The sequence below is a fragment of the Lactuca saligna genome, chromosome 9 (genome assembly GCF_052625555.1).
Source record: "Lactuca saligna cultivar CGN05327 chromosome 9, ASM5262555v1, whole genome shotgun sequence".
NCBI classification, from domain to species: domain Eukaryota; kingdom Viridiplantae; phylum Streptophyta; class Magnoliopsida; order Asterales; family Asteraceae; genus Lactuca; species Lactuca saligna.
In genome coordinates this window covers 83,255,144-83,543,501 of record NC_136425.1, presented here as the reverse complement: position 1 = coordinate 83,543,501, position 288,358 = coordinate 83,255,144, and positions in this window count along the sequence as shown.

Genomic DNA, 288,358 nt, shown 5'->3' with positions numbered 1-288,358 from the left:
GCTAATTAGTTATACATATGTTCATTATATGATAACTAGGCTCGTGCGTGTGTACAAGTCTCCGTTTGCCACCTAGCACGGTATCTGATACTTCAATCCAATCCAATCACCGCAAGTGAGTTCATACCCCTTTAATTAAGCTTTGAAATACTTTTCAATATTTTAAATACATTTATGGGGGGGGGGGAATACAAGTTAAATACTTATAGTTATTACATCAATCACATGTGATTAATAACTATAGAACCAATGATTTTATCACTGTTCAAACTGTTTATCAAACTGCTTTACTTCAAAATGTTTTATAAACTCTTTTCTTACCAAATACTTTTATTTAAACTTTGTTATACTTCTTATAAATTACATGTGCATATATGTATAGATATATAAGAAATGTTTAAAGGGCTTAGGAAGGCCATCCACCCTATTTCCTTTTCGCGCTTGAGATGTGGTCTGGTGGGATTTCGGGTAGTCGTCCGAAATTCGTTTCAATATTAATTATATATCAATTGTACATATATAGACATAAAAAGTACTTCCATATTCATGCGTATTAGTTACATCATTAGTAAGTTAACATCGGGGTGACATAGGATCATACTACTAAAATTTTTGGATCAATGAGACAGTTCAATTATGAGTCAATACTTATTACTATGAGAACATATACAATACATTACTATGAGTACATATACAACTATACTATAAAGAGAACATATACAACTATACTAGAAACAGAACATATACAACTATACTAGAGAAGAACATATACAACTATACTAGAGAAGAACATATACAACGATACTAGAACAAGTAACATTACATTACATATACATGAATACGTTAACAATTGTGATCCACTGTATCGGAGCATGCCTTAAATGTCATGGCCCGAGTTGTAGCCAGAATTCTCTTGGAGGGAGAGCGTGAGTTTGCGTATAGATCTATACTCGATTGACTATCCTACACCTTGTTGCTAGCTACAGCCGGACCTGCAGGTCTGCGGGTGCCAAACGTCATATCATTTTACGACCTACATTTGTCGTTGTTTATCCAGTCGATAGTATGGTACAATTAATCACATGATGCCTTAATATAAATCCGGTTTAAGGTAGTTAATACAGCAGTAGTTCCTATAATACAACACTACAGTACTACATTAATTTACTCTTTACAAAATTAGTGATCTTTTCACTTAAACATTTATGTACAAACTATATTTTGAGAATGATAGTTACACCTCTGTAAATTACACACTTTTACAGTAAACGAATATACAAAACAGTCAAGCGTTGGTAGAAGGCTACTTTAATAGAGAGATTCAAACTTTTACAAACACTTACAAACATTTACATACATTATACAAACTTACACTTGAGACATGTTCAAATGTTTTGATAACAAACACCGACACTAAAATACTTATGAACTCACCAGCTTTATGCTGATAAACTCTTTCAAAATAACTTGTATTCTCAGGTCATCAGTAGACAGGTACCGAGACCAGCTTTTGGGAAGAAGGAGCGCATCCAAGACTCCTCTTATTATTTTGATTTACATTATTTTTGGTGTCTATAACTGTAAAGAACACACTTGTATTAAAATTATATATTTAATGCAATGGATGATGTTGTTTGCTTATTTACTGTTATACTGTGTTGTGATACTTTACATGACGTCCTCCACCCCAGAACATTTCCGCTATTCATGGATTTGGGGTGTGACATGGTTTTTCCACATCTTAACAGTTAAAAGCATAACATTTGAACTTTGAACATGAAACTTAGTATATTGTTTTGTCCTCGATAACACTCCACAGAGATACGCGAGTGGAGGATCGTCATTTGATCTTTCTGTATTATTACTAGTAATTTTATTATTCCTATAAATTGGAGACACGTCCTCGGAGAACACTCCACAGAGATACCCGAGTGGAGGACCGCTGCTATAACCAGAATCTCTTAGATAGGGAGCGTGACTTGAGTGTATAGATCTATACGCGGCTGACTACCCCACACCTGGCTGCTAGCTACAGCCGAACCGAAAGGTTCAAGGGTGACGAAAGTCATAAAGTTATATGGACTACTTGTTGCCATATTTAGTCTATCGTATGGTTATGGAACTCGAAATTTGGATAACAGAGATTTACTTTTTAGTAATAATGGATTTTAGTAACTAGTTTACTTTGTAGTTATTAGTTTTATACACGTGTTAAAATTAATACATTTTCAGTGTACATCTTTTACATTACACCTCGGGTTGATAAACTAACATACATTTCACAAGGATAACCAGGTTTTTAGTATACATCTTTCACATTACATTTCAGATCGGTAGTCAGCATTTATGAAAATATGGGATTTTCCTGAATAACAATTGAACATAACCAGAACTTTGTAACATAACAGATAACTAAACTTTACATAAAAGAAAATATGGGATTTTCTTGGGTCGTAACTTTTTCAAAAACCGAAAGGAAACTCGTACATTTTCAGAAAACAAAACCACTTATGAACTCACCAGCTTTATGTTGATTTTTAAAATGCTTGTATTCTCAAGTCCGCATTAGACAGGTACCCGATGATCCTTTTGTCGAAGACGGAGTGCATCGAAGACACGTCTTGCTTTTGTTCATATATATACATATGTATCACACTTGTACAACTTTACTTTTCAACAAATGTAAATTTTCATATGTAATGTAATACTTGTTTACTTTGCTTACTATGTGCATTGGATTTGATACTCAACGTGGAGTCCACCCCGGAAATGTTTCCGCCTTGGTTTTTGGGGTGTGACAATTTCTTCGGTTCATCTTTGCCTATTCAAGTCCATTAATTTCTTCGTGCCTATAATCCCATCGATACCCGAGCCTAGACAAATCAACTTTGGTACCTTACACAAATCCAGATTACCTGTTATCACCTATTGATATCACTTCCTAAAAAATACCTACTAACGAAAAACTATAAGAAAGTTAAAAATTGTCTTTCAAATGAATCAGTGTAAGATAAACTCAGGAGTATAGAGAAGAAAACTCAAATCGTAAGTCACCGATTGAATTTGCATCCAGAAGGTCTGAGAACAGTATGCACAATTTCATAATAGATTCGAAAATTCTTCACTTCGTTAAGCAGAAACCCCAATGTGTGATCCCTTCCTTTCTTCCTTTCCCGCAAAGTACATATACTCTCGAACAAAGTTTTGAGTGTTGCACAGTTAAGAGATGTCCCCTATCATGTGCCTGGAACAACCACTATCAACAAATTAAAATCTGATGATATGCCTCCATAGCTACTCCGACACAGAGCGAGATCAATTGGTCTTTGGAACCCAGTTAAACCTGGGCAGTTATGTAGTCGTGTCTAGGATCAATATAGCCTGGCCAACTATATTCCTTCGAGACACGACCAACATGTGCTTGGGAGTGACTGTGGTGTTCAACATGCCTAAAGCTTACCCTAATACCCCAAACATCGAACCATGGTCGTAGAGAATCATGAAATACTATGGGAGTATTTCTCAAGCCAATCCTTTGTAGAGATCCTCATTCAAGCATTGTTCCCCGATCATTGCTTTACTGATAATTTATCTGTTTTGATAACTCTTTCCTGCTTTATCGCTTAGTTGGAATATATAACTGTCATATCTCTTGATTCAATTCGAAGGACTTATCAACCTCTCTTTCCTGATCTTATTGGATCAAGATGCCTCCAAGAAAGAGAGCCAGCTCAAAGACCAACAACCCTCTGCCACCACCTTCTCCTTAAATTGATCTTGTAACGCTACAGACAGCTATTACTGTCGCAGTGACAACCGCCATGTCACAAACGAACCGCGGTAGTTCAGGAGGTGGTCCCCAACCCCAAAACCCAGAAGATAGCCAGGGACAATGAAAAGAGGGTTCCTACAAAGATTTCATGAAAGTGAAACCCACGTCCTTTGATGACACTGGAGGTGTCATTTCCCTCACCCGATGGCTCAAGAAAATCAAATCCATTTTTGAAATCTATGCCTATTCGGAATCTGACAAAGTGAAGTTCGCAGCCTGTACCTTTATCGATAAAGCGCTGACTTGGTGGAATGGCCGAGTCAAATCCCTAACTCTACCTGTAGCCAATGCTATGGGTTGGGAAGCCATGAAAGAACTTCTTCTAGCTGAGTACTGTTGGATAAGGTGTCTAAGTCCATAACTATTTCTGGTATGTACTTGACCCGACCCGGCATGGTCCATTTGGGTTGCATGGCACCATGCAATTGGATAGACTAAATGAGAGAAATAACACTTGGAGATTATTAATATATTATAAGTTCTAATATATTAATAATATTATTTGATTAGTTTGATCAAGAATTAATTTAGAATTAATTAAGTGATCAAAAGATAACTAATTAAATATATGGGTTGATTATGTAAATCATCCATATCTTGTATAGTAGGCTAAAAGGCTCCATGGACTATCAAGTTGGGTTCCACCCATAGGATGCTCCATGGGAGTTACAAACCCATGGGTCATGGAAATGAAGAGTCATGACACATTAGGGTTTAACCCTAGATGTGTCAACACTATATAAGTAACATGTTCTCCACCCAAAATTGGCTACACTAAGAAACAAGAGGGCTTGGCCGATTTTGAGAAGTGTGTATACTCTCATAAGTTCTTCCAAGAGCATTTGGTGTTGTGTGAAGCATTTGAGGCATCACACTTAGGGTGCTAGGCTCACAAGGTTTCAAGGAACACAAACAACAACAAGGTAAGTTATTCTATCTATACTTTATGTTAAAATTGTTCCCCATGTATGCTAGATAGGAATATAACCTTGGAATTCAACTTTGCATGATAATTAGACAAACATAGATCCAAGGTTATTAGGGTTGCATGTACACTTAGGAAGTGTTAGAATGCTCAAAACCCATCAGTGGTATCAGAGCCTAAGCTTGTTTGCTCTTATTTGTGCTTAAAAGTTGAAAACAGAATCGGAAATCTTGCTGTCTGCGAATGGACTCGTCGAGTCTATAGAGGGGACTCGTCGAGTTCATGAGTATCTTCAACCAACTCGGAGAGTGAGTTCATGCACTCGGCGAGTAGGGTCGACTGAGTGCAGAATTTCGATTCAGTTGCTGGAAATGAATTAGAAACATTACCCTAAACTGTTTTGGTAATTGAAAACTTGTTTTTGGTGGTGTAATGTCTTTGCTAATTCATTTACAAACAACTAGTTATCAAAATTACAAAGTTTTAAATGTAATTTTTGATTGTGTTCATATTCATGTACTTGTTCTTATGATGTTTTAGATGATCATAGGAATTATTTGTAACCTATGTGGTAGATTAATTCTTGATCATAATGTGTTTTAATGGAGTCCATAACTTATCCTTAAGTTATGGAAAACCAAGAGTCACACTTGAGTTAAAACCATTAAAACAAATACAAGAGTTAGAAAAATGAAGAGTCTTCATTTTATTACTCTATTAAACTCATAAGTTACAAGAAATGAAAAGTTTTGAAAGTTACAAAACTTGCCCTCAAGTTTTGGAACAAGTAAAGTTAAGTTAAAACTTTAAGTTCCAACCCCTAGAATTTTAAAAGTTAAAATTCAACCCTTATACTTATATTATGATGATTATATATATATATATATATATATATATATATATATATATATATATATATATATATGTATAAGAATAAAGTCGTCTTACCGCTAGTACGCCTCATTCACGAAGTCGGTCTATAAGGTGGGTATAAGGTTGTTGCCTATAAAATGGTGACTTAATGGGTGTATATTCTCACCCACCGCTTGCTTGACTGGTGGAGGGTCGTTAGCCGAACGGGTAAGACAAGGACTTATAAATTCTCATTCAAAGTATGATGAATATAATAAAGTAACTAAATGTTTTATTAAATTCCCAATCTTAGTTACTTTAGGAAAATGTGAATAAGGTGCTAATCCATGAAATTACACTTTACACTTTGTCTAAGTCGTTGGTGGAACGTGTGTGGTTAACCGGCACACTAACTTGGACTTAACAAGGTAGGTAAAGGGTGACTTAAGGTTTATTATAGTATCGGTGGAGCGTGTGTGGTTTACCGGCACATCGATTGAGTGATAAACTTTAAGGGTACCAAGTGATTTGCATGGTTACTTCACACCTCATTTTGTGATCCTCGGCATCCCAGTCACAAAACTTGGAGGGCACTCTCGAGATTGAAACATGCCTTTGAAAAGTTCATTGGATCTCAAAGAATCTAGGAATTTCTAAAACCGATAAAAACTAAATATCTAATATTTCGGTTTTCGTGGTGGAAATTGGTGAATCGTCATTCACCTACCTTTCAAATATGGTATAGCTTAGATTACGGCATACCTCTTCTAAGTTATATTATATTGTGATTGGATCCTAGCCTTAATATTACATTTGGGTGTTTTATTAAGGACTCTCTTAAATCTAAACTAAACTTGTTCTTATCTTTCAGATGTCTTCAAATAATGCTTCTGGCTCGAATCCTAATGGCTCCTTTACTCTTATGAGTTTGTGTGGGAAAGTCACCTTTGATGGATCCAACTTCAATAAATGGATCATAAACATCAGGATGATTACCCGCTACGAGGACAAAGAATATGTCCTTGACAAGGAGCTTAAGGAAATTGATGAGTCCACTGCAACTCCACAGGAGATCGCTGACTTTCATACTCATGAAAGAGATGCAACCAAGGTGGCTTGCATCATGTTGGCCACAATGACAGCTGAACTCCAAAAGTCTTATGAAGATTTCTACCCTTATGAAATGCACCAAGATTTGATGGAAAGATACCATCAAAGTGCACGACAAGAGAGGTACGAAGTCATCTGCTCCATGATAACAACCATGATGAAGGACGGAGAGTCCGTCACGAGCCACATGCAGAAAATGCAAAGGTATGTGGATCGTTTGCTGAAGCTCAATGTGAACTTCCCTGAGGAGCTTGCAATAGATATCATTTTGCACTCCTTACCATCGTGCTATGATCAATTCCGCATGACATATCACATGAACAAGGAAGAGGTCACCCTCAGCAAACTTCAGGGACTTCTCAAGACCGCAGAAATAGGTCTTAAGGGGAAGTCGGTTGCTATCACTCCTACTCCAGACTCAACTCCGGTCTTGGCAATCGGGCAAAGTCGAGGGAGGAAGAGAAAGAGATCTTTGAAGGGTACCAAGGCTCGGACCCTTGATGGCTCTTCTTCAAGTGGAACCAAGAAAGGTTTCATTACTCCTTCTTCTGACCCAAAAGAGGCTGAATGCTTCTATTTCCATGAAAAAGCTCATTGGAAGCGGAACTACCCAAAGTACCAACAGGATGTGAAGGATGGGAAAGTCAAACCCAACCATGCAGGTATTTACACTATCATTTCTAATAACTCACCCCATTAGAAATCTTGGGTCCTTGATACCGGTTGCGGTATTCATATTTGTTGTGACTTGCAGGGACTAGGAAGAAGTGAGAATGTGGAGCAAGGAAGAATAAACTTAATCATGGGGAATAGGAAAGTTACACCTGTCACCAAGATTGGAGTTTATACTTTATCGCTAAGTAGTGGGTTAAATTTAGATTTGAATAAATGTTGTTATTCGCCAGAAATGGCAAGAAATATTATTTCCTTTCATGCATTGTACAAACAAGGTTTCACCTTTTCATTTGATAATGAAGTTGGTTCGATTAATGCTTTCTTTAATAATGTTCTTTATTTTAAAGCATTACCTTGTGATGGTGTGTATGAAGTTGTATCTGTTGTAGATAACTTAGGAAATAATGTTTTGTGTATTGATTCTACTAATAATAATAACTTGGATAAAGCATCATTATGGCATTGTCGTCTTGGACATATAAGCAAGAAACGCATAGGCCAACTCCAAAAGGATGGAGTCTTGGAGTCGTTTGACCTAAAGTCAAATGATAGTTGCGAATCATGCTTACTTGGAAAAATGACAAAGTCACCCTTCACAGGCTCGTGTGAAAGGGGTGAAGGTTTGTTGGACCTTATACACACGGATGTGTGTGGGCCATTCAAACATGCCACAAGGGATGCTAATCGTTATTATTTGACTTTTACTGATGATTACAGTAGATATGGATATGTCTACTTAATCAAGCATAAGTCAGAGACTTTCGAGAAGTTTAAGGAATTTAAATAGGAAGTCGAGAATCAATTGGGCAGGAACATTAAGATGCTTCGATCCGATCGGGGTGGTGAGTATCTTAGTTCAGAGTTCCTCGACTATCTAAGAGAATGTGGGATTGTCTCACAATTGACACCTCCCAGGACACCGCAGTTGAATGGTGTGGCTGAGAGGCGTAATCGAACCTTGTTGGACATGGTTCGTTCCATGATGAGTCGAGCTTCGCTACCAATCTCATTCTGGGGGTATGCCTTAGAGTCTGCCGCCCATATCCTTAATCTAGTCCCTACAAAGAAAGTTGCCAAAACTCCTCACGAGATGTGGACTGGTAAAGTACCTAAACTAGACCACATCAAGATTTGGGGTTGCGAGGCTTTCGTGAGACGCGAGACTCATGATAAGCTCGAACCCCGAAGTGAGAGGTGTATTTTCATCGGCTACCCACAGCAATCCTTTGGTTACCTCTTCTACAGACCTAGTGACAATGTGGTCTTTGTAGCAAGAAGAGGAGTCTTTCGAGAAAGAGAGTTTATAAGCCAAGGAGACAGTGGGAGGCAAGTTGATCTTGAAGAAATTCAAGAGTCAAGTGGTGAAGGAACTTCAAACTCTAGCCCTCAACTTGAGGAGAAAACTCCTGTTGAGCCAATTGACGAATCTGTACCTCTGAGGCGTTCCACGAGAGTTAGGAGTGCACCTGAGCATTACTATGGATTCCATATTACTGTAGAAGGTGAGAAACTTATTAGTGATGAGACACTAGTAAGTCAAGATGACCCTAACAGCTACGAGGAAGCCATGGCAGGCCCCGAGTCTGCTAAATGGAAAGAGGCTATGGATAGCGAGATACAATCCATGTATGACAATCAAGTTTGGAACTTGGTTGAGAATGTACCAGGTCGAAAGACTGTAGGGTGCAAATGGGTCTTCAAGAAGAAGACCGACATGGATGGTAAAGTACACACTTATAAGGCTAGACTGGTTGCAAAGGGCTTCTCTCAAATTCCTGGAGTAGATTATGATGAGACCTTTTCTCCGGTAGCCAAGATTAAGTCTATTCGGGTTCTGTTAGCCATAGCCGCATTTCATGACTATGAAATTTGGCAAATGGATGTCAAAACCGCTTTCCTTAATGGGAAGTTGGCTGAAGATGTTTACATGAGTCAGCCAGAGGGTTTTGTCAGCAACGAGTACCCTAATAGAGTGTGTAAGCTTGAGAAATCCATTTATGGATTAAAGCAAGCACCTCGCAGATGGAATCTTTGCTTTGATGAAAAGGTCAAGGAATTTGGCTTTTCTAGGAGTGAAGATGAATCTTGTGTATATGTCAAGGCTAGTGGGAGTTTTTGGTATTGTATGTGGATGACATACTACTCATAGGAAACGACATTCCAACCCTGCAGGAAGTAAAGTCCTGGCTTGGAAAGTGTTTCGCTATGAAGGACCTTGGTGAAGCTGCCTATATTTTGGGGATAAGGATCTTGAGAGATCGGAGTAAAAGACTAATTGGACTTAGTCAAAGTACCTACTTGGAGAAGGTTCTGAAGAGGTTCAGAATGCAAGACTCCAAGAAAGGAGAGTTGCCCATCCAGAGTAACGCCAAACTGAGTAAGACACAAAGCCCTAGCACTGAGGCTGAGATAGCACAAATGAGTCGAGTACCTTATGCTTCGTCTGTAGGATCGATCATGTATGCTATGACGTGTACTCGACCTGATGTAGCTTTTTCCCTGAGCATGGTTAGCAGGTTTCAGGGGAACCCTGGCAAGGCACACTAGACTGGGTAAAGAATATTCTCAAGTACCTACGAAGGACTAAGGACTGGGTCCTTACCCTCGGTGGGAGTGATGACTTGAGAGTTGTAGGGTATAGTGATGCTAGCTTCCAGACTGATAGGGATAACTTCCGTTCTCAGTCGGGCTGGGTCTTTACCCTAAATGGAGGAGCAATTTGTGAATCAGAGTATATTGCAGCTAGCAAGGCGGCAAAAGAGGCATTATGGCTGAGGAACTTCATTGGAGACCTTGGAGTTGTACCAGCTATTAAAGAGCCAATGGAAATTTTCTGTGATAGTGAAAGTGCTGTTGCCTTAGCCAAGGAACCAAGGGATCACGGGAGATCCAGACACATCGACAGAAAATACCATTTCATCAGACATCGGATCGAAGAAGGACTCCTCGTGGCAAAGAGGGTATCATCAGATGAGAATCCGGCAGATCCCCTCACGAAGGGACTAACTCGGGTTAAGCATCTCCAGCATGCTCAGAGCATAGGGCTGAAGGATGATATTAGATTTAGTAGTTAGATAACCTCGAAATTTGTAAAGTGTAATTGACATTTGATGATGAATAAAAGTGTTTTATTTATGAGTAAAGTGTTACTATCTCTTGTCGATCGTTTACTATGTTTCTTTTGCATGTTTTGACTTCCAGAATAATTTTGTTTGGTATAACATATTATTCAAACCTCCACAGTCGGTCATATGTCGGAAGTAGGTATGAATCAAGACTATCATGTTTGGTTGTAGAGGTCTTGGACAAGGCTACAACAATCATGAGTGCTTATAAGTTCTGAGCATTGGACTCAACCCACGCTCACTGGAATCACTTCATGGAATTCTATCTTGAGTGATCGTGAGACGGTAATATCATATAAGTCTTTAAACCTAGAGATATGATTTGTTAGTTACAAGTTGGTTATGCATTGATTGTACGAAAAACGCATTGGTAACTCGATGTTATAAATCGCGCTCTTGTGTGTAATTCAATGAGTAGTAGAACAAACATATGAGTCGAAGTTTATCTGTTCCTTCTTGGATTAGAAGCTGATATCTGGGCCCCTCGATGATTTTGTTTTGACCTATGTACCGGGCCCGGTCAGAACTAAAATTGATGTGTTCAATGAAGTTCTTTGTCAAACAAATCGGAAATCGGGAAACAAATTGTTGGACAATAAGTAAGACATTGTTCCATGTATTTGTCCGACTAATATCTAGAACAGAGGATTATATGATCACTTATCTTAAATGGCGTACTATCATCTTCTCAGTTTCGAGAAATCTTGTAAAGAGCTACGATTGCCGATCGGTTCCTGAAGTCATACTTGCAGTAATAATTATTAGACTTATCCAAGTGGGAGACTGTTGGATAAGGTGTCTAAGTCCATAACTATTTCTGGTATGTACTTGACCCGACCCGGCATGGTCCATTTGGGTTGCATGGCACCATGCAATTGGATAGACTAAATGAGAGAAATAACACTTGGAGATTATTAATATATTATAAGTTCTAATATATTAATAATATTATTTGATTAGTTTGATCAAGAATTAATTTAGAATTAATTAAGTGATCAAAAGATAACTAATTAAATATATGGGTTGATTATGTAAATCATCCATATCTTGTATAGTGGGCTAAAAGGCTCCATGGACTATCAAGTTGGGTTCCACCCATAGGATGCTCCATGGATGCTCCATGGGAGTTACAAACCCATGGGTCATGGAAATGAAGAGTCATGACACATTAGGGTTTAACCCTAGATGTGTCAACACTATATAAGTAACATGTTCTCCACCCAAAATCGGCTACACTAAGAAACAAGAGGGCTTGGCCGATTTTCAGAAGTGTGTATACTCTCATAAGTTCTTCCAAGAGCATTTGGTGTTTTGTGAAGCATTTGAGGCATCACACTTGGGGTGCTAGGCTCACAAGGTTTCAAGGAACACAAACAACAACAAGGTAAGTTATTCTATCTATACTTTATGTTAAAATTGTTCCCCATGTATGCTAGATAGGAATATAACCTTGGAATTCAACTTTGCATGATAATTAGACAAACATAAATCCAAGGTTATTAGGGTTGCATGTACACTTAGGAAGTGTTAGAATGCTCAAAACCCATCAAGTACTGCCCTCGGGGCGCAATACAGATGTTAAAGCATGAGCTCTGGAACCTGAAGATGAAGGGTTCTGATATTGCTGCATACACCTCAAGGTTTGACGACCTGGAACTACTCTGTCCGGGAATGGTTACCCTGGAGAGTAAGAAGATAGAGAGATTTATTTGGGGGCTGACCCAACCGACCAAAGGAAATGTCTTATATGCGAGGCCGGATACTTATGACAGTGCCAAAAGCTTGGCCCAGACCCTGATTCACCACATTAATGAGGTTGAGGAAACAACCACCACTCCTGAAACGACCAAGAAGAGTGGTGAGAAAAGAAATTTCTGGAAGAAGAAGAAAGGTCAACCTTCTCAAGGATCTTCAAAGAAATAGCAGACTGTAGTAGTCCATGCTGCTACTACCCCTATTGTTGTTGCTTCTGTTGTGGGATCTACAGCTCAAACCCCTACTAGTAGGTATGCTGGTAACCTTCCTCTGTGTGAAAAGTGCAAATACCACCATACCCTTGGCCCCTGTCGTGACCTAACATACATCAATTGTGGTAAAAGGGGCACACGACTCGATTCTGCAAGGCACCAGCCCAATCTGCAAATCAGTCTTCTGGAGCAGGTGTTGGTCAAGCCTGCTATAATTGTGGAGAATTTGGGCATTACAAAAGAAACTGCCCCAAGAAGGCGACAGCTGATAATACCGGGAGAGTCCTAGCTATGGGACGGGAGTATGCAGTCGCCGATCCCACTGTTGTTTCGGGTACGTTCCTTCTCGACAACTCTTATGCTAGTATTCTTTTCGATTCGGGTGCTGAAAGAAGCTTTGTTAGTCATTCATTCAAACATAATCTAAAACCTAATCCCCAACCATTAAATAAACGTTTACCGTCGAGATGGCTAACGGTGAGAAAGAAAGCGCTCGCGATGTATTCATAGGTTGTACCCTTACCGTTAACGATCATTCTTTTCCCATTGATCTTATGCCAGTCTCCATAAAGAGCTTTGATGTTATCATTGTCATGTATTGGTTGAGTCCCAATCATGCTGATATACTTTGCTACGAAAAAGCCATCTGTCTCAATCTACCTGCGGGTCAAACTCTCATGATCTATGGCGATAAACTTAGTTCCAATCTTCGCATCATTTCCTGCATCAAAGCTCAGAAACTCTTGCGATAGGAATGCCAAGCATTCCTAGCCCATGTCATTAACGAGAAACATGAAGTTAAAGACCTCGTGAGCATCCCCAAATTCTGCAACTTTCCTGATGTCTTTCCGGAAGAGCTTCCAGGAATTCCTCCTGAACGTCAGGTTGAATTTCGCATGTACCTAATTCCTGGAGCCACCCCCATAGCCAAGTCTCCATATCGCTTAGCTCCAGCAGAAATGCAGGAGTTTTCCAGCCAATTCAACGAGTTACTCAGCAAAGGGTTCATCCGACCGAGTTCCTCACCCTGGGGAGCTCCAGTTTTATTTGTAAAGAAGAAAGATGGATCCTTGCACATGTGTATCGACTACCGCAAGCTGAAGAAGTTGACCGTCAAGAACCGATATCCTCTTTCGCGAATAGATGACCTCTTTGATCAACTTCAGGGAGCCAGCTACTTCTCAAATATAGACCTTCGGTCAGGGTACCATCAGCTACGGGTTCATGAGAGCGATGTTTCCAAAACAGCTTTCAGGACTCGGTATGGACACTACGAGTTCGTAGTGATGCCCTTCGGTCTAACCAATGCACCGGCTGTGTTCATGGACCTGATGAACCGGGTGTGTCATCACTTCTTAGATAAATTCATAATCATGTTCATTGATGACATCCTTGACTACTCCAAAGGCGAAGAAGATCACAAACAACACTTGAGATTAGTGTTGGAAACCTTTAGATCCGAGAAGTTATACGCAAAATTATCCAAGTGTGAATTCTGGATTTAGAAGGTGAGTTTCCTTGGTCACGTGGTAAGCGAGGAGGGTATTCAGGTAGATCCTTCCAAGATTAATGCGAGAGAGAATTGGTTGGCACCGAAAACATCCACATAAATTCGTCAATTCTTGGGTCTCACCGGCTATTATCGAAGATTCATCCATAACTTTTCCAAAATCGCCAAACCCCTAACCACTCTAACGCAGAAAGGCGTACCCTTTTGTTGGTGTGAAAATTAAGAAACAACGTTCCAGACATTAAAGCAAGCCTTGTGTAGCACGCCAGTTCTGTCCCTATCCGAAGGGACAGAAGACTTCGTTGTCTATTGTGATGCGTCTAATCAGGGCTTAGGCTGTGTGCTTATGCAAAGAGGAAAAGTGATTGGTTATGCCTCAAGACAGCTAAAAGCACACGAGGTCAACTATACCACGCACAACTTAGAGTTAGGAGCCGTAGTCTTTGCACTGAAGATTTGGAGACACTATCTCTACGGAACCAAGTGTACGATCTTCACTGACCATAAGAGCCTGCAACACATCCTTGATCAGAAAGACTTAAACATGAGACAACGGTGATGGGTAGAGCTGCTCAACGATTATGAGTGCGAGATTCGCTACCATCGCGGTAAGGCCAATGTGGTAGCAGATGCCCTTAGTCGAAAAGAAAAGTTCAAGCCGTAAAGTAAGGACACTGACGATGACTATCCATTCCTATTTATCCATGAAAATCCAAGATACCCAATTAGAAGCCCTTAAACCCGAGAACAAATCAAGCGAAGCCTTGAGGGGAATGGATAAGAAACTTGAGATCAGAGGTGATGGAGTCTATTGTTTCATGGACCGAATCTGGATTCCAAAGTTCGGAGGATTCGGGGAGATTGTCATGGAGGAAGCACACAAGACCAGATACTCTATTCATTCAAGTTCGGACAAGATGTACCAAGATCTCAAGAAACAATACTGGTGGCCAAACATGAAATCCGAGATCGCTACATTTGTGGGCAAGTGTCTGACTTGCGCCAAGGTGAAAGTTGAGTACCAGAAACCCTCGGGTCTGCTCCAGCAGCCCGAGATACCCGAGTGGAAATGGGAGATGATTACCATGGATTTCATCACCAAGTTACCTAAGTGTCCAAGTGGGTACAATACCATTTGGGTAATTGTTGATCGTTTGACAAAGACCGCTCACTTCATCCCGATTAATGAATCATTCAAAATGGAAAGACTTGCACGGATCTACATCTAGGAGATAGTTCGACTGCACGGTGTACCTACGTCCATTATCTCTTATCAAGATAGCACGTTTACCTCCAGATTTTGGCAGTCTCTTCAGAAGGCTCTTGGAACTAAACTAGACATGAGCACGGCTTAACACCCTCAGACCGACGGACAGAGTGAGAGAACTATCCAAACCATGGAAGATATGCTTAGAGCATGTGTCATCGATTTCGGAAAGTCGTGGGACACAGATTTGCCTTTGATCGAGTTCTCATACAACAAAAGTTACCACACCAGTATCAAGGTTGCCCCGTTCGAAGCACTCTACGGTAGTAAGTGCAGATCCCTCTGTGCTGGGCCGAGGTGGGGGACAAGCAGCTAGCCAAGAGTCGATTTCCCGATAATGCTGTCACTGGTCCTGAAATTATCCACGAAACCACTAAAAAGATCATCCAAATCAGGGAACGATTGAAAGCTTCATGTGATCGCCAAAAGAGTTATGCTGATAACCGATGGAAACCTCTGGAGTTCCAGGTTGGAGACCGTGTCCTGTTGAAGGTCTCGCCCTGGAAAGGCATGGTACGCTTTGGAAAGCATGGGAAACTTAACTCGAGGTACATTGGACTCTTCGGGATCCTCGCTAGGATCGGTCCGGTAGCCTATAATCTTCGATTACCTCACGAGCTTAGCAACATCCACCCCGTCTTTCACGTCTCGAACCTTAAAAAGTGTTTATCCAATGAAACCCTCGTGATTCCCCTAGACGAGATTGAGATCAACGAAAACTTGAACTTTGTGGAGGAACTGATCGAAATCATCGATCGGGAGATCAAATGCACGAAACAAAGTCGCATCCCGATAGTGAAAGTTCGCTGGAATGCCAGGCGGGGACCGAAATCTACTTGGGAGCGTGAAGACTCGATTAAACAGAAGTATCCACATCTCTTCCCAGATCCATGATTTGTGTCTTAATTCTGAATTTCAGGACGAAATTCCCTCTAACGGGGGGATAATGTGACAACCCGAAGTTCGTTCCATCATTTGTAACCCTTTCGTTAATATATTCGACGTTTTCAATTTCGTTTCCGTTACATCATTAAATTAAGTCATAAATGTGGGATTTCTATTATGACTTAATAGGTTTTGCAAACGTGTTTTGAACTCATATTAACACTCCATGTTAGTAATCAGAAACATTTTAGAATCGACCATATCGGGGTACAGCAACTTAATCGGGTGTGACCAAAAGCATTGTATAACGTCGGTATCAGGTAGAATTTCACCGTGTCCTGAACTTGGAACATATTTAATGTGTTTTAAGCTTCCATTTGAAGCTTTTCCTCTCTCTCACTACTCTCTCTCTAACCTCTCTCCTCCAATCCAAGTTTCAAGTCCAAAATCAACAAATTTAAGCTCCATTTCATCAAGGTAACCTCCAAATTTGTTGTACAACCTTTCTAGCTTCCAAATCCAAGTTCAAACTATAATTTAGGACCATTTTCATGTGTTTACGGCCCTGGAACATGCTTGGGTCGTAAACACACATATAATGGGTTTTTGAGCCTTTAAACCCTTCCAATCCATTTTGGAGCTTAGATATGGCTAAATGGCTTAATGAACTGGACTTAGAACACCTTAAACTTAAATTTTGGAGAGTAAACATGATTTTACTGCCCAAGAACATGCTTGGGTCGTAAACTCATTACCATGGAGAGTAAACTCAAATTCAAGTGTTTAAATGCCACTTAAACACACCAATAGCCTTGGATTAAATTTTAGAATCAACCACAATCGATTTAGGGGCCTTAAACTTGATGAAAACCAACCCTTTGAGAGTTGATGGTTGTAAACCCCCTAGAATGGGTTCCTGGGCCATAAACTCACTTACACAAGTCAAATGATGCCCTAAATTCATTCTAAGGCTTGTAAAATTGGTTTAAATCACATAGGATTAATCTAGGGCCACCAAATCATGAAAGGAATTGGTATATAGGCGCTTACGGCCACAAACTCCTAGTTTAGGGATGTAAAATCCCTGTGATGGTCCCTTTGGTGGTTTAACTCATTCCTATGCCTTGGATTAAATCATAGCAACCCTTCCCAAGTGTTATTTGACCATTTGACACCATAATACCCCATATTCATGAGTTCACGGCCGTGAACTCATGTGGTCATAGTATTAGGGCCGTAAACTCCCTAAGGAGTTTACTCTTGAAGAGAAAACTCATTTTCCAAAGCCCTATACGTCCGTAGATGTCACCCGGATCACTCCAAACACTTGATTGAAGTGTTTTCTCCTCTTGGAGTGTATAATCATATCTAATTAGTGATTTAAAGTGTAATTAGATACATTTGTATATCATTTCACATTACATAGGAACCTCGTGCGTTATCAAGCCTCGAACCGATACATAGCATCCAAACCGACACGTTTTCTCGTCTGGTGAGTTCATACTCCTACTCTTTTCAATGTTTTTCACTGTTTTCAGGGGGGATACAAGCAAAGTACAAGGAATACTTGTACTCAAAACTTGTTTTATATGTGTAGTGTTCATATTAGATATGCTTTTAACACTGATAGTCGTAACAAACAACCGTTTGAACTTGCAGAACACATTATCATATTATTTGTGAAAAACATTATAAATTGTTGTATTTTATATTTTCAAAAATGGTTTTTCCACATCTTAACAGTTAAAAGCATAACATTTGAACTTTGAACATGAAACTTAGTATATTGTTTTGTCCTCGGTAACACTCCACAGAGATACGTGGGTGGAGGATTGTCATTTGATCTTTCTGTATTATTACTAGTAAATTTGTTATTCCTATAAATTGGAGATACATCCTCGGAGAACACTCCACGGAGATACGCGAGTGGAGGACCGCTGCTATAACCAGAATCGCTTAGATAGGGAGCATGACTTGAGTGTATAGATCTATACGCGGTTGACTACCCCACACTTGGCTGCTAACTACAGCCGAACCGAAAGGTTCAAGGGTGACGAAAGTCATAAAGTGAGATGGACTACTTGTTGCCATATTTAGTCTATCGTATGGTTATGGAACTCGCAATTTGGATAACAAAGACTTACTTTTTAGTAATAATGGATTTCAGTAACTAGTTTACTTTGTAGTTATTAGTTTTATATACGTGTTAAAACTAATACATTTTCAGTGTACATCTTTTACATTACACCTCGGGTTGATAAACTAACGTACATTTCACAAGGATAACCAGGTTTTCAGTATACATCTTTCATATTACATTTCAGATCGGTAGTCAACATTTAGGAAAATATGGGATTTTCCTGAATAATAATTGAACATAACCAGAACCGTGTAACATAACAAATAACTAAACTTTACATAAAAGAGAATATGGGATTTTGTTGGGTCGTAACTTGTTCAGAAACCGAAAGGAAACTTGTACATTTTCAGAAAACAAAACCACTTATGAACTCACCAGCTTTATGCTGATTTTTAAAATGCTTGTATTCTCAAGTCCGCATTAGACAGGTACCCGATGATCCTTTTGTCGAAGACGGAGTGCATCGAAGACACGTCTTGCTTTTGTTCATATATATACATATGTATCACACTTGTACAACTTTACTTTTCAACAAATGTAAATTTTCATATGTAATGTAATACTTGTTTACTTTGCTTACTATGTGCATTGGATTTGATACTCAACGTGGAGTCCACCCCGGAAATGTTTCCGCCTTGGTTTTTGGGGTGTGACAATTTCTTCGGTTCATCTTTGCCTATTCAAGTCCATTAATTTCTTCGTTCCTATAATCCCATCGATACCAGAGCCTAGACAAATCTGTTGGATTAGTGTCTAAGTCCATAACTATTTTGGTATGTACTTGACCCGATGGTGCATGGTCCTTTTGGGTTGCCTTCACCAAAGCAACTTGATTGGAGAAATGAATAAAGAGAGAGAGGATAATATGATTTATTAATATGTTATAAGAATAATATATTAAAGGAGAAATCATATTTGTTTAATTAATATTGGTCAATAATTAATTAAGAATTAGTTTTGTGATCAAGTGTAATTAATTAAACTAGAGGGGCTGATTTGTAATTATGTGATAGTTACAAAATAAGGTAAGGATTATCTTATATATATGGTGAACGAATTTGAGGTGTAAATCCCTTAGAATTCGAGTATGATAAGGATTCAAGGATTATCTTATTGGTTGCTTAATGGATAATCAACTAGATAAGGATAATGACTGAAACCCTATCTCTACACCTATATAAACACCCCTAGGGCCATGAATTCGTGTATCCCTTCCCAAGAGGTACTAGATACGAATTCTAAACTCTCACCTCTCTCCCTATACCTTCTCCACTTGCTTATGGTGTTTGTGAGCCATTAGAGGAGTGACACTTGTGACTCTAAGCCTTCCAAAGTCAATACAAGGAGATTTGGAATTGTTATTGCTACATAACAATCAAGGTAACACTATAAACTTATTCTCATGTTAATATGATTATATGTATGCTAGAATTAGGATTTATAGTCTTGGATTCAAAGCATGTACAATAGAGAAACCTAGATCCAAGCATTAGGGTTTGTATGAGCACATAGGATGTCTTATGACCAAAAAACTCATCAGTGGTATCAGAGCCTTGATTGGTTTCAATTGTATTGATGCATATTTGATCGAAATAAGCACTGAAAATCGATTTTTGAGTTTCTGAATGTTTGACTCGCCGAGTCACTTGGTGAACTCGCCGAGTCAGCTGTACTCGACGAGTCCAGGTCCAGACTCGACGAGTCAAAGGGTCTGACAGCTCAGATTCGCGATTTTCTTCCTGTTTTGGTTTTGGATAATTACCATAAACTTGCTTTTGTGATAAAATCCGAATTTTTTCATTATTATGTGATTATCCTTACCAAAATAGAAGATAATTGTCAAAATTTAGATAATCACTTGTTTTATTAGATAAAGTTTGATTATTTGTAATTTAGATTTGAATTATCTTGTGAAATAGTTTCAATTTATCCCTTTAGGTTTTATAGTTTAAATTTGAACCCCAAAAGTTTTGTTGTTTTGAAATTTAAATAGTTAAAACCCTAATGTTTTGAAATGTTTCAAAACTTGCCCTCAAGTTTTGGAATTTAAAGGTTGATTAAAAGGTTAATTAGAAATGTTAAATTCTAAAACTCTAGTAATGTTTTGAAAAGTTCAAATCACCCCTTTATGGTTTTATTAATTAATTAAGGAGTATAATTAAAAGAGGTTTAATAAATCCATAAAAGTTTAGGTTAACAATTTAATTGAATTAAAAGTGTAATTATTAAAGTTAACCACATAGTATTTTAAAAGTATAAAATACACCCTATACTATATATAAGATTAAAAGTCTAACATTATATATATGTATGAGTAAAAGTCAGTCTTACCGTTAGTAGGCCTCATTCACGAAGCTGGTCTATAAGGGGTGTTTAAGGAAATTGCCTATAAAATGGCGAATGAATGGGTATCCACTCTTACCCACCGCACTCTTGACTAGTGGAGGGTCGTTAGCCGAACGGGTAGGATAGGACGAAACCTTCCATTATAAGTATAATGAAATACAGACTAACTAAATGTTTCGCAAATTCCCAATCTTAGTTACTTAGGCAAAAGTGAATTGATGCAATTCCATGAAATTACACTTTGTGCCCTTGCGAAGACGTTAGTGGAGCGTGTGTGGTTTACCGGCACACTAAATGGTTCTAAGAAAAGGTAGCAAAGGGTGACTCAATGTTTGTCATAGTTCGGTGGAGCGTGTGTGGTTTACCGGCACATCGAATAGGTGATTGTAACATGTGAGGGCACCATGTAGTTTGCATGGTTATTCACACCCGCTTTGTGATCCTCGGCATCCCAGTCACAAACAAGAGGGGCATATCGAGATTTAAACATGCCATTGAAATGTTCAATGAATCTCAAAGGATCTAGGAGTTTTCATAGATTTAAAACTTAAATTTCTTTTTCGGTTCTCATGGTGAAAACTAGTGAATCGTCATTCACTTACCTTCAAATGTTCTGCGATTTGGGTTACGGCATCCCTCTCCCGAGTTGTAGGATATTGTGTTGGGTCCTAGCCTTGGAATTTCATTTGGGTGATTTACCAAGGACTCAATCAATCAACTAACTTGAATTCGTTTTTCTCCCGATGTCAAAGTTCGACAACTATGGTCTTCGCAAATTCCATGGAACAAGCATTTCCACATGAAGATGATATTCCACGATTCGATCAAGGAACAAGAAATCATGCTTCACTTACTCCTCCTCCTCCAATTATTCTCCCTAACCCACAAGATTGTAAAATTGAAAAGTTCAATATCACTCAAGCCCTTTTGGCAAGTAAACATAAAGAAGGAAAGTCGGTGTGTGCACACGTCCTAGGGATGAAGTCGCACATTGATAGACTAAGAATGATAGGATCCATTGTCGGTGAAGAGATGGCTGTTGATTGGGTTCTTCAATCACTTCCTAACTCATATAGTGAGTTCGTAAGAGAGTACTATATGATGAACCGCGACGTGACCCTTATAGATCTCACCTATATGCTTATTGCTGCTGAATCAGCAATGGTTTGGCGCAATAGAAAAGCAAAGTTGATTGGTGAATCTGCCTTCGAGACCTCTGTGGATATAAACAATGGCAATGAAAGACATGCAATGATCGAAAAGTTTGATCATAAGAGAAAGGCGATGTCTGAAATAGTTTCATGTATTGTTCCAAAAAGAGTCAATTTGCTTTTATTGCCAAGAGAAGGGGCATTGGAGACGAAGCTGCCCTATTTACCTAAGAGATCTAAGAGATGGGAGAGTCGAAACGTATGGCTCTAATTTAGGTAAAATCCATTAACTAACTCTTTTAAGCTTCATTCTAGGTTCTGAATACATAATGTGATAAGATTACAATTGATGTTTAGAAGGATCAAAGAAAAGAAAAGAAGCTTAAGGGAAGAAGTGAGCAGAATCTAACCATGAAGGAATGGATTTCGATTGCGTTTCTCAAAGATTAGATTCTTGAGCTACTACTTAGAGTTAGAATTAGATTGCTAAGAAAGATGTATTCGCATAAGTTTTTCAATGAGTTGCATTGTGAAGGACAAATTTTTCCGCAATAAAATAAATTTTTGATTTTAAATCCTTACAATGGCATGTATGAAAAATTGATGTTAAAATTATTAGCAATAATGGATTTGTTTCTTATTGTGTTATGGAAAGTCAAGAATTTACCAAATAGGGAGAGTTTCTCATCGCCCAAGTTTCAATTGGACAGAAACTTGGAATCATGCAACTTGGTTGCATGATGAATGAGAAATTTCATATTTGATAATTAGACTAATTCGTTGACAAAGTGTCAAGTGAAGGACTAGGAGATCGAGTACACAAAGTTGTGTGTTGATCAAGTTCACCATAAGAGTAACAAAGATATTCGTCATCATTTACTAAAGGTTTAGTAAATATGATTATACTTACAAGATTAAGTGTAATTTTGAATTGATTAAAGGGTTTAGATCAATAGCAAAACGAATAAGAAGAATCAAATAGGCAGAAAGATAAGAGTTTCTCCATTCTAAGAAGAAGGGAGAGTGGCTTTTATGCTTTATGATAGGTCTTAATGATTAAGAACCATATCTCAATTGATCCTCTAAGTGAGTCTTGGTACAATTGTATGTCCAAGAAGAGGAATCAAAGATTGATGAAATGGTCAAATCAAGAAGACAATCATACTTTGTTCCAATAACAAGTCTTAAAGTTAAGATTGTGACAATGAGTAAAATGTATTAAAGGTTTATAACATTCATCAAATGTGGAAAGTTGTGATGTCTTGGATAAGACAAAGACCAACTATGACCAATTTATGAAGTGTTTTGATACAAGCTACACTAACTCTTGAAAATTTGTTTGTCAAGAAATGTTTATTGACAAAAGAATCTGATATGTCAAGGAGTCAGTGGGAGTCTTAATGGTCTCGAAAAGTTTCAAGAACAAATCAAATAAACCTTATCGATCATCACTAGCACACGAGTTGAGGTTTACAACCTATCGTAAAGACATTATTTTGTTTCTGTGCCAATCCAATCGAGTTAATTATGCATGTGAGTCCTATGAGTTCTCATTTGAATGCGTAAAAGGCAAGGATCTTGATCAATGAAAGGTACATTGATAGGAAAAAGGTAAGATGCTTAACTACTTGGAAGACGTGGTGGGCAGCTGTGCTACCATAAGGCAAGAAATCAAGATTAAGAAAGTTTGATCCATATGAGTTTGAATTTGTCGTAAACTTTGGTTTTAACAAATTCGCATGGATAGGAACACATACACCGTTTAAATCTAAGTGTCATAAGATTTCCTCCTTCATGAAAATGATTGTGAGAAAATGCTTTCACTAAGAAAGATTTTAAAAGATAGTGATTGTAAAATTGCATTCTCAAATTCGATCATGGTTACGGCATCCCTTTCCATAATTTGAATTGTGAGGTTTGGCAATTAGTCTTAATTGTTAAGACACACATATGAACTATCTAAGGCAAAAGTGTATAAGTTCAAGAAGCCTTGATAAAAGATTATCAAAGCACTAAGTATTAGAAACATGAACTTAAGAAATTCAATAAGTATTGTTTTTCTGAAAGTTAAGATGTTTATGAATACATGTCGAAGCTAGTGGGAGCATAAGTGTCATGTTTTATAATAATCATCATGATAGTGGGAGCATAAATGTTATGATTGTATGATTATTAAGGCACGTATTGCATAGTTGGCAATATTAATTATAGAAAACAAGAGTCATACTTTGCAAAGTTGTAAGAGTTGAAAGGTTGTTTTGCTATAATTAAGGGAGAGAATATTATACTTCATTTCAAATCTAAAGGATTAGGTTGCGAAATGTTGATAAATTTAGTCAAAGGTACATAGTGTGTTCTTAAAATTTCGATTGTGATTACGGCATTCCTCTTCGCAATTCGAATTTTGAGAACATAGCAAATAAAACATTGTGCATCATGTCCCATACGCTTCGGGTATAGGATCGATTGCTAATGCTTTAATGTTTGACCATTCTAAAATTTTCCAAATGTATAGTGCATTTAGAGGGAAAAGGGACTAGAATTGGTTTTGACTAAAATAATTAAACAACTATCAAAGGACAATCCAAAGTTCAACGAGGATTGGTCGCTTGCGAGTAGTTGGAAGTATAGTATTGGAAATTATGGAAGTGTTTCCATATTGGATGGACGATATCGACATCATTACGAATAGATGAGATTCTATTAAGAATGAGTTGTCATATAGAAAATATGGAAGTGTGTCCATGTTGGGAAGTAAAATCTATGTCTAGATTAGAAACTTTATGCGAAAGGATGTTCAAAGGAATGTACTTTGAGAGAGAGACATCATATCTAAGGAATTGTCTTGTAACAATCTCCGATAGAGGACTTTGTAATATCATTGGCAATAGTCTTTGTGACTTTGGTGCAGTGACATTACGAAAGGATCGTTGCATAAAGTGTTAGAATCTAATATATTCTATAAGTAACAAGAATTTGATATTCTTACACTTAAGAAAATGGATTTGGAATTGTAAAATGAGAATGATTGGAAATGTGTTCAATTTGTCTATTTCACAAAAGTAAGAACCATAGGTAAACATTGTGTGCACGCTAGGAGCATGGGATAAGTGTTGGAATTAAAATGCGAAGTTGATTACCCGAAACGACAAATAATGAGTAATCGATATGGTGATAAATAAAACGTGTTTTGTTTATACTCAAAGGTTTGAGGCCAAATGTGATTAGTATTATTCTTGTGTTTCACTTTGCATGTTTTGACTTCCAGAATAATTGAGTTTATTAAGAATAATCGAATTATTCAAACGGGCCACAGTCGTTCATATGTTGGAAGTAAATATGAATGAAGACTGTCGTGAATTGGTGTGTGGATTGTCTAGAAGAGTATTAGACATAAGCAAATGTTTGCTGCAACGTTCATGAGTGCTTACGAATATGATTTGAGCATTGGATTAAACCCACACTCACTTGGATCACTCCATGAATTGTATTACGAGTGATTGGTGAGACGATAACATCTTATATTCTTGAAACCGAGATGTGTGAGTTGTATCTTGCGAATCGGTTGCACATTGATAATGTGTAAACGCACCAGTAACTTGGTGTTATAAAACATATTGTTGTGTGTGATTTGGTTAGTGAGTGCATGCGAGCATTGTATCAAAGTTTATCCGTTCCTTTTATCCAAAGTAGGATAAAAGCGATATCTTTGGGCCCCTCGATGGTTTAGTGATGACATACGTAAATGTTCGGCCGGGCTAGGGCTAGTTTGATTTGTTCAATTAGTCTGTCGTCATAAATCGAAAATCGAGATGTAGTACAAAGAGAATGATTAGAAATCATATCTCATATGATATCTAGAATGGAGGAATATATGATCCCTTATCTAAGGACACGCGTATCTGATATGATCAGAGTTGACAGCGGCTTTGGAAAGCTACGATTGCAGATCAGGATCTGAAGTCATACGCAGAATAGTTCTTAGACTTATCCAAGTGGGAGACTGTTGGATTAGTGTCTAAGTCCATAACTATTTTGGTATGTACTTGACCCGATGGTGCATGGTCCTTTTGGGTTGCCTTCACCAAAGCAACTTGATTGGAGAAATGAATAAAGAGAGAGAGGATAATATGATTTATTAATATTTTATAAGAATAATATATTAAAGGAGAAATCATATTTGTTTAATTAATATTGGTCAATAATTAATTAAGAATTAGTTTTGTGATCAAGTGTGATTAATTAAACTAGAGGGGCTGATTTGTAATTATGTGATAGTTACAAAATAAGGTAAGGATTATCTTATATATATGGTGAACGAATTTGAGGTGTAAATCCCTTAGAATTCGAGTATGATAAGGATTCAAGGATTATCTTATTGGTTGCTTAATGGATAATCAACTAGATAAGGATAATGACTGAAACCCTATCTCTACACCTATATAAACACCCCTAGGGCCTTGAATTCGTGTATCCCTTCCCAAGAGGTACTAGATACGAATTCTAACCTCTCACCTCTCTCCCTATGCCTTCTCCACTTGCTTATGGTGCTTGTGAGCCATTAGAGGAGTGACACTTGTGACTCTAAGCCTTCCAAAGTCAATACAAGGAGATTTGGAATTGTTATTGCTACATAACAATCAAGGTAACACTATAAACTTATTCTCATGTTAATATGATTATATGTATGCTAGAATTAGGATTTATAGTCTTGGATTCAAAGCATGTACAATAGAGAAACCTAGATCCAAGCATTAGGGTTTGTATGAGCACATAGGATGTCTTATGACCAAAAAACCCATCAAAATCAACTTTGGTACCTTACACAAATCCAGATTACCTGTTATCACCTATTGATATCACTTCCTAAAAAATACCTACTAACAAAAAACTATAAGAAAGTTAAAAATTGTCTTTCAAATGAATCAGTGTAAGATAAACTCAGGAGTATAGAGAAGAAAACTCAAATCGTAAGTCACCGATTGAGTTTGCATCCAGAAGGTCTGAGAACAGCATGCACAATCTCAGAACAGATTCAAAATTTCTTCACTTCGTTAAGCAGAAACCCTAATGTGTGATCCCTTCCTTTCTTCCTTTCCCGCAAAGGACATATACTCTCGAACAAAGTTTTGAGTGTTTCACAATTGAGAGATGTCCCCTATCATGTTCCTAGAACAGCCACTATCAACAAATTGAAATCTGATGATATCCCTCCATAGCTGCTCCGACACAGAGTGAGATCAATTGGTCTTTGGAACCCAGTCCATTTTGAAATTGTGTTGACCTTTGTCATCTTTGCACGATACTCTCTCCCATGGCATGTCCTGCTTATCACCAATAGAAGATGTAGAAATATTAGAATCGTTAGTAGATTTGCGAGAGTGAGCCTTTGGAACCCATTTGTATTTGGGTTTAACCCATTTCTTTTTCGTTCTGATGGGTGGCTCAGTACCTGCATTTGATCTTGATGTCGACCGTTGAGATGACTTTGATTTTGGCTTCACGGGAGTATCTCTTGGATTTTGCTTCTTGGCTGGCATTCCCTTCATGCCATTGGGATTTGATTTCTTGGCCTTCATGGCATTCCAGTCGCTATTGTCTGAATGTGTCCTTGAAGGGTTTCTTTTCGGGTATCTCCCTCTTTGGAGTTTTCTACCAGCCATGTGCGTAGTATGGAACGTATGCGCGATTAGGTCAATTTCTCGCAATGTGTCCAGGTGTTCCACATTGAAAACATGTCTTTTTCTTCACTGTGAAGTTGTTTCTTCCTGCCCCTAGTGGCGTATCCTTGCCTTGTTTCTGGTTGTTCTTACAAGCACAATTGCAACAGGCTGTCGACTTCGCTTGTTTTGGAGGCCTGTATTTCGCAACAGCAGGTTGATCAGAAGCAACTGAGTTCGAAGCAATAGATTCAAAGTTCAAGGAGTCATTGGTTTGTTTAATAGTTTTCTCCTTGTTCTCATCCTCTACTACTTTACCTGCACAAGAAGTAGAATGTTTAGTATCGTTCAGCTCAACACCCTCAGTTGGCCCTGATTGTTCAGTCTTAGCTGAATCTGGAGCAGGGGTTTAGCCGTACTGAGCAGGCATTTCTTCCTCATTGGTCTCAAGTGGTGGGTTATAGTTGTGATTAAAAGGAGGTGGCACATTGTGATACCCTAAACCCTTGGTTTGATTATCTTTAAAACTCAATTGTTTTTCTACTAAGGACTCAACCGTCATACTTGATGCAATATAATTTTTGAAACTAACATTTGTTTTTCCACACTTAATTTTCAAAGCGTCAAGTTCTTCAGTTACAGCAACAAGTGTTTTTCTTAATGTGATCGTAATTTTCACACTTGTTGCTGTAATCTTCTTGTAATTTCCTAAAGTCCTTAGTCTTGGCCTCTAATTGTGCTTTTAAAGGTTTCTGACCTTTCCTAAGCGTATAGCCTTTGTATTTGAGGTCCTCATTTTCTCTTTTTAATAAATCGATTTGATCTCAGAGAAATTTAATAGTAGTTTCACAAGATGGAGTACATGAAACTTTATTTACCGGAATTAATGTGGAACTCATTTTCTTTTTTTATTATTATTTTTTAAATTTTTTTTAATATGAATCTAATGATGTATTAATGAAATTGGGTGATGCTCCATATACAATAGATTCTCTCTCACACACACTTCTTTTCTCTAACTTTCTCTCTCTTCTCTAGCCATACACTCCTCTACCCATTGCATTTATTTATATGGACCTCCAGCCATACACATGTGTACAGCCGCACACCCTGTGTATGGCCATACACACAAACCGCAAACACATACAACATTACATAAAAATATATTTTCCTAGAAAAGAAAAGTATAAACCATATTTTTTACCCAACATAATCAAAGAGCAAGGTTTGCTACAAAGTATATTCCAACTGAATACGAGAAAATTCAGTTATTCATGGAGGGACTACGACACGAAATCCATGGTTTTGTTGCCAATCGAGAAGTTATGTCATTCGATAAATCCGTTGAATATGCTCGAAGATGTGAGCATGAATTAAAATACGTGGTGCCACTTTTACTGCTCCGAAGCATCCACGTACTGAAAGAACTGTTCCTATTCCTTCTCTTCTACCAACTCAATCCGTTCGGACTGAACCTGGTAATCAAGTTCAAACTCAAAATGCCTCTCGTGGTCGCGCTAGACCACAATCTTTTTCTATTCAATCGCCTTCATCTCGTATTTGTGGAAGGAATCATCCACTATCTATTATGAATGTGGAGAAAAGGGTCATAAAAAGCCAACTTGCTCAAGAAAGCATGTTACTTGCTATGCATGTGGTATTAGTAGCCACAAGAAGCGTTTTTTCCTAACTCTTACTAGTCAGATGATGGGAAGTCAAGCTTCTGTTCAACAACCGGCAAGAAGTCAAGTCCCTGCTCAACAATCAAAGGGTACTCCAACTAAAAAGGAGGAGGTGTCGAAAGCTAAGGTTCGTGCATTCCAGATTACCTCATAGGAGGCACGCAAGGACCCGAATGTTGTGACGGGTACATTTCTTGTCAACTCCAGACCTGCTCACATCTTATTTGATTCTGGTGCCTCAAATTCTTTTGTGTCTTATGAATTTATGTATTCTTTTCAAATTGCTTGCTTTGTACTCGCACAACCATTTCACATAGATACTGCGGGAAGTATATCATTACTTGCTGATAAAGTCTATAGGGATTGTGTTATAGAAATTGAAGGCAATACTTTTCTTGCTAACCTGATCCCTATCTCCTTGCCCAACTTTGATATTATTCTCGGTATGGATTGGTTATCAAAGAACTATCCATAACTATTGTGCTATGAAAAGATAGTACGCATTCCTATTGAAGGGGAGAATCCTATCTATGTCTACGGTGAACAAAGACTCTTAAAAATAATCTCTTTCCTTAAAGCTCGTAAATTCATATCGAACGGGTGTTCTATCTATCTGGCCTACACGGTTGATGTCTCAAAAGAGGAGAAGAAAATTGTTAATGATGTTCTCGTTCTTAACGAATATCCTGATGTTTTCCCCGATGACTTGCCTGGCTTTCCTCCGGATAGGCAAGTAGAATTCTGAATTGACCTTGTGCCTGGTGCTGCTCCGATTGCAAAGACTCCTTATCATCTTGCACCAGCTGAGATGAAAGAAATGATGATCCAACTACAGGAACTACTTGACAAGGGTTTCATTCGACCGAGTACCTCTCCCTGGGGTGCTCTAGTACTGTTTTTCAAGAAGAAAGATGGATCGATGCGAATGTGCATTGATTATCGTAAGCTGAATAGGGTGACTATCAAGAACAAGTACCCACTACCTCGCATCGACGATTTGTTCGATCAACTTCAGGGTGTTAACCATTTCTCAAAGATTGATCTAAGATCTGGCTATCATCAGTTGAAAGTTCACGAGCAAGATGTACCGAAGACTACTTTTCGTACTCGATATGGGCATTATGAATTCCTTGTTATGTCGTTTGGTTTAACAAATGCTCCTGCTATATTCATGGATATGATGAATCGGGTATGCCGCCCAATGCTCGATAAATTAGTCATCATATTCATTGATGATATTCTAATCAATTGCAGGTCTGAAGCTGATCATGTCATTCATCTTCATACGGTATTAGAACTTCTTCGAAAGGAGAAACTATATGCTAAATTCTCGAAATGTCAATATTGGCTTCGCCAAGTTCAATTTCTCAGCCATGTTATTTCTAGTGATGGTGTATCCGTAGATCCTATCAAAATCGAAGCCATTCAAAATTGGGAAGGGCCCCGTAATGCTTCCGAAATTTGCAGTTTCTTGGGTCTTGCGGGATATTACCGGAGATTCATTAAAGAATTTTCTCGTATAGTCGTACCTCTCACGAGTCTTACATGGAAGGAAGTGAAGTTCGAATGGGCTAAAGCCCAAGAAAAAGCTTTCTCAACTCTAAAAGACCTTTTGACTCATGCTCCAGTCTTATCACTCCCAGAAGGTGATGATGATTTCTCCGTATATAGCGATGCTTCATGATTGGGACTCGGTTGTGTGTTGATGCAACGTGGCAAAGTGATGGACTATGCCTCAAGACAACTGAAAGATTATGAAAAGAATTATCCCACTCATGATCTTGAACTCACTGTAGTGGTATTTGCCCTAAAACTTTGGAGGCATTATCTTTTTGGTACAAAATGCCAATTATTTACTGACCACAAAAGTCTCAAGTACATATTCAGTCAGCAAACTTTGAATATGAAACAACAATGAGCCATGGAGGTAATCAAAGATTATGATTGTGAAACCCTATATCATCCTGGAAAAGCCAACGTAGTTGCCGATGCACATAGCAGAAAGTTTTATCGCAATAGTATGTATTATGCTATTACTCATACTACAATAAAATTCACTATTTTAGATGAATTAGAGAAATGGAAAGAAGAGGCCCTAAAGCCAGAAAATGTGAAAAAAGAAGGGATGATACAGTATAATGATGCTTTACTTGATGATCCGTGAGGATTAAAAGTATTCAAGATTCGTCTGTGGATTCCAAAGATTGGTGGATTGAGACAGAAGATTTTAGATGAAGCCCATAAATCTAAACTGTCAATCCATCCTGGTACAAGTAAAATGTACTATGATGTAAGAGCTGATTATTGGTGGCTTGGATTAAAGAGAGACATTGGAAGATATGTACAGGAATGTTTAGTATGCTTACAAGTCAAAGCAGATAATAATATGATATATTATTTGTAACATACACGTTTTGAAATCGTGTTTTAAGTAAATATTAATATGATATATTATGTGAATTTGAATGTTGAGTTCTAACGGATAGTTTTTACTAGAATTAAAGTAAAACTACACATAGAATCATTCAGAAAGTATTGGAAGTCTTATGAGATTCCAATTAAATGTCAAATAGTGAAATATAGCGAAAATATAAAATTTGAAATAAGTAAAATTTTATTATTGAAAGCTATAGATAATCTCGTTAGAAACATGAAGGCGAAAACCTCATCGAAATCCGAGTTATAACGAAGTAGTTATGACCAATCGAAGATCCGCGACAAAACCGGCATGACGTTGAATGACGTAAAAAGAGAGTTTTTGATAAAATACTTTTTAGCCTTAGTAATCTAAATGAAAGTAGTAGTATTCGTTAAACCTAGAAGTTCGATAAAAAGAACACCAAAATCTGACTTCGTGTGAGGAAGTTATGATTTTTCGAAGTTTCAGCTTAATAGTAGACAGCTAAAAACTCGAATTTTAGATCCAGTGATTTTTAGCCGACACAACCTAAACGAGAATTGAAGGTCTCGTCGTTAGTAATATAATGGTAAAAAGTCTGATGAAAACGGATGTCAGATGAAGAAGTTATGAATTTTTAACAGATTTTCCTGTCCCAGTGTGTTAAAAATAATAATATTAAAATTAAATGCAAATTAGATGATGAAGTCTAAACGAAAGCTGTAGAGCATAATTTTACTACGCATGCATATAAAGAACGTTAAAAACGAAGCTCGTATACGAATGTTATGGACTTTAGAAGTTTTTCCACAAAAATCGAGAAATTTCGCATAGGTGGCTTCGGCCACGCCACCTTCACTGCGTATGTGCCACGTGTCCAAAAATCTGCTTAGTCATCCGAGATGTGTCGCATGAACAGTAGCCGCGTGTCGCTTCAGGATTCGACCGAAGTCTCGGCCCTCGCACATCCGACATGTGTACACCCCTATGTCTGAGCCGATGACGTGCCTAAAGCCGATGACTCCTCGCATCTAAGCCTCACCGAAGCTGCCATCTGGTCCGAACCTCGCAGCCACCTGCCCTCTACCCCTCGCTTCGAATCTGAGGCTCGCACCTACATAAGGGGTGCGAGATCTCCCGGGTAAATGTTAGAAATTTGCCACGTTTTACCCCTAAACTTATATTTCTTCTACTTCCACTTCCCCCGAAGCCCCAGTACTGATTCCAAAGCCTGAAACACGCCCCGAGACTCCTGAGAAGCCCGAAAATTTTATCTTTTTGGTTTTGAAGCTCTACCTTCGCAGAGCCCGGTTATCAAGAAAACTCCCGGTTTTCAACGAAGAAAGTGATATTTAGAGCCGAAGTGCTGCGCAAATTAATAGTTTAGCCCCCGGTTATTTCACGGTGAATTTAATGTATAGGAGCAATTGTATGTTATGTGTTATATGTGCTATGTGTTTTTCAATGTTATTATTCCGGGTTATTTTTATTCGCTATTTTTAAGAGCAAAGAAATACCTTTGACCATGTGATCGGTGAAAGGAATTAGATTCACGTTGGTCTGGTATGTAGCCTCTGGCCATGTAGAACATGTCTCCGTAAGAGAATGATTTCTATTCTATGGTATTGGAAGAAGGTTAGTCAAGGCTATAAACCAGAAATCTACGAAAATGTTAATCCGAAGTTGTAAGTCTTCTGTGCCGTTTGGGCCAAAGCTTTATTGATGTATATCAAGCATGGAAATTGTGATGTCTCATTGATTGTATATCTTTAAATCAAATCAATGATTGATGTGGAATGTTTGTCACATGATTCGCATATGACCTTGTTGTTCCTTGTTCCTCTTTGCTTCTACCATATTGAAATATATATATTGCATAACGTTATATTTTATCTATTATTGAACTCACTAAGCATCATCGCTTACCCTCTCAATGTTTAACAAATTGCAGGAGATAAACATCCAGTGTAGTTATATACTGGTAGAAGATTTTTGAATAGTTTGAAACTATTGTATCGATAGAAACTTATGAATAGTTTGAAACTATTTTATTTTGCACTCGCATATGTATAAAACTATAGAATCCTGGGAAGTTATGTAATATATAATACTTTAAAATAGTCGTTTTGTATCCAGTAGTTTGTAAACTCTTTATCAATATAAAATATTGTTTTTATGAATATGCAAGTAGCATGTTTTGGAGTAACTATATTGTCAAGTATGAAAGTTTGGGTCTTTCATAAATACGAATGTTAGGGTCTTTCAACATAAAATAGTATTGTATGTCATAAACTACATCTATCATCGTTTATATGTTTGTGAATGTGTAAACTCTGGAATTGATAAAACTGTGTGTTGAATCCCAAACTATAACTATTATAGTCTGCGTGTACGTTTGTGAATGTGTAAACTTCCCTTATGCTCAACATGTTACAAAAGAGATAAAATATCTAAATATTTTATAAATTATAATAATCTATTTGTTGTATCAATTGCATAAGTTTTTATTTTTTTGAAATCCTTTCTATAAGAACACAAAAATTCTTGGTATTTGGCTTGTATTACCCCAGAAAATGTTAACAAATAGTAAAAGCGTAGGGGTATGAACTCATAGTTGATTATGTGCACGTGCTCAACAAAAAAACTGGAGAAATGACCCTTGAGTTGGAGTACGCGGAATTAACAATATCCTTATGATAATTAAACACATAATTGTATTTTAATTAGCGAAACCATTAATTAATGTGTTAGAAAACAGTTGTTCTTGGGTTAGGAATGTTACCGAGACTTGTTTGAAGTGGAAAAAAGAGGGTTTTCAGCCAAAATTCTCGTCTCAAGGCTGCTGTGAACAGGGTTTGCGGCGGTGAACTGGTTTGCGGATGTGAACTAGGTTTGCACTTATGAACTGGTTTGCGGCTGTGAACTAGGTTTGCAGCCATGAACTGGGTTTGTAGCCCTTGAAGATATGAAGGTTGTTCTTTGTGTTCTTGGTGTTCTTGAGGAAAAACTTGAAGATTTAAAGGTTTGTTCTTGAAGATATGAATGTTCTTGGGAGGTTTTTAGGAGCAACTTGAGAGAGTTTTTGGGTGAAAAAGGTGAAAAATGAAAATCTCTTCGGGAAAAACCTTTATATCGGTTTGGTTTGCGGCCGGAAGTGGGTTCTCGGCAGTAAACGGGTTTACGGCCCAGGGGTTTATGGCCCAAGGGGGTTTACAACCGTAAACGTGTAGCTGGACGAGTTTGCTGATTTTTCGAGGGAAATATTGATTTTTTAAGTGTTTTTGGTTCTAAAAGCATACATAACTTCAAATTATATATTTTAGATTATTTCCTTACCCACAAGAACTAAATGGAAAAAATAAAATTTGAAATTTTATTTAACGGAAATTGACTTTTGTTGACTAGAAAGTATCGGGTTGTCACACTGTGTTTATGATCCCACTTCATGAAATCCTGAAGAAGGTGAAACCTATCTTTTCAAAATAATTAAGGAACTGATGGGGAAAATTTGTTCCAGAATGTAACGAACATTTGTTTCTTTACCTTCGATTTCCAAAATAATATTCTTTCATTTTGCGTGGTCATGCTAACATGTTCGACACCCACGACATTTTTACCTAACAAGATCCAGAAATCATTTTTTGTGGAATTTGGTTTCTGTCTAGATATCAATTATAACTCTTTGTTACTTGTTAAAATCACCACAACTTACTTGTCACTGACTACACTGGTCAAACACATAATTTTGTTTACAAATTTTCACACTTATGTTAAGTTGTGAAATGTAACAAAATATCAACCTACCCACGAAGCTTTAAAAAAGAAACCCATCGATACTCCTCAATGAGTATATGAATGTAATTCATAGGAAACCACACAAGCTGTTCGACATATCTCTTGATGAAGAATGAAGCGATCTTTGCCTGGGATGTTACTATTTTATGTTGATTTTTATCGACGTCATATATCTAGTTTTTTTTTTATAATTGCTTCTTGTCTTATTCTTTGGAACACATTGCACTTACGAAATCCTTAAGGTCCTGAGTAAAACCAACTCAGGATGATGATGACGAAAAGTCTTGTGTATGACTTCTCTTATTAACCGAAAAGTGAAAGAGCCCAACCTCCATGCCGAAGGTTCTGACGGTTCTTATCCCATTGGTACACTCGAACATACTGATGGATGTGAAGTTGTAGCTCCTAAGCGGTTTTTAAGGAAAAGTATTCACCACCTTTTCAAATATGGCTAACTTTACGGCTACAGGTCTGATTTTCATGATGACACATGGCTTAGCATTTAATGTTCCAAACCGCTTAAAATTGAAAATCGGGTTTAAGTATAAAAAGGGTTTGGGACATCAATTCCAATTTTACACGATTCAAAGATTCCCAAATAAGATTGCCCATGAAACCTTTGTGTTCTTCACAATCTCTCAAATCCTAATAATGGCGGCCAAGAACACCAATGTTCATGCCTCTCAGATGATTGATGACATTATCTCGCAACCTCTCATGAAGATCCAAATCACCAATTCCCATGTCAATCCTGAATTAGATCAATATCCAAAAGAGTTACAAATGCTTATTGTAGCTTTGAAAAGTTCTATTTTATCTACTCAATGTTTTTTTTCCTTCTCTGTACCTATGTCGTGGTTATCTCTTGCCGGTTCAACGATGGTTTATAGAAGAGCGGTTAACATTGTTACTTTTCAAATGATGTATGATAAGAAGTTCAAAATCACCTACAAGCTCTTTGCACAAATATTAAACATCCCAACTGCCGAAACTTTCTATGAAGTTTCGCCTAAACAAGTTATTCACATGTTCATTGAGATGAGTTATCAGCCAATTTTTACCAAGATCAATGATTTCAAGAAGTCCATTTTACCGTGTATCTGGAATTATTTGTTTGATATTTACCTTCGATGCTTAACTGGTCGAAATGTTGGCTTAGACAAGGAAAAAATGGAGATTTACGCCTTGGTTGCAGGTATCTATTATGATTTACCTATAGATTACACTACTCAGTTATGGGATGAATTTGTAATGGGCATTGGGAATACAAATGTGGTTCATGGGATTTCATGTGCTCGATACTGGAGCTTGATTCTTTATTTCACCTATGAAAAGGAAGGTATTTTGGTTCCTAAAGGTGAACCCACATCTGAATTTTCATGATATCATTTTCCCAAGATAGTTGAAGATGATGGGATTCTTCTAAAGGTTGATCCCATGCATCATGTTTTGATAGCGTATATCCAAACTATCAATCCCTCGATTGTTACCAGTGTTCTACTTCCAAAGAGTATTGATGCAACATCGAAAAAAATGAAAGGAGTCAAAGAAACATGCAAAGGGGTGTCCTTCAAAACCTGAGAATGTTGAGAAGGTTGTTAAAACTACTCCAAAGAAAGTGGTTAAGTCTGAATCACCAACGAAGAAGACTCAAAAGTCAGTTGTTGAAGAATCTTTTTCTCCTGCGTAGGAAGTTATGCCTTCAAAATCTGGAATTTTAAAAAGATTAAAGAAAATGGATCGCAGGCCTAGTCCTTCACCAGAAGGTGTTTCGCAGGTTATTCACAAACCACAAATCAATCAAAATGGCTTAGTCATCCATGAAATTCTCACACCTATGTCACCAGGTTCCAAAAAGCGAATGGCTGAAGACCTGGCTAGTAAGATTAAAAGAAGAAAAGGTGAGTGGTGATTGAAGATGACAATGAATTTGTACATGAATCTCCAGTTCTAGATATTGATCCAATAGTTTCCTCACCAAAGAAGGCTACACCAATTCCATCGCATGTTAAGGCGATTGGAGATGCTGATCATTTAAAAGTCTCTACTCCGGTGAAGGTTGATGTTATACAACCCAAAGTCTCGAATACCGAATCAGTTACTGAGGAGGTTCAAACTTTAGGCATCCTTAAAAACATATCTAATATGGATGCAAATGTTAACATGGGTGAAGTAGTGCAACATAACGAATCTTAAGGTAATCCATCGATTATTCATTCTTCTACTTTCGACACATCTACTATTTCACCCACCACTTATTTACCATGATTTCAAACCAATCCTTCTACTACTTTACCTCAATCAACCAGTTCCCCAACTTTTGAAAACATAACCATTCAACCTATCACTTTTCTATTTTCATCTCAATCCACTGATAACAACATTGTTCAAAGGATAACACAGCTGAAGATGGAGAGTTTACGGGTACATTTGTCGATCTTGAGTTTGATGCAGAAGAGGAAAAAATTATGGATCATATGTTGATGTGTGTGAAGAAGTTTAAGATACTCAAAGGGAAACTCAAATCATGGATACAAATTCAAGCTGATACAAGGGGTCAAAACTATGTATATGGTATTAAAGTTGATGTAATGTTAAAGTCTCAAGAGCTTCATTTAAGGCATGAATTGGAGCAGCTAGATCGAAACAATGAGAATAGTATCAAGTCTCAATCATCCACAATTAATGATGCACTCAAAGATTTGAAAGCAGTTGCACGCGAAAGGCATTGTCTGTTTATGAAGGATGTTAAGACAGTTCGTGAAAATGTGAATTTGAAGATTATAGGGTTACATGAGGATATAATGAAGGAGATTGCAGCCTTGGAGTTTATTTGAGTCCAATATTCAAAAGGAGTTGTCTCAACTCTCAAAATTTGCCAATCTTATGACATCGGATGCCCCACGTGTTCACACAGGGTGCAAGGGGTAGAAGGAATTGGTGTTGGCATTAGGGGTAGTTTGAAGGTTAGTCTGGGTGGTAGTGGATCTTCGAAAGAAGATAAAGATGCAAATGTTGTTAGGAAGGTGATTACTACTCAAATTCCAACAGCGTTACCAAAATCAACCACGATAACAACATTATCAACAACAACCACAAAACCAATAACCAAGGTCATTATGATTGGATCAGCTGGTGGAGGTTCAAGCTCATCTTCGAATCCTCATCCACCAAAAACATTAGAAGCTGATAAAGTCAAGGGAAAAGGCATAAGCATTGAGCTTACACAGGAAGAGAAAAAAGTAGCAATCGAAGAAGAGATAGAGAAGCAACGAAAAAATTTAGAGCATTCTTCGTCAAAGAGAAAACGATCCTCTACATATGGAAATGAAGATCCTATAAAAGATTACTGCTACAAGTATATCGAGGCAATAGTTGTGAGTGAAGAAATGAAAAAGTACCAAAGAAAAGTTTTTCCACTGAGAACACTGATTTTAATCAAGTTGGATTTAATGATTAACAAGATGATGTTCTTATCTTTCCAATATCAAATTGCTGACAAGTTTGATAAAGAAGAATTTAAAAGAATGAAGTTTCGATTTCATGTTGTGTTTGGGAAGTAAGAAGAAGACATATAATCATTGGTCAAAATCGTTCAAATTCTCAATATCTCCAACGATACGTTTTAGGAAGGAATATTGCATAATTATCGATTTCATGCATTCAGGGCAAATAATGTGGCATTCGATTTCTCAGTTGCCGACTTTCCTTTGATGAACCTTCATGACTTGATCTGTGTTGCTAGAATCTTGAAGGGTACTAATTTTTTGATGCTTTAGATAACAAGAAAATAAGATTTCTTGATTGGATTTGCTCACATCAATTTATTCATAGATAACTACTATGCAAATCTTGTGTTGACTGATGTTGAGTTAGCTTTAGCAATTGGGAAGGAAATTATAGTACCTCAATATTTGTTAAAGATAAAAGCAGCTTTTAAGTTGTATGTTGATGGTGAAATTTTGTTGAAGCCTTTGGGAATAGTTTTTGTTGGGAAGAACAAGAAAGGAAACAACATGAAGTTTTGTTTCAACCATGTGATGTAGAAAGATATACAACTGCTCATTATATGAATTTAATTGTTTGTATAAATAGTTTTAACAAGAACAACGAAGGTGACAAGGCTGAGATCAAGAAGATTATGAACTCGTATTCTGAGGTCAAAAGATTGATTCATCAAGCAGGATAGATGCTATTGACTTAGATTCGACATTTCTCACAAAAGGGGAGAATGTTGGGGTGAATGTTTTTAGGAGATATCGAATATGTCTAGGTCTTTCCAAGTGTCGAATGTATGTTTGTAAAATTTATTATAAGGGCTTTTTTATGTTTCGAAATTGTAATTTCGAATCCCTTATATTTATTTTATTTGCTTACTTTGGCCCTATAAATATGGGATGGATACAGGTTTAGATGGTAGTGTGAATACTTGTATTGTACAATCATATTCTCTTGTATTCTCTGAAAGCAATATATTGAGCCAACCAAATTATATTTAGATTATGTGTTCTAAATCTTTTTTTAACTTTGGTTTTATATTCAAACTCGATTCAATCATCACTACAGATGTAAACAACTTGTTTGTTTAAATACCTTTACCATATTAACTTTGTTAAGGTTTGGTTTTGAATCAAACATCATTGAGATGCATGTATATATGAATCCTCCTAATATGATTTTTAAAACTTCATATAGTGACCATAAGTTTAAGTTCAATCTAATATTTCATAGGCAAGCGAGCATTGGTATGATATTTTCTTTACTATGTTGATAGTTGGTAATAATGGAATATGAATCTCATTTGTTCGTTACCTAAAGCCTAATGAAGTGGTTGAGCCTGTACTAATAATTGTGGGCATAAAAGCTCTATATTTAAGGGAAAGGTTCAATTAAATTATTGAAAAAAATACAAGTGACTTCATGACTCCAACCATTGTGAGAAGGAGATCGTGGTGTTGGATCATTCATAAGAGAAGAAATCAAAAAGAAAGAAAGTAACATATGGATACACATATGTTATTTGTTAAACTTTGTGTATTTGTTTTTAACTTTATGTATTTGTTAAACTTTATGTTTTCAGATTTTATATATAAATTTGAAAACTTGTATATCACATTACGTGTAGAAAGATAGCACAAACAATATATCTTTTGAGTTATGAGCATGCTTTGTTATAAAATAAAATGTTGTTTGAAAAGTAATAAACATGGTAAAAAAAACTTGCTTCCAGTTCATTGTTTAATACAACTAAACAAGAGAAATTATTATTATTAGAAACTTTTCTTAGGTGCATTCTTTGTTGGTTTTGGTAACACAATGTCATTCCTTAACAATATTCGTAACAAAACATCAATGATTAATTTACTCCAAACCAAAGCGGCTATAAAATTGATTTTGTTAGCAGATTTCAGTAGCAACATTACTATGAATTATAATTACCTAGCAAAAATGCTACTGAATTTAATTTCGTAAAAAAACTAATTACAATATTGCAATGAGCATTTACTCTATAGAAAATCATCTACGAAACTGATTTTTGTAGCTAATATCCATTCCTGAATAGCTACAAAATTTTAACTCCTAACAAAATTATTAACAAAAGTTGCAACAAATATTGGCTCCATAGTCAAAATTTCACGAGTTATATTGGCTACATGTGATATAAATAGACTGAGTAGGTCAGGTTGGGAACCTGGTAAGCACATAAGATTTTAAACCCGCAATAATATGATTATTATGTTTAATTATCAAACAATCAACCCAATTACCCATCCCTATTATCTTCTTTATTCTTAAGTATCTATCCTAAGAATCATCTATCCATCATTTATTCCCTCTTAACGATCTTACTAAGGAGTAGCCACAAAGTACATCGCTGTCAGGGTTTATCTAACAGACACTAAGTCCATAGTTGCCGATGTTATCTATTAGGCACAACTTCTAGAACTACCCTTTAGGTATTAAGTCCATAGCTACCAATGTTATCTATTAGGCATAGCTGCCAGAATATTTAGAGTACATCTGGTGAGCACATCGTTCACAACACCTATAGGTTGTGAGCCTACTAGTGTTCCACTAGACTATCTAGAATAGTCTATGGTCATCATCTATACTCTGCTAGATGACTCGATCAACTTAAACCTCAAGGTCTCTCATCATTTTATCACCATTAACTATTTCATCTACCCATTTGTTACCCAACATTTTCGTAGATATAAAATACATATACAGTTTAAATCATTTAAAACATGTATAATCGTTCATCCAGAATAGATATCAAGAACAAAAATAATATGCTCACATAGCATGTAATTTATACTAGATACTTCATATCTATGTGTAAGATGAAAATAACTATGTACTCACCTTAGTAGCGTGAGTTGATAGAAGATAATGAGAAACCGTCAGCGGTTTATGATCGTCGGGCTCGGGACGCGGAATGCCTTCAACAAACGAGAGAGAAAGAAGGTTTAGGTGTAAGAATGGTTAGGTTTGAGCTTGTTATTTATAGGCTGTCCAAAACATGTCCACATCGTGGACATGACATGTTCACGTCGTAGGCTTCCCATCTACATTTTAGCTTCGAAAGGTGTCAGACTGACATTTCCACGTCGTGAAATACCTATGTTCACGTCGTGTACTTCCATAAGTCATCCTATAGCCTTACCACATGTTTTATAGCCTCGATTAGTGTCCTTGACTAATTTCACATTGTGGACTTAATAATCAATTCGTGGGCTTAAGGCGGCTAGGGTTTCTGCCACGTATCATGCCCTTAGATAGCTACATCTTTGGAATATCATAACTTTTGCATATGAGCCCTGTTTTTGACGTCCTTTATATCCACGTGTAGGTAGAGACATAGTCTAAAACTTTCGTCTAGATCACTATGTCTAAAAATTAACTTATCGTTAACTCACTTTTTATGATTCTTGGTGTCGTGCCGGTTTTGTCGCGAAATTTTGACATGTCATAACTTCTTCGTTATAACTTGGATTTTGGCGTTCTTTATATGTATGAAATCCTTAAGACATATACTATAACTTGGTTAAGATTATTTATTATAAATAATCTTCCATTAAAAAGTTATTTTTGACACATATTGTCTTTAAATATAGTAGCCCAAATATGTGGGCGTTACAAGTTACAAACGATTGAAGTTAAGAAGGAGGAGTTATTTCAATAAGAATAAATCATCTTGGTTTGCATTATGTTTAATTCCTCATTTCTTTTTTGATATTTATTTTTGAATATGGGCTAATTTCTTATTCTTTTAATTAGATGTAGCTGATATATGATTATGGTTTAATTTATTATGTTAACAAAGATCCATGCGTATTGAAATTGATTTTGTTATGTTTATTTAACTAAGTGCATGAGTTATGATTAGGTTCAGATTGCATATCTTGAATCACATTGTTTATTAATTTGTCCAAGCTCAAAAATTGAGTCAATAGCGTTTTTAAGGGTGAATAATGGAAGGTTATGATGTGTATTTTTAATGCACTAGATTTTTATTTTGAGTTTTTGGTCTATCACATCTAAATCACACCTTACAGACAGTGGACCTGATCAAGTATAGTATACTTTTGATTAGAAAGAGTATCGAACTCAGGGGGAATGATAGTGAATTCATATTAGAATTTTTAATTATAGGTTACACTAAATAAATAAAAGTAATAAAAAAAAGGGGGTTTTGATTAAAAAATCTCTAATAAATCAACAACTAAGTTACTAGATAAAGTGACTGGAAACAAATCACTTCAGGTATTTTAGTTCAGATTGGATTACATCTCATAATCATGGTTAAATTCGTTAACAGTTGAATGGATTTATTAATTGATTACCAAATTCTAATGTGACAAGTTATCGTAATTGTATCTCCTAGTACTGATAATTAATTAACAACTAACACAATGATCATATAATGAGTAAACACATATTTAATTTAATATATATTTGGAATATGAATGATATGATCTAATGATTTCTCATCAACAGTCATGAAAATCAATCGAAGAATAGCATAGATATCTAAACTATAGGATTTGTTAATTAGTAGTCCTAACAGTCTATAATCACAAAACAGTTAAGATTCAAGTTAATGTAATCAGATTGGTCTTCTAAACTACACAAAACTCAACAATAAGTAACAAAGTCATAACTTTAACATGATATGTAATGATCAATCAAACATAATTAATAAACAAACTAATAAAATCCAAAATCATAGACATCAACACACAAAATCGATTTTCATCTAATCCAAGCCGAAGCAACATGTTTTAACACCTGAATTAGAAAGTAAAAGCACAAAGACAGACAATTAGAATTCTAACAGGGTCATAACAACAAACCAAATGATTCCAATCATGAATCATCTCTTGAATCCTTTAGACTCTAAAAATCGAACCTTGGAGTTTATTTTCGTAGAAACCAAATTAGGTTTGAAGGTACGTCATTATGGTTAATTTTCAACTTAATTTAAAATTTCTAGCGTCGCCATGACGTCGAAAAAGACTTTCCACGTCGTGGAAACTAAAACCCTTAAAGCACTCAACCTCGTAAACTAACTCGAGCCTTTTTTTCTATTTTTTGATCCACCACATCGTGGAAATGGCTTTTTCTACAGCGTGACGATTGGAATCAAAATTTGGCGCAAACACAAAAGTCGTCCAATTTTTTTTTTAATTTTCATAACATCTTGAATCTCTTCAATCGGATTCACGAGTCATTAAATATTGCTAAAATACCAGAGAGATGTCAATCTATCGAACAACATCATTTTTGCATCCTTTTCAGCTCCTTTTGCATCTCAGCACCCAATTTAACTATAATTTAATTTTGTAAAACATATAAATTATCATATATCTTAATGTATAACAGTTTTACTCAAATACATATTGATAATGACCAAAAATATATACTTAAATATGGTCATATCAAAATACCCCACACTATTGTTTTGCTTATCCCCAAACAAAACTAGATTCGTTATGATTTCAATTGAATACCACCACATGATAACCATGTTCACCGACATCACATTGAAAAACCTAATTTGAATTTACCAATTATGTTTCACCACAATGCATATATTTATGTATAAAAGATCATCAATACTTCCCAAGTACTAAAAAGTCACAATCCACATAAATGTTCATCACTCAATTTGAACAACATTTATTTCTACATTCCTCCAACCTATGCCTTTTATTACCCATTTTGGTTTCAAATTGTATTGTCAAATTCCAAGTGACACGGCCTTAAAAAGAAAATGCCATATGTAATAGTTTTCCTAAAATAATAACTAAATTTATTGCAACACACTATTATTTTTGTGGAACTTTTTCTCTTTTTCACTTTTTTTTTTTCATTTTTTAAAGCTTATTCTTTATCGAAAAAAAAATCTAAAAATATCTAAATTCATATATTAACATTGTGAATGTGAAAAAAAAAATTGGATTCACCTTGTAAATCTTGATGTTCTTAGCATTACCAACATCTTGATGTTTTCTGCTACAACGTTTCCATTTAACAATTCAAGATTACGAAGTTACACCTTTTTATATTTCCATATGAGTAATTAGATTATTTGATTATTACCTATTTCACATTTTTTTAGTAATATAATTTAATACATATCAATAGAAGGCAAACGGGCAACAAGTTGCGCCGTTAGCTCTTTCTGGATGGCAAAACTAATTCTTTTGAAAACAACATCTGTGGATATAGGAGATCTGGCATTAGAATGCATGACCCGTTGGATTCTATTGAGGAACTCCACCACCTCTGCTGCGAGAAAACAAAATGTATCAAATGGAAAAGGTACAAACACATGTTGATTTTCTATACATGCAATCTCGTGCTTTACCACTTTGCTCGCAGCGGCTTTCAAAGCGGCATGCCCTACTGTGAAACCTCCGCTCCTGAAATCGATGAGATGATAGACCTCAGTAAGATCCACACACGCGTTCTTCCTCATATCCATCCAAATACTAAATGTCAGGCGGTCTAAGTGTGGATCTTCCATCCTGCGGGTTCGTTAAAATGTTCACAGGCGCTTCTTTCTTCACAGAAATACCAGCACGCCGACAAGCATCAAAGAGAATATCTCTAACCACATCATGTGTATACTTGAAACCAAGAAGCTCTCTACAATAAACCACATTTTCCACAAAGGTATCCAAATATGGCTTACGGCAAACTGGGCATATCTCGTCAATTGGGAATAGAGGAATCATGAGGCGGTAACGAATGATAGTTCGATACACCACAGGAGATGTATGTTGGCCAATGCAATAAATAATGATAGTTAGTAGAAAATCCTGAGCATGAGGTGCCTGAAGACACTCAAAAACTTCTTTCCGTCTAACAGTGATGTCGATGTCGACTTCCATATCTTTGTCAATTATGCTAAAAAGGGCACATGCCAATGCTTTTTGGGAGTTAGGTTTGGGGGCGGTGGCGGTGTACATACTAGTGAAACCGCTAGAGTCAAATCCCGAAATTGTATCTTGAAGACGAGTCATAGCACATAGGTAATCATAGTCCATACCACATATGCAACTATCACGTACGGATGTCTTGTAATGCCCAAGATTGGGCCCTCGAGGCTACAAATATGTAGGAGGAAACCTCGTATGCCGAGTTAGAACCCAAACCACTAAAACGAATAGCTAAGGAAGCCAGACTCCATTGAATGTCTCGAAAGAAAGGGCCTCCATATACCACCATATCCTCGATAGACTTGCACAATCCTTTGTAAAAGAACAAAGTTGCCTCTTCTATGTGCACCGGTTGGCATGTTCTTAAATTAACAACTTGACCACTCTCTTCATGGCCAGCCCGCTAATAAACCCTGTATCTCGGCTAACATTCCCCCCCCCCCCCCCCAAGGAGCTTCACCCCCAAAGAAGGTCTCCATATATCCTTTGGGAATAAATCAGCATGAACCTTCTTACCATCATAGGAGGGCCAAAAAATCTATGTTTTCTTGATGTTCAACTAAAGAGCCAAGTCCGGACCATTGAACCAAATAATGTTGAACATTCTAGCCACCTCCTTTGAATCCCCAATGACAGTCCCATCATCTAGATACCAAACATGGAGAATGAGCTTACAGTTGTCTCTAATCTTGTACACAAGCGGGTGCAAAACAAGGGCAAAAAGAAGAGGGCCCAATGGATCGCCTTGCAGCACCCCAGTGGCAGACCATATATGCTGGTCTCCGATATAAAGTCTCGTTGCTTTCCCGTACAATAAATGCACCTACAAAGAAATAGAAGGGAACATTCTGTTAACCTCGTGGAAGAATGCTGATCTATCCAATAGGTTAAAGGCATTCAAGAAATTCATTGTCAGCATTACAAGAGACCGATCAGCATAGTGTTCACACAACACCCTATTGACAATGTGTAACACAGCCTCAGCACCCCCGAACACACCAACCCCGAACTGAAAATCATTAAGGTACTTTGTCATTTCTTTATCTACAACTTTCATGGCAACCTTGAAAACCAGACGTCTCAATATAGTGCCTACTGCAATTGGATAGATCCTGTTATCAGGTTTAAGTAAAGGCATGAGATGAGCCGATGCAACAAACTCTACCAAAATAATTGGACATCCTCCCGCTAACCATAAGTTAACCACTGAAGTGATAGCACGTATTAGATCTGTGGCTATAGCAGACCCTTCTCCACAAAGGTCATCCAATAAGTGTTGAGCCATCAAGCCATCACTCCCGCAAGAAGTTCCTTTAGGGAAAGATTTGATGCAACAAAATACATATTCAAAGTCTGCTACAAGGGGAAGTTCAGAAATAATGGGGCTAGGCATGGATGGGGGCGGCCTGAAAGGGTGTTTATCCTCTAAAGCTTTAATAGTATTACCATTATATGGCGCAACACTCGATGATCATAACACTTTCACAGTTGCTATAAAAGGCCATCTGCAACCATACGAAATTAGAAACAATCGATAATGACACAAAAATATAAGATACCTTCTATCTCTTTAGGTTCAACGAGATGATGAAAACAATAAACACATGCTAAACTCTTTTTAGGTGTACTATGGGGATTTAGTTTTGCAATTACAACATCAATATATAATTTTTGTTTACTATATTATGTAATTGAACCTAATCGTACTTAAATTATGTTTTAGTTTTTATAAATATAAAAATAATAACGCCGGGTATACTGATGATTAAATTAAAATTTTCAATATAATTTTGGGAATAAATGATTTACTTATTTCTTTTGTATGTTGCACACAAATAAACTTTTGTTTATGTAAGATACTTAGATCCACGTGACTTTGATTTTTGATTATCTTTTAAGGAAGATTCAATCTTACTCCCTTCGCTTTAAAATAATGAATCACCAATCCCTAAGCTATATCACGTGACAGTGTCCAGACAATCTATGATGTGTTCTTTGCAGTTGCCAGCTGGCAATTCGTAGTTCTTTTCTCCCACCACTCAGTGGTTCCCACCCGTTGTTCAAAAAGTCCCTGTCTGATGATTGCCACGTCATTAGAACATGCTGAGCGCAAAACAGTGGGTTTTTCCTACCGACGCCAGAACGGGTTACATGTGGTGGACCCCATGGCGCCCTGAAGCGCGTACGTGACTGCACGTTAATCTTGCCGGACATCATATTGTTAATCCCTCTAAATTTCATTTTTACCTTTTATATATATATATATATATATATATTTGGGTTCAATGGAGAAAAAATAAAAAAGGTTGAGAATGGAGGATTCATTCTCAGCCACTCATTTAATCTAAGCATAAAAAGTCACGGTGGTAACTTGTAAATATGTTAATAACCTTAATCTCAAATACGTAACTGTATAGAAAATTCGATCGTTCATTATCCAAATTTCTCCTCCAATCTTCAACAATAATCCAGATTTCTTTAGTTAAACCATCATCAACATCATTCGGTGTTAATCAATCATCGATCTTCGTCAATAACATGTTTATCAACACGATTCAACAGTTAACAACAAAAATTTGTTTTTGGTTCTTTTAATCCAACCTTCAATTGTGCTTAAATATGATCAGATCTTCAACATCTACGATTAATTATATACTCCTAGCGTTATTAGATCAACATCATCGATAATCAACAAAAAATCCACTTCATATCATTCATTCAACATCGATTCTCAAATAAAACTTCAAAATCGAGGTTAGAAAAAGATCAAATCGTTTTTTTTTTTTTTTTTTTTTTTTTAAATTTCATATAATTCTCTATCTATCTACTATTTTATAAGATTTAAATAGTCAAAGTATCATGTTTTTAACATTTTAAAAAAAGTTAAATTGTATGCACTCCAACTGTATGATGAAATGCATAAACTAAATTACCATGTTATATTCATATATGAATATGTTTTCTCACCTGAATCAATATATGATTATTAAAACAAAAAAACGAATATGCAAGTCTATATGTTATTCATATGTGAATAACATATAAAAATTATATATATTTGTGAAAACACATTGTAGTATTCATATGTGAATATACTGTGTAATATTTGTAAGCAAATATATCATCTAATATTCACAAGTGAATATACTATGTAATATTTACATATGATATACCATGTAATACTATTTAATATTCAGATATTAAAATATTATCTAATATTTATAAGTGAATATACCATCTAATATTCTCAAGTGAATATACTATGTAATATTCACAAGTGAACGAATCGTCTAATATTTAAATATGAATATACTATATTTAGTATATGCTATATTCATATATGAATGATACTTAAATTGTAAAAAAAAAAAAAAACATTAATCATAAATTTTATTCATAAGTGAATAAGGAATGTACTATAGTAAAAATCTGATTCATTTTTATTCACTTATGAATAACGATAGCTGAAAATGTAAACAAAATATTTGTTTTATTTTATCTTAAAACTATATCAATATGGATGTCTATTTTTAGAGACTAATAAATCATGAATTTTGGTATATTTAAAATTACTTTTAGACAAAAATAGCTTCTTAAAAATTAAAAAAAAAAAAAACGAAAAAACTATGTTTTTGTATATATTAAGGTAATGCTTAGCATAACTTAAGGAAATATGTTTTGTTAGAAAACACATATCTATTCCTTTTCCATTTCCGCTGGTACGAGGGAGGCTTTTACAATAAAAATAAATGAGTGGTTGAGAATGATTATCTCATTATCAACATTTTCTTTATCAATTGAACCCTCATATATATATATATATATATATATATATATATATATATATATATATATATATATATATATATATATATATATATATATATATATATATATATTGTTTAGGTTTACCCTTCTAACTTATAAATTATCTTTTCATGATTGTGCCAAAGGGTATTGTAACACTCCACCATCCGTATTGTCATGTGGACTTTTTATGTAATAATAGTACACTAAAATTTTAGTTCGGTTTAACTGTATTTTTTATGGTATCATAGAATACTATATTTTTTTTTTAATTTTTCATGTATATAATCATTATGATTTATTTTTTTTTTTTTTTATGTTTTTTTATTTTTATTTATTTTTATTTTTTTTTGTATTGATATTCCTGTTAGAACAAACATTGTATGTAAAGAATCTTTATCATCTTGTATGTAGAAGTTCTTATCATTGATGTCTATTAGATGAATCTATTAAATTGAAATAATTTTAGATAGATTATTTCTGGCATTTTATGAATCTTGCTTAAGCACGATTTGTGAAATTTTACATAATGATAATTTATGAAATATTATGATGTTAGTCACTCACTTTTTTCTTTTTATATTTTCGATCTAGTTGTTTTTTTTTTTTTTTTTTTTTTTTTTTAATAATATAAATTTCTTTAAAGTTTTCACAACTTTGGTATTATATCTTTTTTAAAAGTTAGGGTTTTAGAAATTAGATTTTTACAACATTGTTTTAAATTAAATATTTTTAGGAAATATATTTATTTTTAGGAAATGTATTTATTTTTCATGAAATGTAATATTTATATAAACGTAAAATTAAAACTTATAAATTTTAATCATCATGCAATTATATTTTATTTAATATATAAATATATTTTTTTATCGTCTAGAGTTTATCTAAAATATTCAAACTACAATACATAATTAAATATTTTTGTTTTTTATTTTCTATCCAACAAAATTAATTCTTTATTTTATTACTTTTAAATTTTTACATGATATGTTTTTTTAAGATTTATCCTCAATTAACTTATATAAATATATTTAATTTTATGAAAATCTGATGCGTTAATTGTAAAAACATATGTTAGTATACAAATAATAATATGTCGATATTTTATTTTAAAAATATCAGTATAAAATTTTGAGTTAAAGATAAAAATATGTTTCAGTTTGATTCATAATATAATTACGATAAATTTTATATTGGTTTGATATAAAATTTTGATATTTAATTTTTAAAATTATTTAGCTTTATAAAATTTTGAATATATTATTAAGACATAAACTTTTCAAAATATTTTATATATGCCATTATTTCCATTTAATTCATTTTATTTATGGTAAATAAACATAGTTTATATATTTTAATGACACGAATTAAAAGGAATTAATGTCACATTAAAAGAAAATAATATGATATTAATTTTGTTATTTTGTTCGATTAAATAAAATGAATTAACTGTTATTACTATCATATTAATCATATATTTTTATTTTTAAAATAAAATAGTAGCATGCTATTATTTCTATAATAACATATTTTTGAAAGTTAACACAAAAAAATATGATATGTTAAGATAACCGAAGATAATTTAAAAAATTAACATCATGTAAAAACTAAACAGCAATAAAATGATGTTTTTTACTTCAAAATTTTCTAGATAAAAATAACGAAAATATTTAGTTATGTATTGTAGTTTTAATATTTTAGTTAAACTCTAAATAACAAAAAAAAATATGTTAAATAAAATGTATTTGCATGATGATTAAAATTTATAATTTATAATGTTCTTACATAATTATTTCATTTCATGTAACATTAAATATATTTAATAAAATGATTGCATGAAAAATAATGTTGTAAAAAATAACTTCTAAAATGGTAACACTGTTAAAACATACAGTATTGTAACATCCCGAAAATTTCGACAAATTTAAACCATTTTAAAACAACATTTTATTAATAAAAGTGTTTACAAAACCATTGTTTCCAAAACATGAATTAAAATTAGAGTCTCCCAAGATCCAATCAATTGTAAAACCAAGGATGTGTACAGTCATACCTTCAAGTTGTTACGGTGCTCTAAAGCACCTGAAACAATAAACTGAAACTGTAAGCACGAAGCTTAGTGAGTTCCCTAAAGTATCAACACATAAACATATCACAAATACAAATAACAGCAAGTACTAGGTCCACAACTATAGAATGGATTACCCTTGAGCCCAAAGTACGAGTCTCGCTTGCCTAAAAGGCCCACAACTCATATTTGGCTTCCTCTTTAGGCCTCAGTTCAAGTCTGGCATACCAAACAGGTCCTCAGCTCGTGTCTGGAATGCTACTGAGCCCTCAGTATGAGTCTGACATGCCCTACCCATCCCTCAACTTATATTTGGATTGCTCTAATACTCTCAACCCCTTAGTACACGTCTAGCATACTAACTGGGTCTTCAACTCGTATCTGGAATGCTATTAAGCCCTTAGTATGAGTCTGACATGCCCTCCCCGACCCTCAGCTCATATCTGGCATGCTCGAGGATTTGTTGGCTACAACATGGAGCAGTACAACCTCAATACACCCCACACAATATGTCGACATATAATAGATAATATCATGTACAGATAAACAGACAGTATTACAGGTAGCCCTACAGGTCTACCAGAATAGAATATAAAACTAGCATGCATATCTATCCCATACTCAACATATCAACAAATACAAGGATATCAAACTAATAGGCCGACGTTGGTGCCTTCGACCCATAAGTATCGTGAGGAAAACTCACCTCACAAACTGAATAGAAGCTGATGAGGTCCCGACTCCGAATCCAGCACTAACTGACACCTATTCCTCCAAGTGACCAATCAAAATCAAAATCCTGAAATACCCAAAATACCCTCAAGGTCAAACTTGGTAAACCTTGGCAAAGTTAATTTGGTCAAACCAACTAGGTCAAATGAGTCAACCAAGCCGAGTCAACCCAACTGAGTCATCTCAGGGTGCGTACATGGGGCGTACTCTGAAGGTACGTGTGGCATACCCTAGTAAGTCCCAAACTTAATTAAAAGATTATTATACTAGGTTCTTACATCTAAAAATCATATCCATGCCCAGAAGGATGTTCTAAGTCATAAAGTTTCCAACTTTATGAGTTTACATGGTTATAAAGTGCTTAATATCCAAACCCTAAGTTCTTAAATGGTCCTAATAAACAAGATCTAGTCTTGAAGTCTCAAAGGGACCCAAAAGATCATCTTTTTCAACTTAATCCGTTAAGTACAAGTCTCCAAATTTTTTATCTGAACCAAAATGATGTTCATATTGATAAAGTTTCAAACTTTGTCCATAACAAGGTCAGAAACTTCCAAGAGTTAAACATTATGCACTAAAAGGACCAAGAACTCATAACATCCAAAACTAGTTATATCTAACAAATGCATCATAAAGATTTAAACTTTGTACATCTAGAGGATAGAACAAGGTGAATAAAGTCTAGATTTACAAGCTCCAATGCAACCAACACTTCTCCAAGAAGTTCCTTCTTCTCGAAGGTGCACCATGCATACTCCAAAGCACTCAAAAACACCTTCTTTTATCATACAAGGCTCAACTAGGGTTAGGGTATCATGGAAGGGGTGATAGAGGGGTGGAGGCTGAGAATGGAGTGGGTTTGGGGGAGTTAAGGAGCTTAAATAAGGCTCAAACCACAACAACAAGGTTTGGGAACTTATTGCATATGCCCTGCGTACTCCTTGTACGCCTAGCGTACACCTCCTTGTATGCCCATCGTACTCAACTTGGCCCAAAATCACCTAAACTTCAAACAGTCATAACTTCTTCGTTCTAACTCTGATTTTAATGGTCTTTATATCCACGGAAAGGTAACGAGAAGCTCTGCACTTCTATCGACTTATATATGCCTTAAAACATTCGGAACAAAAATCCAAAATTCATAAAATATGAAACTGAAACTTTATCAAAATACCCCTTGGCGCCAAAACAGAGACTGAACTCCCAGATTATTGAAACTACATTACCCACACCCAAATGGGTATAAATATATTTTCCTTAAAGGCCCTAAGCTTGACGATACCCAGCCTTCAGGTCATTCTACCTATGTAGGAAACGATTCGGAACAAGGCGTTACAACTATCCCCCACTTAAATAAGATTTCATCCTCGAAATCACTCCTTACCATCCCTAGCAATCCAGACAGCTTGAGGGGTACAACCACAACCTTGATCATAAAATTATATCCCCAAGGCAACTGGAACCAGTAGAATACTCCACTCGAAGAAGGTAATTTCAAAATCCTTTGAAGAAACTCAATCTACTTATCTAAAGCCTGAAGCTTCAAACTGGTCTGACTCCCTGATAGACCGCCCATACAGAACCCATACTAAGACCATAACACTTATCCATCAGGCTATTTACTCGACTACTATTGACCTGCGATCCCGACAAGGAAACAAAATCAAAAACCGAATGTTGTTACCGACAACCCTCCGCTTAACCAGAAGGGATTAGATATTGCCTTGTGAGAAGTTTCATCCTGAAGATAACAATTTCCATGAACATAATGGTTATGAAAAAATGATTTCCTTAACTGTAGAACCGACATGTTGCTGCTAAAAAAATACTGAAACCTCATCACTTGTCCGACCTTTACACAAGTAGAACCATCCTTGAGTACAGTCACATAAACTAAGTCCTAAACTTTCCAACTGATGCCTCTGAGCTACAGTTTTCACGACCCAAACCTTTCTGAGCACCAACATTGCATAGATACACTCATGATTCCCATGCGAGTTCCCACTAAAAGTCTACTCTAAAATGTCTACTCATGCTCTTCTTGAAGACCCATCCCTACAACTGAAGAGCATTCAATTATAAATGTACCCTGATTCCCTAACTGGAGGCACTAATAGAAATACACAGAAATGATCCTCAAAACATACCAGCCGCAAACATCTCCCCGAAGCCAAACCATATGATGCACCAAAACCTTAACAACTCTTGACTCTCTAATATGCCATTACCAACCACATATTCTCCGTGCAAAGATGATCAAACCAAGAATTTCCGAGCGACATCCAACCCCCTTGTAGACCAAAGTATATCCCCACCTGGATATCCAATCAGGTCAATCGTCAAGCATTTTATCACTTGCGACTTCCCAACCAATCCTAACTTGAAAACCAATAGCTTAGCAACAACTTGAGAACAACCGAAAATATAATGCATACATCTCTCAAGGACTTCTAATTCCTGACTGATACTCTCCACAACCCTTACTGCTTCCTTTATCCACACAACAAATTTGTGACTCGCTCGGCTACCATGAGTTCGTCGACATCAAAAAGTATTACAATCGGAAGAAATGGACAACCATGTCCACTAGTCCATCATACTATGAAAAGGAATAGCTCTACAAGGTCCTAAGTGATATGGGCAAACAACGTTATAAAATTCATGCACTATCTTAATACTTTATGTTGATTTTATCTCATTTAATGAACAAAAGATGCTTCATTAGTTTTAAAATTTTTTTTAGCAATAAATACATGCTCGAAAGGAAAAGGAAGCGAAATTTGCGATTGGAAGCTTGGGTCTTGGATTTTGTAGAAAGAAGGATGTTGGTGGATAGCTTGACCCCTTGTCAGTGTTTTGACCATATCTCATGAACCGTAACTCCGATTGACGAGATCCAATATGTTCTGAAAACTAGACACAATCTTGAATGAGTTTTGTGTTTGAGAAAGTTCAGATTCCAAACGGACTTGACTAGGTGGGCCTCAACTCGACGAGTTGATCAGAAAGTTCATGATTCTCGACGCTGACTTGTCATACACGGGATTTTAATGAACAACACGACGAGTTGGGTCACAAAATCATCGAGTTGGATCTGTTTTCAGAATTTATATACAGAAACGCTTCTCATTCGAACCCTAATTAATTAGGGAAGCTTTGGACGATTTTTAGATGCCAAAAGGGTTGTTAGAGATGTGGTTTTTGAGATTTCAACTTAAATATCAATTTAGACGAAGATCAAAGGCAATGACACATTACTTTTATCTTAATAATTTACATAAACCATGTTTCAATCATTAGATTTCATTCTTAGTTTGTTATTTGGTGTATATATGAGCTAAAAACTCATCACTTCTGTTTAGACTATATGACTTTTTGAATATGGTGTGATTTTATGGCTTGGATTAATTTGATTTGGTGAATTGTCTTGTTAAGCTTGTTAAGGATCCTCATGTGTTGACAATAACTATTTTCTGTTAATTAGTAGGTTTATTAAGTTGCATGAACATCTATTAATTGATTGTCTCATATAATTGATGTGAAAACAATATTATATGCCTAGGAATAGTGAACATGAAACTAGGGGTTAATTAGAAAATAGGTATGTCAATGAGTGAGGTTGTGTGACGAACAACCATACAAGAGGTTAATTGAATTAGTAATTTAATTAGCTAATATTACAAGTCTTACTTGATTCGAACTGAATACTAGGAAACTCGTTAGTTTAGTCAATTGGATACTGTTTGAATTAACCTATTTGCAAAGGATCAGTAATAGTGAACATGAGCCTAATCACATTAGAAATCAGCAGCTAATGATATATTAGTCCATTGCACTTTCCATGAAATCAAACATAGGAATAAGTGAGTCAAATCTGAATAGAACTCTCTTTATTATTGAATCTATTTATCTTCTATTATCCTTAGTTGTTAATCGCCTTCGTTTAAGTGTTATTTGATTGCATAAGTTTCTAGTCTTGCAAAACTAGAGAAAACCCCCTTTCTATTACTTGTTTTATTTAGGGAAAACCATAGAAAAGCCCTATTTATTTTACCCCCAATGCCTAAATAAACCCTTATATTTATTTTATGTACAATTTAACCATTATTAATATCTAAACCGTCTATCCTCTCTGATTTATCCGGTAAACCCTAAGACACATTATTATAACGGAATACCCTTCGTCATTTGTAAGTTGTCATCGAACATGCTGAAAAGAAGAAAACAACTAGGCACGAGCGAAAAAATTTGTGGATCAGGGGAAGCTACACGAAATAAAGTTAATTGCTAAATCTATTTTGTTTGGTATGTTCGTCGAACACATTAGTGTCTCCACGAGATGGAGAAGCTCCGCCAGCACCACCGCACCGAGAAGCAGCGCGCGTCGTTCCCCAATGGTTGTTTCTTCTCGTCGTGGTTATTTTTTGAAGCCATGCATGCCATAGAAAATGTACCCAGTTCCGAACCGGGTCACAATAATTCAAGCATTCTGGAAATCTACAACGCAACCCCTGTTTCGGATCATCAGAGAGCTTGAATCTGGGTCGAGGAATTCGATTTAAACCTTCTTCTGTTCAAAATCTGGTAAAGTTAGCAGCTAGTTCCACCAATCATACTCCTAATTTCGATTACAATTTTTCAAATCACGATTACTCATACATGAATAACTGGTCTAACCAAGAAGACGATAATGAGGATAGGTATCTTGATGATTCTACTTTCAACGAACCCCTGATTCATCCGGTGTACAAAAATCACAAGAGTTCTCCATTCACTGGTGGAGTTTGTATAAAACGCTGAAATCCTTCTCACCATGAACCCGCCCACCTCAGACCAACAAGAAAGTATAGCAAGATTGTTCATGAATATGAAGCCGATGAAGATGGCGAAGTGTGCGTTAAAGTGGCTAGAAACACAATTTTTTTTCAGGGGAACCATCAAAATGGCAAAAATTGGAATGATACGGAATAACGCTTCACTAGAAGAAAGAATTTTTTTAACAAAAATGAAATTGAAGATGTGCAGGTGTTGGTGGAAGACTGGATAAGAGATGCGACAACTTGAATGTCATCATACTCGCCATAACTTTGGGATTTTCTAGAGAGATTATTTGAGAGTGAGTGTGTGGAATTATAGATGAATTTGCTGTTGTTCACCCATAAACCATCATTTACGAGGTCCAAAAACCACTTGAACTCAAGAACTCGATGCTTGGATAAGGCAGGGGGGGGGGGGTTGGATTCTGGTGTTTGCACTTGGTTTCTTGATTTTGTTTTTGGTAAATGGTAGAAAGCACCCTATAGTTTTGGATTTCAGTACGCAATCTCAATTCAAGAATGCAGCTGTGTTTTTTACTGATTTCAGTACGCAATCTCGATTCACGAATGCACAAAAAAACTTAAATTTTTGTCATATTTTGGCTGTAACGTCTTTGTTTGATTCGATTATGTTTCGGTTATTTGGTTCAATTTATGTTTTTTTCTTTTTAGATGTGTTTGTTTTGGACAAAAACATTTAATTATTCAATTTATGGTGGTTGGTTGGTCTGCTAAAAACCCAAATCAACAGCAAGGGTAAAATCGACAACGCTATTTATTTTATTTATTATTATTTATTTGTTTTTTTTGCAGCATTGGGAAATGTTACCGGTTGCCAAAAGTGAAACCGGTTATAAAGCATTATATGGGATAAAAGGATATTAATAATGGTAAAATTGTACCTAACATAAATATCAAGGTCTATTTAGGCATTGGAGGAAAATAGATAGGGTTTTTCTATGGTTTTCCCTTTTATTTAGATGTTATTATCATTTATTTTAATTGTTTATCATTCTCTATGTTCGATACCCTACTTGCTTGAACTATATTAGTAATCGATAGGTATATTGCCTTTCGTATGTTTATTTTGTGTCTAAGTTAATAGGATTAAAACTATTGCATTTTACACACATCAAATTTTTGGTGTCGTTGCCGTGGAACGGTTCAAATAGTTAATTTTATTTACTAATTGTTATTGTTTTTAGTTTAGATTAGTTTAATTTTAATTTTAATTTTTAATTTACTATGTATTTTCCAAATCTCGATGCTCTTGATGTTTTTCTTGAGGAAGTAGTACATGAAATTGAGCAAGAAGACGATGAGTATGACTCAGATGATAATTTGAAGAAATTTGGAAGATGGTTAGATAACATCTTGCCTAATAAACAAGAGCAATCTGAGTTACAAGAGCTAAAGTTACAAGATGAAGAATTTAATCCATAAAGAGATTTGGAGGAGTTGGAAAGATTGCTCGCAGAGGGGTCAGACGAAGAACAAGAACAAACTGAGTTGCAGGAACCAAGTCATTGATTGACCATTACTATGACGTGGCCCCCCTGTATTTATGGTTTTTGTTTCGATGCATGAGGTGACGATTCCAAATTCGGAGAAAGTTCTAAAGCACGATCCATTTCTGATTACTACCCGACCGGTTCTAACCCTTGTTAAGATTCTTGGGTTACATGAATTAAAGTCGTTTAGCCATTGTTAGTGTTTTGACCATATCTCATGAACTGTAACTCCGATCGATGAGATTCAATATGTTCTGAAAAGTAGACACAATCTCAGATGAGTTTCGTGTTTTGAAATAATTCTAATTCCAAACGGACTCGACGAGTTGGGCCTCAACTCGACGAGTTGATCTGAAAGTTCATAATTCTCGATGCTGACTTGCTGTACACAGGATTTTAATGACCAACACGACGAGTTGGGTCACAAACTCGTTGAGTTGGCCCTGTTTTATGAATTTATATATAAAAACACTTCTCATTCGAACCCTAATGAATTAGGGAAGCTTTGGATGATTTTTGGATGCAAGAAGGGTTCTTAGAGCTGTAGTTTTTGAGATTTCAACTTAGATATCATTTTGGATGAAGATCAAAGGCAATAACACATTACTTTTATCTTAATATTTTGCTTAAACCATGTTTCAATCATTAGATTTCATTCTTACTTTGCTATTTGCTATATATATATATGTGTTGCACCTGATTCCTGGTATGACTATTATTCATGTATTTTGTGTTTTTCTCTGCGACTCGACAAGTTGGAGGCCCAACTCGTCGAGTAGAGTCGTGACCTACAGACAGTTTAAGTAACCTACTCGACGAGTCGGGGGACTGACTCAGTGAGTAGGTTCTGGTTGAGTGAAACCCTAAATCTGAGGGTTTGCACCCTATTTAAACGCCTTACCTCAGCCTCTAATGCCCTTATCTCTCCCAGAAAGGTGTGTATCTTAACCCTAGCTGTTTTTGAGTGTTCTAAGGCCATTTTAGTGCATATGGTGGTTTGGGAAGCTTGAAGAAGAAGAAAGAAGCTTGAGAGTTTGAGTTGGGGCTTAGAGATTCAAAGACCTGGTTCCATTTTCAGCACAATCAAGGTAAAAAGCCCTTGTTTTGGTCTTCTATGTGTTTATTCGTCTTTAGACTTTGGTTTTGGTCACATTTAGGGCTTTCCAAGCCATATTCGGATTAGTGGAGTGTTATTTAGGGTCTTGACTTCTGATATGAGTCATTGGAAGGGTCTCATGGCATAAAGGTGCTAACTTTATGGCCATGAGAGCCCCATGCATCTTGTAAAGCACCTTTGATGGATTTTTGAGCCAAAGCCCCCATGCATATGCACCAAGTTTGGAGCTTTACATGTGATATGCACATTAGGGGGCCATATATATGGTTTTGAGGTATTAAGGCTCATCTAAATCGACTGTATAGTGTTGGTCAAGGATGGAATCACTGATTTGTTCTTGGGAGTTGGAGAGTCATGGTGTAATGACCACCAAATCCTTTCTGTGGATGGACCAGTTGTTAGGGAGGAAAGCCCCATAGATGTTTAGACGCGAAAAAGGACCTAAGAATGATGGGACTCGACGAGTGTATGAACAGACTCGGTGAGTCTTGGGAAATCTCCCAATCTCTGAAGATGAACTTGACGAGTTGTTCATACAAATCGGCGAGTCATAAACTGGACACGTTCTTATGAGGGAGATGAACTTAGGCCTGAAAATCGTGTCGTGTTCGGGTTGGCATGTTATGGGTTGGCGGGTCAAAATATGTCAACCCAAACACGACCCATTTAAATATACAGGTCACGGGTTGGCGGGTTTGGAACATAAACCCATATATGGCCAACCAACCCATTTATTTATACGGGTTCACAAGTTGGCGGGTTCGTGGGTTAGATTTGGGTCCATGGGTCTAAATTTTAGATATTTAAGTCTTAAACATCCAAATGAAAATTAAAAACATTCATAGAAACATGTTACATACTTAGCCTTATAGGTTACCACTTATGACCTTAGACCATCCACCATGAGTAATAATGTCAAAACAATCAAATGGTCTATAAATAAATGGTATATATTATATAATACTTATTAAATATTAATACTTGATACCTAAATACATTTAAAAATATAATAATTTTTTTTAATTAAGAATATAAATGGGTTGGCGGGTCAACCCATTTATTTTTTGAGAAACCCATATATGACTCGTTTAATAAATGGGTTGACGGGTTAGCGGGTTGGCGGGTTGAAAAACTCAACCCAAACCCATTTATTTCGTTTCGTGTTGCGGGTCATGTTGCATGTCGTGTCGAGAATTGATAGGCCTAGATGAACTCGCCGAGTTCAAGGAAGAACTCGGTGAGTCGGATGAAGATGGTCCAAATGGTTTGAATGAAGGAGAACTCGACGAGTTCTTGCTAGACTCGACGAGTGGAGTCAGGGTTGGATCGGGTTAGTGGAGTATGTAATAGACGAGTTGGTAGACCAACTCGTGAGTCAGGTCAACTAGGTGTTGACTTTGACCAATGTTAACTTTTCCTTGTTTTGGTATTGACCCTGGTTAGGCTTGTATGTTCTTTTTGATGACTTGAGGGTTGTCGTGTAGGCATTAAGGAGTCGAGGGGAGTCGATCTTCATGCTGAGGACAGTTCAGACACTACACGACATCGAGGTGAGTTACCTTCCAGTAGGAGTGGGTCTAAGGCACCAAGGCTAGCTCACTAGTAATTGTTAGTTGGGATGGTTATCTTTTTTTATAACTCTCTGGTCTAATTGTTGGATATGTTAGTATGTTAGAATGCTAGATATGTGAGTATGCGAGTTTGCTAATTGCCATGTTATATAAGATAGTATCAGTAAAAGGGGACTAGTCCTCGATTCGGTCGTTAGGACCAATGGATAGGTCGGACACCGCAAGATATGTGTGATAGCATGATTATGATATGATGTTATGTGTTAGTAGTAGGGGTGAAATAGTCCCCGTGTTCGGTTGAGATAGACCGAAGGGTAGGTCAGCATCCCAGAATAGATCGACATGGGTAGCTCATCATCCCAGAATAGCTTGACATGGGTAGGTCAGTACCCTAGAATGGCTTGATATGGGTAGGTCAGCACCCCAGAATGGCTTGACATGGGTAGGATGGGTGCCCTAGAATTGCCCGGTAGTATGTATGCTATGTGATTGTATGATATGTGGTATGATGGGGGAACTCACTAAGCGTTGTGGTTACAGTTTTAGTTTTGGTTTCAGGTACCTCTTCGTTTAAGGGGAAGGAGCCGACGATGTAGCAGCACATCACACATGCACACTTATGATTTCCGCTTAGAGTTTTCTGGGATCGTACTCTGATATTTTGTTATTTCAGATGATTTGGTTTTGAAACATGATATTATGGTTTTATGTATTGACATGATTTTGGAAATGTTTTGATGAACCATTTTATAAATCACCTAATCAAAAGTTAAATTGATGGCCTAGAATATTGGGATGTTACAAGTTGGTATCAGAGCCCTGGTTTGACGGATTCAGACACACACTCGGGGTGTTTGGACTCAAACTGAGGGTCTAAAAGATTATTCAAGGAAAAAAATTTCTAAAATTTTAAGTTAAAGAAATTTGATAAAGGACAAGGTGTGTTATGCGTGTGACTGGCTGAGCTCAAGTAAGTTTTCCCCAAGATACCCTTACTTGTTATGTTATGTATATGTTTTATGATTATGAGAACTGCATGCTAGATTAGGGCTAAGGATCTTGGAGGATGCCTTGTATGCCTGATATATGATTCTAAGGACTGCATGCTAGAGTAGGGCTAAGGATCTTGGAGGATGCCTTGAATGCTTGTTGTATGAACTGTATGCTGGGCCGTTTAGCCAACGGTAGGATAGCCTGATTAGGTTATGCCTGATGTGGTTACTCAATGCACAAGTGCTGCTTGCTTTGTGCTTAAGGGGTCCTGGCTAACTTTAACTAACTAGTGAGCATATATGTAACAATATTTGCAAGCTAGTTAGGGAAGGGAAGTAGGGACTCCTAGTGCGGCTGATGGTGGAGAGTAGGTCGGAGGGTGCCCTAGGAAAGCCTAGGAAGAGATTAGTGGGAAAGGGTATTGGTAAAGGGACTTGGCGATGTTAAAAAAATCCTTGAGGAAAGTACAGATAGATGTGGAAGGTAGTATGGGGCCATACTACTGGAAGTAGAGGATCCGTACTCGAGTTAAAGAGGGCCTGGAACTAGGGAACTTGGAAAGTGTGTGAGACCTCTCAAGAGTAGGTATGATCCTGACATTTATGTGTTTATTTGCAGTATGGTGATCACACGACATGGAGCGGGAGGTTCAGGATTAGGATCAGGATCAGGCTCGGGTGCAGGATCCTAGCAGGTTGATGACGAGCTACGTGAGTTCATCGCGTCTGAGATCACGAGAGGTATCCTTGAGTTGACCCTGGTTATTTTTGGGTCGATCAAGGAAAGGATTGTTGAGTTGATGGAGGATCTCCTCCAAGCTTTCAGGAGTGACTTGGCGTCCAGCCAGTCGGGTACGTACACACTGTCCTTTAAGGACTTCAGAGGGAATGGTGTGCTGGATTTTCACAGAGTGAAGGACCCCATTGTTGCCATGGGATGGATCGAAAATATAGAATGTGTGCAGTTGACGAGCTTCTGCCCGGAAGGGTGGAAGGTCCGCTTTGCTGTGGGGTGTCTGAGGGATAGAGCTAGAGACTAGAGGGAGTCGGTTGGTGACTCATTGGGTGCCCCAGCCGTCGAGGCTATGACGTGGTCAAATTTTGTGACCAGATTCAGGGCTGATTTTGCACCGACTGTAGAGCTTCACCAGCTGGACATGAATTTTTGGATATGAGGCGGACGACTGAGACAGTGGCGGAGATCACCGCCATGTTCAGGGAGAGGGCCTTGTTGGTACCCTAGTATGTGGGAGATGAGGAGATGCAGAAGACTCGCTACAATTATATGTTGAGGGATGATATTCAGGAGCACGTCAGCTAATCAGCCTGCCCGGCCCTACAGTCCATGATTGCCAGGGAGAGGGAGAGAGAGCTCGATTTGGAGCATGTTAGGTGTAACATCTCGTTTATTGAAATAAATTAATAAATTTAAGTCCGGGATGATTTGTGAAGAATATTAGAAGTCGAGGGTTAAAAGTGTATGTTTGGGACTTAAATTGAAAAGATTGAAGGCTTAAGGGCTTATTAGTAATTTAGGGATCTATTATGAAGGATATTTTTGTAGAGTAGGGGTCCATTTGTAAATTTCATACTTTAATTGTAAAAAATTTCAGAAGATAGGGTTAAAAAGGTACGTATGTGTTTTATTTTGGAAAGGATATCATGGGGAGGGACTAGAATGGTTAAATGTGCAAAGTTGGAGCATGGACATGGGTCAAATGCCATCACCCTCCCTTACTCCATGTATATGTGCATCTTAAATCACTCAAAACCCTAACCCTACGGGATATGCCTCCAGCCGCCACCCCTCCTACTGTCTTATCTGCAGTCATATGAGGTCGCCGCCCCGCCATGGAACTGCCACCATCAAGATGAGCTGCCGGCAACAACGTGAGTCACCGAGAGTCCGTCGAAGACCAGGAAGAAACCGTCAGTCGCTGTTGTCGATGTTCTCGTGTCAGGGGAACGTCTCCATTGCGACGCTAGCTACCGGAGGTGCTGGCTGCCATTATTCCATCGATGTACAAGTAATGGGCTGCCAAGAAACCTTCAATCGATTCTTCTCTTTTTTCCCTCTCGTTCCTTTTGTTGGGTTGACGTTATGTATGGCGGCTGTGGTTACCGGTGGGTCGTGAACCAGTGTTTCAGATTTCTCCGGCGATAGCAGCCTCCTAGTCAGCTGTTTAGAGCTTGGTTCTTGGGACATTTCATGTGTATGATGCAACCACGACATGCCGCCGCCATCACTTCCTGATGACGTTGATGTTGCTGTTTCCGTCGAAGTTGGCTCGTTCCCGGACGTGGGACTGAATATTCTCGTGTGTGTAGTTGCTGCTTGACGAGGGAATGAGAGACTGAAGAGCTGTTGTCATTTTTGCTTCTATCGTCCCGACCACCGCCTTCCACCGCTGTGGGGTGGATGTTTATGTTTACTTCTTGCAGGTCTGTGTGTGTGTGTAATATGGTGTAGTTACGTGTGTGTAGTGGCATGATGTTGTAGAGACGATGCTAGACCGGAAAAGCCATGAAAAACCCCACCACCACCATGAGGTGGTGGCTGCCACCATGGGTGGGTGTAGTTTAGTGTGTGTGTGCAATTATTTTCTTAAGATATTCATTATAACTGTAACAAATTGGATTAATGAAAGAAAAACCAAAAACCACCACGTTAGGGTGGTGGCTGCCACCATTAGCCACCGTGTCGGGTGGCAGTGTGCCTTGTCTCGCTGTGTGATTCGTTTGGAGTGCTTGAAAACCTAATGGGCCCCAAAGAAGCCCCAATGGGCCTAATGAAGACTAACGAACTTAGTGAAAAACCTTAAAGGGCTTAATAATATTCTAGTAGACTTAATAGGCCCAATAAAACCGTAATTGATGCAAAGGTCCAACAAATTGATAAATGGGCTAGTACTTGGGTTGGGAAACCCTAATGCCAATAAAACGCCAATTTTGAGAATTAATCGGGGCGCACGTGGAAATTATTTAATAGTTTGAAGTATTAAATAATAATGAATTAAGTCCATAATGGGTTAAGTAAGAAACACTTAAACCTAGTTATCATTTTTTATGTGAAACCCTAATTTCACTTGGGCTTTGTGTTGGGCCATCCAAGAACAAGCAAATGTACTAGAATAATTTAATAGGCTTTAGGGTAAGGCCCATAGGAGGGTGTGGGCCCAATTTGGAAAATTGGGCCATAGATGGGCCATAGTTTGGGCCTAGATGGTTGTATGATATTGGGCCCCTAGAATGAGACATGTTGTACTAGACTAATCAATTGGGACTTAAGGGAAGTCCATGTAGAGGCTTGGGCCCAATTTGGAAAATTAGGCCATATGTTGGGCTTTAATCCCTAGTTGACTTTGTGCTTACGGATTGGGCATTGGGCTTGTTGTAATTACCCTAACTATGTATTTATAGTTATGTGTTAGAACACAATTATTAATTGCGTGTTATTTTGGTGTTGACAGTTCGGGAATCTGTCATCCAGCAGCTAAGGTTGAGTATGCGAGACTTTAGTAATGTTGGATTGTGTCTTTGGGACTTCAGCAGTGTGAGGTGAATTTCCTTCCAGTAGGAACGGGTCTATGGAAACAATGTCGGCCCGTTTAATTAGCAGTAGTTTCGGACTATAGTCCGATGCAGTAGTTCATTATGCTTGGTGTCTTTGTGATACAGATGAGTTATGTGTTCCGGACTATGGTCCGATGCAGTATGAAGTATACGTGTTTATATTATATGCAATGATTATGTTATGTTATGTTCAGTTAGTTCAGAACCTTGGTCCGATGCAGTAGTTAGAGTGCTTGATGTCTTTGTGATTCAAGAATGTTTTGTGTTATGTGTTCCAGACTCTGTTCCGATGCAATATGCAATATATGTATTCATGCTAGTAGATATGTTACGATATGCTATGTTCAGTTAGTTTTCGGACTTTGGTACGATGCAGGGGATGGGGTCCCAGTCAGTTCTGGACTTTGGTCAGATGCAGTCAGTTCCGGACCTCGGTCCGATGTAGGGGATGGGGTCCCAGTTAGTTCCGGAATTCGGTCCGATGCTGTTAGTTCCGGACTTCGGTCCGATGCAGTTAGTTCCAGACTTCGGTCCGATGCATTTTCCTGACTTCGGTCCGATGCACTGGGCAAGGCCCAATATGTGTTTATATGTTATTGTATGGTATGTGGTAGTTTGGGGGAGATCACTAAGCTTCGTGCTTACAGTTTCAACTTTGGTTTCAGGTACTCAGTTTTCAAAAGAGGAGTTCGAGAAGATTGCAGTGCACACACCATTTGTTCAGCTTGGGGTGTTTATACTCTGATATATTTGACAGTTGTTATGATATTTTGAGATACATAGTTTATGATTCTTATATGAAGTTTGATGAATATGGTTTTATTATCGATTTAAAATGAAATTTTCAGACTGTGTTTTTGGGATGTTACAAGTTGGTATCAGAGCCTTGGTTTGAGGGATTCGGGCGCACTCCCGAGTGTGTCTGAACTCAAACTAAGGAAGTGGTATAAAGTTTTGAAGAGAAAAACCATGGTTATAAAAGAATTTTGAGAAAAGAAAACAATTTTAAAAAGTATAAAGAAAAGAGTTTTAGAAAAAGCGAAAAGAGTTTTGAAAAGAGAAAAGGGTGTGGTGCATGGAATCAGCCGAGCTCAAGTAAGTACTCCCAAATTACCCATGCAAGTTTATGTTATGATTATCAGTTTCAGTTTCAGTAGAACAGCATGCTATAATAGGACTAAGGATCTAGGAGGATGCCTTATGTGCCTGCTATATGTGTTCCAGCTTTATGAGAATTACATGCTAGTATAGAGTAGACAGTAGTAGGATAACTTGTTTAGGTTATGCCTGATAGTATGAGTTTAACATTGTATGCTAGTACAATTTCTTGTTATGAGGATAGATTTTCCTGTGTAGTTTACTGTGTTTGAATGCTGCTTGCTTTGTGCTTGGTGGGACTCTGAGTGATGGGAGTTAGCCATTAGGTGAATACGTCACATCACATGTGATCAGGGTTGAATAATCTCGGAGTGCTGGATTTGGCCCTATTGCGCAGCTCTCATCTGATTCTAACCGTTGTAGGGACGAGTCTTTTACTCGAAGGATAATTTGAGCCTTGTCACATGTGATGGTATTCAGATGATGGCTAATTGGCATTACAAGGAGGCCTTCAGCAGCTGAGGATTAGTTTGGGTGGAGTCATAGATTTACCTAGGGCAAGCCTAGGATGAGATTAGCATGAGAAAAACAGTGGTAGTAGAAGGGACTTCGAGGAGTCAAGGCAGTTATTGAGGAAAGTACGGATAGATGTGGAAGGTAGTATGTGCACGTACTACTCAAAGCAGAGGATCCGTACTCGAATCAAGGAAGGCTGAGATGAAACTAGGGCACTTGTAGTGTGTGAGATCCCTCGAGTTTGGATGAGTATTGTGATGTTAGTGATGATATATTGCCAAGTATAGTGAAGCTATGTGGTAGACCATATGGTAGTTCTGGTGTCGACGAGGGATGAGGCTCGAACTCTGTAGCAGGGCAGCTCGATGATCAGATGAGGGAGTTCATTCCATATGAGGTTATGCGCAGTATCATTGACCAGACTCCTGTGATCCTCCGTATGATCAAGGAGGGCATTATAGAGATTTGTGATGAGAGGCCGAGCACTTTCTGTACTGAGGTTGCAGACATGATAGGGACATGTACGTTGATGTTTCGGGAATTCAGAGTTTGTGAAGCTTCAGATTGTCATGGGGGTTAGGGAACCCATTGTTAGCAGCAGATGAGTGGCATATGTCGCCAACATTTTTCATACCAGACGTCTCGAAAGGAGACAAGATCCGACTTGCTTCCTATATCTTGAGGGATAGAGCATGAGATTAATAGGAAAAGGTTGGTAGTGAGTTGAGTAATGATGTGGTTAATGCTATGTCATGGGATGACTTTTAGACTAGATTCTAGGCAGAGTGTGCCCAGACTTTTGAGGTGTAGAAGTTGGCACAAGAGTCGTTAGATCTCCACCAGACGAATGAGACTGTGGCAGAGATCACTGCCAATCTCGAGACAGAGATTATATGGTACCGCAGTATGCAGCATATGAGGAAATGAAGAAGTTAAGTTATCAGAACATACTGTAGAGTGATAACAGGGAGATCGTGAGTATCTCGGGGTGAAGACCCTGAATGATATGGCTTCTTGAGCCTGAGAACGAGATATAGAATTGGAGCGCATTAGGAAAAGGGAACCAGATCAGTTGTTTATATAGAAGGGTCTCGAGAGGAGACCCAAGATTTCAGATTAGGTTTTGAGAGACCAGCAGGACCAGATTCGGTGCAACACTTTTGGGAGTAGGAGAGTACAACATCATCTTGGTTTATTCCAAGATTGAGGAGTAGCACGAGAAGCACCTGAGGGAGGTGCTAGAGACTTTGAGGAGGGAGAGAACTTTCACAAGGTTCACTAATTATGAGTTCTGGTTGCGCGGGGTGCAATTTCTTAGGCACCTTGCAATCAGAAAAATATTCTAGTCGATCCGACCAAGATAGAGGCCGTGATACAGTGGGAGATTCTGAGGTCTCCAATTGAGATTCGGAGCTTCCTAGGTCTATTGGGTTCTTACCGGAGATTTATTCGGATTTTTAGAAGTTGTGTGATATTTTGGATTAGCTGGTGTTGAAACCCTAGCACAGATAAGTGTGAGTTCTAGCAGATTGGTCATGGGTGGTGAGAAGGATTGGGAATTCTTCTAGTCTGGTATGCTGTAAGGCATTAGCTGAGTCAAAGTGGGGGAGAATCGCCCAAGGATTCAGAAGCAGGAGCAGTTTTGAGACTAGAATAAGTTTTGCATCATTTTTAGGAAGGATGACAGCTTGAGCGGCTGTATGGTTTGATGTTAGTGTGAGATGGAAGTTCGGAAAACTTGCCAATAAGGAGATCGTGTTCTCGTAATGTTTGCTAGTAAGCCTTAGGGAATCAGGTCGGGGATTCTAGACATGACATGAGTTCAACTAAGTGCAGGTCATACGCGTGTTATATCCTACATAAATAGTGTTAGAGTGTTGTAAGTCTGCGGGTGTAGCCGTAGCGTTCACTAGCAGCCAGATAGTGATAGAGTGTTGTAAGTCTGCAGGTGTAGCCGTAGCATTCACTAGTATCTAGATAGTGCTAGAAGTATTGTGAAACTGCGGATGTAGCTGTAGTATTTACATGGTTTCTTGATGGCATGAGCGCGCTATTAGGTCGTGGAAGGATCAGTAGTACCCACCAGTTCGGGTGTAGCAGTGAGGATATGGAAATCCACGGTTTAGATTTCGGAATTACCAGGTCGGATTAAACTCAGTTAAGCCGATGATAAGATTGTGGAAGTGCCACTACAGAGATGAGAGCTAGGAAGCGGTGGACTGCTTAAGGTCATTGTGACATAAGGCTACCAAGGGTAGTATAGCAATCCCTCTTAGCTGGGATTGGTAATGTCAGGATGTGACATATGGATTTAATCAGTTAAATCAGAAGGCCACTAGAGCCACAGTGAGAAGATAGCTAGTAGTAGCCAGTTTGAGAAGAGGATTTCGTTCTGAAGTCGTGCGTGGCGACTAAGTAGGGAGTCCTTTGGCTCCATAGCCGGGGTGGAACTCGGTATTGCAGATAATAGGTAAACAAAGTGAGACCAGGGAGGTCTCGATGGGTATAGAGAAGCATCTATGTAGTAACATATTATTCCAAGCAGATAATATTTCAGGCAGTTTCGTGTTTTAGACAGTTCAGTAATTCAGGTTGTAAGTGTCTCAAGCAGTAATGGTATTTTTGTGATTTCATGTATGATTAGAGACACATATAGCTTGGGATATGCTAAGGCGATTACACCAGGATTATCTGAGTTTTGGTCACAGCTACCCTGAGAAGGCTAGAGTGTACCCAATATTATGGCCATGTTACTTGAGTAGTTAGCATGTAAGGAATGGTAAGGAAGGATTTCGAGGACGAAATCTAATTTAAGTGGGGGAGAGTTGTAACACCCCGTTTATTTAAATAAATTAATAAATGTAAGTCCTGGGATGACTTGTGAAGAATATTAGAAGTTGAGGGTTAAAAGTGTATGTTCAGGACTTAAATTGAAAAGATTGAAGGCTTAAGGGCTTATTCGTAATTTAGGGATCTATTATGAAAGAGATTTTTGTAGAGTAGGGGTTGATTGGTAAATTTCACACTTTAATTGTAAAGAATTTCAGAAGATAGGGTTAAAAAGGTAAGTATGTGTTTTATTTTGAAAAAGATATCATGGGGAGGGACTAGAATGGTTAAATGGGCAAAGTTGGAGCATGGACACGAGACAACTCCCGTCACCCTCCCTTAATCCATGTATATATGCATCTTAAATCACTCAAAACCCTAACCCTACGAGATATGCCTCCAGCTGCCATCCCTCCTACTCTCTTATCTCCAGTTATATGAGGTCGCTGCGCGCCTTGGAACTGCCACCATCAAGATGAGCTGCCGGCAACAACGTGAGTCACCGAGAGTCCATCGTAGACCGGGAAGAAACCATCAGTTGCTGTGGTCAATGTTGTCGTGTCAGGCGAACGTCGCCATTGCGACGCTGGTTGCCGTTATTCCATCGTTATGCAAGTAATGGGCTGCCGAGAAACCTTCAGTCAATTCTTCTCTCTTTTCCATCTCGATCCTTTTGTTGGGTTGATGCCATGTATGGCGGCTGTGGTCACCGGTGGGCCGTAAACCACCATTTCAGATTGCTCCAACGATAGCAGCCTCCTAGTCGGCTGTTTAGAGCTTGGTTCTTGGGTCATTTCATGTGTATGATGCAACCACGACCTGCTGCCGCCATCACCTCCTGATGACATTGATGTTGCTGTTTCTGTCGAAGTTCGCTCGTTCTCGGACATGGTTTTGAATGTTCACGTGTGTGTAGTTGCTGCTTGATGGGGGAACGAGAGACTGTAGAGCTGCTGCCATTTTCGCTTCTATCATCCCCGACCACCGCCTGCCACCGCCGTGGGGTGGCTGTTTATGTTTACTTCTTGAAGGTGTGTGTGTGTAATATGGTGTAATTACATGTGTGTAGTGACATGATGTTGTAGAGGCGATGCTAGACCGGAAAAGCCATGAAACACCCCACCACCACCATCAGGTGGTGACTGCCACCATGGGTGGGTGTAGTTTAGTGTGTGTGTGCAATTATTTTCTTGGGATGTTCATTGTAACTATAAAAAATTGGATTAATGAAAGAAAAACCGAAAACCACCACCTTAGGGTGGTGGTTGCCGCCACCGGCTGCCGTGCCGGGTGGCGGTGTGCCTTGTCTCACTGTGTGATTCGTTTGGAGTGCTTGAAAACCTAATGGGCCCAAAGAACCCCTAATGGGCCTAATGAAGACTAATGGACTTAGTGAAAAACCCTAAAGGGCTTAATAATATTCTAGTGGGCTTAATAGGCCTAATAAAACCCTAATTGATGCAAAGGTCCAACAAATTGATAAATGGGCTAGTAATTGGGTTGGGAAACCCTAATGGTAATAAAACCCTAATTTTGAGAATTAATCGGGGCGTACGCGGAAATTATTTGATAGTTTGAAGTATTAGATAATAATGAAATAATTTCTTAATGGGTTAAGTAAGAAACACTTAAACCTAGTAATCATTTTATGTGAAACGCTAATTTTAATTGGGCTTTGTGTTGGGCCATCCAAGAACAAGCAAATGGACTAGCATAATTTAATGAGCTTTAGGGTAAGGCCCATAGGAGGGTGTGGGCCCAATTTGGAAAATTGGGCCATAGATGGGCCACAGTTGGGGCCTAGATGGTTGTATGATTTGGGCCCCTAGAATGAGACATGTTGGACTGTACTGATCAATTGGGCTTTAAGGGAAGTTCATGTAGAGGCTTGGGCCAAATTTGGAAAATTAGGCCATATGGTAGGCTTTGATCCCTAGTTGACTTTGTGCCTATGGATTGGGCCTTAGGCTTCTAGTAATTACCCAAAGTATGTATTTATAGTTATGTGTTAGAACCCAAATTATTAATTAGGTGTTATTTTGGTGTTGACAGTTAGGGAATCTATCATCCAGCAGCTAAGGTTGAGTCTGCGGGACTTCAGCAATGTGGGATTGTGTCTACGAGACTTCAGTAGTGTGAGGTGAGTTTCCTTCCAGTAGGAACGGGTCTACGGCCATAATTCCAACCCATTTAGTTAGTAGTAGTTTCAGACTACTATCCGATGTAGTAGTTCATTATGCTTGGTGTCTTTGTTATACAAATGAGTTTTTTGTTCCACACTATGGTCCGATGCAGTATGCAGTATATGTGTTTATATTATATGCTATGATTATGTTATGCTATGTTCAGTTAGTTCTGAACCTTGGTCCGATGCAGTAGTTAGAGTGCTTGATGTCTTTGTGATTCAAGCATGTTTTGGGTTATGTGTTAAGGACTCTGTTCCGATGCAGTATGTAGTATATGTATTCATTCTAGTTGATATGTTACGATATCCTATGTTCAGTCAGTTTCCGGACTTCGGTCCGATGCAGGGGATGGGGTCCAAGTCAGTTCCAGACATCAGTCCGATACAGTCAGTTCCGGACTTCGGTCCGATGTAGTGAGTTCCAAACTTCCGTCCGGTGCAGTTTCCAGACTTCGGTCCGATGCAGTGGGCAAGGCCCAATATGTGTTTATATGTTATTGTATGGTATGTGGTAGTTTGGGGTACTCAGTTTTGGTTTTAGGTACTCAGTTTTCAAAAGAGGAGCTCGGGAAGATTGCAGTGAACACTCCATTTTTTTAGCCTGGGGTGTTTATACTCTGATATATTTGATAGTTGTTAGGATATTTTGAGATACATTGTTTATGATTCTTATATGACGTTGGATGAATATGGTTTTATTACCGATTTAAAATGAAATTTCCAGACTGTGTTTTTGGGATGTTACATTAGGAAGAGGAAAGCAGAGACTGAACAGGTGAAAGGTGTTTTGGGGAAGAAACCCAAGGGATCCAATGTCAGGTCGAAGGGCCAGCCGGGCCAGAGCCACTGCAGGAAATGCGGCAAGCCACATGAGGGACTTTGTAGAGTGGGATTGTTAGGCTGCTATAAGTGAGGCAAGACGGGGTAGCTTGGCAGGGATTGTACTGCCCCCACCCCCTTAGTGCAGATGTCAGACCTGATTTGCTTCCTTTGCAATCAGAGGGGCCAAAAGAAGGCCAACTGCCCTACATTGATAGCAACGATAGCAGCGGCATCGACGCCAGCATCAGCACGAGTTACAAATGGCCGGTAGGCCAAGGTAGAGGCTCCAGTAGTGCGGAGCCAAGCATTTTAGTTGACAGTCGAGGTGGCACGCGTTGTACCTGATGTGGTGACAGGTACGATTTCTTTCTTACGCTTTTATGATATGTCGCTGTGATTATGATATGTTATGTATGTGCGATGTTTAGGATCATTCCATGTGAACGGTATCCCCGTTCAGGTATTTTTTGATTCGGGTGCTACCCGATCGTTTGTCTCTCTTGCGCTTAGCAAGAAGTTTCCTAAGTCTTCGGGCATGTTGGATTTCCCTTTAGAGGTCGAGATTGTGGATAACCAGTCAGTGCAAGCATGAGAGGTTTACCAAGATTGTGTTTTTAGGCTGTTCGAGGAGCGTTACCTGGTAGATCTGTTTCCCATACCTTTGCGGGGTGGATTTGATTTGATTTGGGTCATCGTTGATGGAGTGACCAAGAGCACCCATTTTATTCTGATTCAGTAGAGTATTTTGGCCGCAAAGTTGGCCGATATTTGTCACACCCCAAAACAGAGAACGGCGAATGTCACACCCCAAAACCATGAACGGCAGAAACGTTCAGGGGTGGAGGACGTCATGTATAGTATCACAACAGTGTCATATAATAAACAAGCACAACATCTTCCATTGCATTATAAGTAAAGTTTTAGTACATGTGTGTTCTTCATTGTGATAAGACACCAAAAATATACAATAAAAATAAAAGACGAGACTTGTCTGCTCCGTCTTCTAAAAACCTGGCCTCCGTACCTGTCTACTGATGACCTGAGAATACAAGTTATTTTGAAAGAGAGTATCAGTTTTAAAGCTGGTGAATTCATAAGTATTTAAGTGTCATTGTCTTGCTTACTGAAAACTATTTTAAAGGTCATGCAAACCTTTAAATGTAAATGTTGATGTAAGTATGAAAAACCCTAGAAAATCCCTTATTTTCTATCAGTGTGAGATGTAGTCTTCTACCAAGACTCGAATGTTTTGAAAGTAAAATGATAGTTTCTCCTTTAATTGTTTAGTACTAAAGTACTTAGTCTAGCTCATCGTTTATGTGAAAGTATCACAAAATAAAGTAAACTGGAAAATGTACTACTGTAAGTGTTGTCACTGGGTACTACGACTAACACAACATCGCATTAAGCGAAATATGTAACCTAATGAACATCCGAAGATTGTCCAGAAAGGTATTAATGTAAGTGTCATCGCTGGGTACTAGGAGTAACACATCATCGCGATAAGCGAAAGGTATAACCATATGAACAATCGAAGATTGTCCACTTGTCCTCTGTAGCAGCAGCAGGTGGGTGGAGGGGTTAGCCCCGGTTATCGATCTTCCTAGTATAAGTAGTAACCTTAGACCTCCGTAGATGGTCGTCGACCACTGGTGCTAATCTGTGGGGTTCAGAATGGTACGTCCTGCCTAGATATCCCATTGAACTGGGATAAGAAAGATAATTTACACAGAAAGTACTAATAAATCATCCTCGTAGTTCTAAGTACAAGTATCCAGGTAAGTGAATACAGGATAATGCACCTATGTAACAGTGTTCCTGTATGATATTCATGTAAGTGTGTTCATGTAACAGGTTAGTATATGTATATGTACTCATGTATCAGGTAATGTACTAGTATAGACTCATGAATGAACTGACTATTGTGTGATTCCTTGTAATAGGAGTAATGTTTGATATCTTCAAATTATCCCTATGATAATTTACTGAACTATAATTGGTTGATCATGTAGGTTTATACACTCTTACTACTCAAGGGTGTGGGAAGAAATGAAAGATGTAAACTATAACATCTATACACATATAAGAATATAAGTGTATATGCATAGTTTAGTTCAAGAATGTAAAATGGTTTTGTAAGACATCTTATGGGTTTTGAACAATAATTAACAATGACTTGATGTCATTTTTAATATACATTTCAAAGGTAAAACATTTGAAAATAATGTGTTTTTAAGATTTAAAACCATTTCATGCATCACATTTTGTAGTATGTGAAATCTGTTAAATGACAAACACAGTTATAAAATACATAACAATGATTTAATAACATGTTTGTTTCTACTTGTATCCCCCCCCCCCCTTTAAAGCATTTAAAATCATTTAAAACATTGATTAGGGGTATGAACTCACCTGTAGCTGGGGATTGGGATGAACTGAACGGTATAGGATTGCTAGGTGTCAAGCGAGGACTTGTACACACACTACGATCCTAATGAACATATAATCACATATATATGCATTCAATTAGACTTAAATTACTAATTGATAATGTTAAGACATCCTAGACACAATTAAACACTTTATATAAGTGTTTTAGGCCCTAAGGATTGCATCTAAGCTAATGCGGGACAAGGCACTTGTGTTTTAGGGTTTCAAAAGAACCCATATATGAGTTTACTCCTCATATACTAACACACATGGAGTTTACGATTGTAAACTCTTGAATTTACGGCCGTAAACTCCCAACCAAGGGTGTATGGTGTGTTTTGAAGTCCCAAATGATTCCTAGAATTATTCCAACTTGGTGGTTAAGTCCTTGGAAGGGTTTAAGGTCTAGAAACACTCCATTTAGGAGTTTACGGCCCTAAGGCCATTCCCCTAAGAGTGTACGACTGTAAACTCTAAGTATGGGTGTTTTGGATGATTTCAAGTCCCATGCACAAGTGGTATAATTCCTAGGCATTTATTTAAAGCTAATGGGGACCCTAGTCACACTTTGGTGCCCTTGCTTGGTGTTTACGGCCTAGGAGCATTACCAAGGCCGTAAACTCACTTCAAGAGGTGATTTTGATGTGATTTTGTCCTTCAATTAAGTGGGAAACAATTCCATGTAAATGTCTAAAGCTTTAGGTGACTTAAAAGCACCATTTGGTCCATTTCAATGGAGTTTACGGCCTAAGATTACCCTTCGGCCGTGAACTCCCATGTGTTGGTGTTTCTTGATTGTTTTCTTGTCCTTAATACACATACAAATGAGTCTAAGGTATTAGCCTAACACAAGGGACAATCTAGGCTCGGTTTCGGGAGTTTATGCCCATGAACACCTTGGGGAGTAAACTCCTAAATCTAGTGATTTAGCCTTCTTAATCATGTTATGAACACATAAAAAGCTTTCTAACATTACTAGAAAGAGTTACTCACATTTTGGTATAAAAACCCGAAGATCCGTGAGAGAGAAAATGGCTTTTCTCTAGTCGGAAATGTGAATAATGAATGAATTTGGTTCAGAATTCTATTTATAGTCCTGAGATATTTTTGGCAGAAAATATTGTTATTCCAGAAATGATCTCTAATGTTATAGAGTGTTGGAATAACAGTGTTGCACAAAACCCTAGTGCACCCACTCTCCTGATATTTCCTGAAGTGTAAACCCTGAATTACTCAAACTTACGCGAAAAAGTCTGAAAATTAACTGTGACTGCTATAACTTCTACTAAAGTGATATAGTTTGTACAGAATGGAAATTTCGAGTTGTCACATCATCCCCCCGTTAGAAGGAATTTCATCCCGAAATTAGAATTTAAGCAAATAAGAAATTACAAATAACTAAGCGAAAAGGTGAGGGTATTTCAGTTTCATCTGATCCTCACGTTCCCAAGTGAATTCCGGTCCATGCTTTGCGTTCCAGCGCACCTTCACTATCGGGATATGACTCTGCTTTGTTTGCTTGACCTTGCGGTCCATGATCTCTACTGGTTCCTCCACGAAGTTGAGGCTCTCGTTGATCTCGATCTCGTCAAGTGGAATAACGAGAGTCTCTTAGGATAGACACTTTTTCATGTTCGAGATGTGGAAGGTAGGATGTACGTTACTGAGTTCTTGCGGTAGATTGAGTTTGTAAGCCATAGGGCCGATTCTCATGAGAATCTCGAAAGGCCCTATGTATCTTGGATTGAGCTGCCCACGCTTCCTAAAGCGTATCAAGCCCTTCCAGGGTGAGACCTTCAGTAGGACTCGGTCGCCCACCTGGAATTCTAATGGTTTCCTACGCTTGTCAGCGTAGCTTTTCTGTCGGTCTCTAGAAGATTTCAATCGTTCACGAATTTGAACGATCTTCTCTGTCGTTTCCCGAATGATCTCTGGACCTGTGAGAGTGCTTTCGGGAACTCGTCCCTTAGCTAACTGGGTATCACCCACTTCAGCCCAGCACAGAGGGGATCTGCACTTTCAGCCATAGAGGGCCTCGAATGGAGCTGCCTTTATGCTCGTGTGATAACTATTGTTGTAGGAAATTCGACAAGGGGTAAATGAGTATCCCAAGCTTTTCCAAAGTCAATCACATAAGCACGCAACATATCTTCTAAGGTTTGGATAGTTCTCTCACTTTGCCCGTCGGTCTGTGGATGGTAGGTTGTACTCATGTCCAGCCTAGTTCCTAGGGAATTTTGTAATCACTGCCAGAACCTCGAAGTGAATCTACTATCTCTGTCTGAGATGATAGATAAAGGAACACCGTGCAACCTTACAATCTCCCTGATGTAAGTTCGGGTAAGTTTCTCCATCTTGTCTGTTTCTTTGATCGGTAGGAAGTGTGCAGACTTGGTCAATCTATTGAAGATGACCCATATGGAATCAAGTCCACCCGTCGTCTTGGGCAACTTGGTTATGAAGTCCATAGTGATCTACCCCCACTTCCATTCTCGTATCTCCGGTTGTTGTAGAAGAGCGGAGGGTTTCTGGTATTCGACCTTGACCTTTGCGCAAGTAAGGCATTTACTCACGAAGGTAGCAATATCTTCTTTCATGTTAGGCCACCAGTATAGCTTTTTAAGATCCAAATACATCTTATCTGAACCCGGGTGGACGGAATAACGAGTGTTGTGAGCTTCAGTTATGACCAAGTCTCTGAAGCCACCGTGTTTCGGTGTCCAGATCCGATCCATGAGGTATAAGGCTCCGCCACGCTTGACCTCCAAGTTCTTATCCATCCCTCTAAGGGATTCACCAGCAATGTTTTCAGGTTTCAAAGCGTCGAGCTGAGCCTCCTTAATTTGCGTGGACAAGTGTGAATGGATAATTAGAGTCAAAGATTTGACTCTACGACCAGTATATTCTTTCCGACTTAGGGCGTCGGCTACTACATTGGCTTTACCCGGATGATAACGAATTTCGCATTCGTAATCACTGAGTAGCTCGACCCACCGTAGTTGTCTCATGTTGAGCTCTTTCTGGTCGAAAATGTGTTGTAGACTCTTATGGCCCGTAAAGATCGTGCTTTTTGTACCATATAGGTAATGTTGCCAGATCTTTAGAGAAAACACAACTGTTCCTAGTTCAAGATCGTGGGTTGTGTAGTTAACCTCATGTGTCTTCAGCTATCTTGAGGCATAGGCGATGACTTTACCTCACTGCATTAGAACACATCCGAGTCCTTGATTGGATGCATCGCAATAGACAATGAAGTCTTCTATCCCTTCGGGGAGGGATAGTATCGCGGCGGTACACAAGGCTCGTTTGAGCGTTTGTAATGCTCTTTCCTATTTCTCTTCCCAGTCAAAGGCCACGCCTTTCTGGGTCAGGGTTGTAAGAGGTTTCGCTATGCTGGAGAAGTTCTGAATGAACTTGCGATAGTAGCCAGCGAGACCTAGAAATTGACGAATTTCGGTAGGTGTCTTCGGTGCTGACCAGTTCTCAATGGCTTTGATCTTGGAGGGGTCCACGTGTATACCTTCTTCGCTAACCACATGGCCCAAGAATTCGACTCGCCGAATCCAAAATTCGCACTGTGAGAGCTTCGCGTAGAGCTTCTCCGATCGCAACGTTTCTAATATTTTCCGAAGATGTTGACTATGTTCCTCCTTACTTCGAGAGTAGATAAGTATGTCATCAATGAAGACTATGACGAACTGATCCAAGTAAGGACGACACACCCTATTCATCAGATCCATGAATACTGCCGGTGCGTTTGTTAATCCGAACAGCATCACTACAAACTCGTAGTGCCCATAACGAGTTCGGAAGGCTGTCTTGGGAACATCCTCCTCTAACACTCGTAGTTGGTGATATCCGAATCGCAGATCTATCTTCGAGAAGTAGTTGGCTCCTTGAAGTTCATCAAATAAATTGTCAATGCGGGGCAAGGGATAACGATTTTTAATGGTAAGTTTGTTGAGTTCTCTATAGTCGATGCACATGCGAAACGATCCATCTTTCTTCTTGACGAACAAGACCGTTGCTCCCCATGGTGAGAAGCTTGGTCGAATGAATCCCTTCTTGAGAAGTTCGTTAAGTTGACTGGAAAGTTGCTGCATCTCGGCCGGTGCCAGACGATAAGGAGATTTGGCTACTGAGGTAGCTCCTGGCACTAGGTCGATTCTGAACTCGACTTGGCGTTGCGGTGGTAAACCGGGAAGTTCTTTTGGGAAGATGTCGGGAAAGTCGCGTACTTCTGGGATTTTCTGAATGTCTTTCATTTCTTGACTCGTATCAATGACGTGTGCGAGGAATGCATGATATTCCTGTCGCAAACACTTATGGGCTTGAATGCACGAAATGATACGAAAGCTCGTACTAGGTTTGTCGCCGTAGATAACTAATGTTTCGTTGTTAGGAAGGTTAAGACGAACTGCTTTTTCAAAGCACATGATGTCGGCGCGAAGAAGACTCAACCAATCCATACCGATGATAACGTCGAAACATTTAATTTGGACTGACATGAAATCTATCATGAAAGTATGGCCATCTAAAGTTAAAGTACAACCTACATATATGCAGTTAGTACTCTCCGTTTTCCCGTTAGCCATTTCTACCGTGAATGAATTGTCTAATGCACAGGGTTTTTGTTTAATCAGGTGTGCAAATTTGTGGCTTACGAAACTTTTCTCTGCTCCACTGTCGAAAAGTATGCAAGCATATGAGTTATCGAGGAGGAATGTACCAGTAACTATCGTAGGATCAGCTACCGCTTCCTTGTGGCCTAGGGCCATAACTCTTCCTACTCCGCCAGCCATACCTGCTTTAGGGAAGTTCCTCTTGTAGTTGCCCACCTCGCCACAGCCATAGCAGGTTTTGGCCCATACCGACATTAGGAACCTGGGCGGCCTGAGCTGTTGGAGTTTGGAAGAAACAGGTTGTGTGCCCCTCCTGTTGCAGTTAGTGCATTGCATCTCCCTACAAGGCCCGCGGTGGTGGAAGTTGCATTTGTTGCACTTCGGGAGAGACCCAACATAAGTTTTTGCTGGTAAGGGGTTCACAGGGACAACGGGAGTCACTGTGGCAGCATTGATCGCCACAAGTTGTTGTTTATTGGAGGATCCTTGCGAAGCCCCTCTTTTACTCTTATTCCACCCCTTCTTGTTGTAGTCGGGGTTGGACTTTTGGGGTATGGGTGTAAGGATTGTTGGGTTCTTTTGTTTCCCGTGGTCTATGAGAGACTGTGCCAGCTTCTTGGCGCTATCAAAAGTGACAGGTTTGGAGGCTAACACACTTGACTGGATCTGGGGCGATAGTCCCCAGATATACCTTTCTGTCTTCTTGCTCTCGAGAGCAACCATATCAGGGCATAAGTTCGCCAGATCACAGAACCTATTTGTGTAGGTCGTGATGTCGGATCCAACCATTTCAAGACCCCAGAACTCCTGCTCGAGTTTCTGTACTTCGCCACGAGGGCTGTACTCTTTCATCAGCATGTCTTTCAACTTTTCCCAAGTGATCGAATACGCCACCACTAGAGTCAGATACTTAACATGGCCGTTCCACCATGTTAATGCTCTGTCAGAGAAGGTACAAGCTGCGAACTTGACCTTGTTGCCTTCTTGGCATCCGCAGATCTCGAAGACAGACTCCATCTTCTCGATCCTCTGCCTTAACACCATAACACCCCCAGTTCCATTGAAGCTGCGGGGTTTGGCGTTCGTGAAAACCTTGTAAGTGCATTCCTGAGGGTGTCCATGGCTTTCGCCTTGGTTCGAGGGAGGTGCACCTGTTCCCGATCCACTAGGGACAGGAGTGTTGATTGCTGGCACAGCAGCTACAACTGCTGCTATGAAAGCTGCCTGGAACATGTTGGCATCAAAGGGGTTAGGTGGTTGAATAGGTACAGGCGGTGGTGGAGGTGGTGGTATCGGTGTTTCGTTGTTTGGGTTACGCCTTGTACTTCTGCGTGGCGGCATCTTTAACTATACGTTTAAAAGATGACGACATGGATAAGAATACATGGTTTATGAATATGTCTCATGGACTAACTCCCCATAGTCCAACAACAGAATGAATAGAATGACTAACTGAAAATGACAGTAGATGGATTATAATTTCCGTAAGATTAAATATATGTCAATAATACTGGAATTACAGATGTAACAAGTTCGGGAAATATGGCCTAGAAGTAGGCCTTACATCAACCAAGATGGAAAATTTTTACAGAATTAAGACTAGATCAAGACCTAACAGGTCCAAGATTTATAAAGACAGGAAATTAGACCAAAGGTTTACATAAACTAGGTTATATCCAAAAGATGAGTCGATGAGATTCTATCGGCGACGAGAGCTGCTTGCATGAGTCTTCAATCCCGACAGTAGACGTTCAATGTTCCTTATACGCCTGTCCGACCTTGCTTGCTGAGCTCGAAGTTCTCTAACTTCAGCTCAGGTTTCAGCAAGTTCCCTCTGCAGATTTGCATTGCGGACCAGAGTCCTTTCATGAGCAGACTCTAGTTGGCGAATGTGAACAGTGTTAACACCAGAGTTGGCATCAACTTCCAAAACTTGATTGATAGTCGCGTGAGCCATTATCGTGTTCCGAGAAATCCTACGCACCATGATTGGTAGGACTCTATTAGCAGAACCTCCTTCATTGAGGTTGTAGAAACTTCGGTCTCCATTGTAGGGAATGGGATGACCTTGTTCCTGACTCCATTCAGTCAAGTTAATGGCCCACAAGGGTGTGGGTCCTTGAAACACAGGACGGGGGTTCAGGTTTGGGTTTTGAGCATTTGGGGGTAGGTTGTTAAATTCTAGCTCCGAGTCAGAACTATCAGAAAAACCCTCAGCATGGTGATCATCCAAAGGGATGGGGTGATCATCTTCTGGTTCTGCCTCTAGTCAACCAACATTGCCTTGGTTTGGGAAGTACGGATCGCCATGGTGAAATCCATCCATTTTAATCTACGCGAGAAAAGGGATATAAGAAATAGCTAAAATAGATGAACTAGCTAAGATAATTTCAGTAAGATCAAATAACCATATGGTATTTCTTTATGGTTGTGTTGGTAAGTTTTTAGACTTGTTGCCACATCACAACCATTCTTGGGCATATGCTAATCACTCCTCGGACCAGCATAGTTGATCAAGGTATGCCATTCCCAAGAATCACCATATATCCCCATGCTTACTTGTGATATTCAACAATCGTAATGCTTTTGTTCTTGTCATTGTGTCACCGATTTTAGTATGAATGCAAGCACATATACTTACTTAAATATTTTATTATTTATAAGTATAATTCTTAGACAAAGTGTTTTAATCCCTGTGTATTTATAGTTAGTATATCTTTTATGGGTTGATATACTATATTCACTATAAACAATGCTCTGATACCAATCTATCACACCCCAAAACCACGAGCGATGGAAACGTTCAGGGGTGGAGGACGTCATGTATAGTATCACAACAGTGTAATATAATAAACAAGCACAACATCTTCCATTGCATTATAAGTAAAGTTTTAATACATGTGTGTTCTTCATTGTAATAAGACACACAAAAATATACAATCAAAATAAAAGACGAGACTTGTCTGCTCTGTCTTCTCAAAACCTGGCCTCCGTACCTGTCTACTGATGACCTGAGAATACAAGTTATTTTGAAAGAGAGTATCAGCTTTAAAGCTGGTGAATTCATAAGTATTTAAGTGTCATTGTCTTGCTTACTGAAAACTATTTTAAAGGTCATGCAAACCTTTAAATGTAAATGTTGATGTAAGTATGAAAAACCCTAGAAAATCCCTTATTTTCTATCAGTGTGAGATGTAGTCTTCTACCAAGACCCGAATGTTTTGTAAGTAAAATGATAGTTTTTCCTTTAATTTTTTAGTACTAAAGTACTTAGTATAGCTCATCGTTTATGTGAAAGTATCACAAAATAAAGTAAACAGGAAAATGTACTACTGTAAGTGTTGTCACTAGGTACTAGGACTAACACAACATCGCATTAAGCGAAATATGTAACCTAATGAACATCTGAAGATTGTCCAGAAAAGTATTAATGTAAGTGTCATCGCTGGGTACTAGGAGTAACACATCATCGTGATAAGTGAAAGGTATAACCTTATGAACAATCGAAGATTTTCCACCTGTCCTCTGTAGCAGCAGCAGGTGGGTGGAGGGGTTAGCCCCGGTTATCGATCTTCCTAGTATAAGTAGTAACCTTAGACCTCCGTAGATGGTCATCGACCAATGGTGCTAATCAGTGGGGTTCGGAATGGTAAGTCCCGCCTAGATATCCTATTGAGCCGGGATAGGAAAGATAATTTACACAGAAAGTACTACTAAATTATCCTCGTAGTTCTAAGTACAAGTATCTGGGTAAGTGAATACAGGATAATGCACCTATGTAACAGTGTTCCTGTATGATATTCATGTAAGTGTGTTCATGTAACATGTAAGTATATGTATATGTACTCATGTATCAGTTAATGTACTAGTATAGACTCATGAATGAACTGACTATTGTGTGATTCCTTGTAATAGGAGTAATGTTTGATATCTTCAAATTATCCCTATGATAATTTACTGAACTATAATTGGTTGATCATGTAGGTTTATACACTCTTACTACTCAAGGGTGTGGGAAGAAAATGAAAGATGTAAACTATAATGTCAATAAATATATCAGAATATAAGTGTATATGCATAGTTTAGTTCAAGAATGTAAAATGGTTTTGTAAGACATCTTATGGGTTTTGAACAATAATTAACAATGACTTGATGTCATTTTTAATATACATTTCAAAGGTAAAACATTTGAAAATAAGGTGTTTTTAAGATTTAAAACCATTTCATGCATCACATTTTGTAGTATGTGAAATCTGTTAAATGACAAACATAGTTATAAAATACATAACAATGATTTAATAACATGTTTGTTTCTACTTGTATCCCCCCTTTAAATCATTTAAAATCATTTAAAACATTGATTAGGGGTATGAACTCACCTGTAGCTGGTGATTGGGATGAACTGAACTGTATAGGATTGCTAGGTGTCAAGCGAGGACTTGTACACACACTACGATCCTAATGAACATATAATCACACATATCTGCATTCAATTAGACTTAAATCACTAATTGATAATGTTAAGACATCCTAGACATAATTAAACACTTTATATAAGTGTTTTAGGCCCTAAGGATTGCATCTAAGCTAATGCGGGACAAGGCACTTGTGTTTTAGGGTTTCAAAAGACCCCATATATGAGTTTACTCCTCATATACTAACACACATGGAGTTTATGGTTTTCAACTGTTGAGTTTACGGCCGTAAACTACCAACCAAGGGTGTATGGTGTGTTTTGAAGTCCCAAATCATTCGTAGAATTATTCTAACTTGGTAGTTAAGTCCTTGGAAGGGTTTAAGGTCTAGAAACACTCCATTTAGGAGTTTACGACCCTAAGGCCATTCCCCTTAGAGTTTACGGACGTAAACTCTAAGTATAAGTGTTTTGGATGATTTCAAGTCCCATGCACAAGTGGTATAATTCCTAGGCATTTGTTTAAAGGTAATGGGGACCCTAGGCACACTTTGGTGCCCTTGCTTGGTGTTTACGGCCTAGGAGCATTACCAAGGCCGTAAACTCACTTCAAGAGGTTATTTTGATGTGATTTTTTCCTTCAATTAAGTGGGAAACAATTCCGTGTAAATGTCTAAAGCTTTAGGTGACTTAAAAGCACCATTTGGTCCATTTTAATGGAGTTTACGGCCTAAGATTACCCTTGGGCCATGAACTCCCATGTGTTGGTGTTTCTTGATTGTTTTCTTGTCCTTAATAAACATACAAATGAGTCTAAGGTAGTAGCATAACACAAGGGACAATCTAGGCTCGGTTTCGGGAGTTTACCGCCCAAGAACACCTTGGGGAGTAAACTCCTAAATCTAGAGATTTAGCCTTCTAAATCATGTTATGAACACATATAAAGCTTTATAACATTACTAGAAAGAGTTACTCACATTTTGGTATAAAAACCCGAAGATCCGTGGGAGAGAAAATGGCTTTTCTCTAGTCGGAAATGTGAATAATGAATGAATTTGGTTCAGAATTCTATTTATAGTCCTGAGATATTTTTGGCAGAAAATATTGTTATTCCAGAAATGATCTCTAATATTATAGAGTTTTGGAATAACAGTGTTGCACAAAACCCTAGTGCACCCACTCTCCTGATATTTCCTGAAGTGTAAACCCTGAATTACTCAAACTTACGCGAAAAGTCCGAAAATTAACTGTGACTCCTATAACTTCTATTGAAGTGATATAGTTTGTACAGAATTGAAATTTCGGGTTGTCACAACGAAATACGTTCTGGGGTGGAGGACGTCATGTACAGTATCATAACAATGCATAATAGTAAAAACCAGCAACAACAACCATTGCATTAATATAGTAATTGTAATACAAGCGTGTTCTATACAGTTTTATAGACACCAAAAGTATAAACAAAATAAAAGATGGGTCTTGTTTGTGCTCCATCTTCTCAAAAGGTTCATCAGTATCTGTCTATTGTTAACCTGAGAATACAAGTTATTTTGAAAACGAGTATCAACATAAAGCTGGTGAGTTCATAAGAATTTAGTGTCGTTGCTTGTATAAAAGTGTTTACAATCATGTAATATAATATCTGTTATGAAGGTTTTGAAAATACTATGAATCCCTAGAAAATCCTATATTTTCTAGACTTGAATATTTGAAAGTTTGATCCTTTGAGTGTGTAAAACTTTTCCCAATGAGACTTTCAGTTATAAAAATATTTTTATAGATTTCATTCATGTAAAGTAAATGAGGGAAAATAATATCTTATCTCAACAGTTATACTACCGGCTGAATATAGTAGTGATGCAAACTCCAGTTGGTAATATATATATATATATATATATATATATATATATATATATATATATACACACACTTCGGGAAGTTAGTTTAGCCTTTAATTCTTAGTGCGTTAATTAGGGTCTGAATGTGATATCTCATGTAACCAAACTGAGTGATAATAGAGTGTCCGATGACCTTCGCAGTCATACGTAGTGTAGCGATGTTTTGTCACCCCTGGGCCTAGTCGGCTCGGACTGTAGTTAGCAGTCGGGATGTGATAGTGTCCGTCCTATATAGATCTATACATGTAATGTTTTCCCTCCCTCCGGGAAGCTCTGGTTACACGCTGTTTGCATAGTAGAGTGCCGTATAGAGGAATAGTGTGTCACATTCTGGATTAGTGTATCTCTTGTATTATAGTATAATGAACTTTTTAGTATAGTGTATAGAGTGTTCTCTTTGCATAGTATTTAACATATATTAACTGATAATATTAGTGATTATAGTGAGGATCATAGTGAACGGGCAATGAGCAGTAATCTTAGATATACCTCTTATAGTTAAATAGAGTGTGGGATTGCATGCATTTGATTTACAAAGGTATTGAACTAAGTGAAGACTTTCATATCTAACACAAATATATATGATATTTAACTAAGAATTCAACGACAGTCGGACAGATAACAGTATACCCTAAGTCCACAATCAAACAAGAACAGGAAGTAAGGCGAGCTATCAGTCCTAAGTCCTTCAAGTCTTACTTATATAAATATATTGGTGTAGATATAGTTTAAAAGAAAAGAGGTTTAAAAATAGTTTGGAAACATTTTAATAACAATTAACATGGAAAGTGCGTTTGATAATTATTTAAAACAGTTTTGTTGACAAAGTAGTTAAAAGTATAGAAAATCCTTTTTGGTTGCAAGTTATAAATCACAAGTGACTGATACTATAACTTGTTGTATTCAACTTGTATTCTCACCCATAAAAACATTTAAAAACATTTGAAAGGGTAATTAAGGGTTATGAAGTCACCTGTAGTGAGTGGAGTGGATGAAAATTCCGGGTAGGATGCTAGGTGTCAAATGAGGACTTGAACACTCACACGAATCCTATGAAACATGTAGTGACACATAATGGTGTCTAATTAGTTATTTAATCACTAAATAAGTAAGTAATTACAAACTAATGTATGAAAAAACTTTGTTTTAGGTGCTAGGAGTGCCAAAGGATGCATCACTAGGAAGGGTTTAAAGGTCTCTTGCATCACTAGGAAGGGTTCTAAGATCAAATGCACAGCTTGAGAAGTGATTAGGGTTCAAAAGGGTACTCCCTTGGAGTTTGCGGTCCTTGGACCACTCCTTGGGAGTTCACGATCGTAAACACTAGGGTTTACGGCCGTAAACCCTTGAACACATCATTTCCTTCGTTCTTGTGTTCCTAAGCTCATTCATACAAGTTTCTAAGTTAACGTCCAAGGCAAGGTAAGGGGTTTAGGGCACATTTTGCACCATTTGAGGGAGTTTACGGCCTAAGAAGGTTCTTGGGCCGTAAACCCTCATTCAACCCTCCAAACTTGATGTTTAAGGTCCATAACACTTCAAGGGTATGATCTAAGCTAGTCTCGAAGCATAAGGAAGGAGTTAGGGGGCATCTTGGCACCCTTTTAAGGGTTTAAAGACTAAGAAGGTTCTTGTGCCAGAAACACCTTGTTCTTGTGATTCTTGGGTGATTTTAATACTATATGGACATGAAATGAACTTTAACACAATCTAGGGTAAGAGAACTTACAGTGTGGGGACAAAAACTTGAAGATTCTTGGGAGAAATCAGGTCATGAAGAGATAGGGTAGAGAGAGTGTGTGTCTAGAGTGGGAAAAAGCTCAAGTTGGTGACCACTCAACCCTTATATAGGGTTTGAGTTTGTGGCTAGGTGGCAATCCACCCAATACCGACATTAAAGGGAATTTATGGTCGTACCCGATTAAATGGTCGTAACTAAATTTTTTTCAAGAATCGAGGGTGTTTCACGTGTTTCCATTTCATTACGACACTTATGAAGTCATAATAAAAGTCTTAATTTAATTTCCCTGATCCAAAATGTTAACAGAAAATTTTAATAAAAACGAGTTTTATTAATGAAAATGGGTTACAGTGACGGAATAAATTTTAGGTTGTCACTATATCTACATCCGGGAGGTAGTGGTGCGGCACGGGGTGCCATTTTTAGTGATTTATGATAGGGATGTGCGGTTCACTTCCAGTTTTTGGAGGAAGTTTCATGATGAGTTGGGTACTCGACTGCATTTTAGCACTGCCTTTCACCTGAAGATGGATGATCAGAGCGAGTGGACCATCCAGACTCTGGAGGATATGCTGCGGACATGTGTTTTAGACTGTGGAGGTAGTTGGGACACTTACCTTCCATTGGCTGAGTTCTCCTATAACAATAGGTATCATGCGAGTATCGACCATCCTCCTTTTGAGATGTTGTATGGGATGATGTGCAGGCCTCGATATGCTGGGGAGAGGTTGGGCAGAGTCATAGGGAGTACCGAAGTGGTACTCAAGACTACGGAGAAGATCCACCAAGTTCAAAGCAGGCTTCAGACTTCTCAGAGTCGGCAAAAAAGTTATGCTGATAAGCGGTAGTCAGACTTGGAGTTTCAGGGAGGGGATATGGTACTCCTGAAGGTGTCGCCATGGAAGGGCGTCATTCGGTTCAGGAATTGGGGCAAGCTGGGCCCCATATATATTGGACCCTTCAAGATTACGACCCAGGTGGGCAAGGTAGCATATAGGCTGGATCCGCCGACTGAACCTAGTTGCAGAAATGTCTGGTGGACGATTCAGCAGTGGAGCCTATAGAGGATATTCAGGTTGATGACATCTTGAACTACATCGAGCGGCCAGTGGCAATCCTTGACTGGAAGCCAAGGGATCTGAGAAACAAGAAGGTAGAGCTGGTAAAGGTGAAGTGGCAGCACCATAAGGGCTCAAATGGACCTAAGAGCCGGAGGACGAGATGAGGGAGCATTACCCCGAGCTTTTTCAGGATCGAGCAGCAGACTTCGAGGACGAAGTCTAAGATAAGTGGGGGAGATTTGTAACACTTGATTTCTGGTATGCCTATTATTCATGTATTTTCTGTTTTTATCTAGGACTCGACAAGTTGGAGGCCTAACTCGTCGAGTAGAGTCGTGATCCACAGACAGTTCAAGTAACCTACTCGACGAGTCGGGGGGGCTGACTGAACAAAGTAGATCCTGGTTGAGTAAAACCATAAATATGAGGGTTTGAACCCTATTTAAATGCCTTACCTCAACCTCCATTTCCCTTATCACTCCTAGAAGGCTGTGTATCGTAACCCTAGCCGATTTGAGTGTTCTAAGGCAATTTTGGTGGATTTGGTGGTTTGTTAAGCTTGAAGAAGAAGCAAGAAGCTTGAGAGTTCGAGTTGGGGCTTAGAGATTCAAAGACCTAGTTCCATTTTCAGCATTATCAAGGTAAAATGCCCTTCTTTTGGTCTTCTATGTGTTTATTCATCTTTAGACTTGGGTTTTGGTCACATTTAGGTCTTTCCAAGTCATATTCGGATTTGTGGACTGTTATTTGGGGTTTTAAATTCATATCTAAGTCAAAGGTGATGGGTTTTCGTCATAAGAACATCCTATATGCTCATACAAACCCTAATGCTTGGATCTAGGTTTCTCTATTGTACATGCAAGTTATCCAAGACTATAAACCCTAGATCTAACATATGATAATCAATATAACATATAATTAGGGTTTAGATCATACCTTGATTGTTATGTAGCAATAACAATCTCAATTCCTCCTTGTATTGACTTTAGAAAGCTTAGAGTCACAAATGTCACTCCTCTAATGGTTCACAAACACCATAAGCAAGAGGATGAAGAGGAGAGAGGATGGAGACTGCCCAAAACCATCTACTAACCCTAGAGAAGTCTTAGCCACGTTTTTTATCCTTAAGGGTTCTATATATAGTGCGACAATTAGGGTTATCTAACAAGGAAACCCTAATTTGGATGCTTAAGCCCTAAGCAACTCATGGAGCCCTTTCCTCAAGGCCTTGGATGATTTCATATGGGCTTCCCCCATAGAATTCGTCCACCTTATCATATAAGGCACTCCATGGCCCAAATTGCAATTATCTTATAATTACAATTCCAGTCCCTTAAGTCTAATTAATCTCTTTTAGTCACAAAACTAATTACCAATTAATTATTGACTAATATTAATTAAATAATATGATTTCTCCTTTAATATATTATTCTCATAATATATTAATAAATCATATTTAATCCTTTCTCTCCATAATCCATCCGATCAAGTTGCTTTAGTGAAGGCAACCCAAAAGGACCATCCACCATCGGGTCAAGTACATACCAAAATAGTTATGGACTTAGACACTAATCCAACAGTCTCCCACTTGGATAAGTCTAATAACTATTATGCGTATGACTTCAGATCCTGATCTGCAATTATAGCTTTCCAAAGCTACTGTCAACTCTGATCCTATCAGATACGCGTGTCCTTAAGATAAGGGATCATATATTTCTCCATTCTAGATATCGTAAGACATGATTTCTCATCATTCTCTTTGTACTATTTCTCGATCTCCGATTTATGATGACTGACTAATTGCATAAATCAAATTAGCCCTAGCCTGGCCGAGCATTTACGTTTGTCATCACTAAATCATCGAGGGGCCCAAAGATATCGCTTTTATCCTACATTGGATAAAAGGAATGGATAAACTTTGATACAATGCTTGCTTTCACTCACTCACCGAATCACACACAACAATATGTTTTATAACACCAAGTTACTGGTGCGTTTTCATATTATCAATGTGCAACCGATTCGCAAGATACAACTCACACATCTCGGTTTCAAGAATATAAGATGTTATCGTCTCACCAATCACTCGTGATACAATCCATGGAGTGATCCAAGTGAGCGTGGGCTTAATCCAATGCGCAAATTCATATTCATAAGCACTCATGAACGTTACAGCAAACATTTGCTTATGTCTAATACTCTTTTAGACAATCCACACACCAATTCACGACAGTCTTCATTCATACCTACTTCCAACATATGAACGAATGTGGCCCATTCGAATAATTTGATTGTTGTTAACCAATTAAATTATTCAAGAAGTCAAAACATGCAAAGTGAAACACAAGAATAATACTAATCCCATATGGCCTCAAACCTTTGAGTATAAATAAAACTCTTTTTATTTATCACCATATCGATTACTCATTATTTGTCGTTTCGGGTAATCAACTTCTTACCTGAACTATTACACTTGTCCCATGCTCCTAGCATGCACACAATTTTTACCTATGGCTCTTACTTTGTGAAATAGATCAAATTGGACACATTTCCAGTCATTCTCATTTCGCAGCTCCTAATCGTTTTTCATAAGTGTAAGAATATCAAATTCTTGCTACTTATAGAATATGCTAGATTCTAACATTTTATGCAATGATCCTTTCATAATATCAGTACACCAAAGTCACAAAGACTATTGCCAATGAAATTACAAAAGTCCTCTATCGGAGATTATTACGACATAATTCCTTAGATATGATGTCTCTCACTCAAAGTACATTCCTTTGAACATCCTTTTGCATAAAATTTCTAATCTAGACATAGATTGTCAATATTCAATTCCCAATATGGACACACTTCCATATTTTCCAGATGACAACTCATTCTTAATAGAATCTTATCTATTCGTAATGATGTCGATATGGTCCATGCAATATGGAAACATTTCCATAATTTCCATATGAAAACTCATTCTTAATAGAATCTTTTCTATTCATAATAATGTCGATATGGTCCATACAATACCATGCTTCCAACTACTCATAAGCAAACAATCCTCATCGAACTTTGGATTGTCCTTTGATAGTTGTTTAATTATTTTAGTCAAAACCGATTCTAGTCCTTTTTCCCTCTAAATGCGCTAGACATTTGGAAAATTTTAGAATGGTCAAACATTAAAGCATTTGCAATCGATCCTATACCCGAAGCGTATGGGACACGATGCATAATGTTTTATTTGATATGTTCTCAAAATTCGAATTGTGAAAAGGAATGCCATAATCATAATCGAAATTTTAAGAACACACTATGTACCTTTGACTAAATTTATTAACATTTCTCAACCTAAGCCTTTAAATTTGAAACGAAGCATAATATTCTTTTCCTTAATTATAGCAAAACAACTTAACAACCCTTACTACTTTGCAAGATATAACTCTTGTTTTCTATAATTAATATTGCCAACTTGCAATACGTGCCTTAATAATCATACAATCATAACATTTATGCTCCCACTATCATGATGATTATTATAAAATATAACACTTATGCTCCCACTAGCTTTGACATGTATTCATAAACATCTTAACTTTCAGAAAAACAATACCTATTGAATTTCTTAAGTCCATGTTTGTAATACTTAATGCATTGATAATATTTTATCAAGGCCTCTTAAACTTATACACATATTCCTTAGATAGCTCATATGTGTGTCTAAACAATTTAGACTAGTTGCCAAACCTCACAATTCAAATCATGGAAAGGGATACCGTAACCATAATCGAATTCGAGAATGCAATTTACAATCACTATCTTCTTAAAATCTTTCTTAGTGAAAGCATTTCCTCACAATCATTTTCATGAAGGAGGAAATCTTATGACACTTAGATTTAAACGGTGTATGTGTTCCTATCCGTGTGAATTTGTTAAAACCAAAGTTTACGACAAATTCAAACTCATATGGATCGAACTTTCTTAATCTTGATTTCTTGACTTATGGTAGCACGGCTGCCCACCATCTTCCAAGTAGTTAATTAACTCACCTTTTCCTATCAATGTACTTTCCATTGATTAAAGTGCCTTGCCTTTTATGCGTTCAAAATGAGAACCCATAGAACTCACATGCATAATTAATTCAATTGGAACAGCACAGAAACAAAATAATGTCATCACGATAGCTTGTAAACCTCAACTCGTGTGCTAGTGATGATCAATAAGGTTTATTTGACTTGATCTTGAAATCTTTCAAGACCATTAAGGCTCCCACTTACTCCTTGACATGTAATATTCTCTTGTCAATAACCATTTCTTGACAAAACAAATATTCAAGAGTTAGTGTAGCTTTTATCAAAACACTTCATAAAATGGTCCTAGTTGGTCTTTGTCTTATCCAAGACATCGCAACTTTCCACATTTGATGAATGTTATAAACATTCATAATACTTATCACTCAATTTCACAATCTTAACTCTAAGACTTGTTTTGGAACGAAGTATTATTGACTTCTTAATTTAACCATTTCTTCAATTCTTGATTTCTCTACTTAGACATACAATTGTACTAAGACTCACTTAGAGGATCAATTGAGATATGGTTCTTAATCATTAAGACCTATCATAAAGCATAAAAGCTACTCTCCCTTCTTCTTACAACGGAGAAACTTTTATCTTTCTGCCTACTTGATTATTCTTATTCGTTTTGCTATTGATTTAAACCTTTTTAATCAATTCCGAATTATACTTAATCTTATAAGTATAATCATATTTACTAAACCTTTAGTAAATCATGAGAAATATATTTGTTACTCTTATGGTGGACTTGATCAACACGCAACTTTGTGTGCTCGATCTCCTAGTCCTTCACTTGACACTTTGTCAATGAATATGAAATTTCTCATTCATCGTGCAACCAAGTTGCATGATTCCAAGTTTCTGTCCAATTGAAACTTGGGAGATGAGAAACTTTCCTTATTCGGTAAATTCTACGACTTTCGATACATAACATAATAAGAACCAAATCCATTATTGCTAATAACATAAACATTCACACATCAATTTTTCATATACGCCATTGCAAGGATAAATAAATAATATAATATCAAAATTTATTTTAATGCGGAAAAATTTGTCCTTACGATGTAATTCATTGAAAAACTATGCTAATACATCTTTCTTAGCAATCTAGTTCTAAACCTAAGTAGTAGCTCAAGAATCTAATCTTCGAGAAATGCGATCGAAATCCATTCCTTCACTTTTAGATTTTGCTCACTTCTTCCCTTAAGCTTCCTTTCTTTTCTTCGATTCTACAAAACGTCAATTGTAATCTTATCACATTATGTATTAACAATCTAGAATAGAGGCTTAAAAGAGTTAGTTATTGGATTTTACCTATATTAGAGCCATACGTTTCGACTCTCCCATCTATCCAACGCCCTTTCTCTTGGCAGCAAACGCAGGTCGCTTCTCTTAGAACGTCCTTGGAAGCATGGTCGGTTGACTTCCCCAACAAATACGCTCCATTCCTTCGCCAAATCATTTCTGATTCAGCATGAATGAGCATGTAAGTTAGGTCAATAAGGTTGTCGTCATGATCCATCATTTAATACTTTCTTTTGAACTCATTATATGATTCAGGAGGTGACTGCAAAACCCAATTAACAGCCAACTCATTCGGGAATGACACACCCAACATTATCAACCTATCAATGTGTGATTTTATTCCTAGAACATGGGCACACACGGGTTTACCATCTTCATGTTTCATTTCCAATAGGGCTTTAGTGATATTGAACCTTTCAATTCTTCGATCTTTAGGGTTAGGGAGAACAATTGGAGGAGGAGGAGGAAGTGAAGCATGATTTCTTGTTCCTTGATCGAATCATGGAATATCATCTTCATGTGGAATGCTTGTTCCATGGGATTTGGGAAGACCATAGTTGTCGAACTTTGACATCTACAAAACGGGAGAAAACTAATTAAAGTTAGTTGATTGATTGAGTCCTTAGTAAATCACCCAAATGAGATACTAAGGCTAGGACCCAACACAATATTCTACAAGTCAGGAGAGGGATGCCGTAACCCAAATTGCAGAACATTTGAAGGTAAGTGAATGACGATTCACTAATTTCCACCATGAAAACAAAAAATAAATTTAAGTTTTAAGCCTATGAAACTCCTAGATCCTTTGAGATTCATTGAACATTTCAATGGCATGTTAAAATCTCGATATGCCCCTCTTGTTTGTGACTGGGATGCCGAGGATCACAAAGCGGGTGTGAATAACCATGCAAACTTACATGGTGCCCTCACATGTTACAATCACCTATTCGATGTGCCGGTAAACCACACGCGCTCCACCGAACTATGACAAACATTGAGTCACCATTTTCTACCTTTGCTTTGAACCATTTAGTGTGCCAGTAAACCGCACACGCTCCACTAACGTCTTCACAACGGCACAAAGTGTAACTTCATGGAATTGCATCAAATTCACTTTTGCCTAAGTAACTAAGATTGGGAATTTGAAAAACATTTAGTTACTTTGATATTTCATTATACTTATAATGGAAGGTTTCGTCCTATCCTACCCGTTCGGCTAACGACCCTCCACTCGTCAAGAGTGCGGTGGGTAAGAGTGGCTACCCATTCAATCGCCATATTATAGGCAATTTCCTTAAACACCCTTATAGACCAGCTTCGTGAATGAGGCCTACTAACAGTAAGACTGACTTTTACTCATACATATATATAATGTTAGACTTTTAATGTTATATATAGTATAGGGTGTATTTTACACTTTTAAAATACTAGGTGGTCAAATTTAATAATTATACTTTTAATTCAATTAAATTGCAAACCAAAACTTTTATGGATTTATTAAACCTCTTTTAATTATACACCTTAATTAATTAATAAAACCATAAGGGTGTGAATTGAACTTTTCAAAACATTACTAGGGTTTTAGAATTTAACATTCCTAATTAACCTTTCAATCAACTTTTAAATTCCAAAACTTCAGGGCAAGTTTTGAAACATTTCAAAACATTAGGCTTTAGAATTTAAATATACATCACAATTAAACTATTAATCAAAATTTAAATTCCAAAACTTGAGGGCAAGTTTTGAAATCTTTTTCAAAACATTAGGGTTTTAACTATTTAAATTTCAAAACAACAAAACTTTTGGGTTCAAATTTAAAATATAAAACCTAAAGGGGAAAATATGAAACTTTTCATAACAACAAGGATCAAATAAAAAATAATCTAAAATTAACAATTAATCACATAGTTATCTATATTTGATTTATTTAATGATTTCTTGCAAAACAATTTACCAATTTAATCAAAATAATTAATCAATTATCACATAAGGAAACAAATATTTTATTAATTGATAAATATCTTCAATTAGATCAAGAATATAGTCAAATATATCATAAAATCAGATTAATATTGATCTAATATGATAAGGTAACTATCCCAAAGCAAAAACAGCAAGAATTCCCGAGATATGCTCCATCTGACGAGTTGACTCGTCGAGTCAAGCTTGGACTCGTCGAGTCTGCATGGACTCGGCGAGTTCAGCTATGGACTCGGCGAGTCCAGCCTCCATAACATCAAAAATTGAATTTTTTGAACATGTAATGCATCAATACAATTGAAACCAGTCAAGGCTCTGATACCACAGATGGGTTTTGGTCATAAGAACATCCTATATGCTCATACAAACCCTAATGCTTGGATCTAGGTTTCTCTATTGTACATGCAAGTTATCCAAGACTATAAACCCTAGATCTAACATATGATAATCAATATAACATATAATTAGGGTTTAGATCATACCTTGATTGTTATGTAGCAATAACAATCTCAATTCCTCCTTGTATTGACTTTAGAAAGCTTCAAGTCACAAATGTCACTCCTCTAATGGTTCACAAACACCATAAGCAAGAGGATGAAGAAGAGATAGGATGGAGGCTTCCCAAAACCGTCTACTAACCCTAGAGAAGTCTTAGCCACGTTTTTGAGCCTTAAGGGTTCTATATATAGTGAGGCAATTAGGGTTATCTAACAAGGAAACCCTAATTTGGATGCTTAAGCCCTAAGCAACCCATGGAGCCCTTTCCTCAAGGCCTTGGACGATTTCATATGGGCTTCCCCCATAGAATTCGTCTACCTTATCATATAAGGCACTCCATGGCCCAAATTGCAATTATCTTATAATTACAATTCTAGTCCCTTAAGTTTAATTAATCTCTTTTAGTCACAAAACTAATTACTAATTAATTATTGACTAATATTAATTAAACAATATGATTTCTCCTTTAATATATTATTCTCATAATATATTAATAAATCCTATTTAATCCTTTCTATCCATAATTCATCCTATCAAGTTGCTTTGGTGAAGGCAACCCAAAAGGACCATGCACCATCGGGTCAAGTACATACCAAAATAGTTATGGACTTAGACACTAATCCAACAATAGGAAGAGTCTTATGGCATAAAGGTTTCAACTTTATGGCCATGAGAGCCCAATGCATCATGTAGAGCACCTTTTATGGGTTTTTGAGCCAAAGCCCGCACGCATGTGCACAAAATTGGAACTTTACGTAGGAAATGGACATTAAGGGTCAGATCTATGGTTTTGAGGTGTTAAGGCTCATCTAAATTGATTGTATAGCGTTGGTCAAGGATGGACTCGCCGATTTGTTCGTGGGGCTCGGCGAGTCATGGTGTAATGACCACCAAATCCTTTTTGTGAATGGACCATTTGTTAGAGAGGAAAGTCCTGTAGATGTTTAGACTCGAAAAGGACCTAGGAATCATGGGACTCAACAAGTGTATGAACAGACTCGGTGAATCCAAGGCAATCTCCCAATATTTGAAGATAGACTTGACGAGTTGTTCATACAACTCGGCGAGTCGTAGACTGGACACGTTCTTATGAGGGAGATGAACTTGCTGAGTTAAAGGAAGAACTCGGTGAGTCAGATGAAGATGGTCCAGATGGTTTGAATGAAGGAGAACTCGCTGAGTTATTGATAGAGCCGATGAGTTGGATCGGGTTAGTGGAGTATGTAACTGATGAGTTGGTAGATCAACTCGGCGAGTTAGGTCAACTAGGTGTTGACTTTGACCAATGTTGACTCTGCCTGATTTTGGTATTGACCCTGGTTAGGGTTGTATGTTCTGTTTGACGTATTGAGGGTTGTTGTGTAGGGATTGAGGAGTCGAGGAGAGTCGACCTTCATGCTGAGGATAGTTTAGACACTAAACAACATCGAGGCGAGTTACCTTCCAGTAAGAGTGAGTCTAAGGAACCAAGGCCGACCCACTAGTAATTGTTAGTTGGGATGGTTATCTTTTTGATAACTGTTTGGTCTGATTTTTTGATATTTGAGTATGCTAGTTTTCTAATTGCCATGTTATATGAGATAGTATCGGTAGAAGGGGACTAGTCCCCGATTAAGTTGTTAGGACCAATGGGTAGGTCGGACACCCCAAATATGTCTGACAACATGAGTATTATATGATGTTGTGTGTTTGTAGTAGGGGGTGAAATAGTCCCCGTGTTCAGTTGAGATAGACCGGAGGGTAGGTAAGCACCTTATAATAGCTCAACATGGGTAGGTCAGCACCCGAGAATAGCTCGACATGGGTAGGTCAGCACCCCATAATGGCTTGACATGGATAGGTCAACACCCCAGAATGGCTTGACATGGGTAGGACGGGTGACCTAGAATTACCCGGTAGTATGTACACTATGTGATTGTATGGTATGTGGTATGATGGGGGAATTGAATAAGCTATGTGCTTATAGTTTTAGTTTTGGTTTCAGGTACCTCTTCGTCCAAGGGGAAGGAGCAGACGGTGTAGCAGCGCATCACACACGCACACTTATGATTTCCGCTTAGAGTTTTCTGAGATTGTACTCTGATATTTTTTCATTTTAAATGATTTGGTTTTGAAACCTGATATTATGGTTTTATGTATTGACATGATTTTAGAAATGTTTTGATGAACCATTTTATAAATCACCTAATGAAAAGTGAAATTTTTTGCCTCGAATTTTGGAATGTTACAATATGAGCTAAAAACTCATTACTTCTGTTTAGACTAGATTACTTTATGAGTATGGTGTGATTTTATGGCTTGGATTAATTTGATTTGGTGAATTGTCTTGTTAAGCTTGTTAAGGATCCTCATGTGTTGACAATAACTAGTTTTTGTTAATTATTGGGTTTATTAAGTTGTATGAATGTCTATTAATTTCTTGTCTCATATAATTGATGTGAAAACAATATTATGTGCCTAGGAATAGTGAACATGAAACTAGGGATTAATTAGAAAATAGGTAAGTCAATGTGTGAGTTTGTGTGACGAACAACTATACAAGAGGTTAATTAAATTAGCAATTTAATTAGCTAATATTACATGTCTTACTTGATCCGAACTGAATAATAGGAAACTCGTTAGTTTAATCAATTGGCCACTATTTGAATTAATTTGTTTGCTAAGGGTTACTAATAGTGAACATGAATCAAATCACATTAGAAATTGGTAGCCAATGATATATTAGTACATTGCATTTGCCATGAAATCAACCATAGGAATATGTGAGTCAAATCTAAATAGAAGTCTCTTTTATTATTGAATCTAGTTATCTTCTATTCTCTTTAGTTGTTAATTGCCTTCGTTTAAGTGTTATTTGATTGCTTAAGTTTCTATTCTTGCAAAACTAGAGAAAACACCCTTTCTATTTGTTGTTTTATTTAGATAATATTAGCATTTATTTTAATGGTTTACCGTTCCCCGTGTTTGATACCCTACTTGCTTGAAGTATATTACTAATCGATAGGTACACTTCCTTTCGTGTGTTTATTTTGTCTCTATGTTAGTAGGATTAAAACTAGTGCATTTCACACACATCACCAAACATAGGTCTAGATTGCCTCCAAGCCCACTATGTGAGTCTGGAATGCCTTCCTTGGCCCTCAACCCATGTCTGGAATGCTCCCAACGTCACATCGACCTTGACGGCGTTGTGTCAATCGCCCTACACTTCGGGCATGAAGATACTCACCTCATACTATTACGTTGAAAGGGCCTAGAAAACTCCCTTACAACACCAACTAAGCACAACGATGCTCCTACAAAGGCAGAACCTCATGACAACATGGTCACGCACGACCCAAGAATAGAATAAGGGTTTCACTTCTTGATCCAATTCGAAGGCTAAAACGCACAAGAAGCATGCACTTAATCCGAACCAAGTGATCTCATGCTATCATGCCCAGCTCGTGTGAAATACCAACATCCATAATCTCATCCATAAAGAGAAGAAACACCGGCAGGAATCAAAATAATCCTTTAATTAATAACAAAAACCACCCCACAAGCAGTCAAAACAAGATCCCATACTTGTTTGAGGATGAATGGATTCCATCACGATACATCTAGCTCGATAAGACTTCCACGGATCTCAAAGGTTGCCAAAACGTAAGTCTACGAACCAAGTTCCCACACCACCCTTGAGGGTAAACATGCCTGAATAACCAAAGGACATAGAACATACTGATCTTGATGACAAATAGGCCCGACCACTGAAACGAAGGCTCTGATACCAACTTGTAACATCCCAAAAATTTCAACAAATTTAAACCTTTTCAAAACAACCTTTTACTAATAAATGTGTTTACAAAACCATCGTTTCGAAAATGTGAATTAAAATCAGAGTCTCATAAGATCCAATCAGTTGTAAAACCAAGGATGTGTGCGGTTAAGCCTTCACCTTGTCATGTTCCTCTAAAGCACCTGAAACAATAAACAGAAACTGTAAGTGTGAAGCTTAGTGATTTCCCCCAAAGTACCAACATACAAATAGATCACATATACAAATAACAACATGTATTGGGTCCACAACTATAGAGTGGTTTACCCCTAAGCTTATAGTATGAGTTTGGCTTGCCTAACAGGCCTACAACTCATATCTAGCTTGCTCTTCAGTCCTCAGTACAAGTCTAGCACACCAAACATGTCCTCAACTCATATCTGGAATGATACTAAGCCATCAGTTTGAGTCTGGTATCTCCAACCCATACCTCAGCTCATGTATGGATTACGTTAGTTCTCTCAAGCCCTTAGCATAGGTCTGGCATACCAAGCGGATCCTCAGCTCGTATCTAGAATGCTACTGTGCCCTCAGTATGAGTCTGGCATGCCCTCCCTTGCCCTTAGCTCGTATCTGACCTGCTCCAGGGTTTGTTGGCTACAACACGGAGTAGTACCACCTCAACCAATCCCACACAATATGTCGAAATATAACAAATAATATCATGTATAGATAAACATACAGTATCACAGGTAGCCCTACAGATATACCAAACTAGAATATTAAACTAGCATGCATCTTTATCCTATAATTAGGATATCAATAAATACTAGGTTATCAAAGTAATGGGCCGACCTTGGTTAATTTGAACCATAAGTACAGTGATAGAAACCCACCTCACAAACTAAACAGAAGCTGATGAGATCCCGAATCCAAATCTGAGCTCCAACCAACACTTATTCCACCAAGTGAGCAATCAAAATCCAAATCCCAAAATACCCAAAATACCCTCAAGGTCAAACTTGTCAAAGATATCTAGTCAAACCAACTAGGCCAACTGAGTCAACCCGGACGAGTCAACCCAACCAAGTCAACTTAGGGTGCGTATGTGGGGCGTACTCCAGAGGTACACGGGGCACACCCTAACAAGTCCCAAAGTCCATTAATAGATTATTCTACTAGGTTCTTACATCCAAAAATCAAATCCAAACCCAAAATGATGTTCTAAGTCATAAAGTGTCCAAATCCCTAAGTTCTTAACCTAATAAGACATCACAAATTTTGAAACGATAGGATATAATGGCCAATATCACATTTTTATAGTTCATAATAGCTTTATAATGGATAAAGTTACAAACTTTATCCAGTAGAATGGTCCGAATAAACAAGATCTAGTCTTTAAGTCTCAAAGGGACCCAAAAGATCATCTTTTTCAACATAATCCATAAAGTGCAAGTCTCCAATTGTCAGATCTGAATCAAAATAACGTTTAGATGGATAAAGTTTGCAACTTTACCCATAACAAGGCCACAAACTTCCGAGATTTAAATTTTATGCACTAACTAGACCAAAAGCTCATAACATCCAAACTAGTTAGATCTAACAAATGAATCATCAAGCTTCAAACTTTAAACATCTAGAGAATAGATCAAGTTGAGCAAAGGCTAGATTTACAAGCTCCAATGAAGCCAACACTTCTCCAAAAAGTTCCTTTTTCTCCTAGGTGCACCATACATACTCCAAAGCACTCAAAACACTGTATTTTATAACACAACGCTCAATAGGGTTTGGGTATCATGGAAGGGGTGTTAGAGGGGTGGATGCTGAGGATAGGGTGCGTTTGGGGGGAGTTAAGAAACTTAAATAGGGCTCAAACCTCAAAAATAGGGTTTTAGCACTGATTGTGTATGCCCTGCGTACTACTGGTATGCCCAACGTACTTAGGATTCCCTAAATATGCCTAGCATACACCTTCTTGTACGCTCAACATACTCACCTTGGCCTAAAACCACCTAAACTTCAAACGGTCATAACTTCTTCGTTCTAACTTTGATTTTGATGTTCTTTATATCCACAAAAAGGTAATAGGAAGGTCTACACTTCTGTCAGCTTATCCATGCCTTAAAATTTTCCGAACAAAAATCCAAAATTCATAAAAGCCTGAACTGACACTTTACTGAAATACCCCTTGGCGCGAAAACACAGTTTGAAATCTCAGATTTGCCAAATTATATTACCCACACCCAAATGATTATAAACATATTTTACATAAAGGCCATAAGCCTGATGATACTCGGTCTTCGGGTAACCACTCCCACATGTGAAATGATTCGCAACAGGGTGTTTTAACTGACCTCCACTTAAATTAGATTTTGTCCTCGAAATCACTCCTTACCATCCCTGGAAAGCCTGACAGCTAGAGGGGTAAAACCACAACCTTGATCACACAATCACACCCCCAAGGCAACTGGAACTAGTAGAATACTCCACTCGATGAAGGCAATTTCAAAATTCATTGAAGAAACTCAATCTACTTATCTGAAGGCTGAAGTCTCAAACTTGTCTGACTCCCTGACAGACCGCCCATATAGAACCCATACTAAGACCATAACACTTATCCATAAGGCTATTTACTCGATGACTGTTCATATACGATCCCTGCAAGGAAACATAATCGCGGACCGAATGTTGCTACCAACAACCCTCCGCTCGACCAGAAGGGATTAGATAGTCCTTCGTGAGAAGTTTCCTCCTGAAGATAACTATTTCCATGAACACAATGATTACAAAAAACCGATTTCCTTATCTCTCGAACCGACATGATGGTACTAAAAATACTGAGCCCTCATCACTTGTCCGACCTTTACACAGGTAGAACCATCCCTGAGCACGGGACATAAACTAAGTCTTGAACTCTCCAACTGATACGTTTGACCTACCAATTTCTCGACCAACACCTTTCTTAGCACCGACATTGCATGGATGCACTCGTGATTCCCCATGCGAGTTCTCACTAAAAGCCTACTCTAAAATGGCCACTCATGCTCTTCTCAAAGACCCTTCCCTACAACTGATGAGCATTCAATTATAAATCTACCATGATTCCCTGAATAGAGGCACTAACATAAATACGCTAAAATTATCCTTAAAACATACCAGCTACGAACTTCTCCCGAAGCCAAACCATATGATGCACTAAAACCTTAACAACTCTTGACTCCTTACTATGCCATTACCAACCACTGCTTTGCCAAGAAAAGATGATAAAACCAAGTATTTTCGAGATACATCCAACCCCCTTGTAGACCAAGGTATATCCCCACCTGGACATCCACTCGAGTAAATTGTAATGAATTATATGACTTGTGACTTCCCAACCAATCCTAACGTGAAATCCAATACCATAGGAACAGTTGGCGAAAAACCAGAAATATAATGCATTCATCTCTCAAGGACTTATGATTCCTAACTGATACTCTCCAGAACCATTACTGCTTCCTTTATCCAACTAACAAATTTGCGAATCGCTCGACTCCCATTAGTGCGTCGACACCAAAAGTATCACAAACCTAAGAAGTGAAAAACCATGTTCACTAGGCCTTGTTACTATGAATGGAATTCCTCTACAAGGTCGTCATAACAAGTCTAGATTGCCTCCGAGCCCTCATCATGAGCCTAAAATGCCCTCCCTGGCCCTCAACCCATGTTTGGAATGCTCCTGACGTCACACCGACCTTGACGCCATTGAGTCAATTACCTAACACTCCGGGCTTGTAGATACTCACCTCATACTATTTCCTTGAAAGGACCTAGACAACACCCTTATAATGCTAATTAAGCATAACGATGCTCCTACAAAGGCAGAACCTCATGAGAACATGGTTGCACATGACCCGAGAATAGAATAACGGTTACACTTCTTGATCCAATTCGAAGGCTAAAATCCACAAGAACCCGTCACATATTCAGAACGAAGTTCTCTCATGTTATTAGGCCCAACTCGCGTGGAATACCACCATCCATAATCTCATCCAAAAAGAAAAGAAACACCAGTGGGAATCAAAATAATCCTTCAATGAATAAGGAAAAACATCCCCACAAGAAGTCAAAACAAGATCCCATACCTGTTTGAGGCTGAATGGATTCCACCACGACACAACTAGTTTGATAAGACTTCCACATATGTTGAAGGTTGCTAATACCTTAGTCTAATATGAACCAAATTCCCACTCAGTACTGGTTTGGCATTCCAACTAGGTCCTTAGGTCATATCTAGAATGCTATTGAACCCTCAATATGAGTCTGGCATGCCCTTCCTTGCCCTCAGCTCATATCTGGCATGCTCTAAGGTTTGATGGCTACAACACAGAGCAGTACAACCTCAACCCAACCCATATAATATGCTGACATATAACAGATAATATCATGTACATATAAAAAGAGAGTATCACATGTAGCCCTACATATCTACCAAACTAGCATATCAAAATAGCATGCATATTTATCCCATACTCAACATGTCAACAAATACCACGTTATCAAACTAATTGGCCGATATTGGTTCCTTCGACCCATAAATATAGTGAGGAAAACTCACCTCATAAACTGAACAAAAGCTGATGAGGTCCCGACTCCAAATCTCAGCTCTAACCAAAACCTATTCCTCCAAGTGACCAACCGAAATCAAAATCCTGAAGTACCCAAAATACCCTCAAGGTCAAACTTCATCAAACTTGTCAAAGTCAACTAGTCAAACCAACCAGGTCAACTGAGTAAACCCAACTGAGTCAACCCACCCAAGTCAACTCACGGTACGTACACAGGGCGTACTCTGGAGGTACGTGGAGCATACCCTAGCATATCCCAAACTCCATTAAGATATTATTCCACTAGATTCTTACATTCAGAAATCATATCCAAGCCCAGAAGGATGTTCTAAGTTAGAAATTTTCCAACTTTATGACTTTACATGGTTATAAAGTGCTTAATGTCCAAAACCCTAAGTTCTTAACCTAGTAAGACATCACAACACTTGAATGAAAAGGATATAACTTCCAAGATCACATTTTTATAGTTGATAATAACTTTATAATGGATAAAGTTACCAACTTTATCCACTAGAATGGTCCTAATAAACAAGATCTAGTCTTTAAGTCTCAAAGGGACCCAAATCATCTTTTTCAAATGGGTCTAAATATCTTTTACTCAATGGCCATATGCCTGATGACACTCGGCCGTTGGGTCACCACCCCATACATGAAACGATTTGGAATAGAGCATTACAACTCTCGCTCACTTAAATTAGATTTTGTCCTCGAAATCACTCCTTACCATCCCTGGCAAGCCCAATAGCTTGAGGGGTACAACCACAACCTTGATCATACAATTACACCCCTAATGTAACTGGATCTAGTAGAATACTCCACTCGTTGAAGGCAATTTCAAAATCCTTTGAAGAAAGTCAATCTACTTATCTAAAGCGTAAAGTCTCGAATTGGTCTGACTCCCAGACACACCACCCATACAGAACCTTTACTAAGACCATAACACCTATCCATCAAGCTATTTACTCAACTACTGTTCACTTGCGATCCCTACAAGGAAACAAAATCACTGACCGAATGTTGCTACCGACAACCTGTCACACCCCAAAACCAGGAACGGTGGAAACGTTCTGGGGCGGAGGACGTCATGTATAATATCAACAACAATGTAAAGTAGTAAACAAGCAACAACATCATCCATTACATTAATAATATAATTGTTATACAAATGTGTTCTATCAAATTTTGATAAACACTAAATCATAAATCAAAATGAAAGATAAGTCTTGAACAAGCTCCATCTTCCTTTCTCCTTGCATCGGTACCTGTCTATGATGACCTGAGGATACAAGTAATTTTGAAAGCGAGTATCAGCTTTGAAGCTGGTGAGATCATAAGTATTTTAGTGTCTTAATTTGTATGTAAATACTTGTATGTATTTAAATTGTAAGTATTTGTATGTATACACATTGTAAGTATTGAAAATGTATATGAACTGTAAGTTTTGAAAATGTATATGAAGCAATTGTAAACGTTTGAAAAACCCTAGAATCCCGATGATTCCTTCTAGTATATGAAGGTGTCTTCTACCAAGACCTAACTGTTCTGTGTGTGTGTGTGTGTGTCTTGTAAGAGGATGTATTTTCCAAAGTATAACTATCATTATCCAAAAATAATTTGTACATTAATGTTTAAGTGAGGTTATCACTAAAAATATGTAATGGAAAATCAATGTAGTACTATGGTGTAGTGCCGAGCTACAACCGTACCTATTACCTTAAATCTAGGATAATACTTCCAAGTACTATAGTATATAATATAAATAACTACATCGGTACTCAACTGCCTTATTTGAGGGATAAGGTATAATGTGATGTCTAGATCCCAGACTATACGCTCCCCTATCAAAGGGATTTTGGGACCTACCCACGACCCCTGCTTGAATGCAAGCCGTGAGCATCCACATTACCGAATGATAATGTACACACGATATAACTATCACAATTGCGGTGTGATTCATCAGTATAGTTAGATCCTGAATTGTTTCCGTGCTATACCACCTAGTGACGTCTATTCTATGTATATGTAAATGTACTCATGTAAGTGTGATCATGTAATTGTACTCAAGTAAGAGTGATCATGTAATAGTACAGTAGTGTACTATAATGTTCTACGTGTGCTAGCTGTAATGTGTGTTCTCTCTATCTAGCAAGTATAGTAATGTAATCATTCTAGTATAGCTGTATATGTTCTCGTCCTAGTATAGTTGTATATGTAATGTACTGAAAAGTTCTAGAAAGTATTGACTTATGAATGAACTGACTCATTGAATGTTATCGCGTTCTAGCAAGGGTTCTAGTATCTTCCTGAACTACTCATATGGTAGCTTTCTAGTAATCTAAGTGGTACGTGTAGACATGGATGTATACCCTTGCTACCCAAGGGCATATGTTGAACTGGAAAGACCTTTTATGACTATATATGTACACATGATATATAACTAATATTTAAACGACTTTCAGATGAATACCCAATATCCCACCAGACCACATCTCAAGGCACGAAAAGGAAATAGGGTGGATAGCCTTCCTAAGTCTTTTAAATATTTCTTATATAACTATACATATAGAGGCATGCAATTTATAATATAAAAGCATAAATAAGTTTTGTAAGACAATTGAAATATACGTATTATTTTAAGAAAGGATCGACTTGATGTCAATCTATCAAACAATTTGAAGGCATAAGTTTAATAAAACAGTTTAAGTATAAGGAAACATTTCTTTGAAACACAGTTGTAAATAAGTTTGAAAGGAATGTACGGAGTAAGTTGTACAATGTAAAAAGGAGTTTAAAACATATAAAATGTTTAGAAAATGTCATTTGAAGGAAACTGTTTGGTAAAACGGCTAATGAGTAGCCAAATCATTTGAATGCTGTATATTAATCACATGTGATTGATGTAATAAGTAATATAATCCTACTTACTAATCACATGTGATTGACATAATAAGTAGCATGATTCTACTTGTATCCCCCCCCATAAAACATTTAAAAAGAGTTTAAGACATTAGTTAAGGGGTATGAACTCACCTGCAGTAAGTGACTGCAATTGAACGGACTGTTATCGTACGGAAGGATCGGACAAGTGCTTGGTGTCATGTGGAGAATTAGACACACACAATGATCCTAATTACATATGAAAACATATGTATACAAATAATTAGTGATTATAACACTAATTATACAAGTAATAACATTTAAGCGCGAGGAAAACACTTTTGGTCAAGTGCTAGGAGGCTAATGGGTTGCAACAAAGGAGTGCAATGCCCCTAATGTAAGTTTAAGGTCTAATGACCATATTCATTGGAGTTTACGGCCCAAGAGAGTAAGCTCCTGGCCATAAACTCCCAACTAAGGCTTGGGATGGTCCTTTCAGTTACTACAACCTTAGTGGGAATTGTTTCAAGGCTTTTACAAGTGTTTGGGCACCATATTGACTCCTTTGGGGAGTTTACAGCCCAAAGACCCTTTCCCTTGGAGTTTACGGCCGTAAACTCCCTTGGAAGGGTGATTATGGTGCTTTCAAGTCTCTAAAATAACTAGGAACAATTCTAGGCTTTTGTACTTGGCCTTAAGAGGGTTTATGTCACTTGGCCATAACTCATCTAGGTACTTGTCCAAATTGTCCCTTGGCCTTAGGAAGTGTTTAGGGTGTCCTTTGACCCCTTTATGGGAGTTTACGGCCGAAGAATTACTCTTGGCCGTAAACTCTTCAACACTTGTGTTTACCTTATGTTTTCTAGGTCCTAAATAGACTTATGGTATTTGTCTAACATAAAGTCCAAGCTTTAGGTTCCTTAAAAACACCATTTGAGGATGTTTCAAGGTTGTTTACGGCCATAGCTTTTCTTGGGCCGTAAACTCCTAACATTGGGTGTTTCTTGGCTGATTTATTGTACCTAACACACTCCTATACATGTCCAAGGAAGTTACTAAGCACGGGGGACAATCTAGGCTCGGTTTCGGGAGTTTACCGCTCAAGAACACCTTGGGAAGTAAACTCCTAAATCGGATGATTTAGCTATGTAATCTATGTTATGAACACATTTAAATCTTTCTAACACTACTAGAAAGAGTTACTCACAATTTGGGATAAAAACCCGAAGATCTGTCAGAGAGAAAATGGCTTTTCTCTAGTTGGAAATGTGAATAATGAATAAATTTGGTTCAGAAAACTATTTATAGTCCTGAAATATTTTGGCAGAAAATATTTCTATTCTCTGAATGGATTCTAATGATCTAGGGTAATGGAATTTACAGTGTTGCACAAAATCCTAGTGCAACCACTCTCTAAATATCCCTTTTTTGGTGTAAAATCCTGAAACTGCCAAACTTACATTCTAAGTCTGAATTTTTACTGTAACTGCTCTACTTCTATTGGATTGAAATGGTTTGATTAGAATGGAAAATTTCAGGTTGTCACATCATCCTCCTGTTAAAGGGAATTTCATCCCGAAATTAGAATTTAGGCAAGGAAGTATGCACGAATGATCGAGTTGTGAGGAGAAAACTTCCTAATCGATTGGTTCTAGCGCGCTTAAGTGAAATCGGGCTCTCGGTTGGTATTCCAACAAACCTTCACTAACTGGCGATGTCGTTGCTTCGTCCGCTTGACCTCTTGGTCGAGGGTCACTACGGTTCTAATATGAAGGCGAGGATCTCGACGAGTGGACTTGCAAGAGTCCTAACGGAAAGGTATGGTTTCACGATCGAGATGCGAAGAGTAGAAAGTATGTTATAGAGTTCGCGGAGTAGGTCTAGTTTGTGAGAGGCACAGGACCGATTCTGATAAGAATCTCGGAGGTCATGTCTAACTTGGATTTAGCTTCCCACGCTTTATGAAACGTATTAAGCCATTCCCAGAGTGAGTTATTCTAAAGAACTTGGTCACTCACTTGGAATCTCAAAAAGTTCCTTTTCTTGCGTAACTTCCCAGTCAAAGGCCACCCCTTGCTGGGTCAAAGTCGTACGAGTTTCTGTAGCTTGCGAGGAGTTCTAAATGAACTAAGGCGGTAGGTCGGTAAGACCTATAATTTGGTGAATGACTGTCGGCGTCTCTGGTTTCGATAAATGCTCAACGGTTTTGACAAATCGAAAGAGTACTCAAAATTTCCCACACTACTAGTAGTGGGTCTTAGAAATTTGACTCTTCAATTTCAAAACTCGTGCTTTGAGAACATCGTTAAAAGTTCCTCTGAAGGAGGTGTTTTCCCATGGGTTCCTTCTTACTACAAGGGTAGATAAGTAAGTCATTACATGGAGAAATGACGAACTGATCCAGGTAAGAAAGACGTACCCTACTCGTTTAGCTCATAAAAGTTATGGGGGCATTGGTCCTATCCGAAGGGTATCACTACGGACTCGAAGTGTCTGCATCAAGTTCAGGAGATAGTCTTCCGGACATCTTTCCCTAACACTCGAATTGATGATATTCGGATCCCAGATCCATTCCTAGAAGTAGTTTCTTTCTTTGCGTTTGCTCAACCATTTTGTTTACGCGCGGCAGAGATAACGATTTCTAATGAAAAATCTCGACGGAGTCCTCGATAACCGAGGTACATGTAATGCGATCCGTCGATCTCTGGAAGAATATGACCGAGGTTCTCTAGGGTGAGAAACCTAGTCTTCTAATTCTATTTATGTGTAGTTCGGTAAGTTGTCCAAACTGTTCTTGTATCTCCGTGGGTGTTTAAACTATAAGGTGATCTGTTTACGGGAGTCGTACCGGGTTCTATGCTTGTTCTCATGACGATGTGATTACTCGTAGTTAGGCAGTTCTCCATCCTGAAGTTCATATTAGAATTCATACCTAGTTTCACAATCACCCTTTCATGTATACGAGTCATATATAATTAAGGTTGAAAAGGTAGTCGAATAATTGGTTCTTCTTTAAGTTCACATCCCATCGGGGAAAAAGAATTTAAAGTGGAATCATCAATTCTAAACCTGTAGAACCTTGATTATATATCACTCTTATGCATACATTCTTCAGTGATAGATCAACCTCATGAATCCCTGGATTAAACTTGACGTACTGCACGAGTGGTACTTCGGGGATTTCTTCGGAAAGAAAATAACTAATAGGTACTCCTAGCATGGGTACTTCGGTGTTCTGATGTGACGGTTTCGCTGGAAAAGTGATCTAGAAGAAAGGGGTGTACGTATGAAGCTGTTTTCGTGAGGGTCAAATTGAATCGAGTCGTATGATAATGTCGAAATCATACCGAAACTTAAAGACATTAGATTTGAACATAAGACGTTTACAGACAAAACACAACCGTGCAACCATGAACAGAGTTAGAGTACTTTAGGTTTACCACAAGACTATTGCTGCGAATAAGGTATACTACAAAAGACAAGTATACGCAGCACGAGAGTCCTTATACATATAGGATCTCGCAAAAGGTAAGACTCTAGTTACACTAGTTCTAGATAGTTTATAAGTTTGTTACAACGAAACGCCTAATTTATATATAACGTGGTTCCGGAGCAGGCTCTCCTGCAGCTGTGATCCTGAGAATCTTCCCGTCTGCACCAGAGTTCTGCATTATCGGGCAATCCTTTTGGAGATGTCCAATTTCACCACATTGGTGACATATTTAGACAGTACCCACGTCAGTGGAGGAAGTGAAGTGTCGAGCAAGAGTTATGGGGACGCGAGTTTTTTCCTTTTTCGGGCAATCTCACTTATAGTGCCCAAACTCTCCACAATGATAGCAAGTCTAGTTCCCATCAGCGTTGGGCGAATTGTTGATCGGTTTTGATAGGCTCCTGTAGTAACCTTTGGTGTGCCCCTTTTTGTTGCAATTTTTTCATTGCAAGGTTCGGCAGATTCCCTCGTGGTGGTAATTGCACCGGTCGCACTTCGGGAGTGTTCCTTTATATGGTCTGCTCGGTACTGGGATGGCAGAGGTTTGTGGTTGTTGCCTGGAAATTCTTTGAAATCGTTTGCGTTCCACTTTGGCTTGACGTTTTCTTTTCTTGAACTCCGAGTTGTTGTTTCGGGTGGTGGCGACTGCTACTATTTGTTGATTCCCCGGATCGTTAACACGATCAGGATCGTCAACTTCTTTTTCAGCCTTGCTTGCGTTGGCAGTGCTGCGGTTTGCCAGGACCGCTGTCACGGCAGCCATCACAGCAGCTGTAACGGTGGCTTGAAAAGTAGCGGCATCCATAGGAAAAGTAGAGGTCTCGTTGCTTGGCTGGTTGTTTCCGGATGACGACATGATTCTGTTAACACGATAGAATAAAGATTTTGTGAGCGATTTGTCACACCCCCAAACCAAGGATGGCGGAAACGTCCGGGGGTGGATGACTTCATGTAGAGTATCACAACAATGAGTATAATAGTGCTCAAAGTAAATACAACCAACACAAATATAGTTGAAAACGTTACATCAAAGCACATGTTTACATGATTCACATCAATTACGTTATGGTACAAAATGAACTGTTTGACGATTTATCGTCCCATCCTCAAAACGTTGTTGATTTCCTGTTTTCACTGAATTCCTAAGAATACAAGTAGTTTTGAAAAGTGTCAACACAAAGGTTGGTGAGTTCATAAGAGATTTCGTTGGAAAAGTAAATCGTTTTCCTTGTAAAAGCGTTAGAATATGTATCCAGAAAATCCGATATTTTCTTTAAACCTGCGTAATGTAGTCTTATGACTGAAGACCAAGATGTATAAGTAACTTTTCTTATTAATAGAAATATTATGTACTTAAATGGACATGGACGCATTTGAATAAAATGAAATTTCTGTATGTTCTCATGTTCGTTAATACTTTATATATATGTAGTCCTAAATTAGTGGACCGAGAGTAACAAGTATTGACCATACTTAAAAGTATAAATGGGTTTCAAATGATGTGTAGTCGTAACTACCAAAACCAAAAGTGTACAGTAATATCTGTACTCATAGAGATAAAAAGTGATTTTAAATCTACATAAAAGTCATTTAGGTTTTGAAAATAAAATCCCGTAAACTTATGGATTGTTATATCCCTATGTGAGTCGCTGTAATCATACTATGACTATGTGAACCTGCCACGACGTTCTCAGTGTCGCGAAAAATAAAATGACATTTGTCACCCGTAGACCTGCAGGTCCAACTGTAGCTAGCAGCAAGGTGTGGGGTGTCAAACCCAATATAGATCTATATACAAGTATCACGTTCTCCCTCAAGGAGATTCTGATTATAACTACCAGGAATTATATGCCGCACTCGGACGTACGGGGAGAGAGAGAGAGGGAAAGAAAAATAGAGAAACTCACAATATAGGATAACAAGTTTACGTGAAATGTGTGTGAATATAAATATTTCTTGTATGAATGTACCCTTCTTGTACGAGTGCGTAGAGTGATGTATCATAAACTATACCTATTATAGTTTATCTAAAATGTATGTAATATGTATGAATTCTTTTATGGAAATGTATTAGTGTTGTGAATTTATCAAACTATACTTTTTATAGTTTAATATTACGTGTTCCAAAATGAATGAATAATATTTAATATGAATGTCTTAGTTTCAGTTCATAATGATAAACTAACAAGGAAACACATTCAAATACTAAAACTTATGATTATACACTTTGCTCAACATAATACAAAGTGTTATGATATTTACATGCTGTTGGCAAAATTTAGCAATTCTGCCCTGTTTTGGAAAAATCACAGAAAAATCATACGAAGTCGAAAACTAGATCCGTAAATTCTGAGAGTTCACAAAATGAATCTCGGAGGTCCTGTCTAACTTGGATTTAGCTTCCCACGCTTTATGAAACGTATTAAGCCATTCCCAGAGTGAGTTATTCTAAAGAACTTGGTCACTCACTTGGAATCTCAAAAAGTTCCTTTTCTTGCGTAACTTCCCAGTCAAAGGCCACCCCTTGCTGGGTCAAAGTCGTACGAGTTTCTGTAGCTTGCGAGGAGTTCTAAATGAACTAAGGCGGTAGGTCGGTAAGACCTATAATTTGGTGAATGACTGTCGGCGTCTCTGGTTTCGATAAATGCTCAACGGTTTTGACAAATCGAAAGAGTACTCAAAATTTCCCACACTACTAGTAGTGGGTCTTAGAAATTTGACTCTTCAATTTCAAAACTCGTGCTTTGAGAACATCGTTAAAAGTTCCTCTGAAGGAGGTGTTTTCCCATGGGTTCCTTCTTACTACAAGGGTAGATAAGTAAGTCATTACATGGAGAAATGACGAACTGATCCAGGTAAGAAAGACGTACCCTACTCGTTTAGCTCATAAAAGTTATGGGGGCATTGGTCCTATCCGAAGGGTATCACTACGGACTCGAAGTGTCTGCATCAAGTTCAGGAGATAGTCTTCCGGACATCTTTCCCTAACACTCGAATTGATGATATTCGGATCCCAGATCCATTCCTAGAAGTAGTTTCTTTCTTTGCGTTTGCTCAACCATTTTGTTTACGCGCGGCAGAGATAACGATTTCTAATGAAAAATCTCGACGGAGTCCTCGATAACCGAGGTACATGTAATGCGATCCGTCGATCTCTGGAAGAATATGACCGAGGTTCTCTAGGGTGAGAAACCTAGTCTTCTAATTCTATTTATGTGTAGTTCAGTAAGTTGTCCAAACTGTTCTTGTATCTCCGTGGGTGTTTAAACTATAAGGTGATCTGTTTACGGGAGTCGTACCGGGTTCTATGCTTGTTCTCATGACGATGTGATTACTCGTAGTTAGGCAGTTCTCCATCCTGAAGTTCATATTAGAATTCATACCTAGTTTCACAATCACCCTTTCATGTATACGAGTCATATATAATTAAGGTTGAAAAGGTAGTCGAATAATTGGTTCTTCTTTAAGTTCACATCCCATCGGGGAAAAAGAATTTAAAGTGGAATCATCAATTCTAAACCTGTAGAACCTTGATTATATATCACTCTTATGCATACATTCTTCAGTGATAGATCAACCTCATGAATCCCTGGATTAAACTTGACGTACTGCACGAGTGGTACTTCGGGGATTTCTTCGGAAAGAAAATAACTAATAGGTACTCCTAGCATGGGTACTTCGGTGTTCTGATGTGACGGTTTCGCTGGAAAAGTGATCTAGAAGAAAAGGGTGTACGTATGAAGCTGTTTTTGTGAGGGTCAAATTGAATCGAGTCGTATGATAATGTCGAAATCATACCGAAACTTAAAGACATTAGATTTGAACATAAGACGTTTACAGACAAAACACAACCGTGCAACCATGAACAGAGTTAGAGTACTTTAGGTTTACCACAAGACTATTGCTGCGAATAAGGTATACTACAAAAGACAAGTATACGCAGCACGAGAGTCCTTATACATATAGGATCTCGCAAAAGGTAAGACTCTAGTTACACTAGTTCTAGATAGTTTATAAGTTTGTTACAACGAAACGCCTAATTTATATATAACGTGGTTCCGGAGCAGGCTCTCCTGCAGCTGTGATCCTGAGAATCTTCCCGTCTGCACCAGAGTTCTGCATTATCGGGCAATCCTTTTGGAGATGTCCAATTTCACCACATTGGTGACATATTTAGACAGTACCCACGTCAGTGGAGGAAGTGAAGTGTCGAGCAAGAGTTATGGGGACGCGAGTTCTTTCCTTTTTCGGGCAATCTCACTTATAGTGCCCAAACTCTCCACAATGATAGCAAGTCTAGTTCCCATCAGCGTTGGGCGAATTGTTGATCGGTTTTGATAGGCTCCTGTAGTAACCTTTGGTGTGCCCCTTTTTGTTGCAATTTTTTCATTGCAAGGTTCGGCAGATTCCCTCGTGGTGGTAATTGCACCGGTCGCACTTCGGGAGTGTTCCTTTATATGGTCTGCTCGGTACTGGGATGGCAGAGGTTTGTGGTTGTTGCCTGGCAATTCTTTGAAATCGTTTGCGTTCCACTTTGGCTTGACGTTTTCTTTTCTTGAACTCCGAGTTGTTGTTTCGGGTGGTGGCGACTGCTACTATTTGTTGATTCCCCGGATCGTTAACACGATCAGGATCGTCAACTTCTTTTTCAGCCTTGCTTGCGTTGGCAGTGCTGCGGTTTGCTAGGACCGCTGTCACGGCAGCCATCACAGCAGCTGTAACGGTGGCTTGAAAAGTAGCGGCATCCATAGGAAAAGTAGAGGTCTCGTTGCTTGGCTGGTTGTTTCCGGATGACGACATGATTCTGTTAACACGATAGAATAAAGATTTTGTGAGCGATTTGTCACACCCCCAAACCAAGGATGGCGGAAACGTCCGGGGGTGGATGACTTCATGTAGAGTATCACAACAATGAGTATAATAGTGCTCAAAGTAAATACAACCAACACAAATATAGTTGAAAACGTTACATCAAAGCACATGTTTACATGATTCACATCAATTACGTTATGGTACAAAATGAACTGTTTGACGATTTATCGTCCCATCCTCAAAACGTTGTTGATTTCCTGTTTTCACTGAATTCCTAAGAATACAAGTAGTTTTGAAAAGTGTCAACACAAAGGTTGGTGAGTTCATAAGAGATTTCGTTGGAAAAGTAAATCGTTTTCCTTGTAAAAGCGTTAGAATATGTATCCAGAAAATCCGATATTTTCTTTAAACCTGCGTAATGTAGTCTTATGACTGAAGACCAAGATGTATAAGTAACTTTTCTTATTAATAGAAATATTATGTACTTAAATGGACATGGACGCATTTGAATAAAATGAAATTTCTGTATGTTCTCATGTTCGTTAATACTTTATATATATGTAGTCCTAAATTAGTGGACCGAGAGTAACAAGTATTGACCATACTTAAAAGTATAAATGGGTTTCAAATGATGTGTAGTCGTAACTACCAAAACCAAAAGTGTACAGTAATATCTGTACTCATAGAGATAAAAAGTGATTTTAAATCTACATAAAAGTCATTTAGGTTTTGAAAATAAAATCCCGTAAACTTATGGATTGTTATATCCCTATGTGAGTCGCTGTAATCATACTATGACTATGTGAACCTGCCACGACGTTCTCAGTGTCGCGAAAAATAAAATGACATTTGTCACCCGTAGACCTGCAGGTCCAACTGTAGCTAGCAGCAAGGTGTGGGGTGTCAAACCCAATATAGATCTATATACAAGTATCACGTTCTCCCTCAAGGAGATTCTGATTATAACTACCAGGAATTATATGCCGCACTCGGACGTACGGGGAGAGAGAGAGAGGGAAAGAAAAATAGAGAAACTCACAATATAGGATAACAAGTTTACGTGAAATGTGTGTGAATATAAATATTTCTTGTATGAATGTACCCTTCTTGTACGAGTGCGTAGAGTGATGTATCATAAACTATACCTATTATAGTTTATCTAAAATGTATGTAATATGTATGAATTCTTTTATGGAAATGTATTAGTGTTGTGAATTTATCAAACTATACTTTTTATAGTTTAATATTACGTGTTCCAAAATGAATGAATAATATTTAATATGAATGTCTTAGTTTCAGTTCATAATGATAAACTAACAAGGAAACACATTCAAATACTAAAACTTATGATTATACACTTTGCTCAACATAATACAAAGTGTTATGATATTTACATGCTGTTGGCAAAATTTAGCAATTCTGCCCTGTTTTGGAAAAATCACAGAAAAATCATACGAAGTCGAAAACTAGATCCGTAAATTCTGAGAGTTCAAGAAATGTATCTAGTTTGCTCATAATTTTTATCACAAATTAATATGACCTCTAACTTGGGTGAAAAAGTCCATAATCACAGACTGGTCCGGATTGTTGTTTGAAATGATAGGCAGTTTTGTAAAAATCACCATAAATTGTAGAAAAATCGTATGGAGATGTGCAAGTAGTCATTTTAAAGCTAAAAACTTGAACTATTTGCACCTTGTACAGTTTTGAAAACAAAAATGTTTAAGATGCCCAAAACAGTCCGTGAATGGAGTTGAACTTTTCTGATGAAGGCTGTTAGAAAATCTAGTTATGTTCTTAGTGTTTTAACTTGTATCCCCCCCCCCCCCCCTGAAAACTTGAGAAAACATGAAAATGTAGGGGTATGAACTCACCTTGAGTGATTTCAGTAGATAAGTGTTGAAGAAGATAAGTGTTCAACCCAAGAACACTTGAAGAATCACTTGAAGATTCGAAGATCTAACACAATTATGAGAGAGTTTGTGTAAGATATCCATGATTTGAGTGGAAATATTTGAGATAATCATAAAGAGAATGGATTATGCTTACCAATGTGGAGGAAAAACTCAAGATCAGCCCTTGAATGTCGAATTTCTAGAGAGAGAAAGTGAGAGAGGAAAGAGTTTGATCTTCTTGTGAAATGAGAGCAAATAAGAGAAGTGAGGAGAGAGGAAGAATATTCAGCCCTCAAAAACGTGGGAAAGAGGGATAATTGAGTGGAAAGGACATTGATGTGACCTAGGTAAGGTGGAGAGGTGTGGTTAGTCAAAGAGTGGGTGTGGGGTGGTTGCTTGTAACATTGGATAAGGCAAAGTCAACACTCCACCTTTAATAATTCACCCATTTGATTTTTATTATTTAAATAATGATTTTCATCAAAATATGTTTAAATTATGAATATTTAGAGTTTATTATGTTAAAATATAATATCTGGAGAAAATCCCGCTTTAAAATCACGAAAAACGGGCTTAAAATGTTAAAAATATCAAAAATGGGCTAAAAATGACAAATATGCGAATTTCTGGCCGAGGCTCGGCCTCCTGATGCTGAACCGAGAGAGAGAGGGAGGCAGAACCGAGAGGAGAGGAGAAGGAGGGAAGGAACCGAGAGGGGAGAAGGGAGAGGGTAGGAACCGAGAGGTGGGAGGGGACAGAGAGGCGCGCGAGACAGAGAGTGAGAAGAGAACAGAGAGTGAGAAGCGGAGTAGAGAGTGAGAAGCGGAGCAGAGAGTGAGAAGCGAACAGAGAGTGCGACAGAGAACCGAGGCTCGGTCCTCGCGTGCATCTAGCCAACAGAGGCTCGGTCTTCGCGCGCATCTAACCAACAGAGGCTCGGTCCTCGCATGCTTCTAGCCAACAGAGACTCGGTCTTCGCTCCTAGGGTCTTCTTGGTTCTTAGTCTCGGCCTTAAGGAGCTTCGGCTCCTTAAGAAGGGTTTCGGTTCCTAAGGTCCCGTTTTGTCGTTTTTACCCCGTTTTAAGCCGTTTTTGACCCGGTTAAGGGCCGGAATGACCCGAATGATTCCAAAAAGTTACGGGAAACTTTTGACAGAGATTTGGGAGAGATTTCTCACACTTGGAGAGATTTGGGAGAGATTTGACATTCTTGGAGAGATTTCTCATACAGAGTGATATTTGCGAGAGTTTTCACATACTTTGAGATATTTGGGAGAGATTTCTCATACAGAGAGATATTAGAGAGAGATTTCACATACTTGGAGAGATTTGGGAGAGATTTGACATTCTTGGAGAGATTTCTCATATAGAGAGATATTTGAGAGAGATTTCACATGCTTAGAGGGATTTGGGAGAGATTTGACATTCTTGGAGAGATTTCTAATACAGAGAGATATTTGAGAGAGATTTCGCATACTTGGAGAGATTTTGGAGAGATTTGACATAGAGAGAGATAAAGTGAAAACGAGTGGGAGAGGTTCCATGTGTGACAACTGTGAGTGTCCGGCATCACAATGCATGGTTCGTAAACCCTGTTAAGCCTTGTTTAAGGATCTTACACACTCCCGATGAGTATGCTGTTGGATTAATGTCTAAGTCCATAACTATAATTGGTAAGACTTGACCCGACCCGGCATGGTCCATTTGGGTTGCATGGCATCATGCACTTGGATAGACTATAATGAGAGAAATAAGACACTTACGGTTATTAATATATTATAAGTTCTAGTATATTAATAATAAGAATAATGAGATTATTTAATTAGTATTGATCAAGAATTAATCTAGAATTAATTAAGTGATCAAAAGAAGACTAATTAAATATATGGGTTGATTGTGTAAATCATTCATTCTTATATATGTGGGCTTGTGATCCAAGATTCCTTATGTTGGACTAAGTCCATGGGGTGACCCATGGATACTCCATGGAGGTTAAAACCCATGGAGCATAAGGAATGGGTAAAGTCATGAGTTACATGGTGTAACCCTAATAGCCACCATATAAAAGAAACCCATGGCTCAAGAAATCGTAACTACACTAACACTATGTGTATGTATGAGGGCTACACGATTTCATGAAGTGTTCTAATTTCTCTCTAAGTTATTCCAAGTGCTTATGGTGTTGTGTGAACCATTTGAGGTGTCACACTTGGGGCACTAAGCACTCAAGCTTCATGAAGACAAGCACTATCAAAGAGGTATGTATTCTATTTTGTTATATCCATTATTTTGTATGCTAGATTAGGATAATACCTTGGATGTTCATATTTGCATGTATAATAGAGAAAACATAGATCCAAGGTATTTAGGGTTGCATGTACACTTAGGAGTGTTAGAATGCTCATAACCCAACATATGCAACATTGTTTTATCGGTTTGGCTCGCCACGTACTACAGTTTTAGGTTAAGGAGATCTAGATGTTCGCACTTTTTGTTTTATGATTTCTCATTAGAATAGAAGTTTATGTAGAAGTTTCATAGTGTGAATTTTTGTACTCACGGGGAAATTGAGTCAAACGGTTTGACTTGCTGACTTTAGCTGACTTTAACTTGACCGAAATTTGACGGTTGTCACACGATTCTAGTTGACCCTGATGTACTTAGATTGTTCATGTAAAGAGTAGAAGTATGTTCTCGAAAGTTGGACCTACATCCCCATGATGCAGTCCTAGTCATGGGTGGAAGTAAGTTCGTAGAATGGTCTCAAGACGTTTGTTGTTCAAGCTGAGGTATCGTGGGTTGGTGAATAACAAGATCCAACCACTGAAAGAGACTTGGAAATGTCTCCGGAGATAAATCACTATAGTCCAATGACTTGACTAAAGCATGATTCAGATATACTCTAATGAAAGAATGATAAGAGTACTTAAATGAAGAATGACACAGAAGTTAGCTGGCTGTCAATATCTTTGATATTCACGATGTAATGATTCTGGAAAATGACCTTGTAAAGGTCTCACATCATATCAGGAGAAGATAGTTCCTGACAGCATATAGGCCTAGCTAAAGTACTTACGGAACAAGATAATTTCATAGAAAATGCCACATCCGGCATAGACAGAAAGTACGATTCATTTTTATATGGAAATAAAGTAAAGCGTCTACTTCTGGCGACGGTCATCCCTCTGGTGAACTTCTCAGTTCAGCCAATTGACGTTCCATGTCAAACGGGTGTCTTTCGAACACCATCTGGCGTACTTGGAGTTCTAAGACTTCGGCTCGTGATTTCAGCCAGTGCTTGCAGCAGGGTTTCATGGCTTCTCTCTGATCTCTCGTGTGCCTCTCCTAGATGAATGGTGTGGAGGGTATGCATTCTAGCATAGGCGACTACTTCTGTAATCTGATGTAGGGCTGTCCTGCCTTGAATCTCATTTCGGGCCACTCTGCGGACCAAGATTGGCAAGACTATATCTGCTAAGCCCTCATTGCTCAAGTCGTAAAAGCTTCGGTCGCCATTAAATAGCATAGATTGATCTTATCCTTGGCTCCTCTTTCCAAGCATTCCCCTCACTCAGGGGGGGTCGGTCCATGAAAAGCCGGACTAGGGTTAGGAATTGGAAAGGGAGCTGCTTGGGGTAGGTTTTTCAAACTCTGTTTCGGAGTTAGCATCCTACAGAAGGTCTTCGTCATGGTGATCATTCAAGGAGATAGGATGATCATTCTCTGGTTATTCTCCAAACCAATCAGCTATGACTTCATTCGCAAGGCACTGGTTGTCGAGGGGATGGAGTCCAGTTATGTTTTCTATGCGAGAATTTAGGGTAGGGGAATAATTATTAGACGAACTATCTAGATAATTATTTAGAAAACCTTTATTAGTTACATCGCTATTTGTGAAGTGCATACCAGCTATGTGTAATCTAAACAGGATAGACCTTCGAATAAGTGACCTTAATTTCCAAATTCACACAGAATAGGGGTAAGGCAAACTTATCACAGATTCTAAGTCTATAACATCCTAATTACATGTAGCCTTAGTGTATCCACTTAGCTACTATCAACTTAGTAATGAAGATCCCGTTTTAATTCTCAAGTATAAAGTACTTATAGTAACAACAAATACTCATATAGTATTTTAATTTTAATGTTATGTTCTATTGTTCTCATTGTGGTAGGGTTCGTAAGATTTTTCCATTGTTGCAACCACACACTTAAACTTAGGCACATGCTAGTCAACCCTCGGATAATATAGGTGATCAGGCTATATCTTCCCAGTTTTGATCATATGTCTCTAAGCCCACTTGTGTTGCCCAAAAATCGTAATTCTTTTTGTATTGTCCTAGTGACACTCATTTTAGTATGAATGCAGCACGTATACTTACTTAAATATTTTACTATTTAAAGTATAAACTCTTGGTCAGAGTATTTTTAATCCCTTATGTATTTATAGTTAGTATATCTTTTATGGGTTGATATACTTAAGTCACTATAAACAATGCTCTGATACCAATCTGTCACACCCCAAAACCAGGAACGGCGGAAACGTTTTGGGGCGGAGGACATCATGTATAATATCAACAACAATGTAAAGTAGTAAACAAGCAACAACATCATCCATTACATTAATAATATAATTGTTATACAAATGTGTTCTGTTAAATTTTCATAAACACTAAAGCATAAATCAAAAAGAAAGATAAGTCTTGAACAAGCTCCATCTTCCGTTCTCCTTTCATCGGTACCTGTCTATGATGACCTGAGGATACAAGTAATTTTGAAAGCAAGTATCAGCTTTGAAGCTGGTGAGATCATAAGTATTTTAGTGTCTTAATTTGTATGTAAATACTTGTATGTATTTAAATTGTAAGTATTTGTATGTATACGCACTGTAAGTATTGAAAATGTATATGAACTGTAAGTTTTGAAAATGTATATGAAGCAACTGTAAATGTTTGAAAAACCCTAGAATCCCGATGATTCCTTCTAGTATATGAAGGTGTCTTCTACCAAGACCTAACTGTTCTCTGTGTGTGTGTCTCTTGTAAGAGGATGCATTTTCCAAAGTATAACTATCATTATCCAAAAATATAGTTTGTACATTAATGTTTAAGTGAGGTTATCACTAAAAATATGTAATGGAAAATCAATGTAGTACTATGGTGTAGTGCCGAACTACAACCGTACCTATTACCTTAAATCTAGGGTAATACTTCCAAGTACTGTAGTATTTAATATAAATAACTACATCGGTACTCAACTGCCTTATTTGAGGGATAAGGTATAATGTGATGTCTAGATCCCAGACTATATGCTCCCCTATCAAAGGGATTTTGTGACCTACCCACGACCCCTGCCTGAATGCAAGCTGTGAGCATCCACATTACCGAATGATCATGTATACTCGATATAACTATCACAATTGCGGTGTGATTCATCAGTATAGTTAGATCCTGAACTGGTTCCGTGCTATAGCACCTAGTGACGTCTATTCTATGTATATGTAAGTGTACTCATGTAAGTGTGATCATGTAATTGTACTCAAGTAAGAGTGATCATGTAATAGTACAGTAGTGTACTGTAATGTTCTACGTGTGCTAGCTGTAATGTGTGTTCTCTCTATCTAGCAAGTATAGTAATGTAATCATTCTAGTATAGGTGTATATGTTCTCATCCTAGTATAGTTGTATATGTAATGTACTGAAAAGTTCTAGAAAGTATTGAGTCATGAATGAACTGACTCATTGAATGATATCGCGTTCTAGCAAGGGTTCTAGTATCTTCCTGAACTACCCATATGGTAGCTTTCTAGTAATCTAAGTGGTACGTGTAGACATGGATGTATACCCTTACTACCCAAGGGCATATGTTGAACTGGAAAGACCTTTTATGACTATATATGTACACATGTTACATAACTAATATTTAAACGACTTTCGGATGAATACCCAATATCAGACCAGACCACATCTCAAGGCGCGAAAAGGAAATAGGGTGGATAGCCTTCCTAAGTCTTTTAAACATTTCTTATATAACTATACATATAGAGGCATGCAATTTATAATATAAAAGCATAATTAAGTTTTGTAAGACAATTGAAATATAAGTATTATTTTAAGAAAAGATCGACTTGATGTCAATCTATAAAACAATTTGAAGGCATAAGTTTAATAAAACAGTTTATGTATAAGGAAACATTTGTTTGAAAGACAGTTGTAAATAAGTTTGAAAGGAATGTACGGAGTAAGCTGTACAGTGTAAAAAGGAGTTTAAAACATATAAAATGTTTAGAAAATGTCATTTGAAGGAAACTGTTTGGTAAAACGGCTAATGAGTAGCCAAATCATTTGAATGCTATATATTAATCACATGTGATTGATGTAATAAGTAATATAATCCTACTTACTAATCACATGTGATTGACATAATAAGTAGCATGATTCTACTTGATATCCCCCCCCCCCCCATAAAACATTTAAAAAGAGTTTAAAACATTAGTTAAGGGGTATGAACTCACCTGCAGTAAGTGACTGGAATTGAACGGACTGTTATCGTACGGAAGGATCGGACAAGTGCTTGGTGTCATGCGGAGACTTAGACACACACAATGACCTAATTACATATGAAAACATATGTATACAAATAATTAGTGATTATAACACTAATTATACAAGTAATAACATTTAAGAGCGAGGAAAACACATTTGGTCAAGTGCTAGGAGGCTAATGGGTTACAATAAAGGAGTGCAATGCCCGTAATGTCAGTTTAAGGTCTAATGACCATATTCATTGGAGTTTAGGGCCCAAGAGAGTAAGCTCCTGGCCGTAAACTCCCAACCAAGGCCTGGGATGGTCCTTTCAATTACTACAACCTTAGTGGGAATTGTTTCAAGGCTTTTACAAGTGTTTGGGCACCATATTGACTCCTTTGGGGAGTTTACGGCCCAAAGACCCTTTTCCCTTGGAGTTTACGGTCGTAAACTCCCTTGGGAGGGTGATTATGGTGCTTTCAAGTCTCTAAAATAACTAGGAACAATTCTAGGCTTTTGTACTTGGACTTAAGAGGGTTTATGGCACTATTTGGTACCATTTCTTGGAGTTTACAGCCATAGAACATTTTGGGCCGTAAACTCCCTCACACATGGGGTTCTAAATGTTTTAGCTAGTCCATAACTCATCTAGGTACTTGTCCAAATTGTCCCTTGGCCTTAGGAAGTGTTTAGGGTGTCCTCTGACCCCTTTATGGGACTTTACGGCCCAAGAATTACTCTTGGCCGTAAACTCTTGAACACTTGTGTTTTCCTTATGTTTTCTAGGTCCTAAATAGTTTAGGGTATTTGTCTAACATAAAGTCCAAGCTTTAGGTGCCTTAAAAACACCATTTGAGCAGGTTTCAAGGGAGTTTACGGCCATAGCTTTTCTTGGGACGTAAACTCCTAAATTTGGGTGTTTCTTGGCTGATTTATTGTACCTAACACAACACACTCCTATACATGTCCACGGTAGTTACTAAGCACGGGGGACAATCTAGGCTCGGTTTCGGGAGTTTACCGCTCAAGAACACCTTGGGAAGTAAACTCCTAAATCGGATGATTCGCTATGTAATCTATGTTATGAACACATTTAAAGCTTTCTAACACTACTAGAAAGAGTTACTCACAATTTGGGATAAAATCTCGAAGATCCATCAGAGAGAAAATGGCTTTTCTCTAGTTGGAAATGTGAATAATGAATAAATTTGGTTCAGAAAACTATTTATAGTCCTAAAATATTTTGGCAGAAAATATTTCTATTCTTGGAATGGATTCTAATGATCTAGGGTAATGGAATTTACAGTGTTGCACAAAATCCTAGTGCAACCACTCTCCGAATATCCCTTTTTGGTGTAAAACCCTGAAACTGCCAAACTTACATTCTAAGTCTGAATTTTTACTGTAACTGCTCTACTTCTATTGGATTGAAATGGTTTGATTAGAATGGAAAATTTCAGGTTGTCACACAACCCTCAGCTCGACCAGGCGGGATTAGATATTCCATCATGAGAAGTTTCATCCTGACGATAATAATTTTCGTGAACACAATGGTTACAAAAAACTGATTTCCTTAACCGTCGAACCGACATGCTGCTACTAAAAAAATACTGAAACGTCATCACTTTTCTGACCTTTACACTGGTAGAACCATCCCTGACCACAAGCACATAAACTAAGTCCTAAACTCTCCAACTGATTCCTTTAACCTATAGATTTCTCGACCCACACATTTCTGAGCACCGACATTGCATGGATACACTTGTGATTGCCCGCACGAGTTCTCACTAAAAGCCTACTCTAAAATGGCCACTCATGATATTCTCGAAGACCCTTCCCAAAAACTGATGAAAATTCAATTATAAATCTACCCTGATTCCATGACTGGAGGCACTAACAGAAATATGCATAAATAATCCTCAAAACATTCCGGCCGCAAAATTCTCCCCGAAGCCAAACCATATGATGCACCAAGAATTACCAACCACTGCTATGCCATTACCAACCACTGCTTTGCCGTGCAAAGATGATCACACCAAGAATTATCGCGCTACCTCCAACTCCTTGTACACCCAGGTATATCGTCACCGGGACATCCACTCGAGTCAATCATTAAGACTTTTATGACGAATGATTCCGAACCAATCCCAACTTGAAAACCAATACCATAGCAACAATGTAACACCGTAAAATTTCATACATAAATTTTCATTTACAATCACATTTATTTTATTAACACAACCACAAAATCCCCAAAATATCAAGTTGTCAAAAACACACGTTCATAAATTGTTTAAAACACAATCTAGGATCCTCCAAACATATCTCCAACTCGTGTGGGTACAATCAAGACGGTGCCTTCCCGTAATCCTAAGAAGTACCTAAAACACATAACACATAACACCGTAAGCACGAAGCTTAGTGAGTTCCCCAAAATACCATACATATCTCATTAGCCACTCATGGCTACGCTCAAATAAGACCCACTGGTCAATGTGTCTCAGTGGGACCCTCCGGTCCTAGAACTCTGGTGGACCATCTGGTCCTAACTTAGTAAGCTCAGAATAATACACAATATAAATCACAAAGACATAATGCAAGATATCACAATACTAAATATAAGCACATAAGACCCTTGCCTCACTCAAAGATTACCACTCTAGGTAAGTATAGTGAGAAGACTCACCTCGTAATCTAGCAAGCAAATAAACCTCGTACACGAATCTCCGAACTAGCCTTCGCCTAACACATAGGATAATTATCTCTAATTAGCACTTAAATCACGAATCTAAATAAACTAAGTTATTTCTCTCTTAACTCTTGGGATGGGTAAAAGACCATTTTACCCCTCCATGGTCCTTATAATCCCTATCACTTTTAGTTTTATATTCATTGATTTATAGTCCCGCAAAGTCGAGATATCAAAGCTGGAAGTTTTTTGTTTAATTTTTTTTTATTTTTTTTATTTATTTTTTATTTTTTTTTTGTATTCGGTGAAAGTTTTAAAACATGCATATCTAATTCGTTTGAAGTCGGATTGACATGTGGTTTTTTTCCAACTTGTATTTTACTGTTTGTACATGATTTTAGAGCATAATTTTGTCATTTTTGGTTTAATATTTAATGATTTACAGTCCTCCGAAGTCGGGATATCAAAACTGAAAAATTTAAACTTTTTTGCTATTTGTTTTTGTACTTTGTATTTTATGAAAATGTTAACACTTGAATATCTCATTCATTTAAAGTCGGATTGAGATGTGGTTTCTTCAAGAGTGTACATTAGAGTTTGGACATGATTTTAGACTATAATTTTTTTAATTTTTGTTTGATATTCAATGAGTTACAGTCCCCCAAAGTTGGGATATAAATATGAAAAATATTAAAGTTCAACCCACTAAGTAGTAAGTAATTACCAAAAAATCCGGTTTTTCTGGGTTTTCCAGTTCTAAAATCACTTTATCCGGTTCCATGCTATCCACTTTGATGTTTTCGGTTTTTCAGGTTCTAGACCCACCATACTTGGTACCGTACCCGGAACCGAACCGGAACCGGTTCCTACATACCGGTACGGTTCCCGGTTCTTCAAAATCCTGTTAACTGGTTCCGGGTTTTTCGGGTCTGGGTCCATCCGATCCGGGTTTGTACCCACTTTCATCCCTAGTATGCGTAACTCTTCTAGCGACTCTGGGTTGTTTGTATCCTTTGTCTGACCTGCTGACTCTGCTTGATCATCTTTAGCATTATATCAGTTCCACCCATCATTCACTGCCCTACCTCTCCCCAACAGATGGGAGTCCGACACCTCCTCCCATATAAAAGCTCAAAGCGAGGCATACCAATACTAGAATGGTGGTTGTTGTTGTAAGAAAACTTAGCCAAGGGGAAATAGGTCTCCCAACTTCCACGGAAGTCCACAACACATCCACGCAGCATGTCCTCAAGCATCTGTATCGTCCGCTCACTCTTCCTGTCTGTCTGTGGGTGGTATGCCGTACTGAAATGCAACTGGGTACCCAAATCCTCATGAAACTTCGTCTAGAATCTGGAAGTAAAGTGTACATCTCGATATGACACTATCGATGTCGGCACTCCATGTCGTGCCACCACCTCCCTCACATAAATCTCGGCTAATTTCTCTGCATAAGAACTCTCACTAATAGAAAGGAAGTGAGCACTCTTCGTCAACCGGTCTACAATCACCCGTATCATGTCGACCCCACACGCAGTCCTTGGTAGCTTGATGATAAAAGCCATAGAAAATTGTTCCCATTTCCACTGGGGAATCTGTAGAGGCTGTAATGGGCCATACGGATGCTGGTGCTTTGCCTTAACCCGACGACACGTCAAACACCTGTCAACTACCCATGCCACATCCCTTGTTATATAGGGCCACCATTAATCCCTCTTCAGATCCATGTACATCTTAGTGGCCCTAAGTGGATCAATAATCTCGATCTATGTGCTTCCTCCATCAGTATGCGACGAGTTCCAGCTGTATACGACAGCCAAATCCGTCCACGGTGTGCTTCCTCCATCAGTATATAATTTAACTATATTATTAAAATAATATAATGTGTGATTAATTAGGAGTAATTGGGTTTAAATAGGAAACATAAGGAGTTTTAAACCCTAAAAATCCTCACTTTGATGAGGGAGTAAAATCGAGAAAACAAGAGGTTTTCATTAGTTATATAGTTAGGCATTATATAAAGCTCAAAAACACTATGAAAACCACACTAGAATTGCAAAAAAATGTTGAGAATCAAGGGAGAATTCAAGGAGATAAGTTCTTGAAGGTTTCGGGTCTTCTTCTAGCAAATCAAGGTATGGTTCCTCGATTTAAGTTCAAATTAGTTATATAAATACATTAAGGATAAGTGGTTCATGGTTTGAGTTCGTTATATGTCTTTGTTTCGTCCAAGAAAATGGGTAATTAAAAAAACGAATAATAGGTCTTTGGAAAGAAAAAATGAATTTGAGAATGTTGTGATGATTCCTTCAAAGTTTTAAATGTGGACTCATGTTAGTATGTTCTGGAGATAACGTATGTTGATTTTTACATAACTATTTAATGGTTATTTGGGGGAAAATTGGAGCTGTAAATAAAATATATAAATGGGGAAAATTCGAGCTGTAAATAAAATATACAAAAGAGAGAGATGATCGGGTTAAGAAGGATGAAGTTCGGATCCGTTTTTGGGTGGGTCTAATGAGAGTGGTTTCTGCTTTATAAAAATAATATGAAAAGTCGACAACTAAATTTTTTTGGTACTCTACAGGTCAAAAGGATCACGTTTGAGCCTTACCATTTGTTTTTGTGAATTTAAACCCAATAATTAGAGAAAAGGACCTTATAGATTAAATAACTTGTCATTTTTTTTTACAATCAAAGTATTATAAATCTAACGCTTCTTTTTTTTGAAACGGCAAATCTAACCTACTCCTAAACTACACCTTAAATCCACCTATGTTCACGACGGGACTTGAACCCTCAACCTCAAGTAGGGAGGGCAACACCTGATAACTTGTCATTTTTTTGGTGAACTAAAATCATTATTATATACCTAGCCCCCAGTTTAGGAATTTGTCTATTTTTAGTTTTTATAATAAACTATGTTAACATTTGCATTTCAGCCGCTGAAGTTTTGGTAATTATATACTTTTGCCCAATTTATTTAATAATAAACTATTGATTATTTTCTTGGAAAAATATAGAGTTTAATATATTTTTAGCATGATAAGTAAAATATTAGTTGGTCGAACGAGACATACGAATAGTTGAACCACATACCATGAACTCATAGGATGTTGCCTTAGAAAAATTTGTTTGTGAAATATAGGGCACGGGTTCGCAACAAAGCTTCAGTTAGAACTTATCGGTTACGAGGTTAGTTTTTTTGTGTTTTTGTGGTTGCTCGCACATAAATGTTTATCATGTGGTTTATATGTGGTTTTTATTTATTTATTGACAATATGCTTTATGATAAGTATGGTTGCGTACAAATGTTATTTTGGATTTGTTATATACTGTGTGTGTTTTGGATGACATTTTAGCGGGAATGGGTGAGTGCTTAATTGCCGCGAGCATGATGGATATGTGTGATCGACGGGGATGGGAATTGAGAATCATACTCATTTCCTTGGATATTTAAAATACTTGAGTACAATGGATCATGAGTTGTCTCAAAGAGAAGGGAAATGAACCTTTGGTTCTTTCTCTAGATAATTAATCGTTCCCCAAAATTATATCATCAGGTGATATGTTTGTTATATGATTTAATGAACATATATGATAAAACTATTTGTTCTGTTTTAAATCAACGGACATGTATGTGAAACACGAACTCACTAGGCCCTAGGCTTACCCATTTAGAAACTTTAGATGTGCGCAACCCAGGAAACTATTTAAAAAGTGGCGGTAAGAAGGCTAGGGAGAAGGATTGATCAACAATACGACAAAGGAGTTCCGCAAAGACGTAACACCCGAAGCTCTTCAGTTGAAGAATCTATTTTATTTTATTTTATTTTGTTTCTGCTATAGTTTAGTCTATAAGTAAGTTCTTAATTGATCTCGGGAGATGTTGGAATGATTATTTGTTATATAATCTATATATGAAAATTGGGGTGTTACAAGTTGGTATTATCACAACATTGTTTAAGAAAGTTAGGTGTTTGCATAAACACTTAGGGTTAGATGGAAGGAACATGAGGTAATCAAACGAGTAAACTAGACCACATCTCGCTTGTAAGTATCATGTCTTCAAGGAGATCTGGAAAGTTTGCTAGGGTCACTCCGGAGGAAGAACACATTCCAATTGGAGCTTATGTTAGAGTCCCTGGAGATGTACCAGAGATTCTTTTGATCCCTAATACGAGTCGTGGAAGTAGCCAAGGAAGAGGAGGCAGGGGTAGAGGAAGAGGGCGAGGAGCTATAACAGCACCGGTAGATGCACCGTCTGGCTAGGGTAGCTCTAAATCCCACCGCGGCTGAGGTCGAGGTCGCGGAAGTGGTCGTGCGACAAACATGATCACTAGAGAAGAGTTAGCTCATGAAATCACTCCTTACCATCCCTAGCAAGCCCGATAGCTTCAGGGCTACAACCACAACCTGGATCATACAATTGATGGGTTATAAGCATATCTACATTCATATGTGAGCATGCAACCCTAATTTATTTGGATCTAATTTTTTCTCTATTGAACATTCAAATATGAACACCAAAGAAATAACCCTAAATCTGGCATACAATAATCAAAATTCATATGAAATTAGGGTTTAATCATTACCTCATTTATTATGTAGTAATAACAAGAACCATATTGACAGTGAAAGCTTAGTGCCTTAAGTGTTGCAACTCTAATGGAGTCACAAACAACCAATAAAACAAGGATGAGTAGGAGAGATAAGGAAATCGGCCAGGGTTTTCTTAGAAAGGCATAAGGCCAAAATCCTTAGGATAAGGGGTTTTATATAGCTGTGGCTGCTAGGGTTTCTCAGGTGGAAACCCTAATTCCTTTCTTAGGCCTTAAGTAGTCCATGGACCACCATAATAGAATCCTTGGACGAATTCTATAGGGCTTCCAATAGATTTCATCCAATCATCCCATAGGAGTCCATCAGCCCAGCATGGCAACTATAAGTGATTTGCAAAACCAGTCCCTCCATTATTAATCAATTCTTTTAATCCAAAATTAATATCAAATTAATTTATGATTAATTACCAATTATATTATGATTTCCAAATATTATATTAATCTTATAATATATTAATAAAATCATTTTGAGTACCAGTTTATTATTCATATAATAAATCCTAGTCTCTCTCTCAACTAGTCATCCTATTAAGTTGCATGAGTGAAGGCAACCCAAAAGGACAATGCTACAAATCAAGTCAAGTACATACCAATTATAGTTATGGGCTTAAAAACTTAATCCAACTGTCTCTCACTTGGATAAGTTGAATAATTATTATTTCAAGTATGACATTGGAATCTGACTAGCAATCGTAGCTTTCAAAAGCCGTTGTCGAACTCTAATCTTATCAGTAACGCATCCTTTAAATAAGTAATTGATCAAATATTTCTCTTTTCTAGAGATATCGTATGTAATTGAGACATAGATTATAATCATTCTCTTTATCCATGGTTTCTTTCGTGAATTCCAATTTATGACGACTGACTCAGACTACAATTAAACACATCAACTTAGTCCAGGTTTGGCTAAGCGCTTACGACGTCATCACTAAATCATTTAGGGGCCTACATATATTGATTTTATCCCATTTAGGGTAAAAGGAATGGATAATCTTTGATTCATATGCTTGTACTATTCACTTATCAAATCATACACAACAATATGTTTTATAACATCAAGTTACTGATGCGTTCACGTATTATCAATGCACAACCGACTCGTACACAACAACTATATGTCTCCGTTTCAAGAATATAAGATATTATCGTCTCACAATCACTCGTGATAAAATCCATGAAGTGATTCAAATAAGTGTTAGTTTAATCCAATACTCAAATTCTTATTTCAAGAGTACTCACAAAGTATCACATTCAAGATACATTCCTTGAACATCCTTCTTGCATAAAAGTTACTAATCTTACGCACAAATTCTTTAATTACTAACTCCTACTATGGAAATACTTACACATTCCCATATGACTATCAATTCAGAATAAGAGTTACCTCTTCTCATAACATATCAATATGGTCCATCCATTACTATACTTCTAACTCTCTCAAGTATCCAATCTTTGGTGAACCTTAAATTGTCCTTGACAATTGTTTAACAACGTTAGTCATATGAAGTTCTGACCCTTTTTCCCTCTTAATGCACTAGGAGTTTGGAAAAATCAGAACATGTGGATATTATAGCATATGCAATCGACCATATACGTGAAACATATATGATACAAATCATAATGTCTTACATAAAGACATGATACTAGACCGGTCTCTCGATATAACATTTCCATATATAGAATTTCTTATGTTGAAACATTTAGACATGACATTCATATATATGTTTATGACCAAGTTCTATTAAAATTTTAATCTAAACCTTTTAGATTTTAAATAAAGTATTAATGCCTTCTCCCTTAAGCCTTAATATAGCGAAATAATTTCCAAATTCTGCGACTTTGCAAATTTTGAACTCTGTTTCCTATAAATAGCATTGCTAACTTGCAACACTTAACATAATAATCATGATTCCTGTTGGGTCAAAATTATGGTTTATACTTTGCTTTTCTAGGAAACTATATTTTTCTGTAGTGTAATATGTGTTTGCGGTTGTGTTCACGGCTAGGTTGGTGTGTACGGTCGTAAATGGGTTTACGTCCGTAAACCCGTTCACGGTTGTGAAGTCGTGTTTGGCCCAGGTTCCATATAAATATAGGTGTAAGGGGTGATGGGAGACAGTTAGAGGGGAGTGTGAGGACAAGGAGCTTAAGTGTGTGTATTCTAAGGTGTGTTCTAGAGAGAGAAACAAGAGAGAAAAAGAGAGTGTGTTTGAATCTATTATATAATCTTCATTCATATCTTCAATACATCATAGATTCAAGTTATTCTTATTCTCCTTCTCTTCTACTTTTATCTGGCATCATCCGTTTGATTGGGATTCCGCACCATCAAACGGATCTGATTGACACACAAGTAGATTTGGGGACTTACAAGTGGTATCAAAGCTTGGATTGTATCAGTCAATTTTGTTAGCTCTGGAGCTTATTTGATCTTATTTTGGAAGGATTCTTGCGTTTTTGGATAGATCTTGGTAAAATAAGGGGTGTTTGTTCTTCGTGTTTTTGATAAAAATGAGTTTTTGATCGAGTTTTGGAGCAAAAAGGGTTGAAAAATTATATTTTTCAAGTAATCTGCGAAGAGTTTACGGCCATAAACAGTTTATGGCCTGGAGAGTTTACGGCCAGAGTTTATGGCTCGCACGTGAACGGTAAGAGTTTGTGGTCCAATAGCATTTGTGGTTCTCACCTCGTCTCGATCTCAGCCTCGCATTCGTAGCTTTGTCCTCACGTTCTGCTTCCATTAAAAAAATAGGAATCGAAATTGAGGGTGCCGGGGATCGAACCCGTAGCTTCGTCCTCACGTTTTGCTTCCATTAAAAAAATAGGAATCGAAATTTAGGGTGCCGGGGATCGAACCCGTGTCTCCTCGCAACTAAACCAACGCTTCTTCCAACTCCTCTAGGTTGCTAGATGGAATACTCCTTCCAAAATTAATTCATAAAGCGTCCCTCTCAGTTCCAACTTTCGCATTTTTGTCAATTTCAGCCCAAAATCAATTTCCTTTTAATTTTAAATTCCATTTTCAACCTAAAAATTTTTGTTTTAATTTTTGACTTTTAATTTTGACTATTTACTTAAAATTTTGACTTTGACTTTAAAGTTTGACCTTTGATTTTAAATTTTAACTTTCTCATTTAACTTTCAAAATTTCAAATTTAGCTTTTCAGTTTCACTTTTAAGTTTGACTTTTTAAGTTTCACTTTTTAAATTTGACTTTTAAGGTTGACTTTTGAGTTTTTAAGTCAAAGGGCATTTTTGGTAAACAATGAGTTCTTCAAGCGTCCCTATCAATGAAGTTTCATGTACGCCATCTTGTGAAACTATGATTAAGTTTCTACTTGATCGTAATGATTTGCTAAAAAGGGAAGTCAAGGACCTAAAATATGAGAGGTACACTATTAGGAAAGAACAGAAACCATTAAAAGCACAACTAGAAGCCAAAATCAAGGATTTCAAAAACTTCACGAAGAATATAGCAATAAATGTGAGAATTATGACTATATTAAGAGACAACTTGCTTATGTGTCTGCCGAGCTTGACACATTGAAAAATGAATTTGAAAATGCAGATTTTAACTTTAGAAAATATGATGTGTCAAATGAGGTAGTTGCCTTAATAATTGAGAAGCAATTAAAATTCGAAGATAATTAAAACAAGGGTCTTGGGTATCACAGTGTTCCACCACCTTTTAATGACAACTATAATCCACCCTTTGAGACCAATGATGAAGAAATGCCTGCTCAGTATGGCCAAAACCACTATCCCTCCTTCAGTTAAGATTGAGCCATCTGGGTCTACTGAGGCTATTCAGGTGAACATTTCTGATGCTTCTACTTCATGTGCAGGTAAAGTAGTAGAGGATGAGAACAAGGTGAATACTATTGAACAAAACAATGACCCCTTGAGCTCTGAATTTGTTGCTTCTAGCTAAGTTACTTCTGATCAAACTGCAAGTGAGAAGTACAGACCACCAAAGCAAGTGAAATAGCCGACTTGCTGCAAGTGTGCATGTAGGAACAACCAGAAACAAGGCAAGGACACGCCACTAGGGGCAGAAAGAAATAACTCCTACGTGATGAAGTAGACATGTTTTCACTGTGGAACACTTGGACACATTGCCATAAATTATCCAAATCGTGCATACATTCCCTACTATGCACAAGGATGGTAGAACACGTCAAGAGCGAGATTTTACAAAAGAAACCCCTCAAGGTCACGATCAGACATTGGCGACTGGAATGCCAACAAACGAAAGAGTTCAACTCCCAAGGACATGAAATCAAATTCCAACGTCAAGAAGGGAATGGCGGCCAAGAAGCCAATCTCAAGAGATGCTCCCGTGAAGCCAAAATCGAAGTCATATCGGCAGCTGACTTCAAGTTCAAAATCAAGTGCCGAGGCACCCATCCGCTCGAACAAGAAATTGGTTAAACCTAACTACAGATGGGTACCAAAGGAAATCTTCTAATGATTCTAATATTTCTATATCTTCTGTTTGCGATAAGAAGGATATGTCATGGGAGAGAGTACCGTGCAAGGATGAAAAAGGTGAATCCAGTTTCAAAATGGACTGGGTTCCAAAGACCAACTGATCTCGCTCTGTGTCCGAGCAGCTATGGAGGCATATCATCACACTTCATTTGGATTGGTAGTGGCTGTTCCAGGCACATGATAGGGGCTTCTCTCAACTATACAACACTAAGAACATTGTTTGAGAGTATGTGTCCTTTGCGGTAAACGAAGGATGGAGAGGATCACACATGGGGTTTGTGCTTAACGATGTGAAGAATTTCGGATCTGTTTTGAGATTATACATGTTGTTCTCAGATCTTCTGAATGCAAATTTAATCGGTGACTTATGGATTGATTTTTCTTCTCTATACTCCCGAGCTTATCTTAAACTAATTAATTTTGAAGACATTTATTTATTTATTTCATTAGATGTAATGCTTTAGTAGGTTCTTTTGGGAAGTGATATGAGGTATAGTGCTAAAGGGAAATTTATGATTCGTGTAATGCACTAAAGCCGAATTGTCTAGACTCTGTACTCAATGTACTGGTAGGCACAAAGGATTCAAAAGGACTAGACATTGATTGACCATGAAAGGACTAGGCATTATAGACTTAGATAGTTTCATTTGGACTGGCAATATGATGCTCGGGTAGATTGAGCAATGAGATAAACATGAGAACCTGCGAGATACAGTAAAAGTCAATTATCTAGAACTGCGGCTCAAGATTTCCTTGATGTATGGACTTATGTCCTTAATTCTGGTTCTGATAGGGCGACCGGGGGTTTTGATAAAGTAGGTCTGTAGGAAATTATTTTCTTGCTTTCTATCTATCAGTCATATGTTGTTTCCTTTGCGTGATTGGAAGAGATCTGACCTGGATTGTAACATATGCAACTCTAATTCTATGCACCTCCTTATAAATGAAATTATTTATATATTTTAGCCATATGTTGTCCCCTCTGCGTGATCGGAAGATCTAACCTGGGACACAACATATGCAACATTATATCTCTCTAACCCCCTATCTATGTTAGTCATATGTTGTTGCCTCTGTGTGATTGGAAGATATCCGACTTGGGATGCAACATATGCACTTCTATACCTGAATTCTTTCTTAATGATTAAATACTCACCTAATGTAGGGAGTTCTTGATTACCGGGGTATATTGGAAAGTGGGAAACAAGTTCTAGTACATCTAAAATTGAACTATTTAATAGGTTGTCTCTAGATCTTACTGCTTAATTTAAGTGGACAACAATATCCTTGGTCGTCGTCATTTGAATGTACATTTAAGAATATAGATCACAATGACTTGTCACTTATAATCTGTCCAAATTGTCAACATCCTTTGTGTTTAAGTGGATCACAATACCGGTGATTGACCAGATCCAGACATGCAGGCATGTACTGATAAAAAATACTAGATTGTCTAACAACTTTGATCCCAAATATTTTTGGTTTTACTAAAGTTGTTCATAGTTTTCCTCTATGCACAAATTTAGGGGGAGAATTAAAAAAAATTACAAAAAAAAAAAAAAAAAATTAAAAATCAAACAAAAATCATAAAATCAAAAAATCCAAAAATAATCTTGTTATTGTTATATTTTTCAAAAATTATGAAAAATAAAAAAAATATGTGTGCTATGTTTTCTTTTAGTTTAGTCTGTCTTGAAAAGTGAATTCAGGTGTAGATGAGACTCATGGAGACTGTATCAAGAATTTTTGAGCCAAGAATTCATCTGTGAGAAATGAAGATTATTCTTTCAACATTCAATCTTTCAAGCCTATTAGCAAGGTCAAGCGATTGAAGATTATGTGATAGATTGCATTGAAGCCTCCTCAATTAGTCTGTTGCAATCTATGAACCTACTGAAGTGATCCACAAGATTCGTTCTCTGTAATATTCTCTCTGAAGATTCTCAAATTGAAAGCGCTATCTTTCAAAATCTTTTCAAGAAGCCTCCTCACCGAATGTGCGTTCAATGTCAAATTCTGAAGAAAATCCCAACTTTCTCAAGATGAAGTCATTCATTGAAGATTCATCAAGTTCATCTTGAAGTTGTGAAGAATTTGAAGATTAAGCTGAAGCTAAGCTCCTAAATGAAGATTAACAAGAAAAGCCAACTACGTTTTTAGGGGAGTTTGTTGGGCTAATTAGAAAAGAAAGCTATAAACCAAGTGGGAGATTGTTGGGTTAAAATTATGGTTTATACTTTGGTTTTCTAGGAGACTATATTTTTCGATAGTGTAATATGTGTTTGCAGCCGTGTTCACGACCTGGTTGGTGTGTACGGCCATAAACGGCTTTACGGCCGTAAACACGTTCACAACCATGAACTCGTGTTCGGCCCATGTTCCATATAAATATAGGTGTAAGGGGTGAGGAGAGACAGTTAGAGGGGAGTGTGAGGACAAAGAGATTAAGTGTGTGTATTCTAGGTTGTGTTCTAGAGAGAGAAACAAGAGAGAAGAAGATTGTGTGTGTGTGAATCTGTTGTAAGGATCTTCATTCATATCTTCAATACATCATAGATTCAAGTTATTATTCTTCTTCTTCTCTTCTATTTTGATCTAGAATCATCAGTTTGATTGGGATTCTGCACCATCAAATGAATCTAATTAATACACAACTAGATGTGGGGACTTACACTCCAACTAGAATAATAATTATGTTGTTACCTGCTTAACAATTATGCTCCCACAAGCTTTGATATGTACTTAGAAATCCACTGGACTTTTAGAAATCAATACCTGTTGACTTTCTTACCAAAGTTCAGATTTTTTATACATGGTGCTTTGATAAGTCTTTCATTAGACAACTTACATGTGTGTCTAAACCTTTTCCGAACATATAGCAATAAGTCCTGACACAATTCGAACTATGAAAAGGGATGTCGTCATCATACTCGAATTGAATAACTCAATTATCACAAATTCTACCTTTAATCCTTTAAAATCTACTAGTGAAAGCGTATCCTCACAATAATTTTCATGAAGTAGAGAGAAACCTCTTACACTTAAATTTTATGGTGTATGTGTTCCTATCCATGTGAACTTTTGATTTCCAACCACTATCATAAGATAACGTTTATGACAAATTCACACTCATACATACTGAACTTGCATATTCTTAATTTCTTGCCAGCTGTCAGCATAAGAGCCTACCATTGCTTCAAAGTTATTAAGTAGCTCACCAATATTAATCAATACACTTTCATTGATCAAGGTGTTTTCCCTTATGCAATCAAATGAGAACTCATAGAACTCACATACATAGTTAACATAACATGGAAGAGCCACATAAACAAAAATATGCCAACAAGATAGGTTATCAACCTAACATCGTGTGCTAGTGTTAACTAAAAGGTTTATACTTGATTAGTTCTTGAAACTATTCAAGACCATTAAGACTCCCACTGACCTCTTGACATATAAGATTCTCTGTTAAGGAACATTCCTTGACAAACAAACATTCATGAGTTAGTGTGAGTTCTTATCAAGAAACATTTCATATAATAGGTCTTAGTTGGTCTTTGTTTTAGCCAAAACATCACAACTACCAATTTCAAATGTGCTAGAGTAATAAACATTTCTACTCCACATTTCATGAGGTGTTATAAGCCTACTTATTATATGTCACTCAAGGTACAACATGGAGTAACTAGAGTATAACTCTAAAACTTGACTAATGTACGATTTATCCTTTTGATTTAACCATTTCAACAATTCCTGATAGCTCTTCTTAGTCATGTAAATGCACTAAGGTGTCCTTAGAGGATGGATTGTGTCATGGTTCCATAATTATCAGTATGATCATAAAACACGATACTAAGGTACTATGCTTTCCTTTCAAATTGGAGAAACTTTTATCTTTTTACCCAATTTGATTCTTCTTATTCGTTATGCTATACATTGAAACCTTTCGATGTATCAGAATTATACTTAAACTTGTAAGCATAACCATATTTACCGAACCATCATTGAATCATGATGAATGGACTTGTCTTTCTTTTTGATGGATTTAACCAGTGCATATCAATGTGTACCAGATCCTTTAGTCTTTGACTTGATTCACATACATATGTGAATAAGGAATTAGTCCGAATTTCCCAAAAATCAAGATTCTCCTACATCTCACAATTCAAATCGTACCCTTCCAAGTTTCAGTCCAATCGAAACTTAGGTGATGAGAATCCTTTTTCACTTGGTAACTTATGACACTACGACAAGCGATATATGTAGGAATCAAATCCTTCTTTCAACATTGCTGACGATAGAAATATATAAACACCAATTTTTGGAAATTCCTATGCAAGGATATGTAAAGTAAGAGAAAATAAAAATTTACTTTATTTATAAAAATGTGGAAAAACTTGTCCTTACAATGCAAATAAATATGAAAACTATGTTACTAAATATTCCTAAGCAATCTATCATAATTTCTAAGCAGTAGCTACAAATCCTAATCAATGAACCATGTGACTGAAATCCATTTCTACATATTTGAATTAGCCTTTACTTCTTCTCAAGCTTTGTAACATCCAAAAAATACGACCAATTCAAATTTTTCAAAACAATCCGATTTTCATTAATATGTTTACAAAAGGTTTTCAATACAAATAATTTAGAGTATTCCCAGAATCACATTGCTACAAAATCGTGAGGAGCGGTACGATCGCGCCTTCGCCTTGCCACAGTCTCCTGAAGAACCTGAAAAAACATTAAACCACAACTGTAAGCCCGAAAGCTTAGTGAGATACCCCCAAAATACCAACCACGTATACGCCCTTCCGGGCTACGACCTTCCGGTCCAAAACATATAAAACATACGTAACATAACAGAACATAGAACAACCATGCATATCGGGTCAACTGTGTGACTGGTCCGCCGTATCAGGCCTTCAGTCCACCAGATCCATCCTCCAGGTCTAGTCATGTCCTTCGAGTCTACAGTGGGGTTGGTCCGCCCGCATCAGGCCTTCAACCCACCTGGTCCACTCTCTGAGTCTACAGTGTGACTGGTCCGCCCGCATCGGGCCTTCAATCGGCCTGGTCCACTCTCCGAGCCTCGGCACGTCTGGTCCGCCCTCGTGGGGCCTACAACCTATCCGGACCGCTCCCTGGGCCTTCGGAACAACCGGTCCGCCCTGGGTATCTTGGCCTACAGCACAAAGCATACAATCATATAACAGTCATAATCAACAAACCGAGCAAACAGATCACGTAGCATATCATTACCCTAACCGGGTTACCGACCTAACCGGTCACTAACATAGCATCACTTATATATATCGGGAAACTGACCTTAACAAGCCCCCCCTAGCATGTACCATCCTAGCTACCAGGATGCAGACACATCAACAATAATAACCATATCCAAATCTCAATCCAATAAAGGGTCGGCCTTGGTGCCTTAGACCCTGTTGATATAGTGAGGATAACTCACCTCGAAACTGTCGGCTGAAAGGGTAAGATCCCGCTGCTCCGAACTCTGACACGAACTCCTCCACTGAACATCAAAACATACAACTCAATAAATACCCTTAATAACCAAAATACCCCTGGAAGACAACTGGTCAACCTTGGACAAGTCAAAGTCAACCCCTGACTGACCCTACTCGCCGAGTCAACCCGATGACTCGCCGAGTCCATATGCTCAGAACTTCCTTCAATCAGCGACCCAACTCGCCGAGTCACCCCAAGACACGTCGAGTCCAACAACTCTGAGTCCACTCGCACCCAACTCACCGAGTCATCCCTTGACTCACCGATTCATCGACTCAACCAGAAATATTGGGACTTCCTCGACATGACTCGCCGAGTCCAAATGGACTCGTCAAGTCCAAGGCTATCTTCAACCTACTCGCCGAGTTGTTTTTCCAGCTCGTCGAGTTCCAGGCCATCTTTAAGCAACTCGTCGAGTCCACCCATGTGACTCGTCGAGTACCACCGGTCTGAATCCATACAGAAGCATCTCAGGCCATGCGATTGATCCAAAACATAGATCCAACCTCCTACAATCCATCCATCATGTAAAGTGGCAAACTTTACGTGAATCTAAAGAGATCTAGGCCTTATTCACCTTAGAACCAAGGTTTGGGACATGATAGCTCCATTAACAACACAAGAACTGGGGCTTTAATTCTCTTGAGATCTTCTCCACTCCAGATATGAGGTAGCAACCTCAGATCCATACCCCAAACATTAAAATGCCACACAACCAAGCACCCCACACAACCCCAAAATGAGAAACTAGGAAGATACAACCCAAGAACGAAAGTTTTACCTCCAAAAGATGCCTCAATAGCAACCAAACTCGAATCCACACAAAGCCCTTTGATCCAAGCCACTTCTCCTTCAGGATCTCTTCAAACAACACCTCTCCAAGCTCTAATTTGCTCCACAAATGAACTCTCCACGAATTTAGGGTTTCTGGAACTCAAGGGGGGAATAAGGGAGGCTGTGGAGGGGTATAATGCTCTTTATATAGGGCTCAACCCCGAAAATTAGGGTTTTCTCCATACAGCACCTACTCACCGAGTCCATCTTTGGACTCGCCGAGTAGGCCACTTGACACGTGACCATAGCCGCGACCTGAATCGCCGAGTCTATCCATGGACTCGCCAAGTCACCCTCCGAAACTTACACTTTTAGCTCTTCAACTCTACTCTTGCGGTTCCGGGATGTTACAATTCTCCCCCACTTATATTAGGCTTCGTCCTCGAAGCCTACGACATCTCATCTTCAAATTACTTCCCACGACGCACCACCTAACCTTGACCGAACCAAGTCCCTCAAGGTACAACCATAGAAACCAGAAGCTCACTTTCTCCTTTCATATGGTGTCCCCACCACCTACTCAAACCGGGCACCAGCTGTACCCTCCGATAACCACACTCAACAACAGAGAATTACCCGTGATGCCTTACTGCTCCAATTCTCATCTTTCACTTGACTCATATGGCTATAAAGCCACGAACCATCGGATTCCCGATCCGAATTCCCCTCTATCCGTCCCATGTCGACCGAAAGACCCATTCTTCCATTCCGGAGCAACTCCCCCGAGTTCTCCTCTCGCAATCACACACACACATGCTGATCTAGCTCTAGCACCCTCAGGTTTGGATAGCCTGATACACTGATGATATCCTCAAACATCCTTCAAGGATGAACCGCTGATACATACCCAAAACCATGATCAGAATCTCACTGAGAGTCTAAGACTCTTTCTCTGTATCCCTTCCGAACCCCTCTCCCTGGCTCTACGCCGCGGTATTCCCTCCGTGCCCTGAGCAACATACCAAGTCGAATGAGCTTTTATTCTACCGCCGCAACACACTACTCAAAGACCATCGACGGACCACTCCAATCATAACTCTACACTGCCGCTTTCACTTCCGTGAATTCGCACTCCCTTTTGGAATTTCATTCCTCCCTCTTTCCTTACCAAGGAAACCACTCATCCGCCCAGTCACCATGACAGGCACTATGGTGCTCATCCCACGCTACACTACCTCTTTAAAGCGTTCCCGACATCCATGCATCACCACTACTCTGAATTTCATCGCAGGGACTTTCAAGCCCATGCACTACCTTCACTGCTCAAAATCGCTACCCGGGGCCAGACCTCCCAATGTAATCCCACTGCAACATACGCAACCCATAACCTCAAACCGATCCAACAATACTTACAGAGTCTTCCGCATGACTGGACCGCCTCCCCAGGCCTTCAGCCAATCTGGACCACTCTCAGGACCTTCAGCCAATCTGACTGGACCGTCCTCCGAGCCTTCGGCCTGACTGGTACGCCTACCGGCCTTCAGTCTATCTGGACCGCTCAACTAACATTCATCATTCCGAACTATCCCTTCGAGAAATCCTCCCGTGCATACCGTTCTAGCCCTCTAGGGGTTCCGAACTCTATCTCCATCATACATACTCGATCCCGGCCTGCTCCCATGCCTTCCACAATCAACTGCTCTAGGTCTATATTCTGCCCCGCACGCCTGTTACTCACCCATACGTGCCTGCTCTCGACTGATAGAAATACCACGGAATTCCCTAAGCAGCTAAACAACCTCTCAGGCCCCACGATAATCCGGAGAATTTCCAATTCTCCCCCAATTAAGACACTGATAATTAGGCACCGGTCGCCATCACCGATCTCCCAAAGCAACCTAGCAGGAAATCAACACTTACACGCAAAAATGTTTCTCACCAGCGCTAACAATTTTCATAAAAATCATGTTTCCACGCTGCACAAATCGCTCGAAAAGGAACCCAATCTTCAACTATCCATTCCTCAGACTGCAGAATCTACCCAGCCTTCAAACCAACGCCGCATCCGCCACCAATCCTCACAAAGATAATCAACGATAGCTCGAAGTACAAATCCATAACCATATCGATCCTTCAGGGAACAAAGGATACCAAAAAGAAATTTCGGTCACAACTCGCCAAACCCTCAGGGAACAACGGATACCACACGAAAACTCGAAACGCAATTCCATAACCAACCAACGAAACCAACAAATAACAATACTCCACAACAATCATAAATAATCAGAAACAGCAGAAAGAACATACCCGTAGCAGCAAGCTGAAATACACGACCCTAAGCCCTTGGGGGCTCCGCTCCACCCTGACCTTCACCTGTGATCCTCAATGTAGCCGGTGCTGGAGCCTGCACCGGTCCTGCAGCAAGTCGTGGATAGTTGACATTCAAATGTCCAACCTGATGACAATGATAGCATATCCTCAAATCCCGAACTGGCACTGACTGCCGACAATCCCTCGCATAGTGTCCCTCCTTTCCGCACTTGCGGCATGCTCCACCGGACCGAGAAACCCCAGCGTGAACCCTTCCACACTTTCCACAGACGTGGCTACCCTGATCTCCCATCCTGGAATCAACGATCTTAGACCGTTTCGTCGCCAGCTGTGACTGAACCGGAGCTTGCCTCAGCTCACGCATCTGCAACTCAATCTCTAACTCACGCCGCCTGGCGGCCTCCTGCAACTCCAGCAAGGTCTCGCACCTCTGCGCAGACACAAACTGCCTGATGTCTCTTTTTAGCATACTCAGATATCGGGACATCTGAGCCTGCTCCGAAGCAAACTCAGGACAAAACATCGCCCTCTCAGTAAACATCCTGGTGATTTCCGTCACCGACTCTGAATCCTGTTTCAGCTCCAAGAACTCCTGAGCCAACCTCTCCCTCTCGACTTGAGGAACATAACGAGTGCTGAACATCTCTCTGAATCGATCCCATGAAATCGCAGCCCTCTACACATCCGAGTACGACCCCGTGGTCAATCTCCACCAATCCTTTGCCCCAAGCCTTAAGAGGTTCAGAGCACACCTCGCCCTCTGATCAGCAGGGCATGAACACGTGAAGAAACATCCCTCTACATCGGATAACCATCTCATAGCAACGATCGGATCCTGAACTCCATCAAAAGTGGGAGGCTTCGTATTATCGAAGTCCCGATACTGAAAACCTCTACTAGCTCCTCCCCCTGCCGCTGCTACAGTTACTGTAGCTGCCAGGGCAGCCGTCTCCGTGAGAGCCGCATAGTGCTCATCAAAATACTCCACCATGGCGGTCTTGATCGACCCAAACAACTCCGGCAGCTCAGCCCGAAACAATGCTGCAACCTCATCATGCAGGATCTCACGAATCCTCGCATCCAACTCGTGCGTACTCATCTGACTGACAACCTCGGGCTGTACAGACCCACCCGGAACTCTCTCTCCTGCTCCTGATCCTGACCCGGATCCACTCCCAGCGTGCCTTGAAATATCCATACTAAAAATAAAACACCAAATCTCAGACATATTCCACTATCCCGGGAACCAGCTCTCATCCCAACCCTAGAGGTGATGGTTTCCCTGATACGTGTATGAGTCTGTGCTTTCAGTAGTACGGGCCCATACTACCTTCCACACCTACCCATATTTGTATGAAGTACTCCCACAACACCCTAGCGACATACATAACAACGCTCTATCGTCACAACTAGAGGAACACTAGAAATCTCTCACAAGGAACCCTAGGCTAGCAGGCATCATAAATCAAGCAACTCATCAAGAAATCCTGAAGATCCCTAGCGTAACTCGAGCATGCTGTTCTATCAGAGTTCAATAAAACAATTGACATGTATGGTACTTTGGGGTTACCTACTGGCTCCGGCTGATCGTACCTCCGCGTCCTCTTTTACTTATTTTGAAAACCATTTTAAATTCTCTTTTGAACCCTCCTCGATTTGAGACTGGAGTCACACAAGTGTTCCTCCAATTCACTCAAACCAAGGCTCTGATACCAACTTGTAACATCCAAAAAATACGACCAATTTAAAATTTTCAAAACAATCCGATTTTCATTAAAATGTTTACAAAAGCTTTTCAATACAAATTATTTAGAGTATTCCCAGAATCACATTGCTACAAAATCGTGAGGAGCGATACGATCGCGCCTTTGCCTTGCTACAGTCTCCCGAAGAACCTGAAAAAACATTAAACCACAACTGTAAGCCCGAAAGCTTAGTGAGATACCCCCAAAATACCAACCACATATACGCCCTTCCGGGCTACGACCTTCCGGTCCAAAACATATAAAACATACGTAACATAACAGAACATAGAACAGCCATGCATATCGGGTCAACTGTGTGACTGGTCCGCCGTATCAGGCCTTCAGTCCACCAGATCCATCCTCCAGGTCTAGTCATGTCCTTCGAGTCTACAGTGGGGTCGGTTCGCCCGCATCGGGACTTCAACCCACCGGGTCCACTCTCTGAGTCTACAGTGTGACTGGTCCGCCCGCATCGGGCCTTCAATCGTTCTGGTCCACTCTCCGAGCCTCGGCACGTCTGGTCCGCCCTCGTGGGGCCTACAGCCTATCCGGACCGCTCGCTGGGCCTTCGGAACAACCGGTCCGCCCTGGGTATCTTGGCCTACAACACAAAGCAGGACCCACCTCAACCCATCTCTAGTCCAAACAACCATGTGCACAAAACATACAATCATATAACAGTCATAATCAACAAACCGAGCAAGCAGATCACATAGCATATCATTACCGTAACCGGGTTACCGACCTAACCAGTCACTAGCATAGCATCACTTATATATATTGGGAAACTGACCTTAACAAGGTCCCCCTAGCATGTACCATCCTAGCTACTAGGATGCAGACACATCAACAATAATAACCATATCCAAATCTTAATCCAATAAAGGGTCGGCCTTGGTGTCTTAGACCCTGTTGATATAGTGAGGATAACTCACCTCGAAACTGTCGGCTGAAAGGATAAGATCCCGCTGCTCCGAACTCTGACACGAACTCCTCCACTGAACATCAAAACATACAACTCAATAAATACCCTTAATAACCAAAATACCCCTAGAAGACAACTGGTCAACCTTGGACAAGTCAAAGTCAACCCCTGACTGACCCTACTCGCCGAGTCAACCCGATGACTCGCCGAGTCCATATGCTCAGAACTTCCTTCAATCAGCGACCCAACTCGCCGAGTCACCCCAAGACTCGTCGAGTCCAACAACTCTGAGTCCACTCGCACCCAACTCACCGAGTCATCCCTTGACTCACCGATTCATCGACTCAACCAGAAATATTGGGACTTCCTCGACATGACTCGCCGAGTCCAAATGGACTCGTCAAGTCCAAGGCTATCTTCAACCTACTCGCCGAGTTGTTTTTCCAGCTCGTTGAGTTCCAGGCCATCTTTAAGCAACTCGTCGAGTCCACCCATGTGACTCGTCGAGTACCACCGGTCTGAATCCATACAGAAGCATCTCAGGCCATGCGATTGATCCAAAACATAGATCCAACCTCCTACAATCCATCCATCATGTAAAGTGGCAAACTTTACGTGAATCTAAAGAGATCTAGGCCTTATTCACCTTAGAACCAAGGTTTGGGACATGATAGCTCCATTAACAACACAAGAACTGGGGCTTTAATTCTCTTGAGATCTTCTCCACTCCAGATATGAGGTAGCAACCTCAGATCCATACCCCAAACATTAAAATGCCACACAACCAAGCACCCCACACAACCCCAAAATGAGAAACTAGGAAGATACAACCCAAGAACGAAAGTTTTACCTCCAAAAGATGCCTCAATAGCAACCAAACTCGAATCCACACAAAGCCCTTTGATCCAAGCCACTTCTCCTTCAAGATCTCTTCAAACAACACCTCTCCAAGCTCTAATTTGCTCCACAAATGAACTCTCCACGAATGTAGGGTTTCTGGAACTCAAGGGGGGAATAAGGGAGGCTGTGGAGGGGTATAATGCTCTTTATATAGGGCTCAACCCCGAAAATTAGGGTTTTCTCCATACAGCACCTACTCGCCGAGTCCATCTTTGGACTCGCCGAGTAGGCCACTTGACACGCGACCATAGCCGCGACCTGACTCGCCGAGTCTATCCATGGACTCGCCGAGTCACCCTCCGAAACTTACGGTTTTAGCCCTTCAACTCTACTCTTGCGATTCCGGGATGTTACAAGCTTCCTTTTCTCTTTTAGATTCAGCGAGACATCAAAATACAATCTTATCACATCATGTATTAAGAATTTCTAAATAGGAACTTAATAAAGTTAGATAGTGGATGTACCTAATGTAGAGTCATATAATTTGACTTTACCATCTCTTAGATCTTTCATGTATCCAGGGCGGCTTCGCTTCCAATGCCATTTCATTTGGTGGTAGTAACAAATGGATTCTTTAGGATTGACACATGGAACTATATCATAGTTAGCCTTTCTCTTACCATCAAACTTTTTGACCTTGGCTAATTTCTCTCCCTTAGGACAAAAAATCATTTTTGGACTATCAACGTTGTTATTACCTATGCCCATGGAAATTTGGGAAGTGGATCTTCCAATCAATTTTGCTTTACCAGTGCGCCAAATCATTGTTTATCCAATGGAAATTAGCAAATACATCAGATTGATAAGGGCCATGTCGTGGTTTGTCATATAGTAGTCATTAACAAATTGACCATATGATTTAGGAAGTGATTCTAGAACCAAATCAATATGTAGCTTCCTCGAAAAAATGACACCAAACATTCCCAGTTTGTCAATGTGCAACTTCATCTTCAGAACGTTCGCACACACATGACTTCCATCTTGGTGCATGCATGCGAATAGGGATTGAGTGACCTTGAACTTTTCAAGTTGACGAAAACGTGGCTCAGGTAGAATTAGTAAAGGAGGTGGAGGAAAACAAGATTGATTTCTAGTTCCACCAATGCATGAAGAAAGTATTGATATTTCACCTTGATCGACACGTGGAGGATCATCTCTAAGAGGAATGCATTTTCCAAATGATTTAGGAAGACCATAGTTGTCAAAACTAGACATCGACAAAAGGAAAAGTTCAAATGAGTTGATTTTATCCTTAATATAACACCCACATGAAATATCAATGCGAGGACAATAATTCACAATTCAGAAGAGGGTTGTCGTAATCCAATTGTAAATTATTTGAAGGTAGGTAAATGACGATTTACCAATACCACCATGAAAAAGAAATTTTAACGAATTAGGTTTTAAATGAAATTCCTAGATATTTTGAAATACATTAAAATTTTCAATGTCATGCTTAATGTTGAATATGCCCCTCAACTTTGTGACTGGGATACCGAGCATCACAAACAAGGTGCGAATAACCATGCAAATTAGCTTGCTACTCTTGATGTCATTTATCATCTAATCAATATGCCGGTTTACCATACATGCACCATTGGTCTACGATAATTTAGGAGCTACCCAATTCTATACTTCATTAGTCCCAAATTAGTTTGTCAGTTAACCACACACGCTCCACTAATGACCAATAAGGTGTAATGTGCAATTTCATGGATTAGCATCAAATTCACATTTTCCTAAAGTAAATAAGATTTTGAATTTATAAAAGCATTTATTTACTTTATAATTCATTATACTTTTAATGAGGATTTAGTGTCCTATCCTACCCGTTCGGTTAGCGACCCTCTACTAGTCAAGAGTGCAGTGGGTAAGAGTGGTTAGCCAATGGCGATCATTTTATAGGCAACTTCCTTAAACGCCCCTTATAGACCGGCTTCGTGAATGAGACCTACTAACAGTAAGACTAAGCTTTACTTATATATATATATATATATATATATATATATATATATATATATATATATATATATATAATTAAACCTTTTAATCTTATATTGTATAAGGGTCTATTTTGAACTTTTAAAATACTAAGTGGTTTAATACGTTAACAAATTAAACTTTTAATTCAATTAAATTTAAACCATATTATGGATACATTGATTTTCGTTTAATTAAACACTTAATTAATCTTATTAATAAAATCCATGATGGTGTATTTCAAATTATTCAAAATGCAAGGATTTAACTATTTAAATATATAAAATGAAAGCTTTTTAAACTATAAAACCAAAATGGTGCAATTTGAAACTATTCAAAGTTACTAGGTTAAATTTAAAATCAAAATAATCGTATTTTATCCAAATTTAACCAAATCCTTTGATTTGATAAGGATATCAAGTTACCAATCAGAAAAATCGATTTTAGTTAATAAAAAGAAGTTTTGGTAATTATCCTATTAAAAATCTGATCAGAAATTCGAAAAATCTGGAAACTGACGAGTCAACTCGTCTAGTTGGGCAAGGAACTTGTCGAGTTCACCCAACTCGTTGAGTTCAAGAATGAACTCGTCGAGTCCAGTCTCCAGACAACACATTTTGTTTTTCTTTTCTTTAGGTAGTTCACTATTGCAACAATTCAATTGAAAAATTTCCTAGGCTCTGATACCACTGATATGTTATGAGCATATCTACATTCCTATGTGATCACGTAAACCTAATTCCTTGGATCTAAGTTTCTCTCTATGGAACATACAAATATTAATACCAAAGCAATAACCCTAGATCTAGTATACAATAATCAAAATTCATATGGAGTTTGGGTTTAATCATAACCTCAGTTGTTATCTAGTAATAACAAGAACCACCTTGACAATAAGGTCTTAGTCCCCTAAGTGTTGGGCCCCTAATGGAGTCACAAACAACCAATATAGTAAGGATGAGTAGAAGAGATACGGAAATCGGCCAGGTTTCTCTTAGAACAGCATAGGGTCGAAATCCTTAGGCTAAGGGGGTTTATATATATGTGGCTGCTAGGGTTACCAAGGTGGAAACGCTAATTCCTTGCTTTGGCCTTAAGAAGTCTATAGACCACCACAATAAAATTGTTGGATGAATTCTATAGGGTTTCCTATATATTTCGTCCAATCCTCCCAAATGAGTCCACCAGCACAACTTTGCAACTAACAATGATTTGCAAAACCAGTCCCTCCATTATTAATACGTTCCTTTAATCCCAAAATTTATATCAAATTAATTTCTGATTAATTACTAATTAATAATATGATTTCCGAATAATATATTAATCTTATAATATATTAATTAAATCATTTTGAGTACCAATTTATTATTCATATACTAAATCCTACTCTCTCTCTCTCTCTCTCTTTCTCTCTCTCTCTCTCCCTCTCTCTCTCTCTCTTGACTATTTCTCCTATCAAGTTGCATGAGTGAAGGAAACCCAAGAGGACCATGCTACAAATCAAATGAACTACATACCAATTATAGTTATGGGCTTAGACACCTAATCTAACAACAATTACATCCCAAGGCAACTGGAACTACTAGAATACTCCACTCCAAAAAGGCAATTTCGAAATCCTTTGAAGAAACTTAATCTACTTATCTGAAGCCTGAAGTCTCGAATTGGTCTGACTCCCTGATAGACCGCCCATATAGAACCCATAGTAAAACCATAACATTTATCCATCATGCTATTTACTCGACTACTATTCACCTGCAAACCCTATGAGGAAGTAGAATCGCAGATCGAATGTTGCTACTGACAACCCTCCACTTGACCAGAAGGGATTCGATGTTCCTTCGTGAGAAGTCTCAACCTAGAGATAACAATTTCCATGAATACCATGGTTATGAAAAAACTGGTTTCCTTAACTATCCAACCGACATCCTGCTAGTAAAAAAATACTGAAACCACATCACTCGTCCAACCTTTACACATGTTGAACCATCCCTTAGTACAAAAACATAAACTAAATCCTGAACTCTCAAATTGATGCCTTTGACTTACAAATTTCTCGATCCACACTTTTCCTAGCACTAACATTACATTGATACAGTCACGATTCCCCATGTAAGTTCCCACTAAAAGCATACTCTAAAATGGCCACTCTTGCTCTTGTCGAAGACCCTTCCCTACAATTGTTGAGAATTCAATTATAAATCTACCTTGATTCCCAGAATGGAGGCACTAATAGAAATATGCATAAATGATCCTCAAAACAAACCGGTTGCAAACTTCTTCTCGAAGCCAAAGCATGTTATTCACCAAAACATTCACAACTCTTGACTCTCTCCTATGCCATTACCAACCACTAATTTGCAGAGCAAATATGATCAAACCAATAATTTATGTGCTACATCCAACCCCCTTAAGGACCCAGATATATCCCTACTTGGACATTCAATCGAGTCAATCATCAAGAATTTTATGACTTGCGACTTCCCAACCAATCTCGATTTGAAAACCAATACCATAGCAAAAACCTGCGAACAACCGGAAATATAATGCATACGTCTCTCAAGGACTTCTGATTTCTGACTGATACTCTCCACAACCCTTACTGCTTCCTTTATCTAACCAACAGATTTGCGACACACTTGAATCGCATCATTGCATCGACATTGAAAGTATCACAAACATAAAAATGAACAACCATGTTCACTAGACCCTGAATGCATGAATGGAATACCTCTATAAGGTCCTCAACATAGGTATAGATTGCCTCCGAGCCCACAACGTGAGTCTGGAATACCCTCCCTGACCCTCAGCCCATGTCTAGAATGCTCCCGACATTATACCGACCTTGAGGCCATTGTGTCGATCGCCCAACACTGCAGGCCTGAAGATACTCACCTCATACTATTTCCATGAAAGGACCTAGACAACCCCTTTACAACGCCAACTGAGCACGACAATGCTCCTAGTCAAAACGTCACGGCAACATGGTCGCACACGACTCGAGAATAGAATAACGGCTGCATTTCTTGATCCAATTCAAAGGCTAAAACCTAAAAGAACCATGCACATAATCTGAATTAAGTTTTCTAATGTTGTTAGGCCTAGCTCGCGTGAAATACCACCATCCATAATCTCATCCAAAAAGAGATGAAACACTGACGGTAATCAAAATAATTATTCAATCAATATCAAAAAACATCCTCACAAGCAGTCAAGACAAGATCTGATACTTGTTTGAGGCTGAATGGAATCTACCACGACACAACTAGCCCGATAAGACTTCCACGGATCTCAAAGGTTACCAAAACCTAAGTGTACTATGAACCAAGTTCCCACTACAACCTTGAGGGTAAACATGCCTGAAGACCCAAAGAACATAGACCATATTGATCTTGATGACAGATTAACCCGACCGTTTAACTCGGTTGCCATAATTAGATTTTCGATAGAACATCCCCTTAATGATAAACCCCATGACTAAGGATTAAGGAATCATTGAAACTTTATCCAAAGAATCAAAACTCACATGGAACTGAACATTCCCGTTTTTGAGAAAATATTCATTGATTAACATTTTCCCAAGTAATTCGAAAACAACAATCAAAACAACGAACTGGAAATTCCTCAATGGATAAATTATTCAACCCGGGAATCCTAGTTCTCCCCACTTCGGGCTCGAACTACCACCCACTGGTTTTGAAACCAAATCATAACTCAAACTAGCTTAAGCAGGTACTACCCTTTCTAACTCTGTAATTATAAGCCCACTGCCTCCTTCTCCGAGCTCGGAAAAAAACTGAAAGGGCCTAACCCTTGCCAAATATAATGATATTCCAATCCACCAATCAACCATCCCACTCCCAGCTGCAAAACCCAAGCCGATCATAATCATTGTTCCCTTCTTGAGTCCAATAACACGAATACGCGGCCTCGAGCAAGACCTCTGAGGCCTCAAACTGTCACACCCCAAGACCGGAACGACGGAAACGTTCTAGGGTGGATGACGTCATGTCAAGTATCACAATATATGCAGTATAGTAATCAAAGTACAACAACCATTGCATTAATAGTAATAATTTTACATAGGTTACATTACATAGCGATATCAAGTGAATACAGAACATAATATAAATGCCGCTTGGTTCTAAGTTGGCTATGCACAAGCTTCGGGATGTACCTGTCTATTGATGACCTGAGAATACAAGTTATTTTGAAAGCGAGTATCGTCATTTTATAATGTTGGTGAGTTCATAAGTATTTAGTGTCATTTGTATCAATACACATTTTTATTCAAAATAACTTTATGTAAGATAGTAGTTTAGAATCTATGGTGTATTAGTGTCCTTTCCAGAAAATCCTATATTTTCTATATAAAAGCAATCTTCTACCAAGACTTGACGGATTTACGTTTTAAGGAGTAATTTTCCACAAAAATACTATCATTATCAAAATACATAATTGACTTTAAAAGAATAATGAGAAAATCACAAGTAAAAATACTAGGGGAAAATAACATATGCCTCAACAGTAATACTGCTAACTAAGGCAAAAGAAATCATAGAATCCAGGGGAATATCGCATGAATGATATTCCTGGATCAATCTAACAAAAGGAAGCACAGACTCTAGACAATATTGAATGAACGACACAGCTAGCAAAGTCTAAAACAATAAAATACAGACTCTAGACAGTATCAAATGAACGATACATCTAGCAAAGTCTAAAAAAAAGGGTGAATGTGAACTCGTATGCAACCATGATAATCGACGATAGAGTATCCGATGACCCTCCAGGTCACGTGTAGAGGTAGTGGCATTATGTCACCCATGGGCCTTACCGACGACTGTAGCTAGTAGTCTGGGTGTGGGAGTGTCAATCCGGTATAGATCTATACACATGATGTTCGCTCTCCTTCCCGGAGACTCTGTTACACGGCAATGGTGCTATGAGGCATCGTGGACGGATAATAGTGTGTCACATTATAAAGCAAAAGAGGGAGAGATAGAGATAGAGATAAAGATAGAGATAGGGATAGAGATAGATATGGAGACAGAGATAGAGATAGAGATAGAGATAGAGTCTCCTAACTATTCCTGTAATAGTTACTAGTGTATTTGGTCTATGAACTGGTCGATGGAATCCTTTATGTCTGTACATGTATACATGATATATAACTAATGTTTAAACGACCTTCGGACGGATAACCAATACCCACCAGAACACATCCCAATGAGGAAAAGGATATAGGGCGAACTAGCCTTCCTAAGTCTTTCAAACATTATTTATATAACTATACAAATAGAGGCATGCATTTAACGAAAGATCTATGAATGATGAATGGAAGAATGCCCTTGCTACCCAATGGAAGTGAACTGTTCGATGGAAACCTTTATGTCTATATGTGTATCATGATATATAACTAATGTTTAAACGACCTTCGGACGGATAACAGATACCCACAAGACCACATCCCAATGAGGAAAAGTAAATAGGGTGAACTAGCCTTCCTAAGTCTTTCCAACATTATTTATATAACTATATAAATACAGGCATGCATTTAAACGAATTAAAAACATAGAAGAAAACTCTGATGAAAACCTTGGAAAACCTTTACTCATAAGAAAATTTATGACTTGATGTCAGTTTGTAAATCAAGTTTTGAAAACCTTTGGAATCCTTTGAAAAACCTTGAACAAGAGTTGAAAGAGAAATCTATTTTTGTATACTGTTATTAATCACATGGGATTTATCTAATAACTGTACAGTTTAACTTGTATTCCCCCCTATAAAAGTAGTTAAAATCATTTAAAAGGTTAATTCAGGGGTATGAACTCACCTGCTGTAAGTGGATCGAACGGAGGTGTCAGTTGGGTGCTCGGTGTCATCTGAAGACTTGAACACACTTAGTGACCTAGTAACATATTAAGACATATGTTTACGTACAATTAGTGTTTATAATACCTATTAAACATGTATAAGCATCCTAGTGTGCGGAAAACACTTTGGTCAAGTGCCAGGAGGGTATTGGGTTGAAATAAGTGGGTGTATGGCCTAGTTAGGGAGTTTACTCTTCAAGACTAAAGTCTTTACAGAGATTTATGCCCTAAGACCATATCCCCATGAGTTTACGGCCATAAACTCATGGGTTGTGTGTTCTTGGATGCTAAAAGGTCTTATATCACTTGTAGAGTTTGGCTAGGTTCACATTTAGGGCTTAAGAAGGGTTTAAGGCTCCGAATGAACCACTTAAGGGAGTTCACGACTGTAAACCTAGAGTTTACGGCTGTAAACTCTAACTTTCTCATTCCTTTGATGAATTAATGTCTTAAATGAAAGAGTATAAGGTTCTATGCATTTTTCCAAGTCAAATGGGGAAGTTAGGGCATCATTTCGCTTCCTTAGGGGAGTTTATGGCCCATGGACCAATCCTTGGGGGGTTTATGGCCGTAAACTCCTAGGTCTTTGGTTTCTTTGATTTTTAAAGTCTTTAATTCTTTTGTGATTGATTCTAGACATTTACCCAAGCCTTAGGTGGTGTTTAAGGGAAAAATTAACACCTTAAAAGGTGTTCACGGCTCACGAAGAGGGGTTTACGGTCCAAGAGTGTTCTTGGGCCATAAACTCATATTTATTCTCCATATGATAAGGCTTTGGTGTTCTAAGCTCATAGATGCAAGTCCAAAACTGATATCTAAGCCCTAGGAGTGATTTAGAAGGGTTTTGGGGCTTCAAAACCCCACTTATGGGTGTTTTGCGGTCCAAGAGTGTTCTTGGGCCGTAAACACATGATTTTGCCACTTTTGGATGTCTTAAACACGAATTTGCATTTTAAATGGGCTAAATAACAAGCTAGGGTAGATCACTTACTAGTTTGGGGCTTGAAAGAGGCCTTTTTAGATCAAAGGCAACTTGTAGAGAGAGAGAAAGAGAGAGTAGAGAGAGGGAGGAAAGGCTTCAAATGGAGTCCACTCACCCTTATATAGGGTTTGAGTTTGTGGATTAGTGGAAATCTACCTGATACTGACGTTAAACGGGGCTTTTGGTCGCACCCGATTAAATGGTTGTAATTTGACTTGGTTGAAACTAAATTTTTTCAAGGGAATATCGAGGGTGTTTCTAATTTGTTTCAACCCTTATGAAGTCATAAAAAGTTGCAATTTAATTAAACTAATCCAAAAGGTTAACGGACAATTCAATAAAGCGAGTTTTATTAACGGAAGAAGAGGTTAAAATGACGGGATAAATTTCGGGTTGTCACATAAACCAAAGCTCACCAGTTTTGCACCAAAAAACCAAACCAATAATGCCACTAGGGCTCAGATCACTTAACAAGTCCATCAGTATGCCTGAGCAGTCACAACCAAATGATCATCATGAACAGAAACACTATCACGAATCATGGTATCCAATCATGATAATTTCCATGACCAGACCTTAGAATTCTTGAAAACTTCCTTTATTCAAGTATGGATGTTGTGCTTCCAGTAGTAAGGGCCCAATAATACCTTCCACATGTATCATACTTTCCTGAAAAATTATTCTGGGTCTTCTAAGTCCTAGTCAAAAAATACTCCTGAACCCAGCTCCTTGGCGAAACAAGTGCACTAAATACTTACTTGGCTATCCTAGGACTCACCCACACCCCTTCTGCCATTAACTGCTGAAGAACCCCTACCAAGGCTACGTAACCACTTGACGAATACAATTACATGAAACCAAGCTTAAATAATCATTCGACTATAGGACTTAACCCTACAACGGTTGGAATTAGTCAAGAGGTGCTCAATAGGTCTAAGTCCTTTATCCTAAGATTATCTACCCCTTATAGCATGTAACTTAATGTTTTGATTTCATGGTTAACTCTTATGAACATGGGTCCCACAAAGTACCAAGCAAGCAACATTCGATTAGAGAAACTGAATGGCACTAAATGCGATAAAATCAGATGTATCCTCATATGAAATCCTCGATCTTTAACTCCCCACACTACACGTGCACCTTCGACCTGTTCTCACTCTCCCTAGAGTGGGTAATAATTCCTCGTGTTGACCTGCAATACACTTCACCCACTCATGAAACTTCCACCAACCAAGCAACACTCGCATATGCTAGCCATACATAACATTGGATCCTATAGATAGTCAAATACTCGATCCAACCCTAAGCCCACAACCAAACAATGAATAGGAAATAAAGCCAAACCAAATATTCTTAGGCTATAAAATCTTAGTTATGTACAACTAGTATACATACACTAAGCAACTACAATAATGATGTCAATGTCATACAAGGAAGAACCCTAGGCTATTAGGCATCATATCATCAGGAAATTCATTCATGCAATTCCTGAAGATCCCTAGCCTATCACTAGCATACTGTTCTAGCATATAACAATATCAAGGAATAGTTTGATAACTTGGGGAAAATTTACTGACTCTGGCTAATTAGATACATCACATCCTCCTTTGGTTATTTTGAAAGCAACTTTGAAAGTTATTTTTTTAAAATCTTTACTTCGAAAATTATATTGAAAACCCTTTTCCTTAGTTTTAGAGTGGATTCACATGACTGTTCCTCTAATTGAATCAAACCAAGGCTTTGCATTCAACTTGTAACATCCCAAAAATTTCAACAAATTTAAACCTTTTCAAAACAAGCTTTAACTAATAATTTTTTTTACTAAACCATCATTTCCAAGACATGAATTAAAATCAGAGTCTCCCAAGATGCAGTCAGATGTATACGAAGGATGTGTATGGTTATGCCTTCGCATTGTCAGGGTCCTCTGATGTCACACTCCCGAACCGGGACGGCGGGAACATCCGTGGGTGGATGACATCATTGTATAGTATTGTAACATTTGAATATGAATGAATCAGAGCACCCCAAACATCATATATTGAGAGTACAAGTTTACATAGTTTTTACACACTGTGGTTGTTCAAAAGTAAGCATCAATAAATAAAATGTAGAAACCCATGATTTTGTAACTCCTGTTCTCAAAAGATTTGGATACCTGGTTATTGATTCCCTGAGAATACAAGTGATTTTGAAAAGTGTCAACAATTAAGTTGGTGATGTCATAAGCATTTTTGAATGAAATGGGTTTGTAACTATTTTGCTTAACTGTAGCGAACAACTTAGCTGTAGAGTTGACAATCCCGTATAGATCTATACACAACTATCTCGGTCTCCCTCAAGAAGATTCTGGTTATAATGCATGACTTAAAGTGTACACTAGCTAGGTACGACGAAGAGAATGTCTCACTAGAGCATTAACAGATTTACATGAACTATGACTCCTTTTCTTATAACAGTTATACCGTTGAATAATTATATTTTCTTCTTAAGATAAATTATAATTTTGTGACTTCCAAACTATATGAAGGGGTCCTCGGTTTCAAGGTGACCGAAATCGCCTCCCTTTGCATGAGGTTCTCGGTCCGAGGGTATGGGTTCTTGGTCCGAGGGTTTCTTGGCCCAAACTTGAGTGTTTCAACCACAATTTGATGTTTTTAAATTATTAATCCAAACATAAAAATCATTCATGGAATTTGAATTTCTAGAAACTATTGTTCTTTCTCATTAAAATTTCAATGTTTATCATAACAATTTTGTGATATGGTTTTATACTATTCATAGATATATACTTTGCTCTGATCGAAATTTCCTGGTTGTCACACCATCCCTCCATTAAAGGGAATTTTGTCCCAAAATTAGTTCTAGAGTAGGAACTTATGAACTTCGGAAGAGATGTGGATACTTCTTCCTAATTTGATCTTCAAATTCGTAAGAGAACTCAGGTCCTCGTTTGGCGGTCCATCAAACATTCACAATGGGAATGCGACTTTGTTTTGTCTTCTTGATTTTTGTATTCATTTCCTCTCTAGCCTCCTTAATGAACTACAGATTCTATTTTGTTTCAATCTCGTCTATTGGGATTACCATGGTCTCATCAGAAAGGTATTTCTTTAGGTTGGACACGTGGAAGACAGGATGTACATTGCTGAGCTCTTATGGTAGTTGAAGCTTGTAGGCCATCAGGCCGATCCTAACAAGGATTTCAAATGGACCAATGTATCTCGGGTTCAATTTCCTATGCTTCCTAAAGCATATCATCTATTTCCAAGCGAAGACCTTTAAAAACACATGGTTTCCGACTTAAAATTCAAAGGACTTCCGTCGTTATCCACGTAGCTCTTTTGTTGGTCCCTAGAGGCCTTCGGTTGTTCCCAAATGTGAACGATCTTCTCGCTTGTCTCTCTGATGATCTCGGTACTGGTGAGAGTGCCATCAGGTACTTTCCCTTTTACCAGCTGTGTGTCTCCCACCTCAGCCCAACAAAGAGGTGATTTGTATTTACATCCATATGGAGCCTCAAATGGAGTGACCTTCATGCTAGTGTGATAGTTGTTATTGGATGAGAACTCAATGAGTGGAAAATGGGTATCGCAACCCTTGCCAAAGTCTATCACACAAGCTCTTAGCATATCCTCTAATGTCTAGATGTTCCTCTCACTTTTCCCTTCTGTTTGAGGATGGTAAGCTGTACTCATATCGAGCTTGGTTCCCATTGACTTCTGATGTGACTGCAAAAACCGTCAGGTAAATCTACTATCTCTGTCAAAGATAATAGATATTGGCATGCCATGTAATCTCACGATTTCTTTTATGTATTATAACGAAGTAAATTTTCAAAACAATGTTTCATTTTTATCACATAAGATATTTTATAAAGTGATGACAAACTCAAGAGTATCAAATATTATCCCAATAAAACATATCCCATAATCTCAAATACGTAACACATAATACTCTATCACTGTGTATAGATCATGCTGGTGCCTTCCCGCGATCCTCGTTGGTACCTGAAACATATAACACATAACACGGTAAGCATAAATGGTTAGTGAGTTCCCCATAGTACCACATACAACACATAAGCCACTAGAGGCTATAAGACCCTTTGGTCAGTGCGTCTCAGTGGGGCCCTCCAGTCCCGTAGCTCGTTATACCCTCTGGTCCGGTCTAAATCGTTGGACCCTCCAGTCCGGTTTTGTTAAGGACCCTATGGCGTCGTATGTCGTTGGACCCTCCAGTCCGGTCTAATATCACATAGCATACATAAATCAAAAAGCACATAATCTCAAGCAAGCACATAACACGTAAGACCCTCCAGTCTGCACATAGATACGGCTCTTGGTAATGTATAGTGAGAAGACTCACCTCGTAAGATGTCTAGAAAACTATCGTGCTCGAATCCCCGATCTAGACTCCGCCTATCAAAATGATAACATCTATAATCAATATACTCCTTACATCCTCCTCTTTAATAATGGGTAGAAGACTATTCTATCCCTTCCTAACCTCTATTTAAATCAGTTCAACCAACCCTAAGTTCAACTGAAGTCAACTCAGTCAATGGTCCAACATTGACCAGACTCGTCCAGTGCACTCAATGACTTGGTGAGTCCATGCGTGTCCTATGAATTCTCCTAAGGCCTTACTCGACTCGTCGAGTTAACCTTTCACTTGACGGGTTACCACTGATCACGAATCGCGGGGCAACCTGATCCCACGCGTCGAGTCTTCTTATGAACTCGGCGAGTTTCCTCCACAGCAACACTCATTTGACCTTCTAAGGTCAAATCTGATTCTCTCTCATATAGATCTTACCTTCTAACACTCAAAAGTCACGTAAAGGTTCAATCTTTATATCCATGCACCATACATCAAGCCCTATTTGATGAAATAACTCTTAACATGACAATCATGATTCAAAACTTCAATGGGACTGCAAAAAGCTGGATTATTAGGACTCTCTAGATGTAGAAAGGTCCAGATCTATAACACAAACTTTCAAGAGGGGTTTGAGGCATCCAAAACCCCAAAATTGAAATGATTCAATCCCTCACCCCCAAAATGGAATCTAGACAATAGGGAAGACAAGGGTTCGATTTGGTTCCTCAGAATGAAGCTCTTTTCTTGAATAACTTAGAACCATAACCTCCTTCGGTCCTTCTTGCTGGAGCTTTTCTCCTCTCTTGCAAAATCACACCAAAAAGCTTAGGATGGCTCTTTCTCTCACTCTACACACTCAAAATTATTAGGGTTCTCTCTTCTGGGACAATAGCCGCAAAGGAAGGCCATAAGTTCCTTTAAATACAGTTCATGCCCAAAGATTTAGGGTTTCTGTCAACAACGCGGATTCATCGAGTCAACTCACCGGCTCGTCGAGTCTACTCATTAATTTGAGTCATCAGTCGCGATCCTAATCGATGAGTATAGGCGTCAACTCGCCAAGTCCCCCTTTTAACTCAAATGTAAATACTTAAATTACGATACATGGAAATCCAAATGTTACAATTCTCCCCCACTAGAATCAAACTTCTCCCTTGAAGTCTCACTCTACAAACAACTCTGAATGTTGCTCCCGCATATCCATGTCCAGCTCCTAAGTCAGCTCGGACCCTCTCCGATGTTGCCACTGGACCTGTACCAGGGGCACGTATTTGTTCCTCAGAACCTTGATCTTCCAATCCCATTTCGCGATCGGCCACTTAATGTAATTAAGGCTCGCATCCACCTGAAAATCCTCTAGCGGCACTACCATCGTCTCATCGACTATACGATTCCTCAACTGGGATACATGGAAGGTATCGTGGATCTGACCTAACTCATCAGGTAGCTCTAAACGACATGCTATCTTGCCTACTCTGGCAATCACCCTGAATGGACCAATGTATAAGGGCCCTAGTTTTCCCCTCTTCCTGAATCGGATCACCCCTTTCCAAGGAGATACCTTCAGGAGTACAAAGTCTCCAACCTGGAGGCTCAGGGGTGTTAGGAACCTCTGTTTGACCTACTATATCTGCTCAGTCATCTTAAGTAGTATCTCAGTGCTACCCATCTGTCACTACTCTTCCTGTCCCCAACAGATGGGAGTCCAACCCCTCCTTCCATATAAAAGCTCAAAGGGAGGCATACCAACACTCGAATGGTGGCTATTGTTGTAAGAAAACTTTGCCATAGGTAGGTATGTGTCTCAACATCCTATGAAGTCCATAACAGATGATCGAAGCATGTCCTCGAGCGTCTGTATCGTTCGTTCACTCTGGCCATCCATCTGTGGGTGGTAAGCAGTACTGAAGTGCAATCTCATACCCAACTGCTCACGGAACTGCTTCTAGAACATGGAAGTGAAATGTACATCTCGGTCTGGCACAATTAAGATCAGCACTCCATGCCGTGACACCACCTCTCTAACATATATCTCTACTAGCCTCCCCGTATAAGAGCTCTCACTGATAGCAAGGAAGTCAGCGCTCTTCTTCATCTGATCCACAATCAGCTAAATAACATCAACACCCCTCGCAGTCCTCACCAATTTGGTGATGAAGTCCATAGAAATCTCTTCCCACTTTGATTGCGTAACCTCTAGTGGCTACAACTTGTCATGCGGACGCTGGTGCTCGACTTTAACCTGACGACAGGTCAAGCACCTCTTTACTACCCACGCAACATCCCTCTTCATACAGGGCCACCAATAATCTCTCTTCAGGTCCAAATACATCTTAGTGGCCACGAGATGGATCGAAAATCTCGATCTGTGTGCCTCCTCCATCAGTATGCTACGTGCCCCGCCCATAAACGACACCCAAGTCCAACCATGAAAGGTCATAAACCCTCGACTATCGGTAACAAACTCGGATAACTACCCAATCACCCACCTCTGCCTGCGCCTCTCTAATGGTATCCAACACCAGTGTCATTACCGTCATCCTCATAAATATATCTCGAATCGGGGCATTATCCACCCTACGACTCAATTCATCAGCTACCATGTTAGCCTTTCCCGGGTGGTACATGATCTTATAGTCGTGTTCCTTTACCACATCCAAACATATCTTCTGGCGCATATTCAGGTTGGGTTGATCCATCAGGTACTTCAAACTCTTGTGGTTCGTGTATATGCTACACTGAACCACATACAAATGATGTCACCATATCTTGAGGGTGACACCACTGCCCGCAACTCTAAATTGTGGGTGGGATACCTTGTCTCATGAGGCTTCAGCTGCCTTGATGCATATGTTATCACGTACCGTCCCTGCATAGGCACCTCACCCAACCCCGATATAGACGTATCACAATACACCACGAAATCCTGCATTCCTTACGGAAGGGTTAACCCCGGTGCTTCACATAATCTCTGGTGAAGTGTCTCAAACGAGGTCCGCTGCTCGGGACCTCAAGTAGATGCAATGCCCTTCCGGATCAATCTGGTGAGGGGAACGGTAATCTTGGTGAAATCTCTGATAAATCTCCGATAGTAGCCAACCAACCCCAGAAAACTCCTGATCTTGGTGGGCGATCTTGTCACCTCCCAACTCAAAACAACTTCAATCTTGGCTGGATTGACCAATATACCATTCTGATTAACGAGGTACCCCAAGAACCGGACCTCTCCTAACCAAAAATCAAACTGGGAAAATTTGGCATAAAGCCTCTCCGATCTCAATACTCCAAGGATCTCTCTCAGATGCTCCTCATGCTGCTCTCTGGATCTCGAACACACTAGAATGTCATTGATTAACACAATCACCGATCGAAATAACATCGGTCTCCACACTCGGTTCATGAGATCCATGAACACTGCTGGTGGATTGGTGAACCCAAATGTCACAACTAGAAATTTTGTGTCTTGTAATCACTATACTCAAGTAAGATGTTGAATCAAAAACTTAAGATCATGTATGATGCTTACTCTATGAAAACAAAATTTCAATCCAATACACCATACAAGTACTACAAATAGTCAACAAGCAATTCGAAACCCTAGAAGTTCTTGTTTAGGTCCACTTTGGACTAGGACTTCCTTATTGGACTCAAAGGACCAATAAGCTTCCAATTTGACTATCATGGGCTTAGAAACTTTAAATGGGCTCTAATTGGACTCACTTTCATTTATTCCAACATTTTGGGCCACATTGGGCCTAGAATGAAATAAATTAAATATTATGAACCATTATGAACCATAATTAACTTAAACTAGCCCAACAAAGTACAAAAATCACACTTATATTTTATAGGGCCAACAATCATTAAACTTAACTCTAATATAGGCTTAAACATAAGAAGCCCAATATTCTCCCTTTCCTTCTTCACTTCTCGGCCCAACAACCCAACATGGAGGAGGGTTGACTTTCAATTGCCACCTCATTATTACCTCTTGGTTCTCCATGCAACATATCTCATACTTCCATGCATATATCACCTCAAGGTCTACTTCTTCCTCTCTCTCTCATTCTCGGCCGATTTTAAACACACACACACACATAATTCTCTCACAAACCTCTCAATGAAACTCCCTCCACTCTTCATCAAGATCTTGAATTTTAGAAGGTTTTTCAAGAAGATATTTCCACGAATTCTTCATCTAAGGTAAGATTATGCTTGGATCTATGATCTAGATTCATTGTTTTATCAAAAATCTCTTTCTAATCCATGCAAAAATCATGATCACTCTGTTAGAAACTCCCTAAGATCGAAATCAACAAGGGAATACTTGTTAGAGCCGAAAACAACATCAAACTTCCTCCAATCTTCTCCAAAACCAAAACGCAACTCAAGGTGAGCTTGATACCGCCTATTTTTCGGTTTTCATAGGTTTTGTGGGGGGGGGGGGATACAAGCAAATGTGTAGATCTATGAGTATATGTATGCTTTGTATGATTTCTATGCTTATTTACATGTTTATATGTGATTATGGTGTTGAAACTAGTCAAAAGACCTTAAAATCGAGATTTTCATTAGGATGTATGAAACAAGTGTTAAACATATTACTACACACAAATCATTTCTAGAAAAATAACCAAGTTGGTTAAAATGAACTCATTGGGCTAAAAATCCCATTTTTGGACTCAAAATGTTAAAAATATGAAGTTAAAGGGCCCAAAATGACAAAATACAAATTCTGATGGATGAAATGAGTCAAAACAGTTTCAATAAGGTATTTTTCTGAAATACTCTCTTTGGAGGATTAAATGTGAAAACTTTAAGTATAATGGGCCAAAAATGAATTTTTCGGCCCAATAAAGTCCAATATGCGAGATTTTCAATTTAGAGGGGCTGAAACTGTATTTTTCTGTAAAAAAGGGGACTACTAGTGCTCTAAGTCCATTTCAAGTGTTAAAAATGCTTCTAATATTTAAAAGGGACCAAAGATGCAAAAAATTTCTATTTTGGGCCAAAAGTATAAAAATTGCGAAAATAAGGGTTTTAGCCGAGAAAAATTTCATTTGGTGGACTAAAACTGTTTTTCAAATAACTTTGGGCTGAAAAATAACTTTTCCACAAGTTTGGATGCTAAAGTGTCAAGAAAAATGGTTTGAGGACTAAAATAGAAATTTATTTTATACAAAGGGTTAAATGTGTAAATTATCTAAAGGGGCTGCAATAATGAAACATCCTAATGTTTTAAGAAATAAATCCGTCATGATGAAATACTAGCACCTCGACTATCAGCAAATTATAATACACCTTCAACACCAAAAATCGTTATCAAACGAATTGATTCGGTCTCGAATCAATAGCGAATCCGAAATTACTAACACGACGAAACTTCAATACACACGCAGAAATTTCGGGAAGTCAATACACACGTGAGAATACACCAGACGTCGATAGACCGTCTTTGGGCTCAAAAGTTTCAAATCGTGGTTGTTGGGCCTAGCTAGCCCAATGGCATGATCTTTAGGTCCGAAGGAAACTCGCTTACATGTAAATGGGTCTTATATGACCTAATTTCGTGTAAAAGGACTTTTACAGGCTTTGCGTTGTTGGACCCCAAGGGCCTTTTGGTGCTGCTAGTAAAGTCGAGAATTCACCAAATGCGAGTCAGGCTAAGGGCCCTTCGCATTCATGATAGCCTTGAACGACTTACGGAAAATATCGGGACTTCGCACCCTCTTTTCCTCCTCGGTTGTGGGGCTACACGAAGTCCGGGTGATTAGATTAAGTGAATAGTGCGAGCGACGCCTAAGGGATCGTTTGCATGGTTGTAAACTAGTCATTTTCATTAATGTGTGTTTATAACAATTCACAACCTATAATTAATCCAACGTCACCGGGACTCAACGAATATACCCGTCGTAATGAAATAACAAGATACAATTCATTAATGCAAAATATTAGGAAAACATCGGGTTTTCCTAGGATTTTCAATTAACACACCTACGAGTACATACTGATTTTTACAAATTGTACTTTTACATTTATAGAAACAAACAAGCATACTTACGGATCTTCACACTTTTTATACTAAGTTCTTTTCAGAAAATATCGGATTTTCTGGTGATTTTCAAAACAATACAAACCACTTTATTTCAAACAATACTTATGAACTCACCAACATTTCATATGTTGACGTTTTTGTTTTCAAAATACTTGTATTCTCAGGTAACAGGTAAATCGAAAAGGAAAAAGAAATGTACTCAGTAACGTTTTGCTGTTGTTTTAATTAGTACCGAACAATTTACTTTTGGGCATGTAATATTATGGATCAATGTACCAAATGTAAACGCTACCAGTTGTATATTCCAATGCTTGGTATTGTATGATGTTATGTTTCATGTTTATTCATGGTGATGGTGTTCAATTGAGTCACAATAGCCCTCGGACGTTTCCGCCGTCTGGTTCGGGGGTGTGACACCAAAAGGCATCACCAAGAACTTGTAATGCCCATAACGATTTCTAAACACCGTATGCAAGATATCCTCATCACGCACCTCATCTGATGATATTGAGACCTCAAGTCTATCTTGGAAAACCAAGATGCACCCTGCAGCAGATCGAACAAATCGTCTATCCTCGATAGTGGATAACGGTTCTTGACCGTCAACTTGTTCAACTCCCGATAATCAATGCACATACGTGTGAACCATCCTTTTTCTTGACAAAAAGGATCGGTGCTCCCCACGAAGAGCTACTAGGTCAGATGAATCCGTTCCCTAGCAGCTCCTGAAGCTGCGAGGATAACTCCTGCATCTCTGGTAGCGCAAGGTGATAGGGTGCCTTGGCAATAGGCACCGCTCCCGAAACCAAATCAATATGGAACTCCACCTGCCTCTCCGGAGGCACACCCTACAACTCCTCTCTGCGGCAACACGTGTATCCGTCACATAGGCTACAAACCCTCTATAGCCATGTGATGGGTTTTGAGCATTCTAACACTTCCTAAGTGTACATGCAACCCTAATAACCTTGGATCTATGTTTGTCTAATTTGTCATGCAAAGTTGATTTCCAAGGTTATATTCCTATCTAGCATACATGGGGAACAATTTAAACATAAAGTATAGATAGAATAACTTACCTTGTTGTTGCTTGTGTTCCTTGAAACCTTGTGAGCCTAGCACCTCAAGTGGTGATGCCTCAAATGCTTCACACAACACCAAATGCTCTTGGAAGAACTTATGAGAGTATATTCACTTCTTCAAATCGGCCAAGCCCTCTTTTCACTTAGTGTAACCGATTTGGTGGAGATTATGCTTCTTATATAGTGTTGACACATCTAGGGTTAAACCCTAATGTGTCATGACTCTTCATTTCCATGACCCATGGGTTTGTAACTCCCATGGAGCATCCATGGAGCATCCTATGGGTGGAACCCAACTTGATGATCCATGGAGCCTTTTAGCCCACTATACAAGATATGGATGATTTACTTAATCAACCCATATATTTAATTAGTTATCTTTTGATCACTTAATTAATTCTAAATTAATTCTTGATCAAACTAATCAAATAATATTATTAATATATTAGAACTTATAATATATTAATAATCTCCAAGCGTTATTTCTCTCATTTAGTTTATCCAATTGCATGGTGCCATGCAACCCAAATGGACCATGCCGGGTCGGGTCAAGTACATACCAGAAATAGTTATGGACTTAGACACCTTATCCAACAGTCTCCCACTTGGATAAGTCTAGTAACTATTACTGCAAGTATGACTTCAGGAACCGATCGGCAATCGTAGCTCTTTACAAGGTTTCTCGAAACTTGAGAAGACGATGGTACGCCATTTAAGATAAGTGATCATATAATCCTCTGTTCTAGATATCAGTCGGACAAACACATGGAACAATGTCTTACTTATTGTCCAACATTTGTTTCCCGATTTCCGATTTGTTTGACAAAGAACTTTATTGAACACATCAATCTAGTTCTGACCGGGCCCGGTACATAGGTCAAAACAAAATCATCGAGGGGCCCAGATATCAACTTCTAATCCAAGAAGGAACAGATAAACTTCGACTCATATGTTTGTTCTACTACTCATTAAATTACACATAAGAGCACGATTTTATAACATCGAGTTACCAATGCGTTTTTCGTACAATTAATGCATAACCAACTCGTAAGTAACAAATCATATCTCTAGGTTTAAAGACTTATATGATATTACCGTCTCACGATCACTCGAGATAGAATTCCATGAAGTGATTCCAGTGAGCGTGGGTTGAGTCCAATGCTCAGAACTTATGAGCACTCATGATTGTTGTAGCCTTGTCCCAGACCTCTACAATCAAACATGACAGTCTTGATTCATACCTACTTCCGACATATGACCGACTGTGGAGGTTTGAATAATATGTTAAACCAAACAAAATTATTCTGGAAGTCAAAACATGCAAAAGAAATATAGTAAACGATCGACAAGAGATAGCAACACTTTACTCATAAATAAAACACTTTTATTCATCATCAAATGTCAATTACACTTTACAAATTTCAAGATTATCTAACTACTAAATCTAATATCATCCTTCAGCCCTATGCTCCGAGCATGCTGGAGATGCTTAACCCGAGTCAGTCCCTTCGTGAGGGGATCTGCCGGATTCTCATCTGATGATACCCTCTTTGCCACGAGGAGTCCTTCTTCGATCCGATGTCTAATGAAATGGTATTTTCTGTCGATGTGTCTGGATCTCCCGTGATCCCTTGGTTCCTTGGCTAAGGCAACAGCACTTTCACTATCACAGAAAATTTCCATCGGCTCTTTAATAGCTGGTACAACTCCAAGGTCTCCAATGAAGTTCCTTAGCCATAACGCCTCCTTTGCCGCTTCGCTAGCTGCAATATACTCTGATTCACAAGTAGAATCTGCCACTGTCTCTTGCTTGGAACTCTTCCAAGAAATTGCTCCTCCATTTAGGGTAAAGACCCAGCCCGACTGAGAGCGGAAGTTATCCCTATCAGTCTGGAAGCTAGCATCACTATACCCTACAACTCTCAAGTCATCACTCCCACCGAGGGTAAGGACCCAGTCCTTAGTCCTTCGTAGGTACTTGAGAATATTCTTTACCGCAATCCAGTGTGCCTTGCCAGGGTTCCCCTGAAACCTGCTAACCATGCTCAAGGCAAAGGCTATATCAGGTCGAGTACACGTCATAGCATACATGATCGAACCTACAGCCGAAGCATAAGGTAATCGACTCATTTCTGCTATCTCAGCCTCAGTGCTAGGGCTTTGTGTCTTACTCAGCTTGGCGCTACTCTGGATGGGCAACTCTCCTTTCTTGGAGTTTTGCATTCTGAATCTCTTCAGAATCTTCTCCAAGTAGGTACTTTGACTAAGTCCAATTAGTCTTTTACTCCGATCTCTCAAGATTCTTATCCCCAAAATATAGGCAGCTTCACCAAGGTCCTTCATAGCGAAACACTTTCCAAGCCAGGACTTTACTTCCTGCAGGGTTGGAATGTCGTTTCCTATGAGTAGTATGTCATCCACATACAATACCAAAAAGCTAACTATACTCCCACTAGCCTTGACATATACACAAGATTCATCTTCACTCCTAGAAAAGCCAAATTCCTTGACCTTTTCATCAAAGCAAAGATTCCATCTGCGAGGTGCTTGCTTTAATCCATAAATGGATTTCTCAAGCTTACACACTCTATTAGGGTACTCGTTACTGACAAAACCCTCTGGCTGACTCATGTAAACATCTTCAGCCAACTTTCCATTAAGGAAAGCGATTTTGACATCCATTTGCCAAATTTCATAGTCATGAAATGCGGCTATGGCTAACAGAACCCGAATAGACTTAATCTTGGCTACCGGAGAAAAGGTCTCATCATAGTCCACTCCAGGAATTTGAGAGAAGCCCTTTGCAACCAGTCTAGCCTTATAAGTGTGTACTTTACCATCCATGTCGTTCTTCTTCTTGAAGACCCATTTGCACCCTACAGTCTTTCGACCTGGTACATTCTCAACCAAGTTCCAAACTTGATTGTCATACATGGATTGTATCTCGCTATCCATAGCCTCTTTCCATTTGGCAGACTCGGGGCCTGACATGGCTTCCTCGTAGCTGTTAGGGTTATCTTGACTTACTAGTGTCTCATCACTAATAAGTGTCTCACCTTCTGCAGTAATATGGAATCCATAGTAATGCTCAGGTGCACTCCTAACTCTCGTGGAACGCCTCAGAGGTACAGATTCGTCAATTGGCTCAACAGGAGTTTCCTCCTCAAGTTGAGGGCTAGAGTTTAAAGTTCCTTCACCACTTGACTCTTGAATTTCTTCAAGATCAACTTGCCTCCCACTGTCTCCTTGGCTTATAAACTCTCTTTCTCGAAAGACTCCTCTTCTTGCTACAAAGACCACATTATCACTAGGTCTGTAGAAGAGGTAACCAAAGGATTGCTGTGGGTAGCCGATGAAAATACACCTCTCGCTTTGGGGTTCGAGCTTATCATGAGTCTCGCATCTCACGAAAGCCCCGCAGCCCCAAATCTTGATGTGGTCTAGTTTAGGTACTTTACCAGTCCACATCTCGTGAGGAGTTTTGGCAACTTTCTTTGTAGGGACTAGATTGAGGATATGGGCGGCAGTCTCTAAGGCATACCCCCAGAATGATATTGGTAGCGAAGCTCGACTCATCATGGAACGAACCATGTCCAACAAGGTTCGATTACGCCTCTCAGCCACACCATTCAACTGCGGTGTCCTGGGAGGTGTCAATTGTGAGACAATCCCACATTCCTTTAGATAGTCGAGGAACTCTGAACTAAGATACTCACCACCTCGATCGGATCGAAGCATCTTAATGTTCCTGCCCAATTGATTCTCGACTTCCTGTTTAAATTCCTTAAACTTCTCGAAAGTCTCTGACTTATGCTTGATTAAGTAAACATATCCATATCTACTGTAATCATCGGTAAAAGTCAAATAATAACGATTAGCATCTCTTGTGGCATGTTTGAATGGTCCACACACATCCGTGTGTATAAGGTCCAACAAACCTTCACCCCTTTCACATGAGCCTGTGAAGGGTGACTTTGTCATTTTTCCAAGTAAGCATGATTCGCAACTATCATTTGACTTTAGATCAAACGACTCCAAGACTCCATCCTTTTGGAGTTGGCCTATGCGTTTCTTGCTTATATGTCCAAGACGACAATGCCATAATGATGCTTTATCCAAGTTATTATTATTAGTAGAATCAATACACAAAACATTATTTCCTAAGTTATCTACAATAGATACAGCTTCATACACACCATCACAAGGTAATGCTTTAAAATAAAGTACATTATTAAAGAAAGCATTAATCGAACCAACTTCATTATCAAATGAAAAGGTGAAACCTTGTTTGTACAATGCATGAAAGGAAATAATATTTCTTGCCATTTCTGGCGAATAACAACACTTATTCAAATCTAAATTTAACCCACTACTTAGCGATAAAGTATAAACTCCAATCTTGGTGACAGGTGTAACTTTCCTATTCCCCATGATTAAGTTTATTCTTCCTTGCTCCACATTCTCACTTCTTCCTAGTCCCTGCAAGTCATAGCAAATATGAATTCCGCAACCTGTATCAAGGACCCAAGATTTCGAATGGGGTGAGTTATTAGAAATGATAGTGTAAATACCTGCATGGTTGGGTTTGACTTTCCCATCCTTTACATCTTGCTGGTACTTTGGGCAGTTCCGCTTCCAATGAGCTTTTTTCGTGGCAATAGAAGCATTCAGCCTCTTTTGGGTCAGAAGAAGGAGTAATGAAACCTTTCTTGGTTCCACTTGAAGAAGAGCCATCAAGGGTCCGAGCCTTGTTACCCTTTGAAGATCTCTTTCTCTTCCTCCCTCGACTCTGCCCGATTGCCAAGACCGGAGTTGTTTCTGGAGTTGGAGTGATAGCAACCGACTTCTCCTTAAGACCTGTTTCTGCGGTCTTGAGAAGTCCCTGAAGTTTGCTGAGAGTGACTTCTTCCTTGTTCATGTGATATGTCATGCGGAATTGATCATAGCACGATGGTAAGGAGTGCAAAATGATATCTATTGCAAGCTCCTCAGGGAAGTTCACATTGAGCTTCAGCAACCGATCCACATACCTTTGCATTTTCTGCATGTGGCTCGTGACGGACTCTCCGTCCTTCATCATGGTTGTTATCATGGAGCAGATGACTTCGTACCTCTCTTGTCGTGCACTTTGATGGTATCTTTCCATCAAATCTTGGTGCATTTCATAAGGGTAGAAGTCTTCATAAGACTTTTGGAGTTCAGCTGTCATGGTGGCTAACATGATGCAAGCCACCTTGGTTTCATCTCTTTCATGAGTATGAAAGTCAGCGATCTCCTGGGGAGTTGCAGTGGACTCGTCAATTTCCTTAAGCTCCTTGTCAAGGACATATTCTTTGTCCTCGTAGCGAGTAATCATCCTGATGTTTCTGATCCACTTATTGAAGTTGGATCCATCAAAGGTGACTTTCCCACACAGACTCATAAGAGTAAAGGAGCCATTAGGATTCGAGCCAGAAGCATTAGATGAAGACATCTGAAAAGAAGAACAAGTTTAGTTTAGATTTAAGAGAGTCCTTAATAAAACACCCAAATGTAATATTAAGGCTAGGATCCAATCACAATATAATATAACTTAGAAGAGGTATGCCGTAATCTAAGCTATACCATATTTGAAAGGTAGGTGAATGACGATTCACCAATTTCCACCACGAAAACCGAAATAATAAATATTTAGTTTTTATTGGTTTTAGAAATTCCTAGATTCTTTGAGATCCAATGAACTTTTCAAAGGCATGTTTCGATCTCGGGAGTGCCCTCCAGGTTTTGTGACTGGGATGCCGAGGATCACAAAACGAGGTGTGAAGTAACCATGCAAATCACTTGGTACCTTTAAAGTTTATCACTCAATCGATGTGCCGGTAAACCACACACGCTCCACCGATACTATAATAAACTTTTAAGTCACCCTTTACCTACCTTGTTAAGTCCAAGTTAGTGTGCCGGTTAACCACACACGCTCCACCAACGACTCAGACAAAGTGTAAAGTGTAATTTCATGGATTAGCACCTTATTCACATTTTTCCTAAAGTAACTAAGATTGGGAATTTAATAAACATTTAGTTACTTTATATATTCATCATACTTTGAATGAGAATTTATAAGTCCTTGTCTTACCCGTTCGGCTAACGACCCTCCACCAGTTAAGCAAGCGGTGGGTGAGAATATTCACCCATTAAGTCACCATTTTATAGGCAACAACCTTATACCCACCTTATAGACCGGCTTCGTGAATGAGGCGTACTAGCGGTAAGACGACTTGTTCTTATACATATATATATAATTATTAAATTATCATAATATAAGTATAAGGGTTGAATTTTAACTTTTAAAATTCTAGGGGTTGGAACTAAAGTTTTATCTTAACTTTACTTGTTCCAAAACTTGAGGGCAAGTTTTGTAACTTTCAAAACTTTTCATTTCTTGTAACTTATGAGTTTAATAGAGTCATAAAATGAAGACTCTTCATTTTTATAACTCTTGTGTTTTCTTAATGGTTTTTAACTCAAGTGACTCTTGGTTTTCCATAACTTAAGGATAAGTTATGGACTCCATTAAAACACATTATGATCAAGAATTAAACTACCAAATAGGTTACAAATAATTCCTATGATCATCTAAAACTTCATAAGAACAAGAACATGAATATGAACATAATCAAAAATTACATAAAACTTTGTAATTTTGATAACTAGTTGTTGTAAATGAATTAGCAAAACATTACACCACCAAAAACAAGTTTATATTTACTAAAACAGTTTAGGGTAATGTTTCTAATTCATTTTCCAGCAACTGAATCGAAATTCTGCACTCATTCGACCCTACTCGCCGAGTGCATGAACATGACTCGCCGAGTTGGTTGAAGATACACATGGACTCGACGAGTCCCCCCTATGGACTCGACGAGTCCGATCGCAGACAGCAAATTTTCGATTCTGTTTTCAACTTTTAAGAACAAATAAGAACAAACAAGCCTAGGCTCTGATACCACTGATGGGTTTTGAGCATTCTAACACTTCCTAAGTGTACATGGAACCCTAATAACCTTGGATCTATGTTTGTCTAATTTGTCATGCAAAGTTGATTTCCAAGGTTATATTCCTATCTAGCATACATGGGGAACAATTTAAACATAAAGTATAGATAGAATAACTTACCTTGTTGTTGCTTGTGTTCCTTGAAACCTTGTGAGCCTAGCACCTCAAGTGGTGATGCCTCAAATGCTTCACACAACACCAAATGCTCTTGGATGAACTTATGAGAGTATATTCACTTCTTCAAATCGGCCAAGCCCTCTTTTCACTTAGTGTAACCGATTTGGTGGAGATTATGCTTCTTATATAGTGTTGACACATCTAGGGTTAAACCCTAACTCTTCATTTCCATGACCCATGGGTTTGTAACTCCCATGGAGCATCCATGGAGCATCCTATGGGTGGAACCCAACTTGATGATCCATGGAGCCTTTTAGCCCACTATACAAGATATGGATGATTTACTTAATCAACCCATATATTTAATTAGTTATCTTTTGATCACTTAATTAATTCTAAATTAATTCTTGATCAAACTAATCAAATAATATTATTAATATATTAGAACTTATAATATATTAATAATCTCCAAGCGTTATTTCTCTCATTTAGTTTATCCAATTGCATGGTGCCATGCAACCCAAATGGACCATGCCGGGTCGGGTCAAGTACATACCAGAAATAGTTATGGACTTAGACACCTTATCCAACACCATGTTGTAGACACTGTCTTGCCCTGGCTGCTGAGCAAAATGCTAACCAAGATCGGGTACCCTCACCATACACCGTAAGTACTCCCCCACTAGGGTCTCGTTTGATCACCAACTGATGCTCGCAGTCGATAACAGCTCCAAATTGGGTCATCCAGTCCATGCCCATGATGACACAAGCATCCCCCATCACAATCAGTACCAAATCTATCGGCAACTCAACATCGAAAATCTCGAGTACACATCCTCAAAGCACATTAGTAGCAAAAACTACTCGCTTGTTAGCTAAAGAAACTCATAGAGGGCGACTCAAAGCCTCGTGTCGGATACTGATGTGATGGCTAAACAATAATGACATGAAAGATCGACTCGCACCCGATTCAAATAACACCAAAGCAGGTACATAACTCACAAGAAAAGTACCTATGCATACCACCATATAAGCACAATATCTCAAACTCGGTAATAGTAAATAAAAGAAAACATACAAGCCACAACATCGGGTGCTGTCCTCTGTTGTCAAAAGAAAGGCTCTCCCACTAGCCTTCAGTGCCTCGGCCATTGCTGGATGGACCTCAGTAGCACTGGCAGCAGGTGCAAATCCCTGTGCTGATTCCTGAAGTAGTTGTGGGCACTCGGCATTCCTATGGCCAGTTTGGTTGCAGTGGAAGAAAACTGCAAATCCCTTGGGGAAATCCCTCGCGAAATGTCCCTCCTTCCCACACTTGTAGCACACCCCTGCCATGCATACTTCCTCATGGCTCTTTCCACACTTCCCACAAGTGCGACCCTTCTGTCCCCCAGATCACGAATCAGCAGACTTTTGCCCGCTTGGCGACTGGTTGTGACTGCACTGGTTGCCTTTCCCTCCTCTGATACTCAGCCTTATCCTTGGCCTGATTCTGTAGCTCAATCTCCTTATTACAGGCATTTGCCTGGAGCACGGTAAATGTCCGGTATGTCGAGTTTGCTACAAACTCACGAATGTCTCTCCTCAATATGCTCATATCATATGTGCCTACTTGGTAAACACATGCTCAGGGCAAAACAATGACCTCTCATGAAACATCCGTATAATCGTAGTCATGGACTCCGTCCCATGCTTGAGGGACAAGAAGTCATGCGCCAACCGTTCCCTTTCCACTGGGGGAACATGCTCATCTCAGAACATGGTGGTGAACCCTCCCAGGTCACTGCTGTAATCTCTGCAGAAGTGAAATTAGTCGTAACAAATTTCCACCAGTCCTTCGCTCCCAAGCGAAGCTAGTTCAATGCGAACCGTACCCTCAGATGCTCCGGACAAGAGCCTGTATAAAAGCAACCCTCAATTCCAGAGATCCACCTCATTGTAGCTATCGGATCCAGAGTCCCATCAAATTCAGGTGGCTTCGTGTTGCTGAACTCTCGGTACAACAACAAGTCACCCCATATGGCCTCACGACAGCGACAACTGCAGTGGCTGCAGCAGCAGCCGCCTCAGTAACAACAACAAATCTCTCGTCAAACATCTCAATCAGCGTGGTCTTTATAGACCCAAACATCCCCGGAATGGCCTCTCAGATCGCCGCGGCCACCTCGTCATGAATCATCCGACGAATCTCCTCGTTGCTAACGCCGCTGCCCCTTAGTGTGTGGCGTGTCCCAACCATGATGTCTTTGAAACACAACATAAAAGAAATCAGATACTCGCTCGAGTATTCTCATACTCGATAATGAACCCTACTTGTCCCTTAGTACACTAAGGATTCTTACTTGGACTGCTCACTAATCCGGTGTTTCCAATAGTACGGGCCCAATACTACCTTCCGCACCGTAGTAGTATTCACCTTAAGTCCTCGTCCTAGGATCCCAGATCACAAGTACACTCTATCTCACTGAACACAGGCTACCCTCCAGTAGACCACTAGTAAACTCCTCGCTGCTACTTACTCACTATCAAAGTAACACATAGTAGCAGAAATCTCCTAGGCTAAGGTATCACAAATCAGGTCACTCTAGTGCTAGATATTAATACCTAGCCAACTCTAGCATGCATAACAGATCACATAATATCTCATCACACATAATGTAATGGTATTTTGAGAAATCACCATTCGGGCACTGGCTGATCGTACAAGCTGCGCGGTTCTGCTTTTCTCAAAATCTTTTACTATTTTAGAAAAAAATTGTTTCTTTTATGATTTTTTTTCTCAAATCCTCTGTTTGAGTTCAGATACGTCTGAAGGTGCATCCGAATCCCTCATACCAAGACTTTGATACCTGTGTGTCCTGGTTAGTTTTTCCTTTTTTTCAGTCTTTTTTATTGGCAGGAAGTGGGCGGAGTTGGTTAACCTGTTAACAATCACCTAAATGGTATCAAGTTCGCCAGATGTCTTGGGCAACATGGTCATGAAGTCCATGGTTTTCCGCCCCCACTTCCACTTGGGTATGTTTGGTTGTTGTAGTAAGCCCGAAGGCTTCTGGTACTCTACCTTGACCTTGTCTCTAGTCAGGCACTTGCTGTGACAACCTGATATTTTTGAATCAATGTAATGACCTAACAAGGCAAGAATTTGTAATCTCTTTTAATGTAATGAAATTTGCATCAAAAGTTTGAATGTTCAAAAGTCTATATTGGGTTACATAAAATGATAAATATCGTATTAAGGGTTTTAGAAATATAAAGAACACTAAAATCCGAGTTATAATGAAGAAGTTATGACCAATCTATGAGTCACAGTAAAAACCAGCAATACTGATAAACGTAAAACGCGAAGTTTCAATACAATTATATCTCGCCTTAAGTATCTAAATGAATGTTGTAGATATCATAAAACCGTATGCACATATAAAAAGAACGTCCAAATCTTACTTCGTATGAGAAAGTTATGATTTTTCCAAGTTCCGAATATAGACGCGGACAACTAAAATCCTAAAAATAGAGATCGAGATATTTTTAGCCGATACAACCTAAATGAGAATGGAAGATCTCAACAATAGTTGAACAATGGTATAAAGTCTGACGAGAATGGACCTCACATGAAGAAGTTATGGAGAAAGTCAAAATATTCCGACAGATTCTAAACGAGAGTTGTAGAACATAATCTCACCTATGTGTGGATATAGATAACATTAAAAACAGAGCTCGTACGAGGAAGTTACGAATTTTACAAGTTTTTGACACAAAATCCGAGGCTGGCAAGCTTACCATAACGTGGTGAAGAAGCAACAACGTGGTATTGTGACTGATGGGTGCCAGGTTCGTCAGCAAAAGTCTTGTCAACGGAAGAGGATAGAATCCCTCACCACGACATGGTGAGGTGTACCACGATGTGGCACAATATAGGGCTATAAATAGCAACTGAAGGTGTTGGGTTCCATTTCTCATTTCTTCTCTCTCTCATACAGAAGCTCTGCGTTAAAACCCCCCGAAGCCATCCCGAAGCCCTGGTTTTCATACCCTAGTTCCGAAGGAAGGTTTTTCACTCCCGAGACTCCCAAGATTCCCAAGAATCCGAAGAAATTCAACTTTCCCTAGTCGAAGTTCTGCTCAGCTTTCGTTTCACGTTCTTCTATCTATCAAGTGAGTTCATACCCCTACAACTACGTTGTCAAATACTTTATAAATGTATTTATACACTTTAAAAGGGGGAGAATACAAGTAAACACACGGTTACTCTCGTGTGTAAAACATTAAGCTTTTACTACACTTATCTTTATGTAACAAATCATATGTGATTCATACCTATCATATGAAAACGTTGACATGCAACACCTATTCAATAACATTTGGTCCTTTAAGAGTAAAAACATGTTGTTATACAAATATCAAACACTTTATTTATGTACTCGTGTGCAAATGTTCAGTAGTGTTATTACAAATGTTATACCTACATACCAAGCTGATACTGCACTAGGGTTTATCATACAACAAATCATACATTTGAGAAAAACTATAATTGGTATGGTTTACTAGATATTCAATAGATTTTACAAAGTATACGTACTATATCAAGGAAATACTTTCATATACAAGAACAAATGAGCTTTTCATACGTAAATCTATTTAGTACTAAGTTTTGTGAGATGTTCAGCTTCACGTACTTTCGATTATGCAGTTAAATTCCTGTATTATATACCATAATCTCTTGTAGGGAGAGCATGATAGTTGTGTATAGATCTATACGGGATAGACATTCCCACACCTAAACTGTTAGCTACAGTTAGACCGACAGGTCTGGTGTGACAAACATCGTAACGTTGCAACGCTTGAAGAACGTTGTTACAGGATGTCTGGGTCAATAGTATGGTTATAAAACTCACATGGAGTATTAAAAGCACGTTGATTTATGGGGTTATCTAATGCCTTAGCGATTTTTTTTACATACATAAATCTACTTTTCTAGGCATGAAAAACACTATTGCATAATAATTTTTGGAACTTTTTAACTACCATACACTTACGGAAAAATATTGAAATTTTAGAAACAACATTCCAAATAGTCGGGTCTTAGTAGAAGACTACTTTTATACTAGTAGGAAATATGGGATTTTCTAGGACTTTTCAAACACCTACAAATAATTTCATTCAAATTTATAAAAACATCGACATTAAATACTTATGAACTCACCAACTTAAATGTTGATCTGCTCTTTCAAATCTAATTGTATTTCTCCGGGATTGAGTAATACATGTAAACTTCAGCTTTTGGAGAAGTGATGCTAAGGCGTCAATTTTAAACTCATTTTGTCGTCATATTATAATTTGTTTTTGAAACAAGTATCATCCAACAATGTAACTCTTCAATTATATATATGAATGTTGTGTTTACTTTCTTTACTATGTATTCAACTGCTACGATACTACATGAAGTCATCCACCCTCGAATGATTACGCCGTTCTGGTTTGGGGGTGTGACAGATTGGTATCAGAGCATTGTTTATAGTGAACTATGTATATTCGAACCACATATGATACACAAACTATAAATGCTTAACGATATAAATTTTTCTGACAAAACGTTTTTACAGCTAAACCACGTGTCATTTAGCTTAAATTATTTGGTCGTGAAAGCACAAATACATGCATACAACAAGTCATTTTCATAGTTATAACTATACAAGAAGTATTAAGAAAAGTTGAACACTACGACTAGGCCTCAAAATATGTAATCGGACTTGGGATGAATATAGCCTGATCAACTATATTTATCCGAGATCGTACTAATGTATGTCGAGGAATGGTCATAGCGAGTAACAAGTCCAAACTTACCAAAATAACACTTGATGGATTCTCATATCTTTATTCTCGCACAGGCACAATGGCTGGATTCCACCCACCAGCGGATCCCTACTACCGGAATCAGGGCAATGGAGGATGGGTAGAGGAGGACCCCGAAGAGGATGAAAAACCTATAGAGTTGTAGGAACGGGATGAATCTGGGACAGACTCAGAACCAAAAGTAGTCAACCCACCATTCGCTCAACCTCCCGCATTTAGGAGAAACTTTCAGGTACCAACTCCCGTTTGGGGAAGTCACCTCCACAATTGGAGCCAACAACAAGGGTTACATCATCCCTAAGGTATGTGTTGGGACTTCTATGATGGCAGGGATGGAGGTTCAGCTGACCGAGCACTCCCAGTAATGGTGGGCAAACTAGCCAATCAGTCCTATCAATCCATGGTTCAAGCTGACCAGATTTGTGAAGTCAACGTGGAGGAACAAGTTCACACTTCCGACATCCGTCGACTGGACAGGTCACATGATAACGCCCAACTCCGAACCGACACATTCCAAGCACAACTGATTGCATCCCTCTATGAGATAAGGGAACAACAAGCCGCCTTGGATAGGCGTCTTATGGAAGCAAAGCAGTCAAACAGAGAGTCAAGCTCCAAGCGCAACCTACGTCGCAAGTAGTACTTTCCGAATCCCAAAATTTTGTTATAGAATAGGAACTCGGCTAAACATCTAACTTTTCTTTAACTTTTGTATCAGAGATCCTTAGAAGTGTCGAAATTTTCCTAACTTCAAATGTAACTCAGTGTGTGTTTAATATATATGAAGAAATTCCTTGTGTGTAAATTCTTTGACTACCACTCGGATTCATAAGATTATCTATCACTATGCAAACTTTTATTATGAGTCCAGCTCTAAACCTGGGATAGGTCAGTAGAAGTCATAAATTGATAAAAATAAAATATATCAAATTTATTAACACACAGCTTCCAATCATTAAAGACTCATTTTCTTCATACCATTTCTCTAGCAGGACGATGCCGCCCCGTAGGTCTACACGTCGTGTCAACAACATAACACCTCCACCGCCACCACCTCCATCGATGGAAAATGCCGCATTGATAGCTGTTGTAACAACTGCAGTGACTGTGGCAATGGCACAAATGAGTAATAATGGGTCCATAGGAGGAGTAAATAGCTCTACGAATGGCCAATACCAAGGTCGTTCAGGGGATTGCACCTTCAAGGACTTCACCAATATCAAGACCATGACTTTTAACGGATGCTGTGTTGGATATAGTGTCTAAGTCCATAACTTTAATTGGTATGTACTTGATCCGACCCGGCATGGTCCATTTGGGTTGCATGGCATTGCAATACTTGGATAAACTAAATGAGAGAATATGGCAATTATGATCACTAATATATTATAAGTTCTAATATATTAATAATAGTGTTATTTAATTAGTATTGATCAAGTATTAATCTAGTATTAATTTGGTGATCAAAGTGAGACTAATTAAATAGATAGGGTTCATTATGATAATCATAAATTCTTTTATGGTGGATTTATGATCCATGGTTTATGGGTTATGGATGTAACCATTTGGAGCTCCATAGATACATAGGAGTTACAAACCCGTGGGTCATGAGAAATGAAGAGTCATGACAATTATGGGTCTTCTTAATGAAACCCTAATTGTGACACCACTATAAAAGGAACCCGTTGGCTAGTAAAATCGGATCTAGGAGGTTACTAGAGAGGGCATAACTGATTTTGATTGCTAGAAGTATTCTCTCAAGTTATTCCAAGTTTTGTGGTGTTGTGTGAAGCATTTGAGGCACAACATTCGGGGTGCTAGGCTCACAAAGTCTCAAAGGAATCCAAGCAACAACAAGGCATGTTTTTCTACTACTTTTTATGTTTCATACATTCCCCATGCCATGCTAGTTAGGAAATAACCTTGAAAAAGAAATTTGCATGTACATAGAGAAAACATAGATTCAAGGTTATTAGGTGTCACACCCCCAAACCAAGGATGGCGGAAACGTCCGGGGGTGGAGGACTTCATGTATAGTATCATAACCACAATTTCAATAGTAATTTAAGCAACACAACCAACATATATATAATTGAAAAAGTTACATCACTTGTATGGATTACATGTTTCAAAATCAATTACAATATGTTGACAAAATATGAAAAGTTTGACGCCTTAACGTCCCATCCTCAAAAGCACTTGATAATCTGATTAGTGTTTTCCTGAGAATAGAAGTTGTTTTAAAAAAGTGTCAACACAAAGGTTGGTGAGTTCATAAGCTTTTATTAATAAACTTAGTAGAAGTTTTTCACATGTAAATGTCGCGTTTGTTTCAGAAAAATCCGATATTTTTCCTTTAAATCCGAAAAAATGTAACCTTATAACCCAAGACCAAAATGTATGAGAAATCATCCTTACTTAGTGGAAATGTCGTGAGTTTGAAATGATATGGAAAGCAAATTTTTAAATCAACCTAAAACCTACTTCGGTTTTAAGAAATCCCGTAAACTTTATGAATTGTTATCTCTCTATGTGAGTCGCTATAATCGTACTGTGACTATGTGAACCTGCCACAACGTTTCTCAGGCGTCGCAAATATGAAATGACATTTGTCACGCGTAGACCTGTAGGTCCCACTGTAGCTAGCAGCAAGGTGTGGGGTGTCAAACCCAATATAGATCTATATACAAGTATCACATTCTCCCTCAAGGAGATTCTGATTATAACTACCAGGAATTATATCCCGCACTCGGACGTACGGGGAGAGATAGAGTCTCACAATATAGGTTAACAAGTTTACGTGAAATGTGTGTGGATATAAATCTTTCTTGTATGAATGTACCCTTTTTGTACGAGTGTGTTGAGTGATGTATCATAAACTATACCTATTATAGTTTATCTAAAATGTATATAATATGTATGAATTCTTTTTATGGAAATGTATTAGTGTTGTGAATTTATCCAACTATACTTTTTATAGTTACATAATACGTGTTCTAAATGAATGAATAATATTTAATATGAATAACTTATTTTCAGTTCACAATGATAAACTAACAAGGAAACACATTCAAATATTAGAACTTATGATTATACACTTTGCTCAACATATTACAAAGTGTTATGATATTTACATGCTGTTGGCTAACTTTAGCAATTCTGCCCAGTTTTGTAAAAATCATAGAAAAATCATACGAAGTCGAAAACTAGATCCGTAAACTCTGAGAGTTCACAAAATGTGTCTAGTTTACTCATAATTTTTATCACGATTTTTAATGACCTCCAACTTGAGTGAATAAGTCCAAAATCACAGACTGGTCCGGATTGTTGTTTGAAATGATAGGCAGTTTTGTAAAAATCACCATAAATTGTAGAAAAATCGTATGGAGATGTGCAAGTAGCCATTTTAAAGCTAAGAACTTGAACTAATTGCACCTTGTACAGTTTTGAAAACAAAAATGTTTAAGATACCCAGAACAGTCCGTGAATGGAGTTGAACTTTTCCGATGAAGGCTGTTAGAGAAATTTAGTTATGTTCTTAGTGTTTTAACTTGTATTCCCCCCCCCCCCCCCTTAAAACTTGAGAAAACATGAAAATGTAGGGGTATGAACTCACCTTGAGTGATTTCAGTAGATGAGTGTTGAAGAAGAGAAGTGTTCAATCCAAGAACACTTGAAGAATCCCTTGAAGATTCGAAGCTCTAACGTTAATATGATGGAGTTTGTGTAAGATATTCATGATTTGAGTAGAATGAAGTGAAATAATCATAAGGAGGATGAATTATACTCACTAAGAGTGGAAGAACACTTGAAAACCAGCCTTGAATCTCGAAATTTGAGTGGGAAAAGTTTGAGAGAAAAGTGGTGTTTGATACTTAGTGAAATGAGGGCAATTCAGAGAAATGAAGAGAGAGGATGTTTGTTCCAGCTCTAAAAACGTGGGAATGAGGGTAAATTGAGTGTGAGGGACATTGATGTGACCTAGGTAAGGTGGGGAAGTATGGCTGGTCATAGAGTGGGTGTGGGGTGGTTGCTTGTGACTTTGGATAAGGCAAAGTCAACACTCCACCTTTAATAATTCACCCATTTGATTTTTATTGTTTAAATGATGATTTTCATCAAAATATGTTTAAATTATGAATATTTAGGGTTTATTATGTTAAAATATAATTTCTGGAGAAAATCCCGCTTTAAAATCACGAAAAACGGGCTTAAAATGTTAAAAATATCAAAAATGGGCTAAAAGTGACAAATATGCGAAATCTGGCCGAGGCTCGGCCTTCTTATGCTGAACCGAGAGAGAGGGAGGCAGCAACCGAGAGACGAAGAAGAGAAAAGGGAAGGAACCGAGAGAGGGAGGAGAGAACAGAGGGCGCGAAGAGACAGAGCGAGAAGCGAGAGAAGGCGGGGGTTCGGTTCGGGAATAAAAGGCGAGAACGTGCGAACCGAACTGACTGTAGTGAACAGTAGTGAACAGTACCTTCGGTTCGCTTAGTGAACAGTAGTTTCGGTTCGGTTCCTCTTGAGCAGGGTTCCGTTTCGGTTAGTGGTGAACAGTACCTTCGGTCGGGTGAACAGTACCTTCGGTTCGGGTGAACAGTACCTTCGGTTCCTCCTTTTCTTGGGTTCGGTTCCTCCTGGCTCGGGTTCGGTCCTCTCACTTTCGGTCGGGTGAACAGTACCTTCGGTTCCTAAGGACCTTCGCCTCTCATAAGAGGGTTTTGGTTCCTAAGGTCCATTTTTCTCGTTTTTATCCCATTTTAAGCCGTTTTTGACCCGGTTAAGGGCCGGAATGACCCGAATGATTCTAAAAAAAGTTACGGGAAGCTTTTGAGAGAGATTTGGGAGAGATTTCTAATACAGAGAGATATTTGCGAGAGTTTTCACATACTTAGAGGGATTTGGGAGAGGTTTGACATAGAGAGAGATAGTGTGGAAACGATTGAGAGAGGTTTCATGTGGGATAGTTGTGAGTATCCGGTATCGAAATGTATGGTTCGTGAACCCTGTTAAGCCTTGTTTAAGGATCTTACACACTCCCGATGAGCATGCAACATTGTTTTATCGTTCTAGTTCATTGATTAGAACTAGGGTTTAGGAAATTTTTAACACAAGACTTTTCTCAAGTGATGTTTTCCCATTAATATAGCAAGTTACACTGTATGAACATAACACAAACCCTAATACACAAGGTTTAATAGAGTTGACCGGCTTGACTTGATGACTTGGCTTGACTCAAGATTGACGATTGTCACATCATCCCCCCGTTAGAGGGAATTTCGTCCCGAAATTTAAATTCGACTGGGACTTCAAGGGTTTGGGAAAAGATGTGGATACTTTTGCTTCATTTGATCTTCACGTTCCCAGGTAAACTCAGGCCCTCGTTTCGCATTCCAACGAACCTTCACTATGGGAATGCGACTTTGTTTTGTTCTCTTGATCTCTCGATCCATGATCTCGACGGGTTCCTCCACAAAGTGGAGATTCTCATTAACTTCGATTTCTTCGAGTGGTATTACGAGTGTCTCGTCAGACAGACACTTCTTTAAGTTGGACACGTGGAAGGTAGGGTGTACATTACTAAGTTCTTGTGGTAGTCGGAGTTTGTATGCCACAGGACCAATCCTAGCAAGGATTTCGAACGGACCGATGTACCTTGGGTTTAGTTTCCCCCGTTTACCGAAACGTATAATCCCCTTCCAGGGGGAAACTTTAAGTAGTACCCGGTCTCTGACCTGGAATTCTAAAGGTTTGCGTCGTTTATCCGCGTAACTCTTTTGTCGATCACGAGACGCTTTTAGTCTTTCCCGAATTTGAAAGATCTTTTCTGTGGTTTCCCTTATGATTTCAGGCCCAGTGAGGGTGCTATCAGGGACTTGCCCTCTGGCTAGCTGAGTATCTCCAACTTCGGCCCAACACAGTGGTGATCTACACTTACGACCGTAGAGAGCTTCGAATGGAGCGACTCCAATGCTAGTGTGATAACTGTTATTATAAGAGAATTCGATAAGCGGTAGATGGGTATCCCATGCCTTACCAAAATCTATCACGCAGGCTCTCAGCATGTCTTCCAACGTCTGGATGGTTCTCTCGCTTTGTCCGTCAGTTTGTGGATGGTAGGCCGTACTCATGTCTAGCCTGGTTCCCAGAGACTTCTGTAGGGACTGCCAAAAACGCGAGGTGAATCTACTATCTCGATCAGAGATAATGGATGTTGGTACACCATGTAGTCGCACGATCTCTTTAATATACGTCCTGGTTAACTTTTCCATCTTGTCTGTTTCCCTTATTGGCAGGAAGTGCGCGGACTTGGTCAATCTGTCCACAACCACCCATATGGTATCCATCCCACCTGATGTCTTAGGCAGTTTGGTTATGAAGTCCATGGTTATTCGCTCCCACTTCCACTCGGGTATATCCGGTTGTTGAAGTAGTCCTGATGGCTTCTGATATTCCACCTTGACCTTGGCACAAGTGAGGCACTTGCTCACATAAGTAGCAATTTCAGCCTTCATGTTTGGCCACCAGAATAACCTTTTGAGGTCTAGATACATCTTATCTGACCCAGGGTGAATGGAGTATCGAGTCTTGTAGGCCTCGTTCATTACAACATCTCGGTACCCACTGAACTTCGGTGTCCAGATTCGATTCATGAGATAACGAGTTCCATCCCCTTTGACTTCCAAGTTCTTATCCATCCCCCTTAGTGCTTCGCTTGCCACGTTTTCTGGTTTCAAGGCTTCTAATTGGGCATCCTTGATCTGGGTGGCCAGTTGGGAGTGGATGGTCATGGCTAGGGATTTTACTCGGCGACCCGAGTATTCCTTCCTGCTTAAGGCATCGGCTACTACATTAGCCTTGCCTGGGTGGTAGCGAATTTCACATTCGTAGTCATTCAGTAATTCCACCCATCTTCTTTGGCGCATGTTAAGTTCTTTCTGATTGAGAATGTGCTGAAGACTTTTGTGATCAGTGAAGATGGTGCACTTGGTGCCGTAGAGGTAGTGCCTCCAGATTTTCCGGGCGAACACCACCGGTCCCAGTTCAAGGTCGTGGGTTGTATAATTAACTTCATGTGTCTTCAGTTGCCTTGATGCATAAGCGATGACTTTTCCCGTTTGCATGAGCACACAGCCGAGGCCTTGATTTGAAGCATCGCAATACACCACAAAATCATCAGTTCCTTCTGGAAGAGACAAGACTGGTGCGCTGCATAGGGCTTGCTTTAGTGTCTGGAAGGCGGCTTCTTGTTTATCTTCCCATTCGAACACCACACCTTTCTGAGTCAAGGTGGTGAGAGGCTTAGCGATCTTGGAGAAGTTTTGTATGAATCTTCGATAGTAGCCTGCAAGTCCCAAAAACTGTCGGATTTCTGTTGGCGTTGCAGGTGTTGACCAATCTTCGATTGCTTTGATCTTTGAGGGGTCCACATGTATTCCTTCTTTGCTTACTACGTGGCCAAGGAACCCTACTTCACGGAGCCGAAATTCACACTTTGAGAACTTGGCGTAAAGCTTCTCGGTTCTTAAAATATCCAGAACTAGTCGTAGATGTTGTCGGTGCTCTTCTTCGCTCCTCAAATAGACCAAGATATCGTCGATGAATACGATGACGAATTTATCCAAGAAGGGTCGACACACTCGATTCATCAAATCCATGAACATCGCAGGCGCGTTTGTTAACCCGAATGGCATCACTACAAACTCATAGTGCCCATAGCGAGTTCTGAATGCCGTCTTGGGGATATCCTCTTCCTGAACTCGTAGTTGATGATAGCCCGACCTCAGGTCGATTTTTGAAAAGTAGCCGGCTCCTTGGAGCTGGTCGAAAAGGTCATCTATTCGGGGTAGGGGATAACGGTTCTTGATAGTGAGTTTGTTTAGTTCTCGATAGTCTATGCACATGCGAAAAGACCCATCCTTCTTCTTTACAAATAAGACTGGTGCTCCCCAGGGCGAGGAGCTTGTCCTGATGAACCCTTTGCTCAATAGTTCATTCAACTGGCTGGATGGTTCTTGCATTTCTGCTGGTGCTAAACGATATGGAGCCCTGGCGACGGGGGTAGCTCCTGGGATTAAGTCGATCAGAAATTCGACTTGCCGCGCGAGTGGTACACCAGGCAGATCGTCTGGGAAAACATCAGGGAAGTTGCATACTTCTGGAATTTCTTTGATGTCCTTCACCTCCTGTTTCCTGTCTACGATGTGGGCTAAGAAAGCATGGTATTGATTTCGGAGGTACTTTTGGATTTTAACACAAGAGATGATTTGTAGGTTCGCACTAGGTTTATCGCCATAAACGGTGAGAACGTTGCCATTCGGCAGATTGAGGCGGATGACCCTTTCGTAACATAGAATGTCGGCACGATGAAGGCTTAGCCAATCCATACCAATGATTATATCGAAGCTTTTTATGGTGACCGGCATAAGGTCAATTTTGAACAAATGGTTGTCTAGAGTGAGAGTACACCCTATGTAAATATCACTAGCGCGCTCAACCTTTCCATTTGCCATTTCTACGATGTAAGAATCTTCTAGTGGTTGAGGATTTTTCTTAAGTATATGTTTGAATTGGTGACTTATGAAACTTCTTTCTGCCCCACTATCGAAAAGTACGCATGCATAAGAGTTATTGAGGAGGAACGTACCAGTAACCACAGAGGGATCCTTGACTGCTTCTCCCTGCCCTAAAGTTAGGACTCTCCCTACACCCCCAGCATTAGGGGCTCGTGCCTTGGGGCAGTTCCTCCTGAAGTGTCCCGTTTCACCACATCCATAGCAGGTTTGGCTTGCTCCAGTGTTGGCGGTTGTAGCGACTTGTGCGGCGGTTTGGGTAGTCGCTCTATAGAATCGTGCGGTGTGCCCCTTCTTGTTATAGTTATTGCAGTTTAACTCTCGACGAGCACCGTTATGGTGGTAGTTACACTTGTTGCACTTGGGAAGAGTTCCCGTGTACTGTTTCGGCAGCGCTGGAGCGACAGTAGTAGTGGCGGCACGAACAGCAACAATCTATTGCTTTTTGGCGGGGTCCTGAGTTGGTTGTTTCTTTTTATTGCCCCAGAACTTCCTCTTGTTGTTCGCTCCTTTTGTTCGGTCGGTGGTGGTTATCACAGTACCATGGCTAGCCCTGTGATCTATGAGTTGTTGTACCAATTCCTTGGCACTCTCAAAGGTAGTGGGTCTCGAGGCCAATACACTATCTTGAATCTGAGATGATAGCCCCCAGAGGTATCGTTCCACCTTCTTCTCTTCTGGAGTGACCATTGTTGGACAGAGGAGTGCTAGGTCGTTGAAACGGGCAGTATAAGTTTCAAGATCAGTGCCTGACATTCTGAGGTTCCAAAGCTCTTCTTCAAGTTTTTGTATTTCGCCCCTCGGGCAGTATTCCTTTAACATTAGGGCTTTCAAATCCTCCCAGCTGATTGCGTTAGCTACTGCAGGAGTAAGTGACTTAACTCAGCCATTCCACCAAGTAAGTGCTTTTCCAGTGAAAGTGAATGCCGCATACTTGAACTTGCTCGCTTCGGGACAAGCGCAGATTTCAAAAACTGCCTCGGTCCTTTCGAACCATTGCACCAGTGTGATAACGCCCCCGCTTCCATTGAAAGGATCGGGTTTGCCATTTGTGAAGTCTTTGTAAGAGCACTCCCTCGTACGCCCCGTGTTGTCCCCATGAATGGAATTGGTAGCTCCGGATCCAGAACCGCCAGAACCATTGGTTCCCATTTGCGACATTGCTGCTGCCACGGCTGCCGTTACTGCAGCCTGGAACATTGCAGGATCAAACTGCGGAGGTGGTGGTGGAGGCGGCACTGGGTTGTTGGAAGGCCTTGGTCTTTTCCTTGGTGGCATGGTTCTTTCATAAAAAAAATGACTAGTTGGTAAGACTTCAATAGTGATAACGAGTCGAGTGTTACTGGTTTCATCCCTCTTGTATTTTATCAAAACTTTATTATTTGTAAACTGTTTGTGTGGTCAGGTTATGATGTATAGTGCCAAATATTCAATAAATAAAACATATGCCAAATTTCATTGATAACTTTTAGTACATAACATTTAGAGGGAAAAGTTTGACCTCATAAGGGTCTACATTACATCGTTACAAAAGATAGTTTTTGACATTACAAAAACCCTTTGAATAGTGTGATCACATAGTCGCAGGGTCGACCTACATACAAGGAGTAACACCAAGACATACTCCTAAAATTTTACTACCAAAACATAAGAATAGTAATGAGTTATAATAACTGCGAGCCTTCTTTGACGGAGGCTGCGATGATGTCGATGCGCCCTGTAGTTCCGCCAATTTGCGTTCGGCTGCAACCATTCTCTCTTCGAGTGCCATGTATCTTTCCCGATACTCTCTTGTTTCTGCTTGAGCTGCTAGAAGATCTTGGATGAGTTGGTCTCTGTGGCGGGAGTCTCGTTCCAGGTCTCTGGTGCGATCAGTAGTAGACTGTATGATGGCACTTAACTCTCGGACCTGATCGGTCGTCGTCCTACCACGATCAGCCATTCTCGCTATTCGTTGTATCGTGACGGGGAGAGCTCTGTCAGCCGGTCCACCATGAGTGAGATCATTGTAACCTCGTTGGTAGCCATATGGTGACCGCTGGCGTTGTTGTCGGCTCCATCTTTCGATCGTTGTTACCCAAGGGGGTTCAGGTCCGTTGTATCCAAAACGGTGCGCGGGTACCCTCGCGATGTAGGGTGGGTTGAATACTTCTGGTGGTTCCTCCGCTTTGTTCCCAAACATGACTATCTCATCACCTTCCTCTTCTTCCTCTTCGTCTTCATTTTCTTCTTGGTCGTCTTCCTCTTCTTCTTCATTTTCTTCTTGGTCGTCTTCCTCTTCTTCTTCTTGTTCGTCTTCCTCCTCGGGATCCTCTTCGGGATCCTCCTCGGGATCCTCTTCGGGATCCTCCTCAGGATCCTCTTCGGGATCCTCCTCGGGCTCATCATCGATCCATCCCGCGTTTCCCTGATTGGGAAAATAGGGGTCCCCGGGTATGTGAAATCCTGCCATGTCGTCTGCACGAGAAATGGGGTTAAGAAGCACATATCGGAAAATAATAATCGGGCACTACAGAAACGTACAAATACTCCTATAGTATTTTTAAATGTTTATATTTGGTTCTTAGTGTGTTCTTTATGGAGTGTAATTAGGTTTTCAGATTTGTCGCTCATTACGACTATTCCTTAGTGTGCGTAAGTTACTTCTTGGACGGATATAGTTGATCAGGCTATATCCTTCCCAGAACTGATTACACATGCTAAGGCGTATTAATAATGTTCGACTCCTCCTCTTTCAATTTATGTTCTCCTAAGTTATGACACCATGCTAGTATAGAATGCATGCAAGTATACTTTAAAACAAGAAATTATTTGTTTCCTAAAAGTACAACTCGTTAAATCACTTTAAGAATCAGAGACTTTTAGTCCCAAATGTGTTTATAGTTTGTATATCTTATGTGGTTTGACATACTTAATTCACTATAAACCGTGCTCTGATACCAATCTGTCACACCCCCAAACCAAGGATGGCGGAAACGTCCGGGGGTGGAGGACTTCATGTATAGTATCATAACCACAATTTCAATAGTAATTTAAGCAACACAACCAACATATATATAATTGAAAAAGTTACATCACTTGTATGGATTACATGTTTCAAAATCAATTACAATATGTTGACAAAATATGAAAAGTTTGACGCCTTAACGTCCCATCCTCAAAAGCACTTGATAATCTGATTAGTGTTTTCCTGAGAATACAAGTTGTTTTAAAAAAGTGTCAACACAAAGGTTGGTGAGTTCATAAGCTTTTATTATTAAACTTAGTAGAAGTTTTTCACATGTAAATGTCGCGTTTGTTTCAGAAAAATCCGATATTTTTCCTTTAAATCCGAAAAAATGTAACCTTATAACCCAAGACCAAAATGTATGAGAAATCATCCTTACTTAGTGGAAATGTCGTGAGTTTGAAATGATATGGAAAGCAAATTTTTAAATCAACCTAAAACCTACTTCGGTTTTAAGAAATCCCGTAAACTTTATGAATTGTTATCTCCCTATGTGAGTCGCTATAATCGTACTGTGACTATGTGAACCTGCCACAACGTTTCTCAGGCGTCGCAAATATGAAATGACATTTGTCACCCGTAGACCTGCAGGTCCCACTGTAGCTAGCAGCAAGGTGTGGGGTGTCAAACCCAATATAGATCTATATACAAGTATCACGTTCTCCCTCAAGGAGATTCTGATTATAACTACCAGGAATTATATCCCGCACTCGGACGTACGGGGAGAGATAGAGTCTCACAATATAGGTTAACAAGTTTACGTAAAATGTGTGTGGATATAAATCTTTCTTGTATGAATGTACCCTTTTTGTACGAGTGTGTTGAGTGATGTATCATAAACTATACCTATTATAGTTTATCTAAAATGTATATAATATGTATGAATTCTTTTTATGGAAATGTATTAGTGTTGTGAATTTATCCAACTATACTTTTTATAGTTACATAATACGTGTTCTAAATGAATGAATAATATTTAATATGAATAACTTATTTTCAGTTCACAATGATAAACTAACAAGGAAACACATTCAAATATTAGAACTTATGATTATACACTTTGCTCAACATATTACAAAGTGTTATGATATTTACATGCTGTTGGCTAACTTTAGCAATTCTGCCCAGTTTTGTAAAAATCATAGAAAAATCATACGAAGTCGAACACTAGATCCGTAAATTCTGAGAGTTTACAAAATGTGTCTAGTTTACTCATAATTTTTATCACGATTTTTAATGACCTCCAACTTGAGTGAATAAGTCCAAAATCACAGACTGGTCCGGATTGTTGTTTGAAATGATAGGCAGTTTTGTAAAAATCACCATAAATTGTAGAAAAATCGTATGGAGATGTGCAAGTAGCCATTTTAAAGCTAAGAACTTGAACTAACTGCACCTTGTACAGTTTTGAAAAAAAAAATGTTTAAGATACCCAAAACAGTCCGTGAATGGAGTTGAACTTTTCCGATGAAGGCTGTTAGAGAAATTTAGTTATGTTCTTAGTGTTTTAACTTGTATTCCCCCCCCCCCCCCCCCCTTAAAACTTGAGAAAACATGAAAATGTAGGGGTATGAACTCACCTTGAGTGATTTCAGTAGATGAGTGTTGAAGAAGAGAAGTGTTCAATCCAAGAACACTTGAAGAATCCCTTGAAGATTCGAAGCTCTAACGTTAATATGATGGAGTTTGTGTAAGATATTCATGATTTGAGTAGAATGAAGTGAAATAATCATAAGGAGGATGAATTATACTTACTAAGAGTGGAAGAACACTTGAAAACCAGCCTTGAATCTCGAAATTTGAGTGGGAAAAGTTTGAGAGAAAAGTGGTGTTTGATACTTAGTGAAATGAGGGCAATTGAGAGAAATGAGGAGAGAGGATGTTTGTTCCAGCTCTAAAAACGTGGGAATGAGGGTAAATTGAGTGTGAGGGATATTGATGTGACCTAGGTAAGGTGGGGAAGTATGGCTGGTCATAGAGTGGGTGTGGGGTGGTTGCTTGTGACTTTGGATAAGGCAAAGTCAACACTCCACCTTTAATAATTCACCCATTTGATTTTTATTGTTTAAATGATGATTTTCATCAAAATATGTTTAAATTATGAATATTTATGGTTTATTATGTTAAAGTATAATTTCTAAAGAAAATCCCGCTTTAAAATCACGAAAAACGGGCTTAAAATGTTAAAAATATCAAAAATGGGCTAAAAGTGACAAATATGCGAAATCTGGCCGAGGCTCGGCCTTCTTATGCTGAACCGAGAGAGAGGGAGGCAGCAACCGAGAGACGAAGAAGAGAAAAGGGAAGGAACCGAGAGAGGGAGGAGAGAACAGAGGGCGCGAAGAGACAGAGCGAGAAGCGAGAGAAGGCGGGGGTTCAGTTCGGGAATAAGAGGCGAGAACGTGCGAACCGAATGGACTGTAGTGAACAGTAGTGAACAGTACCTTCGGTTCGCTTAGTGAACAGTAGTTTCGGTTCGGTTCCTCTTGAGCAGGGTTCGGTTTCGGTTAGTGGTGAACAGTACCTTCGGTCGGGTGAACAGTACCTCCGGTTCCTCCTTTTCTTGGGTTCGGTTCCTCCTGGCTCGGGTTCGGTCCTCTCACTTTCGGTCGGGTGAACAGTACCTTCGGTTCCTAAGGACCTTCGCCTCTCATAAGAGGGTTTTGGTTCCTAAGGTCCATTTTTCTCGTTTTTATCCCGTTTTAAGCCGTTTTTGACCCGGTTAAGGGCCGGAATGACCCGAATGATTCTAAAAAAAGTTACGGGAAGCTTTTGAGAGAGATTTGGGAGAGATTTCTAATACAGAGAGATATTTGCGAGAGTTTTCACATACTTAGAGGGATTTGGGAGAGGTTTGACATAGAGAGAGATAGTGTGGAAACGATTGAGAGAGGTTTCATGTGGGATAGTTGTGAGTATCCGGTATCGAAATGTATGGTTCGTGAACCCTGTTAAGCCTTGTTTAAGGATCTTACACACTCCCGATGAGCATGCAACATTGTTTTATCATTCTAGTTCATTGATTAGAACTAGGGTTTAGGAAATTTTTAACACAAGACTTTTCTCAAGTGATGTTTTCCCATTAATATAGCAAGTTACACTGTATGAACATAACACAAACCCTAATACACAAGGTTTAATAGAGTTGACTGGCTTGACTTGATGACTTGGCTTGACTCAAGATTGACGATTGTCACATCAGGGTTGCATGTACACTTAGGAAGTGTTAGAATGCTGAAAAACCCATCAGTGGTATCAGAGCCTAGGATTGTTTTCTGTATACTTGATGCAAAACTACTTGAAAATCGAAAATTCTGCATTCTGACCACTGTACTCATCAAGTCCATGGGGAGGACTCGCCGAGTCCATGAACAAATTCATCCTACTCGCTGAGTAGGATAATGCACTTGGCGAGTAGGATCGAGCTGGGCAGATTTTTCGAGTTTTTGTTGCTAGAAATAGATTAGAATCATTATCCCAATCTGTTTTGGACTTGTAAAACCTGTTTTTCAAAATGATAATGATTATGTTAATCCATTTTACATGACTTTTAACAATTTCAAATTATTATATATGTTTATATGATTTCTTGAAATTGCTTGACATGAATTTGTGTTCTTATGAGTTTTTAGAAGATCATAGGAATTATGTGTAACCACCATGTGTGTTTAATTCTTGATCTTAATTGTATTGATGGTGTCCATAACTTGTCCTCAAGTTCTGGATAACCAAAGCTCACTTCTTTAAAATTCATGAATTAAACACACATGGAGGTTACACATAATTCTTATGATCTTCTAAAACTCATAATATCACAAATTCATATCAAGCAATTTCAAGAAATCATATAAACATATACAATACTTGAAAATTGATAAAAGTTATGCAAAATGGGTTAACATAGTCATTATCATTTTTTAAAAACAGATTTTACAAGTCCAAAACAGATTGAGATAATGATTTTAATCTATTTCCAGCAACAAAACACGAAAAACTGCCCAACACGCTCCTACTCGTCGAGTCCAGTCGTCAGTGAGCAGATTTTTCGATTTTCAAGCAGCTTTGCATCAAGTATACAGAAAACAATCCTAGGCTCTGATACTACTGTTGGGTTTTGAGCATTGTAACACTTCCTAAGTGTACATGCAACCCTAATAACCTTGAATCTATGTTTTCTCTATATACATGCAAATTTCTTTTTCAAGGTTATTTCCTAACTAGCATGGCATGGGGACTAAATAAAATATAAAACTAGTAGAAATACATACCTTGTTGTTTCTTGGATTCCTTCAAGACTTTGTGAGCCTAGCACCCCAAATGTTGTGCCTCAAATGCTTCACACAACACCACAAAACTTGGAATAACTTGAGAGAATATTTCTTACACTAAAAAATCGGTTATGCCCTCTCTAGTAACACTAGTGCCGATTTTGCATGCTATAGGGTTTCTTTTATAGTGTGTCATAATTAGGAGTTACAAATGTAAACCCTAATTGTCATGACTCTTCATTTCTGATGACCCATGGGTTTGTAACTCCCATGGACTATCCATGGAGCTCCATATGGTTATAACCAAACCCATAAACCATGGATCATTAATCCACCATAAATGAATTGATGATTGTCATAATCAAGCCTATATATTTAATTTGTCTCACTTTGATCACCAAGTTAATACTAGATTAATACTTGATCAAATACTAATTAAATAATACTATTATTAATATATTAGAACTTATAATATATTAATAATCATAAGTGCCTTATTCTCTCATTTAGTCTATCCAAGTATTGTAATGCCATGCAACCCAAATGGACCATGCTGGGTCAGGTCAAGTTCATACCAAATAAAGTTATGGACTTAGACACTATATCTAACAATAATGTGGTCTTTGTAGGAAGAAGAGGAGTCTTTCGTGAGAGAAAATTCATAAGCCAAGGAAACAGTGGGAGGCAAATTGACCTTGAAGAACTTCAAGAGTCAAATGGTGAAGGAACCTCTAAAACTATCAACCAACCTTAGGAGGAAACTCTTGTTGAGGCGATAGATAAGTCTGTACCTCCAACACGTTCCACTAGGGTGAGGAACACACCTGATTTTTATTATTGTTATGACATCACCACTGAAGGTGATACATTTATCAGTGATAGTACGCTGATAGATTTGGATGAACCTAATAATTATAAAGAAGCCATGGCAGGCCCTGAGTCTGTAAAATGGAAGGAGGCTATGGACAGCGAGATTCAGTCCATGTATGACAACCAAGTTTGGAATTTGGTTGACAATGTACCAGGTCGTAAGACAGTTGGGTGCAAATGGATCTTTAAGAAGAAGACCGACATGGATGGTAAAGTACACACTTATAAAGCGCGACTGGTTGCGAAGGGCTTTACTCAAACTCCGGGAGTTGACTATGATGAGACCTACTCACCGGTAGCTAAGACTAAGTCTATTAGAGTGTTGTTAGCTATAGCTGCATTTCATGACTATGAAATATGGCAAATGGATGTCGAAACCGCTTTCCTTAATGGGAAGTTAGCTGAGGATGTTTACGTGGATCAGCCAGTGGATTTTGTCAATCCAAAATACCCTAATAGAGTGTGTAAGCTTGAAAAATCCATTTATGGATTTAAACAAGCATCTCGGAGGTGGAATCTTTTCTTTGATGAGAAAGTCAAAGAGTTTGGCTTTTCTAGGAGTGAGGATGAATCTTGTGTATATGTCAGGGTAGTGGGAGCATAGTTAGCTTGTTGGTGTTGTATGTGGATGACACTGTCACACCCCGAAAATCGAAGGCGGAAACATTTCCAGGGTTGACTCCACGTTAAGTATCAAATCCAATGCACATAGTAAGTAAAGTAAAACAACCATTACATTACATAAGAAAAGTTTACAGTTGTTTCAAAAGTAAAGTTTGTACAGTTATGATACATAGTATATATAAAGAAAATTAAACGAGTCTTCATCTACTCCGTCTTCTGACCAAAAAGGATTCTTCGGGTACCTGTTCTAATGCTGACCTGAGAACACAAGCGGTTTAAAAATCAGCATAAAGCTGGTGAGCTCATGTATTCCCAGGAAAGTCCCATACTTTCCTTATTGTATATTACCAATTGTAAAAGATGTAATGTTATCCTGTTTGTTATCCTTTCTAGTTATGTAAGTGTTACCCAGGAAAGCCCCATGATTTCCTGCATGTTGGTTTCAAATGTGAACAATGTAAAACATGTAAAAGATGTAAACATGGTTTGGTTCCATGATTTCCCCAGGAAAGTCCCATACTTTCCTGAATGTTGGTTACTGTACGTGAAAGATGTAAAAGATGTAAAAGATGTATAATGTGGTTCATTATTACTTTAAGTAAATCTCTGTTATCCTAATTGCGAGTTCCATAACCATACGATAGACTAAAACATGTGGCAATAAGTAGTCCACATGTGGCAACAAGTAGTTCATATACTTATGACTTTCGTCTCCCTTGAACCATTTCGGTTCGGCTGTAGCTAGCAGCCAGGTGTGGGGTAGTCAGCCCCGTATAGATCTATACACTCAAGTCACACTCTCTAAATACCAGAGATTCTGGTTACGAGTGTAGTCCTCCACTCGCGTATCTTTATGGAGTGTTCGCCGAGGACGTGTCTCCAATAATACAGGATTAACAAATTTACTAATAATAATATGATAGTCCTCTACTCGCGTATATATGAGGAGTGTTACCGAGGACAAAATAGTGTACAGGTATTATATTCAAACGCCTAATGTCATGCTTTTAACTGATAAAATGTGGAAAACCATTTGTGAAATATACGTAAAACATAACAGTTTAAAGACCTATTTCACGAATATATGTTACGTGGTCTGCATGTTTAATTGGTTATCAGTTGTGGTAATCAGTAATAAAAGCATAAGAAATATGAAACACACATTTGAAAACATGTTTTGACTACAAGAATTCCCTTGTACTTTGCTTGTGTTCCCCCCCCCCCCCTGAAAACAGTGAAAAAGGGTAGGGGTATGAACTCACCGGACTCGGAAATGTGTCGGTTTTGGATACTAGACGTTGGTTCGGGGTTTGATTACTCGCGATGTCCCTATGCAAAATGAAATAATGTCCATATATATATACAATTAGGGATACATTCACTAATCATATGGAACATTACACTCCAACGAGGTTAAACACCTCAAAACGAGCGTTTGGAGTGACCCGGGTGACATCTTCGGACATGTAATGGCACTAAGGACTTGGGACTTGAGTTTGCTCCCCAAGAGTAAACATTTTAAGGAGTTTACAGCCATAAAACACACACATACATGAGTTTATGGCCGTAAACTCATGTGGGTGTGATTTTGAGTGTTTAATGGCTTAAATGAACATGGGGATTGTTGGAATGGATTTCTAAAATGCCTTGGAATGGATTGAATGGAATTATAACACTTAAAAGGGAGTTTACGGCCACCCACTTGGAGTTTACGGCCGTAAACTCACCGATGGCCAAGGAAAATTGTTTTAAGCTGCAAAGGACAATCACATGTGATTATAGTTAATTTTCCAAGCCTTGTTATGAATTTAGAACATCATTTAACGTACTTTTAGGAGTTTATGGCCTAGAGGCATGTTCTATGGCCGTAAACTCTTCTATACCCATGAAAAGTTAGATTTTGATGCTTAAAACAATCACATGTGATTCTAGAAATTTATGCAAGCCATTTGAGTGTATTTGATGCATCATTAACAAGGTTTTATGAGTTTACGGCCAAGGGTATGTTCCTAGGCCGTAAACTCCTATAAATAACATTTTTGATATGTTTCAAAACCTTAAACTATTTTTAGATGCATCTAGATTTTACCACAAGGCCATTGGTTGAGTTTCAAGGCATTTGGACATGTTTAAAGGCTCTTAATCCCCATTTAAGAGGAGTTTACGGCCCAAGAATGTGTCTTGGCCGTAAACTCTCTTTTGTCCCCCAAAATTCATGTTTAAAGTCTTCCAAGTCTAGATTAGCAAGCCTTAAGGTCATATCTAAGTCCCAACTATGATTTGGAAGGGTAATTTGGCTCAAAAACCCCCATTTTGAGGAGTTTACGGACCAAGCATGATCCTTGGCCATAAACTCATGTTCTTGGAAGCCTTAAATCTTTGTTTTGGACCCTTGATTATGGATGAGGAGATAGGTTGGGAGAGTTTTATGAGAAAATGGCCAAAGGCTTCAAATGGAGTCCTAAAACACTTTATATAGTGTCTAAGTTTTGGACACGGTGGAATTCTACCCGATACCGGCGTTAGACGAGGCTTTTGGTCGTACCCGATTAGGTTCCCGTAACCCGATACTGTAATTTCTAGAAATATTCCGATCACTAAAGTTGGGTGTTAAAATGATTTCTAAATGTATTAAGACACCCATTAAGTCATTTTAAATACGTACCAGTTAATGACTTAAATATACAGAAGATCGGAAATCGAATTTGGAAACGACGATTGGTTGCGTGAATTGTACTACGAAAGAGTTACCAAAGATGATACGGAAATTTCGGGTTGTTACATTATCCCCCCGTTAAAGGGAATTTCGTCCCGAAATTCAAAGTTTAAAAAAACAAGACAAGATACGAATCATGGATCTGGAAAGAGTTGTGGATACTTTTGTTTCATTGAATCTTCCCGTTCCCAAGTGAATTCCGGTCGCCGCTTGGCATTCCAGCGAACCTTCACTAACGGAATGCGACTTTGCTTTGTACGTTTGACTTCTCGATCCATGATTTCGATCGATTCCTCCACATAGTTGAGGTTTTCATTGTTCTCGATCTCGTCTATGGGAATCGTTAGGGTTTCATCGGATAGACACTTTTTAAGATTTGAAACATGGAAGACAGGATGAATGTTACGGAGTTCGTGAGGTAAACAAAGTTTATAAGCAACCGGACCGATCCTGGAGAGGATTTCGAAAGGTCCAATGTACCTTGGATTATGTTTCCCACGCTTACCAAAGCGTACAGTGCCTTTCCAGGGCGAGACTTTCAATAGGACACGATCTCCAACCTGGAATTCTACTGGTTTCCGACGGTTATCAGCGTAACTCTTTTGGCGATCTCGTGAAGCTTTCAGTCGGTGACGGATTTGGATGATCTTTTCGGTGGTTTCACGGATGATTTCAGGACCAGTGAGAGCACTATCAGGGACTCGACTCCTGGCTAACTGGGTATCCCCCACCTCGGCCCAGCACAGAGGGGATCTGCACTTACGACCGTATAGGGCTTCAAACAGAGCAGCCCTAATGCTGGTGTGGTAACTGTTGTTGTATGAGAATTCGATCAAGGATAGATGTGTGTCCCACGACATTCCAAAGTTAATGACACATGCCCTAAGCATGTCCTCCAGGGTTTGGATTGTTCTCTCACTCTGTCCATCGGTTTGAGGATGATATGTTGTGCTTATATCTAGTTTAGTTCCAAGGGCTTTTTGGAGGGATTGCCAGAATCTGGAGGTAAACCTGCTATCTCGATCAAAGATAATGGATACAGGTACACCGTGTAGACGTACTACCTCCTGGATGTAGATTCGCGTGAGTCTTTCCATCTTGTATGATTCTTTGATTGGAATGAAGTGAGCGACTTTTGTCAAACGATCGACAATTACCCAAATGGTGTCGTACCCACTAGAACACTTGGGCAGTTTGGTGATGAATTCCATGGTAATCATCTCCCATTTCCATTCGGGGATCTCGGGCTGTTGGAGCAGACCCGAGGGTTTCTGATGTTCAACTTTTACTTTGGCGCAAGTCAGACACTTGCCCATGAATGTAGCTATCTCAGCTTTCATGTTTGGCCACCAGTATTGCTTCTTGAGATCCAGGTACATCTTGTTTGAACCTGGGTGAACAGAGTATTTGGTTCTGTGTGCTTCCTCCATGATTGTTTCCCTGAATCCTCCGGACTTGGGAATCTAGATTCGATCCATGAAACAGTGAACTCCGTCACCTCTGATCTCAAGTTTCTTTTCCATTCCTCTCAAGGCTTCACTCGACATGTACTCGGGTTTGAGGGCTTCTAACTGGGCTTCTCGAATTTGCATGGGTAAGTTGGAATGGATGGTCATCGTCTGGTTCTTCACTTTGTGGCCTGCACTATCCTTTCGGCTAAGGGCATCTGGTACCACATTGGCCTTGCCGGGGTGGTAACGGATTTCACACTCATAATCACTAAGTAGTTCTACCCATCGCCATTGCCTCATGTTCAAGTCTTTCTGATCAAAGATGTGCTGCAGGCTCTTGTGATCAGTGAAGATTGTGCACTTGGTTCCGTAAAGATAATGTCTCCAAATCTTCAATGCAAAGACTACGACTCCTAGTTCCAAGTCATGTGTGGTATAGTTGACCTCGTGTGCTTTCAGCTGTCTTGAGGCATAAGCAATCACCTTTCCTCTTTGCATAAGCACACAGCCTAAACCTTGATTAGACGCATCGCAGTAGACAACGAAGTCCTCTGTCCCTTTGGGCAGAGACAGAACAGGTGTGCTGCATAGGGATTTCTTCAACATTTGGAATGTAGTTTCTTGTTTATCACTCCAACAAAAGGGTACACCTTTCTGTGTTAGAGTGGTTAAAGGTTTGGTGATTTTGGAGAAATTCTGAATGAATCTTCGATAGTAGCCGGCGAGACCCAAGAATTGACGAATTTCTGTGGGTGTCTTCGGTGCCGACCAATTCTCTATCGCTTTAATCTTGGAAGGATCTACGTGAATACCCTCCTCGCTTACCACGTGACCGAGGAAAGTTACCTTCCGTATCCAGAATTCACATTTGGAAAATTTCGCGTATAGCTTTTCGGATCTAAGGGTCTCCAACACTATCCTCAAGTGTTGCTTGTGGTCTTCTTCGTTTCTGTAGAAGATGAGGATGTCATCAGTGAACACGATGACGAATTTATCTAAGAAGGGACGGCACACTGGTTCATCAGGTCCATGAACACGGCCGGTGGGTTGGTTAGACCGAAGGGCATCACAACGAACTCGTAGTGTCCATACCGAGTTCTAAAAACTATTTTGGAAACATCATTTTCCTGGACTCGTAACTGATGGTACCCTGACCGAAGGTCTATCTTTGAAAAGTAGCTGGCTCCCTGGAGTTGATCGAAGAGGTCATCAATTCGTGGAAGAGGATATCGGTTCTTAACGGTCAACTTGTTCAGTTCATGGTAGTCGATACACATCCGAAAGGAGCCATCTTTCTTCTTGACAAACAGTACCGGAGCTCCCCAGGGTGAGGAACTCGGTCTAATGAATCCTTTACTGAGCAACTCATTGAGTTGACTGGATAACTCCTGCATTTCTGCTGGAGCTAAGCGATATGGAGACCTTGCTACGGGAGTAGCTCCAGGAATTAGGTCAATACGGAACTCGACCTGTCATTCGGGAGGAATTCCTGGAAGCTCTTCGGGAACATATCTGGAAAGTTACAGACTTCGGGGATGCTCGCGAGGTCTCTAACTTCTTATTTCCCGTTGATCACATGGGCTAAGAATGCAATGCACTCTTTTCGTAGGAGCTTTCGAGCTTTGATGCAGGAAATGATATGAAGATTGGAACTGGGTTTATCGCCATAAATTACGAGAGTTTGATCTGAAGGAAGGTTGAGACGGATGGCTTTTTCGTAACAAAGAATATCAGCATGATTGGGACTCAACCAATCCATGCCAATGATAACATCAAAGCTCTTAATGGAAACAAGCATGTGATCTATAGGAAATGAGTGATCATTTAGGGTAAGCATACAACCTATGAATACATCGTTAGCGCTTTCTTTCTCACCGTTAGCCATCTCGACGGTAAATGTTTTAGTTAGTGGTTGGGGATTATGTTTTAGATTACGTTTGAATGCATGACTAACAAAACTCCTTTCAGCACCCGAATCGAAAAGAATACTAGCATATGAGTTGTTGAGAAGGAACGTACCCGAAACAACAGTAGGATCAACGACTGCTTCCTCCTGTCCCATGGTTAGAATCCTTCCAGTGTTATTAGCAGTTGACTTCTTGGGACAATTCCTTTTAAAGTGCCTAAATTCTCCACAGTTGTAGCAGACTTGACTAACACCTGCTCCAGATGATTGGTTGGCTGATTGGGTAGGAGTTTTGCAGAATCGAACTGTGTGCCCTTTCTTACCACAGTTGGTACAGGATAATTCTCGGCAGCGACCTGGATGATGATGATATTTACACTTGTCACACAGAGGAAGGTTACCAGCATATTTACTGGTAGGAGTTGGAGCTGTGGATCCCACAACAGAAGCAGCAGCAACAGGGGTAGTAGCAGCATGGACTGCTATCGTCTGCTGTTTCTTGGAAGATCCTTGAGAAGATTGACCCTTCTTCTTCCAGAATTTTCTCTTTTCGCCACTCCTTTGAGTCGGCTCAGAAGTGGTAGTGATTTCCTTAACGTCATCGCTGTGATCAATCAAAGTTTGAGCTAAAGTCTTGGCACTATCATAGGTATCCGGACGAGCAGCCAAAACATGACTCTTTGTCGGTTGGGATAACCCCCAAACGAACCTTTCGATCTTTTTGTTCTTAGGAGTGACTATTCCCGGGCAGAGAAGTGCGAGATCATCAAATCCGGAAGTGTATGCAGCAATGTCGGAACCTTTCATCTTCAGGTTCCAGAGCTCGTGCTCTAGTTTCTGCATTTCACCATGGGGGCAGTACTCAGCAATGAGGAGTTCTTTCATAGCTTCCAAGCCCATGGCATTGGCTACGGGTAAGGTCAGAGATTTAACTCGGCTATTCCACCAAGTCAAGGCTTTATCAACGAAGGTATAGGCTGCGGATTTAACTTTATCAGACTCCGCACAAGCACAGATTTCAAAGATGGACTCGATTTTCTCGAACCATCGGGATAAAGAAATGACACCTCCAGCGCCATTGAAGGATGTTGGTTTTGAGTTCATGAAATCCTTATAGGAACCCCCTCGTTGGTGTCCTTGGCTAACTTCGGGGTTCTGGGATTGGGGACCACCTCCTGAACTACTAGGGTTCATTTGTGACATGGCTGCCACCATTGCAGCTGTCATGACCGTCTAGAGTGACGCTAGGTCAAACTGGGGAGGAGGTGGTGGCAAAGAAGGATTGTTGTTGTTCTTCGAGTTGGGTCTCTTTCTGGGAGGCATCTTGATCTAATAAGATCAGGAAAGAGAGGATCGTAAGTCCTCTATATTGATTTGATAGACATGGCAGTTATATGATCCGAATAAGCGATAAAGCAGGAAAGAGTTATCGAAACAGATAATTTATCGCTAAGATTAATCACAGAAAGCTATTCGAATAAGGATTTCTACAAAGGATTGGGATCGAGAAATACTCCCATAGTATTTCATGAATTGATTACGACAATGGTTCGATGTTTGGGATATTAGGGTAAGTTTTAGGCATGCCGCATACCACAGTCACTCCCAAGCACATGTTGGCCGTGTCTCGAATGAATATAGTTGGCCAGACTATATTGACCCTAGACACGACTACATAACTGCCCAGGTTTAACCATAGTACACAATACCCAATTACTTATGTTATGTTCTACTTGTGGTTACGGATGGCGACGGTTCGGTATACTTGTATACTTTTTGAAAATACTTGTAGTTTAAAGATACTTTTAATTCGGAGCACTTAGGCCCTTTAGTGTTTACAGTTTTATACCATGTAAGGTTTGGTATACTTCATTCACTATAAACAAGGGCTCTGATACCAATCTTTCAGACCCCGAAAATCGAAGGCGGAAACATTTCCGAGGTTGACTCCACGTTAAGTATCGAATCCAATACACATAGTAAGTAATGTAAAACAACCATTACATTACATAAGAAAAGTTTACAGTTGTTTCAAAAGTAAAGTTTGTACGGTTGTGATACATAGTATATATAAACAAAATGAAACGGGTCTTCATGTACTCCGTCTTCTGACCAAAAAGGAATCTTCGGGTACCTGTTCTAATGCTGACCTGAGAACACAAGCGGTTTAAAAATCAGCATAAAGCTAGTGAGCTCATAAGTGGTTTTTGTTTGTGAAAATGTTTCAAGTTTCCTTTATGTTTCTGAAATGTTATGTATACCAAGAAAATCCCATATTTTCTTGAAAGTTGATTGTTGCTTCACAAATGTAAAGTATAGTAAGTTTGTACACTAAAAACATGCTTACTCATGTGAAAATGTATAGTTTGGTTATCCGGCTTGTTAAACTGTTCTGTTTACTTATCATGTATTCCCAGGAAAGTCATATACTTTCCTTATTGTATATTACCAATTGTAAAAGATGCAATGTTATCTAGTTTGTTACCCTTTCTAGTTATGTAAGTGTTACCCAGGAAAGCCCAATGCTTTCCTGCATGTTGGTTTCAAATGTGAACAATGTAAAACATGTAAAAGATGTAAACGTGGTTAGGTTCCATGATTTCCCCAGGAAAGTCCCATACTTTCCTGAATGTTGGTTATTGTACGTGAAATATGTAAAAGATGTAAAAGATGTATAAAGTGGTTCATTATTACTTTAAGTAAATCTCTGTTATCCTAATTGCGAGTTCCATAACCATACGATAGACTAAAACCTGTGGCAATAAGTAGTCCACATGTGGCAATAAGTAGTCCACATACTTATGACTTTCGTCACCCTTGAACCATTTCGGTTCGGTTGTAGCTAGCAGCCAGGTGTGTGGTAGTCAGCCCCGTATAGATCTATACACTCAAGTCACGCTCTCTAAATACCAGAGATTCTGGTTACGAGTGTAGTCCTCCACTCGCGTATCTCTATGGAGTGTTCACCGAGGACCTGTCTCCAATAATACAGGATTAACAAATTTACTAATAATAATATGATAGTCCTCTACTCGCGTATATATGAGGAGTGTTACCGAGGACAAAACAGTGTATAGGTATTATATTCAAATGCCTAATGTCATGCTTTTAACTGATAAAATGTGGAAAACCATTTGTGAAATATACGTAAAACATAACAGTTTAAAGACCTATTTCACGAATATATGTTACGTGGTCTGCATGTTCAATTGGTTATCAGTTGTAGTAATCAGTAATTAAAGCATAATAAATATGAAACATACATTTGAAAACATGTTTTGAGTACAAGAATTCCCTTGTACTTTGCTTGTGCCCCCCATGAAAACAGTGAAAACAGTGAAAAAAGGGTAGGGGTATGAACTCACCGGACTCGGAAATGCATCGGTTTTGGATACTAGACGTTGGTTCGGGGTTTTATTACTCACGATGTCCCTATGTAAAATGAAATAATGTCCATATATATACCATTAGGGATACATTCACTAATCATATGGAACATTACACTCCAACGAGGTTAAGCACCTCAAAACGAGCGTTTGGAGTGACCCGGGTGACATCTTCGGACGTGTAATGGCACTAGGGACTTGGAACTTGAGTTTACTCCCCAAGAGTAAACATTTTAAGGAGTTTACAGCCATAAAACACACACATACATGAGTTTACGGCCGTAAACTCGTGTGGGTGTGATTTTGAGTGTTTAATGGCTTAAATGGACATGGGGATTGTTGGAATGGATTTCTAAAATGCCTTGGAATGGATTGAATGGAATTATAACACTTAAAAGGGAGTTTACGGCCACCCACTTGGAGTTTACGGCCGTAAACTCACCCATGACCTAGAAAAATTGTTTTAAGCTACAAAGGACAATCACATGTGATTCTAGTTAATTTTCCAAGCCTTGTTGTGAATTTAGAACATCATTTAACATAATTTTAGGAGTTTACGGCCTAGAGGCATGTTCTATGGCCGTAAACTCTTCTATACCCATGAAAAGTTAGTTTTTGATGCTTAAAACAATCACATGTAATTCTAGAAATTTATGCAAGCCATTTGAGTGTATTTGATGCATCATTAACAAGGTTTTATGAGTTTACGGCCAAGGGTATGTTCCTAGGCCATAAACTCCTATAAATGACATTTTTGATATGTTTCAAACCCTTAAACTATTTTTAGATGCATCTAGATTTTACCACAAGGCCATTGGTTGAGTTTCAAGGCATTTGGACATGTTTAAAGGCTCTTAATCCCCATTTAAGAGGAGTTTACGGCCCAAGAATGTGTCTTGGCCGTAAACTCTCTTTTGTCCCCCAAAATTAATGTTTAAAGTGTTCCAAGTCTAGATTAGCAAGCCTTAAGGTCATATCTAAGTCCCAACTATGATTTGGAAGGGTAATTTGGCTCAAAACCCCCATTTTGAGGAGTTTACGGCCCAAGCATGATCCTTGGCCGTATACTCATGTTCTTGGTCTCAAAACTTAATTTAAACATAAATTTGAAGGCTAAAGAGGTTAGATAACAAGTTAGGGGTGTTACCTCTTTGATTGGAAGCCTTAAATCTTTGTGTTGGACCCTTGATTATGGATGAGGAGAGAGGTTGGGAGAGTTTTATGAGAAAATGGTCAAAGGCTTCAAATGGAGTCCTAAAACAATTTATATAGTGTCTAAGTTTTGGACACGGTGGAATTCTACCCGATACCGGCGTTAGACGAGGCTTTTGGTCATACCCGATTAGGTTGTTGTAACCCGATACGGTAATTTCTATGACTTGTACTCGCCTTGATGTGGCTTTTGCTTTGAGAATGATCAGTAGATGTCAAGGGAACCCTGGCAAGGCACACTGGACAGCGGTAAAGAACATTCTCAAGTATTTCCGGAGGACTAAGGACTGGGTCCTTACCCTCCGAGGCAGTGATGACTTGAGAGTGGAAGGATATAGTGATGCTAGCTTTCAAACTGATAGGGATAATTTTCACACTCAGTCAGGCTGGGTCTTTATTCTAAATGGAGGAGCCACTACTTGGAAAAGTTCCAAGCATGAGACAGTAGCTGATTCGACTTGTGAATCAGAGTACATAGCAGCAAGCGAGGCAGCAAAAGAGGCGATATGGCTAAAGAACTTCATCGGAGACCTTGAAGTTGTACCAGCTATAAAGGAGCCAATGGAAATTTTCTGTGACAGTGAAAGTGCTATTGCTTTGGCGAAGGAATCAAGAGATCACGGGTGATCTAGGCACATTGACAGAAAATACCATTTCATCAGACATAGAATAGAAGAAGGACTCCTCGTGGCAAAGAGGGTATCATCAGATGGGAACCCGACAGATCCCCTCACAAAGGGACTGAGCAGGGTTAAGCATTTAAAGCATGCAAGGCGCATTGGGCTGAAAGATGATATTAGTTTCAATAATTAGATTCCTGAAACTTGGAAAATGTAATTGACATTTGATGATAAATAAAAGTTGTTATTTATTTATGAGTAAGGTGTTACTATCTTGTGTTAATTGTTACTATGTTTCAATTTTGCATGTTTTTACTTCCAGAATAATTATGTTATGTTATATATCATATTATTCAAATCATCCACAGTCAGTCAAACTTTGGAAGTAAGTATTGATTTAAGACTGGCATGAATTTGGCTTGTACGATTTGTTTAAAGTGTTTTGGACAATGCAATGGTTGCTACAACATTCATGATTACTCATAAGGGCTGAGTATTGGATTCAACCCACGCTCACTTGTATCACTTCATGGAATTTATCTCGATTGATCGTAAGACGGTAATATCATATAAATCTTCAAACCTAGAGATATGAGTTGTTGGCTATGAGTTGATTATTCATTGATTGTACGAAAACGCATTGGTAACTCGATGTTATAAAACGTGCCTTTGTGAGTAATTCAACAAGTAGTTAGTACAAGCATATCAGTCGAAGTTTATCTGTTCCTTCTAGAAATAGAAGCGATATCTGGGACCCTCGATGATTTGGTTTTGACCTATGTACCTGGCCCGGTCATAACCTAATTGATGTGTTCAATTTAGTTCTATGTCGAAACAAATCAGAGATCGAGAAACAAATGCTGGACAATAAGTAAGACCATGTTCCATGTGTTTGTCCGGCTGATATCATGAGAGCAGAGGATTATATGATTACTTATCTTAAATGGCGTATCATCATCATCTCAGTTTCGAGAGACTTTGAAAAAGCTACGATTGCAAGTCGCATTTTGAAGTCATATTTGGAAATATAGTTATTAGAGTTATCCAAGTGGGAGATTGTTGGATATAGTGTCTAAGTCCATAACTTTATTTGGTATGTACTTGATCCGACCCGGCATGGTCCATTTGGGTTGCATGGCATTGCAATACTTGGATAGACTAAATGAGAGAATATGGCACTTATGATTATTAATATATTATAAGTTCTAATATATTAATAATAGTGTTATTTAATTAGTATTGATCAAGTATTAATCTAGTATGAATTTGGTGATCAAAGTGAGACTAACTAAATAGATAGGGTTGATTATGATAATCATCAATTCTTTTATGGTGGATTTATGATCCATGGTTTATGGGTTATGGATGTAACCATTTGGAGCTCCATGGATAGTCCATGGGAGTTACAATCCCATGGGTCATGAGAAATGAAGAGTCATGACAATTATGGGTCTTCTTAATGAAACCCTAATTGTGACACCACTATAAAAGGAACCCTTTGGCTAGTAAAATCGGATCTAGGAGGTTACTAGAGAGGGAATAACCGATTTTGAGTGCTACAAGTATTCTCTCAAGTTATTCCAAGTTATGTGGTGTTGTGTGAAGCATTTGAGGCACAACATTTGGGGTGCTAGGCTCACAAAGTCTCAAAGGAATCCAAGCAACAACAAGGTATGTCTTTCTACTAGTTTTTATGTTTCATATATTCCCCATGCCATGCTAGTTAGGAAATAACCTTGAAAAAGAAATTTGCATGTATATAGAGAAAACATAGATTCAAGGTTAGTAGGGTTGCATGTACACTTAGGAAGTGTTAGAATGTTGAAAACCCATCATCCGGAAGGATAATGGCTATATCATAATGGATAGAGAAAACGTAAGCGGTTTTTGAGATCTGTGCATGTCTGGAAGTGAGCAAGGTAAAATTTTCCACTTGTACATTCTCCAAGAGAGCTCTGATGTGGTCGAATGGACACGTCAAGTCACTAACTCTGGTGGTGGCAAATTCTATGGGCTGGGAGAATCTAAAGCAAATGTTAATGCAAGAGTACTGTCCAAGAGGAGAAGTACAAAATCTAGAGAAGGAACTTTGGGGCTTACTATGATAGGCTAGGACATGACAACCTATACCAATTGGTTTACTGATTTGGCAATCCTTTGCCCAGGGATGGTTGCTCTAGAGAGCAAGAAGATCGAAAGATACATCTGGGGACTGTCACCCCAGATTCGAGGAAATGTGCTAGCTTCCAAACCAGTCACTTTTGATAGCGCCAAACAGTTGGCACAAGCTCTCGTTGACCATGGGATCTGTTAAGGCTTCGCAACTGCTATCCCATAGAAAACCATAGGAAACAACAACAACAACAACAACATCAGTACCAACAATAACATCAAGAATAAGTTTTGGAACAAGAGGAAGAGTCAGTTTTGACTAGAACTTCCCAAGAATCAACAAATAGTGGCAGTCCATGCCGCTACTACCCCCAATGATGCTCCGGTTACCTCTGCACCAACGAAGCAATAAGCTGGGAACCTAAAGAAGCGCATCAAATGCAATTTCCATCACAACAGAAATTTTCAGGAGATGCACTGCAACAACTAAAACAAGAAGGGGCACATCGCCTGTTTCTGTAAGGCACCGACACGACCAATCACTCAAGTCCCTGGAGTCGGTGTGGGCCAGGCGTGTTATATGTGTGGTGAGGCTAGACATTACAAAAAGGACTGCCCTAAGACAAGAAATGTTGGCGGCATAGGAAGAGTGTTGGCAATACGGTAGAATGAAGCAATAGTTAACCCCACGGTGGTTACGGGTATGTTTCTCCTCAATAACGCTTATGCATGCATACTCTTTGATTGTGCTGCAGAGAGGAGTTTCGTGAGTCATAAATTCAAGCACATACTAAAACAGAAGCCTCAATCATTCAATAAGATATTTACAATAGAAATGGAAAACGATAGAACAGAAAGCACAAACGATATGTACATAGGATACACACTAACTCTAAACGAACATTCATTTCATATCGATCCAATGCGATCACTATAAAGAGCTTTGATGTCATCATCAGTATGGATTGGTTAAGCCTACACCATGTTGATATTCTTTGTCACGAAAGGGCCATTCCCCTAAATCTGCCAAATGGCGAAACTCTTGTCATTTATGGTGACAAGCCCGGTAACAATTTACATATCATCTCTTGCGTCAAAGACCATAAATATCTGCGTAAGGAGTACCATGCCTTCTTAGCCCACATAAAAGATAAGGAAAAAGAAGCGAAAGACCTCAAAGACATTCCAGAAGTCTGCGATTTTCCTAATGTCTTCCCTGAAGATCTTCAGGAGTCCAACCAGAACGACAAGTCGAGTTCAGGATCGATTTAATTCCCAGAGCTACCCCAGTAGCTAAGTCTCCGTATCGTTTAGTGCCAGCTGAGATGCAAGAACTATCCAGCTAATTAAAGGAACTACTCAACAAAGTATTGATTAGACCGAGTTTCTCACCTTGAGGAGCGTCAGTCCTGTTCGTAAAGAAGAAGGATGGATCTTTCCGCATGTGCATCGACTACCAGGAACTCAACAAGCTCACTATCAAGAACCGATATCCCTTACCACACATTGACGACTTGTTCGACCAACTCCAAGGAGCGAGTTATTTCTCAAAGATTGATTTGAGATGTTCCTAAAACAGCCTTTCAAACTCGTTACGGTCACTATGAGTTTGTAGTGATGCCCTTTGGATTAACAAAATGCACCGACGGTGTTCATCGACTTAATGAACCGAGTGTGTCGTTCATTCCTGGACAAATTTGTGAATGTATTCATAGACGATATACTCATTTATTCGAAGAATAAAGAAGAACACGGTCAACACCTCCGACAAATCTTGGAAACTCTAAGAAAAGAAAGGCTATACGCAAAATTCTCAAAATTCAAATTTTGGATTCGGAAAGTAGAATTCCTAGGGCATGTGGTTAGTAAGGATGGGATACACGTGGACCCTTCCAAAATCAAGGCAATCGAGAATTGGCCAGCCCCAAGGACCCACAACAGAAATATGACAATTATTGGGCCTTGCTGGCTACTATCGAAGGTTTATACAGAACTTCTCGAAGATTGCTAAACCACTTACCGCCTTGACCCAAAAGGGTGTAATTTTCAATTGGGAGGAAAGACAAGATGCTGCATTCCAAACAGTGGACCTGTATTGTCCTTACCAGAAGGAACAGAAGACTTCTTGGTCTACTGTGATGCATGTAATCCAGGTCTTGGATGTGTTCTAATGCAACGAGGAAAAGTCATCGCCTATGCCTCGAGACAACTCAAGACGCACAAGGTCAACTACACTACACACATCCTCGAACTAGGAGCAGTCATTTTCACCTTAAAGATTTGGAGACACTATCTCTATGGCACGAAATGCACAATCTTTACCAATCGTAAGAGCCTTCAACACATCCTCAATCAAAAGGAACTCAACACGAGGAAAAGACGATGGGTTGAAATGTTAAATGACTATGAATGTGAAATTCTTTATCACCCTGGAAAAGCGAATGTGGTAGTTGATGCCCTTGGTCGAAAGGAATACTTGGGCCGCCGAGTGAAACCCTTAACCATAACGATCCATTCCATCCTATCCACACAAATCAAGGAGGCTCAGAGGGAATCCTTGAAGACAACGAATATGACAGGTGAGGCTTTAAGGGGAATCGACAAGAATCTTGAAATCAAGGGTGACGGAGTTCGTTACTTCGTGGATCGGATCTGGACACCGAAGTTTGGTGGATTCAGAGACATGGTCATGAATGAGGCTCATAAGACACGATACTCCGGGCATATAGGTTCAGAAAAGATGTATCTGGACTTCAAGAGATTGTATTGGTGGCCGAACATGAAAGCAGAGATCGCAACCTATGTAGCAAAGTGTCTGACTTGCGCCAAAGTCAAGATAGAGTACCAAAAACCTTTAGGATTACTACAACTACCTGAAATACCCGAGTGGAAGTGGGAGAGGATAACCATGTATTTCATAACCAAATTTCCTAAGACAGCAGGTGGGGTAGACACCATCTAGGCGATCGTCGATAGGTTAACAAAATCCGCACACTTCCTACCCATAAAGGAACTGACAAGATGAAGAAGCTAGCTTGAACATACATCCGAGAGATTGTACGACTACATGGTTTACCAATATCCATTATCTCCGACAGAGATAGTAGGTTCACCTCACAATTCTGGCAGTCGCTACAAAATCTCTTGGAACGAAACTAGACATGAGTACCGCTTACCATCCACATATCGACGGTCAAAGTGAGAGGACTGTACAAACCTTGGAAGATATGCTAAGAGCTTGTGTAATCGATTTTGGTAAAGCATGGGATACCCATTTACCACTAGTTGAATTCTCATATAACAATAGTTATCAGTCTAGCATTAAAGTTGCTCCATTTGAAGCCCTCTATGGCCGCAAGTGCAGATCACCACTATGCTGGGCTGAAGTGGGTGACACGCAACTAGCTAAGGGACAAGTACCCAACAATGCTCTCATATGCCCGAAAATTATAAGGGAAACTACTGAGAAGATTGTACAAATTCGAGAATGACTAAAGGCTTCAAGAGACAGACGAAAGAGTTATGCAGACAAAAGATGGAAGCCCTTAGAATTTCAGGTTGGGGACCGAGTGCTATTGAGGGTCTCGCCCTAGAAGGGGTTAATACGTTTCAGAAAACATGGGAAACGAAACCCATGATATATCAGACCATTCGAGATCCTTGAAAGGATCGGCCCGATAGCATACATACTTCGCCTACCACAGGAACTCAATATCATACATCCAACCTTTCATGTGTCAAACTTGAAGAAATGTTTGTCCAATAAGACCCTCAATTGACCTACATCCCTATGATGCAGTCCTAGTAATGAGTGGAAGTGAGTTTGTGAAATGTTCTTAAGACATTTGTCGTTCAAGCTGAGGTATTGTTGGTTGGTGAATAATATGATCCAACCACTAAAAGAGACTTGGAAATGTCTCTGGAGCTAATTTGCTATTCTCCAATGACTTGACTAAAGAATGTTTCGGGTATACTCACATGAAGTATGATGAGAGTATTTGAATAAATAAAATGACACAGAAGTTAGCCGACTATCGATATCTTTGATATTCATGACGTAAAAATTCGGGGAAATGACCTTGTAAAAGGTCTTACATCATATACAGAGAAGATCTTCCTTGACAGCATAAAGACTTAACCAAAAGTACTTACATTACAACATAGTTTCATAGAAAATGCCACATCGGGCAAAGATAGAAAAAAAATTCCTTTTTAACAAGGAAAAGTAAAGTAAAGCATCAACTACTGGTGACGGTCATCCATTTGGTGAACTCTCAGTTCAGCCAGTTGACGTTCCATATCAAGCAGGTATCTTTCGTATATCCTCTGACGTACTCGGAGCTCAATGACTTCTGCTCGGGTTTTAGCTAGTGCTTACAGCAGGGTTTCATGGTGTCTCTCAGATCTCTCACAAGTATGTTCAAGGTTGTTGGTGCGAAGGATATTCATCCCTCCATTGGTGTCAACTTCCTCGATACGACGTAGAGCTATCCTGCCCTGAATTTCCTTTCGGGAAACTCTACGGATCAGGATTGGTAGAACTCTATCTGCTATGCTCCTTTCATTTACATTGTAGAAGCTTTGGTCTCCATTAAACGACATAGGTTGATCTTGATCTTCGCCCCATGCTTCCAAACATTCGACCCATGGAGGCGTCAGGCCATGAAAAGCCGAACGAGGTTTAGGAATTGGAACGGGAGATGCCTGGGGTAGGTTCTCAACCTCGGGTTCAGAGTTATCACCGTCCGAATGGTCTCCATCATGGTGATCATTCAAAGGAATCAGATGATCATTCTCCGGTTCTTCTCCAAACCATCCAATAATGACTTCGTTCGGAAGGTACTGGTTTTCGTGGGGATGGAGTCCAAGCATGTTATCTACGCGAGAATTTGGGTAAGAAAATAATTATTAGATGAAATATCTAGATAATTATTTAGAAAATATTTATTAGTTACATCACTATTTGTGAAGTGCATACCAGTTATATGTAATCGAAACATGATAGGCCTTCGAATAAGTGACCTTAACTCCAAATTCACATAGAATAGGGGTAAAGTAAAATTTTCAAAGATTCTAAGTCTATAACATCCTAATTACTTACAGCCTTAGAGTATTCACTTAGCAACTATCAACTTAGTAATGAAGATCCCGTTTTAGTTCTCAAGTATAAAGTACATATAGTAACACCAAATACACCTATAGTATTTTAAGTTTAATGTTATGTTATACTGTTCTCATTGTGGTATTGTTGGTAAGATTTTGGACTTATTGCAACCACACAACTACAGTTAGGCACATGCTAGTCAACCCTCGGATAAAATAGGTGATCAGGCTATATCTTCCTAGTTTTGACTATATGTCTCTAAGTCCACCTGGATTGCCCAACAAGCGTAATTCATTTGTACTATCCTAGTGACACTGATTTTAGTATGAATGCAGGCACGTATACATAATTAAATATTCTATTATTTAAAGTATAAACTCTTGGTCAGAGTATTTTTAGTCCCATTGTATTTATAGTTAGTATATCTTTTATGGGTTAATATACTTAATTCACTATAAACAATGCTCTGATACCAATCTGTCACACCCCAAAACCATGAACGACGGAAACGTTCAGGGGTGGAGGACGTCATGTACAATATCACAACAATGAAAAGTAGTAAACAAGTAACAACATCATCCATTGCATTAATAATATAAATTTAATACAAGTGTGTTCTGTCAAATTATAATAGACACTAAAGTGTAAACAAAATGAATGATGAGTCTAGAACGTGCTCCATCTTCTCTAAACCTTGCATCGATACCGGTCTATGGTTGACCTGAAGATATAAGTTATTTTGAAAGAGAGTATCAGCTTCAAAGCTAGTGAGATCATAAGTATTTTAGTATCTTAATTTGTATGTAAGTATAAAAATGTTTTGTAAAACAACTATAAATGTTTGAAAAATCCTAGAAATCCCTATGATTCCTACTAGTATATAAGGGTGTCTTCTACCAAGACCTAACTTCTCTCAATGTAGCCTTCTACCAAGACTTAGTTGTTCTAAATGTTCGTTTCATGTCAAAGTGTGTAGTTTTCCCAAGTGTAACTATCGTTAACAAAAATATAGTTTTTACATTTAATGTTTAAGTGAAAAGATCACTAGATATATGTAAAGGGAAAATTAATGTAGTATTGTGGTGTAGTGCTATAGGAACTACTGCTATACTAACTACCTTAAACCGGATTTATATTAAGGCATCATGTGATTAATTGTACCATACTATCGACTGGGTAACAATGAGAAATATAGGTCGTAAAAAGGTATGACGTTTGGCACCCGCAGACCTGCAGGTCCGGCTGTAACTAGCATCAAGGTTTAGGATAGTTAATCCAGTATAGATCTATACGAAAACTCACGCTCTCCATCCAAGAGACTCTGGGTACAACTCGGGCCATGACAATTAAGGCATGATCCCATACAGTGGATCACAATTTTGTTAATGTATTCATGTATATGTAATGTACTGTAATGTTCTACGTGTGCTAGTTGTAATGTTTGTTCTCTCTCTATCTAGCATGAATATTAATGTATTGTGTGTACTAGTTGTAATGTATGTTCTCTCTATCTAGCAATTATTGACTCATGAATGAACTGACTCATTGTATGATATCACAATCTAGTAATAGTTCTAGTATCTTCCTAAACTACCCATATGGTAGCTTACTAGTAATTTAACTGTTTTGTATGAACATGGATGTATACCCTTGCTACCCAAGGTCATTGGATGAACTGGAAGGACCTTTATGAATATATATGTACATATGATGTATAACTAATATTTAAACGACCTTCGGATGGATATCCGATATCCCACCAGACCACATCTCAAGCGCAAAATGGAAATAGGGTGGATAGCCTTCCTAAGTCTTTTAAACATTTTTTGTATAACTATACATATATAGGCATGAAATTTATAATATAAAAGCATAAAATAATTTTTCTAAAACCTTTGAACAAAATTAATATCTAAGAAAAGATCGACTTGTTGTCAATCTATAAAACGGGTTGGATGCATGGGTTTGATAAAACAGTTTAAGTATAAGGAAACCTTTTTTTGAAACACAATCGTAAATGAGTTTGAAATGAAACATACAGAGTAAAATGTACAGTTTAATTAGGAGTTTTAAACATATAAAGTGTCTATGAAAAACACTTGAAGGAAACAGTTTGGGAAAACGGCTAATGAATAGCCAATTATTTGAATGCTACTTACTAATCACATGTGATTGATATAGTAACTAACATGATTCTACTTGTATCCCCCACCCATAATACACTTAAAAATAGTTAAAACATTGATTAAGGGGTATGAACTCACATGTTGTGGGTGATAGGGATGAACTGACGAGGTAGGACTGCTAGGTGTCAAGTGAAGACTTTAGACACACACAATGGTCCTAATTACATATGAAGACATATGTATATAAAAAATTAGTGATCATAACACTAATTAAAGATGTATAAACATCCTAATGTGAGGAAAACACTTTGGTCAAGTGCTACGAGGCTAATGGGTTGCAACAAAGGAGTGCAAGACCTCATACGGAAGTTTATGGTCTAAGGACCATGTGTGTTGGAGTTTACGGCCTAGGGGAGTAAATTCCTCACCGTAAAATCTCCATTAGAGCTCTAAATGAAGCTTAAAGCTATTACAACTTAAGTGGTGAAGTGCTTCTAGGCTTAAACAAGTTTTTGGGCTTCTTTTTAACTCCTTTGAGGAGGTCACGGCCCATGGACCAAACCCCATGGAGATTACGACCGTAATCTCCCTTGGGAGGGTGTTTGTGGTGTTTTCAAGTCCCTAATTTAACTAGGAACTAAACTATGCTAGTGTACAAGGCCTCAGACGAGTTTATAGCACCATTTGACACTATTGTTTGGAGTTCACGGCCCTGGAACTTCTTGGGCCGTGAACACCTTACTCTTGGTGTTCTAATGGTGTTTGGTAGTCCTAAACTCATTAGGGTACATGTCTAAATTAGTCTCTTGGCTTAAAATGGAGTTCACGGCCCAATAACTTCCTTGGCCGTGAGCTCACTTTCAACCCTTGATTCTTAATGTTTTGGATGTCTAAACCAGTCATGGGTAGTCTCAAGGTTCATTTCCAAGGTTTGGAGGGACATTGGGCACACTTTGGCCCTTATAAAAGAGTTTACTCTCCAAGTGTTCTTGGGCGGAAAACTCTCAAATCTTGGGGTTTTGATCCGAATTTGATGTTATTAGTCACAATCTAAGCTATATATTACAACGAGATAGAAGTACTCACGATTTGGCATGAAAACCGGAAGATCCGTGAGAGAGAAAATGGCTTTTCTCTTGTTGGAAATGTGACTAATGAATAAATATGGCTCAGATTTCTATTTATAGTCCTGGGATTTTTGGCAGAAAATATTTTATTCCTGCAATGAACTCTAGTATCATAGAGTTTTGGAATAACCGTGTTGCACAAAACCCTAGTGCATCCACTCTCCTGATATCTCCTTAAGTGTAAATCCTGAAAAACTATCACACTTATACCCAAGAGTCTGGAACTTAACTGTAACTGTTCTAACTTCTATTGACTTGATATGGTTTGTACAAAATGGATATTTCAAGTTGTCACACACTTGGGGTGCTAAGATCATAAAGGCCAAATACAAAAAGTTCTACTAGCTACATAAATAGGTAAACTCCTAACTAGTATTGTATGTTGTTTATGTCGATTGTATGCTAGTTGTAGGCTTAATGTTTTTGAGACAATATTTTATGTATAATTACAGAAAACACAGATCCAAAGAATTTAGGGTTGTATGTGACCCATAGGATGTTGTACTATACTAAAATCCAATAGTGGTGTTAGAGTCATGGGTTGTTTTCTATTATATTTAATGCATGGCTTATTTTTCAAATCTGAAAACTCGATTTTCTGGCCATCTCACTAATGAAATCACCGAGTCCATAAACTAACTCGATGAGTCCACTCAATATTAGGTCAACTCAGCGAGTTATGTTCATGTACTCGACGAGTTGATGTTTCTGTTGGCAGATTTTCGGGATTTTTGTCTTGCTTTGGATTGGGATCATTACCACAAAATGTTTTCGTTCATAAATTTTGATTTTGTTGATTTGGTAGTGATCATGCTCGTCCAATTAAAAGTTAACTATCAAAATTTCATGATTTATATTAGCTTATATGATTAGGCTAATTTCATGTAATTTGTTGTGATGAGATTTAAATACTCTTTGATCGATTAGATCTTTGTAACAAGTAGATAATGAAAGTAAAAAAATGATACAATACTCAAGAATGGATCTGAATGAGTTGAATGATTAGAACGTTCAATCCTCAGCAGAGCTCGATAAAGAACTTCCGCTGTAGAGGATTTTAGGGTTACAAAAGAGATCTTCTAAAGCACACGTAAAAAACAATCTATCAGTTATGAAAAAGATGCATGCAAGCAACTATTAATACACAAACCCTAACAAAACAAGTTACGAATGGACAGGCCCATACCGTATACAAAATGGGCTAATAGACGAGCCCAAGACGCAACACCAAATACCCAACAATATCCCCCTTTGCGTCAATAGGGACGAGACCTCACTCCAGCTTGCTTACTCCTGCAGCACTGGCTTTCTTCACAGTCTTGAATAGGCAGGGAATGATAGCAAGAAGTGTTTGTCAGAACTGAATGTACCAATTGATCATATCGTTGAAGTACTTCTTATCACTCTCCGAGTTCTGTTTGCATCGATGGATGATACCCAGAACATGCTCCAAGCAGGATGTGGTGTAAAGATGTTTGTCAGCCAAAGCAAATAAGCATTTCTGACCTTCTGCCCTGGTGAACATGACTGAGTTTTGTTTCGGATCAATCTTTCCCATCTTCATTCTGTTTATATCGCTTGCAGAAACGACTAGAGTGATGATGTGCTTCTTCCTGAGAACATTAGCAACTTCTTGATCCAGCTTAGCAACCTCCAAAATATAACACACCAACATTCTCTTGAAATGGTCTATGATCGGACCATATTCCACTTCATTAACAAGAAGAATGTTGTGCAAGACTATCCAGTCATGAGGATTTAAGTTGGGAAGATTAGCTAGAGAGATGGAATGCTCGATTTTGTCAGATGCCCTTAAGACCTTGAATCTAACATTGGTGAAGTTGCCCTCCCGAACAGGTTTGAGAACCCGAACGTTGATGATCTTTTGTGCGCTCCACATCTGATACTGAGGTTGAGCGGTCCTCAGATAAAAGTTTACAAGCTCCCTATCAACCTTCGGGTGAGGATGAGGAACTTCAGCTATGTGGGCGAATGCATGGAAGATAAAAGCTTTTCTGGTTAGGGGCATGTCAAATTGGGAATCGACCGAATTAATCCGGTCCAAGGAGATCACCGGTTCTAGCCAAAGAGTGCAGGGGGACTCAATAGCTTCTTTGAAAAACACTTTCAGAGTCCAAGGAGGAAATAGAGTTTTTTCTGCTTTCAAGGAGATCATGAGCCTCCTTTATCTTCCACTCCTTGGCTTCAGCCTCTCTGGCAATGCCAGAATTTTCATCAAGCTCCTTCTCTCTGGCCTGTTTCCTCAGTAAGCTGACAATCGGTTCTTGATCATCACTTTCATCACTGCCATCGATGATTTGTTTGTCTTTTCTTTGAGCACTCAAACCTGATGCAGGAACAGTTGTTGGTTTGGGTGCTTTCGGAGGGACAAGTGATGAAACTGGAAGTGATTGAGCTTTGGAAATCGGAGGGGGTTTTGATTGAGCTGTGGGCTTCCCTTCTCCCCTTGTTTCGGATGTTCCTCCTACTCAGGAATCCATTCAATGAGGCTAAGCAAGGCAAGGGCAAGAACGAACTTCTCTGCAAGAGTGCGCCTCACCGAATAGTTAAGAATCGGATCATGGGCTTCGATAATGTTGGACAGAGCTCCATGGACATCTGAAACACAACTCCGGACCACAACTTTCTCAGACCAAAGAGAATCGATCTCCTTCTCGGCTTGGGAGAGTTGATGAGTTGCAAGAGTAAGCTCAGAAGATTTACGAGCAAGCTCATCCTTGGTAGTAGACTCGGCGGCAAGAGTGGCTTGAAAGGTAAGAAGACGATCCGCAACCGAAGATTGAAAAGACTGATTGTCTTCTTTGAGGTTCTGACGGAAGCTGGAAAATTGGTCTTTTTTGGTTTCGAAAGAATGGACCAGCTTCTCCACAACGGTGCAAATCTTCTTAGTATTTGTTTCTGATGCCGCCTGCAAAGACTCCAGCCAAATCTGGGCATCTTGAAATAGTTTTTCGACTTTTTTGGTCGCAGCAGCACTAGCCTTTGTCGATTTGTCAATAGCAGCAACAATTGAGCTAATGGAGGCTTCATGTGCTTTGGAGAGAGATTCCACCATCCCCTAAATGGCAGCCTCCGAAAAGTGAGATTTTGAGGAAGAGGAAGAAGCCACAAGATTATCAATCTTCTCGTGGAGTTCCTTGATGTGCTTTTTGGTAACTGGAGCATCATCATCATCACAACTTTGGAGCTGGTAGGGGCTGTAGTAGATGGAATCAAAGACCATATCCTCCCCTCCCAAAAAGGTTTCGGTTTCAGCAGATGGAGTGGAAGATAAGGGTGCGGCGGATGGTTCGGTAGTGGGAGTGGGTTCCGGAATGGAAGTGGGTTCGCGTTGTGAAGTTCGAACCGCCGTATCAGATACATTGGTTGGAATCTCACTGGTGGTGGTTTTGGTGGCTTCTGTGAAGATTGGTGGTGGTATGGAAGTAGTTATGGGTGAAATGGTAGTAGAGGTAGTTAAGGGGGGAATAGAAATAGGGTTAGATATGGAGGGAATGGAAATGGAGGAGGTTATGGTGGGAATGGAGGAGGTGGAGATAGGAGAAGGGGAAGGAGGTTTTGATGAAACTGGTACCTCATGAGCAGGCGAGTAAGGAGGAGTTTCGCCTCTAGCCGACTCGTCTGAGTCAGAGTGGTTATCTTCTGAATCACTGGATGAAGAAGAGAGAATAAGTTTCCTCTTTGGTTGTGCTTTCTTCTTCTTCGCTGGGGGGGGGGGGGAAGAGCTGTCTTTGAGGGTTTTCGCTTCTTAGGAGAAGGACCCTTTGCTCCCTTTGCTGCTTTCTTGATCTTCCCTTTCTCAGGTTTCTTCCCTCTAGCAGCTGGTTTATCTGCATCATTAATGGACTAAACCATTTCCGCAGAAAGTTCCCGTGGACCCAAAGGATGAAAGTCCTTGTAGGCCTTCATTATAACGCTCTCCTTGGACACACCAGTGGACATAGAATCCGGAATGGATTCGACGAAGGAGAACTTGGTCGGATCAGTAACGATGATCTTGGTGGTGTGGAAGACACTGATGGAGGAAAGGAGGGAATCGGCAACAGTTGGAACATGAAGCATATCCATAGCCCACTTGGTGATCAGCGTCCAAAATATGGCATAGGACACTTCAGTGTGGCGAGAGGAGGAGGCTAGGCTCTGAATGAGTTGTTGCCAGAGAACCGAGCCGTAGTCGAGGTTGATGCTATGGTATAGACCATAGAGAATGGTCATGAACAATTTACTAGCCCCATCAGAACCAGAACTTCGCTCAGAGAGCCCTTTGAACAGAATGGTGAAGAAGCCATTCCATGGAGGAGGAAGACACGACTTCTTGAACTTGGTGACCGTCGTGAGAATTTCCGTGTAGCCCATGTTGTAGAACATCGAAAATAATTGTCCCACAGTGATGGAATCGGGATTAACCCTAGATTCATCGGGTTCAAAACCTAGGAGCCAGCAGAATCGTTGCTTGGAGATGGAGGTCTTGTGAGAAAGAAGGTCGAAGTAGATTCGATCCACTGATCTATCATAATGAGCAGTGGAGAAGACCTGGGAAAGACATACTATGGGCACAATCTCGACCTTGGAAAGGGTTAGTACCAATGGAGAGTATTTGAGACACTCCACCATGGGATACATATAATTCTCGTAGGCTTTAGGGTTAAAATCGATCACCAGACTTTTTTGATTATTGTAAGTGTGGAATGAATCAGAAGTGTTCCTTTTATACTGTGGGTAGAGGAAAGAGAAGAATCATCCCCCAAATCTTCTTGATACACGAAACGGTTTCGGATGTGACAGAAGTGCGACGGTTGGCAACCCCGATGATTACGCATGAGAGAAAAAACAGTTCCATTTTGCACGCGTGCCCGTCAACTCACTATTGAAGCCGTTACTCTGTCGGCTGAGTCAGCATCTTTTCTGTTAAATAACTGTCATCAAAACACAAGATTATGATAGAACCGAACTAGATTTTTGGAAAATGAAAGATTTTCGTGCATAGAGTGTCAAAGATATGGAAATAAAGCAATATTTATGTGTGAATTTGTGATGTCAATATAGACGCAAAACAGTTGATCCCGGGCACAAATCACTTTCTTCAAGGTCAAGAGAGACCTTAAAGTGTCTGTATGGATTCCCGTTGAATTACGATCAATCACTTATTAAGAAGTGTTGAAAGGCATCTTTTTATAAGGCTTAAAAGGGTGGCTTTTGCTTCATTTTAGAATCCCGGACCTTGACATAAGACCGAGACTAAATGAAGTACATGTGAGACCGATGTGGTCTGTTGAACAAGTAGGTTGGAATTTGTATATAGTGACTTATTGAAGATGTGTGATGGTGAAATCTCAAAAAAAAAAATTAAAACTAGATTGTAAGGGAAGAAATGTTATGGTAAATAACAATTTCATAAGAATCTCACAATGAAAAGAGATTTCATGTTTACCGTCAATTCATGTTAGGTATTGAATTTTGGGTTTCACTAAGCACGTAGTGACACGAGGATCAGATCATAAACACAGTGATTGTGTAACCATAAACCTCAGTGGTTAATTCTGAGAGTCTGAAGGGTTACGATATGGGACCGAAATATGATGGAGAAAAATATTGAGGTGGTGAAGAGAAACTAAAGTACCTCTGCTGAAAATAGTGACCAAGCAGTAAACTCTTAACCCATATGAGAAAAGAGTAAGGTAGCTCAGGATTAGAATACATGGAGCAGCCTTATTGGGAAGACAAGGTTTGTATATACCTAGTCATTAAGGATTTTATTCAAAATTAGTTGAGGCTTTTGACAACATGCAGCAGCATGCTTCTAGGGACGCTTAACTATTATAAAGTGTGAGAACGAAACCTGTCCCATCGATATTTAAACAAGAATGAAAGAAAAAGAAATAATATTTTTTTTGATTTTAAGTTTTTGAAAAGAGAAAAACGAAACGAATTAAAATAAAAAAATCGAACCGAACACGAAATGGACCGAACGCTCGTTTATTTCGGTTCAATTTTTTTTTTTTTTTTTTTTTTTTGGAAAACAACTTTTACAAAAGAATAAAACCATAGACAACACCTTTTGAGATTGAGTGAAAATATGTGCAATGGGACCGAACCCGAAATAGACCGAGCGTTCAGTTCATTTCGGCTCCCATGTGAACCGAACCCAAAATAGACCGAGCGTTTGGTTCATTTCGCTTCCAACTTTTAACTTTAAGATGGTGTTTTTGGTACCGATTCTGATTCCATCATTCCTAGTCCTTGAAGGATCTTATTGAAACTTGCTTCAGGTAGGGATTTGGTGAAAAGATCGGCCAGTTGATCAGTGGTTCGAACAAAGTGAATTTTGACATTTCCATCCTCCACATGATCCTTAATGAAGTGATACCTCAGTGCTATATGCTTGGTCTTAGAGTGTTGCACTAGGTTATGGCAGATCCTAATTGCACTTTCTGAATCACAATATAGTAGGATCTTTTTCATGTTGAGTCCATCATCTCTGAGCTGGCTTTGGATCCAAATGACTTGAGATGTACAAGAAGCGGCTACGATGTACTCTGCTTCGGCTGTAGAAAGGGAAACGCAGGTTTGTTTCTTTGAATGCCAGCTGACCAACTTCCCATCAAGGAATTGACAACCCCCTATGGTGCTTTTCCTGTCTAAACCGCATCCTTGAAGGTCTGCATCTGAGAAGGCTTGCGTGAAGAAGCCTGAGTTTGATGGATACCATAGACGGAGAGAGGTGGTTCGCTTCAGATACCTAAGTATATTTTTCACTGCAAGCATATGTGGTTCTCGAGGATTCGCCTGAAACCTAGCACAATAGCATACAGAAAACATGATATCAGGCATGCTAGCAGTAAGATACGTTAAGGACCCAATCATCTGGCAGTATAGCGTAATGTCAACTGCCGGTTTCTCCAAGGAAGGTGTGAGTTTGGTGCCGAATGCCATTGGAACTTTGACCTTTGAGTCTCCCATCATACCAAATTTGGCAAGAAGAGTTTTGGTGTATGCTTCCTGGTTGATAAAGATGCCTACGGGTCCCTGTCTAATATTTAAACCAAGGAAAAAGTTAATCGGACCCATGGAGCTCATTTCAAATTTAGTCTCCATCAGCTTTCTGAATTCAGCTGTTAAGCTGGGATTCGTTGAGCCAAAGATGATATCATCGACATAGATTTGTACAATCATAAGGTGGTTACCTTCCTTCTTACGAAAGAAGGTTGGGTCAACCGATCCTTGTTTGAATTTGGACATCTTTAGAAACTTAGTTAGCGTTTCATACCAGGCCCTAGGTCCTTGTTTCAGACCGTAAAGTGCCTTGTCCATAATATAGCAGTGATTTGGGAACTTCTCATTGACAAAACCAGGAGGTTGCTCCACGTAGACCGTTTCTTCAAGTTCTCCATTCAGAAAAGCGCATTTTACGTCCATTTGGTAGACCTCGAAGTTTTTGTGCGCTGCATAGGTAAGAAATATTCGAACAGATTCCAGCCTTGCAACGGGAGCGAATGTCTCTTCGTAATCAATTCCTTCTTCCTGGCAGTATCCTTTCACCACTAAACGAGCTTTGTTCCTTATTACGTTGCCTTCCTTGTCCATTTTATTTCTAAAGACCCATTTGAGACCAACAACGGAGGCATCTTCAGGAGTTGGAATGAGACGCCAAACTTTATTTCTTTCGAACTCATTAAGTTCGTCTTGCATAGCTTGAACCCAATCAGAGTGATCAAGAGCGGTGTTTACTGTCTTTGGTTCAACCTTTGAGACGAAAGAGTTAAACATGCAGAACTCTACTTTGGAAAATAAAGAAGTTTGTTTTGCCTTCAGTTGAGATCTGGTCAACACCTTTTCAGAGACATTACCCACAACCTGTGAAACAGGATGATCTCTAGTCCATTTGACAAGAGGAGGGTAATTTGGATCATAGGAAGGATCCAATTCAGCGTTCACCAATTCTTCTAATTCTGATTGACTATCTTCGTCATAAAACGTATCGGCATTCTCCCCCTTGAATGATGAGTTTTCTGGTGCAGTAGGACTTTCGGGTGTAGTTGTGCTCTCTAACGGTGTAAAATTCTTTGACAATTTTGAGCTTTCGGTTGCTACAGTACTTTCGGGTGCTACAGTACCTTCGGGTGCTGTGGAGCGTTCGGGTGCTACAGTATCTTCGGGTGCAACAAGACTAGAGTGCTCCCCCTCAACTGGTAAGGTTGACTATTTTGAAGAGGATGGATCCTCCCCCTCAACTGATGCATTGTGCTGAGAAGTTTTATTTGGAGCTGATTCTCCGTCACCCAGTCGTTTGGCAACTTCATCGACGATTTGCTTCAGATGGTTGATTTTGTTGTCTGCTGCCTTGGCTTCCGAGAGAGTAGCTTTCTCAGGTTCATCGAATAACTCCACAAACTGGTCAAACAAATTAGCAATCGAGGCTGTAACATGACCTGTTTGAGTGAAAATTTCTCCAATTGCTTCTTTAGTAGCCTTTATCCTTTTGACAAACCTGTCATCGAAAGTCACATAATATGTCTCTTCAATCTTCCTTGAACGCTTGTTTAAGACCTGATATGCTTTTGAAGTTAGAGAGTATCCCAGAAAAATCCCTTCATCGGCTTTTACGTCGAAATTGTTATGATGTTCTTTAGAATTGAAGATAAAGCATCGTGAGTCGAACACGTGGAAGAATTTGACATTTGGTTTTCTATTGTTGATGATCTCATAAGGGGTGAGAGTGAAACGCTCATTGAGATAGGACCTGTTCTGTGTAAAACAAGCTGCAGAAATAGCATCAGCCCAGAAATATAATGGTAAGGAAGCGAAACTTAACATGGTTTTGGCCGTCTCACACAAAGATCGGTTTCGTCTTTCGACAATTCTTTTTTGTTGAGGGGTGTAGGGAGCTGAGAAGTTGTGACTGGTTCCTTTTTCCGCTAGAAAGTCTTGAAATTCATTATTTTTGAACTCTAGCCCATTGTCGCTTCTGTTGTTGCGTACAACTTTCCTCAGCTGCACTTCAACTTGCTTGATAAACAGCTTCAGCTTGAGAGTTGCCTCAGATTTCTTCTTCAGAAAGAACACCCATGTAAAACGTGAAAAGTCATCGACAATAACAAGAATATACTTGCTACCACCTATGCTTTTAATAGAAGATGGACCACACAAGTCAATGTGAATTAAATCAAGTGGTTCAACAACCTTTGTGTTTATGATGGATGGGTGACTTTGACGAATTTGCTTCCCCATTTCACACGCAGCACACAAATGTTCCCGATCAAACTTGAGAAATGGAAGACCCCTAACATGACCTCCTGTGACGAGTTTCTTAATATCCTTGAAATATAGATGGGAGAGCCTTCGGTGCCATAGCCAGCTTTCATCAGAATGTGCTTTGGATAACAGACAAATAGTTGGGGTTCCTTTGATAGGTTTGAGATTGAGAGGAAACATTTCACCTTTGCACTCCGATTTCAGAATTACCCTTTTTGTCTTCTTCTCTATTATTTCTGAACCCTCATCATCAAATGAAACTTTAAGACCGGTACCTCCAACAAGCTGAGACACGTTAATGAGATTGTGTTGCAGTCCTTCAACGTATGCAACTTTCTAATTGTGAAGTCTCCATTTGTTATCATCCCATAACCTTTAATCGTGCCATACGAGTTATTCCCAAACTTGACATTCCCGCCATTTGAAAGAGATCGAAATTCCCTGAGCTCTTCTTTCCTTCCTGTCATGTGACGCGAGCAACCACTGTCAATATACCATTCTTCGTCGAACTGCTCGTCACTGATAACCTACAAAAATTAAGCAGATTTAGGAACCCAAAGTTTCTTGGGTCCACGTGAGCCTTTCACAAGAACAGGAATAGTGAGAGAAATATCAACGAAATATGTCCTTTTTATTGACGCTGTTTCATCTTTCTTCTGAATGGTGTAAACATTAATTTTATTGGGATTTGTTGCAGTTGGTTTGAATTCAGGTTCAGGTGTTTGGACTTTGGAATTCTTTTGATCACCCTTGACCGAGGAAACCTTTGATTTTCCTTTCAAATCTGTTGAAGATTTTGGATTTTGAGTTTGAATAGAATTGGATTCAGAATCGGGTTGAGAAGAATTAGAATGAGAGAATTTAGATTGAGAAGCTTGCTTGACTTGATATTCTAGGTGACCCTATTGTTGGTGGTCATGGGAGAGACCAAATCTTGAACCTTGGTAACCTGTGCTCTCGTAACCGAACCTATGCTTTCGGTTGCTTGTGTGCTCTGAGCCAAACCTATGCTTTCAGTAGCTTGTGTGCTCTGAACCGAACCTATGCTTTCGGTTGCTTGTGTGTTCTGAGCCGAACCTATGCTTTTGGTTGTTAATACCTTCTTGCGGTCTGACTTCCCTTTTCTCTAACTTCCTGTTATGATCTAGAAAAATGAGCGTTTTGAGATTGCCAGAACTGTTTTCGATCTGAGAGATTCTTCTTGTATCTCAGATTCCTCTGTTGCTTTTGGTTTTTCACCTGTTTAGGTTGCCTGTGAATATTCGCCTTTTGTTTTGGCTTTTGAACAACAGGTTCGCTTGTTGTAGATGAGGTTTCGGTTGTGGAGGTGACTTCATCTAATGGAATTTCTTTAGTGCCACTAGTACTTGGCATGTCAAAGTTATCAGGCTTGTTCAGCAGCTCTGGAATATATCTTCCTTTTGTTTTCCAGAATGTTCACTCTGATAAACCAACTGTTTCATCAGCATTGTCGATAGCGGCGGACCAGAAGAACTCATCACAACCATCAACATTATCTTCGTTTACAATGGCTGTGAGTTCGGCTGTCTGATGTTCGGTTACACCTGTGACCTTATACACCTGATTTTGAGTTGTCCTTACCTTTTGGTATACAACAACCTTTTCTTTAAGGATCGGGGACATTTGTTGGGACAGACGAGCAAACTCCACAGAATTTTCTGAAATAAGATTTTTGTGGTTTTCGGGTTCGCTCTTGACAAACTCAGAACAGTCAACTTCATCCTCTACAGAAATTTCACTCATATCATCATCCTCATCAAGCTCAGATGCATTTTCAACATTAATTTTATTTTCTGAGCTCAAGTTGGCATTCAATGAGTCAAACTTTTGTATGGTTTCGGTCCTTAGATTCAGTTTATCATTTTCATCCAAAAGATTTTTCAGCATGTCCTTATGGTCCTTGGACTTTATGAAAGATTTGATTTTGTCTAAGCCATACATATAAGTCGGATTTACATCCTCAGACGAAACTACACTTTCGCAATTGTATGCTTCAGTGTCGATTTCATCTTCCTGAAACTCAAGGAAGGGAAAAATCATGCAATGAATTTTCTGTCCTATTTCGCAGTTAAGATGAAGTTGAGTGATGTCAGAATAAAGACGCTTAGCAATCAAACAAAACACATTTCTTTGTTTCAAAAGTTTTAAATTGTCTCTTTGTAAATAAATGTTTTTGTCTTTGGATTTGATCAGCTCCGACTCCTTCATCTCTATCCACATCCTCCGTTCCTCACTCTTTGAAGACACCCTGCTTATTTGGTCACTTAGGTTAGAATTGGTGACCCGTGTTTGAGTTAAAATGCTATCTAGATGAGAGATTCTTGAATTTACATTTGTGGGACTTTGAATGAAACAAAAATAGATTGTACCTTCTTGATTAATTCATCAAGCTCATTAAACTACACGCTGGGAGGTTTTGCTGTGAAACACAAGTCCTCTCGCTCCTTCGTGTCTCTATTCCCACTATTTGTGTTGTATCCCTTCGTTTAAGATACATCCGACACCATCAAGCACTTTCCACCGCTTCCTTCATCTTTCGCAACATAAGCCTTTCCATGAGATGGCTTCCTAACTTCATCATCCTCATAGTCGGTTTACCAGACCTCCACGCCACCGAACTCATCATCCGCTACCGAACCCTGTACAATTAAAGCATTCATTGAAGGGTTAGTGATAGTTTTCTTTCTATTTATCTCTTCCAGCTTTTTCATTAACACATCTTCTTCATCTTTCTCCTCATCCTTTTTTGCCATTTTCTTTAGGACACGGTCTTTGGCATAGTGGTTCTTTCCTCCACAATAGTAGCAGTTCACTCCCGAATCTCCTTCAGCTTTCGGTTCTTTCTTTGGTTCTTTTGCCTTCAGTTCTTCCCTGACCTTTTCAGAACTATAACTTCCCTGCCAATTTCGGTTCTTATTGGTAGGGAACCTTTTCTTGATGAACCTCTTCGAGTTTGACACCATCATTGCATACTCTTCAGAGGTAAGGTCATAGTCTTCTAAGTTAAGTTCATCATCTTCCACCACACCTTTGCTTTTGGACAGAAGGGTCAATGATCCCAAGCTCGAAACCACATTTTTCTCCTACAAGACAATCTTTTCTTAGGATTTCAAAATCCCTAGTAGCTTTGCCAATGAGTAATATTTGAATTGCTCATGTGCTTTAACAGTAGACACAACCGCTCTTGACTCAGATCTAAGCTCGTTTAAAAATGTAACCTTTTGTTCAATCAACTTCCTTTCAATATCGTGTTTAATCATCTTACTAAGAAGATGATTGAAGCGATCGAACGTCTGAGTAACAGTTTCTTCCGGATTCTGCTTAAATTCACCAAACTCAGACAAAAGTAAGGTTTGAATTGAATGCTCGAGATCTTTGTTTGTGGAATATAGCTCTCGCAGCCTATCCCATATTTCTTTAGCAGTGCTGCACGAACTCACCAACCTGAAAGTATCAGATTGAAGAGCAAATCTGATTGGTCTCAATGCTTTATTATTGCACTGAAATTTATCCTTTTCGTCTTGGGCAATATCTTTTACGTCTTTCAACAGATCATTATACTCTTTCTGAGTTTTAATGATTCTTGACGTTGCTGAATGAGCGAATGGTCCAAACACGATTGCTTCCCAAATAAGATTTCCATTGTCTTCAGATGCAATGATATAATCTTCAAAGTGATGTGCCCAGACTTCGTAATCCTGGGTGTAAAGGATAGGAATCTTTGTTGTTGATCTAATACTATTTGAGATGTTGATAGGATTTGATTGAGAATCGTCCATGCTTGATCGTTTTACCTGTTTGAAAGACCAGACTTGTAATATATAATATTAGGGCAAAACGAATAAGTAATGAGATACGTCAATTATGGAGTGACGGCTCAGTAAATATCAGTTAATGCGGAATAAACCCTAATAACTTCTTTCACAGAAGAGATGTGTATGAATTACACAGCTTCCTGCTCTGATACCAATTGATGATATTTAAATACTCTTTGATCGATTAGATCTTTGTAACAGGTAGATAATGAAAGTAAAACAATGAAACAATAATCAAGAATGGATCTGAATGAGTCGAATGATTAGAACGTTCAATCCTCAGCAGAGCTCGATAAAGAACTTCCGCTGTAGAGGATTTTAGGGTTACAAAAGATATCTTCTAAATCACACGTAAAAAATGATCTATTAGTTTTTAAAAAGATGCATGCAAGCATCTATTAATACACAAACCCTAACAAAACAAGTTACGGATGGACAGGCCCATACCGTATACAAAATGGGCTAAGAGGCGAGCCCAAGATGCAACACCAAATACCCAACATGTTGATTTGAATTACCTTGACTTATGATTTTAACTTGATCAAAGAAAATTTATTTGATAGTTTTTATTAGTTAGAATATTTGATGTAAATGCCTTTTATGAACTCCATAACTTGTCCTCAAGTTATGGAAACTGAAAAGTCTCTTCTTTTTAATGGTTTTAAAGTCTTCCATAACTTGTGCTCAAGTTATGGAACATGAGAAGTTTTTCCATTAAAAATGTATTAAAATCATAAGTTATAGAAACCAAAAGTTTTGAATAGTTCAAAACTTGCTCTCAATTTTTGGAATTTGTAAAGTCTCACTTATGAATACTTTAATTCCAAACCCTAGAATTTTAAAACTTAAAATTCAAGGCTTATACTATTATAATTTTAAAATTATATATATATATATATATATATATATATATATATATATATATATATATATATATATATATATAAGTCATTCTTACCGTTATTATGCCTCATTCACGAAGCCACTCTATAAGGGGGGGGGGGGGGGGGTATAAGGTTATTGTCTATAAAATGGTAGTTTAATGGGTGTCCACTCTCACCCAACGCTTCCTTGACTGGTGGAGGGTCGTTAGCCGAACGGGTAGGATAGGACATTAATTATCCCTCATTAAAGTATAATGATATATATAAAGTAACTAAACTTTTATAAAATTCCCAATCTTAGTTACTTTAGTAAAATATGAAAATGGTGCTCACCCATGAAATTGCACTTTGCACCTTGTTAAGTCGTTAGTGGAGCGCGTGTGGTTAACCGATACACTAATATGGAACTGACGATGTGTGACAAAGGGTAGCTTGATGTTAATTATAGATCAATGGAGCATGTGTGGTTGGCCCATTGATTAGGTGATATATAAAATCGGGTGTACTAGTCTAATTTGCATGGTTATTCACATCTTGTTTGTGATCCTCAGCACCCCAGTCACAAACATGAATGGCACAATCAAGATTTAATCATGCCATTGAAAATTTCAATGAATATCAAAAGATGTAGGAATTTCAATTCATTTAAAACTTAATAATCATTTTTGTTTTTCATGGTTGAAATTGGTAAATCATCACTTACTTACGTTCAAATATTCTCTATTTGGATTACGGCACCCCTCTTTTAAATTGTAAAATATTTTGTTGGGTCCTAGCCTTAATATTTTGTTTGGGTGTTATATTAAAGATTTAAATCAACTAACTTTAATTTCTCCCATATAGATATCTAGTTCAGACAACTATGGTCTTCCCAAATCTTATGGCAAAAGCCTTCCTTATAAAGATGATATCCCACAAGATGATCGAGGTGAAACATTAATCCTTTCTTTGTGTTGTAGTGGAACATATCTTCCTCCACCTCTCCAATTAGTCTCCCTAACCACAAGTTCAATGACTTGAAAAGTTCAAGGTCACTCAATCCCTATTGGCAAGCAAACATGAAGATGGAGAGTGTATATGTGCTCACATCTTTGTGATGAAGTTGCATATTGATAGGTTGGGATTGTTGGGTATCGAAGTCTCGAGGAAGATGGTTCTTGAATTGGTTCTTCAGTAACTCCCGGAGTCATATCGTAGGTTCATTAAGGACTACTAAATGACATACCACTGTTGGATTAATGTCTAAGTCCATAATTATAATTGGTATGACTTGACCCGACCCGGCATGGTCCATTTGGGTTGCATGGCATCATGCATTTGGATTAACTATAATGAGCGAAATAACACTTAAGGTTTGTTAATATATTATAAGTTCTAATATATTAATAAGATTATTTAATTAGTATTGATCAAGAAATTAATCTAGAATTAATTAAGTGATCAAAAGAAGACTAATTAAATATATGGGTCGATTTGTAAATCACCCGTACTTTTATAGTAGGCTGAGACTCCATGGATTATCAAGTTAGGCTAAAACCCATGTGATGCTCCATGGATGCTCCGTGGTATATTTGAACCGATGGATCCAAGGAAATGGAAAGCCATGACAATTAAGGTTTACCCTAATTGTCACTAACTATATTAGGATCTTATTGTTGACAAAATCGGCCACTATGTGTGATAGAAAAGGCTAGCCGATTTTATGAAGTGTTTCATTTCTCTCAAGTCATTCCATGTGCATTTGATGTTGTGTAAACCATTTGAGGTGTCACACTTGGGGCACTAAGCTCTCGAGTATCAAGGACTCAAGCTACATCAAAGAGGTTTGTATTCTAACATGTTATATTCATATGAATCGTTGTTTTTGATATGCTAGTTAGGATAATACCTTGGATATTCATATTTGCATGTATAAAAGAGAAAACATAGATCCAAGGTATTTAGGGTTGCATGTACACTTAGGAGTGTTAGAATGCTCAAAACCTAATAGTGGTATCAGAGCCTACACTTGTTTTCTTGTTATACTTGCAAATTTAGCTGAAAATTTGAATCGGTGGAGCGTGTGTGGTTAACCGGCACATCGATTGAGGGGTAAAATTTAAGGGTACCAAGTATATTTGCATGGTTATTCACACCTTGTGTTGTGATCTTCGACATCCCAGTCACAAAACCTGAAGGGCACTATCGAGATTGAAACATGCCATTGAACAGTTCAATGAATCTCAAAAGATCTATGAGTTTCAAATCCAATTAAAAACCTAATAAATTATTTCGTTTTTCATGGGGGAAATTGGTGAGTCGTCATTCACCTACCATCAAATATTTTATAGCTTGGATTACGGCATCCTATTCAAAGTTATAAAATATTGTGTTGGGTCTTAGTCTTAATATTTCATATTGGGTGTTATATTAAGGACTTTAAGTCAACTATCTTGAATATCTCCCAAAAGATGTCTAGTTCAGATATCTATGATCTTCCTAAATCTCATGGAACTTCACTTCCTCCATCCCCTCCAATTATTCTCCCTAACCCACAAGTTCAAGGTTACTCAAGACCTATTGAAAAAGAAGGTCTATGTGTGATGGAATCTTGGAGATGAAGTCACATATTGACAAGCCAAGAGAGTTGGGTGTTAAAGTCTTAAGAAAGTTGGATGTTTAATCACTTTCTAAGTCACATAGGGAGTTACCTTTGGGACTACTATGAACTAGACTATGACATGACCCTTAATGATCTTATCTATTTGCTTGGTACTGTTAAATCAACAATTATTTGGAGATTTGGTAAATCAAATTTGATTAGTAGATCAACTTCCCAAAACGTTCAATCGACATTAACAATGGTTGCATTGGATACCCAGTAAAAGCTTTCTCTTCCCAATTGAAAGGGATTGGCCATAGTCAACTCGGTTGACCAAATGGCAAGGCTAAAGGCCAAGTCTGAGATTATCTCATGTACCATTCCCAAAGGTTCATAGGGTTCTATTACCAAAAGGAAGGGGCATTGGTTGTGAAGCTGCCAAATTTACTTGAAAGATCATAAGGCTGGCTCTACTTCAGGTAAAGTCCACTATCTGACTCAATTAAGTTTCTATTCTAAGATTCTTACTACACGATGTGACTGGGTTACACGTTGATGTTTTAACAATCAAAGGAAAAGTGAAGGAAACTTAAAGAAAGAGTATGTTGAATATGATCGCAAAGATGAATTTCTATCGCTTGATTGAAGATCGGATTATTGAGCTACTCTTTGGAGTTATGATAGATTGGTAGGAAACATTTAATAGTATAGTTTCCATTTAAATTTTCATTGTAAGGAAAAGTTTTTCCCACATTTTATAAACAAATAAAAGTTTGTTTTGTTTTATTTTATATCTACTCGCAATAACATCTATGAAAACTTGATGTTTGTATGTTTCTAGCAATATTGGAAATATGAATTTGGTTCTTTCTTTAGTGGTAGTGTATAAATTACCAAATAAGGAATGCTTCTCATCAACCAAGTTTTCAGTTGGATAGAAACCTGGAATCATACAAGTTGTATAGTATGATGAATGAGAACTTTCAGCTTTAGAAAATTAAGACTAGTTCCTTGTTCACATTTATATGTGAGTCAAGTGAAGGACTAAGGGATGGAGTACACATTCTTGTGCACTGATCAAGTGCACCACAAAAGATCGATAAATCTATTCGTCATGATTTACTAAAGTTTAGTAAATATGGTTAACTTACAAGTTTAAGTATAATTCTATAACATTGGAGAAAATTTCAATGTACAACAGAGAGAATAAGAAGAATCAAATTAGGCAGAAGGATAAAAGTTTCTGAAATCTGAAAAGATGGAAGATTACTTTAGTATCATTATATATCATCATCTTAATGATTAACAGACCTTATCACAATTCATCTTCTAAGTTCATTCTGATAGCTAAGGAGAGGAGTTATGAATTGTTGAAGTGGTTAAATCAAGAAGATGATTCATACCTCGTTCCAAAAACAATTATTAGATTCATACTCCAAGATTGTAACTTGAGTGACATATCTTAAAGGAAGGTTTCTTGCTAGTCAAATGTAAGAGTAAAAGTGTCCTACTCTTGTACATTTGAAATTGGTAAGTTGTGATGTTTATGATAAAACAAAGACCAACTAAGGCCAATTGTGTGAAGTGTTTATCTTGATAAAGAATCTGAACTATCTCTTGAATATTTGGCAAGATAGTCATATATGTCAAGAGGACAGTGGGAGTCTTAAAGATCCTGAAAAAGAGTTTCGAGATCTAATCAAGAATAAAAACTTGTAGTTTAACACTAGCACACGATGTTAGGTTTATAACCTATCATGTTGACATATTTACATTTATGTGTCCATTCCAGTTAAAGTTGGCTTTGCATATTAGTTATTAGAGTTCTCAATTGGTTTCATAACAACTTGGAAGTAATGGCAGACCCTTGAGCTGCTAGGTGGCAAGAATTTAAGATTGCAAAAGCTCAGTCCATATGAGTTTGGATTTGTCATTATCCTTGTCTTGTGATTATGGTTTTGACAAATTCACATGGATAAGAACACATACACCATAAAACCTAAGGGTCATAAGGTTTCTCTCCAGTTCATGAAAATGATAGTGAGTAAACACTTCTACCAAGTAGATTTTAAGTAGATAGCAATCTTTGCATTTTCAATTTCGTTAGTGTAGCGTGTGTGGCTAACCGGCAAACTAACATGGACTTGTGACAAATGGAAAATGTCTAAACAATTGAGACTATGATTACGGCATCCCTTTTTAGAGTTCTTAAATGGTTTAGACACACCTGTGAGCCATGTACAATAAGGTGTATGATTTTGATAAAGTCTTATTAGAGCAATCTCGTATCAGAAAATCTAAACTTTGGTAAGAAAGTCAATAAAGTATTGACATCTAGAAGTCCAGCTGTTTCTAGATACATGTCAAAGCTAGTGGGACGATAAATGTTATGCTAATAATCATCATGTTAGTGGGAGCATGATAATTATGATAAGTATTGCAAGTTAGCAATGTTAATTATACAAAACAAATGTTTCAATTCGTGGAGTTGTAGGGGTTGAAAAGTTATTTTGCTATAATTAAGGGAGAGGAAATTATACTTCATTTCAATTCTAAAAGCTTACATTGAGGTTTTAATCATCTTTACTCAGGTATATATATGAATTTTGTGTTGGAATGGCTCAAAATAAGGAAATTTTTTAAATGGGTCTATTATTTGTGTTCTAAAATTTGATTATGATTACGACATCCCTTTTCATAATCTGAATTATGAGAACATGGAAAATAGAAATATTGTAGCAAAAGGACTGGTCTAGTATCATGTCTTTATGTGAGACATCATGAATCGTGTACCATATGCTTCAGATATTGGATCGATTGCATGTGCTATAATATTCTTCATTTTTAAATTTTCCAAATGCCTGGAGCATTAAGAGGGAAAAGGTCTAGAATTACATATGACTAAAATAATTAAGCAATTGTTGAGGATAATCTAAGGTTTACCAAAGATTGGCTGCTAAGGTAGAATTGCAAGTATAGTGTTAATTTTTGAAAGGACCATATTGACATATTCTGAAAAAAGGCAACTCTTGTTCAGAAGTGATAGTCAAAATGGGAATGTTTCATAGGTGGAAGTTATTAAATCTATGTGAGATTAGAAAACTTAATGCAAGAAGGATGTTTCCGATGAAATTGATCACCATTGGAATACTCTGTAATATCTTTTGACAAGTCTTGGTGACTTTGTACATAGTTATTACAAGAGGATCTGTGCATATAAGTTTAAAATCTAACAGATTTCAATAAATGATATGAATTTGGAATTCTTACATTTTCGATAAGGATTTGGGAGTGTGAAACTAGAATCATTGAAATTATGTTCAATTGGTTTATTTCACAAAGTAAGGATCATAGACAAACATAGAGTGCATACTTAGTGTATGTCAAAGTTATTGTTTAGAAAAACATAATATACATGCTTGGAGCATGGGACAACTAGTGTTTTTAATTCAAGTATTATTTTGATAAAACCGAAACAATGAATAATAAGTAATCAGTATGATGATAAATAAAAAGTGTTCTATCTATATTCATAGGTTTGATACCATACTAGATTCAATTATTCTTGTGTTTCATTTTGCATGTTTTCACTTCCAGAATAAACTAGGTTATTCTTCACAAATGACTGAATTATTCAAACCATCCACAGTCGGTCATATGTTGGATGTAGATATGAATCAATATTGTCATGGGTTGGCTTGTTGAGGTCTAAGATGTTAGACAAAGTGGTGGTACAACACTCATGATTGCTCATAATTTCTGAGTATTGGATTCAACTCGCACTCATTAGAATCACTTCATGGATTTTATGACGAGTGGTCATGAGACGATAATATCCTATATTCTTCAAACCTAGAGATATGAGTTGTTACTATGAGTTGGTTGTACATTGATTGCACGAAAACGCATTGGTAACTCGATGTTACAAAACGTGCCTTTGTGTATGATTCAACAAGTAGTAAAACAAGCCCTATGATTCGATGTTTATCCAGTCCTTTTACCTTCGGGATAAAAGCGATATATGTGGGCCCCTTGATGATTAAATGATGATACGTGTGAGTGCTTGGCCAATCCAAGACTGATTTAATCTGTTCAATCAGTCAGTCCTCATGAATCGAAAGTCGAGAAACAACAAATGGATAGAGAGACTGATTTATAATCCATGTCTCCGTCCATATGATATCTAGAATGGAGTAATATATAATCTCTAATCTAATGGACAAGTCATCGACAAAGGTTAGAGTTCATCGGCAAGGTCAAAGTTCGACATCGGATTTTGAAAGCTACGATTGCCAGTTGGTTCTTGTAGTCACACACAATAATAATTTTAGACTTATGCAAGTGGGAGACTGTTGGATTAGTGTCTAAGTCCATAACTATATTTGGTATGTACTTTAACCGACTCAGCGTGGTCCATTTGGGTTGCATGGCATCATGCATTTTGATAGACTAAAATGAGAGAAATAACACTTAAGGTTTATTAATATATTATAAGTTCTAATATATTTATAAGATTATTTAATTAGTATTGATCAAGAATTAATCTATAATTCATTAAGTTATCAAAAGAAGACTAATTAAATATATGGGTTAATTGTGTAAATCATCCATACTTTTATAGTGGGCCAAGACTCCAAGGATTATCAAGTTGGTCTAAAACCCATAGGATGCTCCATGGTGTATTCGAACCCATGGATCCAACGAAATGGAAAGCCATGACAACTAGGGTTTACCCTAATTGTGACACTATATAAAGATCTTATTCTTGGAAAAAATTGGCCACTATGTGTGATAAAAAGGGCTAGCCGATTTTATTAAGTGATTCATTTCTTTCAAGTCATTCCATGTGCATTTGGTGTTGTGTAAATCATTTAAGGTGTCACACTTGGGGCACTAGGCTCTCGAGCATCATGGAGTCAAGCTACATCAAAGAGGTATGTATTCTAACATGTTATATTCATATATATGAATGTTATTATGCTAGTTAGGATGAATACCTTGGAAAGTTTATATTTGCTTGTATAATAAAGAAAACATAGATCCAAGGTATTTTGGGTTGCATGTACACTTAGGAGTGTTAGAATGCTCATAACCCAACATAATGTGTGTCCACTCTCATGTACTGCTTCCTTGACTGGTGGAGGGTCGTTAGCCGAATGGGTAGGATAACACACTATTTCTTATTAAAAGTATAATGATAATTATAATGTAACTAAATGTTTTATAAAATTCCCGATCTTAGTTACTTTAGGAAAATGTGAAATTGATGCTAATCCATGAAATTGCACTTTGAACCTTGCCAAGTTGTTAATGGAGCTTGTGTGGTTAACCAACACATTAACTTGGACAAGTAAGGATGGAAAAAAGTAGCTTGATGTTTTCATAGATCAGTGGAGCATGTGTGGTTAATTGCACATGAATTATTTGATAAATGACATCAAGTGTACCAAATTAATTTGCATGGTTATTCACACCTTGTTTGTGATCATCGGTATCCCAGTCACAAACTTGAGGGTATAATCGAGATTTAAACATGCCATCGAGAAGTTCAATGAATCTCAGAAGAATCTTGGAGTTTCAATCCAATTAAACTTAATAATCAATTTCTTTTTCCGTGATGGAAATTAATATATCATCATTAACCTACCTTGAAATATTTTGCAAGTTGGATTACGGCATCCCTCTTTCAAATTGTAAAAAATTGGCTTGGGTCCTAGCCTTAATATATCATTTGGGAGTTATGTAAGGACTTTTATCTATTCTAAACTTTGTCTTTCTTTCTTTTTAGATGTCTTCCAAAACTGCTTCTAGCTCAAACCCTAGTAGCTTATTCTCTCTTGTGAACTTGTGTCGGAGAGTCATCTTTGATGGTACAAACCTCAATAACTGGATTAGAAACATCAGGATGGTCATTGGCTATGAGGAAAAAGGAATATCTCCATCAAAAGGAGATTAAGGAAATCGATGAGTCTTCTGCTACTCCTAAGGAGATCGCTAATTTTAGGACTCATGAGAAGGATGCCACTAAGGTGTCTTGTATTATGTTGGCTACTATGTCAGTTGAAGTCCAAAAGTTTAATGAGGGATTCTACCCTTTTGAGATGCACCAAAACCGGATGGAAAGATACCATCAAAGTGCTCGTCAAAAAAGGTATGAAATGATGGAGATTCCATTATGATCCGCTTGTAGAAAATGCAAAGGTTTGTGGATTGTTTGCTAAAGTTGAATGTAAAATTGGATGAGGAGCTGGATATAGATATCATTCTACACTCCTTAGCTCCATATTATGATCAGTTCCACATGACATATCATATAAACAAGGTGGAGGTCACTCTTAGAAAATTTCAAAGAATTTTAAGGACTGTTGTAAGTATACTCAAATTTTAATCAGTTGTTACTACTCCTACGACTGCCCCTGTTCTGGCAATCAGGCATGTTAATAGGAAGAAGAGGAAGACCCTTCCCACGGGTCATAAGGGAATGTCTCTTGATGGATCCTCTTCCAGTGAAACCAAAGGTGGTTCTTCTACTCCATCAACCAACCCAAAGGAAGGAAAGTGCTTGTATTGTCATTATAAAGAGCACCAGAAGTGAGGCTGCCCCCAAGTACTTGCAGGATGTTACGAATGGGAAGGTTAAACCCACCCATGCAGGTATTTACACTATTCTATCTAAAAACTCATCACATGCTAATTCTTTGGTGGTTGATACCGGTTTTCAATTTCACATTTGTTCTGATATGCAGGGCCTAAAATGAAGTAAGGATGTGGAGCACGGGAAGATAAACTTGATCATGGGGAATAGGAATGTTTCACCTTTCACCAAGATTGGAATTTACTCTCTATTTCTTAGTAGTGGGTGAGAAATAGATTTGAATAATTGTTGCTACTCGTCTAATATGGCGAGAAATATTATTTCCTTTCATGGTTTGTACGAACAAGGTTTTAGTTTTTCATTTGATAATGAAATTGGTGCTATTAATGTTTTTTATAACGGTGTATTTTATTTTAAAGCATTTCCTTTTAATGATGTATGTGAAACTATGATGGTTATAGACAACTTAGGAAAGAATGTGTTACATTCTAATTCTTCTAATAGTTTGGATAAGGCATCCTTGTGGCTTTGTTGTCTTGGACATGTTAACAAGAAACGTATAGACCAACTCCAAAAGGCTCGAGTTTTGGAGTCATTCGACATAAAGTTGGATGACATTTGTGAATCTTGTTTACTTTGAAGGTTGACCAAATCATCCTTCACCGGCTCTTGTGAAAGGGGTGAGGGTTTGTTGGATCTCATACACACCGATGTGTGTGGGCCCTTCAAAACCACCACAAGGGATACTAACAGCTTCTATGTGACTCTTACTAACGATTATAGTAGATATGCATATGTCCACTTAATCAAGCATAATTCAAAAACATTTGAAAAGATCAAAGAGTTTAAAGAAGAAGTGGAGAATCAGCTGGGTAGGAATATAAAGATGATCTGATCCGATCGGGTTGTTGAGTATCTTAGTATTGACTTCCTTGACTATCTTAAGGAGTGTGGAATTGTTTCATAGTTCATGCCACTTAGGAAACCACCGCTTAAAGGGGTGGCTGAGAGGCTCAATAAAACCTTGTTGGACATGGTTCGTTCCATGATGAGTCGAGCTTCATTACCTATCTCATTCTGGGGTTATGCCTTAGAGACTACTGCACATATCCTTAATCTAGTCCCAACTAAAAAGGTTACCAAAACACCTTGCGAGATGTTGACAGGGAAAGTTCCCTCGTTAGCACACTTCAAGGTTTAGGGTTGTGAGGCTTTAGTGAGACGTAAGACTCACGATAAGCTCGAACCTCGCATTGAGCGTTGTAATTTCATCGGCTACCCACAAAAGTCTATTGGATATCTCTTCTACATACTGAGCGACAATGTTGTCTTCATGGCAAGAACATCAGTCTTTCGTGAGAGAGAGCCCTTATACCAAGGGGACAGTGGGACGTAAATTAACCTTGAAGAGCTTCAAGAATCAAGTGGTGAAGGAACCTCAATCACTAGAAATCAACCTGAGGAGGAAACTCTCGTTGCGCTGATTGACGAGTCCATACCTCTAAGGCGTTCCAGTAGAGTTAGAGTTCCACCTGAGTTTTATTGTTTCCGTATTAATGTAGAAGCTGATACATTCATCATTGATAGCACACTGGTAAATTTTCATGAACCTAACAACTACAAGGAAGCCATGGTAGGCTCCGAATCTGCTAAATGGAAAGAGGTGATGGACAGCAAGATTCAGTCCATGTGTGAAAATCATGTTTGGAACTTAGTTGACAATGTACCAGGTCGTAAGATAGTTCGGTGTAAATGGATCTTCAAGAAAAAGAACGACATGGATGGGAAAGTACACATATAAGGTGCGACTGGTTGTGAAGTGCTTTAATCAAACTCCAGGAGTTGACTATGATGAGACCTTCTCGCCAATCACAAGGATTAAGTCTATTAGGATTATGCTAGTCATAGTTTCATTTCATCTCAATGAAATATGGAAAATGATTGTCAAAACCGCTTTCCTTAATGACAAGTTAGCTAAGGATGTTTACATGAGTCAGCCAGAGGGTTTTATCAATGCAAAGTACCCTAATAAAGTGTGTAAGCTTGAGAAATCCACTTATGTAATGAATCAAGCATCTCGCAGATGGAATCTTTGTTTCGATGAGATGGTCAAACAGTTTGGATTTTCAAGAAGCGAGGATGATTCATGTGTATATGTCAAGGCTAGTGGGAGTATAGTTAGCTTTGTAGTGTTGTATATGGATGACATACTTCTCATAGGAAATGACATCCCAACCTTATAGGTTCTGATATATTAATATGAAATCATATTATGTAATTAGTATTGAACCAGAATTAATTTGGAATTAATTTAGTGATCAAAAGAAACTAATTAAATGTATGGGGATTGATTTGGGAAATTGTTACACCCCCAAACCGGAACGGCGGAAACGTTCGGGGGCTGATGACTTCATGTGGTAACGTAACAAATGAATACATAGTAAAGAAAGCAATACAACAGTCATCTATATAATTGAAAGTTTACATTGTTAAAAGGGTACATGTTCAAAACCAATTACAATATGATGCCAAAAATATGAATTTAAACTGGCGCTGCAACGTCCCTTCTTCAAGAAGCTATTTAGTACCTGCAATTACTGAGTCCCAGGGACATACAACTAGTTTTGAAAGAGTAGAGCAGCATTTAAGCTGGTGAGTTTCATAAGTATTAAATGATAATGTTTGTATGAACTAAAATGAAATGGTTTGTTTTTGTTTGTTAGTTCCTAGAAAGTCCCATATTTCCTACTGGTATAAATGTAGCCTAAAATCAAGACCAATGTTTGTTTCTAGAAAGTTGACGTTTTCCCATCTGTGGGTAGTGGTTTAGAAGTTCCAAACTTGTATCACAATTAGGTTTTCCATGCCTAAAGTAGTTAATTTTTGTACGTATAAAATCTCCAATATGTCTCAAAAACCTCGTAAATCAATGTGTTTTTAATACTCCATGTGAGTTTTATAACCATGCTATTGACTAGATATGCCTATACACAACGTTCTTCAGGCGTTTGAATGTTCTAACGTTTGTCACCCCAAATGGTGTACTGTAGCTAACAGTCAGGGCGCGGGGTTGTCAATCTCGTATAGATCTATACACAAACACCAAGCTCCCCCTCCAAGGGATTCTGTTAAATAATACAGGACTTGAAATGTGTACTCGAGCGTACGTGAAGTTTAATGTCTCACAAAACTTAGTATAAAACAGATTTACGTCTGAAAATGTTTGTTTGTTCTTGTATATGAAAGTAACATCTTGAAATAATATTTCTAGTATGTAAAAGTTCGTAATGTTCTCATAAAACTGTACCTATTATAGTTTTCTAAAAGTGTGTTTCGTTTGTATAGTAATCCCTAGTGAAATGCTCACTTGTTATGAAAAGTATAATTTTTGTAATGCCAAAGATGGACACATATACGTACAGTATAAGCAGAGTGTTTCTATTTACATATATACATAAATCATTTCTTATTTCAAAGATAAGATGTTATCGTGTTATATTTTTCATACGAAAGATTTCCCTAGAATATTTATAAATCACATATGATTTGATTGATAAAAAGTGTATAATGAAACTTTATATAACACACGGAAATAATCGGGTGTTTTACTTGTATTCCCCCTCTTAAAAGCATATAAAAGTATTTGTAAATCATTTAAAAGTGTGGATTATATGCGTATGAACTAACTTGAAAGATCGAAGAAGGCGAGATGAAAACCGAGCAGAATTTCGACTCGAGAAAGTGGATTTTCTCGGGATTCTCGGAATCTCAGGAGCACAAACGACCTTCAGGACTTGAGCAAGGAAACAGGGGCTTTGGGATAGTACGTGCACGGAAAACAAGGCATAAACACAAGAAAGATTAGAGGAATTGGTCATTCTCTTCGGAACCTTCGCATCCCTTTTATAGGGGGTGGGAACCGCCTCGGTACGCTGGGCGTACTCGTGCGTCATATGTGACCCCTTCCTCGACTGCCTCAAACCTTTGGATGGGACGGGGAATAGCCTCGCATAGGGGCGAAGTGGACGATCTGAGGCCTAGGCCTCGAGTACGCTGAGCGTACGAGTGTACGATGGGCGTAATTCGGATCGACCCGGTGACTCACCCTTCGGATAATACCGAAATTAAATATAAAATTTACATTTTTATTATTTAAAAAACTTCAAAAATTCATATCTTTTTCATACGAATTCCGTTTTCGACGTTGTTTATATCCACTCGTAGGTGAGACTATACTCTACAACTTTCGTTTAGATTCTGTCGGCAAATTTTGAAAATATTTTTATTATTTATTTTTAAAAGTTCACAGTAAGAAAATTTCGTTAGAAATTCATAACTTCATTATCTGACTTCTGTTTTTGTCATACTTTTTACCGTTGAAAAACCATTGTCGAGACGTTCTATTCTCATTTAGGTCATTCTGGCCAAAAGTCGCTTGATCTCCGTTTCGAGTTTTTAGCTGTCCGTTGCTATACTAAACTTAGAAAATTCATAACTTCCTTATACGAAGTCAGATTTGAGCGTTCTTTTTACGTGCGATCACGATTTAATAACATCTAACATAGTAGTTAATTTAATTAGAGATTTTTGGACATTTTATTTTCAAAGTTAATTTCATTATAACAAAAGTGGTTACAATACTTGACTTTTTAGGTCGTTAAATAGAGTTGAAATATTGGGTTGTCACATCATCCCCCCATTAGAGGGAATTTCGTCCCGAAATTTAAAGTAAGAAACATACTTGTGAATCAGAGAAAAATATGTGGATACTTTTGTTGCATCTGATCTTCGTGGTCCCATGTGAATTCAGGTCCTCGCTTGGCGTTCCAGCGAACTGTCACGATGGGTATGCGACTTTGTTTCGTATGTTTGAGCTCTCGGTCCATGATTTATACCGGCTCTTCCACGAAGTTGAGGCTCTCGTGGATCTCGATCTCGTCGAGTGGGATAACAAGAGTCTCATCGGACGTACACTTTTTCAAGTTCGATACATGGAAGGTTGGATGTATGGTACTAAGTTCACGTGGTAGATTAAGTTTGTAAGCTATAGGGCCGATTCTGGTGAGAATCTCGAAAGGCCCTATGAATCTTGGATTTAGCTTTCCATGCTTTCCAAAGTGTATTAAGACTATCCACGGTGAGACCTTCAATAGAACGCAGTCTCCTACTTGGAATTCCAAAGGTTTCCTCCTTTCGTCAGCGCAGCTTTTCTGTCGGTCTCTAGATGCTTTCAACCGTTCACGAATCTGAAGGATCTTCTCTGTCATTTCTTGTATGATTTCCGAACCAGTGAGAGTGCTTCCAGGATCTCTTCCTTTAGCTAACTGTGTGTCGCCAACTTCAGTCCAACACAGAGGGGACCTGCACTTATGGCCATAGAGGGCTTCAAATGGAGCAACCTTTATGCTCGTGTGATAACTATTGTTGTACGAAAATTCGACAAGGGAGATAATGGACATCGGAACACCATGCAGTCGTACTATTTCCCTTATGTAAATTCTTGTAAGCCTTTCCATCTTGTCAGTCTCCTTGATTGGTAGAAAATGTGCGGGTTTGGTCAATTTGTCGATGATGACCCATATGGTATCAATCCCACCCGTTGTCTTGGGAAACTTGGTTATAAAATCCATAGTAATCCGTTCCCATTTCCATTATGGTATCTCCGGTTGTTGTAGTAATCCTGAAGGTTTCTGATACTCGACCTTATCCTTAGCGCAAGTAAGACATTTACCTACGAAGGTAGCAATTCCTGCTTTCATGTTAGGCCACCAGTACAGTTTCTTAAGATCCAGATACATTTTATCTGAACCTGGGTGAACGGAATACCTCGTGTTGTGTGCTTCGGTCATGACCACGTCTCTGAAGCCACCATGTCTCGGTGTCCAGATACGGTCATGAGAGCATTGGCTCCGCCACCCTTGATTTCTATATTCTGTTCCATTCCTCTCAGGGATTCACCCGTCACATGTTCAGGTTGCAAAGCTTCTAGTTGAGCCTCCTTAATTTGTGTGGATAAGTGGGAATGGATCGTCATATTCAGAGATTTGACTCTCCGACTAGTGTATTCTTTTCGACTGAGTGCGTCAGCTACTACATTGGCCTTGCAAGGATGATAACGAATTTAACATTCGTAATCATTGAGTAGCTCGACCCATCCTCATTGTGGCATGTTGAGCTCTTTTTGATACAAAATGTGTTGAAGGATCCTGTGGTTGGTGTAAATAGTACTCTTCATTCCGTACAGGTAGTATCTCCAGATCTTCAGAGCAAATACCACTACTCCTAACTCAAGATTGTGTGTTGTATAGTTTACTTTGTGTATCTTAAGCTGACGGGAGGCATAGGCAATAACCTTCCCTATTTGCATAAGAACACAACCAAGTCCTTGATTTGATGCATCTCAATACACTACGAAATCTTCTATCTCTTCAGGGAGGGATAGTATTGGGGCGGTGCACAAGGCCTGTTTCAGTGTTTTGAACGCCTTCTCTTGTTTTGCTTCCAAGTCAAAGGCCACGCCTTTCTGGGTTAATGTGGTAAGTGATTTCACAATGCTAGAGAAGTTCTTTATGAATCTACGATAGTAGCCAGCTAGACCTAGAAATTGACGAATCTCTGTAGATGTCTTCGGTGCCGACCAGTTCTCAATGGCCTTAATTTGGGAGAGGTCCACATGTATCCCCTTTTCGCTAACAAGGTGGCCCAAAAATTCAAATCTTCGAATCCAAAATTCACATTTAGAGAACTTCTAATAGAGCTTCTCTGATCGTAGTGTTTCTAAGACTCTTCGTAGGTGCTGACTATGTTCTTCCTTACTTCGGGAGTAGATAAGTATATCATCGATGAAGAAGATGACGAACTGAACCAAGTAAGGATGCCATAATCTATTCATTAGGTCCATGAATACCGCTGGTGCGTTGGTTAATCCGAACGGCATCACTACAAATTTGTAACGTCCATAACGGGTTCGGAAAGCTGTCTTGGGAATATCTTCCTCTAGCACTCGTAATTGGTGGTATCTGGATCGTAGATCTATCTTCGAGAAGTAGTTCGCTCCTTGAAGTTGACCAAATAGGTCGTCAATGCGGGGCAGAGGGTAATGATTTTTGATAGTAAGTTTGTTCAACTCTCTGTAGTCGATGCACATATGGAACGATCTGTCTTTCTTCTTTACAAAGAAGACCGGTGCTCCCCAAGGTGAGAAGCTTGGTCTAATGAATCCTTTTTGGTGAAGTTTGTTAAGCTGACTGGAAAGTTCTTGCATCTCTGCTAGTACCAGACGATAAGGTGATTTTGCTACTGGGTTAGCCCATGGAACTAAGTAAATTTTGAACTCGACTTGGTGTTGTGGTGGTAATCCCAGTAGTTCTTCTGGAAGGATATTGGGGAAGTCGCGTACTGCTGGAATGCTCTTAGTATCCTTTACTTCCCAACTCGTATCGACGATGTGTGCAAGAAATGCATGATAATCCTTCCGCAAACACTTTCGAGCTTGGATGCACGAAATGATGCGAACGTTTGTACTTGATTTGTCGCCATAAATCACTAATGTTTCATTGTTAGGGAGATTAAGATGAACAGCTTTTTCAAAGCACATGATGTGTGCGCGAAGAAGACTTAACCAATCCATGCCAATTATGACGTTGAAACTTTTAATTTGGACTGGTATGAGGTTGATTGGGAAAGAGTGACCATTTAAAGTTAATGTACAACTCATGTATATGCAGTTAGTGTTTTTCGTTTTTCCATTTTCCATTTCTACAGTGAATGATTCTTCAAACATGCTAGGTTTATGTTTAAGTAAGTGAATCAAGTTTTGGCTCACGAAGCTTCTCTTTGCTCCACGATCAAATAGTATGCATGCATATGAATTATCAAGAAGAAACGTACCAGCAACTACTGTGGGATCAGCTACAGATTCTTTGTGACCTATAGCCAAAAGTCGTCCCATTCCACCGGTATTCACTGTCTTCGGGTAGTTTCTTTTGTAGTGGGAAACCTCGCCACAAACGTAGCAAGCTTGGCCTACACCAGCATTGGGAACTTGAGTGATCGGCTTTACGGGGGCTTTGCAGAAACGAATAGTGTGTCCCTTTCTGTTGCAGTTGGAGCACTGCATTTCCCGACAAGGTCCATTGTGGTGGTAATTTCATTTGGTGCACTTTGGAAGATTGCCCACATAAGGCTTTATTGGGTAGAGATTTGTAGGAACGGTAGTAGGTACAGTAGCAGCATTCACTGTAACTAGTTGTTGTTTCTTCGAGGATTCTTGGGAAGACCCACCCTTCCCCTTATTCCATCCTCTCTTCTTGTTATTGTTGTTGTTTCCCTTTTGTGGTTCTGGTCCAGAAATTGTTGAGTTCTGATGACTTCTGTGATCAATAAGCGACTGTGCTTGCTCTTTGGCACTTTCAAAAGTTCCAGGTTTTGAAGCTAACACGCTTGACTGAATTTTTTATTTTGGCAAGCACTACTTGCAATGTGTGTTGCGCTTGTACTGAATTTTCTTGAATTGATTAGTGAAAAATGGTATAAGTTATGTTTATTTCATTCCTCATGTTGTAGATCTCGGTTTTTAGGTACTTTTTGGCTAACATATTCATCACAAAACACATAAAATCATACATACAAGCATAAAAATCACACAAGGCATACATTTACTCATAGATCTACACATTTGCTTGTATTCTCCCCCATAAAAACTCATAAAAACCAAAAAAGAGGGGGTATGAAGCTCACCTTGGGCGTGGTTTCGGTTTTTGGAAGGAAAAGATGAGAAGAATACGATCCTAGCAACCCTTCTTGGAAGATCTTGAACTTGGATGCTTCTTAGGTGCTAGATCATAAGTTTGAATGAATTAAGAGGTGATTTTTGAATGAAATGAAGTAGCTAGATTATGGATCTAAGCAATATCTTACCTTAGATGATGATTTTTATGGAAGAAGTCCCTTGAACACTTCTTAGATCTCGAAAATATGGAGGATAAATGAGAGAGGTTCTTGAGAGAATTGTGAGTGAAATGTGTGTGTGTGTGTGTGCTTGGATTCGGCCGAGAGCAAGAGAGAGAGGCAGAAGAAGAGAGTGCTTGGGAAATGCATGGAAATCCTTTAGGCAATTGTGAGGTGGCACACACACAAAGTCATATCTTCCTCTTTGTGGGCTTGGACTGAGAATGGAGAGGGAAAGAGAAGATTTTTGGACTTTTTGCCCCTAAGCATATATTATAGTTATGTTAAGTGATGTTTGGTCCAAATAATCATAGATGTGAGTCTTATGACCTATTAGGGCTAAATTAGGTTAATCATTGCCCAAAATGGTTCATATAATTAATTTATTTCATTCTAGGCCCAATATGGCCAAAAATATTGAAATACATGGAAGTGGGTCCAATTAGAGCCCATTTAAGAGTTCTAAACCCAAGATAGTCAAATTGGAAGATTATTGGTCCATTGGGCCCAATAAGGAAGTCCTAGTCCAAAATGGACTTAGACAAGAACTCCTAGGGTTTCCAATTTCTTGTTGACTACTTGAAATGCTTGCATGGGGTGTTTGTTTGAAATTTTGTTGTCATAGAGTATGCATCATACATGCTCTTATGCCTTTGATTCACAATTTGACTTAAGTGTTGTAGTTACAAGGCACAAAAATTTCTAGTTGTGACATCATCCCCCCGTTAGAGGGAATTGCATCCCGAAATTCTTTTAAAAGCTAGATTTGAGAATGCTAGAACAGGTGAGGGTACTTTTGCTTCATTTGGTCTTCGCGCTCCCACGTGAATTCTGGTCCACGCTTCGCGTTCCACCGTACTTTCACGATCAGGATGCGACTTTGTTTAGTACTCTTAACCTCTCTGTCCATGATTTCGACTGGTTCCTCAACGAACAGGAGATTCTTGTTGATTTCAATCTCGTCAAGGGGAATGATGAGAGTTTCATCCGACAGGAACTTCTTTAGATTGAAAACAGGGAACACGGGGTGTACACTGCTGAGCTCAGCGAGTAGTTGCAGTTTGTATGCCACTGGACCTATTCGGGAAATGATCTCAAAAGTTCCAATGTATAGTGGGTTCAGTTTTCCCTATTTTTCGAAACGAATGACCCCTTTCCAGGGTGAAACTGTTAACAGTACTCGATCCCTGACCTGAAACTCTAAGGGCATTCACCGTTTATTAGCGCAACTCTTTTGTCGGTCGCGCGATGCTTGTAATCGAACTCTGATTTGAACTATCTTTTCCATGGTTTCATGAATGATCTCTGGCCCCGTTAACGCCTTGTCCGATGCTAGTTTCTTTGCTAGATGGGTGTCGCCCACCTCAGCCCAACACAACGGTGATCTACACTTACGTCCATATAGTGCTTCGAAAGGAGCGACTTTGATGCTCGAATGATAACTGTTGTTATACAAGAATTCAACTAAGGGTAAGTTCGTATCCCAAGTCTTCCCAAAGTCTGTCACACATGTGCAAAGCATGTCTTCGAGTGTTTGGATGGTTCGCTCACTTTGATCGTCCGTTTGTGGGTGATAAGCAGTGCTCATGTCGAGATGAAATCCAAGTGCTTTCTGATGTGATTGCCAAAAAGTTGAAGTGAATCTACTATCTCTATCTGAGATGATAGACACTGGTACTCCGTGAAGTCTCACGATTTCTCGAATGTATAATCGTGTCACTCTCTCCATCTTGTAGGATTCTTTTATTGGCAGGAAATAGGCATATTTCGTCAGTCGGTCAACTGTTACCCATATAGTGTCTAATACGTCCGATGTCTTGGGTAGCTTGGTCACAAATTTCATGGAAATCCCTTCCCATTTCCACTCGGGGATCACCGATTGTTGTAATAACCCCGAGGACTTCTGGTACTCCACCTTTACTTTGGCGCAAGTGAGACATTTGCTTACATAGGTAGCAATTCATGCCTTCATGTTAGGCCACCAATAATGTTGTTTAATATCCAAGTACATCTTGTCCGAACCTGGATCGACAAAGTATCGCGTCTTCTGAGCTTCATTCATGACTACCTCCCTAAATCCTCCGAGTTTAGGGACCCAAATACGGTTCATGAAATAGTATACTCCATTCTCCTTTACCTCTATATTCTTCTCCATTCCGTGTAATGCTTCGCTTGCTCTGTTTTTCGTTTTCATGGCATCTGACTGGGCTACCCCGATCTGAGTGGTTAGGTGAGATTTGATGGTTATTGAGAGATTTTTCACACGACGATTACAATACTCCTTCCAGCTCAAGGCATCAGCTACCACATTGGCCTTGCCTCGGTGGTATTTGATTTCACACTCGTAATCGTTTAATAGTTCAACCCATCTTCGTTGCCTCATATACAGCTTTTTCTGATTCAAGATGTGCTGGAGACTTTTGTGGTCCGTGAAGATGGTGCACTTCGTACCATAGAGGTAATGCCTCCAAATCTTCAGAGCAAAGACCACTGCTCCTAATTCCAGATCGTGGGTTTTATAATTCACTTCGTGTGTCTTTAGTTGGCGGGATGCGTAAGCTATCACTCTTCCACGCAGCATGAGAATGTAACCTAAACCCTGATTTGACGCGTCACAATAGACCACGAAATCTTTCGTTCCCTCTGGTAGAGATACTACCGGGGCACTGTAGAGGACTTGCTTCAGGTTTTGGAATGCAATTTCTTGTTTGTCCGTCCATTTGAATGGTACACCCTTTTGTGTAAGCGATGTAAGCGTCTTGGAGATCTTAGAGAAGTTTTGAATGAACCTCCTGTAGTAGCCAGCTAGGCCTAAGAATTAGCGAATTTCTGTGGGTGTCGTCGGAACTGCCCATCCTTCGACGGCTTTGACCTTAGAAGGATCCACATGAATTCCTTCCCAACTAACAACATGACCTAGGAAGTTCACGCTACTGAGCCAGAACTCACACTTGGAGAGTTTTGCGTATAGCTTTTCTGTTCGCAGGGTTTCCAGGATTTGTTATAGATGTTGGCCATGCTCTTCTTAGCTTCGGGAATAGACTAGAATGTCGTCAATGAAGACGATAACAAAGTTGTCAAGGAATGGTCGACAGATTCGGTTCATCAGGTCGATAAATGCGGTAGGGGCATTTATTAGACCGAAGGGCATTACGACAAATTCATAATGTCCGTAACGAATTCGGAAAGCGGTTTTGGGAATATCCTCTACCCAGACCTTGAGCTGATGGTACCCAAACCGTAGATCTATCTTAGAGAAGTAACTAGCCCCTTGGAGCTGGTCAAACAGATCGTCGATTCGTGGGAGTGGATAGCGATTCTTGACAGTAAGTTTGTTTAACTCACCCTAATCGATGCACATTCTAAAAGATCTGTCCTTCTTTTTGACAAAGAGGACCGGAGCTCCCCATGGTAAGTAGATGGGTCGGATGAATCCCTTACCCAACAGTTCGCTGAGTTGGCTGGACAATTCCTGCATTTCAGCAGGAGCTAGCCGATAAGGCAATTTAGCAACAGGCGTTGCTCCTGGAATGAGGTCAATTCGGAGCTCAACTTGTCTCTCTAGGGGTACTCCAGGGAGATCCTCAGGAAATACGTCTGGGAATTCATGTGCTACTGGAATGTCTTGAATGTTAACCTCTCCCTTGGTTTTATCCACTATGTGAGCCAAGAACGTCAAATTTTTCTTTCGTAGATGCTTCTATGCCTAGAAGCACGAGATGAGGCGAAGGTTCGTGCTGGGTTTGTCTCCGTAAATAACTAGGGTTTCGTGATTGGGAAGGTGAAGGCGAACGGCCTTCTCGTGACACATAATTTCAGCATGTTGGGGGCTTAACCAGTCCATGCCAATTATCACATCAAAACTCCTAATGGAAACAGGCATCAAGTCTATTCGAAATACGTGTTGATTTAGAGTTAGGGTACATCCGATGTAAATTTCCCCAGTGGATTTGGTTTTCCCATTGGCCATTTCCACCGTAATGGTTTTATTGAGCTTCTGGTGTTGTTGTTTTAGCAAATGTTTAAACTTATTGCTCACAAAACATCGCTCCGTTCCGGTGTCAAATAGGATACATGCATAACTATAGTTTAGGGGAAACGTACCGGTAACAACAGCGGGATCCTGAATAGCCTCCCCCTGACCTATAGTCAGCACTCTTTTGGTTCCTCCATTTCCAGGATTATTGTTGTTTGGGCAGTTTCGATAGAAATTCCCAGCCCTTCCACATCCATAGCATGTGTGGCTAGGTCCTTCATTGTTCCCGCTGGTGTTAGTGTTGTTGTTGTTGCGGTTGTTGTTGTTGCTGCTTCCCTATTGTTGATTCTGAGGAGGGTAACTTCTGCAGTACCTTGTCGTGTGCCCCTTCCGATGGCAACTGGTGCACTGCATTTCCTTGCATTCTCCATTGTAATGGAAACCGCACTTGTTGCACTTGGTAAGATTACTGGAATAAGGTCTTGGAGAACTTGGAGCACCTGAGGCTGGAGCATGTGGTGTGGATGGAACTTGAGTGGTTGCAGCATTAACTGCCACTGTTTGCTGCTTCTTGGACGATTCGGAGCCTTGATGCCCCTTTATCTTATTGTTCTTCCCCTTCTTGCTATCATTTTCCTTCTTAACTTCAGTCTGCACTGGCTTCTCACCCTTCTTGTTGTTGTGGTCATATAGCTTCTTGGCCGATCTCTTGGCATTGTCGAAAGTTTCAGGATTTGCACCTATCACGTTTCCTTGGATCGGGGAGGTTAGTCCCCAGATGAATCGTTCGATTTTCATTCCTTCTGAGGTGATCATGCTAGGACATAACAAAGACAGTTCGCTAAACCTTGATATGTATTCATCTATGTCGGCGTTCCGGACAATGAGATTCCACAGCTCTTATTTCATTTTCAGAATTTCACCACGAGGACAGTATTCAGCCATCAGCATTTCTTTCATTTCCACCCATGGCATGTAATTGGCTATGGGGAGTGTCATGGCTTCCACGTGTCCGTTCCACCAAGTGAGCGCTTGGTCAACAATAGTGCATGCAGCAAACTTCACCTTCATCTCTTCAGGGCAGTCGCATATCTCAAACAATGATTCTACATTCTCGATCCATCGTTTCAGGGTGATTACTCCTCCAGTGCCGTTAAAGGTTCATGGTTTGGCGTTGGTGAAGTATTTGTAAGAACATGTTTTGGTGGGTCCTTGATTCATCTCGTTGTTCCAACTCCCTGTCCCTTGTCCGTTGACTCCTCCATTATTCCCTTGGTGACCGCAGCAGATACAGTTGCCTGGAATGCAGCTGATTCAACTTCGGGTGGGGTTGGTCCCGGGTTTCCGCGAGTGGGTCGTGGAGGCATCTTTCTATCATAGAACGGAAAGATGTTGAGTGTACGTGGTTTTTGTGAGGTTGTGATCCTATAGACTAGGTGTGTGGCACAACTTAAGTACTTCTACAATTTAGCATACAATCATGGATACATAACACATAGCAGATTTTAACTTCATAATAAAAATTATAAAATCTTTCATTACTATTATCCGCACTTTTATACATGAAAATTTTGCTCGAAAGAGCATTCATAAGCAGTACTAGTTTGATAGCATAATGGCTCTATGAGTAGTGTAGTCACTTAAACATAGAGTCGGGGTACATAATATAGATCCAAATGACCTAGTAAGATAAGTCTATCCCTAGAACTCCATGGTGTGTCCTAAGATAGTGGCGAGATCATATGCCGAAGTGTTGAGCCAACAACTGAGCCATCTCAGTCATGTCTCTGATGACCTCATCCCTCTCTTGCTCAGCTTGCACTGCACGTGCTTCCATGGCGAACAGTTGTTGCTGCAGGGCGGCAATCTCAGCTTCGGGAGGGCAATTATCCATTGCAAGGTTCGCTGGTGGGGCGGGGTGGTCCGGTTGCGCCTCGCCGACAAATGACGTCATGTTATCCTTGCCCGAGTCTTGTCCTTCCTCCATGTCATCATCGGTCTCCTCAAACTCGTAGTCAGTGTCCGAGTACTCGTTAGGTCGAATGTCGTGTGCTTCCCCTTGATTCCCTTCAGGTTCATCTTCGAGCATCCCGAGAGTCACTAGGACTTGATGAAACTAAATGCCCTGCTGCTCTCCTTCCATGAAGACTGGGAGAAGGTATACGAATAAACTATCATTATCCTATGACTCTACAACTACTGTACAGGCTAAATAGATGTTTTCTTTTTGGTGATAAAGAGGTATGTTCTTAGGTTCCCTATCTATCACAATCTCCTTAGAACGTGTGATAGTTATATCTTGTAGGGAATGTAGTTGATCAGGCTACATCCACCCCTAGATATGACTAGAACAATTCTAGCTTAACCGAGATACTAGCATTATCTTGTTTGGTTAGGTATTACGTTCTTTTTCCTAACACAAGCAAGGATGTTTTTATTGTTGTGTTTTACTACTTTTGTTCAGAGTTGTGTTAGTCTTTTTGGTTTATAGTTGCATATCAATGTGTGGTTAGATATGCTAGTTCACTATAAACAGAGCTCTCATACCAACTTGTCACACCCCCGAACCAGACGGCGGAAACATCCGAGGGCTATTGTGACTCAATTGAATACCATCACAATGATTATACATGAATCATAACATCATTCATCACCATGCATTGAAATATTACAACAGATATTGTTTAAATTCAGTACATTGTTTTCAACATTACATTTCCATCACTTAAACTGTTCGATACTAATTTAAACAAAACACCATGACATCACTGGATACCTATTCTTCGATTTACCTATTACCTGAGAATACAAGTATTTTGGAAAATGTCAACAAATGAAATGTTAGTGAGTTCATCAGTCATGTTTGAAAAATAATGAATTTTGTGAAGTTTGAAAACCCAGAAAATCCGATATTTTCTGAAACAAGTATTGTATATATGAAAAAGTGTGGAAATCCGTAGTATGCATGTCGATTTTTTTTTTGAAATCGTGTATAATTGTTAAACCTTGTAAACATTTCATAGGTAAGAGTGTTGACTTCTAGGGAAAACCCGATGTTTTCCCAATACATAGAATTACATCTCTTATTTATTATTATACCTATACGATGATTGTTTATGATTACCCAGGTGACATTGGATTAACTATGGGTTGTGAGTTGTTATAATCACGCATTAATGAAAATGACTAGTTTATAACTACCAAATACAGACGATCCCTTGGGCATTGTCTGTACTACTCACTTAATCCAACCACCCTGACTTCTTATAGCCCTACAACTGAGGAGAAAGGAGGGTACGAAGCCCCCGTTATTTCCTTAAGTCGTTCAAGGCTATCGTGAATGCGAAAGGCACTTGGCCCAACTCGCATTTGACTTCTCGACTTTGGTAGCAATACCAACGGACCCTTAGGCCCAATAGCACAATAAAGCTATTGAAAGTCCTTTTACATGGAATTAGGTCATAGAAGGCCCAATAATATGTACGCGCGTTCCCTTCGGGCCTAAAGATCATGTTATTCGGCTAGCTAGGCCCAACAAGCACGATTTGAAACTTTCAAGACCAAAGATTGAATATTGACTTCTCGTAAATTTCGCTTGTTTATTGAAGTACTAACGTTTATTGATTTTTGTTTTGTAATTGATCCGAGACCGAATCAAATCATTTGGTAAGGATATTGGTGTTGAAGGTGTATTTGTTATTACGTTTCGCCGGTAGTCGTAGTGGTCATATTTTATCTTATGGGATTTATTTGTTTATAAGTAAGAGTTTACCTTTTTATGACCCTTCTTGGATAAAATTTACACTTTTAATCCTTTATATAAAAGAATTTCCATTTTAGTCCTTAAACCATTTTTCTTGATACTTTAGTATAAAAACTTATTGAAAAGACATTTTCAGCCCAGATTTACTTAATAAACAACTTAAGTCCTTCAAAAATGAAGTTTTCTTGGTTGGAACCCCCATTTTTCGCAATCTTTATAGTCTTGGCCCAAAAAGGGAAAAATTTTGCATTTTTGATCCCTTTTGAATTTGAAAAGCATTTTTGACCTTAAAAAATAGTTTTAATACACTTGTAATCCCCTGTTTTACAGACACTTGCATTTTCAGCCCCTCTATTTCAAAAATCTCGCAAGTTGGGGCTTATTGTGCCGAAAAGCCCATTTTTAGCCCATTATGTTCAAAATTTACATTTTAAGCCCCTCAAAAGTGTTGATATTCAGAAAAATTATATTAGAAATTGTTTGGACCATTTTCAACCTCCATAAATTTTCATTTGTCATTTCGGGCCCTTAGTTTATGTTTTTTGACAATTTGAGCCTAAAATTGGGTTTTATGTCCAAAAACGTTCATCCTAACCAAATAAATAATTTTGCCTGACTTAATTAGTGAAAAATGGTATAAGTTATGTTTATTTCATTCCTTATGTTGTAGATCTCGGTTTTTAGGTACTTCTTGGCTAACATATTCATCACGAAACACATAAAATCACACAAGGCATACATTTACTCATAGATCTACACATTTGCTTGTACTCTCCCCCATCAAAACTCATAAAAACCAAAAAAGAGGGGGTATGAAGCTCATCTTGGGTGTGGTTTCGGTTTTTGGAAGGAAAAGATGAGAAGAATTCGATCCTAGCAACCTTTCTTGGAAGTTCTCGAACTTGGATGCTTCTTAGGTGCTAGATCATAAGTTTGAATGAAATAAGAGGTGATTTTTGAATGAAATGAAGTAGCTAGCTTATGGATCTAAGCAATATCTTACCTTAGATGATGATTTTTATGGAAGAAGTCCGTTGAACACTTCTTAGATCTTGAAAATATGGAGGAGAAATGAGAGAGTTTCTTGAGAGACTTGTGAGTGAAATGTGTGTGTGTCTGTGCTTGGATTCGGCCGAGAGCAAGAGAGAGAGGCAGAAGAAGAGAGTGCTTTCATGGAAGTATTGGAAATGCATGGAAATCCTTTAGGAAATTGTGAGGTGGCACACACACAAAGTCATATCTTCCCCTTTGTGGGCTTGGGCTGAGAATGGAGAGGGAAAGAGAAGATTTTCGGGATTTTTGCCCCTAAGCATATATTATAGTTATGTTAAGTGATGTTTGGTCCAAATAATCATACATTTGAGTCTTATGACCTATTAGGGCTACATTAGGTTAATCATTGCCCAAAATGGTTCATATAATTAATTTATTTCATTCTAGGCCCAATATGGCCAAAAATATTGAAATACATGGAAGTGGGTCCAATTAGAGCCCATTTAAGAGTTCTAAACCCAAGATAGTCAAATTGGAAGATTATTGGTCCATTGGGCCCAATAAGGAAGTCCTAGTCCAAAATGGACTTAAACAAGAACTCCTAGGGTTTCCAATTGCTTGTTGACTACTTGAAATGCTTGCATGGGGTGTTTGTTTTAAATTTTGTTGTCATAGAGTATGCATCATACATGCTCTTATGTCTTTGATTCACAATTTGACTTAAGTGTTGTAGTTACAAGGCACAAAAATTTCTAGTTGTGACACGTATCACTACGGGGAGCCATATCATACATAAGTTAGAGAGAAGGTGTCGTGTGACTATGGGGAGCCATAACATACATGTGTTAGAGAGAGAGAGAGAGAGGGAGAGAGAGAGAGAGAGACTGAGAGAGAGTATTGTATGACTGCATGGAGCCGTAATATACATGAGTCAGAGAGAGGGTATTGTGTGACTATGGGGAGCGATAGCATACATGAATCGTAGAGAAGGTAGTGTGTCATTGCGTCGAGTCGTAGCATACATGAGTTAGAGAAAGAGAAAGAGTATCGTGTGACTACAAGGAGTCGTAGCATACATGAGTCAGAGAGAGGGTATTGTATGACTGCAAGGATCCGTAGCATACATGACTCAGAGAAATGATATCGTGTGACTGCAGAGAACTATAACATACGTGAGTCAATGAGAGAATATCATAAGACTTTGGGGAGCCATAGCATTCACGAGTCAACAAAAATTATGAGAGAGAGAGAGAGAAAGACAGAGAGAGAGAGAGAGAGAGAGAGATAGTATAGTAAGTGTGTGGGGAATCATAGAATTCATGAGGCAATGAGAGAGTGTCATAGGACTATGGGGAGCTGTAGAACTTGTTGGTCAGTGAGAGAGTGTTGTATAAATGTGGGAGTCGCAGTATTCACTAGTGAGAGCATGACGTTGAGGAGTTATTAGGCTTGTGTAGCCTTACAATATGAGTCTTAAGGAAAAATGGAGGCAAGACCAGGGACGAGACTGGGGTCTCTGTAATGGTCAGGAATCGTTACATCCAGATTAGAGAAGTGGTGTATGCATAGATTTGTGGATCACGTGGCATGAGTTGAGTATCGGATTGGAGATGAGTGGTTCCAATTCTTCTATTAAATTAGACTCCCAAGTTTGAGTTTGGCTCTATTTCTGAAATGCATAGACAGAATCAGATTTTGGATGGGTTTCATTTCAAAAGGTAATTGGTTCCATTTGATGTGTTAGACATGAGTGGGTGTGTTCATTCATATGGGAAGGAGCACAAGACGCATGGAACTAGTGATTGGTAGACGACAAAATTCGGTGGTGAAGCGACTTCATGTGGGGTTGTAATATCCATTCGACGTAAAGCGAACTTCATGACTGGTGTGTCATATGATCGTAGAGATAACTATTATGAGAAGGAATTTTGTAAAGTTGATTTACTGGTTGTGGAATTGGTAGCCTTTGGAAGTTCCACTGTTGGGTCCGGAGCTGACCTTGTGTACAATGTTGGAGGAGGTATTTGAGAGGAAGTTAGGGGTTATGAGTACAGATTTCAGAGGATAGTTCCGAGCAGGCATGATCATTTTATTGTGTATGAGGACAATGTATCGAGGTTTATTTTTCAGATGGGTTCTGAAAGCAGTGCAGGTGGTGGGTTCCTAGTCAGATGTGACATTTCCATTCCTTTTGAGCTACGATCTAGATCGACTGGTATATATGACATGAGTGATTGGTAGCCAATTATTTGTCAACGACTTGTTTTCATTAGTCACAACAACAAAATCAGAGTTGACAGTGTGTTATCGGGGTCTATTATTCGATGAGTGAGTAACATGATGATATCTTGCATTGGCAGTCTATCAGGGAGAAGAACCACTAGAGTTTCCAGATTTTGAAGGGTCAGAACTGGTACCATAGTGGCAGAGACAGTGTGTTATCGGGGTCTATTATTTGATGAGTAAGTAACACGATGTTATCTTGCATTGTCGATCTATCAGGGAGACAGACCACTAGAGTTTCCAGATTCTGGAGAGTCAGAACTGGTACCATAGTGGTAGAGGAGTCCGTTGTGCTTCAGGATGGGGACTTCTTGATTAGGTCTGGGTGTCTTGGAATGGATATTGTTGAATGATACGAGATTTTTGGTGGTGCTTCTTGGGTTATTGGGTTTAATCTATCTGTTTTCAAGGAGCGATTTCGAGGGCGAAATCTAATTCAAGTGGGGGAGAATTGCGACACCCCAAATCTTGGATGACAAATTTAAGAGTTATAATGCACTTTCGAGGACCTACCCAACGAGTTAGTTGGTCCCGAATCTTCATGTAGGGGCTGAGCTGGCCACACGAGTTATGAAGCTTGCTCGTCGAGTTGAAGAGATGGACTCAACGATTTGAGTCTATATTGATAAAACCCTAATTTTAGGGATTTCACAAAATTTAAAAGGCCTTAAGCCCTCATTTATGCCACCCTGACTATTTAGACACAATGGGAGAAACCCTGGTGAAGTTGTAGTCATTCTGAGAGAGAGAGAAAGGCTAAATATGTTGTGTTCAAGTGCATTTTCAGAAGAGGATTAAAGAGCAAGAAGGTTTGGAACGAGAATAAGATTTGTATCCAGTGTTCTTTCAGTGCGAGATGTCAGTTGGAGGTAAGAAGCTATCTCCTTGATCATTCCTTTTGTTAGATCTCTTTCTAGAGATTTTTAGGGCTTTATTCCATCCACCTTTGGTTTAGAGTTGTTGACTTGTTCATGGAAGTTGAGACTACAGATCTGAGCTATATGAGTCCCTATGAGCCCAAAGGTTGGAGCTTTATCAAGCTTTGGGTAACTCTTCAAGCATAAAGACCTTTATGGAGCCTGTTTTATCATTTTGAGCCCTATATTCCATGCATGAAAGTAAAGCGTGCAACTTTAAGTGATGATTTAGCCTTAGGAGGCTACATCCAGAGTATGAGACCTTATTTCTGTCTAAAATCATCTGAATGAGGAAATGGACTGAACGGACTCGACGAGCTGCTTAGCTGAATCATCGAGTCAGTTAGGGTTTACCTCGATGGTTTGGACGCATTACATACTCAGAGATTTGGTAAGACAACTCGACGAGTTGAAAGGGTTTTACCCGTCTTTGGATTAAGAGTGGACTCGACGAGTTAATGAGACAACTCGAGATGTAGGTGGGGTTTCTTGTCCTTTTAGATGCTACATGGACTCGACGAGTTAGATAGCAACTCGACGGGTAGAACCAGGTTTTCGTGATTTACTGAGTTCTGAGGAACCCGATGAGTTCATGAGTTGTACTCGGCTAGTTGAGTCAACATGGGTTGTTGAATTGGGTGTGGACTTCCATTGACTTTTATAGTAGGATCAGTTTTGACTGTTAACTTCCGTTGACTTTAGGGTTTTGGTCAACTATGGATTTTGGAGGCCACGGAGGGGCAGAGATTTGACCAGCAGCTCGAGTCTAGGATACATTGCTTTACTCTGCAAGGTGAGTCTTCTCACTATATTTACCTAGAGGGGTAATCTTTGTGTTACTGTACGGTCCTATGCGATTGTATTTAGTATTTTAATATTATTCATTTTGTCTTTTTTATATATGCTATATTATTCTGTGCATTTATTAGATCGGATCGGAGGGTCCAAACCGAGTTGTCAGACCGGAGGGTGCTCATTGAAGTATAAATCTGGAGGGTCCAACATGAGCTATGAGACCGGAGGGTCCTCAATGAGACACATGACCGTAGGGTCCACACCGAGCTATGAGACCAGAGGGTCCTCACCGAGACGCATGACCGGAGGGTCCATGCCGAGTTAAATCCATAAGAGGCTTAATATTTGTGTATGTGGTATTTTAGGGAACTAACTAAGCTTCGTTCTTACCATGTTGTGTGATGTGTTTCAGGTACTTTTGAGGATCACGGAAAGGTGCCAGCTTAATTGTACACACCAGTTAAAGATTATGATTTTGAGGATTCTTGGATTTTATCAAATTTTGTTGACTTGTGTTTTGACAACTTATACCTTTTGTGATTTTTGAGATATATGATAATGAGTTTATGTGATCCTAAAATTGAAAATTTACGGTGTTACACAAAGTTGACGTGTAATTGATGAGATGTCACTTAATTGAAGAAATCGAAATCTAAGGCCACATCACATTTAATTATCGGGTGACTGGTTCTCATGGTTTAAATAACAAGTAATTTGTCAATTTATTGGGGTCAGAGGTAGAAAAACTACTTCAAGGACCTTTTAAAATCAAATGAAAAAAATTATTGTGCTTCTATGTAAATAACCCTATTTGAATCTGTTTATGGAACTCCAGATTATAAAGTTTTTCAGTTTGATGAACTTCACAACCATCCACTAGAGAAGAGATGTGACTTAAAAAAGTAAGTCAAATGTCATTCAAAAAAGGAGTTTCTAGTTCATGCTTCCACATCAAAAATAGGCCGAACTATGGCTCATAAGTTAAAGGCAAGTCTGAGAGACAGGCATGATCTTGTAAAGCCCAAAGTAGCTGACTGTATCAATTTAAGGAGAGATGTCAACATGGTTTTAGGTTATAAAGATGCCTAGATGATAGTAAACGTAATGAATGACTTTCGAGCTCACTATCAAAATTAGCAACTTTCCAACCAAACAAGTAAGTTATTCAATATATTTTTTAGCTTATTCATATACGAATATTTTAACTTTACGGTTAATGTTCAGATTTTAATAATGAAATTATTTTAATAATATACTAGAACTCTATTCATACATGAGGCAATAAAACAAGCTATTGAGAATGTGTTTCCTAATTCAAAGCACTGATCATGAATGTGGAATATAACGAAGAAGTTGAAAAACAATGTATTTTTTAAAATATTTCAAATATGTTACATAGCATTCGTTATTCATAGGTGAATATAGTAAATTTTCAAATATTAGTATATTTATTTTGTTTTTGATTTACTACAAAATCAGATGATTTATTTAACACGGAGTTTGGTAAAAGATTCTTGAAGCTTGTATGGGTCATGAATATGAAACATCATGTCTTTAAGGTGAAGTGGGGTTTGCTTGTGAAGGAATTCAAGGTTGAAGACACAAGATGGTTTAAAGACATGTTTACAAAACCCGATTATTGGATACCTAGATATTTTAACGATATTCCAATGTGGGGGTTGATGAAGACTACATCAAGATTAGAGAGTTTGAATTCATTCTTGTATACCTACTCAAAAAGTGGGAATATACTTTAGAATATCATGATGAATTACGACACTACCATTCAAAAGCAAAGGAATGCTCAACAAGAGCCTCATAAACCAACATAGAAATCATCATTTAAAATGGAAACACCTCGAGAAATAAAACTACAAGAATCAAAATTTTATACAAGTGCAATATTTTTTGAGCTGCAAAAGGAAATATATAAAGCAACTCTTTTATGTACATACTCCTATGTTGGCATTGAAGATAGGTGGGAAGTTTAAAGTGTGCAACACAAAAATAATATAAGCAAACTTAATGTGAATTCAATGTAATTTAATAGTTTTTTATGAATAATATAATGTTTATAAGTAAATATGAGAATATTCATATTTGAATATTCTGATCATTTTAAAATTAGAACATGTTCATATAAATTTAATTTCTTATATGAATATTTATAATATTATTATTCATATATGAATATTTATATATAACTATTCACATATGAATATGAATTATTATATTTGATTGGAATGTAATATTCATATATCAATACTAATATATGCTTGTTCATATATGAGTATTCATATATGAATATGAATATCTATATATGATTATAAATGTGTAAATTCTGTTTAATTTTCGTTTTCATTTTTTATTATGTTTTTGTATCAACTTGAAATAAAAGTTGAAGAGAAAGAAATAAATTGCAGTTGGGAACATTTCAACCGTATGGGTGTTTTATGCAGACGTGCTTTCACAATAATGATGAGATGTGGTGTTAATGAAATTCCTGAAACGAACATTCTGAAAAGATGGAGAAAGGATGTAATATCAAGAAATTGTTGTTTAAGTTCTCATTTATTCGATTTAGGGAATCGTGAGACTGTGAAGCTAGTCAACGATTCATATTATAGTTTTGAATCAAGTTTCGATATTGTAAGAGATGACAAAAAGTAATTGGCTTCGTTTGCTGAGATACAACAAATGTTGTTGAAGGAATTTGAGAGTGACTATACATCTCATGAATTGAAAAGCAAGACGGATGGTGAAGTCATATGCAAGTTTATCAGTCTTTCTATTCCTATTACAAAACATATTAATATTCATGTTCCACAACTTCAAACCAATAAAGGGTTTCTAATCAAGAAAAAGTATTCCAAGTGCATGTGCAACGACATATGTTAATTAGGAAAAACAACATAGAATGTGTTCAGGATGTGAAGAACGAGTTCCCCACAGTTTATGTACATGTCTAGCAAGAACTGTAGCTTCTCAATCAAGAAAAGACATCTAGGCTTTTTTTATGTTCTTTGGTTCTATTTATTTATGAATATATGTAGATGATAATCATAAACAATAATATTCATGTATGAATAATACACTATTCTAGTGTCATTATGATTTACTGGAATCTACTACATAAGACATTTATATTGATATGAAAAATTCATATGTGAAATACACGTTAATTATAAATTATTATATCATGTTTTTTGTTTAATTTACTACTAAATAAGTCATATTATTATCTGAACTTCATTTAATTCACATATTATTCCTAACTTAACCATAAATTAAAAAACAAATATAAATACATCATCAATGAATACAAATATGATGTATTCAAGATATTTGTTTATTTATTTATTAATAAATAAGTTACATTAATATGTGAACTGTGTTAAAATCACATATTACTACTACCAAAATCATAAATGAGTACATCATGTTTGTATTCATTTATAATTGGAAGACATTATTATATACATATTAAACGGAAGTGAATATATCATATTGGTATTCATTTATGAGTAAACAAAAATAGAATTGAAAACTATGAGTAACAATCACACTTTTTTATGAATCATTATCATAAGCTTTGAAAATATTTGAATATAAAAAACTAAAAGAAATAAGAAAAGTTGTTTCTATTACATAATCATTGAAACACAAAATAGTAAAACTTGTTCACAAGCATTTCATATGTTATCATAAACTTTGAAAATATTTGAATATAAAAAACTAAAAGATATAAGAAAAGTTGTTTCTATTACATAATCATTCAACCACAAAATAATAAACTTGTTCACAAGCATTTCATATGATATTTAAATGATGTTCAAAAACACTTAACAAACCATTTAAAACTTTCTCACAAACTTTTTTCACAAAAGCATCTTACATCTCCTCAAAACTCATTCAACTTCATCACAAATTGTTCTCCCATAACATCACATTTCATCACAAACAATCATCAATATTCTTTTAACATTTTTTGAATTGTTTGCATAGCCTTGTATGCATGAGCGATACGCATTGAGAATTCCACATTTTGATATTTTTCGGCAAGATCCAACACCTTAGCCTTCAACTTGTTAATTTCATAATTCAAATCATATATGTGTTGGATTAGTGTCTAAGTCCATAACTATTTTGGTATGTACTTGACCCGATGGTGCATGGTCCTTTTGGGTTACCTTCACCAAAGCAACTTGATAGGATGAATTATGGAGAGAAAGGAATAAATATGATTTATTAATGTATTATGAGAATAATATATTAAAGGAGAAATCATATTGTTTAATTAATATTAGTCAATAATTAATTGGTAGTCAGTTTTGTGACTAAAAGAGATTAATTAAACTTAACGGACTGGAATTGTAATTATAAGATAATTATAATTTGGGCCATGGATTGCCTTATATTATAAGGTGGACGAATTCTATGGGGAAGCCCGTATCAATGGTCCAAGGCCTTAAAGAAAAGGATCCATGGGTTGCTTAGGGCTTAAGCATCCAAATTAGGGCTTCCTTGTTAGATAACCCAAATAGCCCAACTATATAAAGACCCCTTAAGGCTAAAAAACGTGGCTTATGATCTTTCTAGGGTTTCACACGTTTTTGGGCAGCCTCCAACCTCTCTCCTCTTCATCCTCTTGCTTATGGTGTTCGTGAACCATTAGAGGAGTGACACTTGTGACTCTAAGCTTTCTAAAGTCAATACATGGAGATTTGTGATTGTTATTGCTACATAACAATCAAGGTAACATTATAAACTTAATCTTATGGCTAATATGATTATTTGAATGCTAGAATTGGGGTTTATTGTCTTGGATAAGTTTCATGTACAATAGAGAAACCTAGATCCAAGCTTTAGGGTTTCTATGAGCACATAGGATGTTCTTAGGACCAAAACCCGTCAGTGGTATCAGAGCCTTGATTGGTTTCTATTGTATTGATGCATATTTGATCGAAATAAGCACTAAAAATCGATTTTTTGAGTTTCTGAGTGTTTGACTCGCCGAGTCACTTGGTGAACTCACCGAGTCAGCTGTATTCGACGAGTCTAGGTCAGACTCGACGAGTCAAAGGGTCTGACAGCTCAGATTCGTGATTTTCTTCCTGTTTTGGCTTTGGATAATTACCATAAACATGTTTTTGTTATAAAATCCGAATTTTTTCAATATTAGGTGATTATCCTTACCTAAATAGAAGATAATTGTTAAAATTTAGATAATCACTTGTTTTATTAGATAAAGTTTGATTATTTGTAATTTAGATTTGAATTATCTTGTGAAAAAGTTTTAATTTTTCCCCTTTAGGTTTTATAGTTTAAATATGATCCCAAAAGTTTTGTTGTTTTGAAATTTAAATAGTTAAAACCCTAATGTTTTGAAAGAGGTTTCAAAACTTGCCCTCAAGTTTTAGAATTTAAATTTTGATTAAAAGTTTAATTTTGATGTATATTTAAATTCTAACCGTAATGTTTTGAAATGTTTCAAAACTTGCCCTCAAGTTTTGGAATTTAAAAGTTGATTAAGATTTTAATTAGGAATGTTAAATTCTAAAACCCTAGTAGTGTTTTGAAAAGTTCAATTTACACCCTTATGGTTTATTAATTAATTAAGGTGTATAATTAAAAGAGGTTTAATAAATCAATAAAAGTTTAGGTTTATAATTTAATTAAATTAATAGTATAATTGTTAAATTTGATCACCTAGTATTTTAAAAGTATAAAATACACCCTATACTATATATATAACATTAAAAGTCTAACATTATATATATGTATGAGTAAAAGTCAGTCTTACCGTTAGTAGGCCTCATTCACGAAGCTGGTCTATAAGGGGTGTTTAAGGAAATTGCCTATAATATGGCGATTGAATGGGTATCCACTCTTACCAACAGCACTCTTGACTAGTGGAGGGTCGTTAGGCGAATGGGTAGGATAGAACGAAACCTTCCATTATAAGTATAATGAAATACAAAGTAACTAAGCATTTTTCAAATTCCCAATCTTAGTTACTTAGGCAAAAGTGAATTGATGCAATTCCATGAAACTACACTTTGTGCCCTTGCGAAGACGTTAGTGGAGCGTGTGCAGTTTACCGGCACACTAAATGGTTCTAGGCAAAGGTAGAAAAGGGTGACTCAATGTTTGTCATAGTTCGATGGAGCGTGTGTGGTTTACCGGCACATCGAATAGGTGAATGTAACATGTGAGGGCACCATGTAAGTTTGCATGGTCATTCACACCCGCTTTGTGATCCTCGGCATCCCAGTTACAAACAGGAGGGGCATATCGAGATTTAAACATGCCATTGAAATGTTCAATGAATCTCAAAAGATCTAGGAGTTTTCATAGATTTAAAACCTAAATTTCCTTTTCGTTTTTCATGGTGAAAATTAGTGAATCATCATTCACTTACCTTCAAATATTCTCCAACTAGATTACGGCATCCCTCTTCTATGTTGTAGCGTATTGTGTTGGGTCCTAGCCTCAACATCTCATTTGGGTGATTTACCAAGTACTCAATCTATCAACTAACTTGAATTCGTTTTTTCTCCCGTTTTGTAGATGTCAAAGTTCGACAACTATGGTCTTCCCAAATCCCGTGGAACAAGCATTCCACATGAAGATGATACTCCATGATTCGATCGAGGAACAAGAAATTATGCTTCATTTCCGTCTCCTCCTCCAATTGTTCTCTCTAACCCACAAGATCGAAGAATTGAAAGGTTCAATATCACTAAAGCCATATTGGAAACGAAACATGAAGATGGTAAGCCCATGTGTGCCCACGTTCTAGGAATGAAATCACACATTGATAGGTTGATAATGTTGGGTGTGTCATTCCCGAATGAGTTGGCTGTAAATGGGGTTTCGCAGTCACTTCCTGAATCATATAATGAGTTCAAAAGAAAGTATTATATGATGGATCATGACGACAACCTCATTGACCTAACTTACATGCTCATTGCTGCTGAATCATAAATGATTTGGCGAAGCAATGGAGCGTATTTGTTGGGATAGTCAACCGACCATGCTTCCTAGGAAGTTCTAAGAGAAGCGACCTGCGTTTGCTGCCAAGAGAAAGGGCGTTGGATAGAAGTCTGCCCAAAGAGCCTGAAAATTCCAAGGATGGGAGAGTCAAAGAGTATGACTATGCTTCAGGTAAAATCCACTATCTAAATTAAGTTCCTATTCAGTGATTCTTAATACATGATGTGATAAGATTGCATTTGAATGTTTTGTAGGATCGATGAAAAGAAAGGAAGCTTGGTGAAAGAGCAAGATGAATCTAATCACAAGAAATGGATCTTGATCGCATGGACTTGAAGATTAGATTTTGAGCTTAGATAGCTATGATAGAGTTGTTAGAAATTTTCCTTTTGAAAAACATAGTTTTCAATGGATTTTGCTTTGTAAGGACAAATGTTTTCCGCTGCTTTATAAATAAAATAAATTTTCGTTTGACTTACTTATTTATTTTTTTATTTCCTTGCAATGAAATTGTTATGAAAATTGATGTTTGCATATTTCTACAACGAACAGATATGATTCTTGTTTATGGTGTTTATGGAAAAAGTCGAGAATTTACCAAATAGGGAGAGTTTCTCATCGCCCAAATTTCAATTAGATAGAAATTTGGAATCACGCAACTTGGTTGCATGATGAATGAGAAATTTCATATTTGGAAATTAGACTAATTCATTGACAAAGTGTCAAGTGAAGGACTAGGAGATCGAGTACACAAAGTTGCATGTTGATCAAGTCCACCATAAGAGTAACAAAGATATTCGTCATGATTTACTAAAGGTTTAGTAAATATAATTATACTTATAAGATTAAGTGTAATTCGGAATTGATTAAAAGGTTTAAATCAATAGCAAAACGAATAAGAAGAATCAAGTAGGCAGAAAGATAAAAGTTTCTCCATTCTAAGAAGGGAGAGTACCTTTTATGTTTTATGATAGGTCTTCATGATTAAGAACCATATGTCAATTGATCCTCTAAGTGAGTCTTAGTACAATTGCATGTCTAAGTAGAGGAATCATTAATTGAAGGAATGGCTAAATCAAGAAGTCAATCATACTTCGTTCCAATAACAAGTCTTATAGTTAAGATTGTGACAATGAGTGACGAGTATTAATAAGGTTTATAACATTCATCAAATATGGGAAGTTGTGATGTCTTGGATAAGACAAAGTAAACTAGGACCAATTTATGAAGTGTTATGATAAAAGCTACACTAACTCTTGAATATTTGGTTGTCAAGAAATGTTTATGGAGAAGAGAATCTTATATGTCAAGGAGTCAGTGGGAGTCTTAATGGTCTTCAAAGGGTTCAAGAACAAATCAAATAAACCTTATCGATCATCAATAGCACACGAGTTGAGGCTTACAACCTATCGTGTTGACATTATTTTGTTTCTGTGTTGTTTCCAATTGAGTTAATTATGCAAGTGAGTTCTATGAGTTCTCATTCTGAACGCATAAAAGGCAAAGCACCTTAATCAATGAAAGGTACATTGATAGGAAAAGGCGAGCTGCTTAACTACTTGGAAGACGTGGTGGGCAGTTGTGCTTCCATAAGGCAAGAAATCAAGATTAAGAGAGTTCGGTCCATATGAGTTTGAATTTGTCGTAAACTTTGGTTTTGACAAATTCACATGGATGGGAACATATACACCATTAAAATCTAAGTGTCATAAGATTTCCTCCTTCATGAAAATGATTGTGAGGAAATGCTTTCACTAAGAAAGATTTTAAGAAGATAGTGATTGTAACATTGCATTCTCGAATTCAATTATGGTTACGGTATCCCTTTCCATGATTTGAATTGTGAAGTTTGGCAACTAGTCTTAATTGTTTAGACACACATATGAACTATCTAAGGCAAAGGTGTATAAGCTTAAGAGGCCTTGATAAAAGATTATCAAAGCATTAAGTATTAGAAACATGGACTTAAGAAATTCAATAGGTATTGTTTTTCTAAAAGATAAGATGTTTTGAATACATGTCGATGCCAGTGGGAGCATAACTGTTATGTTTTTTATAGTAATCGTCATGATAGTGGGAGCATAAAAGTTATGATTGTATGATTATTATGGAAAGTTTTGCAAGTTGGCAATATTAATGATAGAAAACAAGAGTTATACCTTGCAAAGTCGTAAGGGTTGTAAAGTTGTTTTGCTATAATTAAGGGAGAGAATATTATGCTTCGTTTCAAATCTAAAGGATTAGGTTGGGAAATGTTGATAAATTTAGTCAAAGGTACATAGTGTGTTCTTAAAATTTCGATTATGATTACGGCATTCCTCTTCACAATTCGAATTTTGAGAACATAGCAAATAAAACATTATGCATCGTGTCCCAAACGCTTCGGGTATAGGATCGATTGCAAATGCTTTAATATTTGACCATTCTAAAATTTTCCAAATGTCAAGCGCATTTAGAGGAAAAAGGGACTAGAATTGGTTTTGACTAAAATAATTAAACAACTATCAAAGGACAATCCAAAGTTCGACGAGGATTGGTTGCTTGTGAGTAGTTGGAAGCATGATATTGGATGGACCATATCGACATTATTATGAATAGATAAGATTCTATTAAGAATAAGTTGTCATATGGAAAATATGGAAGCGTGTCCATATTGGAAATTGAATATTGAAAAATCTATGACTAGATTAAAAACCTTTATTCAAAAGGATGTTCAAAGGAATGTACTTTGAGTGAGAGACATCGTATCTAAGGAATTGTCTTGTAACAATCTCCGATGGGGGATCTGTAATATCATTGGCAATAGTCTTTGTGACTTTGGTGTAGTGACATTATGAAAGAATCATTGCAGAGAATGTTAGAATCTAGCATATTCTATAAGTAGCAAGAATTTGATATTCTTTCACTTATGAAAAAGGATTTGGAGTTGTGAAATGAGAATGATTGGAAATGTGTTCAATTTGATCTATTTCACAAAGTAAGAACCATAGGTAAACATTGTGTGCATGCTATGAGCATGGGATAAGTGTAGAAATTCAAGTAAGAAGTTGATTATGCGAAACGACAAATAATGAGTAATCGATATGGTGATAAATAAAAGGAGTTTTATTTATACTCAAAGGTTTGAGGGCATATGGGATTAGTATTATCCACATGTTTCACTTTGCATGTTTTGACTTCCTAAATTACTTAATTGATTAAGAATAATCAAGTTATTCGAATAGGCCACAGTCGTTCATATGTTGGAAGTAGGTATGAATGAAAACTATCGTGAATTGGTGTGTGGATTGTCTAAAAGGATATTAGACATAAGCAAATGTTTGTTGCAACGTTCATGAGTGCTTATGAATATGACTTTGAGCATTGGATTAAACCCACACTCAGTTGGATCACTCCATGAATTGTATCACGAGTGATTGGTGAGATGATAACATCTTATATTCTCGAAACCCAGATGTGTGAGTTGTATCTTGCTAATCGGTTACACATTGATAATATGAAAACACACTAGTAACTTGGTGTTATAAAACATATTGTTGTGTGTGATTCGGTGAGTGAGTGCAAGCAAGCATTGTATCAAAGTTTATCTGTTCCTTTTATTCAAAGTAGGATAAAAGCGATATCTTTAGGCCCCTCGATGATTTAGTGATGACAAACATAAATGCTCGGCCGGGCTAGGGCTAATTTGATTTGTTCAATTAGTTAGTCGTCATAAATCGGAAATCGAGAAATAGTACAAAGAGAATGATTTGAAATCATATCTCATATGATATCTAGAATGGAGAAATATATGATCCCTTATCTAAGGACACGCGTATCTGATAGGATCAGAGTTGATAACGGCTTTAGAAAGCTATGATTTCAGATCAGGATCTGAAGTCATAAGTGGAATAGTTATTAGACTTATCCAAGTGGGAGACTGTTGGATTAGTGTCTAATTCCATAACTATTTTGGTATGTAGTTGACCCGATGGTGCATGGTCCTTTTGGATTGCCTTCACCAAAGCAACTTGATAGGATGAATTATGGAGAGAAAGGATTAAATATGATTTATTAATGTATTATGAGAATAATATATTAAAGGAGAAATCATATTGTTTAATTAATATTAGTCAATAGTTAATTGGTAGTTAGTTTTGTGACTAAAAGAGATTAATTAAACTTAAGGGACTGCAATTGTAATTATAAGATAATTATAATTTGGGCCATGGATTGCCTTATATTATAAGGTGGACGAATTCTATGGGGAAGCCCATATGAAATCATCCAAAGCATTAAAGAAAAGGATCCATGGGTTGCTTAGGGCTTAAGCATCCAAATTAGGGCTTCCTTGTTACATAACACTAATAGCCCAACTATATAAAGACCCCTTAAGTCTCAAAAACGTGGCTTATGATATTTCTAGGGTTACACATGTTTTTGGGTAGCCTCCAACCTCTCTCTCCTCTTCATCCTCTTTCTTATGGTGTTTGTGAACCATTAGAGGAGTGATACTTCTGACTCTAAGCTTTCTAAAGTCAATAGAAGGAGATTTGTGATTGTTATTGCTACATAACAATGAAGGTAACATTATAAACTTATTCTTATGGCTAATATGATTATTTGAATGCTAGAATTAGGGTTTATAGTCTTGGATAACTTGCATGTACAATAGAGAAACCTAGATCCAAGCTTTAGGGTTTGTATGAGTACATAGGATGTTCTTAGGACCAAAACCCATCAATATGAATATTGAATCATATAAATAATTATATGTTAATTATAATAATTTCTTATATTTTATTCATACATGATTATTGATCATTCCAATCATATATGAATTTCCAAATGTTTTTCCAAATTCTTACCTCCTTCATTTTCTTTTGTCTTCTAAGCTTCTCTTCCTTTTTTTATTTTCATCTTCAGGCATTTCCATGCCTAAAAGATACACATCATATATGAATATTATATATTTATTCATAATATTGCATTACTTGTTCATAAATGAATATAAATATTTTAATATATTCATTTATGAATAAGTAATGCATAACATTACTTATGAATAAGTAAGTCTATCTTTTTCTTATTAATATGTGAAAAGAGCGTTATTCAACGTAAGTATTATAATATATTCAGTTATGAATAAGTAACGCATATCATTACTTATGAAAATGTAATACTATCTTTTTTTATCTATTCGTATACTATTTTATTCACTTGTGAATAATCTATCTTATTATACTCACTTATTAGTAAATCATATATTTACCTCTATCGTCTGAATTTCCTTTCTCAACTTCTCATCCTTTTTAATCTCCACCTTCATCTTTATTTGCCTTAGTGGTTTCAACTTTTCCTTGTTTATCTTCACCTCTGTCATTTCCTTTTGTCTTCTCAGCTTCTGCTCCTCCTTTATTTCCATGTTCAAACTTTCATTTACCTGAAAGATATCCATCATGAGCATGTTTAGGTTTGCTTTTAAAACAACTTTTTCCTTTTAACTTTTCTAAAAGGTTATTAAATGGCCAAAAGATGTTTGGGTGATAAAAAAGATCTTTTAAAATGACTTTTCGTGTAGAAGGAAAAGTTAGTGTTTCAAAAGTCACAAAATCCTATCTTTTTCTAACTTTTGGGAACTTTTAACATGAAAATATGACTTTTACCCTAAAAGAAAATTCTAACACATTTTAAAGATTTTCTTTTGGAAAAGTCACTAACAAAAAATTCCTTTTACAAAAAGGACTTTGAATCCCAACCCCCCCCCCCCCCCCCCGGTATGAATATTCTATCTTTTTTACTCATTCATACAGAGTATTATTCACTTATGAATAAGCAATGTTATTAAAAAAAATCTATATAACGATTGTAATATATTCACTTAATAGTGAATCATCTATTTACATGTATCATCTCCCTTTCGTTTCTCAACTTCTCTCCTTGTTTATCTAAATAATATTTTTTTTTGTAAATAAATAATAAGTTGATAGTAACATTTTATAAGTTAACAATAACATTTTTTATATTCATTCATATATGAATAATAAATACATACGTTGAATAAATTAACTGATCGGAGTATTAGTTTTACTTCTAGTTATTGGTAACCTTGGTCAAAATTTAATAGAAAATTTTTTGTTAATACATATTAATATTTTTATATATGTTTATAAAATATAAGTAAGTCAAAATTTACCTATATCAGTATTATCCAAAATAGTTTTAATTTCAAGTCATTCCATATTTCATTTTATTTACCATTTAAACTTGAAAGTCCAATGCCAAGCACTTTATCCACAATGTTTTCAACAACTTTATCCAAGAGATTTTGATTTGTTTCATTTTTCAACTATTCTCTCAATCATTATTTGTTTCTTCAGTCTCCTCGTTGTTTTTCTCTTCATCATTCTCATTTTTATTGATCTCTCAATTATTCTATGTTCATTCTCCTCATCGTTTCCATCAAGAAAATAATTTATGTTAGGCTCAGGTCTGTCATTGTCATCCTCTTCTTCACCATTGCCTTCTTTATCCTCATTCTCTTTTTCATTACTTCTTTTTTCACCCATAAATGGTATCAAATTAATACCTTCAAGTCTAGTTTCATTATGTGGAAATTCAGTATTTTATGTACTTTCAGTTTTATCTTCAACAATTACATGAGTGATATTTCCTTTCAAAATCTTGAAACTTTCCTTTTCAGGAAACTTTGTTATTGCATCATTGAGTTTTCAAATCAACTTTTCTTCATCCTTTTAAAAGTATTAAGCATTTTAGATAATTTTGATTCATATGCCTACATAATAAAAAGAAATATAATTAAAATTTAATATAATAAATTATTTTAATCTATATGAGTAACATATTGAAAATAATTACCTTAATAAAATCATCTTCATCTTTATCCCAATCACTGTCTTCTATATCTTTATCTTTTTTAACTTGTTCGTTAACAAATTCTTCACTTAATTCTCCAAGAGCAAAACTATCTATTTCTTGTTCAAATGTTTCTCGATATCTAATCTTATCTGAACTCCAATAACATATTGTTGGACATTTTTGTGTTACTGTTAGAGCTTCTAAGTGGATTTTGAAAAAAAAAATACAACAATTGCATACACACACACACAGATATATATATATATATATATATATATATATATATATATATATATATATATATATATGTATATATATATATATATAATTATTAATTCATAGTCATAAACATTATAATGTATTCGGTTATGAATAATTGATAGTATTAAAAAGCGAGTATAAACATTATAATATATTCAATTATGAATACCTTACCACCAACAAAGTTGAAGGTCCAACAAAGTAGTTGTTATCCGAGTATAGTATGTATGAGTTCTTTGTTCTAACAAGACAATCCAAAACATTGATGCACCAGTCTATGTTGCTTATACCTGTTTTCTTGAAACATAACTCAAAGGTAATAGGTTGCATCTTCCCATTGGTGTTGCCCACAAATTTGTTCAAAAAGAGAGCTAAGAAGTTCAATTTGAAATTAAAATCAACTTCTATGGTAAGAACAATAACTTTTTTGATTGCATTTAGTCTAATCATTGTTCCTTATTGAAACTGTCGCTTCCATTCATCATAAAATGTATCATCTTTAGGCCCTTGATCAAGTTGTGTTAGTATGGCTCCACCAGTTGAAATTCCTAATATATCATGTACAAACTGTGTTGATACTTTTAGTTCCTTTCCTTCAACATCTATGACCATTTTTTCAGAATCAAAATTTTGAAGAATATAAAATCCTAGCTTTAGTGTTATATAGTTTATTTTCATTCTTAATAGAATGATTATAGAGAGTAATAACTCTGGTGAACATCTGATTTTCATTGAATAAAATTCCTTTATCATGAGCTGTATCTTTTATTTATTAATTGGTGACTCCTTTTTCTTTGGCTTCTTTGATCGACGACTACTTTCAAAGTCCAAATTTAAATCACGTAGTTGTTGATTTCTAAGAGTTTTGTTTTCGCCGGACATTTTTTTCTTTGATGCTTTGTTTTCTTTGTTGTTATTGTTTCTTTTTCTTTGGTAAATGAAAACAAAGTATTCAAATATTAATAGTAGAAATAAATAACATGGATATATAGGTTTTTCATATATCAATATGATATATATATATATATATATATATATATATATATATATATATATATATATATATATGAGGCGTATATAATTATTCTTATATGAATATTGGTATTGAATAGTTTTTGTTAATACTGTTGGATTAATGTCTAAGTCCATAACTATATTTGGTATGTACTTGACCCGACCCAACATGGTCCATTTAGGTTGCACTTCACCGGCACAATTTATATGGATAGTATTTTGAGAATAGTATATTTATGATTTATATTAATATATTATAAGTTCTAATACATTAATATAATAATATTATTTAATTAGTATTGATAAAGAATTAATTTGTAATTAATTAAGTGATCAAAATGAACTAATTAAATATGAACTCTTAGATATATATGTGTAGTGGGCCAAGTTCATTTAGGTTGGGCTAAGTCTTCATGGATAGTCCATGGAGCTTTAACCCATGGATCCTAGGAAATGAAAGGTCATGGGTATTAGGGTTTAACCCTAATCCTCCACACTATATAAAGATGTCCTTGGTTGGTGAAATGGGCACTAGTGTGGGTACACTAAGAGGGCTAGCCAATTTCACTAGAGAGAACCAAGTATCCATATTCTCTAAAGTTTTCCAAGGTGTTTTGGTGATTTGTGATTCCATTTGAGGCTTCCACACTATTGGGGCTAGGCTCTTAAAGCTTGAAGACATCAAGCTACACCAAAAGGTAAGTCATCTAACTAGTCTTTGTTGTATAGTTACCTCATAGTATGCTAGTTAGGATTAAAGCCTTGGAAAGTTCTTATTTGCATGTATAATAGAGAAACCTTAGATCCAAGGTTTATAGGGTTGCATGTACACCATAAGAGTGTTAGAATGCTCAAAACCCAACAGTGGTATCAGAGCCACGGGTTGTTTTCTGTTATATTGATGCAAGTGTTTTATTTTCAAAGTTGAAAAAAAAGGAAAAAAAAAACATGAAGTTTTAAAATTTTAAGATAATTACTTGTTCTTGGGAAAAACTAATTATTTGTAAAATTTGAATAATTTGCTTTATGAGTTGAATTAGGTCAAATTTAATAAAAGATAAAATGATATGATTATTTTATTAGTTTTAAAAGTTTGATCTAAAGAGTTTTATTTTTTTGAAACCTCCATAAGTTATTGATATGAAAAGGTTTTTAAAAAAATTTGACTCAAAGTTTTTATGGAGTTACAAAATTTGGTGTTAATGTTTTAAAGGATTTCATAACTTAAGAATAAGTTATGGATCACCAAAAGTTTTTTGTTTTACCTTGTTTTATGAGTGAATTTAGATTAATGAATACAATTATGTGATAGTTGATTTTAATCCAAATTAATCTAAAAGAAGTTCATAAAATGTGTTTATGTAACTTATAAGTCACATTTATGAATATTAAAACTCATAAAAGTTGTCATAGGTTACAAAATGAAGAGTCTTTTCCTCATTAAATTGTTTTATGACTCCATAACTTTTCCTCAAGTTATGGATGTTCAAGAGTCACTTCATTAAAGTTTTTAAAACTTTAATTAAACTCACAAGTTATGAAAATCCAAGAGTTTTGAATAGTTTCAAAACTTGCCCTTATGTTTTGGAATTTGTAATGTTTTCCCCATGAATACTTTAATTCCAAGTTAGCCCTTAGAATTTTAAAAGTTAAAATTCAACCCTTATACTTTATAATATTATAAGTTAATAATATATATACATATACATATATATATATATATATATATATATATATGTATAAGAGTAAAGTCAGTCTTACCGCTAGTACGCCTCATTCACGAAGCCGGTCTATAAGGTGGGTATAAGGTTGTTGCCTATAAAATGGCAACTTAATGGGTGTCTACTCTCACCCAGCGTTTGCTTGACTGGTGGAGGGTCGTTAGCCGAACGGGTTTGATAGGACTATAATACCCAATCTTAGTTACTTAGGAAAATGTGAATAAGGTGCTAATCCATGAAATTAAACTTTGCACTTTGTTTAAGTCGGTTAGTGGAGCGTGTGTGGTTAACCGGTACACTAACTCATATTTGACAAGGTAGGCAAAGGGTAACTTAATGTTTATCATAGTATCAATGGAGCATGTGTGGTTAACCGGCACATCGATTGAGGGGTAAACACTTAAGGGTACCAAGTAATTTGCATGGTTACTTCACACCTTGTTTTGTGATCCTCGGCATCCCAATCACAAAACCTGAAGGGCACACTCGAGATTGAAATATGCCACTAAACAGTTCAATGAATCTCAAAAGATGTAGGAGTTTCAAATCCAATTAAAACCTAATTATAAATTTCGTTTATCTTGGTGGAAATTGGTGAATCGTCATTCACCTACCTTCAAATATTCTATAGCTTGGATTACGGCATCCCTCTTCCAAGTTATAAAATAGTTTGTTGGGTCCTAGCCTTAATATTTCATATTGGGTGTTATATTAAGGACTTTAAATCAACTATCTTGAATATCTCCCAAAAGATGTCAAGTTCAGACATTTATGATCTTCCCAAATATCTTGGAACCTCACTTCCTCCACCTCCTCCAATAATTCTCCCTAACCCACAAGTTCAAGGTCACTCAAGCCCTATTGGCAAGGCAACGTCTATGTGTGATCACATCTTGGAGATGAAGTCACATGCTAACAAGCCGGGAGAGTTGGGTGTCAAAGTCTTGAGAAAGTTAGTGGTTCAATCACTTTCTAAGTCACATAGTGAGTTCCTTTAGGACTCCTATGAGATAGACTATGACAACACCCTTAATGATCCTATCTATTTGCTTGGTTTTGCTAAATCAGAAATGATATACTGTACTAGTAAAGCAAATTTGATTAGGAGATCAACCTCCCAAAACTTTATGGACAGGGACAATAGTGACACATGAAATCCAGAAATGCATTCTCTTCCCAATGGAAAGGGATTGGCCATAGTCAACTTGGTTGACCAAATGGTAAAGAGAAAGGCTAAGTCTGAGATAGTCCCATGTACTATTACCTAAGGATCCATATATTTCTATTACCTAAGGATGATAAAGTCAATAAGTTTGACTTTATTTCAGGTAAAGTCCATGGTCTAACTCTATTAAGTTCCTACTTGGAGATTCTTATTACATGATGTGGCTGGGTCACATGTTGATGTTTTAAGAATCAAAGAAATGTAAAGAAACTTAAAGGAAGTATATGTTGATTCTGATCGCGAAGATGGATTTCGATCGCATGATTCGGTGATCAGAATTTTGAGCACATGCTTAAGAGTTATGATAGATTGCTTAGGAATAGATGACAACAAGTTTTCATATACATATGCATTGTAAGGATTAGTTTTTCCGCAAAGTTTTAAAATAAAAGAAAAGTTTTTAATTTTATTTATTTTAAAAAAAAATATCCTTACAATGGCATTTGGAAAAAAAGATGTTGTTTATATGATTCCATTGATAACAATATTGTAAATATGAATTTGAGTCTTTCATTTGTGGTAGTGTCTAAATTTACCAAATAAGGAAAGATTCTCATCATCCAAGTTTCAGTTGGATAGAAACATGGAATCATGCAAGTTGTATAGTATGATGAATGAGAACTTTCGAGCATTGGAAAATTAAGACTAACTGCTTGTTTACATGGATGTGTGAGTCAAGAGAAGGACTAAGGGATCAAGTACACTTTCTTGTGCACTTTTCAAACTCCACCACAAAAGCTGGACAAGACTATTCGTCATGATTTACTAAGGTTTAGTAAATATGATTATACTTACAAGCTTAAGTATAATTCTGAAGCATTGGAAAATTTTTCAATGTATGACAGAACGAATAAGAAGAATCAAATTAGGCAGAAGGATAAAAGTTTCTCAAATCTGAAAAGATAGGAGAGTCCTTTTAGTATTATGTTATAAGATCATCTTAATGATTTTGAGACCTTATCACAATTCATCCTCTAAGTACATTCTAAGAGTTAAGAAGAGGAGTTATGAATTGTTGAAGTGGTTAAATCAAGAAGATGATTCATACTTCATTCGAAAACAGTTCATAGAGTTATACTCTAAGATTGTAACTTGAGTGACATGTCTTAAAGAAGGTTTAAAACACTTGTCAAATGTAAGAGTAAAAGTTTTCTACTCTTGTACATTTGAAATAGGTAAGTTGTGATGTTTTGGATAAAACAAAGATCAACTAAGGCTAATTGTGTTAAGTGTCTGTCTTGATTAGAATCCACACACTATCTCTTGAATATTTGGCAAGAAAGTCTTATAGGTCAAGGAGACAGTGGGAGTCTAAAAGATCCTAAAAGGGTTTCAAGAAGTAATCAAGAACAAAAACTTGTATTTCATCACTACCACACAACTAGAGGTTTATAACCTATCGTGTTGACATTTCTGTGCCCATTCCAGTTAAATTGGCTATACATTTGAGTTCTACGTGTTCTCAATTGTTTGGATAACTACTTGGAAGCAATGGGAGGCCCTTGAGCTGCCAGGTGACTAGAAGTGAAGATTGCACAAGTTCAATCCATATGAGTTAGGATTTTTCACTAACCTAGTCATGTTGTTATGGTTTTGAAAAATTCACATGGATAGGAACGCTTACACCATAAAATCTATGTGTCATAAGGTTTCTCTTCGATTCATGAAAATGATGGTAAGGAAACTCTTTCACTAAGTAGATTTTAAGTAGATAGGAATTGTGACCTTTGCAGATCTTAAAGTCGTTAGTGGAGCGTGTGTGGTTAACCGGCACACTAACATTGACTTATGAGAAATGGCAAAAGGTCTAAACAATTTAGACTATGATTACGGCATTCCTTTTCATAGTTCTGAAATTGTTTAGACAAACTTGTGAGCTATCTAAGAGAGGTGTGTGATTTTGATAAAGTCTTATCAAGGCAATCTAGTATCAGACATCTGAACTTTGGTAAGAAAGTCAATAAAGTATTGATTTCTAGAAGTCCAGTTGATTTCTGGGTACATGTCAAAGCTAATGGGAGCATAAGTGTTATGCTATTAATCATCATGTTAGTTGGAGCATGATAATTATGATAAAGGTTGCAAGTTAGCAATGTTAATTATAGAAAAACAAAAGGACTCAATTGGGAAAAAAAGTTGTTTTGCTATAATTAAGGGAGAGGATATTATACTTCATCTCAAATCTAAAAGCTTAGCTTGAGGTATTAATCGTATTTAGTCAAGAATATATATAGATTTCATGTTGGAATGGCTCAACATAAGGAAATTCTATATATGGGTTCATTATTTGCGTTCTAAAATTCAATTATGATTACGACATCCCTTTTCATAATCTGAATTATGAGAACTTGGAAAATAGAAATGGAATTATTATAGCAAAAGACTGGTTTGGTCTTTATGTGAGACATCATGAATCGTGTCCCATATGCTTCGGATATAGGATCGATTACATGTGCTATATTCATCCTTTCTAAAATTTTCCAAATGCCTGTGGCATTAAGAAGGGAAATGGTCTAGAATTGGATATGACTAAAATGATTATGCAATTGTTGAGGACAATCTAAGGTTTACCAAGGATTGGTTGCTCAAGGACAGTTGGAAGTATAGTGTTGACTTTGGAAGGACCATATTGACATAGTCTAAAAAGAGGCAACTCTTGTTCGGAAGTGATAGTCAAAATGGAATATGGAAATGGTTCAAAGTTAAAAAGTATTCAATCTGTAAGATTAGGAAACTTAATGCAAGAAGGATGTTTCCAAGGAGTTGATCTCCGGTGGAATACTCTGTAATGATTGTTGCCAAGTCTGGTTGAATTTGTACATAATCATTACAAGAGGATCAATGCATATAAGTTTAGAATCTAACAGATTTCAGTAAATGGCATGAATTTGGAATTCTTTCATTTGCAGTATGGGTTTGGGACTGTGAAAAGATGATCATTGGAGTTATGCTCAATTGATCTATTTCACAAAGTAAAGATCATAGACAAACATAGTATGCATACTTTGTGTATGGCATGACTAGTGTTTAGAAAACATAGTGTACATGCTTGGAGCATGGGACAACTATTGTTTTAAATTCAAGTATAAAGTTGATAAAACCGAAACAATGAATAATGAGTAATCAAAATGGTGGTAAATAAAAGTGTTTATTTATATTGATTGGGTTTGATACCATATTTGATTCATTTATTCTTGTGTTTCACTTTGCGTGTTTTGACTTCCAGAATAAACTAGGTTATTCTTCTGGAATGACTAAGTTATTCAAACCATCCACAGTCGGTCATATGTTGGAAGTAGATATGAATTAAGACTCTCATCGGTTGGCTTGTAGAGGTCTAAGATGTTGGACAAAGGGCTACAACACTCATGAGTGCTCATAAGTTCTGAGTATTGGATTGAACCCGCACTCATTGGAATCACTTCATGGATTTTATCACAAGTGATCTTGAGATGATAATATCTTACATTATTCAAACCTAGAGATATGAGTTGTTACTATGAGTTGGTTGTACATTGATTGCACGAAAACGCATTTGGTAACTCGGTGTTATAAAACGTGCCTTTGTGTATGAT